Below are 284,554 nucleotides of genomic sequence, written 5' to 3'. Positions count from 1 at the left end.
CAGCAAGAGGCCGTCACCCTCCCCTGCCCCTGAGCCGCACAGATACCATCTCAGCCCTCAGCTTCACCCTGAGCAGCCCTCTCCACGCCTCCTAGCCTCAGTTTCCTCATCTGCAAAGCAGGGATAGTGGCACCCTCCTCTCGGGGTGGGTGAGAGTGCTCCAGAGTGACATGAAGGAAGCCGCTGGTGAGACCCACACGCAAGGCGGACGGAACACACAGGATCCTGTCCCTCTGTCTCAGGGCTGAACTCCACAGCACGTAAATATTTGCTGAACGAGGACAAATTCCACAAGTGGCAGAACTATCTTAAAAATGTTCTATTTGCACAAGAACTGGCCACACTGCCACCACAACCCCAGCGGAGGAGTCAGGTTGATTATTTAACACAAACACACACACAGAGCTAACCAGGAGCTGCAGAGTCGACGAAAAGCCAGGCTTCCAGTGCCAAGGGCTTCTTTCTCACTTTACAGCTAGTACAGAAAGTGAAGTGCTCTGCCCTGCCCTGCCTGCTGCCAGACGTTTCCGCATGGTATTTCATGTAGCCCAGAGGTGACTATGATCCTTAGTGTCACTTTACCATGGAGGAACGTAAGGCGGCCACCCACCTGTTTATTCAACACATATCTGCCGGGCACCTGCCCGGCTCCATGCTCCAGATACAAAGTGGCCGACCAGGAAGCCAGAGTCCCTGTGGCGTGGAGCCTACGTCCTACTGTAGGCAGACAACAGAAACACCACACAGTTCCAGGGTGTGACATCTGCAATAAAGAGGGTGGGGAAAAGTGGTGTGGTCGAAGCCTGTGTGGGGGTGGGGAGGGGTGGAGTGATCCAGGCAGGGGGTTCCACAGGTGCAAAGGCCTGGGGGCTGGACGAAGCTGAAGGCTCTTGGAGGACCAGGGAGGAGGGCAGAGTCTTGGAGGCCTAGGTCAGGTGATGCCCAAGCCCCCTGCAGGTAAAGGCAGGCACCAAGTTTCACCCTACTTGTTTTCTGGGTGCCTGGTTTTTACACATGGATGAGGGGAACAGGAGAGGGAAGAGAAAAGGGCAGAAGCCAGGGCCTGAGATAGCACAGGGCAGGTGGGGGCCCAGGTGCAGGCCCATCACCCTGCAGGATCAGGCACTTGAAAGGGGATCTTGCCCCAGGGGGTCTCAGTTCCCCTGCGGAAGCCACAGGGCCTGGATTCCCTGGAATCGGCCTTGTCTATGCACAGGTCAGATCCCAGCTGCCCTCCTTACCACCCGCAGGCCTCAGGGCTTCCCTGTCTCTCATCCTCCCTTCCTTCTCCCCAGAGAGAGGGGCTCATCCTTTTTACCCACTCAGGAACCGCTGCTGACAAAGCCGGGCGCCAGAGCTGCTGACATCATATGCTGAGGGCCCTTGTCTGCTTCTGCAGGGGGACAAAGGACAGATGAGTTAACAAAGACAGGGGCAAAGTGAGGCAGTAACTGAGAGAAAACCCAACCCCTGGGTCCGGCACAGAGATAAATGAGGACACAAAGCCCCCTCTTGAGTCACCTGGTCGACCTGGGACACTGCCAGGCTTGAGGCCTGTCTCGGGCTTGTCATGAGTCAGAGAACTCTGGAGATGGCAGATCAATAATTGTCAGAAACAATCGGCCGGCTGAGGTTAGGCTGGGGGCCTCCCCCATCTCCATGACAGCTTGCGTTGGCAGAGCCGCCTGGCAAGGGGGCCGATCTCTTAGCCTTGCTGAGGATAATCTCCCCACACTGAGACCCGCAAAGTTTGACTTAAATGTTCCCGTTGCCTGGGCAACCTTCTCCGCTGGTTCTCCCCTGTCATTCTTCATTGAAAACCCTGGTAGGAACTTTTTGCTTCAATTGGAAACTTACAGTTGCCAAGGCAACCCCATCAAAGCAGCCTGAGGTTGCAAGTGGGCTGTAGGTGATGGGGTGGTCCCATCTATTGTTGGTCCAAGGTGGCTGCAGAGAGGGAAGGATGGATGGGGCAATGGTGGGTGAGGTATACCATTTGGGGTAGAGCGTGGAGGGAGAAGAGGGAGCTTCCAGGAAAGAGAGGACAGCAGGACTCCACAAGTGCATTCATTCATTCACTTGCTTGTCCATCATTCATTCCCTTGCTTATCTACAACCACTTGAGCACTTGTTATGTGTTGGACTCTCTTTATTTCCTGAGGGCTTGGGGGATGGAGGAGTGGGTAGACCCCTCCTCAACACACACAGCCTTCTGACATGGAAAAGCATGAGCAGACAGAGCGCTGGTCTTGGAGTCAGATGGACCTGGGTTTTTCTCTGGATTCCTAACTCTTTCCTCATTGACAAATGGGGCATAAAAGTAGAACCACTTCTGAAGATCTGGGGAGCCCCAGACGAGGCCTCGGGTGGAGAGGACCAGTGTCAACGTGTTGCCGTGGGGACCGGGTTGTTGGCTGGATCTTCCCATTCGATGCTCCTCCTGTCTTCAGAAGTCCCTGGTCAGTGACTGTGGCCCCGGCTGGATTTTCCAGTGGGAGTGAAAGGGCCAACCCCGAAGGTGGCCATTCGGTGGCAAAAGGGTGGCAACGTAGAAACCAGGCGGAGTCGGGCGGGCGAGTCTGGGCAAGTCCTCACCCACTTAGAGACAGCGCTTCCTCCCCTGGAGTCTGTCCCAGGAGGGGAGAGGGAAAGGGACAAGGGAGGGAAAGAGAGAGGTGTGTGACCCTGGAGGGGATCTTCCTGCGAGGGCTTTCTAGGCACTATCTCATTTAATCCCAGCAGTCCCGGGAGGCAGTTTTCCTTCCCCCTGTTCTGCAGATTGGGAAACTCAAGTTCAGAGAGGTGGAATAAGGTCACCCAGAGAGGAAGCAGCCTCTCTACTCCGGAACTCAACCGTGGGCCATGTTCTTTCCAAAATCCCTCATCTAATTCTCGTGACAGTCCCAGGAGGCGGATTCCATTATCCCCATTCTGTTGATGAGAAGAACAAATCTGAGAGGTCAGACAGCTCACCTAGGATCACACAGCTCCTATGGCCCCTTCCCTGTCTCCTTCTCAGCCCAAGGCCCAACCATCCCAGTACTGTGGGGGGCTGAGGCAGGAGGATTGCTTGAGGTCAGAAGTTCGAGACCAGCCTGGGCAACATAGCAGGACCCCATCTTTACAAAAAAAGATTTTTAATTAGCTGGGCATGGTGGTGCACACCTGTAGCCCCAGCTACTCCAGTGGCTGAGGCAGGAGGACCACTTCAGCCCAAGAGGTTGAGGCTGCAGTGAACAGTGATCGTGTCACTGAACTCCAGCCTGGGAGACAGAGTGAGACCCCGTCTCTAAAAAAAAATAAGAATAAAAATATAAGTCTTAGGATAAGTAGCATTTGGCCCAAGAAAGAGGAAGGGCTTTCCAGGCAGAGCATAGCGCATAGCCAAAGCCAGTAATAGGACAGAGCAAGGCGCCGGAAAACTGCCACTTGTCAGCATGGGCGGGGGCACAGAGGCCACGGCAGGGGCAGAAAGACCACGGCTGGGACAGAGGGGCCACGGCTGGGACAGAGGGGCCATGGCTGGGGCAGAGAGCCCATGGCTGGGACAGAGAGGCCATAGCTGGGGCACTCAGCATGGACTTAAGTGCAGACACGATAGGGGCAAGGAGCCTGGGCCTCTGTCAGTTCCAAAGACACGGCGATTCATTTCTGCTTCGTTTCTGCGCTTGCCTAGAACGTTCTTCCCTGACTGCACGGCTGGCTCTCCTCCTCCTTCAGTTCTAGGCCTCACTGACAGCGGCTCGGAGAAGCCAACCCTGACCAGCCCTGAGAAGCAGACGCCTCAGTGAGTCTTCATCTCAGTACCCTCGGTTTCCTGCAAAGGTCATACGGGTTGCTTTCCTGCTCCTAGTTCTTCAACCTGCCCTGCCGACAACCCCCCTTTCCACCTGTGGCCTTGCCCCATCTCCCACCAGAGGCAGGGTGTCCTTTCCCACCACACCGATACTGGACTTGACCACGAGGCTTGCTTTGGCCAACAGAATGGGGGCAGAAGTGAGAGTGTCCCAGTGCTGAGCATTGCAGGTCCCCATTCACTTCTTGCCCATCTGCCACCACCGCGGGACAAACAAGTCCCAGGTGGCCCAGTGGTCCATGGATGAGAAGCCCAGGAAGCAGCCCTGGAGCTAAGCCCGGTCTAGTTGCTCCATCTGTTGATCCCCACTCAACAGACAGCCTTCAGAGTGAGAATAATGTGTGTTGTTTGAAGCCACTAAGCCTGGGGGGTGTTTGTTTGTGGCATTATTATGATAATAGATGACCAACGCCCAGCACTTAACACCTCCCTCGGTTCCCTCTGTCTCCTCATCGCTGTCTTCTCCCACACCAGGCCGGCCGCATGCTCCTGGAGAGCCAGGACCCTTGTCTGTCTCACTCCCCATTGCATCCTCGGGGTCTGATGCCCAGCCTGGGGCACTGCAGAACTTCAGATGTGTGCTGAGTGAGGGAATGACGAATACGATGGTGTTTTGTGGGGCCTTTAGCAGGAGTGGAGGGTCTGGCATGTGGTTGGGAAGATGACTCCAGCTGCTGGAAGAGGGGAGGGATGGCGGTGGGGAGGACTCTGAGGACTCTGCAGAGGGGGCCAGTGGGGAAGCTCCCACCACAGTCCAGAGGGAGACAAAGGAGGCTGGAACCCCAGAATGAGCAGAGACAAAGACATAGCTAAAGCCAACTTCGCCTTCCCGTAGGCCAGGCTCTCCACATAGCTCTCTTCATTCGATCCTCACGACCACCGTACGAGGCAGGCGCTTTGATCATTCTTATTTTCTAGAAGAGGAAACTGAGGCATAGAGAGTCCGGCCCTGAGGTCCTCGTGCTGACTCCTCCCCCAAGCCCTTGTTTCCAGTCTCATTTTCGGAATAAACATCAGCAGACGTGAGATACCATATATGTGGGAGGAGGGGACAGTTCCCCACCTGGGGAGAAACCAGGGAAAGGGCGTTGTTGCTTCTTGTAGTTTTATCAAACCTGCTGGGTCATTCCCTTGGATTTTTTTGGGCACAATGCCAGGCCCCAGGGGCCCCGTTTTCCTGGGTGGACTGGGGGAGGCAGGATCTGTGAAGACTGAGGGGGCTAAGGGCATAAAGGGGTTTCACAAGAGCACGCTGCTGCCTGGTTTCTCCCAGCCCCTCTCCTTGCCTGCCCCAACCTGAAGGCTGTGGACGGTTTCCTCCTTAAGAGTTAATGAGCTGGCCGGGTGCGGTGGCTCACACCTGTAATCCCAGTACTTTGGGAGGCTGAGACAGGCCGATCACTTGAGGTCAGGAGTCCGAGACCAGCCGGGCCAACATGGTGACACCCCGTCTCTACTAAAAATAGATTACAGGCATGGTGATGTGTGTGCATAGTCCTAGCTACTCGGGAGGCTGAGGCAGGAGAATCCCTTGCACCCTGGAGGCAGAGGCTGCAGTAAGCAAAGATCGTGCCACTGCACTTCAGCCTGGGCAACAGAATACGACTCTGTCTCAAAAATAAATAAATAAATAAATAAATAAATAAATAAAATAACAACCAAAAAGAAAAGTCCATAAGCCCCACACCCTTCTCCCAGGAATGAGAGAGGACTCCTTATAGACAGATTCTCGGGCATCGCTAAGCCATGTGTCACTCAAACCCAGAAGGAACAAGGGGCTCTTGTGCAGGCAGCAAAACACTCATGTGGGCTGGGAACCCCCAAACCCGCCGGGGAAGGAGCGCGGAGAGTAACACTCCCATCTGTTCCACCCTTTGCAGTTTACAAAGCACTTTCCCACACAACTTCATGTCGAATCCTCACAGCAACAACAAGAGGGACGCAGGTTTCCCACCCAGAGCTGGGAAGCCCGAGGCTGATGCTGCACACCCTCAGCCAGGAAGGACCAGCAGGACCAGCCTTGGGGCTGAACCCCTGGTCTTCTAGCTGCCATCCCTGAGCTGGTTCTGTCCCCCTAGTGAAGCGCAGACCACTGCCCCGACTCAGGAGGCAGAGCAGACTGATGCATTAGGGTACGGGTGATGCTGAGGCCCCCGGAGGGCTTGGCTCATGCAGGGGCCTCTTGACCCACCTGGGGAGTTGGGGCAGGACGCTGGTGACCAGAGGACTTGTCTTTGCGGAGGGAACTAGAATCTCTAGAACAAACGCTCCCCTTCAGAAAAGACTCTCAGAAAGGATTTGGGTGATGAAGATGCTCAGGGAACCGAGGTGAGAGAAATATGAAGGTGAGGGGGTGCAGTAAGGCCAGGACTAGACGAGAAGCCAATCTGGAAAATTCTGCAGGCAGAGTTGAGGGAGGCTTCCATTCCTCACTCCTTCCTCCCACTGCAGACGGGCAGCCACTCCCTCCTGCAGGCGCCCCGGCCATTCCTCTCCACATGCCGTAGTGCTCGTTGGGGGCATTCTGCTTGGTTGTTTCTTGTCTGCCTTGCCCACGAGACTGTGAGCTGGCCTCTGAGTCATCTGCTTGTCCACTCGCTCACTCACTTCCAGGGTGCCCAGCAGTTCTGGGTGCTGGAGGTACAGCGATGGGGGTACTAGACAAAGTCTTACATATGGCTGGTGTGAGACACAGTGCTAGAGTTAGGAGAGAGGGCTTCCCTTTCATTTACACCTGGACACTTGGCTTCCTCTGTGGGGAATCCCAGTGCTAGAATCCAGCCAGGGCCTTGTTCTAATGACCCACTTTCATAGGATCATGGCAGGGACACCTCCCCCCGCAGCACCCTGACATGCCCTTATTAGGGCTGCTTTGTTCCTTCTGCTCAAGACGTTGCTTCCTGTTAAATTCGGATATGCCCACCAGAGGAGAACACACAGAGCCTCATCCATCATTATGCTGAGTTTTTTATCGGGATGATTTGTTCCAGCGCTCAGTACAGAGCCTGGCACAGAGAAGTGCTTGCTGAACAGATACAGACCAATCCACTCACTCTGTAAATATGGGCGCAAATGCCCACTATGTGTCAAGCACCGGGCTAAGCAGGAAGATGAGGAGATAAACCAGATGCAGTGTTGCTGACCTCAAAGAACACAGGCTGCAGTATGACCCGACTGAGAAGTACCATCTGGGAGGTCACTCCAATTTTCTGAGTATCGGGTATCAGTAAAAGTTATCTACTCAACTGAATTGGACCAAATGCTAAAACATCTTCAAAGCATAGTCAAATGCAGGGCCAAGTGTGGTGGCTTATGCCTGTAATCCCAGCACTTTGGGAGGCCAAGGAGGGCCGATCACCTGAGGTCAGGAGTTCAAGACCATCCTGGCCAACATGGTGAAACCCTGTCTCTACTAAAAATACAAAAAATTAGCCAGGCATGGTGGTGGGTGCCTGTAGTCCCAGCCACTCAGGAGGCTGAGGCACGAGAATGGCATGAAGCCGGGAGGCAGAGCTTGCAGTGAGCTGAGATCATGCCACTACACTCCAGCCCAAGTGACCGAGTGAGACTCCATCTCAAAAAAAAAAAAAAAAATAGCCGGGTGTGGTGGTGCATGCCTATAATTCCAGCTACTCGGGAGGCTGAGACAGGAGAATCACTTGAACCCGGGAGGTAGAGGTTGTAGTGAGCTGAGATCAAGCCACTGCACTCCAGTCTGGGCAACAGAATGAGACTCCGTCTCAAAAAAAAAAAAAAAAAAAAAAAGCATAGTCAAATGCATCTACAGAGGTTACAATTTCCCTTAATGGCCCAGAAAGCCCATTAGGACTCTGAAACATGCCAGGGTCCGTGTCAGGAGCAGCTGCCCTCAGTTGTATCCACCTGTGAGGTCACGCTTATTGCCATTTCACAGATGAGACAACTGAGACTCAGGAAGTTCCCACAGCTAGGAAACGGCAGAGCTGGGGAGAAAACCCAGGCTGGTGTGACCCCACAGTCTATGTTCTTTCCAGACAGCCCAGCTCTCGGTTTCCAAATAGAATGTCCACCTGGTGAGCTTCCACCTCCATCTCATTGGCCAGAAGCAGGTCACAGGGTTGCTCTGGCCGCAGAGGAGTCTGGGAGGTGAGTGTGTTCACTGGGCTGCGCGGACATAACTGGCATTCTTTAGAGAGGAAGAAGGAGAGGGCAGCATGGATGGGCAACTTTGCTGCATCTGCCTCATTTTCTAAATTTTTTCTATAGACAGGGTCTTGCTACATCGCCCAGGCTGGTCTCAAATGCCTGGCCTCAAGCAATCCTCCCACCTCTGCCTCCCAAAGCACTGGAATTATAGGCGTGAGCCCCTGTGCCTGGCCTCTGCCTCATTTTGGATGATGATGCTCATCACTGCCATAAATGTCATCAATATTATGATGGCCATTACCTGCCTGTCTCCAGCACACTCCCAGACCCGGGCCAGCAGGGCAGCTTCCCCTACCCCTGCCCACCACGCACACAGACCCCACAGGAGGGACCCCCAAATCCCCAACTCAACCACAAGTCACAAGTCACAGGCCACAGGGGTTGCTCGCCAAGCTCTGGGCCGCGACAGCCCAGGAGGGATCCAGGATGTGCCCAGATGGGGTTCCCAGCCCTGCCCCTCCATCAGCCCCAGCCCCCAGCAGGGCAGCTATTTTGAGAGCAGCTGGCTGCAGACAGCACCTGGTGATGGAGCAGCTCTCACTCGAGTCCGCAGACCCTGCCTGACACCCTCTGCTCTCTCTCTGCTTCCCCTTTGAATTACCTGGCAGCCTTCACTCCCCAGCCTCATGCCCCCCTCTCCCCACCTCTCCCACCCATCAATTCCTCCCAACTTCCTCTCTCCCTCTCTCCCTCCTCCCCTTTCTTCTCTCTCTTCTCTGTTTTCTCCTCTCTCTCTCTCTCTCTCCTGCCTCTCGGTTCTAATAAATTCAGTCAACCTTTCCTGAGTCCCTCATGATGACCACAGCACCGATGCTAACACGGATTGAGCCTTTACTGTCTGCGAGGCACCAGGCTCTTCCTTTGTAGCATCATCTCATTTAATCATCAAAGCCATGACAAGAGGCAGGAACTATCCCTGCTCCCATTTTACAGATAAGGAAACTGAAGCATAGAGAGGCTAAGTAAATTGCCCAAGATTACACACCCAGTAACGGCAGTGCAGGGATTCAAACCATGTGTTCTGGCTCCTTACCCTCCAGGTCTACGGCCCACGGCCCCCTCCGAGGCCTGCACTGGGCTCAAGGGGCGCCATCCTGAAGGAGGAATTCACTTGCAGTGGGGGAGGCAGAGCCACGAACAAGTGCAAGGACCTGGCAGACTGGAATGCACAAGAGCATCCCCTCTGGGCCCCCACTGTGCAGGAGGCTGCAGGGCTGGAAGCGGAGGAGCTGTTACTAGAAGGTGGTCCGAGCAGGCTGCATTTGGAGAGGTGGAAAGGTGAGGGAGAAGTCCAGGCAGAAGGCACAGCCCAAGGGTGTGAGCAGGTTCAGGCAGGAAAAGATTCACAGGCCAGACCAGGGTGAGGTAAGCACAGCACTGGCGTGGCCCTGAGAGGAAACCCTTGCACAAATTTTGCACCTTGGGGCCAGACACGGTGGCTCATGTCTGTAATCCCAGCACTTTAGGCGGCCAAGACAGGAGGATCGCTTGAGGCCAGGAGTTTGAGATCAGCCTAGCCAACATGGCAAAACCCTGTCTCTACTAAAAATTAAAAAAAATTAGCCAGGCATGATGCTGCACATCTGTAACCCCAGCTACTGGGGAGGGTGAGGTAGGAGAATCGCTTGAACCTGGGAGGCAGAAGTTGCAGTGAGCTGAGATGACGCCACTGCGCTCCAGCCTGGGTGACAGATCGAGACTCCATCTAAAAAAAATTGTTTTGCACCTTGGGCACCTTGCTCGCCTCACTCACCCTCATGTGGCAATCGAATGAGTGGCAGTTTAATGAGGAATGGCAAGGAAGGTGCAGGGCTGGGCTGAGGAGTGCTGAGAGGGAGGGTGTGGTCCTCAGGCTGAAAAGCAAAAGCCATCTCCATGGCTGCCCAGAGGAGGATGCAGTTTCCAGAGCTGTGAACTGGGGGGCCCAAAGGCCAGGGCAGGAGCTAGGACCCCGTGAGAAGGGGGCCAAGAACACGTACCCTCACCTCACCCTCCTGCCACTGTCCAATCTCCAATGTTTCCATGGCAAACCCAATGGGAAACAAACAGAGCCCACTGATGCCTCCTGTCGGGGGCAGAGCAGTGGCCTGGAAAGATGTTCACGGACAAATCCCTGAAACCCGTGAACATGGCGCCTTCCATGGCAAAGGTGCAGATGAGATCAAATTAAGATGGGGAGATTATTTGGGGATTATCAGGATGAGCCCAATGTAATCACAGTCATTAAAGAAGGAGGCAGGAGGCAGAGCCAGAGAAAGGAGAGATGGTGACAGGTCCAGAGGGTGGGAGGGAGTCGGAGGGAACGTGGAATGGGATAGGCTGCTGGCTTTGAAGACGGGCTTAGAGGCCCCGAGCTAAGGAATGTGGCAGCCTCTGGAAGCTGGCAAAGGCGAGGAAACTGATTCTCCCCAGAACTTCCAGGAGGAACCAGCCCTGCCTGCACTTTCCTACTTTGACTGTAGCCCCGTGAGGCTGATTTTGAACTTCTGACCTCCAGAACCGTAAGAGAATAGAAACATAAGAGAATAAATGTGTGCTATTTTAAGCCACTGAGTTTATGATGGTTTTTTTTTTTTTCTTTTTTAGTAGCCACACTTCTCCATCCATGGATGTCGGCCCCCTAGGCCGAAGAGCAGAGAGAGAAGTGCAGACGGAGGAACCACCACGCAAGCAGGCAGGCAGCAAGCAAGTGGTGTGTCTGGGGGTGGTGGGCCTTCCGCTGGCACTGGAGCATAATGTACACAGGTGGCATGGGGTGGCAGGTGGGGTCAGGGGGTGAAGGACAGGACAGCCGGGAAACAACGCCAAGCAGGGGAGCGTGGACTTCCTCCTTGGGCAACGGGGAGCCATGGGAGGTTCCTGAGCAGGGAGTAGCTCGATCAGATTTAGATTCAACCAGATTGGTGAGGAGCTGAAAGGGAGCAGGGGAGGCTGGAAGGACAGAGGGAGGGACCCAGCAGGATGCTGTTGCAACACGCAGGCTGGCCAATGGGAAGGGGCCTCTGAACCGGATCAAGAGGCCCGGCTTGTGGCTTTGGATCTCCTTTAGGCAGTTCTAGCCATGCCAACTCATCCTGGCCTCACCTTCGCACCCATGCCACATTCCACCTCCAGGCCTTTTGTGCTTATTCCTTCCCTGGCCTGGGACACCCTTGCTGCTCCTCTCCATCGATCCTTCCCAGCCTTCAAGGTTCAGCTGAAGGGCACCTCTTCCAGGGAGCCTTCCCTGATAAGCCACTGAAGCCACAGGGCCTCAGGAATCACCTTGCCCAGTCCTCCTCTGCCCTTCCATCCCTCTTCACCTCTCCCCACATACCCCCACTGCCAGGACGCCCACTGCCTGGGTTCCAATCCCACCCACTCCACTTCCCAATATGTGACTTAGCCTGTGCCTCAGTTTCCACACCTGTAAAATAAGCACAAGGGAATCACCTACTCTGTGGGGCTGTGTGAGGGATAATAGGTACTGACACAGAAGAGTACTCAGCACAGAGCCTGTAGAGGGGGTGGGGGGCAGCCAGAGAGCCTGTGAGCATCTGCTGTTCTGGTCCCCAAACCGAGAGCCCATGAGTGCGAGACTGTCCTCCCTGAGCTGAGCCCACCCTTAGCTCGCTCCTCCCTCTGGCCCCAGCCCTGCCTCTGGGGCCACCAGCACACATCTAATCCATCTTCCATATAGCATCCTGTAACTCTGATGGAGACAGTGGTCATGTCCCCTGGGCTTTGCAGCCCAGTCCCTTCTCCAGCCTCTCCCAGAGGAAGCTTTCCAGACTCTTCTGCACAAACCCCTTTCCCAGCACATTCCTGGGCAGGGCCCACCTTGGACACAAGGTCCCTTCACCACATGGTCACTGGGATCTTACTTTTTTTTTTGGACAGAGTTTAGCTCTTATTGCCCAGGCTGGAGTGCAATGGTGTGATCTCGGCTCACCGCAACCTCCGCCTCCCGGGTTCAAATGATTCTCCTGCCTCAGACTCCCAAGTAGCTGGGACTACAGGCATGTGCCACCACACCCGGCTAATTTTTTTTTAGTAAAGACGGGGTTTCTCCATGTTGGTCAGGTTGGTCTTGAACTCCTGACCTCAGGTGATCGGCCCTCCTTGGCCTCACAAAGTGCTGGGATTACAAGTGTGAGCCACCGCACCCAGCCAGGATCTTACTTTTTACTGGACTCTGGGGACACTGAGGCAAAGAAGATGCATCCCTGCCTCCAGACCAGCCCTTGCCTTCCTCGGATCCTCTGGAAGCACAAGTTCCACTCTGGCCAACTGGGCCAGGATTAGGGTCAAACGGAGTTTGCATTGCTGCGGTAGAATGCTATACTGTTCTTCCTTATATCCTGTCCTTGAATGGGTTTTCTGGCCTGAATTTATGGCCCCAAGATGACTGTAAGGACATGGAAGGCAGGGTCCGTACCTCCTCCCCACTCAACCCCTGTAGCACCTGGCATACCTAAGATATTCCAGTCAGTTCAGGGGTCACATACTCCCTAGAACCCCAGAGCCTCAAGGGGCTTCAGGGATCAGCCAGTTCAATGCTCCCATTTCAGAGATGGGTGACCTGAGGTCCAGACAAATAACGTGGCTAGCCCAAGGCCATTTCCAACATCACTCCCTAAAGGACCGTCTGCATGCTTCCACAGCCCCAGAGGGGCCTACTGATCTGACACAGGCTTCTTTCTCTAAGCCAAGTCCCTGTTTCTCATGATTTGTTTTCACTAACATCCTTTATCACAGAGCCTAGTCAAGGATTCATTAAAAGTCTAAGTATCATGAGATGATGTTAGGGGAAGTGCTAGGACCCCAGACTGCGCCTACAATTGATTATAAGTGTGTAAAAATGGTGTCTCCATGTGAATTTGGACTGGAGAGAAAAGGAAAATTGACATTAGGCAACTTAAGAAAACTGCTGGGATTCTAGATTCTTTTTTCTTTCTTCCTTTTCATGTTCACTTTCATGTTCTTCTCAGGTTCATTTCTATGTTCTGCAATCAATGTATAAGGAAGGTGGGTGCAGCCAACACCACGTGTGCCCACTCTGCTTCAGGCACCATGCCAGGCCTGCACACTATTTGGCTGCATCTCTACAACAGTCTTGCAAAGTATTAGCATCCCCACTTTTCAAATGGGGAAAATGGGGTTCAGAGATGTTTAGAAAAATTAAATGCCCAACTTCACAGAGCTAATAAGTGGTAGAGGCAGCATTAGAACATAAGACTTCCAATTCCAAGTTTAGTGTTCTTCCCTAAAAGACAGAGTGGGGGTGGAAGGAGGAAAAGAGAGAGGGAGAGAGGGAGGGAGGGAGGGAAGGAGGGAAGAAGATAGCCTAAGTATGTTACATTAACTAGTTTGTCCCTGCTACACATTGTGTTCAGTATTTGTTGGATGGATGGGTGCGTGGGTGGATGGATGGGTGGATGGATGGATGGATGGATGGATGGATGGACATGTGGGTGGATGAATGGATGAATATGTGGGTGGGTGGATGGATGGATGAATATGTGGGTGAGTGGATGGATGGATGAATGGATTAATATGTGGGTGGATGGATGAATGAATATGTGGATGGGCAGGTGGATGTATGGATAGATGGATGAATATGTGGGTGAATGGATGGATGAATGGATGAATATGTGGGTAGATAGATGGATGGGTGGATGGTTGGATGAATATGTAGGTAGATGGATGGATGGATAGATAGATGATTGGCTGGATGGGTAAATATGTGGGTGGGTGGATGGATGGATGAATATTTAGATGGATAGATGAATGGATGGATGAATTTGTGGGTGGATGGGTGGGTGAGTGGATGAATGGATGAATGGATGGATGAATATGTGAGTGGGTGGATGGATGGATGGATATGTGGGTGGATGGGTGAATGGATGAATATGTGGATGGATGGATGGATGATGAATGGATGAATATGTGGGTGGGTGGATGGATGAATGGATGGATGAACATGTGGATGGATGGATGGATGGATGAATGGATGGATGAATATGTGAGTGGATGGATGGATGAATATGTAGATGGATGGATGCATGGATGGATGGATGGATGGATGGGTGGATGAATATGTGGATGGATGGATGGATGGATGGATATGTGGATGGATGGATGGATGGATGGATGGATGGATAGATGGATGGATGGATGAATATGTGGGTGGGTGAGTGGATGGATGGATGGATGGATGGATGAATAGGTGAGTGGGTACATGGATGGATGAATATGTGGGTGGGTGGGTGGATAGATGGATGGATGGATATGTATGTGGGTGGATGGGTGGGTGGATGGATGGATGGATGGAAGTCAGACAAGCAGCAGTTCCCAGGCTAAGAGCAGGGTTATTTACAGATACCCCTTTGGCATCTGTCTGAAAGGTAGGGATGGGGTTTCCTAAGAGACAATGGTCCGTGCCTGGGTCCTTCTGCCTGGAAGATCTTTACCCTTTCCCTTCCTTGGCCTCACTTGGTGAATAGGGAGATGAAGAGGACAATGGGAAACGACAGGTCGAACATTACCACTATCTTGCTGTGTGTCCTGGGACTAGTCACTCCCCTTCTCCTCTGGGCCTGTCTCCCTCTCTAAAATGTGAAAAAATAGGACTAGATTGACACTTTCCAACCTGGCTGGTATCAGAATCCTCTGGGAAGCTTGTGAAAATGCAGATGCCCAGGCCTCAGACCCATTAAACCAGCATCAGTTTTTAACAAGCTGCCCAGGTGACTCTCACAATTGGTCAGATTTGGAGATAAGGAACTAAAAGGTCCCCAGGGCCTCAGTTGTGACACCCCCTGACCCATGGCTAGGTATGGCCCTTCCTGTAACCTTTCCTCTTTCCCTCCTTCATCTCCTCTCTTTCTGATAGTCAGGAACCTTTCAGTTACAAGGTCAGGAGCCCAACCCACCCTAACTGAAAGGAAATCTATCTGCAGACATACAAATAAATTCACAAAGCAGAACTGCCTTCAGGCTTAGGTGGATCCAGGGGTTCAAAGATTCTCAAGGCTGTCATTCCACCTCTCAGCTGTTTCCTCAGTGTATCAATTTCATTCCCAGGTTGGCTCTGTCTACATGGCATGATGATGGCTGCTGGCCCACCCGACTCTGTTATGCCACCCCACAATCCTGCAGAAAGTGAGAGAACCTCTCTCTTTTGGTGTCCATGAATCAAATCTCAGAGAAGACTCTGATTGGCCCAGCCTGAATCATGTGCCCACCAGGAGCCAATCCCTAGGCCAAAGGATGGGGCATTCTGATTGGCCAGCCCAGGTCACATGACCAAGAGAAACCCAGTGTGTTCAGGGCACTGCCCATTCCCTAGGCCTAAGCCCTGGTCAACTCCCAGCCATGGGGACTTCCTGTAAGCAGGAGGGGCGGAAAGCCCAGCATCCTCCTGGGGCTGGTCTGCCTGCAGGTGTCAGACAATTCGTCACCTGCCCAGGAGTCAGAAGTTTGTGGCTGTGTTCAGAGAAATTTCTAGAGGATCCAGGCCAATGGCCTCCTCATGTCCTCTGAAGGAGGTGGCCCTAGTGACGCGAGGCTGAGTCTTGGGACCCCTCCCCATCTGGCTTTGTGAAGTCACCCTTCCATCCTCATCTGCGAACTGACTCTCCCCCTGGCAAAGCTTAGATTTCTAGGCCCAGAGATAAACGTCTTTTCTGCTCACCCCATAATCCCAAGGGCACTTTGCCAGCCCCTTCTCATTTGTGTTTGTGAAGGTCAGGTGGGGATATGATTACAGCCAGACTGCCTTCCTAGGACAGGGTCCTGACCCAGAATGGCCTGTGACCCTGCCCCAATGGGTTTGGACATGGGACGGTGACGCAGGGGCAGAGAGCCAGGGCTGGGGAGAGCTGAGCAGCTCTGCACAAGAGTGAAGGGGGGAATTGAGGGGGAGAGGGCACGAAGCCAGGGAGATGGAAAAAGGCCAGGAGCCTCGGCCCATGAGATGTGCAGGGTGCAGTGGGCACTGGCAAAGGAGTAGAAACAGCAGGGCCCCCTCATAGAAAACGTGAAGCCCCCAGGTGCCCCTTCTGCCCAGCTTTCAATAAAGCCTTGCATATAAGACAGGGCTTTGGTGGAAACTGAGGAAGGGGCTGAACTCCAAGCCTGGATGCTGTCACATAGAACAGACAGTGTGTGGAGGTAGTGGCGAGGCCTGGAAGCTGCAGGTCAGGGAAGCAGGAGCCTGAAGCCTCTGGGGCCCGTGCAGTCTGTGCATGGGGAGGCTGTTAAGAGCTGGATCCAGGCTGGGGAGGGCAGGGGTCCCAAACACCATCTGGGACCCATCGGGGCTAGCCATTTTCCCTCCATTTTCTTTTTTTTTTTCCGGAGACGGAGTTTTGCTCTTGTTGCCCAGGCTGGAGTACAGTGGTGCGATCTCAGTTCACAACCTCTGCTTCCCAGATTCAAGCGATTCTCCTGCCTCAGCCTCCTGAGTAGCTGGGACTACAGGCATGCGCCACCATGCCCAGCTAATTTTTGTATTTTTAGTAGAGAGGGGTTTCTCCATGTTGATCAGGCTGGTCTTGAACTCCCGACCTCAGGTGATCCGCCCGCCTCGGCCTCCCAAAGTGCTGGGATTACAGGCGTGAGCCACCGTGCCCGGCCATTTCCTTCCATTTTCATTCAACTGTGGGAAGCACAGCAAAAAAAACCCTCTCCTTTTCCCTCTCAAGCAGACAAGCCCGAGAGGTCGCCCAGCAGGCCTGCAGCAGAGGCAGGACTAGAACCCAGGCCTTCGCCTCCAAGGCCAAGTTAGGGAGGCTGGCAGGGGGCGCCTACTGGGTCTCCCCCTCCCTCGGCCTGCCCCTCCTGGCCAGGGTTGTGTCCCACTCAGACCCACTGTGCCAAGGCTTCAGGGGACAGGCCCACAGGACAAAGGCTGCAGCAGAAAGACCCGGGAACAAAGCTGCTGCTGTGCAGCCCAAGTTCAAAAATAAGCCAGACTCCCCGAGAGTCTGGTCACCATGGCAACGGGGGAGTTCTGCAGAAGCCTCCTCACTGAAAGGCCCAGTGGCCACGGCCTTCTTCCTCCCCTCCCTGAGGAATCAAGTCCCACCAGCACCAGGAGGAGCCTCCTACCAGGGCCAGCCCCCAGGGTAGGCATCTTCACACACGCACATGCTGTCCCACCGAGGCCCCACTGCGGCCCTGAGAGACAGCCATGGTCATCGTCACTCTGCACACTGGACCCCTGGGGCTCTGAGGCAGAGGTCCTCACCAGGGGCACACACAGCTCAGGTCTGTCTGCCTCCAGGTCCTGCAATGCACAGCAAATTGGGGGGCCTGGATTCAAACTCCCATCTCTCTCCCTGCCTCCCAGCCTCCCAGCTTCCCTGCCTCCCAGCCTCCTCCTCATTCCTTCTTTTTTTTTTTTTTTCTTTTGTTTGAGATGGAGTCTTGCTCTGTTGCCCAGGCTGGAGTGTAGTGGTGCTATCCCAGCTCACTGCAACCTCCACCTCCCGGGTTCAAGCAATTCTCCTGCCTCAGCCTCCTGAGTAACTGGGACTACAGGCACCTGCTACCATGCCCAGCTAATTTTTGTATTTTAGTAGAGACGGGGTTTTGCCACGTTGGCCAGGCTGGTCTTAAACTCCTGACCTCAAGCGATCCACCCACCTCGGCCTTCTAAAGTGCTGGGATTACAGGCGTGAGCCACCGTGCCCTGCCTCCTCATTCCTTCTGTGCCTGTTTCCCCTTCCCACCCAAAGCATTGTCGGGGTAAAGATGGGGACAGTTGTGCGTCCTTCCCAGGCTATTAGTGGTGAACAGGAATGATCACCCGTGAGCAGGAACTGTGGGACTCTTGTCATAATCTCCTGCCCTTGGTGTTTCATTACAGCAGTGTCCCGTGTGGCATTCACTAATAGTTCCTCCCTGTGGGGTATAGGTGGTGTCAGACAGGCTGTGGTAGTGAATGCCCAAGCTTTCTCATCCCACTTCTGGAGATAGGCCATTTCCTGCCTGGTCACAAAAGTAGGAAATGATCTGGCCCTGACCAATTGATCTTGGCATCTCATCTCTCTGGCAACTGTGATTGGTCCAGGAGATAATGACTGGCCCAAGCACAGCCAATGAGAGAGCTCCCCTGGGACCGATAAATGGATACTGAGAGAAAAAAGCTTTTGCTCTCTTGGCAGAGAGGGTGGGGAGTTCAGGTTACTGACTTGGGACTTCGATGGGGCCTTGTCCCACACATTGTGTAGAAAATGTATCATCAGGGTTCAGTGACAGACAACGGAATCCATTCCAGCTAGTAGGAAAAAAAAAGATTTTTTTTTCAAGCATATTATTACTAAGTGCCTGAGCATCCGGGAAAGCCGCCTAAAACCCTGCAGAACTGGGCTAAGATGCCAGGGCTCCTGCCTCCATCAGGAAGCTGTGGAATTCAGAAGCCACCATTACAACTGCCAGCTCCAGAATTACACCTGCATTCTACTACTATCCACACAGCAAAATGGATGCTTGGATGCTCCGTGCCCTGCCTCTCTCCCCACGAAACTCAGTTCCAAATTCTAGTCTTGTGCGTGTGCATTCAACGGCAGGATTTCCATGCCATCAGAAACACTAGCTGCAAGAGTCTGGAAATGTGGTTAAGTTTCCCAGCCTCTGCAGCACGGGAAGGGATGCCACATGGGATCCCTTGAGTCCATGGGATCTTGTGGCCATTTAGTGGCTGCCCCCGACAGGGCTTGAGGGGAAGGACCTCACCACAGGCTCCAGTCCCCGGCCCACTGCCTCTGAGGAGGGATGGGGAGGGTGGGGTAGGGGAGAATATTTCCAGCCTGTTGCACCACATGTGCCCAGCCCTGGGTCCTGCAGATGGAAAAGTAGAAATGAAGCCTTGCTTGGCTGCTTCCTCCTCTCCTGCAGGATCCACCCCTAAGAAGGGGCAGGAGGACAGAGTGGGGATATGAGGACAGAAGAGCGACTTACACACACCAACAATGGCAACATGTGGCAACCAATGCCATTAGGCATTCCCAATGAAATGAGAGACCCCCAAGGTCCCCAAAGGCAGCCTGGGTTAGGAGAGGAGCACTGGACTAAGAGCCCCTAACACGCTGTTTGTTTGTGAGCATGCCACATGCCCTCTCTGGGCTGTGGTCAGAGGTTGCAGTCAGGGCTGTGATCTTATCTGAAGGCTGGATAGTGGTGTTAAAGGTGGTGATGTTATACATGGTCTCATCTATAACATGGATGGTGACTTGATACTGCCTGGATCCTCTGGGGCTCCAAGGGTTGAAGTTCTATCATGCAAAGGGAATCAAGGGGCCAGGCCCAGTGGCTCATACCTATAGTCTCAACACTTGGGAGGTGGAGGCAGGAAGATCGCTTTGGGCCCTCAAGTTTGAGGCTAGCCTGGGCAATATAGCAAGACCCTGTCTCTACAAGAAAATTAAGAAATAAGCCAGGCATGGTGGTGCATGCCTGTAGTCGCAGCTACTCCAGGAGCTGAGGTGAGAGGACCCCTTGAGCCGACAAGGTTGAGGGTGCAATGGGCCATGATTGCACTACTGCACTCCAGCCTGAGTAACATTGTGAGACCCTGTCTCAAAAAACAAAGAGGATCAAGGATGATGGGACAGAGACAACCTAGGGGGTTCACCTGGGCTCCACCATCTGCCCCCAAGACACCTGCCCCCAGCAACCCTCACCCTCCTGGCTCTCCTGAGTGCCTGATTTCCTGGTCTCCCTCTAGGACCTCCCATCTCCAGCCTCACACAGTGCTGCCTGGCCCCAATCCCTGACCCCCTCCACTCTCCTCCAGCCTCTCACCACCCCGCCATACACACACACAGCCAGATGAGGCTGGACCAGGCTGGACTTGTGGAAGGGGCTGAGCAGATGGTCAGGGCCAGGGACTAGATAGTGACTGGGAATTATTCACCTGACTCCAGGGGCTGGTGTTAGAGTCTGGGCCCTTGCTTTCCTCCCCAAGGAAACTGAAGGAGATACTTCCAGACTCCATGCAGTGGCTCTCTGGTGCTTCTCCTCCCTGCTCTGCTCTACTGACAAGGAGCACGTTCTGTGTGGGGGCTGTGAACAGAACTGTCACACGGTACTTGAGCTCCCAGGCTGAGGGGTTTATGTAACTGATGCCTGCCTGCCACCTGCACTCCCAGCTAGACCCCCTGGCTTCATCTCAAAGCACAAGGCCACCCCAGTACCCACACACCAGGCCTCCATGGGGTCCCATCTCTTGAAATATCACAGAGCACTTGTTCTTTCTCACAAGGCTCTTCATGCTGGCGCTGACATTCTTTCTGGATCCTTCTCCCCCAAGCAGGAAGAAACATGCTTTGTTCTCTGTACTCCCAGTGTCCCGGAAACCTGTGAATGCTTGGTAAATTTAGTTGAATGAACTGAAAGTATCAATAATAATAGGAACCCATAGAGAATGTAACAGGCACTAGTCTAAGACCTCTACATACATTCATGCATTTAATGTGCACCTCACCCTTTATTGTAGGTACGGTCATTATCTTCATGACACAAACGGATGAATGAACAAATGCCACCACCTTCCTTCTGTGGAAAGGCACTGACCCAACAGATCAGGCCCATCACCAGGCATAAAGTGAGAGGGTGCCATGCTGAGTGTCCTCTATTATACCACCAGAAGCAGGCAGGGTGTTTCTGGAAGGAGGGCCCCCTGGAGGAGGAGAGGCACAGAGGGAACTGAAGTCTGGGTCGCTGGAGAGAACAGCCCCTTCAACTCTAAAGGAGTAGCTGGGCCTGAAGCTGGGGGGCTCCAGGAGCCAAGACCCTCAAACTCACCCATGAGTTTGAGTTTGACAGGGATGTCAGTGGGAACCTGAAGGCTGGGTGCTAGAAGCTGATGGGTTCCAGAGACCAAGTCACCCAGAAATCCCATCTAATTCTAAGATTTGATGAGTCCTATATCGGGAGGAGATGAGACCCGAGAAACTATCACTGCGGTCACCTCCAGGGTGGCTGGGGACGGTCAGAGAGAAGGGGGACTGGTTTTACTTTTGTCTTTTCACCCATGTGCTACCCGTGCAAAAAATAATACACGTTTATTTGAACTGAATATTTCTAAGAGTCTAGCCTTCTAAGCCTCCAAGATTATTACAATCATTCTGAGATCCAGACTGATTCTCAGAGACTGCTGGCAAAGATTCGGGGGTTGGGCACCCCTGGGTTTGGACCCCGGCTCCGTGCATTTCTGTGCCTCAGTTTCCTGGTGTGTAATCCAGGATGAGAATACCCACTTCCACTGGAGCATGATAACGATAACTCAGGCATCCCCCAGGATCTGGCATGCAGCAGAGCCTTTGTCCAAACAAAGCCAGTGGTGAATGCCCAGAACCAGAGGATCCTCCAGGCAGCGTCTGGGCTGCTGAGTCTGAGCCAGGGAGTTTCCAGATTCCCAGGGTAGGAGGCCGGGAGGACCCTGGGAGCGCCTGGAGAGCTGGCTCTGCAGGCCAGGCTGGGCGGGTGCGGGAGGCTGCAGCTCCGGGCCTGGTGCTCTGGCGCCCCCTCATGGACACTGTCCTCTTCGCACCCCTGGGACAGCTGGAGAGGTGTGCCCTCATTCATCAAAAAAATTCTCCTGATTATTCGGGGTTATTTTTTTTAAAAGGACCAAAGCTGGAGACAAGGTAAGAGTCCCCACTGGTCCTTCTGTGTCCTGCATGGAAATATGACTGAAAAAAAAAAAGGCCGGATACGGTGGCTCACGCCTGTAATCCCAGCACTTTGGGAGGCCGAGGCGGGTGGATCAGGAGGTCGAGGCGGGTGATCAGGAGGTCAGGAGTTCCAGACCAGACTGGCTAGCATGGTGAAACCCCGTCTCTACTAAAAATACAAAAAAAAAAAAAAAATTAGCCAGGCATGGTGGCATGCGCCTGTAGTCCCAGCTACTCGGGAAGCTGAGGCAGAATTGCTTGAAACCGGCAGGCGGAGGTTGCAGTGAGCTGAGATCGCACCACTGCACACTCTAGCCTGGGCGACAGAGCGAGACTCCATCTCAAAAAAAAAAAAAAAAAGAGTCCCCACTGGCTGGTTTTGGGGCTCCAGGCCCAAAATACAGCATTAAGTGTTCAGAAGCTTTTGACACCTTTTGAGCCACACAATGATTAAGCACAGGCACTAATGCCCAGCAGGCACCAGGTGCCCACTTCCTGGCGAAGCTCGTTATTTCACTGTATCCTTCCTATACTCTCAGCCCACACTATTATCAATCCGCTTAACATCTGGGGAAACAGAGACCCAGGAAGATAAACTGAACTCAGGGCACACAGCTGGAAGTGGTGGCATTAGGTGTCACACTCAGGCCATGGACTCCGTCACCCTGTGTAACGAGCAGTAATTTTCTCTCCCATTCTCTGCAGGCCCCTGAAAGGTACCATGCTCAATACCAGTGCACACCGTTCATCCCAACCTGACCACAACTCTTCCAGATGGGCTTTTATTTCCTCCATTTTTAGGGTGAACAACAGGTGTGCCTAGGGCTGAAGGGGTTCCTGGGATGCAAGACTTTCAGTGTTAACACCAGAAAAGCCCGACCCATTTTACAGACACGGAAACTGAGATTTGGAGAGGGTAATATATTCCACAGCTATTAAGCATGGAGCCCAGAAGTCTTGCTCTAGAATGAGCCCTACTGGCTGAGAAGCACTAAGCTGAGCTGGTTCTCTAAGGAAGAACAAAAAATGGCCAGGCGTGGTGGCACAGGCCTGCACTTTTTGAGGCTGAGGTAGGTGGATCAGTTGAGGCCAGGAGTTTGACACCAGCCTAGCCAACATGGTGAAACCCCATCTCTACTAAAAATACAAAAATTAGCCAGCTACAGTGGCGCGTGCCTGTAGTCCCAGCTACTTGGGAGCCTGAGGCAGGAGAATTGCTTGAACCAGGAGGTGGAGGTTGCAGTGAGCCGAGAGCAAGCCATTGCACTCCAGCCTAGGTGAGAGAGCAAGACTCCATCTCAAAAAAAAAAAGGAAGAACATAAAACAAGGGCAGGAGGGGTGAGGAGGAATGGCAGGAGAGAATTCTAGAATCTCAGAGCCTGGAACAATCAATCTTGAAATCTTGAAGGCAATAATATCTCCCAAGAAGATGACCCTTGGTTGCTCACCCAGATCCTTCACTTCTGCCTCTGAGACATTGAGTCATTTCCTCAAAGTCTTGTAGCCTCAATTTCTCATCTGTAATTTGGAGATAATAACCTTAGGACCTAGCATTTCAAAGAAAAGAGTTGGCGGGGCACAGTGGCTCACGCCTATAATCCCAGAACTTTGGGAGGCCGAGGCGGGTGGATCACCTGAGGTCAGGAGATTGAGACCAGCCTGGCCAACATGGTGAAACCTTGTCTCTACTAAAAATACAAAAATTAGCCAAGCATGGTGGCAGGCGCCTGTAATCCCAGCTACTTGGGAGGCTGAGGCAGGAGAATTGCTTGAACCTGGGAGGCGGAGGTTGCAGGGAGCTGAGATCACGATACTACACTCCAGCCTGGGCAACAGAGCAAAACTCCGTCTCAAAAAAGAAAAAAAAAAAGGTCAAAGAAAAGAGCTGGGACTACTGGCATGTACCTGTAGTCCCAGCTACTTGGGAGGTCGAGGCAGTAGGATCGCTTGAGGTCAGGAGTTCAAGGCTGTAGTGCACTGTGACTATGCCTGTGAATAACCAGAGCTGGAGGATTCCAGACCAGACAATACAGAGAAACCCTGTCTCTAAAACAACTAGTAAGTACGAAATAGGTGGTGGTGAGCCCTGAGTAGGAGCCGGGGAGAAGTCTCCCCAACCTGGAAGACCAAGCCCGCTAACAGATGCTGCGTTGCCTCTACCCGACCACGTGCAGAAACAGGGAGCTTATGACCTTACAACACAGCCCTTCTGTTAGAGCAAGCCAATGTGTGTAGGCTTACACACGTTATTAGTAGGCTTTTTACATATGTAAAAAACTATCTACATATGTAGATAGTTTACATATGGAACACTGAAAAAGCCTTTACCCTGGGCCAGATGGTGTTCTGAGAGCTTTGGGGCTGTTAACTCCTTTAATCCTGGCTGGTGCAGTGCCTCACGCCTATAATCTAAGAACTTTGGGAGGCCGAGGCAGGAGGATCACTTGAGCCCAGGAGTTCAAGACCAGCCTGGGCAACACAGTGAGACCCCCTCATCTCTAAAAAAATAATAAAATAGGCCAGGTGCAGTGGCTCACGCCTGTAATCCCACCACTTTGGGAGGCCAAGGTGGGCAGATCACTTGAGGTCAGGAGTTTGAAACCAGCCTAGCCAACATGGTGAAACCCCATCTCTACTAAAAATACAAAAAATTAGCTGGGTGTGGTGGTGGGCACCTGTAATCCCAGCTACTCAAGAGGCTGAGGCAGGAAAATCGCTTGATCCTGGGAAGCGGAGGTTGCAGTGAGCCGAGATCGCGCCAATGCACTCCAGCCTGGACGACAGAGTGAGACTCGGTCTCAAAAAAAAAAGAGAGAGAGAGAGATGGGGGTCTCACTGTGTTGCCCAGGCTAGTCTTGAACTCCTGGCCTCAAGTGATTCTCCTGCCTCAGCCTCCTAAAGTGCTGGGATTACAGGCATGAGCTACCACACCTGGCTCCAAGTCCATGTTCTTAACCACTGTGCTTTACTGCCTCGTATTTTTAATAAAAAATGCTTGTTTTTGATCTATATATTACCAGAGTCACACTGAAAACCATTTTAATGTACTCTTTGGCCTCACCATAATGTCTTAAAATAAATATCTACCTTGGTTCATCCAGACGTGACACTCCTAATTAAATATTTGTGGGGGGTGGGGGGCTAGGGGAGGGATAACATTAGAAGAAATACCTAACGTACATGATGGGTTGATGGGTGCAGCAAACCACCATGGCACATGTATACCCACGTAACAAAACTGCACGTTCTGCACATGTACCCCAAAACTTAAAGTATAATAAATTAAAAAAAGGAAAAAAAAAAAAGGCCTTGAAAGCCAAAAAAAAAAAAATGTGTTAAATACCAAACAGATTGTATTCATGTTTAAATACATATGAATAATAGTTACAACACCCAAAAACATAAAACCTTCTTCCATGAGCTGGTGTTTGGAATGCTTAACTTTCGCATTTTAGAAATTCAACATTTTTGTAATTTTGTTGCTTACAGGCAAGAGAATGGGGTTTTAGGCTGTTCTTTATAAGCATTATCTAAATAACATATTTGAGGTGTGGGCCATCTTTATTTCCAATAAAGAGAAACCTAAATTGGATATAGTTTTTGCTATGTTTGTAAGTCCCTGTGCTCTGTGACTTTGGATCTGGTGGCTGGAAGCTCACAGGTCTGGTGAAGATTGTGTAGTTAGCGTGTGTATCCTCCTCAGTGGTACCTGCGCTTACGCTTCCTGTCTGACACCAGGGGCCCACAATGGGTGTAAATTAAGTCATATGTGACTAAGGACAAGCAACATGGTCTTAGTTCCCAAATCAACAGAGGTGGTATCTATGAACAGAGAGAGAAACCAGGTAAAAGGACTCCATCATGAGCAAGCTTGTCTGCTCTCTCCTTCCCAAACCTGGAACTGGAAAAGGGGTGGAGCGGCTCTCATAGTGCTAAGTGAAGTGAAGAGACCCATGCAGCCAGGAGTAGAGTGGGGCAGGGAACGCAGCAGCAGAGGCTCGGCCTCTGCTCACACAAAAGCATGAAAAGGCGAAACGTGAGACCGCACAGGCTGTGAGGCAGGGAAAACCACAGGCACCCAGCCCTTCCTGGGAGCACCTCCCCGGGGCCAGGCCCAGCTGCTCTGATGTCTACCCCCTCAGTTAATCCTCACAGCCACCCCTGGATGAAAGGGCTACTGTACTGCTGTGCCCTTTCTACAGATGAAAGGAGGCTGAGGGGTGAAGTGATTTGCCCAGCAGAGAGAAATGTCCGCTGGGTCGCAGCCTGTAGCTGGTGAGGGTAGGGACAGATCTGAGAAGACAGGCCTAAGGGAGCCAGGTCACAGGTGAATGAAGAGCTCAGCCACCCTGAGTGGCAGCACCAGCTCGGGAATCCAGCTCCCCAACTTGCCCCATCTCCCTGCCTCTCTAGGTGTCACGGAGGCCTGACTGGAGATTCCGCTAAGCCGAGCCCCAACTATCACTCAGCCTGAATGCTCCCCTCTGCTGGCCTCCCTTCGGGCTCTCTCCTCAGCCTTTGCTTTCCCCAACAAGCAGGTGTTTCCCTGGCTCAGGGGCCTCTCTTCATGCTGCTGCCCCGATCTGGAAGGAGACTGGCATGTTCTGAGCACAACTGCTCCTCCTATGAGCCCTACCCCAACTACCACGGAAAAGCCAGTCAGACCCCCTTTGGCCTCTCAGTCCTGTGCCTGCCAGTCAAGCCACCTACCCCTGGGAACCTACCCCAGGGTCAGTCTCCCCCACCTGACTGGCACCTGCCTCCCCCAGACCAGGACTGTCTCTGCCCAGCATCCCACTCAGGCCAGGGTTAGGGACTGCCAAGAGAGAATCTGGCAGAAAAGGTAACATGGGTGGAGTTCGGAGCCACCAGGTTTGAAGCCTGCCCTGCACTCCCTCACTGTGACACTTGACTCTCTGAGCCTCAGTTTCTCCACCTGTAAAACAGAGGTGACCACAGCAGCACCACCCACCACAGGGGTGGAGAAAAGGCCACCAGCAAAGTTGCCGCTGCAGGGTGAATCTCATGCGAGTCCCACCCTCCATGAACAAGCAGGACAGGAGGACCTTGGGCCTGAGATGCATGCGAGTCCCCACCTGAGCAAGATGAAAGGCTAGCAGAAACCGGAGATGCCACCTCGGACACAAAACACACAGCGCACCCAGTAAGGTTGCCACCCCATCAAGAAAACAAAAGCTGTTCCAGACACTCTCAAAATTATCAGAAAAGAAATGGGCTTTGAACGCGAGTGAGTCAGAGGAAAGCTGATTTAGCTCCTCTCATCTCTCCATTTCCCGGAACAGTATGGAGTCAGAAAGGGCTTTGAGCTGCAGGAATCTTCTACACAAAAATACATTTGTGATTCAACAATGACCACGCAGATGCACCAAGCTTTCTTGTATTTTTAGAAAAATCAAATAATCTTACTTCAAGTTTGTGTCATTTTTACATGGCAATTACTTTTAAATACCTTATCTAATAATTAGAAAGTTTCGTAGATTTCCAAATTCACGTTTTGCTTGACACTTTATATTTCTAAATGTATTTTAAATATCAAATATTTTATTTCACTGATTTTTATTTAATTTTATGAATCCTAGCTTTTTTAAAAACACAAAACATACCAACTCAGAGTGACTTTCTGAAATTAGGCAAAGTGACCAAGGCACTTGGCAACACTCCTTCCTCCAACATCGCTGTCACTAGTGCCTTCTGTCACTCAATCCTCACAACTCAGGGTGAGGAATCCTCCCCATCTCCAGTTTACTGATAAACTCAGGCACAGAAAAGTGAAATGTCTCTCCCAAGGCCACACAGTTACACGTGGCCCACCAGGAAAGAACTGGCTGGAGTCCTAGTTCCTGCCTGGTGGCCACTGCACTCCCCTCACTAACAGCTGCTTATTGACCCTAAGCACAATCCTGTGAAGCAGGTTCTAGTGTCAGCCTGCTTACAGATAAGGAAACTAACGCATGGAGAGGGTCAATGAATCCAGGCAGTCTGACTGCCGCACCACAGCTCGCAGCCCCCCAATAAGTTACTGGGGAACAGGTGAGGGGGATCAAACTCACACACTTTGAGAAGCGCTTCTCCACTCCCTGGTCTCACTGGATTCCCAGCATCAAGGGAGTGGCGTTATGAGCCCCGTTAAACAGATGAAGAAACCGGAGCACTCAAGTCACGTGACTTACCCGAAGTCTGAGTGGCAGATCCAAGTCAGAAACCCTGGCCTGTCTGGCTCCAGACCCTGTTCCCTCACACTTACCCTGCCATGAGGGCACGATGGAGGTGACAGGTCACCGAGTGCACAAACCCACAGATACCTGAACACACCGTGGCTTTATTAACAGATGCCAAAAGCACACTTCCCAGAACTGCGCTAGAGGCGGTCGCCCAGAGGCAGCAGGACAGCTCCTTCCTCTGGGGCAGAAAGAAGGGTGCCTGGGAAGTTCGAGGGCTGGGAAGTGGGGAGGCAGAGGTCCCAGCAACATTCTCAACGGCAGGCAGCGGCAGGAGGGGCGAGAGGCATGGGCGAGTCCATGAGTCCAGTGAGGCGGCGCGACTCACTTGAGGCGGTAGAGAACCTTGCGCTGCATGCGATGCTGGATCTCGCCGCGCCGCAGCATGAGCTGCAGCACCTTGTGAATGGCGTGCTCCGGGTATTTCTGTGGGAGCACATGGCTGGCTAACGGCACGTGCTGCCCGAGGGGACCCCAACAGAGCCCAGACATCCCCAGGCTGACGGGGAACTTTGTACTCAGGCTCCCTTGACCTAAAGGGCCCACACTTCCTGAGTGCCTACTGTGTACCAGACACTGAGGCACACAGAGGCTAAGCCACTTGCTCAAGATCACAGCAATTAAGCGGTAGAGCTGGGACTTAAGTCCCATCTGACTCTAGAACTGAAGCTCTAAACCTTTCTCTAAGCCTCAGTCCGTGCACCTATAGAATAGGCACGATACCATCCATTAAACTGCCCTGAATCAAAATGAGATGATGTACAAGGAGCAGAGACCAGAAACTAGAATTGCTCCTGAGATTTTAAAGGTGACAGGTTTTCCAGAGCATCTGGAAAATCCCATCTTCTCTCTGTGGGGCCAACAGTACCCTCCTCAGTGAGCTAGGAAGCTCACTCTCATGGCTCTGCCCCTTCCCACTCCATGAAACGCCCGCCAACGGGGAAAGGAACAGACGGGAAGGGCTGGGGGGACTTGTATGGGATTTCACCAGAATCCAACCACCTCTGCTCTCCCCTCCCCTTCGTGGGATAGAAAAAATACCCCCACCCCTGCTCCTGATGAAGACATCCCTAGGGAAGGAATGATGGCTAGAAAAGGTCTGAGAAAGGGACAGTTGTCCATCCTACCCTTCAGGGCCTGTCTGCTGAGTAAGACGCCAGTGCTGAGTGGGTGGGAACCAGCAGAAGCCCTGCACCCCGTGCGGGCTCACACCCCCACTCCAAGGCAGGCTCACCTGCTTGGTGAAGTCCTTGATGATGCTGTGCTCAGACACCTGGGAGCCAATGGCAAAGCGGCGCTTGAGCTGCTTCTCGATGCGGCTCAGCATCTCCTGGTCCTCCTGGCTGGTGAAGCCCTCCACCCCTGTGGGCATTGAGAAGTGAGGCAGCCGGGGAGCTGGGACAATGGGAGTTCTTGGACAGAGACAGCCTCTAGCCCAAGGAAGAACAGCCTGAGCCAGGCCCCGAAGAATAAGTCAGAAAAGGGCACCGAGTGTGCCAGGGTGGTGCAGGCCTGATTGAGAAGACAGGATATGGCACATGTGGGGACACTCCAGGCCAAGCACAAAGTCACAGAGGCAGGAACACACTTGTCTCATTCAAAAAGCAGCCCAGGGCCCAGCGCAGCAGAGACATGGCCAGAGTGTCACTAGGGACCAAGTCCTGCGGGCCCTTGGAGGCCACAGCAGGACTCCTTTTGTTCCTGGAGCAGACAGATTAGAGAGAGAGTTGGAAGGGGCCCATCAGTGACCCAGGAGGGAAGCCAGCCTGCCCTGGACACATCTACGAGGTGCCCTGAGGAGCCCTCGGCAACCAGGAGGCTCATGACTTCCAATTACTGCGACAGAGGCCTTGGTGTTTCAGCTAAGGAGATGGTGGGCTCATGGTCAAGAAGCCATTGAGAGGGGAGTCTGTGAGGCAAACTCCTACATAGCCCACAAGACCCAACTCAAATTATCATCACTCCATATCACCCCTGCCCTCTGTGCCTGCAGCATCCCAGAGGCCTCCACCTGCAAATGTCTCATGTGACAGGAAGTGTCTCCAGGGTAGAGGCTGAGTCTTCACCAAGGGGGGACAGGAGGAACAGGCCCCACCCACCCCATTCTTCACCCAAGTGCCTTCCCATTCAAATGCACCAAACCTGCTCCCTCCTGGGGAAATTGACACTTAGCGCTGCCTCCACCTGAGCAGCTCTTCCCCCAAGGAGCCACACTGTCCACTTCAGGCAGCTCCCTGCTTGGCATCACCTCCTTGCAGAGGCCATGCCCACTCACTCCATGGGAAAGAGCACGCCCTCCTTTTCCAACACACCTGGCCCTGCCATCATCTCCCTCACTGCCCTTTTCACTACCTACACTGGCATTTGTTTCTCTACTGTCCATCTCTCCCCAACTAGAATGAGAATGAGAGCCCAGGAGGGCGGGGACCTTGTGATTGATTGCACTTATACTCCCAGCACCTAGAACAGTGCCTGGCAAACAGTAACACTAATGAAGTATCTGCTGGGTGAAGGAACAGATTTTCCCCAGCGTAGGTAGCCTGGCTCATCAGCGGTGCCTGGGGCAGTCTGTTGAAAGGCTGACCGAAACCAGACAGTATGGCTTATGCTGTGGAAAACGCTGGCCTAGGGGCCAGGAGACTTGCATTCCAGCCAAGCAACTGTGATCTTGGGCACCAGGGAAAGGCCCCTTCGAGTGTCAGCTGTCTCATTTCTAACATGGGCAGGACTGACTGCTCACCTGGCTTCCAGGGAGCAGCTGTAAGGAAAAATGCGAGAAATAGCTCTGGAAGCACTGAAAATGCTGATGAGCTCTAGGAAGCAGAGCGTCAACTGTTGTTCCTAGCCAGTGAGAAGGGTAATTATCATCAATGACCTGGGTCAAGAGGATTGTGTTCAAGGGTCTGGAGAGAAGCTGCTTCTTCCCATCTTGGAGGAAACAGCGATGGGGAGAAAGGAGGAGAGGGGTCTTATTGCAAAAAGAAACTCAGAGAAGCTCAGCAAACTCAAAGAAGCAAGACACACACTGCAGGCCCCCAGCAGGCCAGAGCCCTGCCCACAGAGCTCCGAGCCAGGGAACCCAGATCAACTAAGACCATGTGCCCTTCATCTGCTCACCTGACAGGGTACCAGACAAGGCAGCATCCAATGTGGACACTTGGAAGAGCCGCAGGGCCTCCTCCACATCTGCCTCTGTGGCGAAGGGCTGCAGCTTCATCTTGCTGAGGGCTTCCGCGATGCGCACGATGGCCTCCAGCTGCCTGTGGGGACAACAGCATGCTAGGGTGGCCTCAGTCCGCTATTCCCTTCCTCCCCAGCCACCCCATTACCAGGGAGGTGCTTGCCCAAAGTGGTAAGACTGTGGTGGAGACTGCTAGGTATCCCCATAATCCATCTCCCTTTTGATCTTAGTCATAGCACTGCAATTTTTTTTCTTTTTTTTTTTGAGACAGGGTCTCGCTCTGTTGACCAGGCTGGAGTGTAGTGGCATGAGCATAGCTCACTGCATCCTCGAACTCCTGGGCTCCAGTGATCCTTCCACCTTAGCCACCTGAGTAGCTGGGTCTACAGGAATGCACCACAATGCCTGGCTAATTTTTTATTTTTTGTAGAAATGTTGCCCAGGCTGGTCTCAAACTCCTGGCCTCAAGTAATCCTCCTGCCTCAGCCTCCCAAAGTGCTAGGATCACAATGTAGGCTACTGCACCTAGCTTGGAACCCCGGTTTTTAGTCTGGCACACAGCAATCCACTAAAACACATCCCAGACATCTTTTGTACCAGGTTGTATTTGTGTGACCAATCTATGGCAGTAAGTTGTAAGTCCAAGCATTGTGTGGGAATTCATGAAGTGTCCTTTAAAAGGGAACCTCTCTTTCCTTCCTCTCCTGATGCCTGGAGGTGATGGCTGAAGTTCCAGCAGCCATCTTGGACTAAGAGTAAGGGGGAGCTTGAGGAGTCCTCACACCAGTCCCCATACCATCTTCCTCCAGACAGTGCTACAGAAAAAGAGAAATCAACGTCCTATTTCTTTAAGCTACTTTATTTGGATTTACCATTACTTATAGCCAAATCCATTTCCAACCAGTCAGTGCTGGAGACAGGATTCAAACCAGGTAAATCCCAACTCTTACCCACTGTACTGTCTACAAAGTCACAAGAATGAACAGAGTTAGCAGCTGAAAACACTGAGGGCCAGAGAAGGAATGTAATTTCCCTACAGTCACACAGTGGGCTAGAGGCTGGGACCCAAGACTCTTGACTCCCAGGCCTGGGTCCTTCCCTCCCTTCAGGCTTCCTACAATGGGAGAAGCCAGGCCAAATTCAGACAAGAGGGGTCCAGGTTTGCCTAGCCTTAAATCAAGAAACACGGATCATCAATGAGATCAAGGAGGCCATAGCTTATGCTCCAAAGGGACTCTTCCTGCCCAGAGCTACTATGGGCCTGTGCCAAGTGAAAAGCCTGGACCACTGCCCCTGGTTGCCAGGCACACCCTGCTGTGTAAAGCAAGCCCCGTCTGCCCTGGCCCAGCCCTGCCCGCCTGCTCACCGCACAGTGATAGGGATGCTGGAGCGGCGGTCACTGTCCCTCTCGTGCTGACGGGCTCCGCTCCGCATGATGATGTAGCGGTTCTTCAGTTTCTCTGCAGCCTCTGCTGACAGCCGGGGGCCACACTTCCTGCAGGACAGTGGGGAGAGGCTGGTGTGAGGCCAGGAGGGACTCTTAGGGCACCTACCCTTTCCCCCAGCCCCCTGTCAGCTTACAGACATGCACTTTCCCACCACACCACAGCTGCCCACTCACATGGGCTGGGGGACAACAATCGGAAGAGATTTAAGTGAAATCTGGCTGTGAGCAGCTGCCACAAACATCAACACTGGGGAGAAATATGGGTCCCTCTCTTAGAAAACAGGTGAAGAAAAGCCAGGCACGTCTGCAGGGTGAAAACCGCCTCTTCCCCACTGTTAGATGCTGTGTGGTGTCTTGCCACAAGGTCCCCCATACATGTAATGAACAATGGCACAATCACAGCAGCATGGAGGCCCACTGGGTGGTGGGCTTTGCAGCAGTCTCAAACTCCTCCACCCAACACATCTGAAGACACGACAAGCTGATGACACCCACAGGAGGCTTTGGCGGTGACTGCAGTCCAGGGGCTGGGAGCACCTCAGACTCTCCTGGGAGGGTAGGTGTGGGGAAGTCTGATCAGCAACTACCCTATCCCATCCCCTCCCCACTAGCCCCCAGGCCAACTGACAATCACTGATGTAGGGAAAGCCTTAGCTCAACCATCCTAAGGACATGGAGACTGAGACCCAGAGGGAGGGAGGGAACTCCCCAAGGCTACCTGGGGACTTAGTGCAGAGGGAAGATTAGAATCCAGGGCTCCCTGACTCACAGCTGTGGGCCCAAGCCTCTCAACATTGGGCCATACAGAGCTCAGACTTGGATGAAGACCCAGGGACTACCCACTCACCCTGGCAGCGGTGCTGAATCAGGGACCCACCAGCCCCCCACTGGTAGTGCACTCAAAGAGCCCTCAACCCCTGGGTTTTAGCTCCTTCAAAAGATCACCAAAGCACTGTATGACAAGAATCAAAGCACTGTGGTTAAAAGCACAGCCTCTGGAGGAAAGCAGCTGCGTTCACATCCTGGCTCCACTACCTCTGGCATGTGCTTGGACAAGTTACTTAATTTCCTTTGCCTCAGCTTCCCCATCCATACAGGGAAGGGAATAATAGCACACCTTACCTGGTAGGTTTTGGGGGAGGGTTATAATTTATTCACACAGAAAGTACTGAATAATAATTCAGAATGCCTGGCACAAAGAAAGTACTGTGTGAGTAAGTGTGTGTGTGTGTGTGTGTGTGTACACATATTATATATATATTTTTGAGACAGAGTCTCACTCTGTTGCCCAGGCTGAAGTGCAATGGCACGATCTCAGCTCACTGCAATCTCTGCCTCCTGGGTTCAAGCAGTTCTCCTGCCTCAGCCTCCTGAGTAGCTGGGACTATAGGTGTGCACCACCACACTCGGCTAATTTTTGTATTTTTAGTAGACATGGGGTTTTGCCATGTTGGCCAGGCTGGTCTTGCACTCCTGACCTCAAGTGATCCACCTGCCTCCGCCTCCCAAAGTGCTGGGATTACAGTGTGAGCTACTGCAACCAGCCAGTACTATGTATATAATTATTATTATTATTGAAAATCTGTGAGAACAATGAAATTGCAGCTGCCACTCACTGAGTATTTACCCAGGGCAGGGCTATGCCAAGCACTTACTCATCATCTTGTGCAATCCTTACAAAAATCCTAGCAATCATCAATAGGCCTGGGGAAATCAAGGCTCAGAGAGGCCAACCTACTTGCCCAAAGTCATACAGTGAAGGCAGGTATGACCCGGAGCCCATGTCTACCATGTCTACACTTCACTGCCTCCCTGCATGTCAGACTCGAGGAGGTCTTCAAGACCATCTAAATCCCACCTCCTTGGTGTGGAGGTGGGAAAACTGAAGCCAAGAGCCAGTGAGCTACGCAAGGTGAGAAGAGAGCAGAGCAGATTCAGCAGAGCTGAGAACCTCAGAACAGCAACATCTGGGCTGTTCTTCATGAGGAGGAGCAGGACCAGGGGACTGGGTTCTCTCCCACCCAGGGAAGCTGGGCAACCTCACCCCCGTGGGCCTGCATCCAGGACTCACGCTCGGCAGTAGGCAATAAACTTCTTCAGCTTGGCCAGGTCAATCTCGCCCTCCACGGCCTGTGTCTGCGTCAGTGCGCTCACGTGCAGAGTGATGACATGCTTGGCCAGCATCTGGAGAGCAGAGGAGACACTGGGTCATCCCACAGGCCCTCCCAAGCCTGAGTCCCAACAGAGGTGGAACAGCCAGAAAGAGCTGATGGGGCCCTGGCATCAAGGTGCCGGAAAGGGTGCTAAGATCTCAGGTGTGCTCAGCCTGTTTGCTCAGCACCAGGCCCTCGTTCTGATGGGAGCATCTGGATTCTCCTTTAGATAATGATCCTTGCTCCTCTGCCCTGGTCCATAAAGAGGTGGGTTCAGCTTGTCCACCCCGACTTGGGGCATGTATCTTGTCCACCCCAACTTGGGGATGGACATTGGATCTACCCAAACCAATAGGAGTCTATCCTGGGACTTTTGATAGAAGCACTGGAAAAGACAGGGCCTCCTCTTTCCTGGGGGCTGTTAAGCTATAAGCTAACAGGACAAAATCTTATTTTGTCTTTGCCGCCACAAGAGGAACAGCTGCCCAAGTACAAAGATTCCACCAAGGAAAGCAGAATAGAAAGGCAGAGACAGTTGTTTGAGAATCCAGATCTACCTGGGCCTTAAGCCGCTGGACTTATCAATTCTATAAACCACTATGCTTTTTTCTTTGAAAAATTTACTAACCAGAACTGAGGTTCTATTACTCATAACCCAATGTCAACTCCTCTGTTTCATATATAAGGGACTGAGGCCCAGGGAGAAACTGATTTAGCCCAAATCACACAGCTTATCACTCACGGCAGAGGCAGAGCAAGCCACAGGACTCCAGACCCTACTTCAATCCTCTGCAGTCCACAACAACCGCCCTCTCACGTGCTCCCCAATTTCACAGCCTGACAGTCAGGACTTCACCAGCCAAGGCCCTTGTTCTCCATTCTCCTTCCCACACAATCACAAGCCTGCCTGGAGGCAGGTCCATGGCCACCAGCCCTGCCCCTGGACATACCACATCCCTCTCCTCATTGTGCTCATCCTTGACGATGAAGATCATGTCGAAGCGCGACAAGATGGTAGGCATGAAGTCGATGTTGTCCTCCCCCTTCGTCTCATCCCAGCGGCCGAACACTGAGTTGGCAGCAGCCAGGACGGAGCAGCGGGAGTTCAGGGTGGTGGTGATCCCGGCCTAAGAGGCGACGATGAAAAGGGGGAGGAGATGGCAAAGATGCCTTCTTAAATACACACTTACACACACACACAGTTAGACACACACACGCACGCACGCACGCACGCACACACGCGATTCTAGGCCTGGGCAAAAAGAACTTTGTCCCAATCAGGGCAGCCTGAGGACGGTTGGGCCAGGCTGGGCTGCTGCAGGCTAGGCCTGCACCTTGGCGGTGCACTCACCTTGGCGATAGAGATGGTCTGCTGCTCCATGGCTTCGTGGATTGCCACACGGTCATCTTCTCGCATCTATGTGGAAGAGAGAAATGTCATCAGACCTACTGAAGTGAGGGAGCAGGGAGCAGTAGAAACAGGAAAACTAACAGCAGCCCTCACTCCTGAATACCAACTCCCTGTAAGGCCAATGGCAGCAACCAGGTCACCTCTAATCATGGGAACAACTGTGTGGGCTCGCCTTTCTTCTCCCCACTCTTCAGATATGGAAACTGAGGCTTGAAGAGGTTAAGCAGCTTCCCACAGTTACCCTAGAGTGACAGGCCCAGTGATTGAAAACAGGTCTCCCAAGTCAGAGGTGATTTCTGCTGGCTGAGCACAGGAGGCCACATATCCTGGTGCCACCCACCTTTTGGCTACTACCCACTTCATCCGACTCACCTTGTCAAACTCGTCAATACAGACAACCCCACCATCAGCCAGGACCATGGCTCCACCCTCCATGATGAAATTCCGGGACGAAGGGTCCCTCATCACCGAGGCTGTCAGTCCAGCTGCGCTGCTGCCTTTCCCAGACGTGTATACCTGGGGCAGTGGGGTGGTGTCAGGGCCCAATAACAACTCCATGCTTTGACCCCCGTAAGTCAAAAAGACCCACTGAGGTTGTGATTTGCCCAAGGTCACACATCAAAGCTGGCTGCAGGGTACAGAATAGGACTCCAGGCTCCAACTCAGTGCGTCTCCCTCTGGAAGGGGAGGCTGCCCTGGGCCTCGGTGTGCCCAGATGTTCTCCCCGCTGAGGGCATCACATCCATGGCTCACCTGAGCCTCACCACAGCCCTGTGACACAGTCTTCTGGGGCCCGACTCACAGATGAGCAAACTGAGGCCCAGAGAAGAGGAGTTAGCCTCAGGGCTAGGATGAGGACTCCTGACTCCCAGGGAAAGCCTGCCCCCATCGTGAGTCCCTTGTCGTCTCTATATAGACCTACAAGCCACATACTGCCATAGAGCCCCTGAAATTGGGAAAGTCCTGAGATGCCCTTAAGTGCAAAATACTCACGATTTCAAAGACTCAGAGCACATAACAATGTAAAGTATCTCAATAATCTACATATCAAACATGTTGAAATGAGATTTTAGATATAGCGAGTTAAACAGAGTAACGTCACCTGTTTTTCCTTTTTTCTTTCCCCTTCTTCCTTTTAAATTGAAATGGGGTCTTGCTATGTTGCCCAAGCTGGTCTCAAACTCCTGGGCTCAAGTGATCCTCCCACCTCAGCCTCCCATGTAGCTGGGACTACAGGCATGCACACCACCGCACCCAGCTACTTTTTAATGTGGCTATTAGACAATCTAAGACATACATGCGTCACATGTGCAGTTCACGTATTTCTACTGGACAGTGCCAGTGTGGCAAATTTGGCACACTTCCCATCTGTCCAAAGACCACCATCTCGCCCTATAGAACCCCACCACTTGGATCATGACAGTCAGACCCTCTCTGGCTCTGATCCCCGCAGACCCATTCAACAACGCAGCAGAGGACCCAGCTCATCAGACACTTGGGTTCAATCACATCCTGCTCTAATGCTTACCAGCAGTGAGACCTGGGCCAAGACACTTACCCATTCTGTACCTGAGTTTTCTCACCCCTAACACAGGGGTAACAGTACCTACCACACAGTTGAGGTGAAGACTAAGTAAATATATGCAAAGTACTTCAAGCAGTGTCTGGCCCTTCATTTTAGCTATTATTATTATTATTATTATTTGAAACATGGTCTCACTCTGTCACCCAGGCTGGAGTGCAGTGACACAATCTTGGCTCACTGCAACCTCCCCATTCTGGGCTTAAGTGATCCTCCCACCTCAGCCTCCCAAGCAGCTGGGACCACAGGTGCATACCACGCCTGGCTAGTTATTTTGTATTTTTGGTAGAGACAGGGTTTCACCATGCCGTCCAGGCTGGTCTCAAACTCCTGAGCTCAAGCAATCCGCCCACCTCGGCCTCCCAAAGTGCTGGTATTACAGGCATGAACCACCGTGCCCAGCCAGATTTTAGCTATTAATGATAACAATATCAGTATTTAGCAAATGGATAAACTGACGCTCAGGGAGACTGGGTGACTTACTCAATGCCCATAGCCAATTTCTGGCCAGACTGAGACCCAAACCCCATCCTGACTCTCAGTACGGTGTACTCGCCGCCTGCCCCAAACCTACATACACCCGTTGGCTCCTTTCTTCCTCCCATCTCCTCGGCCATCCTGACCACAGCCAAGAGAAAGGAGGAAGAGATTCCGGGTGAGCCAGCCCACCATAGGTGTCCTGGGGACCCAGAGGCCCTGCCCTGCAGCTTCCTCCCCGCAAGCCAAGGTGGAGAAGGTATCCCAGGCCACTCACCCCAATGGGAGAACACTTCTCCACAAACTTCAGAAGCTGGGACTTGGCTGTCCCAGGGTCCCCTAGCATCAGCAGGTTGATGTCTCCTCGGCGAGTAAGTCCATCAGGGAGCCTGGGGGAGGAAGGGTAGATGGACAAGGTGAGAATCCATGAGGGCATCGCATGTGACATCCAGTCACCAGATTGGTGGGCTGACAGGTGACTCCCCCAACTATCATGGGCCTCAGAGTTGGCAGGAGGGTAGTGGCTGTGGCCTAGGACCCATGTTCCTACCCAGCTCTGTAGCTCCCAAACCACGATAGGTCTTGCCTAGCAATGAGGACAGAGCTTGCCTCCCAGAAGAGGAGGGTTAAAGGAAATGGCTCTTATGGCTGTGCTCGGGTACACCCAGCATCTGAGTAACGTTCCTCCCAGCTTGAAAGAAAAGGACTGAGAGCTGCCTGTGGGCTGTGCACGGTGCGGCAGAACAAGCACCGTGACAGCAGGCTCCTGGCTCCCCTGCATGTGCTAAGGAGCAAGTCCCTTTAACTCTCTATGCCTCAATTCCCTCATCTATAAAATGGGCACAACAGCTGCGTTCTCAACAGGTTACTGTGAGGACTGACTGGGCTTCAGACACATAAAGCACTTAGAAGAATGCCTGTGCGGCCCAGGTGTGGTGGCTCACGCCTGTAATCCCAGCACTTTGGGAGGCTGAGGCGGGCGGATCACAAGGTCAGGAGATCGAGACCATCCTGGCTAACACGGTGAAACCCTGCCTCTACTAAAACTACAAAAAAAAATTAGCTGGGCGTGGTGGCGGGCGCCTGTAGTCCCAGCTACTCGGGAGGCTCAGGCAGGAGAATGGTGTGAACCCGGGAGGTGGAGCTTGCAGTGAGCCGAGATCGCACCACTGCACTCCAGCCTGGGCAACAGAGTGAGACTCTGTCTCAAAAAAAAAAAAAAAAAAAAAAGAAGAATGCCTGTGCATAGGAAGAACACAGTAAATGGCAATTGCTAATAATATCCCTGCTACTGTCTATAACTGATTTTATAGTTTCCAAAGGACACATAATGTCCTTCAAGAGTCAAGTTTCTCACCTGTTTCATTCATTGGAAACTTTGGTTCAAAAAAAAGTGACTCTCACCCCAGGTACCTGCATGACCCCAAGCTCAGTGCTGAGATTTAAGACCTGGTACCTGCATGACCAGATACCATGACAGAGCTTGCAGTGAGCCGAGATTGCGCCACTGCACTCCAGCCTGGGTGACAGAGTGAGACTCCGTCTCAAAAAAAAAAAAAAAAAAAAAAAAAGAATGCCTGTGCATAGGAAGAACACAGTAAATGGCAGCTGCTAATAATATCCCTGCTACTGACCCCAAGCTCAGTGCTGAGATTTAAGTCCTGGTACCTGCATGACCCCAAGCTCAGTGCTCTCCCACTGCACTTGCCAGGCCCCCAGTCCACCACCTTGCCAGGGTCAGGGCATCGCTGAGACAGGTGCACAGATCAGCCACTAGCCAGCTGATGGCAAGCTTGGGGGCTGGCAAAGGTGCCTGGCAGACTGAGGGGCCCAGGAAACCCAAAAAAGAGTGCCCAGTCCTGATTATCCAGTAATTATCCTACTGTGAGCCCCGTCACCAGCCGCCTCCCCAAACCCAAGGGAACTCAAGCTCCCTACCTCTTTCGGGAGCCCCCAAAGAGCAGACAGGCAATGGCCTTCTTCATGTCCGTGCCCCCAAAGATGGAGGGGGCGATGCTCTTGGAGATGACCTCATAGACATTGGGGAGAACGGCCAGGCGACGGAACTCCTCCTCCTCCTGGGGGCTCATGGCCCCAGCAAAGCTGCGGCCTTGGTAGGCAAAGCAGGCGCGTGATTGAGTACAAGGGAGCTCTTCCAGCCCACTGCCCATCCTGGCACCAGCTCAGGGACCTCCCAGAGGGCAGAGCTTTTAGGGCCAGGACAGCACAACCTGTCTGAGTAAATAGAGATCCCAGCTCTCAAGCCCTCAGGAATGGGCCTGGTGTGTTCCAGGGTCCAAAGGGTGAGGGGAAGTGGGGAGGAGGGTTCTGAGGAAACAGAGGGCCAGATGGCATAGGACCTTGGAAACCACTGGAAGGTCTCCCCTTTCAGCTGAGGAGTGATATAGTGTCTTGGTCATGACAGCATCGCTCACTGGCTGCTGCAGAACAGAGAAGGTAGGGGCAAGGTGGAGATGAAAACTGGGGAGGATCAACGGTGATCCAGGGAGGCCTGACAAGGGAGGGCTCAGAGCAAGTGGGAAGGATGAGAAGTGGTCAGATCCTGGACACATTTTAAAGGTGGAGCTGCCCAGAGTTCCTGAGTGATTAGATGTGGGGGATGAGAGAAAAGAGCACCAAGGATGACTTGGGGGTTTTTGTCAGAGCAACTGAAAGGGTGGAGATGGGAAGACTGCGAGGAGCCAGTCTGAGGGTGGGGAAAGGGGAGCTTAGCTTCAGCCATGTGAAGTTCAAGATGCCTTTCAGATATCTAAGTGAACATGTCAAATCAGCAGTTGGTTATGAAAGTCTGGAGCGTGGGGAGAAGCCCAGGCTAGAAATGGAAATGTGAGAGCTACTTGCCTGTCAGTGGTTTTAAAGTTGTAATAATCTAGGTAGTTTGTGTAAATGTGGGGTGGGCCATGGACTGAGTGCTGGGGAAGCCACCCCTCCGAATCAATTCACTGCAGCCAGAGGGCTGAAATAAACCTGAAAACCCTCCAAGTGGCCCCTGCTGCCCTCAGGTGTAAGCAGGAGCTCCCCATCTCGGCACTCAAGGCCTCTTACTCCGCCTGGCCCCCATCCCCTGGACTCCCACTCGGCCCTCCGGCCACTCAGTACGTTGCCCAGGCTGGGGTCTTCACCTGCTCCTGCCATCCCCTCCCGCCTGGAAGTTCTTCCACATCCACCACTCTTCAAAGCCCAGCTCAGATTAACCTCCTCCCAGAAAACCTTCCCCAAGGCCCAGCCCCCACCTCCTCCTTCTCAGACCTCCTTTAGCACCTCCTTGGAACTGCATGACCCACAACAGCCGCCACTTTACCCACATGTCCCCAGCGGTCTCACAGTTTTCTTACTTCTCCAACTACACACTTGGCGGCTGCCTGCCTGGAACCCTGCATTTCACTTCTCTTGTATCTCCTGTCACAGAAGTGAAGACGTGGCTTTCAGTAATTCCCCAGTGATTTGACCTCAGTCCTTCTGCCTTAATCCTGCACTTAGGCAAACATCCTCAGCCCAGGAGTCACAGCTAGGACCAAAGTGTGGAAGTTCCGGGGATCACTTAATATAAAAATGAACATTCTAATGATATGAGCAACGCAAGGACATCCTGGGCTACCTCATGAAGTAACGAGCTGCCTGTTACCAGAAGTATGCAAGCACAGCCTTTTGGCAGGGCTAAGCCAGGACCCCAAAGCCAACTCACCAGAGCCATCTGTGTCCACCTGGATGCCCAGGACACGGATGTAGGAGCTTCGGATGCCCACGCCCACCCTGTCACGGCCCCTGCTGGAAGTCAGGCCAAACTTCTTGATAGAGTAGATGCCCATGATGGTAACCCTGTTCCCAGGGACGACCTTGTCACATAGGTACCTGAGAGGAGGGTAGAGGAGAAAGGAGAAAAGGTGAGATTCTGACTTGGACAGCAAGTCTCTGATTCCATCCATCCCCAGGACACTCGGGGTCCACCTCAGCATTTTTGCCACAGGCACCACATGCTGAGCTGGCTCCATCCCCACGGAGCCCAGAGAATGGCCTCTGTCCCCACATCACTCAGCCCATGCTCAGCTGCTTGGAGGATGGTGTTGCTGACAGTGACAGCCAAACAGAAAGGCAGGTGGTGGCCTGACTCTCGCTGAACTCGCTAACTCATTTGTACGCTGGTTTAGGAGGCTTAATGACAGCCCACAGAGCCCTCCAAAAGCCCCATCTCCACGTGTCTGCTGTCAGCTCGCTGGGTGGCGCCCTTTAGCCTCTCAGGGCAAGACTTCCTCTTCATGCCCTCCAGCCTCCTTGAGGGGCCACTAGCCCTTTTTGCCTCTTCGTGGCTCTGTGAGCTCATTTTGCCTCTGGGTTTTCATTTCCGTTTTAAAAACGAGATGTTGAAACAGGGAAGTCTCCAAGTCCCCCAGTCAGAGCCAGGGTGGTGTGGAGGGACACTTAGTCGCTGTGTGACCTTAACGAAGTCACTGCACCTCTGAGCCTAGGGGGATGATGAAGTGGCCTGCCTCTGATGTTGTGGAGTCAGGTGAGGCAGCAGACATAGAAGTGCTTTATACCATCAGAAATCACAGCTCCAGAAAAGACCATCACCGTCACTCCATGAGCTTCCAACTCCCCTCTTCCCATACCCGCTTCGTAAGTTTTCAGGATTCATGAACTGCTTGGAAAATCACACATCCTGATTACGTAATCTGCATGAAGGAATTGTGCTAAACACGACAAGCATTTTCAAGCAGCCCTCTGAGAGATTAAGGACTGTCCTTATCCCCATTTTACTGATGAGGAAACTAAGTTTGACAAAGTCACATAACTTGCCCAGGGAGCAAGAGCCTGACCCCTACATACTCTGTTGCCACTAATGAAGTTAACAGAAGCTATAGATCCACTCTCCTCAGAACACCTGCATGCAATTTCAGGATACGCAAGCCCAGGTTAGAACCCTAATCAAAGATCTCAAAACCTTCCACCCAGGTTACTATGAGGGGCCCAAGCTCAGTACCCTCTCCCCCTCAGTAGAATCTTTTTTGTTTTCCTTTTTGAGACAGGGTCTCACTCTGTTGCCCAGGCTAGAGTAGAGTGGTGTAATCACAGCTCACAGCAACCTCAACCTTCTGAGCTCAAGTGATTCTCCCACCTCAGCCTCCCAAGTAGCTGGGATTATAGGTGTCTGCCCCAACATCCAGCTAATAAAAATAATTTTTTTTTTTTAGATACAGGGTCTCAGTATGTTGCCCAGGCTGGTCTTGAACTCCTGGCCTCAAGCAATCCTGTCTCAGTCTCTCCAAGTGTTGGGATTACAGGCATGAGCCACCATGGCTGTTCAGCAGGATCTTAACAGAAAGCCTGGGGTACGCTGGGCGCAGTGGCTCAAGCCTGTAATCCCAGCACTCTGGGAAGCCAAGGCAGGCAGATCACGAGGTCAGGAGATCGAGACCATCCTGGCTAACACAGTGAAACCTCATCTCTACTAAAAAATACAAAAAATTAGCCGGGCATGCTGGCGGGCGCCTGTAGTCTCAGCTACTCGCAAGGCTGAGGCTGGAGAATGGCGTGAACCCGGGAGACGGAGCTTGCAGAGAGCCAAGATCGCACCACTGCTCTCCAGCCTAGGCGACAGAGCCAGACTCCATCTCAAAAAAAAGAAAGCCGGGGGTAGGAGGTGGGATGTCAGGCTGGGAAGAAGCTTTCCCAGCTATTGGTTACCTAGCTGTGCACCCTAGACCTCTTATCCTAGGAAGAACACAGACTTTGGAAAGCAACAGACACAGGCTGAAAGCCCGACAGTAAGTCATTTAACCTCTCCAAGTTACATTTCCTCATCTGCAAAATGGGGCTGACATAACCCTGCAGATTATGGAAAGATGAGATGAGAGGAACTTATGGAAGCATTAGGCACAGAGCAGGCACTCTGCAACTGGCCACCTTCTCCACCCCACTCACCCTGCTCCAGATGACCCACTCCCAACACTCGGGTTAGGGCCACAGCTGGGACATCCACCGTCGTAGATGCCCACGTCCCGGCCCCTCTGCCTCACCTGTCGCAGTAGAGCTGCATGTGTCTGGGCATCTCCCCGTGGGGGACTGCATCAGGCAGCTCCTGCAGCTTCAGGGTCTGGAAGTCCACGCATTTGCATTTGTCGGGCATGATGAAGTACGGGTCCAGTGGGCATTTGGGGCGCCCAGCCTGATCTCTGTACAAGGTAAGGGAAAAGAGTCACCAAAGCTACCTGGAGAATCCAAAGGCAGGGCTCATTCATCCCAGAAGCCAGCAAGGAGATGTTGCCAGCAGCAATTTATGGGGTCTCCAGAATAAGCTGGAGATAAGCCCTAAAGGAAGGCAACGCTGACGGACCTAGCACTGGATTGAGAGTCAAGGGAACTGCTTGAGGCTGGGTTCTTCCATTAACGTGCTGAGAGGAGGCAGACAGGTCACACTCGGTCTTGCAGGGTCATGGGGTCCTCATGGGTGAAGAAGAGCTAGTTCATCAATTCTCTTACTAAAGCCCCACTCAAATCCCAAGATCTTTTCCAGTGGGATTCTAGGCAGTTCTAGACCATTCTGAGGGTCTAAGCCTCTACATATCCCTAGGTAATTATGTCATTATCCAATAAATACTATAGCAACAGAAAGAAGCAAACATCATAGCAAAACCTACTATGTGTCTGACACTATTCCAGGTGCAGGGGGCACAGCAGTGAACAAAAGGTCCCTGCTCTTGTGGAGCCTAAGTTCCTATCAAGGGAGGCTGAAAAGACATACAAGCAAACAACCACATAAAAGAGTAACAGCTACATGCTGTGAAGAAAAGTAAAGAAGTAGGCAGGTGTGGGAGAGACGAGGTGTGTGCGCACCAAACTGAAGACGAAGGGTCGGGCAAAATGCGCCTGGTGAGGGGACATGTGAAGAGGAGCCTGAAGAAGTGAGGACACAGACTATGGCGGCTTGAGGAACAGCACTCCCAGTAGAGGAAACAGCAAGGTCAAAGGCAGTGAGACTAGGGGTGGCCAGTGTATTCCAGGAACAGGAAGGAGGCTGGAGAGAAGAGGGGCAGCGAGGCCTGGGGGAGCCGGGAGCAGATCGTGGTGGGCCGTGCAGGACTTGACTAAGAAGTAAATGACTGGACCACCTGCAGTGTCAAGGGACACCTGGCTGCTGGGTGGAAAACAGATTGAGGGGGCGGAGGGTGGACGCGGCGGCTCAGGGAGGAGGTAGCGCGCCACTCCAAGTGAGAGATGCCAACAGCATGGAATGAGGCCACTGTGCCGCAGGTGGATGGGAAGCTGAGGAGGCACCAGCGAAGGAGCCAAGAAAGAGCAGCCAGTGAAGAGGGTGGGGCTCCTTCAGACCGGGGGCAGCAAACATTTTCTAGAAAGGGCCAGAGGATGTGCATTCCAGGTTCTGCAAGCCAAGAGGCCACATACTCTGCCTTTGTAGTGCGAAACCAGCTGTGGGCAATACTTAAATGAACGAACGTGTTCCTGGGCCATAGGGTCAGCAAGCTAGATCTGGCCTAGTGAGCAAACCATAGTTTGCCTCAGAAGATTCCAAGTAGACTCATTCCCCTGGACTGCTTTTCCCTCCCAACCCTGCGTTCCCTACAAGGCTGTCTGGGTATCCTGGTGAGACAGAACTCACCAGTGTAGAGGGACACTGTTCACAGTGTCTCAGAGCCGCAGGGCATCAGATCTGTGCCAATCCTAAAGGCACACCCCTGTCCAGCCCATCCCAGTGGATCTCTAGAAGCAGCTGCAGGCAGTGCTTGCTACTTGTTCTCATCCTTTCTCATCTTCACTCAGGTCACCTCCCACAGTCCCTTTTGGCCACAGACTCACGTGTTGCACTTCCTGGGCAGGGCATAGCCCTCCAGGCCAGGGCGCATGGCAATGTTGGTGAGGGTGTTGCGGCAGCTGCGGCACTGGATAGAGATGTGGGTGGCCTTGGCACGGACCGCAGAGGCCGCGATGATGATGCCAGGGATCTTCACCAGGTGTGACATCATGTCCGACTGTAACAGAGCCATCGGGAGGCTTGTTGGTTAAGGGGAGCCAGGACACACCTGAGATATGCCGGTAAATGTCCTGGGCAGGGGCCTGGAGGAGGTGGGCACAGAGCTGCAGGGAGGGGCACAGTTCTTCTGTTCAGCTCAAAAACTGCTTCCAGAGCATCCACCCAGTGCCAGGCTACCTGGACCCGGTGGTTCAGAGGAGCCTCAGGCACAGCTCCTGCTTTTAAGGACCTCGCAGCACAATGGGGGAGGGGGCAAGAGATACACAAAGCACATTTCCCTACAAAGTGGCAGGTGCCAGGACACAGACCTGAACCCCAGCTCTGATGGCAACATCCCTGGACCTGTAGAGTACAACACAGAGAACAAACCTGGGAGGCAGGGGCCCATGTTATAGTTCAAGTTCTGTCAAAACCTGCTGTGTGGCCTTCTCTCTGAGTCACTTCTCTTTGAGCCTCAGTTTCCCCATCTTAATGACTATTCCCACACTGGACAATAAGGCAGTAATATTTTATCTTTTTTTTTTGAGACAGAGTCTTGCTCTGTCGCCCAGGCTGGAGTGCAATGGCAGGATCTCGGCTTACTGCAACCTCCGCCTCCCGGGTTCAAGCAATTCTCCTGCCTCAGCCTCCCAAGTAGCTGGAATTACAGGTGACTGCCACCACGCCCAGCTAATTTTTTGTATTTTTAGTAGAGACGGGGTTTCACTATGTTGGCCAGGCTGGTCTCGAACTCTTGACCTCAGGCAATCCACCCACCTCGGCCTCCCAAAATGCTGGGATTACAGGCATAAGCCACTGCGCCCGGCCGTAATGTTAATTTTTAAGTGTGATGTTATTGTAGCTATGCCTTTAAAAATGATTCTTCAAAGTCTGGGCGCAGTGGCTCATGCCTGTAATACCAACACTTTGGAAGGCCAAGGTGGACGGATCACTTGAGGTCAGGAGTTCGAGACCAGCCTGGCCAACATGGTGAAACCCCGTCTCTACTAAAAATACAAAAATTAGCCAGGTGTGGTGGCATATGCCTGTCATCCCAGCTACTCGGGAGGCTGAGGCAGGAGAATCGCTTCAACTGGGGAAGCAGGGGTTACAGTGATTTGAGATCATGCCACTGCACTCCATCCTGGGCAACAGAGTGAAACAGTCTCAAAAAAAAAGAGATTCATCTTTCAGAGATACATGGCAAAATAGTTCCAGATCAAATTATATGATGTATGGGACTTGTTTCAAAAGAACTCCAGGGCCACAGATGAAATAAGATTTGGCCTCTATGGATCACCTGAGGTCAGGAGTTCGAGACCAGCCTGGCCAACATGGTAAAACCTCATCTCTACTAAAAATTAGCCAGGTGTGGTGGTGTGTGCCTGTAATTCCAGCCACTTGGGAGGCTGAGGCAGGAGAATCGCTTGAACCCGTGAGGCAGAAGTTGCAGTGAGCTGAGATCGTGCCACCGCACTCCAGCCTGGGTAACAAGAGCGAAAACTCCATCTCAAAAAAAAAAAAAAAAAAAAAAAAAAAATTGGCCTCTAATTGCTGGGTGATGAGTACAAGAGGATTTGTTATACGATTCTCTTTATATTCTAATGTTTGAATTATCCATAATAAAAAGTAAAACATAAACTCTCAGCCAATCTGCTCCTTCCTATGGCCAGTCCTTGCCCTTCACAAAGCTCCTGAACCACTAGTGTACAGGACTGGGACAATCTCTCTCCACCTTGTCTCCATTTCTCAACGCCCTCCTCGGGCTGAATGAGAGAATCAGACATGAGCAGAAGTTTTGCTGGGGCTCTCAAAGAAACCAGGAAGAGGCTGTGGGAAGCAGAAGCGAGGCTGGGGAAGCGGAATACAAGGCTCCATGCCTGCATCATTACAATAAAGTGGCCATCACCACCTCAACCTAGCACCTGGTCAGTCTCAGCATAGTGGATGGTGTGATGCAATGAGGGATCCAGTATCACCCACAAGCGTTCTTGCCCGGTATGTGAAATCGAAACACAGGCCTTTGCATCTAACTTCCAGCTTCCAAAAATCACAGGGGGGAAGGGGCATGTTTTAACCACCCCAAGGAGGCCTTCAGATAAATCTAAAAGGCAGCACATTCTACAGGATAATGGCTCCTGCTTCTTCAGCAAATCAATAATGTATCTGTGAAAGAACTTACACCCAGAGTAAAGGAAGCTGTTCTGGATTAAAAGAGATTTAAACAATCCAATACAATGCCTGGTCCTGGCTGAGACACATGAGCTGTAAGAGGCAATTGACGTAATTTGGTCAATCTGAATCTAGACCACATATTCAATGATACTAAGATATCTTTGATGTTTCAGTTGAGGTGCTGATGATGGTATTGAGAGTATGTAAGAAAACTTTTTTTTTTTTCGGGATAAAGTGTCATGTCTGTAATTTATTTTTTATTTTTAGAGACAGGGTCTTGCTCTGTCACCCAGGCTGAAGTGCCGAGAGGCACAATCAGAGCTCACTGTAACCTCAAATTCCTGGGTCCCTTGATTCTCCCACTTCAGCCTCCCAAGTAGCTTGGACTATAGGCATATGCCACCATACCTAGCTTTGTTTTTTTTTTGTTTGTTTTTTGTTTTTTTTTTTGGTGAGTCAGGGTCTCAAACTCCTGGTATCAAGCAATCTTCCTCCCTCGGCCTCCCAAAGTGCTAAGATTAGAGGCATGCACCACCATGCATGAATTTACTTTAAAATTCTTTAGCAAAAAATAGAAAGGACAAAATAGGAAACAACGCAAAATGTTAATTATTGAATCTGGGTGAAGCTATACGGGATTCATTATACTACTCTCTGCTTTTGGGTGTGTAATTTTTCATAACAAAAAGTAAAAAACAAGAAAAGTTCCTTTTGTCTGCAAGAGACAGGTTCAGAAAGGTCAAGTGCCTCGCTCAAGGTCACACAGCTAGCACTCAGGTCTGCCTGCATCCAAAGCCCTCTGCACCATGCAACAGCCACAGCCCCCCGACCCACCTTCAGGCTACGAATGCTGGAAGGGCTGGCATCCGACTTGAGCATGACCTGGATGTCCTGGAGCACCTCCTCCCCAGAAGGCCGGGGACGGGTCACCTCATCAGCTACCTCCTTGGCAGCTTCCTCCAGCTGGAGAAAGGGAAGGGCACAGGCTGTTAGTAACTGGGGCAGAGCAGCCCTGGGGAGCTCAGGGATGGGGTCCCACTCACCAGCTGCAGGTGCTCAGCTGGCTGCTTGTACAAGTAGTCGGCCAGGTCCTCATCAAAGCTGGCCAGATCCTCCATCTCCACCTCAATCCAGTACTCCCCCAGATTGTAATGCCGCTTGAGTTCATCCCTGGAGTGGGCACATAGCAGGGTGGGGCAGGAAGGGTGCAAAGAAGAGGAAACCAACATTGGCTGAAGTGTGCCTGCACCCCTGAAGCGGCCCACACCACAGCCACCATGACCTCACCATTCCTCTTCCCAAACACACATCTAATTCCAGATCATTCCATTATTTAACCCTGCAGAGGCTACTCACTGCTGGCACAGGCATGCCCTAAAGAAAGCTCCATGGAAGGGGTCCACGAGATAGTCAAAGGATGTTTCAACACTCAGGCCAGCGTGCACAAAACAACAAGCCAGTTCTGTCACTGAAGGATTCCGCGGAGCCTTTAACTTACTCTTGGAGAAGAACAATGTACACAGCTCAAACTTGGGGCCCAGTGCAGTGGCTCACGCCTGTAATCCCAACACTTTAGGAGACTGAGGAGGGTGGATTACTTGAGGCCAGGAGTTCACCAGCCTGGGCAACATGGCAACACCCAGTCTCTACTAAAAATACAAAGATTAGCCGGGCATGGTAGCGTACGCCTGTAGTCCCAGCTACTAAGGCATGAGAATGCTTGAACCCCAGAGGTGGAGGCTGCAGTGACCAGAGATCTTGCCAGGGCACTCCAGCCTGGGCGACAGACTGAGACTGTCTCAAAAAAAAAAAAAAACCAAAAAGGTACCGGCCTCACCAACATGGAGAAACCCCATCTCTACTAAAAATACAAAAAAAAAAAAAAAAGACTAGCCGGGTGTGGTGGCGGGCACCTGTAATCCTAGCTACTTGGGGGACTGAGGCAGGAGAATCACTTGAACCCGGGAGGCAGCAGTTGCAGTGAGCCAAGATCACACCACTGTACTCAAACCTGGGTGACAGAGTGAGACTCCATCTCAAAAAAAAAAACAAAAAACAAAACAACAAAAAAACTGGAGGCACCAAGGCAGCAGAAAACATATCTGCCTTATCAACCTCTAGTCAGGTTGTTTTTTGTTTTTTTAAATAGAGACTGGGTTTCACTGTTGCCCAGCCAGGTCTTGAACTCCTGGGCTCAAATGATCCATTGGCATCGGCCTCCCAAAGCGTCGGGATTACAAGCATGAGCCACTGCGTCCAGCCCAGATGCTTAGCAGAGCATCCCATGTGAGTACTGTTGCAAGAACATATTTGGGGACCACTGACCAACGCACAGGCCGTTCCCCAGCCTCGCAGTATCACAGGCCTGAGCCCCATCTCCCTTATGTCCAGGAGCCAGTAAAATGGTCAGACTGGTACTGAAAGCCACTTGCTGTGAGGACACTCCACACCTCTACACAAGCAATTGCGCCTACCTAGACAGAAGGCTTTCTACACCTGCAACTCTGACCTTAGCTCAAAGGTCACCTCAAACTTTAGCCCCTGGGAAAACTTCCCTAAGTCCTTTCACCTTCCTCTGTGGAGGAAATGACCACTGTGGAAGTTATCTGTTGGTCTTCAAGACTTACTCCTCTGACTTAGGAGCTTCTCTAGGACAAGAAGCACGTCTTTTCATCTTTGTAGCTCAGTGCCTGGCACACAGGTGGGCAGTATCAGCTGCTGCATGAATAAGTGAAAGCAGGAATGTCTTTACCCATTTCTGGCCTGGTGAGGCCCAGAGACACGGACACCTGGAAGTCACTCAGCTAATAATGGGCCAATGCTGAACCTGCAACCTCATGTTCTCTGCATTTTAACATCTCAGGGATAGAGGCCGGGCCTATGAGGATTCTCATGATGTCACAGGTCATACAATCAACTAGAAGCAGGAGCCAGGTCCAGCTTCAGTGCTGCAGCCCAGCACCCAGAACAGTATCTGGCAGGCAGCAGGTGCTCAATCAATGAAGGTGCAAGACTGGTATAAATAAATGAATGGGCAAAGTGAAGTGAATCCTAACTGCCATCTTCACCTTTTACACCTACAGGGAACTTGAGTTTGTAAGGTCTCAGACATGACATGGAAGGATGATAGGAAGCAGATGAACAGGAACAAGAGCTGGATAAAGAACTAAACAGTCCAAGTGGCGCTAGCTGGTTGCTGGTGGCCCACTCAACAGGTGACTCACCCAGAAGTTAACTCCAGGTATAGATAAAATACACAAAAGAGGCCGGGCACGGTGGCTCACGCCTGTAATCCCAGCACTTTGGGAGACCGAGGCGGGTGGATCACTTCAGGTCAGGAGTTCGAGACCAGCCTGGCCAACATGGCGAAACCCCATCTCCACTAAAATTACAAAAAATTATCCGGGCGTGGTGGTGGCGGGGGTAGTCCCACCTACTCCGGAGGCTGAGACACGAGAATCGCTTGAACCCGGGAAGCGGAGATTGCAGTGAGCCGAGATCGCGCCACTGCACTCCAGCCTGGCGACAGAGCGAGACTCCGTCTCAAAATAAAAAATAAATAAATAAATAATAAAATAAAATAAAATAAAATACACAAAGCCTTATACCAAGGCGTGAGGCTGCCGGGATGAGCCCTGGGACCCAGGACCGGCTCTTTCCCCCGTCTGGGCCCATCTGTGCTCTGACTGTCCAGGACTCTAGCAGGCTGGTAGAGGCGTGTGCGCGGCCACACTGGAACTCGAGCCCCCGGCCCCGCAGGAGCCGCACCTGTATTTGAAGGTGAAGCCCGTGCGGTCGGTGCCCACTCGGTACTGCCGCAGGAACTCCTTGAAGCGCCTCTGCAGCTGCGATTTGCGGGCCTGCCCCTCGTCGGCCTGGGCGTCGCCCCCGAAGCTGTCGCTGTAGAAAATGCCAGGATCGTCGAATCCCGACATGACTGCGCCTGGGGTGGGAACAAACGGCCAGAACAGGCTGCGGGCAGCGCCTGGCACCTCCTCCCCTCCGACGCCTGGGTCCCTGCCCTGAGTCCGGAGCGGGGGGACCCCCGGCCGCGCTCCTGGACTCCAACCCCAGTTCCCGAGAAACCCCTGTCCCACTCCAACTACGCCCGGAAATCCAGATGCCTGCTGGACCCCAGTCCCAGTCCCACTCCCACTGGCCTCACCTCTGGTTTTCCGCACTTCACAAACCAGGGGAGACAAGAACCTCCACGCTCAGCCGCCCAGTTTCGCGGGAAAAACTAGAGGCGCTGTTCGGACGCCGCAGCCGCTGCGCTCCCATTGGTTCGCCGGAGCCTCGCGGCCAGCGATTGGACCGTTCTGAGCCCTCCAGCCCCCCGTCTCCCGGACTGTCTGCCAAAGATGATTGGCTGCAAGGTGCATGACCTCGCCTCCTTCCGGGCTCCATTTTGTGTGCGGAACAATTTGGCGCGAAACTTCTGGCTGGGAAGGAAGTGGCGGCGCAGGACGGGGCGGACGCAAAGATGGCGGAGGGGCGGGCGTGCGGAGGGAGCCTTTTTTATTTTCTTGGTTTTTTTTTTTTTTTTTTTTCCCTAAGGCATGGTCTCGTTCTGTTGCCGGGGTTGGAGTGCAGTGGCTCGATCACGGCTCACTGTAGCCTCAACCTCTTGAGCTCAAGCGATCCGTCCGCCTCAGCCTCCCGTGTAGCGGGGACCACAGGTGTACGTGATTTTCTTAAAATATTTCATAAATACGTAGTGTCACCATCTTGCCCAGGTCTCGAACCTCTGCTCTCAAGCGACCCGCCCGCCTTGGCGTCCCAAAGCACTGGGATTACTGGCGTGAGCTACCGGGCCAGGCCTGCGTGCTTTTCTTAAGTCTCCTTTAAAAGTCCTATGAAAAAAAATGACTCTTTTCATAGCCATAGGGAGAAAAAACTAGAAGTTTAGAAATGACTGGGTCCAGGTGCCCATTTTGCATTGGGAGACCGTGCCCTGAGGAGTGTTCGCTTGCCGGTCGTGGGGCCAATTCTCTCGGCCTGAGGCTCTGAGAAGCCCTTGTCCTCCAGCTGGTGGCAGGACAGGGCGATTACCGCGCGGCTCACCCGCGTCCCCGACCCGGGTTCTCGCACCCTAACACACTGTTTTTATTTGTTTATTTATTTGTTGAGACGGAGTCTCACTCTGTCGCCCAGGATGGAGTGCAGTGGCGCAATCTCGGCTCACTGCAACTTTTGCCTCCCCGGTTCAAGCGATTCTCCTGCCTCAGCCTCCCAAGTAGCTGGGACTACAGGCAGGCGCCACAATGCTCAGCTAATTTCTGTATTTTTAGTAGAGACAGCGTTTCACCATGTTGCCCACACTGGTCTCGAACTCCTGGCCTCAAGTGATCCGCTCGCCTCAGCCTCCCAAAGTGCTGGAATTACAGGCGTGAGCCACCGTGCCCAGCCCGGCCTCATTCTGTTTAACAGCTGCTTAATTAACAGCTTAGTATGGTGAAAAAGACTCTCCTTGACCAAACTCTAGCCAGGTTCCTCTGGGCTCCCTTCACTTCTAAGCCTCAACCTTGATCTATAGGCACTGTGGCTCATGCCTGTAATCCTAGCACTTCAGGAGACCAAGATGAGAGGATCCCTTGAGTCCAGGAGTTGAGGCAAGCCTGGGCAACATAGCAAGATCCCGCTTCTCTAGAAATTTTTTTTTTTTTTTTTTTTTTTTTTTGAGACGGAGTCTCACTGTGTCACCCAGGCTGCAGTGCAGTGGCATGATCTCGGCTCACTGCAACCTCCACCTCCCGGTTTCAAGCAATTCTGCCTCAGCTTCTGGAGAAGCTGGGACTACAGGCGAGCGCCACCATGCCCAGCTAATTTTTGTATTTTTAGTAGAGACAGGGTTCCACCATCTTGGTCAGGCTGGTCTCGAACTCCTGACCTCGTGATCCGCCCACCTTGGCCTACTAAAGTGCTGGGATTACAGCTGTGAGCCATTGCACCCGGCCTTTTTTTGTTGTTGATTGTTTGTTTTGTTTTGTTTGAGACAGAGTCTCACTCTGTTGCCCAGGCTGGAGTGCAGTGTCACGATCTCGGGTCACTGCAACCTCCACCTCCTGGATTCAAGCAATTCTCCTGCCTCAGCTTCCCAAGTAGCTGGGATTACAGGTGTGTGCCACCACGCCTGGCTAATTTTTTGTATTTTTAGTAGAAACAGGGTTTCACCATGTTGGCCAGCCTTGAACTCCTGACCTCAGGTGATCCACCCACCTGAGCCTCCCAAGGTGCTGGGATTACAGGCATGAGCCACTGCGCCCGGCCTGAAATTTTTTTTTAATTAGCTGGGCATGGTGGAGCACATCTGTTGTCCTAGCTACTCAAGAGGCCAAGGTGGAAGGATGGCCTGAGCCCAGGAGTTTGAGACTGCAGTGAGTTTTGATTGCACCACTGCACTTCAGCCTGAGGGACAGAGCAAGACTCATCTCTAAAAAGAAAAAAAAGACAGGCCAGGCACCGTGGCTCACACCTGTAATCCCAGCATTTTGGGAGGCCAAGGCGGGAGTTCAAGACCAGCATGGCCAACATGGTGAAACCCCGTGTCTACTAAAAATACAAAACTTAGCCGGGCATGGTGGCAGGCGCCTGTAATCCCAGCTACTTGGAAGCCTGAGGCAGGAGAATCGCTTGAACCTGGGAGGCGGAGGTTGCAGTGAGCCGAGATGGTGCCGCTACACTCCAGTCTGGGCGACAAGAGTGAGACTTAGTCTCAAAAACATAAAAGAAAAGAAAAAAAGACTTAAACAAACACTAACAGTTTCTACCAGCTGCTAACGTCTCTAAAATGACTCTAAGCCAGCCCCCGCTAAGGTGCCTGCCTGAGAAAACTCAAGGCTGCTGATAAATGTTTACCGTTTATTCCAGGCAACAGAGGATGTGACCTCTGTCTCCCAGTCTCTGTGGGAGGCAAAAATTCTAACTTTGATCATTGCCTACTGGCAGACACAGCTAGCCTCACCGCATTTACACTGACTTAACCTTTTGTAGTTTTTCACTTCCCTGACTCTCCTAATCACTTGCCCACCCCTTCCTCCCTCAATCTTCCTTTATTTTTTTTAGTTTTTATTTTTTTGAGACAGGGTCTCTGTTGCCAATGCTAGAGTGCGGTGGTGCAATCACCATCACTGCAGCCTTGACCTCCCAGGCTCATGCAGTCCTCCCACCTCAACCTCACCGCCACACCCGGCGAATTTATTCATTTGGAGAGATGGGGTTTTACCATATTGCCCAGGCTGGTCAACCTCCCTTTAAAATACCTCTATACAAATTAAAGCTGAGTTCAGTTCATACTGAACTCTTTTCCCTATTGCAATAGTCATTACTGATTAATATCTGTCCTTACCACTTTTTTTTTTTTTTTTTTTTTTTTTTTCTGAGATGGAGTCTCGCTTTATCGCCCAGGCTGGAGTGCAGTGGCATAATTTCGGCTCACTGCAATCCCCGCCTCCTGGGTTCAAGCAGTTCTCCTGCCTCAGCCTCCTGAGTAACTGGGATTACAGGCGTGTGCCACCACACCCGGTTAATTTTTGTATTTTTAGTAGAGACGGGGGTTTCACCATGTTGCTCAAGCTGGTCTCGAACTTCTGACCTCGTGATCTGCCCGCCTCAGCCTCCCAAAGTGCTGGGATTACAGGCGTGAGCCACCGTGCCTGACCGTCCTTACCACTTTAACTAGTGTCTGGCTTTGTTCGACAATTGATAGGAAAAAATTATTCAGCCATTCTCCTATTAGTAGAATTCAAGATAGTTTCTCTCTCCCCTCCCCTTTTCCTTCCTTTCTTTGTCGGTACAATGAATATCTATGCCCCTTTCACAGATGAAGAAACTGGGCCCAGGGCAGGAGAGTCCCAGCAGCTATTTGGTTTTTGCTTTGTTTTTTTGAGACGGAGTCTTGCTCTGTTGGCAAGGCTGGCGTGCAGTGGTACGATCTCGGCTCACTGCAACCTCAGCCTCCCGGATTTAAGTGATTCTCCTGCCTCAGCCTCCCGAGTAGCTGGGATTACAGGCATGCACCACCACTCCCAGCTAATGTTGTGGTTTTAGTAGAGACGCGTTTTCACCATGTTGGCCAGGCTGGTCTCGAACTCCTGGCCTCAAGGAATCCGCCTGTCTCAACCTCCCAAAAGTGTTGGGATTACAGTTGTGAGCCACCGCGCCCGGCTCCAGCAGCTATTTGAATGCCTATGCTTTGCATACGTGACCATACGTGCTCCTGGACCTGGGTGCGCATTGGAATCTCCTAAGGTACTTTTCATAAATACCAATTCTAGGCCGGGCGCGGTGGCTCGCACCTGTAATCCCAGCACTTTGGGAGTCCAAGGCGGGCGGATCACGAGGTCAGGAGATCGAGACCATCTGGCTAACACGGTGAAACCCTGTCTCCACTAAATATAAAAAAAATTAGCCGGGCATGGTGGCGGGTGCCTATAGTCCCAGCTACTCAGGAGGCTGAGGCAGGAGAATGGCGTGAACCCGGGAGGCGGAGCTTCCAGTGAGTCAGGATCACGCCACTGCACTCCAGCCTGGGTGACAGAGCAAGACTCCGTCTCAAAAAAAAAAAAAAAAAATGCCGATTCTAGAGCCCCATCCCAGGTGGAGACCTGGATTCTGTGGTTAAGTATCTCCAAGTAATTCTGATGCCACCATGCACAGACTGGTGTTTGGACACCACTGGATCCTCCCATCAGCTGTGAGATGTGTATTCTCATTTTACCAGTGAACAAAATGAGCCTTGAAGTGGCATAGTCAGACTAGGGACAAAGGTCTCCTGACTCCCAGTCCTTAGGTACTGGTCCTATAAAGAAACACCTTAGCTGGGCACAGTGGCTCACACCTGTAATCCCAGCACTTTGGGAGGCCGAGGCGGGTGGATCACGAGGTCAGGAGTTCAAGACCAGCCTGACCAACATGGTGAAACCCTGTCTCTAGTAAAACTAAAAAGATTAGCTGAGTGCAGTGGCAGGTGCCTGTAATCCCAGCTACTTGGGAGGCTGAGGCAGGAGAATTGCTTGAACCTGGGCGGCAGAGGATGCATCGAGCAGAGATTGCACCACTGCACTCCAGCCTGGGCGATAGAATGAGACTCCATCTCAAAAAAAAAAAAAAAAAAAAAAAAATACACCTTGGCCAGGCACAGTGACTCACGCCTGTAATCCCAGCACTTTGTGAAGCCAAGGTGGGAAGATCACTTTAGTTCAAGAGTTTGAGACCAGCCTGGGCAACATAGCGAAACCCCATCTCTACAAAAAAAATACAAAAATTAGCCGGGCATGGTGGTGTGCACTTGTGGTCCTAGCTACTCAGGAGGCTGAGGCCAGAGGATGGCTTAAGCCCAAGAGGCAGAGGTTGTAATGAGCCAAGATTGCACCACTGCACTCCAGTGTGGACGACAAAGCCAGACTGTCTCAAAAAAAAAAAAAATCTTGTCCCATGCTCTGCCCAGGACACCTTCAGCAAAAGGTTTTTCACTTTCCCAGATTGGGAGGCTACATACTTAGTATTTTCTTGACTTAGGGCCATAGAAAGGGCTTGGGTTTTAGCGCTGGACAGACCTCAGTGAAATCTATCCTGACCCTCAGATACTGGTAACACCCCTTCAACATAGGGATGACATAGATGAGGTGACTCGACAGTACAAGAATCACAAAACACTGGTCTCCTTCTTTGCATAATAGGTGCTAACTGTGTATGGCGTTGGCATTTCACTTGCATCTCGTTTGCTTCTCAGGACACATAGGTGACTTAGGTATCACTATATTCATGTCACCAGTGATAAAATGGAGCCTCAGAGAGGTTAAGTGACTAACCTCAAAGTGGTGTAGCAGGAATTTGAACCTAAGAATTTCACTCCAGTCCCTAATAGTCACCAGACAAAAAAATGCAAATTTTGCCACAGAATCTGCTCATTTCCGCCAAACAGGGCAACCCCATCCTCCGTAAAGGCAAGTCTTGTATCAAGCAGGGTTCAACACAAATATTTGCCTACCAGCTGCTTAAAACTCACCTCCTGGACCGAGCACAGTGGCTCATGCCTGTAATCCCAGCCCCTTGGGAAGCTGAGGCAGGTGGGCCAGCTGAGGTCAGGAGTTCGAGACCAGCCTGGCCAACATGGGGAAACCCCATCTCTACTAAAAATACAAAAATTAGCTGGGCATGGTGATGAATTTCTGTAATCCCAGCTACTCAGGAGGCTGAGGCAGGAGAATTGATTGAACCTGGGAGGCGGAGCTTGCAGTGAGCCAAGATCACGCCACTACACTCCAGCCTGGGTGACAGCGAGACTCCGTCTCAAAAAAAAAAAAAAAAAAAAGATAAAAGCTCACCTTCTGTATTCTCAAACAGACCAGCTCCTGCCAACCCCCTATCACCACCTCTCCTGCCAAGCACGCAAGAAACCAGGGAGGAAAAGGTCAGTTCCCCAAGAACAACAAAGCCCATGAAAACTACTTCAAGTTACTATCAGACAACGTGTTTATTATTTCACACAAAAGTTAGACCAAGGCCACGGTGCCATTAAACACCTCCCTCCCCACCCACGCATGGCTCAAAAACCACCCCAACCCTGGTGTAAAAACAACAGAACACAACAAAAATACTGCATTTGAGGCTGAGCCACGAACAGAGTGGCTCCAACAAAAATAAGACAAAAACACAAGACACAACATCTTTTCAGGTTTATGTAAAAATTGCCATGGCCCATGGGGAAAGCGGTCATGGCCGTGTCAACAAGGATACTTCAAACTCAGGGCTTTTGGAGGTTTGAGACAGCTGCCACATTAGGGTGTCTTCCGGGCTCTGCTGCAGGAACTGAGGATGCTGAAGGGCAGGGCTGGATCCCTTGGCCCCCTCTGAAGTTTAGGCCGTTGGCTGGATGTGCTTTTCGCTGGGGAAGATGCCATAGGCTCCTTCCTCCTTTCCAGAGAGAGGGACACAGTGAGAGGGCTGGAGGCCCTGAAAGCCTCCAGTGCCCACGATAAGGAAGCCAGCCAAGAGATTTCCCTCTCTAGAAAGAAGGCCTTCCACTGGACAAAGTTCATGGCCCTGGGAGCCAGCATGTCTGCATTCACATGGCATAAAGCCCTACAGCAACTGTCGCCACCAGAAAGCTGAGTGTAAGGACCCATCGGAGAAGCGGAGCCTGGGAGTGGGTGTTGAGCGGGGTCTTCCCTCTGGGAGTCTCCACGGGGGCAGAGTCTGAAAGAGAAAATGGGGCAAGGTCATTAACAGGTGGACATGCATCAGGGTGTCTGATGTCATAGAAAAGCAAAGCAGAGTGGCCTCAGGGTCTGTGGTACAGTCCCTGCCCAACGCCAGGATTCTTTGCAAGACCACAGACAGGTGTCCCTCTAGCCACTGCTTGAATACCTTCAAAGATGGGCAGCTCACTACTTCTCCAAGCTGTCTGTTCTTCCCTGTGCAGCCAGGCCATGTTGTGAAATTCTTGGGCCTAGGCATGGTTTTCAGACTTCTGCCTGCTCCCTGTCCTCTCCTTAAGCTTTGCCAGCAATGAGGTCTGAGCTGTAAATCTTCCTCTCAGACTCACACATTTGCTAAGCATGGTGATGATGGGGCAGGAGCTAGAAAGCAGGAGCTCTGACGTCAAAATTCAAGTTCAGTCCCATCCCCGGTTATTAAAATGTGATAGGGCCGGGCGCAGTGGCTCACGCCTGTAATCCCAGCACTTTGGGAGGCCAAGGCAGGTGGATCACGAGGTCAGGAGTTCAAGACCAGCTTGGCCAATATGGTGAAACCCCCTCTCTACTAAAAATACAAAAAATTAGCCCTGTATGGTTGCGGGTGCCTGTAATCCCAGCTACTTGGGAGGCTGAGGCAGAGAATTGCTTGAACCTAGGAGGCGGAGGTTGCAGTGAGCCAAGATTGTGCCACTGCACTCCAGCCTGGGCGACAGAGTGAGACTCTATCTCAAAAAAAAAAAAAAGATTTAAAATGTGATACACCAGAGCCAGCCATGCAACCTGGGTAGATGTGCCACCTGCCTCCTCCTCAGGCACACAGTGGGTGCTCCCTAGGTCTTTAGAAGCAGGACAGAGTCCAGGGCAGGTCTCTGGAGCCAGACCAGCTGGGTTTCAGTCCTAGCCCCACCCTGGGCTATAAGAAGGGCTTCCCCAGAGAAAACAGGGCCGTAGGTCTGGTGGCCCAGGGCTGCGGTCACAGGAAGTACAAGCAAGCAGGTATACTGTGACATTTACATGTGTGTTGTTCATATTAAAGGCTCCTGCTCCTTCTGATGCATTAGGGGTGCAGTTCTCAAATGTTTTGGTTCCAAAACTCCTTTATACTCAAATGCAACCAAGGATCCAAAAGAGCTTTTGTTTGTGTGAGTATAGCTATCACTATTTACAAAGTTAGATATTAAAACTGAGAAATTCTTTCTTTTTTTTTTTTTTTTTTTTTGAGATGGAGTCTCGCTGTCACCCAGGCTGGAGTACAGTGGTGCAATCTCAGCTCACTGCAACCTCTGCCTCCCGGACTTAGGAGATTCTGCTGCCTCAGCCTTCCGAGTAGCTGGGATTACAGGTGTGCACCATCACACCCAGCTGATTTTTATATTTTAGTAGAGACGGGGTCTCACCACATTGGCCAGGCTGGTCTCAAACTCCTTACCTCAAGTGATCCCCCTGCCTCAGTCTCCCAAAGTGCTGGGATTACAGGCATGAAGCCATCGTGCCCAGCCAAAACTGAGAAATTCTTAACATACAAGAACATACAGGCACACATTCCATGAGCCATCAAATCCATGAGAGAGCATCACATGTCACATAACCTTTGGAAAATGCCAACACACATTCATGAGAAAATGAAACTCGTTTTCTCATTTATTTTTGGCTTTTTTTGGCTTTTTTTTTTTTAAAGCCAAAAATAAAAAAAAAAAATCTGGGTGTGGTGGCACATGCCTATAGTCCCAGTTACTCAGGAGGCTGAGGTGGGAGAATCCCTTGAACCTGGGAGGTTGAAGCTGCAGTGAGCTGTGATTGTGCCACTACACTCCAGCCTGGGTGAAAGAGCGAGACCCTGTCTTAAAAAAAAAAAAAAGCCGGGCGCTGTGGCTCACGCCTGTAATCCCAGCACTTTGGGAGGCCGAGGCAGGCGGATCACGAGGTCAGGAGATCAAGACCATCCTGACTAACATGGTGAAACCCCGTCTCTACTAAAAATACAAAAAATTAGCCAGGCATGGTGGCTGGCGCCTGTAGTCCCAGCTACTTGGGAGGCTGAGGCAGGAGAATGGCGTGAACCTGGGAGGCGGAGCTTGCAGTGAGCTGAGATCGTGCCACTGCACTCCAGCCTAGGTGACAGCAAGACTGTCTCAAACAAACAAACAAAAAAAGCAAAAAAATAGTAGTAGTGTTATAAAAATAGCTTTGTTCTCACAGACCCACTTGAGGGGATACTAGGATTACCACCCCCCACAGCCAGGGTACCACACTTTGAGAACTGCTGCATTAGGGTGACGTCTCCCTACCCCACCAGATAGCCAAGCCCTCTGGGGTTACAAACCCCTAGCAGAGGGGTCCGTGTGGTCTGGCACAAGTGAGAAAGCCACAAGCCAGGTAGGTTAGGGTGGCACAGGAGGGCAGGCCTAATATAACCTGCCAGGAGGTAGCTAAGCCTTATCTCTTTATTGCTACCCATCCCAAAGCCACACTCCCTCCCTCAGGGTTTTAGGCTTAGTGAGGGTACATTTTTTGGAGCACTTTGGTCTTTTTGGAAGTTTCCAAGATGTTCTCACTACAGCCAGCCTCGATCGTTCTTAGGCACATGAGGGAGGGGCTCACACACAACAAGACTCGGAAGGGACGTCTTCCTGTGGTGGGTTCACAGCTGGATACAGGTCCCCAACTCCCTGGCCCACATCGGGGGACCAAAGGCCTAAAAAGGAGTCTAAATTAAGGGGGCAGGAGTTTCCCAGGATTTCTGAGGGGTTCTTGTGCACTTCTGAGCCAATGAACTAGAAGTAGCTGAACCTCACTGGATTTTACAGGTGGAGAAACTGAGGTAGGGAGAAGTCTCATGGCTTGCCCAGAGCCACACGCTGAAGGTTGACCCCAGGTCCTTTTGCCTGCACTCCATTTCTCATACAAAAACATGTAGGCGGCCAGGCACAGTGGCTCACGCCTGTAATCTCAGCACTTTGGGAGGCCAAGGTGGGCGGATCACATAAGGTCAGGAGTTCGAGACCAGCCTGGCCAACATGGTGAAACCCCATCTCTACTAAACATACAAAAAAAAAATTAGCCAGGCGTGGTAGTGGGCGCCTGTAATCCCAGCTACTCGGGAGGCTGAGGCAGGATAATTGCTTGAACCCGGGAGGCAGAGGTTGCAGTGAGCTGAGATCACGCCACTGCACTCCAGCCTGGGTGAGACTCCATCTCAAACAACAACAACAACAACAACAAAAAAAAAACATTCAGGCTGGCATGGTGGCTCTCGCCTGTAATTGCAGCACTTGGGGAGGCAGAGGCAAGAGGATTTCTTGAAGTCAGGTGTTCAAGACTGGCCCGGGCAACATAGCAAGAACCTGTCCTTACAGGGGCAGTGGGGTGGGGCAGCAGGAAACAACACCCACCACCACCAAACATTCAGAAAACAGAGGAGTAGAGATACTAGAGTCAGACAGCCAGGTCCCTCCATGTGTAGCCCAGAGGAAGTGCCCCTTCCTGGATGCTCTCACCTTGCGCTTTGTTGCTGGCACGCTGGCGAAGCCCTGGTGCCCGTGAGGGGCTCTGGTCCTTGGTGTCATGGGTCAACAGCTCCTGCAACTCCTCAAAGAGCTAAAAGACAAAAGACACACATGCCTATCTCAGTGAGAGATGCTATCAGGTCCCAGCTGAAGGTGGGACCTTAAGTTGTGTTAGGAAATACTTTGGAAATAACAAGATGGTAAGAAAAATATTGGCCGGGCACGGTGGCAAGCCCCTGTAATCCCAGCACTTTGGGAGGCCAAGGTGGGCACAGCACGAGGTCAGAAGTTTGAGACCAGCCTAGCCAACATAGTGAAACCCCATCTCTACTAAAGATACAAAAAATTAGCCAGGCATGGTGGTGCATGCCTGTAATCCCAGCTACTCGGGAGGCTGAGGCAGGAGAATTGCTTGAACCTGGGAAGCTGAGGTTGCAGTGAGCCGAGATCGCCCCACTGCACTCCAGCCTGGGTGACAGGGTGAGACTCTGTCTCAAATAAATAAATAAATAAATAAAATTCATGTCCCTTTCATCTACCTTAAGAGATAAGATGTTCCAAGCCCAACTGGCTCCCCTGCCTGCTCTTGCCCTCCCAACCGATAACAACGATCCTGTATTTAGAGTTCACTGTGGCCGCCTGTGTCCTTAGCCTGTGTCTCCATGCAAAAGGCTGCGTTGCTTGTTTTGAAATAATATTAAGTGGTATCCTAGTGCATGCACTCTTCTGCGGCTGCTTTCTTTCCTTGAGTTTAGATTTGTGAAATTCAGCCTTGGTGAGGTGTGCTGAATGGCATTTGTTAGCCTTGCAGATGAGGAAACTGTAGCTCCTACAGGTTAAGTGCTTTGCCCAAGGACTGACCCAGAAGTCAGGCACCAAGAGTCGTTTTTTGTTTGTTTTTGTTTGTTTTTGTTTTGTTTTTTGAGACAGAGTCTTGCTCTGTTGCCGTTGCCCAGGCTGGAGTGCAGTAGCACAATCACGGTTTACTGCAGCCTTGATCTCCTGGGCTCAAGCAATCCTCCCACCTCAGCCTCCCAAGTAGCTGGGACTACAGGTGCACGCTACTATGTCTGGCTAATTTTTTCATGTTTCTGTAGAGATGGGGTCTCACTGTGTTACCAGGGCTGGTTTCAAACTCCTGGGCTCAAGCCATTTTCCTGCTTTGGCCTCCTAAAGTGTTGGTATTATAGGCGCAAGCCTGAGAGCCAGTTCTGACTCCAAATCCCTTTTCTTTAAAAAATTTTTTTTTGATAGAGACAGGGTCTCACCATGTTGCTCAGGCTAGTCTGAAACTCCTGAGCTCAAGCAATCTGCCCACCTTGGCTTCCCAAAGTGCTGGGATTACAGGCGTGAGTCACTGCACCTGGCCCTTTTCTTTTGACTACACTTCTCTGAAAGACACAGATTTTTTTCCTCCAAGACTGATTGGATTTTCTGAGGGGGGAGGGTGGAAGGGAAAGGCCTTGTTCCATAACAGGGGCCAGGACCAGAATCTTCTGCAATCCAAGGCTGGGAGTAGGGAGCGAGGAAGGCGTGAGCCCGAGCCCCAGGCCCCATGGCACCTCCAGGGGGTGGCAGAGAGAGAAGGCTCTATGACATCTGGTTAGAAGGAGCCCCTCACCCCTCCACCTCTGCCTAAGAATTCATCCTTCCAGGCTTTGCCCAAACCCCACCTTCCCCCTGGATTTGAGACACTTGTAGAAAGAGGTAAACCTCTGTGGCTAGGCTGAGAGTCCCTGGAAGGCAGAGGCCACCTGTAACCCTGGGAGTGCCAACCTGGCTATACACTAGTGCACACACAACTTATACATTGTCACAGAGAGCTACAACTGATTCTCATGTCCCATCATGACAGTAGTGAATGTTTGAGGGCTTCCTCTGTGCCAGACACTGCTGTGGGGACTTTACTGCTGTAAACTCACTCAAGCCTTATAAGTCTAAGATGTAGGTACCATTATGATCCCTATTTTACAGATAGGGAAACTGAGGTACAGAGAGATGAAGGCATTTGCCCAGGATCACCCAGCTAGTAAGTGGCAGTGCTGGAACCCTGGTTCCCTGTGTTAACCATGACCCATAGCACCCTCCCCTACAATGAGAAGGGTCCCTTGGAGGAACAGCGGCGGGGAGGCAGAGGCTGCCCCAGGCTGCCCATCCCTCACCTGGATGTTGAGCAGGAACGCGGTCTTGGCCTCTTCTATCACCCTCTGCCTGACTGCTGGAGTCATCTCCAGTGAGTTCATGCGGGAGCGGTAGAGCTGCTTGAACTTGGTGGCACTGGCAATGTTGGGGAAGGTGAAGAAGGCCAGGCCGTCGCCAGAGCTGGGCAGGCCCAGGGCTTTCTGAGCAATCTTCTTGAGCACCTGGCCCCCAGACAGGTCACCCAGGTAGCGGGTGTAGGCGTGGGCCACCAGCAGCTCGGGCTCTGTGCGCCCCACCTCGTGGAGCCGCTTCACATAGTGCTGCATGGCTGGTGTGTAGGGGATGACCTCCTGCCAGCGGGGCCCGTACCAGAAGGCCAGGTCCTGCTCCAGGGCAGCCTTGCGGTGCAGCTCTTCTGGGAAGTAGACAGGGGCGAAGACTGGGCTCTCCTTGTTGCGCTCAATCTCCTCCTCCAGGGCCACATAGATGTGGTACAGGGAAGCCATCACCAGCTGAAAGCAGAGTGAGCAGGTCAGGCCGCCAGCCACATAAAAGACCCCCACCTCTGTCCGTCCCCTCCACTACTGCCTTTGGAAAGGCCCCCATCACTTCTCAGCTGGGCTCTGACTCCTTCTGCCACCCCTTGCTACAGTCCTCTTCACACAGCAGCCAGAGGGATTTTTACAAGAGAAAAAGACGATCATGCACCTTCTCAGCCTAAAACCCTTTTACCCCACTGGGCAAAACAAGCAGCCTAATTGAATCCTTATATAAAGATCCACCAAACTGGCCCAGTGCGGTGGCTCTAACCCCTGTAATCCCTGCACTTTGGGAGGCTAAGGCAGGAGGAATGCTTAAAGCCAGGAGTCTGAGACCAGCCTGGGCAACATAGCCCAAAACCCACCTCTACAAAAAATTCTTTTAAAAAACTAGCTGGCTGGGGCCAGGCGCGATGGCTCATGCCTGTAATCCCAGCACTTTGGGAGGCCGAGGCGGGTGGATCATAAGGTCAGGAGATCAAGACCATCCTGGCTAACAAGGTGAAACCCCATCTCTACTAAAAATACAAAAAAATTAGCCAGGCATGGTGGCGTGTGCCTGTAGTCCCAGCTACTGGGGAGGCTGAGGCAGGAGAATGGCATGAACCCGGGAGGCGGAGGTTGCAGTGAGCCAAGATCACGCCACTGCACTCCAGCCTGGGCAACAGAGCAAGACTCCACCTCAAAAAAATAAATAAATAAAAATAAATGGCCGGGTGCGGTGGCTCATGCCTGTAATCCCAGGACTTTGGGAAGCTGAGGTGGGCGGATCACGAGGTCTGGAGATCGAGACCATCCTGGCTAAGACAGTGAAACCCTGTCTCTACTAAAAAAAAATACAAAAAATTAGCCAGGTGTAGTGGCAGGCGCCTGTAGTGCTAGCTACTCAGGAGGCTGAGGCAGGAGAATGGCATGAACCCAGGAGGCGGAGCTTGCAGTGAGCCGAGATCTCGCCACTGCACTCCAGCCTGGGCAACAGAGCGAGACTCCGTCTCAAAAAAACAAATAAATAAAAATAAATAAATAAACTAGCCGGCTGGGCGCAGTGGCTCACGCCTGTAATCCCAGCACTTTGGGAGGCCAGGGCGGACAGATCACGAGATCAGGAGTTCGAGACCAGCCTGGCCAAGAGACCAGACTGGGTAATATGGTGAAACCCCGTCTCTACTAAAAACACAAAAATTGGCTGGGCACGGTGGCAGGCACCTGTAATCCCAGCTACTCGGGAGGCTGAGTCAGGAGAATTGCTTGAACCCAGGAGGCAGTGGTTGCAGTGAGCCGAGATCATGCCATTGCATTCCAGCCTGGGCGACAGAGCAAGACTCCGACTCAAAAAAAAAAAAAAAAAAGCCAGGTGTGGGTGTGGTGGTGCATGCCTATAGTCCCAGCTACCCAGAGGCTGAGGCAGGGGTATCACTTGAGCCCAGGATTTCAAGGTTGCAGTGAGCTGTGATCATATCACTGTACTCCAGCTTGGGGAACAGAGTGAGCAAGACCCTGTCTCAGAAAAAAAAAAAAAAAAATCCAACAAAGGAATTGCTATTCCCATTTTACAGAAAAGGAAACTAAGGCTCAGAGAGGGTATGAGACATGGAGTTTGCACAGCTAGTAAGAAATGAAACTGGATTGAAGACCGGGCATTGCCAGGGACCCACCATGGCTCAGGAGAGAGGAATAGCTGAAATGAAAGTGCTTAAAGGAGATTGGCCATGTGCTTCTGGCTTTTGACCTCTGCGTAACCAACTACAGGGTACAATTATCCTTCCTGGAGGCCTATTCTGAACCCCACCACCTCTGGATGCTGGGCTGAGGCAACAGGTCTTGAGTGTACCTTGGCTTGGGGCACTAACTCCCGTTACACATTAATATGCCTGTTTGAATTTGAAGGAGGACAAAGTTAAGACATTTAGGTTGAAGTTTCCAAGTTATTTCTGAGCCACAAACATTCAAAGCAGCTCTGTTCCTTGAGGGGACAGAAAGCCAGGTAGCCTGGTACAAAAGAGCCTGGGTTTTTGAGTGTGACCGATCTGGTTCTTACCCAACTCTGCCAGTCCTTAGCTGTGTGACCATGGGTGAGCCACTTGCTTTCTCTGGTCCCAGCTTCCTATCCTATCCTAGAGCAGATGATCTGAGGTCTGTGTGACTGTACTAGCCAACTGTGCTAGTCAGTTCCCTCACCTGCCACATACTAGATGGGGCTGGTGTGAGGATTAAATAAGAGGATCTGGGCCAGCACATAGGGCAGCCTGGAACTTAGCGCTCACATGAGAAAGGCTGTGATAAGTGCCACGTCCACCAGCTTAATGTAAGTGAGCACTGGATTCTCTCACGGATCTTGGTGCCTTCTTGGAACCCTGTGACTTAGAGGCAAAATCCAAAGTCTAAGCTGGCTGGGGATGGGATATTCCAGCATTCACCTCCCTGCACCCACTATCTCCAGTCACACTGCAGCAACTGGGTGTACCTCATCTTTTTAAGGGAGAGGGGAGGAGGATGAGGAAGACCCATTACAGGCCCAAGGACCCCACCCAGCCTGGAACCACAGGTTAAATCTCTCCTCATTAAAGCATGTCTCAGCCGGGTGGTGGCTCACACCTGTAATCCCAGCACTTTGGGAGGCCAAGGCGGGTGGATCATCTGAGGTCAGGAGTTCGAGACCAGCCTGGCCAACATGGTAAAACCCTGTCTCTACTAAAAATATACAAAAATTAGCCAGGCGTGGTGGTGTGCACCTGTAGTCCCAGCTACTTGGGAGGCTGAGGCAGAAGAATCGCTTGAACCCAGGAGGCGGAGGTTTCAGGGCACCGAGATCTTGCCATTGCACTCCAGCCTGGGCAACAGAGTGAGACTGTGTCTCAAATAAAATAAAATAAATAAAATAAAGCATGTCTCATGTTGGAAGTAGGGGGTGGCAGAGGGTACAGATTGCAAAAGGGACTGGGATGAAGGTGGTGGGATATAGCTCCCTACTCCCCACCCCCACACCCTCTGTTCAACCTGAACAAGCCTTTCCCCACACTGATGTTTTAACACCCAGTATCTTCCCGGTTCTTCGTCAAGTGCTTTCCTTCTATTTGCATGAATTTCACAACAGTGCTGGGAAACAGCAAAATCAGTACCTGGCATATAGTGGGTGCTTAAGAAAACCCTGCTGTTGAAATCCTTTTTACAGATGGGGAAAACGTGGCTTAGGGAGATTAGATGAGGCACCCTCAGTCTCACTGTTAGAAAAGGGTTCTGTTAAGACTCCAACCTATATTATTTCTTATCTTCAGAGGCAAATTAGAATTAGGTCAGGAGTACAAGCTCTGAAATAACATCGGCCTTGTTTGATTTCAGCCTTTTCCACTTACTGGCTGTGTGATCTTCTGTTAGTCACTTAACCTCTCTGAGCCTTCCAGTCCTCATCTTTCTCATCAGGGTTGAAGCACAGATTAGAAACCAAGTGTACAAAATGCCCAACATGGAACTGGTGCTTAGTCAATGGCACTGCTGCCCCAACCCCTCCACAACATTACAGAGCAGGCTGAACTTGCTGTGTGACCTTGGGTAACTCACCTTCCCTCTCTGAGCCTCAGTGTCATCATTTTTAAGATGATTCTATTGGACATGCCCATCTGGTCCCTCAGCATCCCCACTTAAACCACTGGTCTGAGCCTTGGGTCCACCCACACCTGCCACACCCTCCACCAGGGCTAGTCCCACCAAGCCACATACCTTGAAGCCCTCTCGGGTCACCTGGCCCTTCTGAAAGTTCCTCATGAACTCAGCATTCTCTGCCTGGGTGTGCACCTCCTTGGTGGCCTCCTTCAGGGCCTCTGACAAATCCTGGGGCATGCTGAGGAGGAAATGGGAAAGGTGAACATAAAGCTGGCTGGGGGTGGGGTCCTTCCCAACTGCTGAGCCACCCACCTGTGGGCAGGCCTTCAAGAGACTCCCATCCTCATTCAGGCCATGTTCTCAATCGCTTTAAGATGCAGCCTTGTGGCTGGGCACGGTGGCTCACGCCTGTAATCCCAGCACTTTGGGAGGCCAAGGCAGGTGGATCACCTGAGGTCAGGAGTTCGAGACCAGCCTGGCAAACATGGTGAAACCCCGTCTCTACTAAAAATACAAAAATTAGCCGGGCATAGTGGCGGGTGCCTGTAATCCCAGCGATTATGCCTGTAATTGCTTGAACCCCAGAGGCAGAGGTTGCAGTGAGCTGAGATCACACCACTGCACTCCAGACTTGGTGACAGAGAGACTCCATCTCAAAAAAAGGAAAAAAAAAGAAATAAACAAGGGCCAGGCATGGTGGCTCATGCCTGTAATCCTAGCACTTTGGGAGGCCGAGGCGGGCAGATCACCTGAGGCCAGGAGTTTGAGCCCAGCCTGGCCAACATGGTAAAACCCTATCTCTACTAAAAATACAAAAAAAAAAAAAAAAATTAGCCGGGCATGGTGGTGGGCGCCTGTAATTCCGACTACTTGGGAGGCTGAGGCAGGAGAATCGCTTGAACCCAGGAGGCGGAGGTTGCAGTGAGCCGAGATCGCGCCACTGCACTCCAGCCTGGGCAACAGAGCAAGACTCCATCTCAAAAAAAAAAAAGCAGAAAAACAAAAAAACAAAAAAACAGAAAACAAAAAACAAATTCAGGCTGGGCATGGTGGCTCTCGCAGCCTTGTAAACACTCTTCAGTCATTAAAACACTAAATAATACAGTCCCCCAAGGCCGGGCGCGGTGGCTCAAGCCTGTAATCCCAGCACTTTGGGAGGCTGAGGCGGGCGAATCAGGAGGTCAGGAGATCGAGACCATCCTGGATAATACGGTGAAACCCCGTCTCTACTAAAAATAAAAAAAAGTAGCCGGGCGTGGTGGCGGGTGCCTGTAGTCGCAGCTACTCAGGAGCCTGAGGCAGGAGAATGGCGTGAACCCGGGAGGCGGAGTTTGCAGTGAGCGGAGATCGGAGATCGCGCCACTGCACTCCAGCCTCGGTGACAGATGGAGACTCCGTCTCAAAAAATAAATAAATAAATAAATAAAAAATAAATAAATAATACATTCCCCCAAACCAAGGGGGAAATCCTGGTATAGGTAGTTCGCAGTGGGGAGGAGGAGGAGGTACAGCATAACCCGGGAAGAAGCAGCAGCCCCATGAATGGATATCTCCAAGTTTGTAATTGCTCTGATTAGCTTTTAGACCCAATATTTAATTCAGTTATTTTGTTAAAGTTTCAGATGCAAATCTCATGACCCCCCTATCATGTTATGCTCATCACGAAGGCGTCAGGGTTAAAAAGCCTGAGAAATTCTGCTTTAGTCAAAGAAAAAGTCTTTCTGGGAGTATTTCTGTCATGGGTCCATATCCCTGCCTCCCCACAGAATTGTCATTTTTCCCTTTCCTCCTGCCCTGCTTCCCGGAACATCATCCCCTGTTCTACAACACAGCTGGTCAAATTCTCGGGAGAAATGGCACATGTCTGTAAGTCCCAGCTACTCTGGAGGCTGAGGTGGGAGGATGCTTGAGCCCAGGAGTTAAAAAAAAAACCAAAAACTAACAAATTATTGAAAGAAGGGAACCAGTGAGACCTGGAGGTGGGCAGACCAAGATTCAAGGCCCAGTTCTGACACCTGCTGACTGAGCACCCTTGGGCATGTCGCCTCCCTGAACTGGGCCATCTGTGAGACACGGAACACCGTAGCCAGGGTGATGTCTGGCTCAGGTCCTCCATAGCTAGTGAGGGACAGATGCCACCAAGAGAACCAAGCATGCTCCCCCAGGCTGGCAGAGCCCCAGGGATCTAGGTTCAGTAGAGAGCAACTCCAAACACACCTCGAAAGTAGGATTAAAAAAAATTGGTTACCTCAAAGGCTGGATAGTCTAGGGACACTCCCATCTTGGTCACCAACCGTATACCAGGGTGCCAGGCATGTAAATTACCGTTCCTCCCTCCAACTACCCTACGGGCACAGGCAGGATCAGAACCTCGCACCTCCTGACTCCAGAGCCCAAGTTTCTGGCTCCTGGGCTCTGTCGCTGTGTGGCAGTGTCCCGGGGTGGGGCTGGGACGCGAGCAGGGTTGGGAGGGAAAAGCGCCCGTCCCGCGCCCCGCGCTTGCCTGTCGGGTTGCGGACGCTCCATCCGGCCGGTGCTGGGCTCGTTCGTGCTGGCTCCGCGGGCGGCGGCTGCGCTGATGACGCTCGAGAGGAGGCAGGCGTTGACTGTGCCGGAGCCGCGGCCCGTCACATTTATGCTCGGCGGGTCACGTGGGCCAGGCGGAACAGCTGATGCCCACTTTCTGGCCGGGCGTTGCAACACCCGCAGGGGCCCGCGCCCAGCCCGCCCCGGGCCAGTGTGGGGTGGAGAGGAGCAGTCATATGACCTTTGGGAAACAAAGTCTGGCCATAGGACTTTTAGAGAAAACACACACAAACACACACACACGCACACACACACACACACACACCCTCTAAGGAAATCTGAGAAGCTGCAGGCTCTGGGTGTGATTTAGCTCCTTCCAGAGCCCCCCCTTCTGCTCGCTGTCCCCTTGGGACTTGATGGACCCCAGGCGTCCCAGAAGGTTCCAGAAAGCTGGGAGGCAGCGCTGCTCAGAGCAAGAGGCTGGTGGGCAACATCAGGAACTTAGCAACCCCAGGCTCTGCTGTCTCCAGCTCCCTAAAATGTCACCTGCTAGAATCCTCTGCTGACTGCTTGCCTCCTCACACCCCCTTTAAATGTATACTTAGGATCTGTTTTTTGAGCTCCTGTCAAAAAACAGAGACTCTAGTATTTTCGTGGTTCATCCCTACAACTGACCTGTGAGGGTAGATCGCTTCTGTTTTACAGATGGGGAAACCGAGGCTCAGAGGGGTGCAGTGGAGTCACACATAAAGCAGGAAGCCAGTGTCCAAACCCAGGGAGGAGACTAAGTCTCCGCCTGCCTCCTCCACACTCTGGCAGCACCTGGTACCCACCTGGACTGGGACACCTGTCATACAAACTGCTTCCCTGCTGGAATGCGTGGGACACTCTTCCAGGCACATTCAGGTCTGACTTATACTCAGTGCCTGCTCAGGGCCCAGAGCAGAGCTGGCCCTTGCTGATCGCCTATTGAATCAATTCTGCATGAGATGGACTGCTTAGAACTTGGGGGAAATAGGGTCACTGGGTGAACCCAGAGGACAAAACAAATGGACCAGATGATTCCTACAGTCCTTTCCCAATACTAGGATTCTCATTCTAAGATTTTTTTTTTAAGATGGCTTTCAGGCCTGGCATGGTAGCTCACACCTGTAGTCCCAGTACTTTGGGAGGCTGAGGTGGGAAGAGCACTTTGAGCCTGTTTGAGGTGGGAAGATTGCTTTGAGTTCGAGACTGGCCTGGGCAACATAGGGAGACCCTGTCTCTACAAAATATAAAATAAATTAGCTGGGCATGGTGGCACATGCCTGTGGTCCCAGCTACTTGGGAGGCTGAGGCTGGAGGTTCACTTGAGCCTGGGATGTAGAGGCTGGAGTGAGCTGTGATCATGCTACTGTATTCTAACCTGGGCAACAGAATAAGACCCTGTCTCTCAAAAACAAACAAACAAACAAAAAAACAAAAAACTTCCTGGAATTCAGCCTAGGGCCACTACAGCCCAGAGGCCCTTCTGAGATTGTATTGGAAAGGATCATTCTCCCAAGGGAGAGCTAAGGGGCCTTGAAAAAAAATTCCCCTTCTTCCTCTGAAGGTTCCCTGAAAATCAACCGACAAAAGTCAGGTTAAGATGATAAAAGACATACAAAAATGTATTGTAATGGGGTAATCACGGAAGAATGGTGACCCTGTAACCCAGTGCAGTACAGAGGCTACCTAGCCTTTTTAATAGGGGAGAAAGGAGATAGGGAATGCAGACAATTCTTTTGAAAGACAGTAAATCATTAGCAAGAAGGAATGGCCCTGGAGGTGAAAGGCAGACTTTACGGGAAGGTGGAGGTGGAGCCGCACGGGAACAAAGGTTGTCCTAGGCAGATAAAGTCCCCCAGGTAATCTCTTGGCACTGTCCTCAGAAGAACAGGTAAATCCGTCTGCGTCTGGTGATGACTCCCAGTCTCTTTTTCTCTCCAGTGGTTGATCTTTCCTGGATATTTGATGAGATTCCTAGAAAAATGGCTAACACTGGCCGGGCGCGGTGGCTCATGCCTGTAATCCCGGCGCTTTGGGAGGCTGAGGCAGGAGAATCGCTTGAACCCGGGAGGAGGAGGAGGTTGCAGTGAGCCAAGATAGTGCCACTGCACTCCAGCCTGGGCGACAGAGCGAGACTCTGTCTCAGAAGAAAAAAACTTAACACAATTGCATTTCTTTTGGAAAGAAGTGTTCTTGGTCAGATAAGGAAACTCCAGAGAGCGTTTCTCCCTGCGCTTGTCGGGGGAACAAGACAAGCTTAGAGGGACCTTGACTCTGAGGCAGCTCCTAAAGCCTCTCATCGTGTCAAAGCACCAGTTGTCCTGGTATCACTTTCTGAGCCCCAACAGTGGCATGTAAAGCACAAAGGTGGAGACCTTGCCTACTTTGCTTTGTAAATTTCCAGTTCCTGGAATAGTGCCTGACAGGTCACAGTTAATACTGAATGCATGCCTGAATGAATAGATGCTTCAAGGTCTCTTTCTGGGAAAAAAATAATAATATTGTTAGGCTGTAATATTGCCTGGCTGATAGAATGGGCTGGAACCAAGCCACAATTCCAAACTGTCATTCTAACCAGGCTTTATTGAGAATTTACTATGTGCAGAGACTTCATGTGCATGATTGCAGCCCATCCTGACAACAGCCTTGCAAGCTATTTTCATCACTACTTTGCCCACATAAGCACTAAGGGACAAAGAGGATAAGTCATTTTCCCAAGTCATACAGTGAATGATGGAAGAGCCAGGATTCAAACTACGGCACTTTGAAGCCATTCCCCACAGTCCTGACCACCACACTCCAACCCTTCTCACAGAAGGTCCAGGAGTTTAGGGGAGATGAGTTTGCATGTATAGATCCAGAGTCTGTCCATTCAGCGACCCTAGAGGGTAAAACTCAGGAGATCTGAACCCTTTTTATTTAACACAGGGAAGCAGAGACCCCAAGAGCAGGAGGGACTTGGCCAGGCTATGCCCCGCATTGGAAAGAGAACCTCCAGTGACCCAGGGTTCCTGGCTCCCAGTCCGGGCTTGCTCTCTTTTCTAACTGTTTCCTGGGAGCCCAGACTTGGTTAGAACAGCCCCTCACACAGAGGTTGCTGGGGTGCAAGAGGCCAGGCCGGAGTTGTTCTGGTCCTCTAGGCTGTCCCAGGGCTGAGTTTGTGGCCCTTTCACATGCTGATTCAGCCTCCTGACTTCCCTTTCTTTTTAGTCAAGCAACAGGATGATCCAAATGCTATTCTCTCTCCTCCTGCTGGGCCAAATAAAAGCCCCTTAAAGGTGTCCACGTTCTAATCACCAGAACCTGTGAATAGGTTACCTTTTTGCTACCTTACATAGCAAAAGGATCTTGCAGAAGTGATTAAGTCAAGGATGTTGAGATGGGGAATTATCTTGGATTATCCTCTTGGGCCTTATAAGAGGGAGGCTGGATGGTTGCACACACAGAAGGTGACAAGGAAAGCAGAGGATAGAGAGAGAGGCTGGGAGATGCCATGCTGCTAGCTTTGAAGATGGAGGATGAGGCCGGGCACGGTGGCTCACACCTATAATCCCAGCACTTTGGGAGGCTGAGGTGGGCTGATCACCTGAGGTCAGGAGTTCAAGACCAACCTGACCAACATGGTGAAACCCCCGTCTCTACTAAAAATACAATAATTATCCAGGCAAAAAAAGTAGAGAACTTTCTCCTGCTGGAGGCAGAAGAGATGAGGCAGATGCAGAAGTCAGAGAGATGTGAAGCATAAGAAGGCCTCGGTGGATTGCAACATTAAATCAGGGGCAGATTGAGGTGGACTTCACAGGGTGGGAGCTGGGGGACCCAGCAGGGGAAACGCACAGACTTAGAAAAGACAAACAAGAGGCTTCTGCCATTTTCTAGATGTTTCACTTCCTCCTGCCTACCATTAAAGCTGCCCTTTCACCCCCCACCTAAAGAAAAGCTGAGGAGGCACTGGTGACTCAGCAAAATCTAGCAAAATCCGCCTTCCCTTTGTTTCCGCGAGTCCCTCCTCCCAAACATGACGCAGCAGAAATGCAGCTGCCCAAGGGGATGAGGAAATCGCGACTCAGCATTCCCAAGGCGCCCTCAGGAAACAGAAGTGGTTTGGGCAGCAGGGAGGGGGGCGGGTCAGTGGTTCGCCAGCCCCTAACAGTGAAAAACAAGGCGAGGCCCTGGCGTGGAAGGAATCTTGGGGAGGCCTCTTGGCCAAGCTGGATGGTGGCTAAGGAGAATGAGAAGACCTTGCCTGGATATTCTCCTCAAGCAGGGGACATCCCCAGTAAATAAGGTCACAGACGGTGTCCTGACCACACCCACACCCCACACAGACCCAGAAAGAACGTGCTCGATTCTGCACGGCAGGGGCTCCAGTGCGGGTCTGCAGCCTAACTGCTGTGTGACAGGCTGGAAAACAGCCTTCTTCAGCAAGGAAGACAAGCCCAAGTTATTTTTTAAAAATCCACAGACTGGGCCAAGTGTGGTGGCTCACGCCTGTAATCCTAGCACTTTGGGAGCTGAGGTGGGTGGATCGCCTGAGGTCAGGAGTTCAAGACCAGCCTGGCCAACACGGTGAAACCCCATCTCTACTAAAAATACAAAAATTAGCCGGGCGTGGTGGCAGGTGCCTGTAATCCCAGCTACTCGGGGGGCTGAGGCAGGAGAATCGCTTGAACCCAGGAGGTGGAGGTTGCAGTGAGCTGAGATCGCACCACTGCATTCCAGCCTGGATGAAAGAGCAAGACTCCGTCTCAAAAAAAAAAAAAAGAAAAAGAAAAAAAATCCATAGGCTGAACTGCAAAACACCGAACTCTTCCGATGGCAAGACACCCCATAAATAAGGTTGAAACCCTACCAACAGACTGGAAGGAAGTGTTTGCCACACATATAACAGACAAAAGATGAACATTCCTAATAAAAGAGCTCACCAAAGCAATATACGCACACACACACACATGCATAATGTATATAGAATTACATAAAATTCTAGAAAATTATGCAAGCTAGTCTAATTGGATCACTGGTTACCTAGTTGAAGTGAGGGCATTACTGAGGAATACTAGGAAACTTTTGAGAGTGATGAATACACCCTTTATCTTGATTGTGGAAATGGTTTCACAGGTTATGAGTTGTGTCAAAATTCATCAAATTGTATACTTTAAATATGTGCAGTTTATTGTCTGCCAATTATATCTTCATGAAGCTGTAAAACAGATTCTACTCAGGCTTTCCTGAAGCTCTTCTCCTCACCTTATGGACCCCTCCAGGGGCTCCAGTTGCCCCCACCTCCATCCTGACTGTGAGCTCCTTGAAGTCAGCAAGGGCCATGTCAGATTCACCTTCCTATGCCCTTAGCACAAGCCAGGCTTTCACTACATATTTAATCAACGAGGCTTAGCAAGCAGGGTGAAATTCTCTGCCTAATAGCACACAGCTCACCTGGGATTTGAGGCCAGGTGGGTCTGGCTCACTCACAACATCGCTGCCCTGGGAGCCCCTGGGCCTGAGGCAGCAAAGGGCATAGAATGGCAACGTCTTTTCCAACCATCGTGCAGCCTCTATTAGCACGTACCCAGTGACCAAAGACCCATAGCCAGACAAGAAGGCATTCTAGCCTTTGAAGGGTGCAGACTACCAGGCTAGTCTTGCCAAAATGGAGCCTGACTATATATCCTCCCAGATCTGGTATGCCCTGGTTCAACCTGATCAAGGTACCGTTAGTATAGTATAGACTAGCTAAAGCAATAAACTCTAGGCAAAAGGACTGCAGTCAAATCCAGGATCCATGACTTCCCATCTGTGTACACTGGAACCCCCTAAGCTTTTATTTCCTCGTCTGACAAAATGAGGAATAATAACAGCATTGACTCAAGGTGATGTGGTAAGCACTAAATCAGTTTGATGCATGTGAGAAAGCTTACAGTGAGGCTTGGCAGAGGAGGCACACGGTAAATGTTAACCGTTATGTTGGTCAGAGAGGCACCTAGTTCCCCTTTCATGATTCAGCCAGAGCCTTTTTCCTATCTAGAAATTTCTGGATGATTCTGCAGTAGGGCAGGGGTCACTAGCATCTAACAAACCTTGATTTCAGTCAGGAGTTTTGAATCTCAGGTTCTTCATACTTACCTTTTATTTTTTTTTTTTAAGATGGAGTTTCGCTCTTGTTGCCCAGGCTGGAGTGCAGTGGCGCGATCTCGGCTCACTGCAACCTCCGCCTCCTGGGTTCAAGTGATTCTCCTCCCTCAGCCTCCTGAGTAGATGGGATTACAGGTGTGCACCACCATGCCCAGCTAATTTGTGTATTTTTAGTAGAGACAGGGTTTCACCATGTTGGCCAGGCTGGTCTCGAACTCCTGACCTCAGGTGATCCACCTGCCTTGGCCTCCCAAAGTGCTGAGATTACAGGCGTGAGCCATTGCGCTCAGCCTGTATTTACCTTTTCCTCAAAAAGTAAACTTCTCTGAAATAATTTCAAATGTCCAGAAAAGTTGCAAGCATAGTACAGAGAATTTCTATACACCTTCATCCAGATTCACCAGTTGTTAGCATTTTGTCACATTTGCTTTATCATATTCTCTCTTGATATATATGCATATATATTTTTAAATATATACAGATATATATATCTCCTCCTGCCTGCATCTCCCGAATATCTGGGACTATATAGGCTCATGCCGCCACACCTGGATAATTTTTTTCATTTTTAGTAGAGATGGGGTCTTGCTATTTTGCCCAGGCTGGACTCCAACTCCTGACATCAGGGGCGGTCCTCCTGCCTTGGTCTCTCAGAGTGCTGGGATTACAGGTGTGAGCCACCATGCCTATCTACCCCCAAATTATTTAGCATGTATTATATCTGGAGTGCAGTCCCTGACATATGGTTATAAAAATCAGGAAATCTGGCTTCGATATAAATTCATTATATTGTAGAGGAGGCAAAATTTTACCTGTACCCTTTTAGAGTTTTCTGCTGGGCCTGAGAATTAAACTGACATGAGACAGATTAGTAGGAGAAAAGCATACACATTTATTTAACGTGCATTTACATAACACTTGAGCCGTGCTAAGGAAAAGAAGACTCAAGGAAACAGAGCCAAACACTTATATGCTGATTTGGACACAGAGTAGTAAACTGTGAAAACGTGACAAGGCAAAGTGGCGTGGGCGTGGGTTAGGGTGGTTAACTGGGTAGAGAAGAGACTAGGAAGAGTTGGCTTTAACAAGGTTTGTTTGTACAGATTTATCTTGGCTTCAACTTCCTGCCATGGATGAGATGAATGCTAATTTTCTCCTCTTAGAGAGAAAAGTCTTCCATATGGAATTTCATCTCCTGCTTTCAGGAAGAAAAAAGAAGGTCAGAGCAACCGAGCAACCTTCTTTTTTTTTTTTTCTGAGATGGAGTTTCGCTCTTGTTGCCCAGGCTGGAGTGCAGTGGCACGATCTCTGCTCACTGCAACCTCTGCCTCCCAGGTTCACGTGATTCTCCTGCCTCAGCCTCCTGAGTAGCTGGGATTACAGGCATGTGCCACCACGTCTGGCTAATTTTGTATTTTTAGTAGAGATGGGGTTTCTCCAAGTTGGTCAGGCTGGTCTCAAACTCCTGACCTCAGGTGATCTGCCTGCCTTCGCCTCCCAAAGTGCTGGGATTACAGGCATGAGCAACTGTGCCCAACCCAGAGCAACCTTCTTACACCTGTTTTTTTGTTTGTTGGTTTGTTTTTAAAGTGCCTTTACCTCAAAATAATCCTTTTTTTTTTTTTTTTTTTTTTTTTTTTTTGAGACAGAGTCTCACTCTGTTTCCCAGGCTGGAGTGTAGTGGTCTGCAGCTTCAACCTCCTGGGCTCAAGCAATCCTCCTGCCTCAGCCTCCCAAGTAGCTGGGACTATAGACATGCACTACCATGCCTGGCAAATTTTTTATATTTTGTATTTTTTGTAGAGACAAGGTTTCACCATGTTGCCCAAGCTGGTCTGGAACTCCTGAGCTCAAGCAATCCCCCCACATTGGCCTCCCCAAGTGCTGGGATTACAGGCATGTGCCACCATGCCTGGCCAGCTCAAAATAATCCTTAATCAATGAACTGGGCGTGGTGGCACACACCTGTAATGCCAGCTACTTGGGAGGCTGAGGCACGAGAATCACTTGAACCTAGGAGCAGAGGTTGCAGTGAGCCGAGATTGTGCCACTGCACTGCAGCTTGGGTGACAGAGACCCTGTCTCAAAATAATAATAATAATAATCATCATCATCATCATCATCATCCTTAATCCAAAGTGGCACATTTTGGGTGGCATATCCTAAACTCCTTCAATATAAAGCCTATATTCAAATGTCCCCTATTGCCCCAATAACCTCCTCTTTAGCCGTTTTACCAGTCCAGGTTCCAGCCCAAGGGCATGCATTGCATTTACTTGTCCTGCCTCTTTGGGTTCCTCAGCTTTTGAAGTTTTTTTTTTTTTGAGAGGGAGTCTTGCTCTTTCGCCCAGGCCGGACTGCAGTGGCGCAATCTCGGCTCACTGCAAGCTCCGCCTCCCGGGTTCATGCCATTCTCCTGCTTCAGCCTCCTGAGTAGCTGGGATTACAGGCGCCCGCCACAGCGCCCGGCTCATTTTTTGTGTTTTTAGTAGAGACGGGGTTTCACCATGTTAGCCAAGATGGTCTCGATCTCCTGACCTTGTGATCCGTCCGCCTCAGCCTCCCAAAGTGCTGGGATTACAGGCGTGAGCCACCGCGCCTGGCCTTGAAGTTTTTGAAAATGACAGTCTGGCCATTTTACAGATGCCCCTCCATTTGAGTAGCTCCCACCTTTAGGTTGTAGCGCCCCCGCGCCCCGCTCAACAGCGATTTAAAGTGTGAAGCCCCCAGCACAGCGCCTGGCCCGTGGCAGGCCGTCGGGAGATATAAGTTCCCTATAACAGCGGCGCGGGGAGTAGCAAGAGGCTAGAGGAGGAGTGAGAGGAAGGGTGGAGGAGCTGCTATGGCTTCCCTAGGTTTCAGGCCCCAGACGAGGCCGAGGACGTGCCGGCTGAGGACGTGCCGGCTGAGGACGTGCCGGCTGAGGCACGTCCCGACTCCAGACTCCACCCGGACAGTCCGGACTTTGCCCCAAGGAATTAAACCTGGAGCAGCTGGAACTCTGCGAAAACAGATCGCTAGACCGTGACTCAGCGAAAACAGACACCCGGACCGTGACTCAGCGAAAACAGATCTCGGGGAGGTGACTTAGCGAAAATAGACCTCGGGACCGTGACTCAGCAGGAAAAACACAGCCACGTGGCTTAGGAAAGGATTACTCAGCAGGGGCAGAGCGGCGCCAGATGGGCTGGGCGCGGCGAGCGGGACGGGGGTTGGTGGGAAGGAGGGGGTGCGCCTGGAGGGGGGGGGTGGCATCGCGCCCCAGGCTCTGGGGACAGTGTGCCTTTCTTTAGGACCCGGCCCCTGCCTCTTCGACTCTCTAAGCTCTAAAGCGTGGTTAACAGCCTGCAGGGCTGCTGGGAGGCTTAAGTGAGCCCAGAAGTGACCAGAAGTGAGAACTGCCTAGTAGTTGATACTCACCGGGTCCCTTAACAAAAAACCTTGAACGAATAAACAATGCCTCTGCCAATCACAGGCTCGGCAGCACCGTGAGAACTTTTTTTTTTTTTTTTGAGGAGTCTTGCTCTGTCCCCCAGGCTGGAGTGCAATGGCGCGATTTTGGCTCACTGCAACCTCTGCCTCCCAGGTTCAAGCAATTTTCCTGCCTCGGCTCCCTAGTAGCTGGGATTACAGCTGGGATTACAACACATCCGGCTAATTTTTGTATTTTTTTAGTAGAGACGGGGTTTCATCATGTTGGCCAGGCTGGTCTCGAACTCCTGACCCCAGGTGATCCACCTGCCCATTATGGGAACTTCGATAGCTGCCTGGGAAGGTGGTGGTCGCTATTGAGTGATTTGAGATCTCCCTCAGCTCAATTCAGCCAACACTTCGTTGTCTTCCTGGGGCCTCAGTTTCCTCATATTAAAAGTGGGGAATAAAGATAATTTCTCGTTTACTTAATGATATTCCCTGAGTCTATTATCATCATCGTCCTTAACTTTTTTTTTTTTTTTTGAGATGGGGTCTCACTCTGTCACTCAGGCTGGAGTGCAGTGGCACGATCTCAGCTTACTGCAGCCTCCATCACCCGAGCTCAAGCGATCCTCCCACCCTAGCCTCCCAAGTAGCTAGGACCACAGGCCTGTGCCACCACGTCCACCTGGCTAATTTTTTTGTGTTTCTGATGGAGACAGGGTCTCGCTATGTTGCCCAGGCTGGTCTCAAACTCCTTGGCCCCTTAAGTAATATAAAGAATTTTTTCTTTTGGAGAAAGAAGGTGCCATTTTCCCCCATTATCCAACGGGATTTGGAGGAGAGTTGCTCAGATAAGGAGATTAGCAAAGAGTAGGCAGCTCTTGAACTCAAGAGGGAAATTTATAATTTTACTTGCTGCCTCCAAAGTTACCCTTGGCTTTGTCCTGTTAATGAGAATGTCTAATTTGGAAGGCAGCCAGGGCAGAGAACCCCTTCAGCTCACGGCCATCAGGGGTTGGGATTCTGTCCTGGGGGGTCCTATGGCCCTCAGGGCAGTCCCATTTCCAGTGGCTGAGCTTGTGGCAAAGGGAACAAGCCATGTGGGGCTTTTCCCCATTTATCCCATGGGGGCAGTTTATCTGCCAGTGGCCTGGCTTCTGGTGCTGATGGCAGTTACCTAGGAGGGTATTCTGAGGGCAACCTGGGTGAGGCTGGAGGGCTTATAAAACAGCCAATAGTTGAGCCTCTCTCCGTTCCCTGCATTTCTCCATCTATCCCTGTCCTCCTTATTCTGCTATTGGTTATAAAAGACCTGAGAAGGCTAATTTGAGGATTTCCTGCATAGAGGCACTGGATTCTTTTGGAGAAAGAAAGGCTGACTTTTGTAATTTTCTCCCAGTTCATTTTTAGGCCAAACAATATTAAAAAGGAAAAGTAGCTTTTTGTTCCAAGATTTGGGTGATCAAACTTCCCAGTTTTTGAGAATGCAGGGGCATGTCCTGACATACGGTGATGTGATTACCCACCTGCAAAGAGAGAACAAAGCAGAAAAAAACAGAAAAGAAGGCATCCTCTGATTTTCCTGTTACCCTTTCCTGAACAGGGTGTCCCTCATTCATCGTTAGGGTTTCAGAATGAACCAGTCTTACTGTGTACCCTTAACCTTGGCCCCATCTCATCATAATTACCCACTGAGAACAGAGGAGATACCGAAGTGAACAGGGGGCTCCCTCTTCATCCTTGGGGTTCCAGAATAAACCAGTTTAACCTGGCCTTTGTCTCTGTTCTAATGGTCATCTGTTAGCCTGGGATCAGCCTTCATCTCTGTCCTGTGGGCATTTTTGTCTCCTGTGCCTGTGGCCTTGGGCCAGCCTATGTCCTTGTCTCCATCACCTTATAATGACCCTCACTTGGAGCATTCTAGCAACAAAATGATTATCAATTTCTGATTCCCATTTCCCACGTTCTTTAAGTAGATGAGAAACCTGTTTTTCAGCCAGCTGCCTCAAGGGGGCTGGACTTCCTTCCCTTCGAATATGACCTTGAGGGTCTTTTTTTTCTTTTTTTCTTCTTTTTTTTTTTTCTGAGACAGAGTTTCGCTCTGTTGCCCAGGCTGGAGTGCAGTGGCGCGATCTTGGGTCACTGCAAGCTCCACCTCCCGGGTTCACGCCATTCTCCTGCCTCAGCCTCCCGAGTAGCTGGGACTACAGGCGCCCGCCACCACACCCGGCTAATTTTTTTGTGTTTTTAGTAGAGACCGGGTTTCACCGTGTTAGCCAGAATGGTCTTGATCTCCTGACCTCGTGATCCGTCCGCCTCAGCCTCCCAAAGTGCTGGGATTACAGGCGTGAGCCACCGCACCTGGCCTGACTTTGAGGGTCTTGATGCATCTTGAGAAGGGCATGGAAGTGATTAGAGGAATAGAGGAAAATTTGTATTTGGGGTTCCTGGTCCTGCTGGGGTAACATGCAGAACAAATGCTTAAGGAGGACAGGACAATCGTTCAGTTACAGGAGGAGGTGGGAGGAAGCAAAAGGAATACTCATGGAAAGCCTTCATCCACTTGCAAAAACAGCAGCCCTTGGATTCGAAAGGGCAACTTTTTTTTTTTTTTGAGACAGAGCTTTGCTCTTGTTGCCCACACTGGAGTGAATGGTGCGATCTTGGCTCATTGCAACTTTCGCCTCACGGGAGGTGTTTGGCTGGGAGTGACCACAATGCAGGAGGTCAGGGACCCACCTGCCAAGGAAGACAGGAAGGACCCTGGGCTCCCGGAAGAGGCCTGTTCCTTGGAGACCAGGGCAGGGAGAAGCCTCCTCGCAGGAAAGTTGGCAGGACGGGGCCCCTGGGCGGCTGGGTCTGGTCGGGGGAGTTGACTAGGAATGGATGAGGAGAAGGTTGAGGGCAGGCTCTCCCTTCCTCTCCCTCCCAGCCGATGCCTGCAGCAGGGCCCTCCTGCCCAGAGCTCAGCCTCAGACCTGTGTGGGAAAGAGAAATGGAATTGGCTGGGAAAGCCCTCTCTGTGCCCCTGTGGAATATGGGGGAGGGCTGACGCTCAAGGTGGCTTTAGAGGCTGTTATGGGAATAACTGAATCCCCTCAAATTCACATGTTGAAACCCTAACCTGGAGTAACTCAGACTATTTGGAGATTGTGTTAGGGCATTTATTTATTTATTTATTTAATTCTTTTTTGAGATGGAGTCTCGCTCTGTCACCCAGGCTGGAGTGCAGTGGCGTGATCTCGGCTCACTGCAACCTCCGCCGAGTATCAAGTGATTCTCCTGCCTCAACCTCCTGAGTAGCTGGGATTACAGGCGCCCGCCACCATGCCTCGCTGATTTTTGTATCTTTAGGAAAGACGGGGTTTCACCATGTTGGCCAGGCTGGTCTCAAACTCCTGACCTCAGGTGATCTACCCGCCTGACCTCTCAAAGTGTTGAGATTACAGGCATGAACCACCACACCCTGCCCGTATTAGGGCCTTTAAAGAGATAATTAAATTAAAATGGGGCTGTTAGGGTGAACCCTAATCCAATATGACTGGTGTCCTTATAAGAAAAGATTAGGACACGGACAGGTACAGAAGGGAGGTCTTGTGACGTCACAGGGAGAAGGTGGCCATCTGCAAGCTGGGGAGGGAGGCTTCTAAAGAAACCAGCTGCTTGGCAAGGTGTTAGAGCGCTGGCAGCAGAGAACGGTTGGCTCATGGGTAGTAAAGGGAATTTACCAACAACAGTATAGGTTTGAAAAGGGAAGTTGTATTAGACAGAAAGAACGCTGCAGCAGAGTTCAGTGGGGCGCTTCAGCGAGAGGACTGGGTGTGCCAGGGTAGATTTTCCTTAGGACCATTTATGGACCTTAAAGCAGGAACTTAAGGGTAATTTGGACCATGTTAGCCGCGTAGGTCACGGTACATGATTACACTTGTAAACATTTCAGTGCCTTGATATCAGCAGGGGTTGCATGATGAGTTTCTATATGCACGCATTCCAGAGATGTAGAGAAATTCTAATTACTTATAAATTTTTAAGAAAGAAGCCTGGCACCAGATGGCTGGCTTCAGATAATAGGAAAGTCTAATTACTTCTCCATTCCTCAGATAAGGAGTTCTGCCTCTGGATGGTTTGTTTGATGGCTACCAGGTGATCTTTGCTCTCATTACCAACCCTGCTAACACCTTGATTTCGGACTTCCAGCCTCCAAAAGTGTGAGAAATAAATTTCCATTATCCAAGCCCCCAGTCTGTGGTACTGTGTTACGGCGACCCAAGCCAACTAGCACAGGGTCCCAGACTCTAAGACTGGGAGTGGCTTTGAATAGAGGGGCTCATTCCAACTCTTTTTTCCTCTCTTCTTTCTCCCTTTTTATTTTGAAAAACTTTCAGACATACCAATGAGCTGAAAAGAATAGCACCATGAGGCTGGGCGCGGTGGCTCATGCCCTTAATCCCAGCACTTTGGGAGGCTGAGGCGGGCGGATCACGAGGTCAGGAGATCAAGACCATCCTGGCTAACACGGTGAAACTCCGTCTCTACTAAAAACACAAAAAAATCAGCCGGGCGTGGCCTGGCGCAGTGGCTCACGCCTGTAATCCCAGCACTTTGGGAGGCTGAGGCGGGCCGATCACGAGGTCAGGAGATTGAGACCATCCTAGCTAACACGGTGAAACCCCGTGTCTACTAAAAATACAAAAAATTAGCCGAGCGTGGGGGTGGGCACCTGTAGTCCCAGCTACTCGGGAGGCTGAGGCAGGAGAATGGCGTGAACCCGGGAGGCGGAGCTTGCAGTGAGCCGAGATCACGCCACTGCACTCCAGCCTGGGCGACAGAGCCAGACTCTGGCTCAAAAAAAAAAAAAAAAAAAAAAATTAGCCGGGCGTGCTGGTGGGCGCCTGTAGTCCCAGCTACTCAGGAGGCTGAGGCAGGAGAATGGCGTGAACCCAGGAGGCGGAGCTTTCAGTGAGCAGAGATCACGCCACTGCACTCCAGCCTGGATGACAGAGCAAGACTCCGTCTCAAAAAAAAAAAAAAAAAAAAGAATAGAACCATGAACACAGCAGTACACCCTCCACCACCCACATTGCCCATGGTCAGCAGTTTGCTATTTGGTTTCTCTCTCTCTCTTTTTTTTTCTTTTTTGTAGCATGTGTTAGAATTTCCTTAATTTGTAAGGCTGAATAATGTTTCCGTGTGTGTATGTGTGTGTGTATTCATTTGTATACACACACTACATTTTGTTTATCCTTTCATCCATCAATGGACACGGGTTGCTTTTACCTTTTGGTCATTGTAAATAACGTTGCTATGCATATGGGTGCACAAATATCTGTTCATGTTCCTGTTTTCAATTATTTTGGATGTATACCCAGAAGTGAAATTGTTGTTTGTTTGTTGTTTTTTTTTTTTGAGACAGGGTCTCACTCTGTCACCCAGGCTGGAGTGCAGTGGCACGATCTCGGCTCACTGCAACCTCCGCCTCCTAGGTTCAAGTGATTCTCCCTCCTCAACCTCCCACGTAGCTGAGATTACAGGTGCGCGCCATCACACCCAGCTAATTTTGGAATTTTTAGTAGAGATAAGGTTTCACCATGTTGGCCAGGCTGGTCTCGAACCCCTGGCCTCAAGTGATCCACCCACCTCAGCCTCCCAGAGTCCTGGGATGACAGGCATGAGCCACCGTGCCCAGCCTCTCACTTTCATGTTTATGTATTAATTTTTCAGAGCCATTTGAGAGTAGGTTGCGGACATCATGACACTTCGCTCCTAAGAGCAAGGACATCAATTCATCTTATTATTTGCACATTAAGAAGATCACACAATATTCGTTACTCTCAGTCCACAGTTACAATTCCTCAGTTATCTCCAAAACTGTTCTTTAGAGGTCTGCTCTCCCTTCACCCACCATCCAGTCATGTCTTTTGGGTGTGTTTCATGACTTTGACTCGAAGATTGTTTTACAGAGACAGATCAGCTGTCTTAAAAATGTCCCATATTCTAAATTTGTCTTTTTTCCTCAAATTAGATTCTAGTTAACCATTTTTGGCAAGAATGTTCTATGGTGATATTAAAACCCCCCAGACCGGGCGCAGCAGCTCACGCCTGTAATCCCAGCATTTTGGGAGGCTGAGGTTAGCGGATCATGAGGTCAGGAGTTTGAGACCAGCCTGGCCAACATGGTGAAACCCTGTCTCTACTAAGAATAAAAAAAGTTAACTGGGTGTGGTGGCAGGTGCCTATAATCCCAGCTACTCAAGAGGCTGAGGTAGGAGAATCGCTTGAACCCAGGAGGCGGAGGTTGCAGTGAGCCGAGATTGAGCCACTGCACTCCAATCTGGGTAACAGAGCAAGACTCTATCTCAGGAAAAACAAACCCTCTCATAACGGAGGTGATGAAACCAAGGTCCAGCAAGTTTGTGTTAGAGTTCTGATGCATTTTGATACCGGATTATTATTTATTATTATTGGGCTGGGCTTGGTGGCTTATGTCTGTAATATCAGCACTTTGGGAGGCTGGGGGGGTGGGGGGCGGATCGCTTTAGGCCAGGAGTTGAGACCAGCCTGGCCAACATGGTGAAAACTCGTCTATACTAAAAATACAAAAATTAGCTGGGTGCAGGGGCACAGTGGTGCACAACTGTAATCCCAACTATTCAGGAGGCTGAGGCATGTATACACACACACACACACATATATACACACATATATATATATAATTATTATTATTATTTGATACAGGGTCAGCCAGGCTGTCACTCTTGTCACCCAGGCTGGAGTGCAGTGGTGCGATCTTGGCTCACTGCAACCTCCACTTCCCGGGCTCAGGTGATCCTCCCACCTGAGCCTCCTGAGTAGCTAGGACTACAGGCACGCACCACCGTGCCTGGCTAATTTTTGTAATTTTTGTAGAGACAGTGTCTCGCTATGTTGCCATGGCTCATCTTGAACTCCTGGGCTCAAGTGATCTGCCTGCCTTGGCCTCACAAAGTGCTAGGATTACAGGCATGACATACCGTTCCCAGACACTAGATCATTTGCTTGGACTCATGACTGTTTATGTAGTAAAAGACAAGTGCCTTTGTGTAAAGTGGGAGACCCTTGCTAAACAAAGGGAAATGGGATCTTTTTTTTTTTTTGAGACAGAGTTTCGCTCTTGTCACCCAGGCTGGAGTGCAGTGGCATGATCTCTGCTCACTGCAACCTCTACCTCCCGGGTTCAATCGATTCTCCTGCCTCAGCCTCCCAAGTGGCTGTGATTACAGGCTCCTGCCACCACACCCAGCTAATTTTTGTATTTTTAGTAGAGAAGAGGTTTCATCATGTTAGCCGGGCTGGTCTCAAACTCCTGACCTCAGGTGATCCACCCGCCTCGGCCTCCCAAAGTGCTGGGATGACAGGCGTGAGCCACCACACCTGGCTGGGATCTATTAATAGAAATGATACAGTTCCTTTCTTAAAAGGCCTGGTGGCTAAAAACATCCCTAGATCCAGTTTTGAATCTCATTAATAATGGGCCGTGTGACCTGAGCAAGTCTTTCAATGTCTCTGGGCTTCAGTTTTCTTATCTGTAAAATAGGAATAATAACAGTGAAGCTGTCTTCACAGGGTTAAGAAGAACTGAATCTGTCCTCATAGTGTTAACAAGGATTCTGGACAGAAATATCGTTATAATTAATCAGGCTGCTCTTTGACCCACTTCCTCGTAACCGAAAGTCATGTAGCACTGGATACTGGCTGTTTGCATCTCCACTGTTCCTATAGATAGGATCACTGACATTGGAATCATAAGGCTTTTTGATTAAGAATTGCTTAACGGCCAGGCGCAGTGGCTCAGGCCTGTAATCCTAGCATTTTGTGTGGCCAAGGCGGGCGGATCCCCTGAGGTGGGGAGTTCGAGACCAGTCTGGCCAACATGGAGAAATACGTCTCTACTAAAAATACAAAATTAGCTAGGCATGGTGGCGCATGCCTGTAATCCCAGCTACTTGGGAGGCTGAGGCAGGAGAATCACTTGAACCCGGGAGGCAGAGGTTGCGGTGAGTCGAGATTGCACCATTGCACTCCAGCCTGGGCAGCAAGAGCGAAACTCCATCTCAAAAAAAAAAAAAAAAAAAGAATTGCTTAAGGTCAGGAGTGGAAGCTCATGCTTGTAATCCCAGCACTTTGAGAGCCCAAGGCGGGCAGATTGCTCGAGCCCAGGAGTTGGAGACCAGCCTGGGTAAGATGGCGAAACCTGGTCTCTACAAAACAATGAAAAACTTAGCCAGGCACTGTGGCACACCTGTGGTGGCAGCTACTCAGGAGACTGTGGTGGGAGGATCGCTTGAGCCCAGGAAATTGAGGCTGCAGTGAGCCGAGATCACATCACTGCACTCCAGCCTTGGCAACAGAGCGAGACTCTGTCTTAAACAAACAAAAACAAATTGCTTAAGATGGCTCAATGCAGTGGCTCATGCCTGTAATCCCAGTACTTTGGAAGGCCAAGGCAGGCAGATCACTTGAGCCCAGGAGTTTGAGATCAGCCTGGGCTATGTGGTGAAACCCTGACTCTACAAAAAGTACAAAAATTAGCTGGGTATGGTGGTGCCTGCCTGTAGTCTCAGCTACTAGGGAGGCTCACGCAGGAGGGTCACCTGGGCTCAGGAAGGTCAAGGCTGCAGTGAGCCGAGATTGCACCACTGCACTCCAGCCAGAGATGCAGTGTGAGACAGTGAGTATCTCAAAAAATTAAATAAATAAAAAAAAAGAATTAAGATGTTTTCCAGATCCCAAATTCCAGCAAAATAGCTTATGCCAAGTTAGAATATCTTCACAGAGAAACCGTGTCAGCATGAGAATACTGCTTCTTCATCTCCCTGTCTTATGATGACTTCACCCTGCACCCAGCCTAAGAGCCAATTTTAATTAGCTCCAATTTAGAGGAGGAAACAGAGGCTCAGCCGAGTACTCCATCTGGGACAGAGCCCCTTCTGTTCCCCGCAGTGGAAATTGGCAGGGCAGGATACGTGGGTTGTGGTCCCACCTCTGCCACTCACTCTCACACCATTGGCAAGTCCCCTTTCTCTCTGACTTCAGTTTCCATACCTGCATAACAAGGAAGGAGGTGCTACGGTCCCTTTGGGATAGATCCATCCCGCCCTGCTGGGCCACCTGTCACCTGGAGCACCATGCAGGCTCTGCGCTGCCCAGCCAGGGCCCATTCACATGGTCCGAGTGTGGACGGCGCCCCTGCAGTTATATAACCCAGTGTCCTGAGTCCTATGCTCCTCAGAGAGGGCTGAGATATCCATGTCTTTCCTCCTTTGTGGGGCTTGGCTCAAGTTCAAGCTCTGGGCCTGTCCCTCTCTTCCCCACCTCCACCTCACTCTGCTCATTCACTTTGGGGAACAGGGAAGGAGGCAGGTAGCAGAGCCAGGGCACTTTTATTTGTCAATAATTGTAAGTATCACTTTTTTTTTTTTTTTGAGACGGAGTCTTGCTCTGTCACCCAGGTTGGAGTGCAGTGGCCCAATTTCGGTTCGCTGTAGCCTCTGCCTCGGGGGTTCAAGCGATTCTCCTGCCTCAGCCTCCTGAGTAGTTGGGATTACAGGTGCCCGCCATCACACCCGGCTAATTTTTGTACTTTTAGTAGAGACAGGGTTTCACCATGTTCGCCAGGGTGAGCTCCAACTCCTGCACTCAGATGATCTGCCCACCTCAGCCTCCCAAAGTGCTGGGACCTAAAAATACAAAAATTAGCCAAGCGTGGTGGCATGCACCTGTAATCCCAACTACTTGGGAGGCTGAGGCAGGAGAATCGCTTGAACCTGGGAGGCAGAGGTTGCAGTGAGCCAAGATTATGCTATTACACTCCAGCCTGGGTGACAGAGTGAGACTCCGTCTCAAAAAAAAAAAAAAAAAAAAAAACAAAAACCAAAAAAAACCCCCCAAAAAACACAAAAACAAAAAATTGGCTCTTGACCATCGTGAGGACCACCTGTGACAGTGTCTGTGGACCCGCTGTGTCACCTGTCCAATGCTGAGAAGTGTTTGGTTCTCAAAGGCTCCCCAGCAGGCATCTGTGAGAAAGGACCTCTATGAGGGTCCAAGGTCCTCTCTGAAGAAATTCCAGAACGTGCCCTGGACTTCTGGTGAGGTGGCATCCCCTGGGAAGATGGCGTGGGGGTGTGGTGGAAAGCCCCTGGCCTTTGGCATCAGACAGAGCTGGGTGCTGGACTCTGTACTTAACCCACAACGTGACCTTTTCACTCTGCAGAATCTCCATTTCTTTATCAGGAAAATGGGAATGATAATCCCTGCTTACCAGGGCCAGCTGAGATCACGGGTGTAGGAGCTTGGTGTACCCAGTGTGTGGTACACAATAGGTGTTCAGCTGGGGACTCTTCTTCTCTTTTCAAGGGGAGGGCTGACTCTTGCTGAAAAATCAGTAACCACAGCTGGGCATGGTGGCTCATGCCTGAAATCCCAGCTATTTCTTGGGAGGCTGAGGCAGGAGGATTGTTTGAGGTCAGGAGTTGGAGACCAGCCTGGACAACAAAGCAAGACCCCTGTCTCAAAAAATTAATAATAATTGGGTCGGAGGGGATTGAGGGATGAGGAATTACCTACTGGGTACAATGTACGTTATTTGGGTGAAGGTTAAACTAAAAGCCCAGGCAATATATCCATGTAACAAAAATGCACTTGTGGCCAGGCACGGTGGCTCATGCCTGTAATCCCAGCACTTTGGGAGGCTGAGGCAGGCAGATCACCTGAGGTCAGGAGTGCAAGACCAGCCTGACCAACATGGCAAAACCCCATCTCTTCTAAAAATACAAAAATTAGCGGGGTGTGATGGCAGGTGCCTGTCATCCCAGCTACTCAGGAGGCTGAGGCAGGAGAATTGATTGAACCTGGGAGGCAGAGGCTGCAGTGAGGCAAGATTGTGCCACTGCACTCCAGCCTGGGTGACAGAGTGAGACTCTGTCTCAAGGAAAAAAAAAAAAAAAAGAAATGTTCAGTTTTTTAAACATTGACAATAGACTCAGTTAAAAAAAGAAAGAGCCGGGTGCGGTGGCTCACGGCTGTAATCCCAGCACTTTGGGAGGCTGAGGGGGGCGGATCACGAGGTCAGATGATCGAGACCAGCCTGGCTAACATGGTGAAACCCCATGTCCACTAAAAATACAAAAAATTAGCCGGGCCTGGTGGCGGGTGCCTGTAGTCTCAGCTACTCCAGAGGCTGAGGCAGGAGAATGGCGGGAACCCGGGAGGCGGAGCTTGCAGTGAGCCGAGATCACACCACTGCACTCCAGCCTGGAGGACAGAGTGAGACTCTGTCTCAAAAACAAAACAAAACAAAACAAAAAACAACCACTACCACCACCCTCCACAAGACCTGACAAGGCCCTGCGGCCGCCGCTTTGATTGCTCTGGGTTAGCTGGGTTCTCCGATCCCAGATTGCTTGGTTCCTCTGCAATTCCTAGGGCAGAGTGAGCCTCAGAGATGAGAATTCCTGCCTCCTCTTCCTGGACACGTGATCACTGGTGTCAGTGGACATTCCCAGGTCACAGGCTCCCCACACACATTCTGTTCATGCCAAGAGCTCAGGGACCAGTGTCATCCTGTGCTGTGGTCATTCCACCTAAATGAGGGCATCTGGGGACACAGGACATCAGGGACCAGTCCTCAGGAGTTTCATAGCTGGGCTGGGGTTCATGGAGACTGGAGTCTGGCAGATTTCCACTACCTACCTACCTACCTATCTATCCAACTAACTAACCCGTTTTCCCCTGACTATTCCCTGTGGCTGGGAGGACAAGGGCTATGACTCATTTCTTGCTACATACATCCTCAGAGCCTAGCACACAGTAGGCCCCTAGCAAGACAGGATGACCGCGGCTACAGCCTCTACAGAGAAAGGAGGCAGGATTTGAAGCTCTAAAAATGGAGCCCAAATTTCTGAGCTTGGGAGATGAGGCTGAACCAAAGCAAATCGGGATCAAAAGGGAGAGTGGGCCTAAGTGTTTGCCTTAACCGCCAATCAGATTTTTAAAAAAGTAACCTGCTCAAAACCACACAGCTGGTAAGTTGTGAAGCCTGAGAGATGGTGCTTGTGTGTGTGTGTTTTTTTAATTAATTGTAGTAAAAGATACATAACATTTACCATTTTGACCACTTTTTTTTTTTTTTTTTTGAGACGGAGTTTCGTTTGTCACCCAGGCTGGAGTGCAATGGCATGATCTCAGTTCACTGCAACCTCCACCTTCCGGGTTCAAGTGATTCTCCTGCCTCAGCCTCCTGAGCAGCTGGGACTACAGGCATGCACCACCATGACCAGCACATTTTTTGTATTTTAGTAGAGACAGTGTTTCGCCATGTTGGCCAGGCTGGTCTCGAACTCCTGACCTCAGGTGATCCACCGGCCTCAGCCTCCCAAAGTGCTGGGATTACAGGAATAAGCTGTCACGCCTGGCCCATTGTGACCACTTCTAAGTGTACAGTTCAGTGGCATTAAGTACATTCCCATTGTACAACCATCACCACCATCCATCTCCAGAACTTTTCCATCATCCCAGACTAAACCTCTGTACCCATTAAACAATATGCCAACTAGATTTTATAGCTTAATTTATGGATCAGTGTGGGGGGGCTGGCCAAGTGAGATGGCTCCTATTGAAGGTGGTGAGTGCCCTGTCACTGGAGGTATGCAAGCATGGGATACGGGTTGGCTGAAACAGCACCATCAGTCTGACTCTATGTGAGTCTTTATGAGGTTTTTGTTGGAGGGGGAGACAAAAAGTCTTACATATTGCTAACTAAGCTGGGAGGTTTTCCTGTGTATTTTTTTTTTTTTTTTTTTTTTTAGTATGTGTGTATCCCAGAGGTCATGATATGACCTGCAGTTACCTGTATTAAAAACAAACTGTCCAATAGTGAGGCTTCATCATACATCACACAACCTCCCATCTTGTCAGGCCAGTCTGGGACCAGTGCCCAGGCATGGCGACTTCCTTCTCTCTCTTGCTCCTGCAATCACCTTCCAGAAACATCTATTAGCCCCCCTCCTCCTCTGCAAGTGAGGTTGGATTGGGGAGTACAGTGTATGGCAATGTGGTGGACACTGTTGATTGTCTACTCAACAGCCATCTCCTCTTCCCCTCGGTTAGTAACAGAACCCCAATTTGTTTGGGATCCAGATGGAATCATAGATTTAGGGAGGGTGTGCCCAGTGCCAGAGGTGAGTCATGGTTACTCTGAGGCAGAGATTCTAAGCCACCCTGTGGTCATCCCATTCCTCTTCGCCAGCGTAATTGTGCAGGTGGATTCCATTGTGCTGGATGAATGACCAGTCAGGAAGTTACAGTAGCTTGTCTGAGGAGGTGACACAGTAGCTGAGCCCTGAAGGATGAATGAGTTAAGTCAGGTGGCCTGTTTTAGACGAAATAGCACATACAAAGGCCCTGTGGTCAAGGCATGAAACTTTTTTTTTTTTTTTTTGAGATGGAGTCTCACTCTGTCGCCCAGGCTGGAGTACAGTGGTGTGATCTCGGCTCACTGCAACCTCCACCTCCCGGGTTCAAGTGATTCTCCTGCCTCAGCCTCCCGAGTAGCTGGATTACAGGCATGCACTACCACGCCCTACTAATTTTTGTATTTTTAGTAGAGATAGGATTTTACCACGTTGGCCAGGCTGGTCTTGATCTCCTGACCTCGTGATCCACCGGCCTCAGCCTCCCAAAATGCTGGAATTACAGGCATGAGCGACCGTGCCCGGCCCAGCATGAAACTTTCGAGGTGGGAAAGACAGCCTGTTTGGAGTGCAGAGAACCTGAAGAATGTGGCAGGGGACAGAGTCCAGGGGACCTGGAGGCCAGGCCAGGAGGTGGGTCTTTAGCCTGAGAGCAAGTGAAAGGTTTTAGGTGTGTATGTTGGGTTTTGGGGGTGTAGGTATTGTAAAACATGGTCGGATTTGCCCTTTGAAATATATTTTCGGCTGGGTGCAGAGGCTCATGCCTGTAATTCCAGCACTTTGGGAGGTTGAGGTGGGAGGACCACTTGAACCCAGGAGTTGGAGACCAGTCTGGGCAACATAGTGAGACCTCATCTCTGCAAAAATATTTTTTAAAAAAATGAAGGCTGGGCCTGGTGGGTCACGCCTGTAATCCCAACACTTTGGGCGGCCAAGGCAGGTGGATCACCTGAGGTCAGGAGTTCAAGACTATCCTGACCCCAATATGGTGAAACCCTGTCTCTACTAAAAATACAAAAATTAGTTGGGCGTGGTGGTGCACGCCTGTAGCCCCAGCTACTTGGGAGGCTGAGACAGGAGAATTGCTTGAACCTGGGAAGCGGAGGTTGCAGTGAGCTGAGATCACACCATTGCACTCCAGCCTGGGTGACAGAGCAAGACTCCCTCTAAAATAATAATAATAAAAATAAATAAATAAAAATAAAAATTAGCTGGGTGTGGTGGTATGCGCCTGTAGTCCTAGCTACTCAGGAGGCCGGGTGGGAAGATCGCTTGAGCAGGGGGTGGGGGAAAGAGGGGACGGGGGAAGTCGAGGTTGCAGTGAGCTGCAATCATGCCACGGCATTCCAACCTGGGCAACAGAGCATGACCCCATTTCTTAAAAAAAAAAATGAAATGTGTTTGGCGGCATGTGAAGAAGTCACTGAGGGAAAGGCAGAGTCCTCCCCTAACTTCATGTCCAGTAAAAGCCCAAGTCCTCCTGAAGGTTCCGGCGATCCCTGGTACTTGTGTTTTCACCACTTCTCCCGCCCTGCTGTCCCAGCTTCTTCCTATTTCTGCTCTGAACTGTGCTGACTCAGACATGAAACTTGCCCCTTCCCCAGTTCCCCAAAACCCTACTCTTTTTTTTTGAGACAGAGTCTCGCTGTTGCCCAGGCTGGAGTGCAATGGCGCCATCTCTGCTCACTGCAACTCCACCTCCCGGGTTTGGGCAATTCTCTTGCCTCAGCCTCCCAACTAGCTGTGATTACATGCGCCTGCCTACATGTCTGGCTAATTTTTTGTATTTTTAGTAGAGATCAGGTTTCACTATGTTGGCCAGGCTGGTCTCAAACTCCTGACCTCAGGTGATCCATCCATCTCTGCCGCCCAAAGTGCTGGGATTACAGGGGTGAGTCACCGTGCCTGGCCCAAAACCCTACTCTTGACAAATACTTGTGAGCAGAGCATTTACTAAAGATCTCAGGGCCACAGAGAGGGGTGACATTAGACAGAACCTAGAGTACAATCTAATACAGCATCTGTTCTTCCAAATCTTTTTTGGCTACTCCTCTCCCTTCCCTCCCTCCACCCCAGTAGTTCACCTCTGATCCTCCCCCAACTCTTTGCCTGGGGCCCAGTGGCTCACCCTCTCCTGCCTTCTCTCTTCCCCTTCCCCGTTCTTGTCTCTGTGCTCTCAGGACCTCTTCCAGATGGCCCGGTATGATTCACCTCCCTCTTAAGAGCAGAGCAGGCCAGCTGTCTCCAGCTCCCTCCCCAACCCTGCAGATCCAAAGTCACTGTGCACAAACCTGGACATGACAGAACTTCCTTTTCTCCAACCATTGTCTTCAACCATGCCCAGCCTCCATCAGAGTCCTTTGTGACATCTTGGGTGGTTTTGCTAACTTTCTTGTCACTTTCAAGTACAAAAAAGTCCAATCTTGGACGGGCGCAGTGGCTCACACATGTAATCCCAGCACTTTGGGAGGCCGAGGTGGGTGGATTGCTTGAGCTCAGGAGTTTGAGACCAGCCTGGCCAACATGGTGAAACCCTATCTCTGCTACAAACACAAAAATTAGCCAGGCATAGTGGCGCACGCCTGTAATCCCAGCTACTTGGGTGGCTGAGGCAGGAGAATCACTTGAACCCAGGAGGCAGAGGCTGCAGTGAGCCGAGATAGTGCCACTACACTCCAGCCCGGGTGACAGAATGAGATCCCGTCTCAAAAAAAAAAAAAAAAAAAAAAAAATGTCCAGTCTTGAAGTTTAATCTCACATCAAATTTAATATCCCCTCCTCCCTCCCCTTAGCACTTCAGGAGGGTATGGCCAGCTCCTTCGCTCTCCCTTCCTTGCCTCTGTCTCCTGGGTCCCTGTGTTGCAGAGTTGAGGTGAGGGGATGGGAGGGCAGAGCCATGTTTACATGGGGACGGCGCAAAAGCCAGGGTGGCCGTCAGTGGAGGTGCCCAATGCGTGTGAAGGCCAAGGCTGCCAGGAGCCGTGGTGGAGCTCCTGGCCAGCAGTGAGCATGGCTATCTTCAGCACCTGCCCTTTTGGGTTGGGGTTCTGCTCCAAACAGTGGGTGGGCCCAGAGGGGCTGGGCAAACAGAGGCTGTGCTGTTAGTTCCCTGAGATGAGGCTACCCAGGCAACTGGAGCACTTTTGGATGGAATGAGATACTGCGTTGGTGTATTAAAAGTCTGATTACCGCCGGGCGCAGTGCCTCACGCCTGTAATCCCAGCACTTTGGGAGGTCGAGGCAGGTGGATCACTTGAGGTCAGGAGCTTGAGACCAGCCTAGCCAACATAGTGAGACCTCATCTCTACTAAAAATACAAAAATTAGCCAGGCGTGGTGGCATGTGTCTGTAATCCCAGCTACTTGGGAGGCTGAAGCAGGAGAATCACTTGAACCTGGGAGGCAGAAGTTGCAGTAAGCTGAGATCGCGCCACTGCACTCCAGCCTGGGGGACACAGCGGGACTCTGTCTCAAAAAAAAAAAAAAAAAAAAAAAAAAGTCTTGATTACTCATGCCCAAAAGGGAAAAATATTAACAACTCAATGCATTGAGGAATGTTTTGTGGCCAAAAACCAAAACAAACAAAACTCTTCTAAATCCATAGTCTTGGGGAGAAACCACGATAGAAGATTTCCTTGGGGAGAGAAGGTTTTAGAATCCACTGGCCTAGTTGGTCTCTGAGACTGAAAGTTCTGTGGGAGCCCAGAGCATGGTGCAGGGCGCTGGGGAGGGCCTTCTGAAGACAGACTTCCCAGCTGTCCTCCATTCGCCCACCTCCTGAGGGGCAGGTGCTGTGGAGGACCGGGATTCTAGTTTCAGTTCTTTTACAAATTTGCTGTGTGGCCTTGGGCAAGTCTCTGCACCGGTCCGGGCCTGAAAAGGGATCCTGAGGAAGGGCCCCACCTCAGCAGCCAGCCTTCCCCCTGCAGGGGTCCAGTGGCCTCTGCAGCCTAAGTGGCCTGCAGGGCTCAGGGCCACTCATACAGATAATGTACACAGTGACTTTTCTAGCCCCAAGGCAGCCCTAGGTGCAGCCCCAGGCCCAGAATAAAATGCACTTCATCCTGATCCCCCAGGGACCTTTTCTCCCCAGAAAAGAGGACTCAGTGTTTCCACTTGCCGGCTGTGTGGCCTCGGATTAGCCAGTTGACTTTTCTGACCTCACCCCCTCCTTTGTAAAATGAAGATTCGTGTTTTTTTTTTTTTTTTAATTTATATATTTTTTGAGATGGAGTCTCACTCTTGTTGCCCAGGCTGGAGTACAGTGGCCCGATTTCGGCTCACTGCAGCCTCCACCTCCCGGGTTCAAGCGATTCTTCTGCCTCAGCCTCCCCGGTGGCTGGGATTACAGGCGCCCACAACCACGCCTGGCTAATTTTTGCATTTTTAGTAGAGACAAGGTTTCGCCATGTTAGCCAGGCTGGTCTCAAACTCCTGACCTCAGGTGATCCACCCACCTCGGCCTCCCAAAGTGCTGGGATTACAGGCGTGAGCCACTGCGGCCGGCCGAAGATTCATTTTTGACAGAGCTTCCAAGGGCTCCAGTGAGGGCAGGGTCCTGTGGGGAGCATGGGCAGCACCCCCACTCCTCAGTTCACCCACTTGCTTTTCGCTTTCCCAGGGGTACCCTGGGGCAAGTGCAAGGATGTCCCCGGCTTGGGTTTCGCTTCCCTCCTGCCCCTAGGTGGCCAGCTCCCTGTGCCGGCATTCAGCAGGGTGTGTGGGCGGTCCCACTGAAGCTTGGGCAGGTGTTTCCCTATCCCTGCTGGTCCTGGAGGGGGAGATAAACCCAGGGGTCCTGCTTCCCCCTCTTGTAGATATTTGAGTTTCTTTCCTCGTATTTCTTTCCTTTTTGGAAGGAGGATTATGGAATTTGGGGGTTGATAGGGCAGAAAAGCAGAGTGCAAAGGGGCCTTAGGCTCTCTTAAATCAAGCCGATTAACAGATGGGGAAACTGAGGCCCAGAGAGATGAAAAGGCTTGCTCCAAATCAAACAGGAAGTCAGTGGCTGTGCGCAGCTGGAAGCTGGATTGGCTGACTCCTGGGCAGTGCTCGGGCCTGACACAGGGGGCCCCAGGAGTCCTCACCCTCCACCCTGCACTGACTTCCCTGTGCTTGTGCGTGGGTGGGGGCTGCTTCCTCCCCGGGCAGGCTGGGCTGGCACACAGAGCCTCCTGGGCCCCTGCGCCAGGTAGGGAGGCAGTACCCTGGCCAGGGCAGGCCCCTCCCCTCTCTGGGCCTCCCTTTCCCTGTCTGTGCATTTCTCACCCGCCTCAAGAGGTGCAAGTGCCTTGCCAACCTGACTCTGACCCACGGGGGATCTGGGGCCCTGGTCAACTTGGGTTCCTTCCCTCTGCTGGCCAGCCTGGTCCACGGTGCACAGAGGGTGCAGGGCCAGCCTGCAGCAGGGGCAGAAAGACGTCACAGGAGTCCTGAGTCAGAGGCAAGGGGTGAGGATGCGGCCCAGCGAAGCTGCTTCCTCCAGTCTCGCCCTGTATGGGGGTGGGTGGAAGTGAAACCTGCCAGCTCACCCGCTTGGGTCTGCTCTGAAAAAACAAGCGGACGTGGGGACCAGGAGAGCAGCCCCCAGCCCAGCTCCCAGCACCTGTATCTCCCTCCACTCTGCCAGCACCCCTGCTCGCTCCTGGTCCCATGGCTAATCCTTGGATCTAAGGCTAGGCTGCCCTAGGATGAATCTAGCCACCCTCAAACTCCCACTAGGGCAGGGGGCAGGGAGTGGAGGCGGGTGTTTCATGTGGCAGCCCCTCTGAAGACACTGTGGCCACCTGCGAAAGAGCAGTGTGTCTGGGAGAATGGACCCAGGGCCTAGAGGGCAGCAGAGGGCAATACAGGGCTGCTTCGTCCCTTTGAATTCATATGTTGAATCTCTAATCCCAAGTATATCAGAATGCGATTGTATTTGGAGGTAGGGCCTTTAAAGAAGTGCCAGGCACTGTGGCTCACACCTGTAATCCCAGCACTTTGGGAGGCCGAGGCAGGTGAATCATCCGAGGTCAGGAGTTCGAGACCAGCCTGGCCAACATGGAGAAAACCCATCTCTACTAAAAATACAAAATTAGCCAGGTGTGATGGCGCATGCCTGTAATCTCAGCTACTCGGGAGGCTGAGGCAGGAGAATCACTTGAACTGGGAGGCGGAGGTTGCAGTAAGCCGAGATCGCGCCATTGCACTCCAGCCTGGGCAACAAGAGTGAAACTCTGTCTTAAAAAAACAAAACAAAACAAAAACCAAAACAACAACAACAAAAAACTGATTAAGGTACAACAGATCATTAGGTGGACTCTAATCCTTGATGAATGGTGTCCTTATAAAAATGGGACTTTTGAACATAGAGAGATGCAGAGGGGAGATGATGTGAGGCCCCAGGGAGAAGATGGCCATCTATAGCCAAGGAGGGGCCGGAAGGAACCAACTGAACAGATGGAGTCCACGTCCTTGATGTTGAACTTCAGCCTCTAGAACTGTGAGAAGGAAGATTTCTGTGTCTAGGGGCCTGTCTGTGGGGCAGGGTGGTGGCGGTCCACGCGGAGAGGGTGGGAGGCACCGGGCAGGACGGGGCAGTGGTGGCAACAGAGATTGGTTTCTGCAGGGATGGAGGGAGAGAAGGAATGAAGGACGGCGGGAAGCAGTTTTCTCACTGCTGCAGAAGGGAGTTACACATAGGGGAAGGGAGTTACACATAGGGGAAGGGCGGAAAAGAGAAGGAATCTGTGGTAGAGCTGGAATTACTGGGCGAGCTCATGATTTGTCTACATGTGCAGACAGAAACGGCAATGCACACGGATCTGAGCGTGTCGGCTGAGAAGGCGCGGGAGCAGGGGCCCCAGGAATGGCACAATGGGGCTCTGTAAAGAGAGGGAGGGGACCGAGCTCGCTTTTGCCCACCCAAAGCTCCCGTGGCTGAGCTCCCAGCTTCTCACCAAATCCTCCCCACAACCCTGTGAATCGGGAGGTGTAAGAAGATCTGAGGCTTCCAGAGATGAAATCTCTTGTGCAGTCCCACAGCAGAGCCCGGCGGTGAAGTCAGACCCTCGGACTCCAGCTCCCAGCCCCATCACCATTGTTACTCAGCCCCACCAGTCAGAGGGCGCGCGCGCGCGCCTGTGAGCTCGCGCGGGGCAGGGAGGAGCCGGCAGCACCCGCCCTTTTCTCCCGGTGGCCGTACCCGGGAGGGGCTGATTTGGCCGCGGTGGACTCCACCCTAGTGCCCCGGCAAGCCCTGAACATGCAGCGCTGCTGCCATCTCGTGGTCGCCTTGGAACACTGACCCTGAGCCGGGGCCATAGCCCGTGCTCAGGACTCAGACCTGGGCCTACCTCCAGACACCTTGGAGTGGGTAAAGGCTTCCTAAAGCGCCTACTGAGAGCCCGCAGAGCCCAATCCAGGAACGCCAGGGGGACCCTGCCGCGTTGCCGGGATCAAGACAGCCCTGACCCTCTTAGGGTTAGCAGCCCAGACCAGGAGGAAAGACACCGTCCTTTGGTTCTCCTCCAGTGGGGAGTAGGGACAGACGTTGTTCTGGAGCTGAGAAGGCAATAACAGAGGCAGAGCGGGGGTCCCTAGAATTACTGAGGAGTCTGAGGGTCAGGGCTCTGAGCCAGGTGTCTGGAGCAAAGGCCATTCTGGAAGGGAGTGGGGAACCATCCGTGACAATAACATGCGCCGAGCATTGTCTACATGGCAGGTGCTGAGTTACTTGTCGGCTCAGTCAACCCTAACAATCCTATGAGGCAGCGACTGTTATTTGCCCATTTTACCAGTGAGAAAACGGAAGCACAGAAAGGTTAAGTAATTTGCCTAAGGTCACACAGCCCAGAAGTGGCCGGTCTGGGAGGTGGGTACTGACACTGGGGCAGGAGGTGGAGGGGTCGGTGTCCAGGCCCAGGGTGGGATCGTGGTGGCCCAAGGGAGCCAGGAGGGAGAGGGCTTGGTGGAGGCTCTGCCAAAGGCTTCCTCAAAGGCAGGCCTGGGGCTGCCCCCCAGGTGCCCTCTCCCCTGCCCACCAGCCCCTCCCAGCTCCACTCAACCCCTCCTCCCCATGCCCCCGGCCCAGTGCCTTCCAATGTAGCTGGGCCCAGCAGGAGCTGCGGCACCTCGTTCATCCTGCCCTGTGGTGCCAGGTGGAGGCCCTGCTGCTGCCCAAGGTTCCCACCAGGCAGCTGGCCCTCATTTTCTTAGGGCCAAGACTTCCTGCAGCTGTAAAGTGATCCCGCCCAGGCCTGCGGCCTCAGACAGAGCCTGCTGCCAGGAAACCCAGCCTGACTGCGCTGTTGAATTCCCGCCAGCGCCCCCCAGGCCCCCACGCAGCCCCAGCAGCCTTCTCTCTGAAGGAGGCCCTCAGGCAGCCCAGAACTGTTCCAGCCAGCCAAGCCGAGACTCTGCAGGGGCCGCCTCCTGCCTGGCATTCAAGTCCCTCCATGGCCCAGCCCGCCCCATCTTACCTCTGCAGCCTTAGGCCGTCCTCACAGAGAGCCTCCTGGCCCTGGGCGTCCCGTCCCATCTTCTTCATTTCACAGCGCGAAACAATGATTGAGTTTATGTCTGTCTTTCTTGTCCCTTTCCCTCCCACGTGACCCCATAGGGCTGGCACCTGGCCGCTTCACTTCTGTCTGGCGGGCACCTGGCGCTATGCTGTGTGCAGCTGGCTCCCAGGGGATGCACCCACAGGGAGGAATGAACAACCTGGCAGTTTTCACCCTTAGTAGGGACCTGAGACCCTCCCAGCCCTGGAAGCCATCTGTGGAAGTTTCCTTGGGTTTCCCAGCTAACACAGGGAGAGGAGGCCTTGGCTTTGATCCTTGTAAAATCACAACTTCCCTCTAAGAGGTTCCCAGTTAAGTAGGGAGAGAATGAGGGAAGCAGGCAGTGGGGTGTGGGTGGGGCAGGCAGGTGAGGCAGCAGTGAGGAATGTTGGGGGTCCCAGTCTTCCATTACTTAGTGTATGACCAGGCAAGTCCCTTCCTCCCTCAGCCTCAGTTTCCCCACTTGTAACTGGTGACCAACACCATTGACCCCCTGGGGCTGTTGTGAGGTATGGAAAGGGCTGGGCCAGGGTAGGGCACCTGGCAGGAGCTCACAGATGCCCTGGATGTGGCAGAGGGAGCCTGGCCGGGACCATGAGCATCCTGATGGCGGCAGGGCCTCCCCCTCCCCTGCCTGGTGCCAATGTGCCTGCCCCCAGCTGCTTTCCTTGCCCCAACTCCATCTTGAGGGCTGGGCTGGGCCTGGTCTCCTATATGCCCAGCTCCAGACCATACCTCAGATGGCAGGTGCTGCCTGCCCACTGCCCATGGGAACCAGCGGCTGCTCACATAGACCTTGGCCCTCTCCCAGGAGCCCAGGACCCTGTGGACCCAGTTGCTTCGGCCTCACACCAGCCCCGCTCCGTTCCCTGACCGTGTCCTGGACCAGGAGGCTCCAACATGCCTCAGCAGTGACTCCATGGAGTCTGGCCTAGAGATCCCACACCTGAAAAGGTGGCACCCCAAGACCTGGGGCTCTTGAGCTGCCATGGAGGGAAGAGCTGACCCCCTGCACCTGACCTGGGGCCCAGCGTCTGGAACTGTGTGCCATGTCTTCCCAACTTAGCTTCGGTGCCTGGAAAATGGGGAGGATGCGCTTCTGCATGAGAAAGTGCTGGCACATAACAACTGCATGAGCTTCCTCCTCTGAGCTGGGCGGCTCATGGAGTCCTAGTCTCCGCATCTATACATCGAGGACGCTCACTTTGCTTCTCCCAGGCTGTTGTGATGCTATGAGCCAGTGCGTAGCCCCAGGCCGTGCCTGGCACCCAGCCTCGGAAGGCCAGCATCCTCCTGTGGTCTGTGCACCCCACAGGTCCATGCAGTCCACACAGGTCCCCGCCCCTGTGATTAGTGTGCTCTGTGCAGGGCAGGAGCTGGCCTCATGGAACAGCAGCATGAAGGTGCCTCAAGGAGGGAGGGATGTCAGCTGGGGAGGGCATGCATCCTCCAGCCAGGGGCGGTGGCTGCAGCCTGCCATGTGAGGTGGGAGGCGGCGGCACCTGCGTAGTGTAGCTGGGTGCTTGCTCCTGTCCTTCTGCCTGCACCATCTACAGATGCTCACCTCTCGGGTGGCCCCCAGCCCTGCCCAAAGTAGTCGCTGCCTCTGTGAGACCAAGAAGTCATTTCTCACCAGGAGACTTGACAATGCTGCTAGCAGGGTGGTTTTCTACCTTTAATTGGGGATACAAAAGGCACCTCTCTCAGTACAAGGGGATCAACCAAGAGGTGAGCCCCAGTGCTGTGGTGCCCGGCCAGAAGGAACAGAGAAAGGATGGAGGGCAAGGCAGCGGAGGGGCAGTGGGGCCCCAACATCCCCTGAAGCCTCACCTGCAGCCTGGGGCTGATGAGATCTCGCCCACTGCGTGCACAGTTGCAGCTTCGTACCTGGGGTGCCGCAGCTCCTCAGAGGGCCTCCACACCCCCACACCCTGCCCTTAATGGCCAGCCAAAGCCATGGGGCCCCATGCAGCAGAGCGGGGAAGGGACAAGAGGCTCGGCAGAATTTCCACTGTGGCCAGCCTCCAGCCAGGCCTTGACTGGCAGTGTGGGCTCTGAAGGGCTTCTCAGGGCATGGGCCCGGAGCAGGGTATCACTCAGTAAAGGAGAGTCACACTGGGTCGGTCAACCAGCCAGCCAGCCAGCCAGCCTGTCCTGGGGCCTCCACTTCTCAGCAAAGTATCATGGTCAGCTGGGGTGGGAAAGAAGGCAGAGCAGCCAGATCCCACTGCAGCGCGGACCTGTCCCCCAGTCCATCCCACTGCCTCCACACCCCCAGCCGCAGCTGGGGCAGCTCCGTCTTCAAAGAGGAGAAAAAGGGGGTAACAAGCTACCCCCAAAGCAGCCTTAACACCAGAGGAGGGAGGGAGGTCCCAGCCTAAGGGTGTGAGAGCAGTGGGGACCTGGGCTGCAGGGTGCCAGACCCCACACTCATAAGGCAAACAGCATGTCATCATCTTTCTCCTGGGTCTTCTTCCGGGGCGCTGGGCCAGGTGGGGGACCTGGGGGCCCCTCAGCTGAGGGGCTGGAGAGGTTGGGCAATCGATCCGCGGCTTTGGCCCGTTCTTCCAGGAATTTGTCAAATTCTAGAGGAAGGGGAGAGGGTGAGGGTGAGCTCTGAGGCCAGAGCCCTGGGGAAAGGAGAGGGCAGGCAGGGGCGGGGACTACTACCTTCGCTGGTGACCCCCTTAGGCTCTTCCGCATCATTCCCCTGGGAAGGTAGAAGGAAAGGAGGCAGAGGTTAGCCGGGCCCCCAGTACAGTCAGCCTGGGGTAGTGGGGCTGCAGCTCGGGCCCTGCTGAACCTCAGTACTGGGTCGCAGCTCAGGCTCTGCATGCCCCTGCCACCCAGGTCCCAGGACCTGGACCTGGGCTCCTCCCTGAGCCGTAGGATCTTCCTTGGGTGGGACCTGACTTCCTAAGCCTTGTGTTTTCCTTCTGTAAAATGGGGGCGGGGTGGGGGCTGAAGCTAACCTGTAGGGTTGCTGGGAAGCTGAAATGGGATAACCCACAGCATGCCAAGCCCAGCACCTGGTGCCCAGTGGGACCTTGATGAGTGCTGGTTCCTTTCCTTGGAGGGTCACAAGGGGTGGGCGGTCCTCACTCCTGGGGGGAAAGGCTGACACCCAGAGGCTGAGGGCCATTCATGCTAGCACTGCAAACTAGGGAGGGGGTGAGGCTTCTGCCACCAGACAGAAAGCCTGAGTCCTTGCCCTGTGGCTTAGTCCTGGGCAGAAACGGTCTCTTCACCTGCGGAAGGTGGCTTCTGGGCCTGAAGTGCCCATGTGGGCCTTGGTGCCCAGAGAAGTGGTGGCAGATGCTGGGGTAGGAGCCCTGGATGGAGAAGCTGAGTCTGGCCCTGCCCCTTCTGCTCCCTGGGAGGGTGGCAGGGCTTGGGGTCCCCATGACTGGCACCCGCCCTCCTCCTACTGGGTGCTTCCCTTTAGAGGACAGCTGCTTATCAGTCTTCTGATCTGTAAACAGGGTGGTGATGGGTTCCCTCTGCAAGTGGCTGGAGTCTCCTGAGCTACTGCAGGTAAGAGCCTGGCGCTGTTATGCTTCCTCGGTTAGCCTCTCTAGCCTGGCCTGATGTCCCTAAGGTGGGCTGACACCCACTGGGACCTCACCTTGGGAGCAGGCTCTGGGAAGCAGTCGAGAGGCTACTGTGCCCAGAACTTCTCTGGGGGGCATGCCAAATACGAGGTGGACAGGTGGCAGGAGATGGGGACTTTAAGTGCGCCCCTCTGCTCTCAGGGTGCTATATGCTATACAAGTCTACCCTGGCCCCATGGGTCATTTCTTGGTGAGAACAACGGGTCCTCCTGCTGTGTGGGTGAGGACTGGGCCCCGACATACCACGTCAGTGGACAGCCACTGCTCGATGTCCTCCATGAGGCAGGCCTGGGTGACTGGGATCTGGAAGGAAGGGCAGAGGGTAAGGCAGTGCCCTAGGTGACAAGGTAGAAGATGTGCCAGCTCAGCGCCCTGCAGCTGTGTGGCCCTGGGCAGCCTCCCACCCCAGCCTCAGCTGCCTAGCTGCCCAGACGCACCACTGGGTCTGCTGTGCCACGCTGTGGGCGATGGAGGTGCAGAGCCGGGAGACTAAGCAGGGGACTGGGCTCCCAGCAGCTGGAGCAGGGCCGGGGTCAGAGGGAGCTCCTTCCCCTTGAAGAGAGGAACCCCAGTTCCGACATGCCCTGCGGGTAGGATTCTAGGCTGCAGGAGGGGCTTTGGGCAATGGCCTGGGGCAGGGGCTATGCCACAGGTGCTCAGGAGCATCTGACAAAAGACATGCCAAGCCCAGGTTCGGACCCCAGGCATTTTCTCCAGCCGTGAAGGCTGGGATGGGGACATGGTTAGTGGGCCAGGGGTCTCCAGGTTCCAACCCCTGGTGCCTCTGCAGATGCAGATTTCATGATAGAAGGGGGCATAGCAGGGCCTGAGAGCAGAGGCGCCAAGTTGACCAGACAAGGCCAGGTGGGTAGACCCAGAGGGGCGGCGCTACAGATGGGGACATTTCACTTTGGGCCACAAAGACATGGGCTGTGCCACGATGGCTCCCACACAGGGGCAGGAGTTGGAGGCTTTCCTCTCTAACGGCTTCTGCAGGGGCAGACTCCAGTTGGAGATCATGGGTACAGACTTCAGAGTCAGAAAGAGCTGGACCTAGCTCACCCCTTAACACAGTGTGACTCTGGGTGGGTTACTTAACTTCTCTGCGCCTGATTTCCCTCGTCCTTAGGGTGAGGCTAGCAGCAGTACTTACCGTCCACGTGGCTGTGAGGATGAAATGGGATGTCAAAAGCTTAGCAGAGGGCCTGGCATGGAGGAGATGCTCAAGAAACCAACAGGCCAGTTCCTATTTACTATTAATCAGTAATGGCACTAATAGCACTCGTTACTAGTTAGCTACTTTGGAAAAGACAGAGACAGTCATTCCTCAACCAGGCCAGTGTGGTTTCCAAGCTCCGTCCCAGCACCTGAGGACCCCCCAGGCAGGAGCAGAGCCCAGAGAGAAGGCAGGAACGGACTTCCCAGCAGCAGTGGCAGCAGCAAGTGCTGAGCTGCCCACACCGGCTCCCTCTCCCGCTCCGCTATCCCCATCGCCTCTTAGCTGCCAGATGGGTGACCTTGTCCTTGCCCGAGACTCAAGAGCGGGAAACAGGCACAAAGGAGCTGCAGAAGCTGGGCTGGCCAGGCCACCCCGGGAACAGCCTGAGCCCTGGGGCCCCACAAGGCCCTCAGCTGCCCCTCCTCGCTCCTCTGGGTCTTCTCCCGGGTCCCACTCCTTGGACAGCAGCACGGTGCCCCACGCCCATGCCTGGCAGGAGCCCCGCGAGCACCCCCAGCTTTCCGGGTGGCCGGGCCTGGCCCCTGCTCACCATGCCTTGTCTCACCATCCAGTCACTGAGACTCTTCCCGCAGCCGCCTCCCATCTGGGTGAGAGAGAGTCCCGCTGATGGCGGAGGGACGGCAGTGCCAGGGCCACTGGAGGGCGCAGCTTCTAACAGGGGTGCGCCTTTCGGGTCAGGGGGCCTCCTGCCACTTTGGGAGGCGTGTGTGTAGGGGTGTGTGTAGGTGTGTCGGTGTATGAGTGTGTAGGTGTGTGTGTAAGGGTGTGTATGTAGGTGTATGAGTGTAGGTGTGTGTGTAGGTGTATGAGTGTAGGTTTGTATGTGTAGGTATAGGTATAGATGTGTGTGGTGTGTGTAGGTGTATGTGGTGGGTGTAGACTGTGTGTGGTGTGTGTAGGGGTGTGTGTGCAGGTGTGTAGGTGTATGAGTGTGTAGGTGTGTGTGTAGGGGTGTGTATGTAGGTGTATGAATGTAGGTGTGTAGATGTAGGTGTGTATGTGTAGGTGTAGGTGTGTGTAGGTGTAGATGTGAGTGGTGTGTGTAGGTGTGTATGTTTGTGTATGTGTAGGTGTAGGGGTGTGTATGTAGGTGTAGATGCATGTGGTGTGTGTATAGGTGTGTGTGGTGGGTGTAGATGTGTGTGGTGTGTGTAGGGGTGCGTGTAGGTGTATGAGTGTGTAGGTGTGGCGTGTGTAGGGGTGTGTGTAGGTGTATGTGTAGGTGTGGTGTGTGTAGGTGTGTGGTGGGTGTAGATGTGTGTGTGGTGTGTGTGTAGGTGTATGAGTGTAGGTGTGGTGTGTGTAGGGGTGTGTGTAGGTGTATGAGTGTAGACGTGGTGTGTGTAGGTGTGTGTGGTGGGTGTAGATGTGTGTGTGTGTTGTGTGTAGGGGTGCATGTAGGTGTATGTGTGTAGGTGTGATGTGTGTAGGGGTGTGTGGTGTATGAGCGTAGGTGTGTATGTAGATGTGTGTGGTGTGTAGGTGTATGAGTGTAGGTGTGTGGAGGTGTGTGTGGTGGGTGTAGATGTGTGTGTGGTGGGTGTAGATGTGTGTGTGGTGTGGTGTGTGGTGTGTGTGGTGTGTGTAGGGGTGTGTAGGTGTATGGGTGTATAGGTGTGTGTGTAGGGCTGTGGGTGTGGGTGTATGAGTGGAGGTGTGGTGTGTGGAGGTGTGTGTGTGGGTGTATGAGTGGAGGTGTGGTGTGTGGAGGTGTGTGTGGTGGGTGTAGATGTGTGTGTGCAGTGTGTGTAGGGGTGTGTGGTGTATAGGTATGTAGGTGTGTGTGTAGGCGTGTGTGTGGGTGTATGAGTGGAGGTGTGTGTGTGGGGGTGTGTAGGTGTATGGGTGTGTAGGTGTGGTGTGTGTAAGGCTGTGTGTGTAGGTGTATGAGTGGAGGTGTGGTGTGTGGAGGTGTGTGTGGTGGGTGTAGATGTGTGTGTGGTGTGTGTGGTGTGTGTAGGGGTGTGTAGGTGTATAGGTGTGTAGGTGTGTGTGTAGGGCTGTGTGTGTGGGTGTATGAGTGGAGGTGTGGTGTGTGGAGGTGTGTGTGGTGGGTGTAGTGTGTGTGGTGTGTGGGGGGGTGTATGGTGTATGGGTGTGTAGGTGTGGTGTGTGTGTGGGTGTGTGTGGGTGTATGAGTGGAGGGGTGTGTGGAGGTGTTTGTGGTGGGTGTAGATGTGTGTGTGGGGTGTGGTGTATGGGTGTGTAGGTGTGTGTGTAGGGGTGTGTGTAGGTGTATGAGTGGAGGTGTGTGTGGAGGTGTGTGTGGTGGGTGTAGATGTGTGTGTGGGGGTGTGTGGTGTATGGGTGTGTGTGTGGTGTGTGTAGGGCTGTGTGTGTGTGGGTGTATGAGTGTAGGTGTTGTGTGTGGAGTGTGTAGGTGTAGTGTGTGGTGGGTGTGGCAGCTGGTGTAGAGGGATGAGGCAGGTATTGTGGTGCCCACCGGGGGGTGAACCACAACAGCTCTGGGATGCCAGCGCCCTGGGTAGGCTGAGGCAGAGCTGACAGCAAACTAAACAAAGCTTCTCAACTCTCTCCACAAGGATCCCAGAGGCTGGGCCTCAGCAACCCCAGGACAGCAGGGCAGGTGGCTGTCAGATGGTCTGGAGGCTCCCAGTAGGGTCTGACAGGCACCCAGGTTTTAGAAACATCAGTTTATCCAATCTTCTCACACTCATCCATGGCACACATGCAGTTTCCTAGGGCCCCAGAGTGGAGGAAAACGAGAGTCCTGCTCCCAGCCCGTCACCCTGTGCCTGGCTGGTCCACCCTACTCAGACCAGCATGGGGCCTGGCACATGGCACACGGCACACATGTCAGGGAGTGAAGGAACTAAAACCTGGCACACAGCATGCAACACCACCTCGTCACACGACTTGTGAGTCCTGCTCTGAATCCCAGGGCACAAACCTGGGCTGCCCACAATTGGCACTTGATTCTGTTTCTTTTTTTTTTTTTGAGATAGAGTCTCACTATGTAGCCCAGGCTGGAGTGCAGTGGTACAATCGTAGCTCACGATAACCTCAAACTCCTGGGCTTAAGTGATCCTCCCGCTTCAGCCTCCCGAGTAGCTGGGACTACAGGTACCTGCCACCACGCCTGGTTTTGATGCTGTTCTGTACCTTGCTGTTGGGAATGACGTTCTCACGGTTTAGTGGGTGAAGGCCTTACCACCAACCAGACTCTAGCACCCCAGGAGCAGGCATTTGCTCACAGAGTTTTAAGAAATCATACCCTGATTTGGCAGAAGTGGCTTAAATCTCCCAGGTTATCGGAGATAAATCAGTGATAACCAGTTTATCAGCTTCTCTTCGCTGCCAGTGGAGTTGTGAGGTGCGTTTCCTCCCTGTGGGCGGGCTGCAAGATGGTGTGGGAGCCAGGACACCGGGGCTCTAGTTTTAGTCGCGCCTGAGTTGCTGTGCGCCCCTAGGGAAGTGAACCCTGTCTCTGGGCTGCAGCAGGAGCAGACTGGCTAGGATTGCTGCCTACTGGGTGGTGGAGTCAACCTCTGACCACAAGAGGCCAGGTGGCCTGAGAGGGGAGCTCCTACAGCAGGCTCCCAGCGTGTCAGTTCCGATGAATCCCGATACACTGGAAGCCTAAGGCTGAGGAGGGAGACACACACCTCCACTCACTCTCCTTTGCACCTTAAGGCTTTTCACAGCTCTAAGGTTACCAGCGTGGCTTAGAAGCCAGGCAGAACAATGCCTGTGAGACCCTGGGCAGGGTAACTCCCAGTCCTCAGCCTCAGTTTTCTCATCTGTAAATGGGATCAGGACATGGCGCTACTGTAAAGCTTAAGTGCCGTAATACTGTACTGTGTGCCAGGCACCATGCTGAGGACATTACACCTGTGGTTTCACTTAACCTCTCCCTGGAACTCAGTTTTCTCATCTGTAAAACGGGATAATAACATACCCTAAGGGCTTCTGTGATGACTCACTAAGAGAGGGGATACAAAGTGCTTAGTGCAGGCCTGGCCCGGAGCACAGGCTCAGCAAATGATGGCTTACACCCGAAAAAGGACTGGAGGCTCTGACTGGTGTGTGCGGTGGATGTGACACGGGTGTGCAACGTGCTGTGCTTGGTGGCAGGTCACACACCACACATGGGAGGTACTAGATTCTCTTGTTGCCCACTGGGTGGTAGAGTCAACCTCTGTCCACGAGAGGCCCAGGTGGCCCACCCCAGCGTCCTCTACCTTGCCCTGTTCTGACTTGGGAGTGGCTCCTGAGACGCTGGGAGACCCAGGAGCGGAGACAGAGTGCCCTTGGGAGTCATGAAGACTTTGCCCACAGTGGACTGACCTGGATGGTTTCTGCAACTCCTCCCTCCCTGCTTTCCTTCCTTTCTTGAGACAGGGTCTCACTCCATTGCCCAGGCTGGAGTGTCGTAGTGCAATCTCAGCTCACCGTAACCTCCACCTCCCGGGCTCAAGCGATCCTCCCACCTCGGCCTCCTAAAGTGCTGGGATTCCAGGCGTGACCCACTGTGCCCGGCCCTCCCTGCTTTCCTAGCTTCCATCCTGATCTTTTAGACTGGAAGTCAATTCCCTCCTGTGCTCAAGACTTCCCTGCAGCCTCCACCTCACTTAGGATGCAATCTGCAGCGCTCCTAGCCACGCTGAGGTCCTCTGGTCCCTGCTATCCCCATAGAGCTTAATTTCCTACCCGCAACCCCACGCTGGCCTCAGAAGTCCCCATGCTGCCTTGAGCCTCCTCTAGCCTCCTCGGCCCCCGGGTCCACCACCCTCACTCCCCCGGACTCCCCGGACTCCCTGGACTCCCAGGTCTGGCTGTTTCTAACTGTCTCCCATGGGACCTGCTCTGTCTGCTCACTTGCTGGAGCAGAAGTTCTCACACTGCCTGAAAGGCATCCAGATACACGTTGAAACACATGAGAGAATGGTGCTTGGAGGTCTTGCCAAAGCGTGTGGGGGTCACCCACAAAGTGTGCTCGGTGCTGGACAAGTGGCTGTCACTCAACACATGGTCAAGGAACTAAACGGAATTCAAAGAGCACCCCTGCATTTCTCCCCGCCGCTTTAGGGTCTGCTCTTTTATTCCCCTCTGCCCACACTGCTGCAGATTAAAAGTCTCTAGAGAGGCAGAGAGGAATACTATTGAACAGGCTCTAACTCCATGTAAAGCTCCCTAAATACATCCTCTCCCATTTCTATTATAAACAAGTATAGGTGCTAGGATAAGCCCCAATGTACAGATAAAGAGACTGAGGGTCAGAAAGGCCAGTCATTTGCTTAAGGACACATAGCTGGTAACTGGTAGAGCTGGAATGTGAAGCCCGGGCCACTGGTCTCCAGTTTCTTTCTTTTTTTTGAGACGGAGTCTTGCTCTGTCACCTAGGCTGGAGTGCAGTAGCACAATCTCTGCTCCCTGCAACTTCCACCACCTGGGTTCAAGCGATTCTCCTGCCTTAGCCTCCCGAGTAGCTGGGATTACAGGCATGTGCCACCATGCCCAGATAATTTTTGTATTTTTAGTAGAGACGGGGTTTCACCATGTTGGCCAGGCTGGTCTCGAACTCCTGACCTCAGATGATCTACCCGCCTCAGCCTCCCAAAGTGCTGGGATTACAGGTGTGAGCCACCGCACCCGGCCTGGTCTCCAGTTTCAAGTCAGGCTCAGGTCTGAATCCTTGCTTGTGGGCTTGGGCAAATGGACTGGCCTCTCTAGCGGTTTCCTTAGCTGTAAACTGGGAATAACCACATTAGCCAAAAAGACCTGATGGCCAAATGAGGAAGGGCCTGCAGAGGTGCTGGGCCAGTGCTTGGCCCACGATGGCACCCAGTGGGTGAGCATTCCCTCACCTCCTTCAGGAGGGCCCCAGGGTGGCAGGACGGCCCCTCTGCTTACCGCGCCAGTGCTCTGCTGCCGGGCGTCCAGGGCTCCAGCCAGGCCGTCTGTTGCTTGGGGGGCTTCGTATTTTACCCTGAAAGAGAGACCACCAAGCCATTGGAGACTGCCCTTACCGATGGCTGATGCAAGAACGGAGCGGGCTGGGGGGCACAGGTTGGCGGCTCCCACCCTCCAGGCCTGCTTGGAAATGGTAGAAAGGGTCTCATCTCCTGCCTCTGGAAATTAGGATCTGACAAGTGACCTACATGACAGGCAGCAGCAAAGGCTGGACAGGTTATGGAGGGTGTTGCTGGCCAAAGACTGAGACCAAGACCACCAATGGCTATGACCAGGATTGGCCAAACTCAGGAGACTGAGAAATAGCTCCAGTGCCCCTAGGCTTGTGGAGAATTCCCAGCAGACCCTTTCTTGAGCAGGTCTTGTTTCCTATTTTATAGACTGTGGTTGTCTATGAGGTTGTATTTGAATGCGGGATTCCATTCTGCTGCTGAAAACACATCTGTAAACTGCTGGGTGAGGTGCCATCTTGTCTTGCACTGGGCTCACCGGCACAAAGATGACTCCGCCCCCACCTTGTCTCAGCAGCATGGGAGGTGGCTTGGTTACAGCTCTTCTAAATGTCCCCTGGGGGATGCCAGCCAGCCAGGCAGGGTGGGGAGGCAGGAACTGGGAGGGCACGCAAGGCTGATGGGCTGGGAGCGGCAGAGGCTGACCCTGCAGTTGCTGGGCAGATGAGGAGAGGCAAGGAGGGGCATGTTATGTGTGAGGTTAAGTCTCCTGGGGAGCAAGAGAATAGCTGGAGTGAGAGGAGAAGCTGGCTAAGGAGGAGAGGCGGCTATGGTGTCTTTCCCAGCTGCTGCAGTGGGGGTGTCCAGGGCAGGTATTAGGGACCCAGCCCTGTTGCAGGGAAAGAGCCCTGTTATTCTTGCCCTGAACTGCCGGCTGAGAGGACTTCAGCACTGGCTCAGTGCAGCTTTGAGGCAAAGAAGTAAGCCACGGAATTCTGGTCACAAAGGGAAAGGCCTGCGATTCCTGTTAGGAACAAGGCCACCTGACACGCTAGTGAAGCGGGGGCTGGTCTAACTGTAGGCTTCAGGAACTGGGACTGCATCACATTTAACTCTTGCAATACCAACTTGCTTTCCTAGGAATGGAGTAGGCTGGCACTGAAAGGGGCTTCTTGAATACGACCCCCAGTTCCCACGCAGTCGTTTTGAAGAGTGCTGCTGTCTGTTCCTTCCCACCAGGGGCAGAGTTTGCTGGTGGAGTGTGACCACTAGCTGGGGCATTTCCTGGTTACACGGCTCCCATCCATGGCAAGTGGGCCAGTGACTACGGAAGGGCCCTGCTGGAGCCAACCTTAAAGCCAGAGGTGGGGGAGGTGGGGTGTCAGGTTGCTGACTTCTGACGCAGAGAAGGCCTGCTAATTGAGGGTGTGGAGGTGGCATGTTGCTGTCTCTAAGACATGCTTGGCGCATCGTGGGCAAGGCTGAAGAAGCCATGCCCAGCCCCAGAACACGCAGAAACCGATGCTTTCCCTTCACTCAAAACAACTATCTGGGCCGGGTGCAGTGGCTCACACCTTGAAATCCCAGCACTTTGGGAGGCCGAGGCACACGGATCACGAGGTCAGGAGATCAAGACCATCCTGGCTAACATGGTGAAACCCCGTCTCTACTAAAAATGCAAAAAATTAGCCAGGTGTGGTGGGGGTGCCTGTAGTCCCAGCTACTCGGGAGGCTGAGGCAGGAGAATGGCGTGAACCCAGGAGGCGGAGCTTGCACTCTGCAAGCGCCACTGCACTCCAGCCTGGGAGACAGGGCGAGACTCTGGCTCAAGAAAAAAAAAGAACTATCTGCCCTTCCTAAGCTTAGCTCCTCGCCACCCCTGTCCACACGTGGCCCTGAAGCCCGGCTGTCCCTGAAGGCCACGCCTGTGGCGGTGGAGGGCCAAGCACTTCCCTGGAGGAAGCCCCCACCTCCTGCACTGGGTGGTGGCCCCTGGGCCAGGGCCTGCTGCCTCCTGCCCAGTGCAGGAGGGTGGAGGGCCACTCCTTAGGTGGTCCCAGTGGGGCTGGTGGGCAGGGGCTGGACCTGGGCCACTGGGGTGACACTTGTCTAAGTGCTCCTTGCAGAGAAGGCCTCTGTGTACAGCAGCACTGACGAAGATGCGGACAAAGCGGGGGAAGGACACCCCTGCCTTTGTGAAGGCCTAGCCAGGGCGTCTCTGCTGCGGCTCTCCTGGAAGCCCTACTACTCCTTGGCACTGAGTGGACGGGACTGGCTGCAGGAAAGGCTGTGACGGTGCCAGCTGTGGTCAAGGCTGGAGCAGAAACAGTGGCTGATAATGAGCTGGTTTCCCTGCGAGCCAAGGCAGAGCTGGTTGCAGACTGGTGTGAAGTGGGGAGCCAGGCAGGTACAGGGAGGAGCGGGCTGGACACCAAGCAGGCAGAAAAGGCTGGTCAGGTGACCAGAGCTGGAAGATCCACCAGAAGCATTTAAAGGGGCCAGCCAGGCAGGAGAACAAAGGGAAGAGGAAATGGATGCTCAGGTCCACGCCTGACCCTGCTGGATGTTTTCTGCCAGGGTGGAAACCAAGCCCTGGGGAGGGCCTCCAGGAGAACCAATGGCCTGAGAAGGTGCATGATGTCATTTCAGCTGTGCCCAGCTGAAGGCAGTTTCAAAGATGAAAATCTGATTAGAAAAAAAATCCTTCCTGTGCTCCCTCCTGCTCATGTTAGAATAAAATCAACTGCCTCCGTGTAGCCCAGTGGGCCCCACCACGCTCTCAGCATCCTGCCCCCTTCCCTGTGTGAAAAGCATCTTTCCCAGCTGCTGTGCGGAAGCCAGGGCACCTCTCTCCTGCCCTGCCTCTGAGCTTTTGCACATGCTGTTCCTAGTGCCTGAAATGGCCTTCCTATCACCCAGCACCTGGTCCAGCTCTGAGTGCCCTCCGCAGAGTTGCATACCCCCTCCCTCTGTGTCCACAGAGCCTGGTGCCCCCTCCAGGACAGCACTTAGCCCTTCATAGCGGCGGTCCAGGTGCATGTTACTCTCCCGTGAGACTGCAGGCCCTAGAGGACAAGTTCCTTGTGTGCTTTTCCCTGTCCCCCGGGGCCTGCTCCCCAGAGGAATGACGGCGCAACAGCAAACCTCAGCCAGGCTGGTGACCAGGGCAGGCACCAGGGCTCTCCAGTATGGCCAGCAGTGTTGCCTGCCGGGGCCTCTGTGGACGGGCCCGCCTGGCTGCAAGTCCCATCACACTCATTAGCTTGCCTCTGCAGGGTAGCCTCGGCAACACCCCTAACTCCATGGCAACAGCCGCTGGTCCCAGGGTACCTGGGCTTAAAAGTACAGACTCTGCCCGGACTAAAGAGAGATATAGCTAACAGCCAGGGCAGCCCTAAGGACCTAGCAGGCTACAGCCTGGACCTGGATTTGTGGGTGTGGAGAGGTTATCCCTGGGCTCTCTGGAGGCCCATTGACAAAGTTCCAAAAGACACCAGAATGACCTCTAAGGAGCTGAGTGGGGTCAGTGGGAGGATCCCATAATCTAGAACTTTCCTTAGCTATAAGAATCCTGGTTGCCCACAGCTCAGCCCTGGGGGTCATAGTGGGCAAAAGGCTGAAGAAAACATCAAGCAGACTGTTCCTCTTACAAGCCTGTATGGGGCCAGTTCTCCCGCAGGTCCTGGCAAGGGGTCGGACCCTGGTGGACACACTCAGGCCACGTGCCTATGCTGCTGAAAGCACCCCCTGAAAATGCACGGTGCACAGGGAAGGGCAGAGCCCCAGCTCTGGGGCAAGGCTGGCAGAACCTGCTTAATCTTCTCTGGAAATTAACGGTGGCTATGGAACAATAGAAAAAGACTTGACTTGAAAGTCCCTGAGGATTTATCAGTAAACTTCCCTGCTCCTGGAGGGCTTACTAGGCGGTACACAGTGCAGGGAGAGGGGCGGGGGGTGGAGACACTGTGTTTTGGAACCAGACAGCCCTAGGCTCCTAACCTACTGCCAAATATTAGCTCCTTGACCTGGGGCAAATGAGCCTGCCCCTCTCTGTGCCTCAGTTTCCCCCTCTGATCAGACTATGTAAGATTCTGGCATACAGTGGGTCATTAGGCCCCCCCTCCCCGACCCAGCACGGCCTGTGGGGAACACAGTCTGTCAACTGAGCACAGGGGTCCCAGGCCACGCTGGACTGACTTAGGGGATACTAAGGGGGTGTAGCAGGGTCCGTGTGCCCTTCCTCATGGTATGCCACCATAAAACCGGGTTCAAGAACCCCGAGAGCCACCCGAACTGCAGGGGACCAGGGCAGGGCCAGGCCACTCACTCTTTCCGTTGGTCAGCCAGAGAGCTGCCCCGTGTCAGCGCAAACATGTCAAACTCATCTTCCAGTCGACCAGAGGCCTCCAGAGACTGCAGGCCAGCTCTCACACTGCTGGGGCCCAGGTCTGCAGGGACAGAAAGGCCACGTGAAGGACCCGTCCACATGCTGTCCTTGTGTGTGAGCTGTGGCTGAGCCGCCTGCTGCCAGGCCCAGGGCTTGGTGCTGGGGAAGCGGCACGTGTGGGTGGGGGAATGCGTGAGGCGGGCCACCTGCTGCTGGCTGTGGGGCCTTGGACAAGCGGCTTCCTCTTTCCAGCTTTAGTTTACTCACCCCTCCTGGGGCTGCTGTGAGCGTTAGAGAACAGGCAAAATGCTATCCATTGATTCTCCTAGGGGAAGTGGCTGGGCAGGAGGACAGTAATCAGATGGGTAGTCGATTTTTTCAAAAAGTATAGCATTAGTGACACAAAATGGGGTGCTAATGATTTCCTAGGGCTTCACATGAAGCAGACAGTAAATTATATTAAAACCTATCACAGTGATAACAGTGACAATGACCAACTACTCAGCCAGAGTGCAACCTGCGCCTAGCATGGTCTAAGTGCTTCTCATACATGAGCTCCCTACTCCTGTTACAGAGGAGGAAAGAGAGGCTCAGGAGGTTTAAGGAACTTGCCCAAGCTCATGCAGATGATTGAAGCCATGGAGAATTCGGTGTAGAGGGCCAGTCCTAGGATGGTGGAATTTCTGAGATCCAAGGCAGCTCAGGACTTGTGGGGCTGCCAGGGGCAGTTACCCCGAGTGCCCCACCTTGCAGCAAGATTCAGCCTGGGACCCCAGCAAGGTGGGGTCCAGACTGACATTCTGCTGTGGGTATATAACAAGGGCACCCCCAAAAACTGCAGGGGTGCCCACAGTACCATAATGTACCCTCAGCTGGAGCCCTCCAAACCACACTTACTCATTCCTGCCAGCTGGGATGAGAGGTTGCCGGTGGCTGCTGGGTCAGGGCCCATGTCGATCAGGTCAGCTGCCGGCTCGGCCTCACTTGGGGCCTGGTGGGAAGGGAGATGCCCTAATCATCCCCTCTGTCTGCAGCTTTGTTCCTTTCTGCCCCAAGCACTGGGGCCTGCAGGCTTTGCCCAAGGATCTGTCACCAGGGCCCCAGGAGCTAGGACTGGGCATCAGGGAATTTCCTTCCTCCCCTCCGGCTCCAGCTCAACTGGACTCCCTGGGAGGCTGGGGACACCCTGGGGCAGCAGGTGGTGGCATAGCCTTATTTACCTTAAAGGGACAGGGACATAAAAAGTTAGAAGGGGATTTCTCTATGGGCCTGGATAAGACAGCACCACCCTGTCCAGTTTACTGGGGGAGGGAGGTGAGAATGGCACTCCTTCTTCCCATGAACAGGGCCTGATCTAGTCACAGAAAAGAAGCCTTTTACCTTGGTGGTCTGGCCTGTTCGGAACCGTTCAAACCTACAAGATACAAAAGACACGAGTTATGGAGACAGACTGAGACAGGCCCCCGCACACAGCCAGGCAGAGCTTTTCAAACTGTGGGTCTCAACATCAACACGGTGGGTTATGATCAGGGTGATGACACATCTGGTGTGCCCTGGACAGATCCAGTTCATGCCTGCTGTCCCTGGATAACTAGCAGTGCTCCTCTTTCCCTTGCAAAAGTGTCCCAATTTGGATGATCAATTATAAGGCAACCTTAATCATGAGCAGCATGAAACAAATAAACAGGAATAGGTTAGAACAGCAAAGAAAATAGGAATGCATGGCACGCAGTAAAGGTAAGGGTTGTCTTATGAAACTTGTTTCAATTACATATTTGTGTGTGTGTGGGTTAGTGGCTCTCTCCAGTGCTGTAAGAAAGATACACGTATCTCTAACCTTGCTTTATGGAGCTACTTAGGGGCCAGTGAGATAGATCGAGAAGACTTTAGTCTGGGGTCTATTCGAGTTGTGGCCTTGTCACTTATCACATGACCTTGGGTAAATTATATCCCTTCTGAACTTTAGTCTCCTTGTCTAGTATCTGCAGGCATCTGCCTCCCAGAAGTGGTGAAGCCCAAATTAGGACATGGGTATAAGTGACTGCGAACTTGAAAGCACTGTCAGATATTAAGCCTAATGACTGCGGGTATCCGAGGGTACCAGCTGCTACCAGATGGGGCCCCTCAGTCACCTCACAGCCCATACCCCAAAATGGCAGGGAAGAGGCCTTTCATTCCACTGGGCCAATAAGCAGGAGAAGCTAGGCAGATGTGACCTCCAGGGTACCCCCTACTTTCCACTGATTTAGAATCAATCAGTGAGTGTCTTTTGATGGAGAAAGACACAAAAAATGAACACAAAAAATGAGGCTGGAATAGCTCGTGTCATTTATCAGACACCCTGGACTACTAAGAGCTTTACAGACACTGTTTCATGGACTCTCAGTTATGCCACATGCCTCATTTTACAGATACAGAGGAGGTGTGATGGGCACACAATTTCTGCAGACCCAGCAATCCTTCTCCTTCTCTTTCCTTTTTTTTTTTGAGATGGAATCTTGCTCTGTCACCTAGGCTGGAGTGCAGTGGTGCGATCTCGGCTCACTGCAACCTCTGCCTCCTAGGTTCAAGCAATTCTCCTGCCTCAGCTTCCCAAGTAGCCAGGATTGCAGGCAACCGCCACCACTTCCGGCTAATTTTTTTGTATTTTTAGTAGAGACGGGGTTTCACCATGTTGGCCTGGCTGGTTGCAAACTCCTGACCTCAAGTGATCCTCCCGCCTCAGCCTCCCAAAGTGCTGGGATTACAGGTGTGAGCCACTGCACCCAGCCCTTCTCCTTCTTTTGTAATAGCACCTAAGTACTCTTTAGAGGAACTGCTCCTCCCCCATTTCACATCATCCCGGTGGAGCTGCCATCAAAGGGCCCTCTCCCATACCCCAGCTGGTAGGCACAATGAAGCTAAGCCAATCCAAGTCTCTCTCGGGGATGTGACTCTTGAACCGAATAATACAAGGTGGGCAGGTGGGTGTGGTGGCTCATGCCTGTAATATCAATGCTTTCGGAGGCCAAGGAGGGAGGACTGCTTGAGGCCAAGAGTTTGAGACTAGCCTGGGCAACACAGTGAGACCCCTGTCTCTGCAAAAAAGAAAAAAAAATTAGTTGGGTGTGGTGCATGCCTGTAGTCCCAGCTACCTGGGAGGCTGAGGTGGGAGGATTGCTTGAGCCCAGGAGGTTGAGGCTGCAGTGAGCTGTGATCATGCCACTGTACTCCAGCCTGGGTGACAGAGCAAGATCGTGCCTCAGAAAAAAAAAAAAAGGTGGACAGGTGTTTGTGGACAAGTGTTTGAGCTGATGCATTTATTGATGGCAGCACCCTGGGGAGATGGTCCAGGAGTTTCTGCTCCTGAGACATCTGAGCTGCCCTGGGATCCATCTTTCTTGCTCTGTTGGGAGACATCAATTTCACTTTTCTCTGGATTCTGAAAGCTACCCATTTAATAAAGATTATCCTAACAAATTCTTCTTCTGCCTAAGTTAGCCAGAAATGTTTTGTGTAGCTTGCAGCAGTGAAGTCACTTGTCTAAGGCCCCAGAACCAGGGGAGTGAGCAAGGACACACCAGGCCGGTCTGGCTGCAGGGCCATGCTCTCAGCTGTGACCTGTGACCATCTCCCAGGGCTGGACTTGGGCATAGGCAGCAGGGCTAACCCTGGAAAGGAGATGCAGGGCGGCTGGAAGGAGGGGCCCTCATAAACATCCTGGAAGAAGACAGGTGAGGGCACACGCCCTTAGCAGCCTGCCTTGTGTTTGACAGGAGGATGAGAGAAGGCTCAGATGGTATGAGACCAGGAGAACAGGGAAGAAGGGAAGGGAGAGGGTTGAGGCAGTAGGCCAGAGGCCAGGGGAGGTGCTGGGGCTACCGTTCATGGCGCAGGAACACGTTGTTGAGATTGTCATTGACGATGAGCAGCTCCTCTGTCAGCTGCTCATTGGCGATCTGAGGGATGAGCTCCAGGACCCGCTGCTGCATGGCTCGGCACGTACGGTTGAGCTCCTGCCGGGAAAGGAAGTGAGGCAAACACAGTCACATGACTCAGACTGAGGCCATCTCTTTTTTTTTTTTTTTTTGAGACGGAGCTCTTTTGCCCAGGCTGGAGTGCAGTGGTGCGATCTTGGCTCACTGCAAGCTCCGCCTCCCAGGTTCATGCCATTCTCCTGCCTCAGCCTCCCAAGTAGCTGGGACTACAGGCGTCTGCCACCACGCCCGGCTAATTTTTTTTTTTGTATTTTTAGTGGAGACGGGGTTTCACCATATTAGCCAGGGTGGTCTCAATCTCGTGACCTCGTGATCCGCCTGCCTCGGCCTCCCAAAGTGCTGGGATTACAGGCGTGAGCCACCGCGCCCAGCCAAGTGAGGCCATCTCTAATGCACGGGCCTCCAGCCCCTGCTGAAGCCTTGGAGGAGGGCGAGGTGCCCAAACTGGACTTCAAGGTTCCACGGAACAGCTTTTTGGGTTCTACAAACATGAACTTGAACTTCACTTCCAAGTGTTAGATGCTAAAATTTAATCCACAGGAAACCATCAACGTGTCCAACTGTGCTGCCAGTTTAACTTGGCTTTGTGCAGATTCCAGAATAAAGGTTGTGCCACCATTTTTGCTTAGTCAAAAAAAAACTGAGTCTGCAAAGGGGGCTGGCTGAACAAACCGCAACTTCTGGGGGTATGCTGTGATTTTTGCAACCAAAGCATACAGAATGAACTAGATGACTGCAACCATTAGCCACAAACCTCGATTTCGAGTTTTTGCCTCACTTTTCTCACTGGCTGATTTTTTGTCTTTTTAAACACACTTTTAGCTTCGGAATAATTTTAGGTTTACAGAAGAGATGCAAAGATAGTACCACAAGTTCCCATATACCCTTGACCCTGGCTTCCCCTTAGTCTGGCATTTGTCAAAACTGGTAAACTACTATTAAACATTAAAACTGGTAAAATACTATCAACTAAACGGCGGACTTTATTCAGGTTTCACTAGTTTTTCCTCTAATGTCCTTTGTTTGTTCTAGGATCCTACACTACATTTAGTTATCACATCACTGACTTTTAACCACTAAGCGTCATATTTAAACTTATGAAAAATAAAAAAATTGGCTACGCCTGGTGGCTCGTGCCTATAATCCCAGCACTTGGGGTCCCAGCACCTGAGGTCAGGAGTTCAAGACCAGCCTGGCCAACAAGGTGAAACCCTGTGTCTACTAATAATACAAAAATTAGCTGGGCATGGTGGTGTATGCCTGTAATCCCAGCTGCTTGGGAGGCTGAGGCAGGAGAATAGCTTGAACCCAAGAGGCAGAGGCTGCAATGAGCCGAGATCGCGCCACTGCACTCCAGCCTGGGTGACAGAGCAAGACTCCATCTCAAAAAAAAAAAAAAAAAAAATCAAAAGCCATAGCCATATGGGTTTTCATTTTTAAGACTGGTCAATTGTTTCTTCAGGTACCTGCCACAAGGTGAAGGTGCCTGGGTCACGGCAGGTGCCTGGGTCCTGAGGTCCAGGGAGCTGCCTGGCATTGCCGACTGTGGCGTCGTGCCAGCATGCCTTTCTCCTGGAGGCAACGCTGAGGCTCGGCACTGCCCAGTGTTTATTTTGGCTGTCACGTGGACCCTGTCCCCTGCTCAGTCCAAGGTCAGGCCTCTGGGATTTCCTCATCGCCCTTAGCACGGGGGCAGGGCGGGTGCCTTTCAACATCCTGTAGGCTCCCCTCCTGCTCTCGTGACCAAGCACACGGTAGCTTTGCTTCTGCTTCCCTGCTGGGCCCTCTCAGGAGCAGAAGAGCAGCACTTGGAGCCAGGCCCCCGGGTTCAAATCACAGCTCTGCTACTTACCAGCCACATAACCCTGGACGTGTTATCTGATCTCCCTATGCCTGTTTCCTGACCTGGAAAATGGGGGTGGTGAAGATTACGTGAGTGATGTGAACCAACTGTCCACATATAGCCCGGGGCACGGGAAGTGCCCAGTGCATAGGAGCTGTCCCTACGTCCACCTTGCTCAGCCTTCTGAGTCCCCAAACTGCTCACATCTCACGGCCTTGGCTTGGGGTGTGCGACGCTGCCTGCGCAGTCTTCCCTCTTCCAGAGCCCTTACTGGGTTTCAAGTTTGCGTATTCATTCGGCTCTGAGGCTGCTCCTTTTCTCCCCACCCTGCACCACCAAGTGAGGACCCCTGCAGAGTCAGCTCGGTCAGGCACACAGACACGTGGTGAGGAAGACACAGCGCTGCCCTCAAGGAGCCTGAGGCCTGGTGGACGAGCAACAGGAACTCGAACAGTTACACAAAGCGCTCTGTCCCCTCATGGATTCTGGTGACTCCTGGGCCTTGGGGATTCCTAGCTTTCTCGGTGCCTCTATGACCAGCCTCCATGGGGAGGGTGCTTTTCGCCAAATTCAGTGCCTCTTCCGCTCCAGTGCCCCCCAGTCCGGGCTGGGGCCGTGGGAATGCCACGTGACACACGGGAGCAGGAACCACTAGCTCCACCTGCCTTGGCTCCCCAAGACCAGTGGCTGGCGCATCTCAAGGCTGGCACCACCCTCTCACACCTGCCTGCTGAGTCTCGGATTCTGAATGGTGGAAATCCCACCTTCCAGCTTTTTCTCAGGACCCCTTACTGGGGGCTTTACTCTGTACCAGGCACAAGCCTGTGTGTTTTTCATGCAATACCTTATTTAACTCTCACATCAAACTTGTGCCATGAAGGCTATTGTTAGAGCAATCTTACAGATGAGGAAACTGAGGCCAGGGGGCTACTTTGTTCAAAGCAGAAAGTGGTAGAGCTGCGATCTGATTCCAATCTGATGGCGTCCAAAGTCCCTGGTGGTAACATGTCCCCAACTGTGACCAAGGAGTGTGGAGTAAGCCATAAGGCTGTCATGAGGATTGGGAAAGAATGCATGTGGGCAGCTGGGCAGGAGTCATCTGAGCCCCAGGGGGTGGTGCCACCTGCTCACCTGCAGCAGCTCCAGGTCTGCAGGCTCGGCCTGGGTGGGCACCAGCTCCGTCAGCATCTCCGACATCACCCTCACGTTCCCACTCACCATCTCCAGCTCACTGCGCAGCTTCCCAATCTGAAACACACGGTTGGTCGTGGTGAGAGAAGCCAGGGGTCTGGGGCCCATGTCACTCACAGGGACAGAACCCAGTACCACCAACCCCGGGTGCAGCACCAGGGAGCTGACCTCCCAGCAGCCTCTCTAGGCAGCCTCCCTCCTGGCTCCCAAAGCGACAGCTCTGTACTAGAGGCCTGCCCCACCCCTTCTACAGACCCCTCACAGAGGCGCTACCAACCGTTACCATCTCCAGACCGGAATGAGCCATCAAGTGTGGCTGGAAGACTCCAGCATCTGCTGGGTCTAACACGGCAGCTAACAAGGCCCTGGAGGGTGGCTCCCCACAAGGGGAGGAGGGAGGCTGCAGGCCCTCTCTCTCTCCTCCTAGAGGACTGGGATTCCACCCTCTCTCTCTCCTCCTAGAGGACTGGGATTCCGCCCTGTCTCCTCCTAGAGGACTGGGATTCCGCCCTGTCTCCTCCTAGAGGACTGGGATTCCGCCCTCTCTCCTCCTAGAGGACTGGGATTCCGCCCTCTCTCCTCCTAGAGGACTGGGATTCCACCCTCTCTCTCCTCCTAGATGACTGGGATTTTGTCTTGTTTCTGGTCTATTTTGGTGTCCCAGGCTCATCTAAGGATAGTCCTTGCCCTGTCCTCCACCTTGAATATGAAACTCAGATTTAGCACTTGTTCCAAGGGATGTGGGCAGGTTTTCAATGGTCAAAGGGTTCCAAGGAGTTGGGCTTGGGGAAACATTTTCAATAAAGCTGCAGTCTCCTCAAAGAGCTTAGCTTGTGAAAGGCCATTGGTATAAGGATCTTATGCTGTGGGACCTTGTAGCGTGTTTAATACCCTCATGCACACTGGGAATGCCTGGGAAAAGATCAGTCTGAAAGCTTCCAAGATTTATTTGACTGAAGAACCTTTTTACATTTTGAGAAATGCTGGTACATTCTAAATCATGTGGCTGAGTTATAGTTGATTTCAGAGTGTCACTATATACATTCATGATTGTGACAGCAGCTACCATTTATAGACTACCTAATAAGTGCCAAGCATTGAACGTATATTGCTAACTTAATTTTTTACCACAGGTAGACATCAATATCCCTTTTACAGGTGAAGAAATGGAGTGTAGAGACAAGTAGTATATCCACTATGGTTCACTGACACCTTCCAAAACCTGCAAAATGTTTGATCTATTTGGCTTACTTAATGAACACTCTTGGTATGAGTGAGTGGAAAAACTACTGATCACAAACCCCATGTATCCAAATCAGATGGGACTTAATTACAAAGGAGTCTGGGAGTAACATCACCGCACACCTGATGTCTTAACATGTCTCAAGAGACAAAAGGGGACTCTTGAATTAAACAAAGATTAGTTTTGTTTAGCAAGCACCTTCTGGCATTAGAAGCAATTAGCGTCTTAATCCACACAGATGCTAGACTTCAGGCAATTGGTTAAAATCGTAACTGAGTTAGACAATCACAAGGTGGTTTTACAATTTTTTACACACCTTTAACCCATTCAGAAAAAAAAAAAGTGCAGCTCGCTGTCAGCACTCATTTAATTTTACATAAACATGCTCTTTGAGGCTGAAGTAAACCTGACTGATTTTCAACATGAAAATAAAACATAAAAACTGTTCTTGGAGTTATTTCTGAACAGAACTTGTCTCCAATCCTAACGTAACAGAAATGTATATGATGTTACATTAGGATTAGAGACAAGAGTATTCTTGGGGCAAACGGGCAGTGCGTTAATAATTTTGTCCAGTTAGCAAAATTTTCTAGTAATATCTGTTACTCTAGGGGGTGATTTCATAACTTGCTACGAGAAAACAAATCATGGAAGTTTCTCTTCAAATAGGTTAGGGTGAGAATGAGTTCAAATGATACATAAAGCGGGCAGTGGGGACGCTTACTGGGAAAGTTAAGCTTCACTTTTCTTTCCATCACACATCCGTGTCTAACTCACCAGCACACTCAGCAGCTCCACCTTTACGCTCCGCGATGTGATGGGTCTGATGTGTGTACAACACCTCTAACGTGGATGCCCCCACAGTGTGCAGGCCTCTGCCCCCACCCCAGCAGCCAAAAGTCTAGAATGACAAGCCCTCAGCTCTATGAGCTGCTCATGGCTGTAGAAGTCACTCAGCAGATACAGCAGCCGTGGCACTCCACAAGCAGCTCATGGCCCAGTGGGCAAGTCGCCCCACCTCCAGCCACAGGAGGAAGGAAGTGACATGCCCAGGGTGCCACCTGCTCTGAGGTGGGTAATCCTTCAAAGCTAGTCAGAGGGCTGGGAAAACCTGTCCCCTAGAATCTCATACTAAGCCTCAAACCTTCTTGGCTGGGTGCGGTGGCTCATGCATGTAATCCCAGCACTTTAGGAGGCCAAGACGAGTAGACCACTTGAGTTCAGGAGTTCGAGACTAGCCTGGCCAACATGATGAAACTCCATCTCTACTAAAAATACAAAAAATTAGCTGGGCATGGTGGCTCATGCCTGTAGTCCCAGCTACTCAGAAGGCTGAGGCAGGAGAATTGCTTGAACCTGGGAGGCAGAGGTTGCAGTGAGCCTAGATCGTGCCACTGCACTCCATCCTGGGTGACAGCAAGACTGTTTCAAAACAAACACAAAAGCTTCAGACCTTCTTGAGACTTCATGGGAAGCAGCATGGTACAATGTACATGTTTTTTATTTTTTGCACAGATGTTTGAAAACTTTTCAGGCAGAACCTCTCTTCAAATGAAGCCTTTTATTTTGTTTTATTTTATTTTTTTTGAAACAGGTCTCTCTATGTTGCCCAGCCTGGTTTCAGACTCCTGGGCTCAAGCCATCCCCCTGCCTGAACCTTTGAGAAGCTGAGATCACAGACGCACGTGACCACGCCCAGCTCAAATGAAAGCTGTATGTGTGCAAGAAACCACACAGGTGGAGCTGGCGCTGTGAGTGTGCAAGAAACCACACAGGTGGAGCTGGCGCTGTGAGTGTGCAAGAAACCACACAGGTGGAGCTGGCGCTGTGAGTGTGCAAGAAACCACACAGGTGGAGCTGGCGCTGTGAGTGTGCAAGAAACCACACAGGTGGAGCTGGCGCTGTGAGTGTGCAAGAAACCACACAGGTGGAGCTGGCGCTGTGAGTGTGCAAGAAACCACACAGGTGGAGTTGGCCTGAAGGGGCCGCCTACAGGACACCTCTCCATGGTGCTGTTGGAGGGCCCTGCAGAAAACACAGGTTGGAAAATGGCCAAGGTACAGGGCAGTGCCTGCCAGGAGTCAGAGAGACGTGAGCTTGAATCCCAACTGTCTCTGATGACTGTGTGCTCTGGGCAAGTGAATGGACCTCTCTGAGCCTCATCGCTCAAACGGGAAGAATCACACATACCCTGTGGGCTGCTGTGAGGAAGAAGTGGAGGCTCCGTGGATGGTAAATTCTGACAGGGGGCCCTCCCTGACATGTGTGGCCCACCTGCCTGGACCTGACGGTTCTGACCCCAGGCTTGTTTACCTGCTCCGGGGTTGGTGCTATGGGCGTGTCACCGGAGAGTATGGGCGGGGCGGGCAGAGGGGCAGTGTGCTGGCCAGAGTCCTCTTGCTGGCTGGAGTCAGTGCCCACAGAATCCTGTCCTGATTGCGTCTCTGAGTTGAACACGGTCTAGTGGGAGGAAAACAGGATCAGTGAGGGCTCTTGGGAACATCAAGAGCCCAGGAAGTCAGGGGCCAGCCTGGTGATGTCTCTGGGGATGAGTCCTGCCTCCCTTCCCTTGGTTGCCGGTACGGCAATTCTCTCACCCTCTGGGGTGTGTGGATGGGCGACAGCATGTCCAGGTCAGTCATGGGGAACTCCAGGCCTTTCCTCCGCAGGTCCTCATAGATGGTGACCACACCTGTCAGATCGGGCGAGCTGCGGAACGCGTCAGCCCAGGACTGAGAGGGGACAAAGGGACACAGCCAGTAACCACAGCTCACCTGTGAGCCTGCCCACCTGGCACCCAGACAGAGAACAGACATTCTTTCCCTGATTTTTTTTTTTTTTTTTTTTACTACATCTGCCCCGCCCACTTCACAGCAAAGCACGCAGTTGGCAAGCCTCTCTCCCCGCAGAACATCCCATCAGCAGACAACCCAGACGCCCAGAAATGAGAAGTGGAGCCTGGGTCAAACACGATGGCCTCGACTCTCCACTGGGCAGGAAGCTCCTGCGCTGACAGCTCTTCCTGGCCCTGCCCTGCCCTGTCCTGGCACTCACCTGGATGAGGTTGAGCACCTTGTCATGCACGATGGCGGGTGGGTTGTTCTTGGGCAGGATGGTCCTCACCAGCACACTCTCCACAAAGTCCTGGCTGGCCACCAGCACGTGGAAGCGGTGCCCGCAGTTCTTGACACAGGTTTCTAAGACCTGGAGGGCCGAGAGGTGCCATCGAGCACCTTGGTCAGAGGAGAGGCGGTGCTCAGGACCCCCACCCTCGTGGCTCCTCCTGTGTCCCAGAGAGGAGGCCCCGGAGAGGAGATGAGACTTCCTGGAGTGAGACCCTTGAATGTGGAGGACTGGGACAATGCCAGGACTGGGGGACTTGTTTACTGGAGGGCACGGCCTAGGGTGGGCAGAGGTGTGGTGTGTGGGCTGGACTTCCTTCCCTGATGGCGTCAGTGCATGCAGAATCCCGATGCTGTCTTGAGCTGAACATGGTCTAGAGAGAAGAGGCTCTCCAAGAGGAAATCAAGGAGAATCTGAGATGTCAATCGACTGGTGAGCCTGTGGCCCAGGGAAAAGGCACTGAACTTCCCTCCCCACTCTCCACTTCCCACTGCAGGAATTGCCTTTGCTTTTCGCTTAAGCCAATTCACCTGGATATAAATGCTGCTTATGGAGGAGGGTGGGACAGAGTTTCTATCTTCCCCAGCCAAACCCATGCTGACGGCTAGGAGGCCCACGAGTGTCTGGCGACCCTGAGATCTGGGCTGGCTCAGTGGTGTGGGCAAGACTGTTCTCAGCCACTGGTATTTATTTTACATTCATTTGCCAGAGCACCAAAGTACCGGGCAGCACCCAACTCAGTCGGCCAGCCTCCCTGCCCCCACGGAGGCCAGGGTTTACTGAGCTTCAATGTCACCCGCAGGTCCTTTGGCCCAGGCTCTCCCTGCCAGTGGTTCTGGAGTGATGTAAGCGTCTGTTTCCATGCTGGGGGATTGGAGAGAACCTTTCCAAATGGCCTCTTGCCATTCTGCATCCGCCTTCAGTGTAGACAGGACAGTGCATTGCCTACAGGCCTTTCCAGCTCTCAAATGAGGAGCTCAGAGGAGGCTGGGAGTCCTGCTGGGTCTGAGGGGAGGTGACTTTCAGTGGACCGTAGTCCTGCCACAGGACGGACAGATGGGGCACTCACTGTGAGAGCTAGCATCACCTCGTGGAAGTTCTTATTCCCCACGATTCTCTTCTTTACTGCTCGGAGGGCATCTTTGGGACTAAGAAGGACAAGAAAAAGGGTGGGCTTAGGAATAGAGCCCCCTTACCCAACACCAGAGGCCCTGGAGAGTTGGAACGGTTCTTATAGGCCCATCCTCCCTGCGCCCCACCTGTTTTGTGTATCCAGCCAGGTTCTGATCACATCAGAATCTTCCTAGCCCATTGCTTAGCAGGGACTCACAACCTGTGGCCCCTGGACCTCCTGCAGCACAGTCACTTTGAGAAAAGGTGAGAGTGTTTTGTTAGAAGTGCAGAACCTGGCCGGGCACGGTGGCTCACACCTGTAATCCCAGGACTTTGGGAGGCTGAGGCAGGTGGATCACTTGAGGCCAGGAGTTCAAGACAAGCCTGGCCAACATGGTGAAACCCTGTCCCTACTAAAAATACAAAAATTAGCCAGGCGTGGTGGTATCAGCCTGTAATCCCAGCTATGTGGGAGGTTGAGGCGGGAGAATCGCTTGAACCCAGGAGGCAGAGGTTGCAGTGAGCTGAGATTGCACCACTGTACTCCAGCCCGGGCAACAGAGTGAGAGCCGAGATTGCGCCACTGTACTCCAGCCTGGGCGACAGAGTGAGACCCTGTCTCAAAAAAACAAAGGACATTTAAAAAAAAAAAAAGCAGAACCCTAGGTCCCCACCCTAGACCACCTGAACCAAATTCTCAGGGAGTGGGGCCCCTGAATTTGAATGATTCTCATGCTCCCCAGGGGTTTCTTATGCATGCTCAAGTTTAAGAACAAATAATGTGAAGGCATAGTGTTTTCATTACAAAAAAGAGATGGGGTCTTGCTATGTTGCCCAGGCTGGTCTCGAACTCCTGGGCTCAAGTGATCCTCCCACCTCAGCTTCCCAATGTGTTGTGATTACAGGCATGAGTCCCTGAGCCCAGCTAGCATAGTGTTCTGATGCCCCGTCCTGGCCAGCTGCTCTATCTGTCCATTTATCCTTCCATTCAAGTCTTTTTTTTTTTTTTTTCCTTCTGAGACAGAGTCTCACTCTGTCGCCCAGGCTGGAGTACAGTGGCGTAATCACAGCTCGCTGCAGCCCAGAACTCCTGGGCTCAAGTGATCCTCCTGCCTCAGCCTCCCAAAACACTGAGACTACCAGTGTGAGCCACCATGTCTGGCCCATTCAAGTCTTATTAAGCGCCCCATATGTGCGTGGCACCATGCTAGGTGCTGGGGATACAGTGGCGAACAAGACCATATGGCCCTGCCTCCTCCCCACCTTGTGGCGAGATCCAAAGAAGAGCAAGGAATAAGCAGGTCCTGGAAAAAGAGCAGAGGTGAGGATGGGGGTGGTCAGAAAAGACCTGTGACGGGGTGGTCTTGTAGCTGGGCCTTGAAAGATGGGAAGGACCAGCCGGGGGGAGTGGGGGCAGAGCAGTTTGGGTCAAGGTCAGAGCCTGGACCAAGGTCTCGGATGCAGAGGAGCTTGGTGCCTTGCAGGAACTAAGAGGAGGCCACACTGAGTGTGGGGGAGGTTGGGGAGGGCTGAAGAAGCCTAGGGGTCACGGTGTTGGGAGGCCCCTGGAAGCTGGGGTGCCAGCCTGCTCTCCCTGTCCCCTCTGTGATTCCCACCACCCTCCACCCTCAGCCCTATACAGGTATACTCAGTGCTGCCCTGACTGCTCTTGTCTAAAAGCCTTTGTACAGGGCCCCCACTTGCACCCTGAAGGCTCCTGACGTCCACATCCACAAGGTGAAGCCTCAGTTAAAATCCACCCCATCCACAACACTTTCCCAGGTCCTCCAGTCTCACTGGCCTGTTCTGCCATGCCACCCTGAACTGGGAGCCCGCCCTGGGTAGAGAAGAAGCCTGCTAGAGGGCAGGGATGGTGTTCTCTTTGGACAGCTTCCCTTCCTAGAGCCCATCACGCTACTGAAGAGTAGTAACATTTCCCAGCCTGGCCAGTGGCCACTGGGGCCCATCCGGCTGTCTGCCTGGCTGTCAGTGCTGACCCCATCCAGGACTAAAGCAGGAGAGCCTGGAACCCTGGCACTGGTTCTCAGCAGGAGTGAAGGCAGAGGCAAGGCGTCCTAGGGACGGAGCCTGCCTGGGGGCTAGAGCTATGGAGGCAGTCAGGCCTGCGGTGGAAGGGACACGGTGCGGAAAGCAATGGTGGCCCACTAAGGGGGGTCCTGGCCCAGAAGCCTGAGAGCAGCTTCCAACCTTTGCCTCCCTGGGCAGCCCCTCGCCTGTCCCTGGCTCCTGGTCTTGGCCTGGCCACTGACCCACGGGCTACTTCAGCGCTTTCTAGCGACTTCTTTCCACCTCTTCTAGGGTGGCCTAGAGACAAGGGAATCAGAATCATTCCCTGGCGTGTTCCGCCATGCGCCACTGACCTGGGGGCCCACCCTGGGAGAGAAGAAGCCTCCTACAGCGCAGGGACAGCGTCCTTGTTGGGTACCTTCCCTCCCTAGAGGGAAGCACTGGGAATCGGAAGTTCTGGCCTTGCCACTGCTGTGGGCCCATGATGTCCAGTACTCTGCTAGGAGCACAAAGTGTATGACAAGGAGGCCACAACCCAATGGGGAAGACACTTTAGTAACGAGGCTAAGTTTAGGTGCCATGCTTGGTGAGGTCAAGGGTCACGCCTGCCTTTGATCACTGCTGGGTCCCTAGTGCCTCCTGTGTTGCCTGGAACACACAAAGTGCTCAAATAAATAGCAATGCACCTGAACGACGCTGAGCCCGTTCCTCCCATGTTTATAAGGGACATGAGGGCTTGCTGTCCCCAAGGATACTGCAGTGACTTGCAGCTGCGACGTCCATGAAGCTCCCAGGCCTGTCTAGAGGCTTGGTGAGGTTTTCTGCCTCCTGCTTTCTTTCTTCTGACCTCTGCCCACCACTCCTTCCCACACCCTCATTCTCATGAGTCCTTGGCAAGATCAGGGAGCAGGGCTGAGGAAGACACCGGCAGGTTCCTGGCAGCCACTGCCCTCTCCTGACTGGGTCTTGACTGTGTGACTCAGATGCCCACAGCCTCCCTTCCAGCTCAGAGCTGGGCACTCCCTGCCCTCCACCTGCATCCAGCCTGCCCCTCTCCACGCAAAGCCCTCCCGGGCTGAGAGGAACCCTGCACTGGCCGCGGGAGAGCTGGATGATCCCAGTGAGAACTGGAGAGGGAAAGGAGGGTCCACACTGATTTCTCAGGATGGAGGCCTCGTCTGGCAGCACTTCCTGCTGCCCATGGCCCCCACACCTCTCCCCAGCCTTCGCCGGGTTTTCCTGAGATTGACAGGGACCCTCACATCCTCTTTCTGCTCCCTCCAGGGACTCGGGCTTATTGCTGGAAGGATCTAACAGAGCACCTTTGAGGACAAAGACCTAGAGAGGTAAAGTGACTTCCGAAGGTCACACGGCTGGTCATTGACAACGAGTCAGACATCGGAGGCCAAGACCCCAATCCCTCCCCCACACCACGTGCCTTGGCAGGGCTCCTTGGCACTGAGCAAGACGATACCGTGACCCCAACGCCAGAAATGCCCGGCAAATGCCAGTGCTGTTCAGGCTCACAGTTCAGCTTCAGTTTCCCTGCCATCCTTGCGTTCTCCCTTACCCTCCAGGCTGGTTTCAAGTCTTAAGGAAATGGAAGTCTGTTTTTGCTCACAGAAAAGCTGGAGTCTCTCTAGCACACACTCCTGCCTGCAGAATGCAGATGGCGCTTGGGGTCAACTTCTGATTAAGAGTCTCCAGCTTGCCTCATCCTAGGGAGATGCTGCACACAAGGCTGGGCTTCCAGATCTGTGTGGAATCTGGGCTGCCACTAAGAGAGGCGGGGTGGGGTGGCAGCCCCCAGGGGCCAGCGGTACTCCTGCTGTGAATTCCTACCTTGGATGGGGCTCAGGTACTAGGGGCTCAGATGGCCTCTGCAGCCAAGTGGGTTGGGTCAGACTTTGTGGCTATGGCAGCAATGGGGCTGGGGCAGGGGCTCCCTGGAAGGGTGCAGGTGTGTGCTGCGTGGTGGAAGGCCATCTCTGCCTGTGCCCTACAACCTCTCCTTGGGGGGCCCTTACCCTTCCTCCGTCTCGTTGATGATGTCACAGATCTCCATGTTGAGGGCCCAGTCTTCGCTCTGCAGGGAGCCATCTGTGGCTTTCTCTGAGAAGAAACCATGAGTCATAAAGTCATGAGGGGGTCCTGAATGGGTAAACTCAAACCGTGCGTGGGAGGGGAGGGGGGTGCAGGGCCGGATGAGATGGGGAGGAGGAAGATGACAGATGCTTCCTGGGCACAGGGCCTGGCCCTGTGTGAGACTGCTCTACACACATCGTCCCATCATCACTAGATTCTTGTACCCACTGAGGCTGGGAGTACCTCTGCCCTTCAATGGATGAGGAAACCATGGCTCTGAGTGCACCAAAGGGATGCGCCAGAGGGGAATGTAGGTGGGCCTCCGTGTGCTTATTCCTGACATGACAATATGGAGACAGTGCTTTGCTTCATTTCTGTAGATAAGATGTTCTCCCTTGACTTTAGAATTATCTTTTGAGCTGGGCGCTGTGGCTCACGCCTGTAATCCCAGCACTTTGGGAGGCTGAGGTGGGTGGATCACCTGAGGTCAGGAGTTGAGACCAGCCTGACTAACATGGTGAAGCCCCGCCTTTACTAACTACAAAAAAGTAGCTGGGCATGGTGGCACATGCCTGTAATCCTAGCTACTTGGGAGGCTGAGGCAGGAGAATCGTTTGAACCCAGGAGGCGGAGGTTGCAATGAGATTGAGCCATCACACTCCAGCCTGGACAACGAGAGCGAAACTCCATCTCCAAAACAAACAAACAAACAAAAAAGAATTATCTTTTGAGCTGGTAACCATTCACAGGATACAAAATCTAAAAGTTCTCAAGTGGTATACAATGGAGCTAGGTAAATCTATCTCTGTCCCCTGCCCCAGCCCCCTCTTCCTAGAGGCATCCCCTGTAACCAGGTTCCTCTAGAATCTCACAGAGACCTTTACCTAGGAAGCAAAGGCTCCATTACTAAAAGGTCACCTCGCCCTCCTGTACCCTTCTGAGGCACCCACAGAAGGGACCAATGCCAAGCCACCCGGCAGAATTGCCCCAAAGAGAGGTGATGATTCATGCAAGGTATCAGCACGGCAAGGTATCAGCACGGTAAGGTATCAGCACGGTACGGGCCCAAAATAAACACTCAGCAAGTGGTGGTGGTTCTTTTTAAAAGAAGTTGAGACGAAAGTCACATAAAATAAAACTAACCATTTTACCGTGTATAATTCAGTGGCATTTGGTACATTTGTAATACTAAATACAGCCACCACCACCTCTATTCAGTTCCACGAAATTTTCACTTTGTGGCAGTTCCTAGGGTAAGATTTCCAGGCTGGGAGTCAGCTGCAGGGTTCTGGAAGCCTGTCAGGGCCATGGCCGGGACCACTGGCTGCAGGTCTGCATGGCAGCAAGTACCAGGCTTGGCAGCCTTTTGTGAACTGTAGCGTGGGAGGCACTAATTGGTATTACATGAATGATGAACACGGGAACTCGCAATGCCAGCACCCTTGTAAACGGTCTTTAGGAAAGGGAGGTGCCACATGGCCTGTTTTTTGTTCTCTGCGCCTTCCCAGATGCTATCTTCACGCGTCAACCACGTGCACACAGGAAATTTTGTGCCCTGTTTCTTGCAGGTAACGTTCTATTACGCACATCACTCTGGCTGGTATGTATTGGGACTACATGGAGGACTGTGTGATAAGACAGGCCTTGCTCAGCATTTTAAGGGTGAGACCCTGTTCTGACGCAGGGCACTACCCAAGGCTCCCTCCCCTGCAAGTGTCACATGCAGAGTACTCATCCGCCTGCTGCAGCCATCCTGCCGGCCTTGGCACACCTGCTAGCTGACGGGCCTGGCACTTGAGCACAGTGCTGCCGGCTATTATCTGTCAGGAGTGTGTGCCAGAGTAGGCATGTAGAACTTGTTATTCCACGTGATGTCATGCTGTCCAGCAAGGGTGGCCTTCTCCTCACGGCTGTGCCCCGGCTCGGGGAGGGTGGGTGACTCCTCGCTTGCTACACAGCTATTTGTAAGCCAGGCCAGTTCCAGGCACTGGGATACCATGGTGGACTCGGTGGGCATGGTCCCTGCCTTAAGGTGCCCAAAAGAAGCCACAGTGCATGCTAAACCCAGTCTGCTGGAGGACAGAGGAGGGCAGTTTCTGTGGGACTGGACAGGGCCCTCTTCTAGCCAAGCTGGCTCAACCAGCTCTAAAACTGTGGCTCTGAGACCTTGGTTTTGCAGTTGGCCTAACTTCAGTGCTACCCTCAGGTCCTGAGCCAGCTGGATGCCAGGGTGGCCGAGGACACATGCCAGGCGGCTGAGGCAGAGGGCAGTTGCTTTACCCCCAGATCAGGCCTGAAGGAGGGGATGAGGAAGGCTCCTCTGCCAGGGCTGAAAGACAGAGTCGTCCATCCTGTGAAGGTTTACTAAGTGTGGCTTCTTGGTACCACACCCCTGCCCTTTGGGGTTCCACACTTACAGAGCCAGCTGGGAAGAACAGAGTGGGCTGAACAAGTGTCCCTCTGAGCAGAGGGCCATGCCCTGCTTTGGAGGGTTTTGGGGCGGGGGTTAGTCATGTCAGTCAGTGTTAACCTACAGAACCTGCTCCTCTGCCACAGGCCACATCTCAGCAAGTCCCAGTCACACAGGCCAGAGGATTAGTGTCATCTCCCTCCCCACCCACACCTAAAGGCCACGAAGTCCTGCCAAGTCAGCTCCCAAATCTCTGTTCATCACACCATCCCCTTCTCACCATCCCCTCTGCCACTGCGCTTGCCCCAGCCCGGCCACCATCCTCCCGCTAGACCACTGCCTCAGCTGCTTCCCTCTGGCCTCCCTCCTCCCACCCGTTGTCCACGCTGCCCAGAAGGAACTTTCTGAAACCTGAAAATGAGAGTGTCCTTCCTGCCCAAATCCTTCCGTGTCTCCCTAGTCTTCCACCTGGCCCGCATGCCCTTCCACATTAATAATATTTTCACTTCCCAAGTTATATGCCATAGAATATCAAGCAGCATTAGCTGTTCACATGAAGAATGAGACTTAATTTTCACACACTGTAAGGTGTGTATTATTGCCCTCATCTCATGAGGAAACTGAAGCACAGAGAGATCACCAACTTGCAAAGGGCACACAGAGGTAAGGGCGGGGCAGCCGCTGACGCTGTGGCACAGGTGCCTGAGGCTTCTGTGCCATCCGCATCTCTCAGCGGGGGCGGGGAACTCTGCTTTCCCAGAAGTGTCCCTCCTGACCACGCAGGCAGTCGGCCCTCTCCTCCCTGAGCTCCACCGGCAGACCCCCCCCCATCAGATCCTCTTCTGTCCCCAGTACCCCCTGAAAACGATGGGCACCTCTCATCTCCTGGAGGAGGGAACATCAGTGTTTCAGGAGAGGCTGTGGTTGTTTTGGAAAGGCAAGCAAGTGGCTTTTAAAGGGAAGCAGGGACATTGATAAATAAGAGAAATCCCATACCTGGGAATCAGATGGGTGCAGAAGGACCCCCCCGCCCCCACCCTGTGCATGAGTCTGATGTGACCCAAGCAGTGCGGGCAAGCTCCTGAGCCCTGAGTGGCAGCAGGCAGCAGTGAGCAGAGCCAATCAGAAGATGGAGGTTTTCTGCAGGGTGGGAGGGGACATGCGGCCTAAACGAGAAAGGGGAGAGGAAGAGGAGGAGGAGACAAAATCGGGACAAGGCCGATCTGAGCAATTCCAGTACAAGACAGCTGTTGGGAGGCTGTGGGACACATCTGCCTAGGCCATCACTTGCCAACCCCTTCTAGGTTCCTCCAGGTCCAGGTGTGGACTATAGGATTGGGGAGAATCACGTGGATTTCCTTCAGATGCTCACAGGGTAGGCATATTCCATCAGGGCAGAATTTTAAACCCACAGGAACCTGGCAGTATTTGCTTTGTTTTTGTTCTTAACCACAGAAGTAATTCAGCTTGCTATTTTAAGAAGGGGGAATAAAAACACGGACAGTGGTTACCAGTTACCAAGAGAATGACAATTGATTCCCTGACCTCGGAGCTGTAACCTTCAAGGGCCTCCGGGTAGCAGCTGTGCTCTTGTCTTCAGCTCCTGACAGAGCCGGGCCCTGCAATCCTCCACCTGTCATCAGGCGTCTTTGCGGTTGTTTATGGCTGGCAAGCCTGTGGCTTCGGATCACTGGGCACCTGTGTGTCCTTACAGTGGTCTGTCCTCTCCCTGTCGGGCCAGGTGCAGATACCACCTCCCTGGAGGGCTCCAGATAATCTACCTGGCACGATGGCAAGACCCGCCTGCCCCTCATGGAGATGAGGATGGAGTGGGATGAGTCTGGCCTGACCTAACTCAGAGAGCGTGGGCAAAGATCCAGCCCCTCTGAGTCTCTGTTTTTGCACCCGTAAAATCAGGATAAGACTGCCTGCCTCACAGGATGTTGTGACCTTGCCGCCAGACAATGTCAGTATGACATCAGGAAAGGCTAGCAATGAGTAACCGAGCTATAATGACTATGACTTGGGCCAAGAGAAAGAATGAGTAGTCACCAAAGACACGCCACACCACGGGCAGGATCAGAGATGGGGGCCATGGTATGGTATCACCCCCTTCTTTCTTTCTTTTTTTTTTTTTTTAGACAGTCTCGTTCTGTCACCCAGGTTGGAGTACAGTGGCACGATCTTGGCTCACTGCAACCTCTGCCTCCTGGGTTTAAGTGATTCTCCTGCCTCAGCCTCCCGAGTAGCTGGGATTACAGGTACCTGCCAACACACCTGGCTACGTTTTGTATTTTTAGTAGAGATGGGGCTTCACCATGTTGGTCAGGCTGGTTTTGAACTCCTGACCTCAAGTGATCCACCCGCCTTGGCCTCCCAAAGTGCTGGGATTACAGGTGTGAGCCACCGCCCACTGTGTCCGGCCAGTATCACCCCTTTCCACACCAGCCTTCTGGGAAGCAGCCTGGAGCCCTGTTGCTCCCATCCTGCACATTCCAACAGTCTCATGATCACTGAGACAGCTCTGGCTCAAGCTGCCACCTCCCCAGGCCTGCACTGTCACCTTCACACTCTACTCAAACATAACTCCAAGCACAACTTCCTCTGTTTAAACATTGTCCATCACCCTCACTGCCTGAGGATCAAAAGCCTGAACTCTCCAGGGGCTGGCGTCAGCCACAGTCAGCTGTACCCCCTCCCTCTATGTGGCTTGTCCTCTTACGCCTCTGAGCTCCTGTCTGCAACGCCATTCCTCATTCAGTCAGGCTCATCCAGTTCACATGCTCATCTGGCACTCAGCATGCACCAGGCATGGGACTAATAAGTGCGTCATACCCTCAGTCACTGGTCACCACAACCTTTAAGACAGAGGATGAACAAACTCAGGGGCATGGCGAAGTTAGCAATTTGCCTGCAGTCACACAGTCTGTGAGATGCAGAGCAGATTCAAAGCCAGAGAAGTCTGGTTCTCAAGTCCATATTCATAACCACTACGCTACCTGCTTCTCAAACATTCTCAACACTTATCCAGGCAACGGGGAGACGTCAGTGAGCAAATCCAGCAAGGTCCTGCCCCAGCAGTGGTTTACAGTTCAGTGGGAGGCCACAACTGACAATTCCAAAAGGTCAAGTTTCCATGGCAGGAAAGACCAGGTGCTGAGACAGTGCCAGGCGTGCTGATGAAGAGGTGAGTCAGCTGAACTCCTGAACTCCCCTCGTCTTTTTTATTTATTTATTTTTTTTGAGACTGAGTCTTGTTCTGTCGCCCAGGCTGGAGGGCAGTGGTGCGATCTCGGCTCACTGCAGCTTCTGTCTCCTGGGTTCAAGCAATTCTCTGCCTCAGTCCCCCAAGTGGCTGGGATTACAGGCGCCCGCCTAATTTTTTTTTTTTGTATTTTTAGTAGAGATGAGGTTTCACCACCTTGGCCAGGCTGGTTTTGAACTCCTGACCTCGTGATCCAACCGCCTCGGTCTCCCAAAGTGCTGGGATTACAGGCACGAGCCACTGCGCCCAGCCGAACTCTCCTCATCTTCTTTTTTTTTTTTTTTTTGAGACTGAGTCTCACTCTACTGCCCAGGCTGGAGTGCAGTGGCACAATCTCTGGTCACTGCAACCTCCACCCCCCAGGTTCAAGCGATTCTCCTGCCTCGGCCTCCCGAGTAGCTGGGATTACAGGTGTGTGCCACCATGCCCGGCTAATTTTGTATTTTTAGTAGAGATGGGGTTTCACCATATTGGCCAGGCTGGTCTGGAACTCCTGACCTCGTGGTCCACCTGCCTCGGCCTCCCAAAGTGCTGGGATTACAGGCATGAGCCACCGTGCCCAGCCAAACTCCCCTCATCTTCTAAGCCCCACCCAGGGTCCTCAGTGGTGCCTCCTTTTGGGTAGACCGTGTCACTCCTCATCCTGCACCATGACAATAACAACATCATGGAGAACAATGACAAACAGCCATCATTCAGTGAAGAAGTGTCAGCCTGTGCAGGATGCTCGGGGGACCTCCTTTTGTGTCACCTCCCCACATCCCCGACTGTGGTGGGGGCAGCCAATGTGCGGAGGTTTGTGACTTGCTAGATGCAAAGCCAGGCCTGCGTGCTCCAAACTCGTGTGCTCTCCACTCTGCTCTGTCCCCGTGAAGACTGCCTCTGCCTGCCTGGGGCAGATACTTCTGGGGCCCACCTTCTGGTGCAACAGAGCAGAGGGTGGCATTACATACTTTTGGAATGACGGACTGAGGCTCCGCACTGCCTAGGTGCTCAGTTAAATGCTGACTGCCCCTGCCTACACCGCCTTCCCAGAACAATATTCACTGTATTTCACTGACAACCCACCAGGCTAAGGACAGAACAAGAAAGAGTCTGGCTGTTTTGAGACATCGTGGAGCTGTCAAACCCACCCTGAAACTGCCAACCTTCAGGCTTCTTGCTAGGTAAACAAAGTGCGTTGTTGTGTTGGTTTCAGACTCTGCTGGTTGGGTTTCCTGTTACCTGCAGCTCAAAGTATTCGTGATTAATACTCTGCTTTAAGGAGTGAGGTCCAGCTGCCCTGGCCTTCCCACGGGACTGCTCCGCGGTGGACAACTACGGCACGGACCTGAAGGCACCAGGCTCCACTGAAGCCCTCGGGAGCCGGCACTGAGACCTGGCCCAGTCCTTCCTCCCACTCCCTCTCGTCACCAGCTCAGCTGACTGCCTGCACCCACCCCATCACCCACCCCATCACCCTCCTCAGGCTTCTGTGCTTCTGAACATGCTGCCCTTCTTCCAAGAAGAAATGTGCTCCTCCCCACCTCAACTCGTGCTCCTAAGCCCAGATCAAAGGTCAGGTCTCCTGGTGGAGTCCGCCCTGACACCCCCCACCCCGCCAGGGCCTATTCCTTCCAGCTAGCGGCCAATAGCATTTTCCACAGACCACAACTCTAAGCACTGCTTAGTGGAGTGATTAAAATAACTCTGTTGGGCGATTTCTTTGTTTCTACATCTCTCTCTCCCAGGAGTCTGTGAGCTCTTTAAGGGTGGCGGTTATAGCTCACCAATGGTCCAATTGTCTACCCCAGCTGGGACCTGGCCCATGATAAACTGGCTGTACCTGTTTGCTAAATGACTGAATGAAAGATGAGGCCGTATTCACCAGCACAATTAACCTTTATAACGGTGTAAATGAAACACCTCCACACTTTGGCACTCATTGATCCCTTACTAGCTATTGTGTGGAAATCCTAATCTTTCTTCCAACTTGCAGTCCTCTGAATACTTTTTTTTTTTTGAGACAGAGTCTCACTCTGTTGCCCAGGCTGAAGTGCAGTGGCACAATCTCGGCTCACTGCAACCTGCAACAGGTTCAAGTTCACCTGCCTCGCTTGGCCTCCCGAGTAGCTGGGACTACAGGCGTGCGCCACCATGTCCAGCTAATTTTTGTATTTTTAGTAGAGACAGGGTTTCACCACATTGGCCAGGATGGTCTCGATCTCTTGACCTCGTGATCCACCTGCCTTGGCCTCCCAAAGTGCTGGGATTACAGGCGTGAGCCACCGTGCCCCTTTGAATACTTTTAAAAAGTACCGCGTCCCTCCTTAATCTGTCCTCCAACATCCTCAGGACCTGTGACCACTCCACTCTGGTAATGATCTCCAGAGCCTTCACTATTCTGAGCGACCCCTCTGGATACAGGCTAGGCGTGCTGTCCATCCGGAAATGCAGTGTGGGAACCCACACGCCACACTTACCTGTCCTTGCTAGATACTGCATTTCTATTACTGTACTCAGTGACTATGTGAAATTTTTATTAACCCCACCATATGGAGCTGACTCCAATAGTTGTGAAAGACGCTCCCCCTGGGCTCACAGCATTTAGCTTTTCTAGACCCCCTTGCAGCCAGAAGTAGCGCTGGGACTTCTGGCCACTGAGATGGAAGTGGGTGTCTCTTGGGCGGCTCCTGGGGAAGGTTTTGCTTTCTTGGTAACAGAGACACAGACAGTTGGTACTTTCACCTGTGCTTCCTACCGTGAGAATGCAAGCACGAGGATGAAACCAATGTGGGCAAGAAGGTTAGGCAGAAATACAGAAGGAGCCACTACTGAACGAATTTATTCTAGATGGACACAGATGTTTTCACTCAAAGGGAAATCCAGCAGGTCTCTTAGTTCTCTCTCTTTTTTTTTTTTTTTTTTTTTGAGATGGAGTCTCACTCTGTTGCCCAGGCTGGAGTGCTGTGGCACAATCTTGGCTCACTGCAACTTCCACCTCACGGGTTCAAGCGATTCTCCTGCCTCAGCCTCCAGGGTAGCTGGGATTACAGGCGCCCACCACCACGTCCAGCTAATGTTTGTATTTTTAGTAAAGATGGGGTTTTACCATGTTGGCTAGGCTGGTCTTGAACTCCTGACCTCAGGCGATCTGCCTGTCTTGGCTTCCCAAAGTGCTGGGATTACAGGTGTGAGCCACTGCGCCCGGCCTCTTTCAGTTCTAAGGGGGAATCAGTGAGATGGAAAAGTTGGGAGGATGGGATGCAGGCACAGACAAATCCTGCCCAGACTCCAGCACCTACCAGTTGTGAGAGCCTGGGTAACTCCTCGGCCTCTCTGTGCCTCAGTTCCTCCTCTACAGAATAAAGATGACCAAAGCACTCACCTTCCAGGGATGTGTGAGGAGGAGAGTATACATTTCAAGCACCAAAATAAATGCTATCCTCTACAAACATATCAACCACAACATGACTGAGAATTTCAAGCACCCCCATAAGAGATTTTTAAATCACAAATATGCAGAAGCCATTTTTTTTTTCAGCCAGAAACTTGTCTTGAAAACTATTTTCCAAAGGAATAACTCTTTCCAGACCCAGCGTGGAAAGTTCCATCCATCTCCTAATTTGCTGAGCCACCCTTCCTCAAAACCCTGGCTGCCTCTCCCGTTATTTTTTTAACCATAAACCACAAGAGAAACCCTAAAATACCTTACAGAGGGTATTGCTTCCGCAACCCACAATTTTAAAGTCGATGTAACTAACTATAGTACCTAACAAAAGGAAATGTCAGAGATAAAGAAAGGTTTTCTAAAACTCCCCAGGTAAGAAGTGAGGCTGTGAAGGCAGAGGCTTGAAGTGGCTGGCTGAGGTACAGATGGCATTTGTTTTCACTCCCCACTTGGGAGTGTAAAAGGTGTTGCTGACAATCTGGATGGTCAGGGGTGGAGTGGGGTTTGTATTAGTCAGGGATCTCTAGAGAAAAGGAACTAGGCTGGGCGTGGTGGCTCACGCCTGTAATCGCAGCACTTTGGGAGGCCAAGGTGGGCGGATCACGAGGTCAGGAGTTCAAGACCAGCCTGGCCAACATGGTGAAACCCTGCCTCTACAAAAAATATAAAAATTAGCCAGGTGTGGTGGCATGCGCCTGTAGTCCCAGCTACTCAGGAGGCTGAGGCAGGAGAATTGCTTGAACCTGGGAGGTGGAGGTTGCAGTCAGCCAAGACTGCCCCATTGCACTCCAGCCTAAGAAACAGAGTGAGACTCCATCTCAAAAAAAATAAAAATTAAAAAAGAGAAAAGGAACTAACAGAAAGAAAAAGAGAGAGACAGACAGACAGACACACACACACAAATGAGAAAGAGAGAGCGAGTGCTTAAGGAATTGGCTTACGCAGGTGTGAAGGCTTAGCAAGTTGAAAATCTGTAGGGTGAGCTGGCAGGCTGGAGATCCAGGGAACAGACGCTGTCCGAGTGCAAGGGCAAGTGGAGCCTGCTGGTCAAGTTCCCTCTTGTTCTAGGGAGGTCAGTCTTTTTCTATTCAGGCCTTCAACTGATTAGACGAGGCCCACCCACGTTATTGAGGGCAATATGCTTTACGTGGGTCTGGTCATTTAAATGTTAATCTCATCTAAGACATACGTTCACAGAAACATCTAAAATAATGTTTGACCAAATATCTGTCTCCCCTGGCCTAGCCAAGTTGACACATAAAGTCAACCACTACAGGGTTTATACTGCACCAACACAAACAAGTTCAAACAGTAGACCCCTCTGTCTGTCCCTAAATTCTCTGTCTGTCTCAGCCCCTGCAGTCTGGCTGGTTTCTCTCCCCCTCCCTTCTCCCCTGGCCCCGTCCTTCCCTTCTGGGAAGGCTCCTGGCTCCGTCCTTCCCTTCTCTACCTTCCCCAGCAGGAGCGAGGCCCAGTTCCCCTCCTTAGGGCTTGCACAGTGGTTCTCCACCGCACTATTGCAGTGCTCTATCAACTTCTAAGTTTCCCGTGTCCCTTGAGGTGGAGACCTGGGGGACACAGCCGGGAAGGGGCGGAGCTGGTACCTGAACCCGGCTCTTCTGATGCGGAGACTAAGCTGTGACCCCATTTCAGGCTGCTTATGTCCCAGTGATCAAAATGAACTACCTGGGATCACGCCAGGTGGGCTCATGGGCAAACTTAAAGACATTTTTAGAGGGACATTACATTTTTCCTCTCCTGTATTATTTACTTTAACGCAGGACAGGAAAAAAACACGAACATCAAAGCCATGATTTCATGGATATAATTACATAGGATGAGGTCAAATTTTAACAGATAAGCTAATGAAAAGAAAACCCTACGAAAATAATAATGAAGGTGGCATGGGGGTAGACACAAATCACAAAGGAGCTACATGAAAGACAGAAGTTTGGAGGGCACTGGCCTAGATCAAGATCTCCTCAGTAAGGCAGTAAAGAATTAAATTGTCCTGAATCCCCCTGCTTCTCATGGGGTGATGGCGTCAAGCTAATTAGGAGACATGGAGGGTTTGGGTTTTTTTTTTTTCCTAAAACCAGAAGAGTGGAAGTCTGGGACCATACTCTTATTTCTTTGAGCTCACTAAGGGAATAAAACCTATTCACCAGTTCTATCCATAGAGGCAGGCAAAGGCCTTAATTTCCAAGTAAGAATCTGCTCCTCCCCACAGCCTGAAACCTGACCTGTCTGTGAATGTGGCGGCCACCCCGCCAGTGACTGCTCATTTGCCAGGGACACAAAGACCATCACAAAGGCTGCACTGGAGTCAGAATCTTGGGCTGGCACTTAGCTTGGCTACTAACTTATTTAGACTGGGTCCCAGGAATGATAACACCAGTGAAAAATCACAACAGCTAATAATTACAGACACTTCCTGTCTGGCAGGAAGTGCTTTATAGCACAACAACACAACAGCCCTATCTGATAGGTGCTATTATTATCCTCATTGTGTAGATGAGGAAATTGAAGAACAGAGAGGTTAAGTAACTTGCTCCTGGTAACAAAGCTGGTGAGGACTGAACCAGGACTCCGACCATTCAGTCTGACTCAAGCTCACCTTGGGTTCTACTAATATGTGTACAGCTGATACAAAGCCCTTTCTAGACAAAGCTCTGTCATCCTCAAGACAGAAACTTGGGGCTCTAATGTGGGTCCTATACTTACGGATCAGGAAACAGAAGCTTCAAGATATTAGGGCTCCCGCAGGCACACTGTGGGGATAAGCACCCTCAAGCATCCCCAGCGTGGGTGTTCTGGTACCCCACTTTGAGGAACAGTGTGCTCCATCATTTTGCCTCTGGCCAGCTGCCTCCGATTCAGAAGTCAACAAACTATGAACCCACATGCCAAATTCAGTCTGTTTTGTATGGTCCTCGAGCTACAGATGGTCTTTATATTTTTAAATAGTTGGAAAAAAAAAGCTGAAGAAGAAGAAGATTTCACGGTATGTGAAAATTACGTGAAATTCAAATTTCATTGCCCATAAATAGTTTTATTGGAGCACAGTCATTCTCATTCATTTGTGGCCTATGTCGCTGCTTTTGTGCTATAATGGCAGAACTGGGTAGTTGCAGCAGAGAGCATCTGGTTCACGAAGCCACAAGTATTTACTATCTGGCCCTCTATAGAAAAAGCTCACTGACTCTGCTCTAGTCCACTCTGCTAACCGACGCAGGAATCCTCTTTATAGTCGCCCTCCCCACGCCGGCGTCTGCCTTCACAGCTCCAGTGGTGGGGAGCTTACTACCGAACAAGGCAGCCAGTTCCATCTTTGCAAGGCTCTAGGGATAGCTATTTACACGGAAACCGAACTGCTTATTCCTGTAACCACACACTCTGCCCTTGGAGCCTTGTACATTCAGTTCTATCAGTCCTCCCCAGCAGCCATCAGTTGTTTTTTTTCTTTTGAGATTGAGTCTCACTCTGTCACCAGGCTAGAGTGCAGCTGCGTGATCTTGGCTCACTGCAACCTTCGCCTCCCGGGTTCAAGTAATTTTCCTGCCTCAGCCTCCCAAGTTGCTGGGACTACAGGTGTGTGCCACCACGTCCAGCTAATTTTTGTATTTTTAGTAGAGACAGGGTTTCACCACGTTGGCCAGGATGGTCTCGATTTCTTGACCTTGTGATCCACCCGCCTCGGCCTCCCAAAGTGCTGGGATTACAGGTGTGAGCCACCGTGCCTGGCCCGCCATCAGTTTCTTTCTTCCCTCTGGCATCAACCCTTCCCTGTCCCTATATATGCCCTCTGTCCTTCCTTACCAATCCTCTGGGAAGCAGAGGGAGAATGACAGCACCTCTGTGTTGCCAATAGGGGAGATGGGCAATGGAGAGGGACCGTGACACAGTTAGAAGCAGAACCAGAGCTGGAACCAGGTGTCCCGCCTCCCAGCCTCGTGTCTCCTCAACATCGCTTAAGTTGTCCACTTTCCAGCCCATCATTCCCCAACTGGCCCCCAAGGTCCTGAAGTGGTCTTTCACTTCTGTGATTCCTTCCTCTGGCTCCCCCGGCTTGGCTTTTGTGGATTCAAAGACAGTTCTCTCTGACTTTTTCACTTTTCCCATCCAGGGCTCAGTCTTCAGGCTCTGGGCTCTTCTCCCCTCACACCCAGCTCCCACCACCCCAACCACTGAGGCTCATCCCCAGGGACTGCCCATATTTACCATCTCTGTTGTTTGCAACTTGCTCTCGGCAATCAGCTAGGATTTGGACTCCAAGTGCTTAGGGGTAAGCTGACAGCCAGAAATGGAAAATGGGATTCTTGGTATCTGTCTATAAAACAGAGCCAGTAGCCTGGGCGCGGTGGCTCACACCTGTAATCCCAGCACTTTGGGAGGCCGAGGCGGGTGGTTCATGAGGTCAGGAGATCGAGACCATCCTGGCTAATATGGTGAAACCCCGTCTCTACTAAAAATACAAAAAAATTAGCCAGGTGTGGTGGTGGGCGCCTGTAGTCCCAGCTACTCGGGAGGCTGAGGCAGGAGAATGGCGTGAACCCAGGAGGCGGAGCTTGCAGTGAGCCGAGATCGCGCCACTGCACTCCAGCCTGGGCGACAGAGCAAGACTCTGTCTCAAAAAAAAAAAAAAAAAAAACAGAGCCAGTAAGATTTGTCTGCAGAGAATACCTGGAAAGGGTTTGAAATCCTTGAAAGAAGAGGGCTGTGACAACACCACCTGGTACAAAGGATCTGGAATCCTCTCAGCTACGGGTGCTGCCCTTGGGAAGCTCCCCTACTCATCGATGAGGGAGAGGGGCCTGCAAGTGTGAGACCCATGTACATGTCCTTATCTGGGGGTAGAACAAGAGTTGTGGCTCTTGGATGGTGGGACAGACATCAATTCAAAAGAAGCACTGGGCAGCTCGAGGCAGTGTGGTGAGGGTACAAAAGAAGACCTGGGTCTGGATTCTGACCTTGAGTGGCTGTGGAACCCTGGAAAGCGATGCTTTCTCTTAGACTGACTTTTGGCGAAATGGGAAAAAAATAGCAAAACCACACAGGGTCACCATGAGATTAATACCCAGGATGCTAGCAGAATACCTGGCAGAGTTATTATGGTGTTTGCTCACAAAATGTTACTTTCCTTTTCTCCCTTCCTCCTTCCTGCTATGTGCCAGGCACCGTGCTAGGTGCTGAGGGTCTGGAGAAATAAGGCACAGTTCCTGCTCTCAAGAAGTTCAGCCTAGCTACAGAGACAGACATGCACAACCACTAACAGAGTGGGACGGTGGCATATTAGTATAATGAGGGTAGAAATGATAAAAATAAGCCAGGTGTGGTGGCTCACACCTGTAATCCCAGCACTTTGGGAGGCCGAGGTGGGTGGATCACTTGAGGTCAGGAGTTCAAGACCAGCTTGGCTAACATGGTGAAACCCCATCTCTACTAAAAATACAAAAATTAGCCGGGCATGGTGGTGTGCACCTCTAATCCCAGCTACTCGGGAGGCTGAGGCAGGAGAATCGCTTGAACCTGGGGGCCAGAGGTTGCAGTGAGCTGAGGCTGTGCCACTGCACTCCAGCCTTTTTTGAGACTCTGTCTCAAAAAAAAAAGAAATAATAAAAATGATGATAGTGATGATGACGGGAAGAGCTAACGTTTCCATACACTCACACTGTGCCAGGCACTCTCAGAGGACTATCTTGTTTCATTCCAGCAACCACCCTGTGAGGCAGATGCTGTTAGCAACATTCTACCAAGGAGGAAGTGGAGAGTCAGCCCAAAGTCATAGGGCAAGGGGGCCCAAGGACCTAGGATAAAGGGAGAGTAAAAGAGCAACGTCGGGCTTGGGGCAGGCCTCAGGGAGGAGGTGATGATGCCCTGTACTTTGAAGGGTGATCTGGAGCTCCTCAGTGGGGGCACAGGAGTAAGCAACCCAGGCAGAGGGACCAGCAAGCACAAAGGGGTGTGTGTGTGTGTGTGTTTGTGTGTTGGGAGGAGAGGTGGATGAGAACTTTGTGATTCCAGTGACTGACACTCATTCCTGATTAGCATCATTAAAACCCACCATCTGAGGGATGTCAATTCCATATGGCTCTACAGCTCTACTATCAACAAGGGCATGGGAGTCGGCAGGCTTGAGAAGAGATGGTACTTCTGCAGCAAGGAGGGGCCTGGTTTACAGAATTATAAGCAGCTATACTATGTCATCAGTAATCACAGCCAGTGAGCAGTACTTCCTCCGCCTCTTTATCTAAAAGAATATGGAATACTGAGGGGATTAACTCAAACTCTTAATTCTACTTTTGGAGCCTCTTCAGCTTTGGTTTAAATTTCAATGGCTCAGTTTTGCTGTCAATTCACTGGGGTCTTGGGTGAGTCACAGCCTCCACTTTCCCCTCTCTGGACCTCAGTCTCCGCCAGTGTAAAATGAAGGGGATGGGCTGGAACAGCATTAGCATTACCTGGGAACTCATCAGAAATTCACATTCTAGGCCGGACACGGTGGTCATGCCTGTAATCCCAGTACTTTGGGAGGCCGAGGTGGGTGGATCACCTGAGGTCAGGAGTTTGAGACCAGCCTGGCCAACATAGAGAAACCCCATCTCTATTAAAAATACAAAATTAGTCGGGTGTGGTGAAGCGTGCCCGTAATCCCAGCTACTTGGGAGGCTGAGGCAGGAGAATCGCTTGAACCTGGGAGGCGGAAGTTGCAGTGAGCCAAGATCATGCCATTGCACCCCAGCCTGGCAACAAGAGCGAAACGCCATCTCAAAAAAAAAAAAAAAGAGAAAGAAAAAAAAAAAGAAATTCACATTCTAGAGTCCCACCGCAGACCTAGAGAGTCAGAAACTCTGGGGTTGGGGCCCAGACATTATTTAACAAGCCCTCCTGGGAATTCTGATGAGAACCACTGGGTTAGAAGATCCCCAAGGTAAGGCTCTTTTACCTGTAAAATTCTATTTGTGCTTTAAGGTATTATGATTTAGTAGCATTCTCTTTGCTACTCGCCCAAGAAAGGCAATCCTTCAAGGTAAGAAGAGAAGTTTGCTTTGATTAGCTGAAATCCAGAACCCAGGTGAGCTTTTCCAGAAAGCCTTAAGAGTATGTGGCTGACTTTGAAGCCAGGTCTTTTATTTACTTGTTTATTTTTAAGTAGTAAGTCTTAAACTTGGCATGTGATAAAAAGCAGTGGTTTCTGTAGTCAGAGAAATAAAGATGAGAGGAGAGCTGCCTTCTCTTTTCAGCTCCAAAAAACCATGACTCACTGTGGGGTGGGTGTGTGTCCAGGGGAGGGCAGGGGTCCTTTGAGAGGGCAGTTCCTCTTCCTGGTTCAGGAGCTTCCTGGTGTGTAAATCCTGGACTGCCACCTCCTCCTTGAAGAGCATTGATTACAAAACCTCGGAAGAGCCACCAACAGCCACGGTGGCGATTACAACACAGAGCCAGGTCGACAAGCTTTTGTGAGGTTTAGCAAGACAGTAAGAATGGAAAGTATGTCTCATCTTAAAGTTTTCCCAGTCTGGACTTAAGACGAAAAGTCGTCATCAAAAAAGATGAAGAGTAATTTCACGGTAATGCGATGGTTTCTTCATGCAAGAATGGGTAACACCCAAACCATCCTCCGGAGAAGTGTGGCTGTTTGGGTGAAGGCATGTCGGTTCTCATGGTGTTGGTGTCCAAGAATGAGCACCTATGAGACCTATGGCCCAGAGATTTCCAGGGATTCCTAACCTTCATTTGGTGATCTCAGGAACAACGTGTGTGTGTAAATACATATAATATATGTATGTGTATGTGTATGTATATGTGTATGTACATGTATGTATGTGTATATTTTTATATATATGTGTGCATGTGTGTGTGTGTATGTGTATGTGTTTCAAGAGATGGGCTCTCCCTGCGTCGTCCAGGCTGGAGTACACTGGCGCCATCAGAGCTCACTGCAGCCCTGACCTCCCAGATGCAATAAATCCTCCCAGCTCTGCCTACCGAGTGGCTGGGAGCACAGGCACGCACCACCACGCCCGGCTAATTTCTGTATTTTTTTTTTTTTTTTTTTGTAGAGACGGGGTCTCGCCATGTTGCCCAGGCTGGTCTCGAACTCCTGGGCTCAAGCGATCTGCCCGCCTTGGCCTCCCAAAGTTCTGGGATTACAGGTGGGAGCCACCGCGCCCAGCCCAACGATAATAAATATTACAACTGTTTTTTAAATATGGCACTGGCCATGTACCAGGCATTGTTCTAAGTATTTCACATTTATTAAGGAATTTAATCTTCACAACAAGCCCACGGAGGTGGGGACCATTATTGCCCGCCAATTACAGGTGAGGAAACCTCGGCCCAGGGAGGCTGCGTCACAGAACTGTAAGTATCCCGTCACCAGGGTGCAAAGAACCACGGACCAGCAGACAGGCGCCAGGTGCCCTGGGCTCGGCTTGGCCCGAGTGCCCGGCTGCCCTACCTACGGAGCACCGAGGTGGGCTGACCCGGAGGGTTTCTCTGACTACTTTCTGCTCAGGTTCTGAGAGTCTGTGCGGGTCCATTTGAGGCTGGGTAGAGAAAAGAGCTCAGGCGGACACGTCCTGAGACCCGGGTCTGTGAGGCCTGGCCGCTGGCTGTCCGGCGCTGGGCCCCCTCTGGCCAGTCGCCTCCCAAGACGCCAAGCCCCGGGCTTCGCGGTCCTGGGAGAAGGGACTTCTAGCCCTTCTCAGGTGTCCGTGTCCGGAGGGCCCGGTGAGACAGGAAGGAGCTGGCCAGAGCCCAAGCGGCGGGACCCAGCAGAGCGGCCCAGCCACAGCCAACCACGCAGTCCCTTTAACCCCGAAAACTTTCTCCCTCGATTGGGGACCCCTGCAGAAGCACATTGGCTGCGCCGTGGGCATCCGGACCCACCCTCTCTCCTTACGTACTGGCTGTCGTATACATCTATCACAAGCCAAGGCTTCCTAATGGCCCAAGTTCTTGTCAATCAACAGTGGGAGGAAAGCTGGGCGGGGCCAGGTCGGAAAGCTACACGCCAGCCTCGTTGCCCTCCCTGCCTCCGTGACTAGGCACCCGGAGGCTTCCCAGGGGACCGAAGCTGGGTGCGGAGCACCGGGGCGGAGCTGTGGGGGGCTCCAGGGACTCACCGATGCGCTGTCCCACTGGAGAGCTGAACGGGTTCCCCAGGAGAAAGTCCATTGCTGCTACCGCTGCTGCCACCAACCCCGGGAATCAGCTGACAGCAACCGCCAGCGCCACCGACCCGTCACGTGACGCAACCGGAGGCCGGCGAGGAGGCGTGGGCGGGGCGGTGGCACCGCGAAGCTCGACCACAGTCCCCGCCCTGAGACGCGAGGGTTCCGCCCCCGAGGCGGAGGGCGATGACCTCACTGCGGCTTCCTCGGCGGCGGCGGGCATCACACACTACGTAGGGCCTGGGGTCGGGGCCCGGGAAGCGCGGTCCTCTCTAAGCCACGCCCCTGACCTTTTAGGGCGAGGTCTAAAAGACCCTTTACACATTTGGGAAACTGGGTCGTAGAACAGGGAAGTGACTTGGGTGAGTTACACAGAAGCCGAGACTCTTAGGGTCATAGCCCTTAGTCCTTGGGACCTCATTGTGACTGCATATCTACCCTGGGTGACAGCCTCTCTGGGCTGTTGTCTCCTTGTCCCGATAGGACTCTTCCTGTTTGATGTCAAGGTCTCCCCGCTCCAAGATGCACCCTGCTCGCAGCCCAAATTATCTTACCTTAAATCAGAGGCAAGGGCAAGGGGTTTGTTATCTCTTGAGACTGAGAGGCAATTTAATGAATTGCAGCGCAATTCCCTCTAGCGCCCAGGATGGCAGAAAGCACAGATGTAGTCACGAGTGGGGCTTTGATACCCGTCTCTGCCATAAATTTACTGTGCGAGCCAAACATAGCTCCCATTTTCTCTAGATACTGGAATTAGATCAAGGACTCGTAACCATTTGTAAAAAATATTTTATTTAGGTCACAGTCTCCTTTGAGAATTTGACAAAAGCCATGAGTCTTTCTGAAGAAAAAGGCAGCGATACAATTTTGCTTATAACCTCAGGGAGTTTCTGGGGTCCCTGAAGTACAACCGTGGACCCCAAGCTAAGAATCTCAAAGGCCTTTCCCAGCGTTGAGATTCTAATCTCTTCAGCCTTCCTGGCTGTGTGGTGTGTCTGCTGACACCTACACACTAGATACCTATCTATGGGTTATGACCTTTTCTTCTGGCACGTACTCCAAAAATATAATAACCATGGCCTTAGTAGTCTGGCTACTGTGGGTGCTTAAGTATTTATTGTGATGTTTGTGATTTTTAAATCTGAAAGGCTAGTAAATTGACTGCACAAATTTTGGATGATAGAAAACCTAAATTAAGCAAGGCGTGGCAGCTCACGCCTGTAATCCCAACACTTTGGGAGGCTGAGGCAGGTGGATCACCTGAGGTCAGGCGTTCGAAACAAGCCTAGCCAACATGGTAAAATGCCATCTCTACTAAAAATACAAAAATTAGCCAGGTGTGGTGGTACACGCCTGTAGTCCCAGCTGCTTGGGAGGCTGAGGCATGAGAATTGCTTGAACCCCGGGGGGCAGAGATTGCAGTGAGCTGAGATCGTGCCACTGCACTCCAGCCTGGGTGACAAAGTAAGGCTCTGTCTTAAAAAAAAACAAACCTAAATTAGAACTTAATCACCTCTGTGGATTCACTTGTTTGAGCAGCCATGGGGTCCGATGTCTTTACTGTACAATATAAAAACTGCTTTGAAGTGTTTCCACAACACTCATGAGACCTGTTCACAAATGCCCTTGCCCCCACGAGTCTGGATGTCCCTGGGGGCTGGGCTACTATTTCTGTTTTGCTCCCCACTATTGTCTAACCCAGTAACTAGCATATGAAAGCTTAAATAAATCTACCTTTCAGTAATGGTGTTTGGAGTATAAGCGGGGAGAAGGCCATTTAAGATGACCTTCAGGTCAAGGCACTTTCCATGTCTTTCTTCACTTAACCTTATTGCTTGGTCATATGGAGTATGTTTAGCATGAACTTCTTTTGGATTCTTCCATTAACCTTTATTTATTTATTTTTAGAGGCAAAGTCTCACTATGTTGCCCAGGCTGATCCTTGAACTCCTGAGCTCAAGTGATCCTCCCACCTCAGCCTCCCAAAGCCCTGGGTTACAGGCATGAGCCACTATGTCTGGCCCTTCCTTTAAGCTTTTAACAAGTTCTTGTAAACTTTATTCATGGTTAAAAAAAAAAAAAAATCAGAGACAACTCATATACCCCCAAACAGGAAGTGGAATCATAAACTCCATGCAGGCTGGGCGTGGTGGCTCACACCTGTAATCCCAGCACTTTGGGAGACTGAGGCGGGCGGATCACGAGGTCAGGAGATCAAGACCATCCTGGCTAACACGATGAAACCCTGTCTCTACTAAAAAAATAGAAAAAATTAGCTGGGCGTGGTGGTGGGTGCCTGTAGTCCCAGCTACTCGGGAGGCTGAGGCAGGAGAATGGCGTGAACGTGGGAGGCGGAGCTTGCAGTGAGCCGAGATTGCACCACTGCACTCCAGCCTGGGCGACAGAGCGAGACTCCGTCTCAAAAAAAAAAAAAAAACAAAAAAACTCCATGCAAACTGATTACTATATAGCTATTGAAGCAGAAATGGAAGGATAGATATGGATTTATTTATTTATTTTTAAAGACAGAGTCTCTGTCACCCAGGCTGGAGTACAGTGGTACAACTGTAGCTCACTGTAGCCCCGATCTCCTGGGCTCAAGTGTCTTCCCACTTCAGCCTCTTGAGTAGGTGGGACTACAGATGCATGCCACCATGCCTGGCTAATATCTTTTAGTTTTTGTAGAGATGGGGTTTTGCTATATTCTCCAGACTGGTCTCGAACACCTGGCCACAAACGATCCTCCTGACTTAGTCTCCCAAAGTGCTGGAATTACAGACATGAGCCACTGCACCTGGCCAGTATATGGATTTTATCAACATAGTAGATAGGGATGTAAATGGCAAACATTAAAGTTAGTACAAAACTGATTAAAACTGTCTTAAAAAAGTGTGCTAATAAGGAGCAAACTGATTTAGTAAAAAGTGTTTCAATTTACTTAAGTGTTTTAGTAAAATTAACATCATGCCTTACTGAGGGTTAAAATGTTCAAATTTCTTAAGATTGACAGTCTGCATAAATGTAATCCTTTAAGCGCTTACAGACAAAAATCAAGATACCTTGCCTTCAAAATTTAAAGACAATAGTATGACGAGTGAAAGCCAGCTAGATATCTGAACAATGCAAAGATCTCAGACAGCATTCCTACAATCACATTCGCTCAGGACTTGAGATAATGGAAAGCATTCTGATGAATTATAGACACGATTTAAATCTGAAAGTAGCTTGGGGTAGAAAAGAGCCTAGGGTTTGGGGTCAGCTGTTCCACTGTTCTTAATCTGCCTTTGCCATTTACTAGCAGTTTAAACTTAGGAAAAGTACTTTTTCGCATCTATAAAGGGAGATAATATTCTTAAGGCTTTGGGTGGGGGATGAGTGAGACAAAGTATGCAAATCACTCTAATAGTCACTCAGTGATACGGCAGTCTCTTCCTTGCTGCCTTTCCATAAGACATTAGCCTTTTAATTAATCATATTATTTCACTATTTATGACTTTTAACAGCTTGTGTTTGCACTGAAGTTTTTACCTTGAAAGGTCGTATCTCCATATATTCAATGTTCATAATGTTATTAAACATTCATGTCAGGCTGGCTGGCTGCAGGTCTAGAGACAGGGAAGTGACTTTAACACTATTCTATAGATGGGACTTTGGAAGCCTATGAAGATTAAGTAACTTATCAACAGCATTACTGTAATGCTAACAGGACAGTACTGAAACATCATTTAGCACATGATTCAGATGCAACCCTTATATAAGATTAATGAACATTTTCTTGATTTAGGCCAACACCATAATGCAAATAGTTTTGTTTGCCAATAAATAGAGGTGCAATTATCAGATTCACTAAATTTGCAATTTGCGAAAGAGAAAATGAGAACCTCTACAATGTAAAAGTTAATAGAAGCAGAGTAAGGAGTATATTAAGAAAATGGCTAAGATTAGAAATTTAATCTCCATTGTGGGTTGATTTTTTTCTTAAGAAAATTATGGTAGAACAGACTGAAAAACAGGTTTTATAATTTCATAGCAACTATGATTATCATGATTAGGGAAAAGACAGCTGAGACTGGACTACAAATATTAAAAATGTGATTTTTAATAATATAAGTACAAAATTTTATTTCTTTATACAACTGTAATGGGATTTGGATCAAACCACTAGAATTTATTTAAAAAATAAAATAAAACAATGATATAAAAACTGCAAGAAGGTCTGAATCCAAAGTTTTTCCTCTAATAGTACCAAATACCACAAGGTACAGATTATTATACAAATGTGTACAAATTTTAAATACAAATAGGGCTGGGTTTCAAAGGAAAACAAACAAAAAGCAGGTCCTCATCAGGATTTCATTAATGTATATAAATGACAATGCTAGGATTAATGTCTTCCTATACTATCCATGTCTTCCCTGCCCCTCCTAGATACCCTGTGTCAAACAGGAAACTTCCACAGATACAGAAGAGGCATGGTACAATGTTCTAACACATGAAATCAAGTTAAGATTTCTGTTCCTCTTGATTTTGGTTCTCAAACAATCCTGTTTCTTTCTCTGTATTCCCAATTAAATCTCAAAACTGCTCTGAGCTGAGAAAGGGATTCAGCAGCCAGAATACCTTTAAGCAACATAGCCCTGTGACAACACTGGTGGGGAGAAGGGAAGAAATTAAATAGGATGCAGACAGGCTACACTGTCCCCAAAGATTTACTTTGATGCTGTAGTGCTCTGTCAAGGCCAGGAGAAGAAAGCACAGTTAACTCAGAGCTTGGTGTTGGCAGAGAATCTCACACCAAATTTAAAAACCATCCTGAAGTGCTCAACTGTCTTCTTTCCAACTGGGAAACAAACGTCTGGTTCTCTGGAAATAAGGGCAGCTGGGGATGGTAACATTCCTCTTTATTTTACTTTCTAGACATTACTGAAGCCCATGAAGTTCTTTATAAAGAATTAGAATCCTAACACAATGATTCATTTTTGAGGTAAAATACCTTAAAATGTAGATGATTCAGAGTTTTTGGAACAGACCAGGAGGGAGGAAGGAAGGAAAGAGAGAAGGAAAGAAGGGAGGGCGGAAGGGAGAAATGACAAATCTGTATCTTCCACATGCTGTTGCTGGTGGAGGCTTCTGTTATTAAATTATATATACAGAAATTTACAGGATAAATTAAAATCTAAGAGATTTTAAAGAGTTAAATACACATAATTAAAATACACATTCACACACACATAAATAAACCTACAAGAGAGTGAGTTTTGTTTTGTTTTTGCAATTCACTTACATGTGGAATGCAGAACACTGTGTATCTGCCCACCAGGGGAACTGATAAGATGAACCCAAAAATCATGCTGGGCAAAGTTTATCAATAACCACCGAGCAACTAAGCAGCACGGCTTGTGAGGACTTGGTGGCTAACTTCATGCTGCCAGTGAAAGACACCAGCTCTTAGTTCTGCAGACTAAATATTCTGGGTTAGCTCAGAATGTATGGAGGTCCAACTGGTGGCATTGACAGCTTCACCCCCCCAAGGTTGTTTTTTGCTGCCAGGGCTCACAGAACTCCTTGGCCTCTGTTGAGGCCACCAATGGTACCAATGATTACAATAAATTTTGAGACACAGACACCTATACAGTAGGAATTGGAATGAACCCTCTACTCAATTCACCTAAGCCACCTCCATAACTATAATGGGAACAAATTTTATCACCTCCCACGTAGGTCACTTCAAATTGAAAGGCTTTGAATTTTCAGTCAACTGGCATTTTCCCGTTATCTTTCCTATTACATTTCAGACTAAGACAGGTAAGGCAAATGGTCAGTGATGGGTCTGGAGGTCCAACTGAGCTTGGAAAATAATCACATTTTAGCTGTCCACAAAGAGATGCGCTTGGCACCCAGAACAAGCCCCCAGCCCCCAAGTTACATTGATTTTTAAGGCAGATTTATCTACCACAGGAGAAAAAAGAATCCCAAGCCTGTATTCATGCCAAAATTTCCTCTTGGCTAAACCTTTGCCATTTCATAAAATTATTAAAAGCAAAGTAGTTACAGTCCTATGTATATATTGTACATTTTATATATATGTATATATGTATGTATAGATATAAAAATTTAAAACCTACACCCAGAGGCCAGTGAAGGAATCTGGAACAGTCATATATACACAAACCAGCAATGGTGGAGGATAAGGTTTCTGTCCCAGGATTCTTTGCTGTCACAGTCCAGGCATGATGTAAGCAATGTTGTCTAATGTGTTTGACTGCAAAACAAAGAAAAATGTTCAACTGAAGAGTACTTTACCTTGGTTTCCTGAGAGATGTTTCTTTGTTCAAGGAGAGAGATAAGAAAAATCAAATGGAGTTAGAAAAACAGGTGAGAATGAAGATGGCATCCTGCTGTTTGTTATGCTAGGAACTTTTCTGCTGACTTCTCCCATTAATCCTAGTAAAAAAGAGGGAAACAATTCCTGTACTGTCTTTGGGTGCAGAATAGCAAACAGGAAACACAGGAATTGTAGTACCTCAAGGGCTAGAATGCTTCTTTCTTAAGTACTGTTTTGGTAAATGGCTTGTTTTCTAGTTTCAGTGAAAGCACAGCATGCATTTGATAATATAGCATCATGTTCCATGGGCCAACAGATGAAGGAAGCACTGTGTGCCACAAAGCCTTATGTGTATCTGACAGTGCTCATTAAGGCAGGGCATCTCTGAGGCCCAATGGGTCTGACCCTAAAAATCCAGGGAAAACTCACCAAGACCTGTTTGGGACAGCCATTCAATTCAGGTAGTTGTGTGGTGAGACATGCCAAGGGGCCAAGGGCACAGATAATGGAATCCAGAAGCACTGACAAACTGCCAGACACAGCCACCATACCCTGAAAAGGAGAGGAGGTTGTTGAGTCACACTCCTGATGCTCTCTCTATGTTCGGGCTGACTTCCTCACACAGTACTTTAAATCCTAGGCAGTTCTCATCTTATAATTTGAAACTTTACAGCAGAAATGGAAAGTTTACTTTGATAACTCTGTAAGTTGTTTAGAAAGAAAACTTTTACAACACATTCCCATGTTCCCTTTCTGTAATCCTAGCCCGTCATCTTACCTTCTGTGTGACCTTGGGGAGGTCACATCCTTAACTTCTGTCTCCTTAACAGGAATAGTAAAAAATGCTTTACCTACTCTGGAGAGCTGTTGGTAAGATTTGTGATTATGTATGCAAAGTATATCTGTTATAAACTCCACAAATATAGCTCCGATGTGATTACTATGAGAGTCCTACAACCCTGCATGTATGTAGCTTTTGATAGCTGATGATACAATTTTTCTAGGTTGAGTTGTTCACTCTCAAAGTGAATTTGGTTCAAATTTTAACATTTTATGTAATTCATATTGTCTATTTGTGATTCAAAGAGATAAGAAAGACTGTTGCTGCTGCCGAGTTCTTGTATAATCTGCTTTAACTAGAAGCAGTGTGAGAATATGTCATATTGGGAAGCAACACAGCACAGTCCTTAAGAAAATGAGCTCCGGATTCAAGACTGCCCAGGTCCAGATCCTGGCTCCACTACTCACTGTTTTGTACCTAGGCAAGTTGCTTACTATGCTGTGCCTGTAAAATACTAACAGCATCTGCAGCAGATGGGATTGAGATAATAGATATAATATACTTGGGATGGTGCTTAATACATGGTTAAGTATCAGTAATTATGAATATTACTACCAACATCTTGATCTTCAAAATTGCATTTCTGGCTGTCTTTTGGGTCTCTCCTTTTGGATATTTCTCCATCTCAACTTGCTATAAGGAGGAATAACCTTCCCATCCAAATCTAGCCCTGCTTTTAGCATCCATTTCTCTGCCAAAGTCACCACCATTCACATAACTGCCCAGTCTCAAGGCCTAGCCATCACTGACTCTTCCTTTCCCTCATCCTCGTCAACGTCTCCCCTCTATACTTTCTGAGGGCAGCAGTACAGTAAGAGGTTAAGAACCCAGACCTTGAGGTCACATTCCAAATTCAAGTCTCTGCTTTACCACTTAGGGGCTAAAGTCTAGTGAAAGTGACTTCACCTCTTTAAGTCTGTTTATTCTTCTGTAAAATGGGGGGAACAAAAATTCTGCCTCACAAAGCTGCAGTGTGAATTAAATGATATAATTCATATTAAGCACTCTGAACCAAAGCTGGGTGAGTAAGCCTTCAATAAAATGTTAGTATACAGGGAAGATAATAGCTAAAACCCCAAAAATGTCAGTAATTAGTAATATTATTCCATTACCTTTGCCCTATATTTATCTATAGCTAATTTATCTTTGTCACATCTAGACTAGGATTATTGTTTTAACTTCTCCCCAATTCTGGTCTCTTTTCACTTCCAATCTAAAATAAAAGATACTCTCAGAGAAAAGTAAATGAGAGCTCTGATCTCATCCCTTTCCACTGTAAAAACCCCTGTAGTTCCCCAACAGTAAAGTATACACACTTCAGAATGTCTATGAAGTCCCTCTGCAATTTGGGTTCTAGCTTTAACTTTCTTAAGATACACACACACCACACGCCACACACACACACACACACATTTTTATTTTTATTTTTTTTGAGACAGGGTCTCACTCTGTTTGTTGCCCAGGCTGGATGGAGTGCAGTGGTGTGATCTCGGCTCACTGCAACCTCCACCTCCTGGTTCAAGCGATTCTCCTGCCTTAGCCCCACAAGTAGCTAGGATTATAGGTGTGCACCACCACGACTGGCTAATTTTTGTATTTTTAGTAGAGACGGGGTTTTGCCATGTTGGCCAGGCTGGTCTCGAACTGCTGGCCTCAGGTGATCCTCCCACTTTGGCTTCCAGAGTGCGGGATTACAGGCACAAACAACAGTGCTCGGCCTATAGCCTTAATTTTCTAACTTATGCATTGTATGTTCCAGTTTTACTGCTAAAATGATGAACATTAATTTACTACTGAACATATTATTTTGATAATTATATGTCCATTATGATGTACATTAAAAAAATAGAATATAACCCTTGAGATGTCATGAATGTCACTGTAAAAGCACAGACAAGTTTATTTAAATAAAATTATAAAGTAAGTAATAGTATTAAGTGGTATGTGGAAAATGTAAAATTGCAGAGATCTATGCAAATGATTAAATTCAGGCCAAAAGTGGATTAGAGGGAGAATGGGGAATAATTGCTAATGGGTACAGGGTTTCTTTTTTTTTCTTTTTTTTGAGGCGGAGTCTCGTTCCGTCGCCCAGGCTGGAGTGCAGTGGCGCAATCTTGGCTCACTGCAAGCTCTGCCTCCTGGGTTCATGCCATTCTCCTGCCTCAGCCTCTCACAGGCGCCCACCACCACGCCCAGCTAAGTTTTTGTATTTTTAGTAGAGATGGGGTTTCACCACGTTTGCCAGGATGGTCTCGATCTCCTGACCTCGTGATCTGCCTGCCTTGGCCTCCTAAAGTGCTAGGATTACAGGTGTGAGCCACCGCGCCTGGCCGGTACAGGGTTTCTTTTAGGGGTAACAATATGTTTTGGAATGAAATAGTAGTGATTCACAATTCTGTGACTATACTAAAAATCACTAAATTCTGCACTTTAAAAGGGTGAACTTTGTACTTACTAAACTAAATGGAAATATCTGGGAAAATTCCGAATATGCTTAAAACAAACCGTTTTTACTTCTAACTTCTTACAAAATGTAGGAATGATTATGAAAAATAGGTAAGGTCACAGAATATTTCTTCTGGAAATATCTATATCCATTCAGATATTGAGCCTATATGAAGGCACTAAAGTTCTTTTGACTACTGCTAAATTTTTAGAAACTAGCCAAAGAATTTAGATACAGCTTCAGCTCTTGTGGCCTTTGGCATTTTATTTGTTGAATAATTCAATTTCCACATTGAAGCAACTGAGTAGTTTTACATTCCTACACTAATTTCTTAGCTTAAAAATGGCTTTAGTAGCTTAGACTGACTTCTTTGCTGAAATGTCTTACTAGAACTTGGTGGAAAACGGAACTACTATACTACTGAGTTAGCTAAGGGGACAATATTGTTAGAAATTGAATATGTTAATAGAAATGAAACACGACAGCTGTGCAGGTTAAGTGATTTTTGAAATTGAAGCTTAAAAGGACAAAAATCTCCCTAGGGCATACAGCACTGTATAATTTAAGTGCAGAGTAATGGAGAGCTGGGAACCTTAACTTCTCCATTTGTTATCTATTTTCAAAATAGAGGAACTCTTAATCTCCTATACAATTGAATCTCTATTCAAGACTTTGCTGGAAATGCAGAGAAAAATTCAAAGTCTCTTAGAAGGAGACAGAAGTAATCAAAACTGCTATGGAATTTGTACTCATCCTTTTTCTTGCCTTTTTGTTTTTGTTTTTTTAAAACAGATAGGGTCTTGCTCTGTTACCCAGGCTGGAGTGCAGTGCAGCAATCATAGCTTACTGCAGCCTTTGAGCTCCTGGGCTCAAGCAATCCATCTGCCTCAGCCTTCCGAGTAGCTGGGACTACAGGTGTGCGCCACCATGCCTGGCTAATTTTTTAATTTTTTGTAGAAATGGATGGGGTCTCGCTATGTTGCCCAGGCTGGTCTCCAACTCCTAGCCTCAAGTGATCCTCCTGCCTCGGTCTCCCAAATTGCTGGGATTACAGACATGGGCCACCGTGCCCAGCCACCACTGCGTTTTTCTTTCTTTCTTTCTTTTTTTTTTTTTTGTGATGGAGTCTTGCTCTATCACCCAGGCTGGAGTACAGTAGAGCAATCTTGACTCACTGCAACCTCTGCCTCCCAGGTTCAAGCGATTCTCTTGCCTCAGCCTCCCAAGTAGCTGGGACCACAGGCGCATGCCACCACGCCTGGCTAATTTTTGTATTTTTAGTAGAGACAGGGTTTCACCATATTGGCCAGGCTGGTCTTGAACTCCTGACCTCGTGATCCGCCTGCCTCAGCCTCCCAAAGTGCTGGGATTACAGGCGTAAGCCACCATGCCCGGCCCCATTTTTATTTCTTTTAAATTTTTTGAATATATGTATTTTTTGAGATGGAGTCTCACTATGTTGACCAGGCTAGTCTCGAACTCCTGGACTTAAGTGATTCTCCCAGCTAGGCCTCCCAAATTAGCATTACAGGTGTGAGCCACTGCGCCCAGCCTCCATTGCATTTTAAAAAAATAAAAATAAGTTACAGGGTATTCCAATTTCTTTTTGTGCCACTGTTTCAATAGGATATCATTAGTGAAACTTTGAGAGCTAATAGGTAGACTGAATATCTCTATAGATATTTCTGTTATTATCATTATATCTTCGATGTCACTGCATCCTGAGTACCTGGCATAATTTAGCATAAAGTAGATGCTCAATACATGTATGTAAAATGAGTGAATGAATCAAAATTATATGGGAAACTATATGGGAAACTGTAGTCATGCTGCTGATAGTTGTATTCACCTCAGTTTCCTGCAGACGGTGTCCAATGAGGCTTAGGGACTCTCCCAACAGCTGAAGATGAGCAGCAACATCAATGGGCTCTGTCTCAGGGGCTTTGGCTGGTGAGGCTGGTAACAGCATGGTGGTGGGTGGGGACTTCTTCTGGGGTGACAGTACTCCTACAGAAGAGGCTAAGAACAGAGCAATGAGGCAGACAGGTAAAACTTGCCTACAGCCTTGAACAACACAAAGTTGTTCTTCCTGATTTTCCCTTTTTATGAATTATACCAGGCATTAGCAAAACTGTGGCCTGTGGGCTAAATTCAGTCTATGGTCTCCTTTTTTTATGGCATGTGAGCTAAGAATATAGTTTTACATTCTTAAAGGGTTATAGAAAAACAAAGAATATGTGACAGAGAATGCGAGAATGCATACAGCACACAAGGCCTATAATATTTACTCTATGGATCTTTTTTTTTTTTGAGATGGAGTTTTGCTCTTGTTGCCCAGACTGGAATGCCATGGCACGATCTCAGCTCACCGCAAACTCCACCTCCCGGGTTCAAGCAATTCTCCAGCCTCAGCCTCTCTGGTAGCTGGGATTACAGGTATGCGCCACCACGCCCGGCTAATTTTCTATTTTCAGTAGAGATGGGGTTTCTCCATGTTGGTTAGGCTGGTGTCGAACTCCTGACCTCAGGTGATCCGCCCACCTTGGCCTCCCAAAGTGCTAGGATTACAGGCATGAGCCACTGCGCCTGGTCTACTCTCTGGACCTTTAAAGAAAAAGTTTGCTGACTTCTGATTTGCATTTTCTAAATTTGAACATCTCTTTTTGGTAGCTTGTAACATTCCCAGGTAATAATACCTGGGAATCAAGGTCCACTTCTAATATTGCAAGCTTTTTTCCCAGTTTCTTAGTAAGGAAGCAAAATTCACCTGCTTTAGAGAAAAGCAGGAGCGGGATGTGGTCACTACCTTTGACTTTCATGGAACCTTCTGAGCTGGATGCTTTCCTTTTCACAGTTGTGGCTTCTGCTTTGTTCTGTTTGTGCTGCAGATACTGAGCTTTTTGCTTCCAAATCTGCAATCACATCAGTGAACATTAAATTAAATTAAGAAGGACAAAATGTAAAAGGAAAAGCAGTCATGAAAGAACAAAATGGAGAAAAGAGGTAATAGTAAGAGGCGGGCAGACAGAGGGTTAATGCTAACTTTTAAGCTGGGGGTCACTGAACTGACTTCAGACAGCTGACTACATTAATATCTTAGTAAAGGACTATAAACATTCCTCAGTGCTAATGGTCAAATCTCGGCACTGAGTTTTAGATCACTCTAAGTTGAAATGTAAAATCACAGATTAAACATCTGGCTCAATATAATGTCTACGTGGTTCTACTAACCTGCTGGTTGGCAATACCAACATAATAGCAGGATAACAGTAACATGGAAAACAAAAACTAAGGATAATCTATCTGGGTGTAGAATGGCTGTTCATCTAGATGACATCTTGCTCCTATATGACCTTCATATCATAAGTCTCAATGATTCAGATATGACTTTTTTTTTTTTTTGAGATGGAGTTTTGTTCTTGTTGCCCAAGCTGGAGTGCAATGGTGTGATCTTGGCTCACTGCAACCTCCGCCTCCGGGGTTCAAGCGATTCTCCTGCCTCAGCCTCGCGAGTAGCTGGGATTACAGGCATGCGCCACCATGCCTGGCTAATTTTTTGTATTTTTAGTAGAAATGGGGTTTCACCATGTTAGCCAGGCTGGTCTCGAACTCCTGACCTCAGGTGATCCACCGCCTCAGCCTCCCAAAGTGCTGGGACTACAGGTGTGAGCCACCGTGCCCAGCCCAGATATGACTGTTTATCAGTGTCTTACTAGCTTCTTGATAGTAGGGTACATTATTTGGTAATGGTTGATGAGGATGATGACCTTGAACCTGGTTACCTAGTAATCACATTCTCATGTTTTTATTGTTTGCAGTGACTGCTAAGTGGATAACTTTCCTTAGTTCTCAGACCATGACTGATTACTAGGTGTTTGCAGTAAAGGGCTCTGATTTTAGAATTTCTTTTAACACTTTAATTACTCCTCAACTTAGGTCATCTTTTGGCTCAAATGTAACACTGCTGGAAAAAACTAGACCAGGTTAGAAAAGACAGCCTTGCTATAGTGAAATCCTCATGTACAGTGAACTGGCATTAACAGTATTAATGTCGTCTGCTAAACCATTTTCTATTGATTTGTAATTTTCTTCACTATTTTCAGTGCTGTCTGGCTGGCTAGTCTATGGAAGAATTACATATTTTGGAAGGCAAGAAGCACTGAAAAATATGTTTGTAAGAAAATGTACTTACCAGTTTGTCTTTTTCTGGCAATTGCTTCCACACCTCAGCCAGTTTTTTACTAAGTTCCCCAAAATCTGGCATAAAAGAGTAAAACACTCAATACAGTAAAGGGTTAGCTATTAACAAAATAGAAGATTGGTGAAAGCGAAAACTGGAAAAGGGTTTTGAAGGTCAGATTTAAATATTGCAAGATTCTTTCAGAAAACCAACCCCAATCTCGTCACTTTTCTTTGATTTTTTTCTATAGGGAAGGGGATGTTTTGATGGTCACGAGACAGTCTCAACTCGTAACCCATCTACTCCCTAGGGATTTATTCCTTAAGCATCTTTCTGGTGTCTTTTTTGGAGACTGAGTCTGGCTCTGTTGCTCAGGCTGGAGTGCAGTGGTGTGATCATGGCTCACAGCAGCCTCAACCACCTGGGCTCAAACCACCCTCTCACCTCTGCCTTCCAAGTAGCTGGGACCACAGGCGTGGGCTACCACGCCTACCTAATTTTAATTTTTTTCTTTTTTCTTTTTTTTGAGACAGAGTCTCGCTCTGTCGCCCAGGCTGGAGTGAAGTGGCGTGATCTCAACTCACTGCAACCTCTGCCTCCTGGGTTCAAGTGATTCTCCTGCCTCAGCCTCCGGAGTAGCTGGGATCACAGGCGTGCACCACAATGCTTGGCTAATTTTTGTATTTTTAGTAGAGACGGGGTTTCACCATGTTGGCCAGGCTGGTCTCGAACTTCTGACCTCAGGTGATCCACCCACCTTGGCCTCCCAAAGTGTTGGGATTACAGGTGTGAGCCACCATGCCCGGCTATTTTTAAAAATTATTATTTGTAGAGATGAGGTCTCATTATGTTGCCCAAGCTGCTCTCAAACTCCTGGGCTCCAGCAATTCTCCTGCTTTAGCCTCCCAAAGTGCTGAGATTATAGGCATGAGCCACTGCATCCTGCCTCTGGTGTCTTTAATTTGATCCCACAATACAAGGCCTATCAACTTAGGTTAAAAAATATGTGTAGAATTTGAAAAAAGATGTTAGGTTTTTACCAAATTTCTGAATGATTAGAACCAAAGAAGGATTTCCCTAGAGCAGCTCAGAAGCAATCCTCCAGATGTGTAATCTTACCCTTCCATTGTATAAGAGTTTTAAGCTTTATCAAGTATATTCATGTGTGCCTAACACTGCAGCCTTTTGGAGTTGGTAGGGCAGCGATTTTACACATTAGGCAAATGAAATTTGTAGCAGTTAAGTGACATGTGTCCAGGATCTCTCGTATAGTGTTTTTCTCACCTCATTGACTTCTAATACAGAGACAAATACAGACAGTTCCTGACTTACGATGGTTTGACTTTTGATTTTTCAACTTTATGAGGATGCAAAAGCAATATGCACTCAGTAAAAACTGTACTTCTAGTACCCATACAACCATTCTGTTTTTCACTTTCAGTACAGTATTCAATACATTACACAAGATATTCAACACTTTATTATAAAACAGGCTTTGTGTTAAATGACTTTGCCCAAGTGTAGGCAAATGTAAGTGTCTTGAGCACATTTAAGATGGGCTCAGCTAAGCTATGATGTTCTGTAGGCTAGGTGTATTAAATGCATTTTTGACTTACAGTATTTTCAATTTTCAATGGGTTTATCGGGATGTAACATTATCATAAGTTGAAGAGCATCTTTACAACAATATAATACAAGACATCTCATTATAATTTTACATCCAAGGGCAGTTTAAGGAAAAGGCCAATTGTAGAATCTTGGAAATAAACAACTGTATATTTTTGTGCATTTATGTATGTGCTTTATAACATTTATTTTTACATAATTTTCCACCTTATCAGTTTAAGAGATTTGTATAGAAAGTTTATCTCTTTTACAGATGAGGTAAACTAAGGCAAAATCTAAAGTGATGTGCAGAACTGAGGAAAGAAACAAGATTTATGCTCTAATGCTACAGGAAGAAGAAATTAATTGCACTGCTTCAAGATATAAATGGAAAGCAAAAGCGCTACAGATCAGCAATGTTCTTACCTATACCTGGATGGTCAGCCACAATGGTCACGCGATACTCTTTACAGAACACCTGGTAGGCCGACATGTTCTTCTTTTTTGGCTAGTGCCGCATAGAAGATACAACAGGGTAAGACTTGATTAGAACCCAGGTTTAGTAACCCTGAATCCATAGTAATAAAATAGAATGATACCTAAACTTTTTCATCAAGGGAAGAGTTCCAAACTACTAACCAGCTTTCCTAAACAGGATAATATTTTTTTTTTTTAGATAGAGTCTCACTCTGTCGCCCAGGCTGGAGTGCAGTGGCACAATCTTGGCTCACTGTAACCTCCACCTCCTGGGTTCAAGCGACTCTCCTGCCTCAGCCTTCCGAGTAGCTGAGATTACAGGTGCCTGCCACCACACCTGGGTAATTTTTGTATTTTTAGTAGAGATGGGGTTTCACCATGTTGGCCAGGCTGGTCTCGAACTCCTGACCTCAGGCAATCTGCCCACCTCGGCCTCCCAAAGTGCTGGGATTACAGGCTTGAGCCACTGTGCCTGGCCAGAAAAATACATTTTTAATCCATGTTACTTACCACTCAGAGATGAACATCAGTTTTAATTTTAGTAGGTAAAAACCACATGCTAAATTATTTGTAAAGACCTTCCTTCTCCCTATATACAATCCCATGTTACACATTTCTTTCAGAATTAAGTGCTAAGAAAACCTTTACCATTCCTGGGGTGTCTATTTTTCTCATCTTTGAAAATCTGAACCACATAATTTCCTTTTAAACTTTGGAGCCAGAAACCCAAAAGCCAAATCTATGTTCTTTTTGCTTCTCTGGTTTTGATTTCTAATCTTGTAATTTCCCTCATCCTGCTTTTATTGTCATTTGTAGCTTCTCATTATTTGATTGTTCACATTCTTTGGGTTCAAGGTGAGAAGTGAATAAATAACTGAAGACAATTCTTTGGTAGTCACTGTCAGATGCAACGCCTTCACTTCAACAAACTGCTCTGTACTACCTGAGGCATGTTTGTTCTTCACTATATTCTGACAATGCTTCAAAAGAAATATATGATTTTGGAGAAACAAAATCAAATTATTTTTAAAGTCAGTTCAACAAGAGATACATAAAACAGAAGATTATATTTCTATGCATTCCATTTTACAATTATACATGGTCTAAGGGGAAAAAGTTAAGTTTTTCCTATCTAGAAAGAGACATGCAATTAGATTCATCTATCCAAATTTCTCATTGTGAACATGGGAAAAAATAAAGTCAGAGAAACTGTAACTTGTTGAGGGTACCACCACTAAGCTAGTAATAACACCAGACCCTGGCAGTTACAATCACAACCCAGGTAGCCCTGACTTTCAGGGCCATGCATTATGGGCCCAAGAAAGAACATATGTTGCTCCCTTACAGAAAAAGTTAACTATTTAAAATAAAGAAAGAGTTATCACTTAATAATCTTAATCTAACAAATATTTTCAGTATGGCTTTCCTCAAAAACTCATCTGGAAGCATCAAAATATGATTCTCCGTCTTTCACCTACTCCTAGTTCTTTTTGGCTCTACAGTTATTAAAATGACATGAATGTAGCCAGGTGGGGTGGCTCACACCTGTAATCCAGCACTTTGGGAGGCCGAGGCGGGTGGATCACGAGGTCATCCTGGCTAACACGGTGAAACCCCGTCTCTACTAAAAATATAAAAAATTAGCCGGGCGTGGTGGTGGGCGCCTGTAGTCCCAGCTACTCCGGAGGCTGAGGCAGGAGAATGGTGTGAACCCGGGAGGCAGAGCTTGCAGTGAGCCGAGATTGCGCCATTGCACTCCAGCCTGGGCGACAGAGCAAGACTCCATCTCAACAACAACAAAAAATATGACATGAATGTATGGTGCTTTAAAAGCCCTTGGGAGCTTTTGTTTGCCTTAAAAGTTAGGTTTTGTGATGAAAACCAAACCAGCCACACAGTCCTGTCTCATAACTTCAGAGTTGTATCTTGCTTTAAACAAAGCTCGATCGTGCACTCTGCCTAGCTGCCTTAGTTCTTCATGTTGTTCCCATAAAATAACGACCCTCAAAGGACAAAGACTGAGGCTGATGGCAATAAAAAGCTTACGTGATGACTCTGACTTTAATTCTAAAAGCGATTCTGAAATCATTTGATGAATAGAAACATTCCTAGAACACTTTCCAAGGTAACTGCTTTGAATGAGATTGCACTTATTTGGAGATAAAATTTGTGGTATGTTTGTTAAATTTCATACTAATCTTTTAATAATGGCTTATCTATATGCCTGACATTTGCTAGAATACATGATGAAAGAATAATTTGTGGAAGTCTATACGCTGCCAAATCTTTCCCAACTGTACAATCAATCTCACTATTAAATACTGAGAACATTAGAAAGTATATATGCTTGAGAGATTTCACAGCTTGTTTGGCCATATTATAAAACTTACAAGGAAGGCGTTTAACAACGTTTTCTCAAACACAATACTGTAAAAGGTTAATGTTCCTATTCTATAAGGCTATCTATAGCTGTCACACTAATCACAATTCTTGGACAATATACTATAGATCCAAATTCACATACTGAAGAAAAGGGTTTCCTTCATAACTCTTATAAAGGACTTTATTCAATTATGTAGAAACTAGATTAGCGTTTATTGAGTACCTGTGCTGTGTGGTGGTATAGCAAGTAGTTAGGAGGATAAGCTTTTGAAGTCCAGATCTAATTCTAAGGAAGTTAAGCTGCATGAAATAGTGGAAAACACATGAAATTTACAGTTTAAAGACCCACAATCTTGTCTCAGCTTCACCATATACTAATTATTGGATCCTGAATAAAACACATGGGAAGTGGATAGCTTTTCTAATATGTGATATTAAAAGTATTTCAATGGCAATGAAGGAAAAGCAGAGACTAACATTTCAAAGGTAGTAGAAAAAAAGTAACCCATTAAAGTATTCTACTATTCATTTATTAATAATATTTACTGAGTATCCATATGTGCCAGACACTGGGAATACAGATAAGGATCAGATGCAGAATCTAACAAATGAGGCAGTTAAATATGTCATTCTAATAAAACACAGTGCTATTATAGGGAAAGCATTGGGTGCTATGGGAACATGTAGTAGGAGTGCCTTCCCAAGTTAGGGAGTCAAAGAAAGCCTTCTGGAGGAAGTGACATTTAATCTAAACCAGAGAGTTGGGTAGAAGTAGGCAGATGAAGGGTGGTTAAGAGTGTTCTAGGCAGAGGAAACAACATGGGGGCACATTCATCAAAGAAGAGAGAGGTAAGAGATGATGTTAGAGAGGCAGGCAGAGCCCATCAACTGAGGCCATGTAACCCATATTAAAGTGCATGGATTCTGTCCGGAAGATGCCATTCAAGTATTTTAAGCAGGAAGTTATATAATCAGGGTTACACTTAAGGACTATGGAGAACAAACTGGAGAAGAACAAGAGCAAAGGCAGGAAGACCAATCAGGAGGCTGCTGCAGGAGTGCGGGGAAGGGATGAATGATGATAGCCCACAATCAAGACAGTGGGTTGAGAGAAAAGCAAATAAACTGAGAAGGAGGAAGATGTGACAGGATTTATTAGAGATAGTGTGGCAAAATGGCTTTGAAGACCAGTGAATCTGCGTTAGAATCCTGACCATGCTATTTACTAGTTACGTGAATTGCTTCATTTTCCTGACATTTCGTTTCCCTACAAAACTTGGATAACACCATTTAACTCAAAGGTGGGAATCACTCCATTGGTGTGTGGCACTTCAGTAGGGACTCAATGTTATTTTTGTGGTAAGCAGAGTTATAAGATGGCCCCCAAGACCCCTGCTCCTGGGTTTGCATTCCCGTAAGGGTGGGCAAGACATGGTCATGTTATGTTATATGGCAAGGGGATTTTGCAGATGCACTTACGGTCTCTAGTGAGTTGACTCTGAGTTAGTCAAAAGGGAAATTATCCTGACTGGGCCTGACCATAGCAGGTGAGCACATAAAAGAGACAAAAAGCCCAGCAAGCTGTTTTGAAGACATCAACTGATTCTAAAGTTTATATGAAGAGGCCACAGACCCAGAATGGACAAGGCAGTATTGAAGAACAAAGTTGGAGGACTGACACTACCCTACTTCAATATTACTATTAAGCTGCAATAACCAAGACAGTGTGGCATTAGCGAAAGAATACACAAATACATCAATGGAACAGAACAGAGGGCCCAGAAACAAATCTACCTAAATAAAGTCAACGAATCTTTGACAAAGGAGCAAGGACAATACAATGAAGAAAAGATAGTATTTTCAACAAATGATGCTGGGACAATTGGATATCCACATGCCAAAAAAAAAAAAAAAAAAAAAAAAAAAAAGGAATCTAGACACAGACCTTACCCCCTTCACAAATTAACTCAAAATAAGTCTCAGACCTAAATGTAAAGTACAAAACTATAAAACTCCCGGACAGTAACACAGGAGATGATCTTGAGCTTGGCAATTACTTTTTAGAAACAGAAACCAAAGACATAATCCATGAAAGAAGGAACTGATAAACTGGGGTTCATTAAAATTAAAAACTGCTCTGCAAAAGACACTTAAAAAAATAAAAAGACACTGGGCGCAGTGGCTCACGCCTGTAATCCCAGCATTTTGGGAGGCCAAGGTGGGCGGATCATCTGAGGTCGGGAGTTTGGGACCAGCCTGACCAACATGGAGAGACCCCATCTCTACTAAAAATACAAAATTAGCCTGGTGTGGTGGCACATGCCTGTAATCGCAGCTACTCAGGAGGCTAAGGCAGGAGAATTGCTTGAAAACCCAGGAGACAGGTTGCGGTGAGCCAAGATTGCACCATTGCACTCCAGCCTAGACAAGAGTGAAACTCTGTCTCAAAAAAAAAAAAAAGACAATCCACAGACTGTGAGAAAATATTTACAAGGGGCATAGCTGATAAAGAACTATTATCCAAAAATCTCTCTCTTTTAAGACAAGATTTCACTCTGTCATGCAGGCTGGAGCGCATTGGTGCGATCATAGCTCACTATAGTCTTGAATTCCTGGATTCAACTGTTTCCCTGGCTTCAGCCTCCTGAGTAGTTAAGACTATGAGTGCGTGCCACCATGCCTGGCTAATTTTTTTTTTTTTTTTTTGTAGAGATGCAGTCTTGCTATGCTGCCACAGTGAGACTCCAACTCTACAAAAAATTAAAAAATTAGCTGGGTTTGGTGGCACATGCTTGTAGCCCCAGCTACTCAGGAGGCCGAGGTGGGATAATCAATTGAGCCCAGGAGTTCGAGGCTGTAGTGAGCTAGGATTGCACCTCTGCACTCCAGCCTGGGTGACACAGTGAGACCCCATCTTAAAAAAATAATAACATTAAACAAAATACATAAAATTTAAAAGCCCCAGACCTCAGGTGGTGGTTTGGAAGGGGTTTAATGACATTTCTTGGGTAGACTCATTCCTAAGAATATTCAGTCACTCATTCTTTCAGGCAAGAAATATTGAAGGTATTGGGAACTCAATGGTAAATGAGACAGGCCAAGATCCTTGTCCGAATGGGGCTGAGATCCCATGGTACAGCCACTTTGGAAAACAGTTTGGTGGTTCTTACAAAACTAAACATTCTTAACATATAATCCATCAGCTGTGCTCCTTGGTATTTACCCAAAGGAGTTGAAAACTGATGTCCACACAAAAACCTGCACTTGGAAGTTTATAGCAGCTTCATTCATAATTGCCAAAACTTGACAGCAACCAAGACGTCCTACAATCAGTGAATGAATAAATTGTAGTAGTATATCTAGACAATGGAATATTATTCAGTGCTAAAAGGAAAAAAAGAAAGGGTCGAGCCACGGAAAGACATGGAGGAAATTTAAGGACATATTACTAAGTGCAAGAAGCCAATCTGAAAATGGCAGATACTGGATGATTCCAACTATGTGGCATTCTGGAAAAGGCAAAACTATGGAGACAATAAAAAGGTCAGTGGCTGCCAGGGAGGTAATGAATAGGTGGACCACAGGATTTTTAGGGCAGTGAAAATACTCTGCCTGAGACTGTAATGGCGGATATGTGTCATGATACATTTGTCCAAACCCATAGAATGGACAACACCAATGTAAGAGGGAGCCCCAATGTAAACTATGGACTCTGGGTGATAATGATTTGTCAGTGTAGGTTCATCAGTTGTAACAAATGTACTAGTCTGGTGGGGGATGGTGACAGTGTGGAAGACTTGCATGTGTGGGACAGGGGATATATGGGTTACCTCTGTACTTTCCTCTCAATTTTGTTAACCTAAAGCTGCTGCTGCAAAAAAATAAAATCTTAAAGAGTTTCCTGAACAAATTTCACATGAATAGAAACCACATTGGCTGGGCGCAGTGGCTCACACCTGTAATCCCAGCACTTTAGGAGGCCTAGGTGGGCGGATCACCTGAGGTCAGCAGTTCAAGACAGCCTGGCCAACATGGTGAAACCCCATCTCTTCTAAAAATAGAAAAACTAGCCAGGCATGGTGGCACATGCCTGTAGTCCCAGCTACTGGGAGGCTGAGGCATGAGAATCACTTGAACCTGGGAGGCGGAGGTTGCAGTGAGCTGAGATGGTGCCATTGCCCTCCAGCCTGGGCAACATGAGTAAAAGTGTCTCAAAACAAAAACAAAAACAAAACAAAGAAAACCCTCACATCGAACCAACATTAAGAAACACACAAATAAAATGAGACAAGAAGGCATGACAGTCTCTGGCTGGTCTCGAATTTGAAGAAAACAAATTGCCATGAGTTCTACAACTATAAGGGACTAAAAGCTGCCAACAACTTGAATGAGCTTGAGCCTCGGATGAGAACCTGGCTCCAGTGGACGCCTTGATTTCAGTCTTGTGAGACCCTGAGCAGAGAACCCAGTTGAGTCCTCCAGAAGGACTTTGATCTACACAACTGTGAGATAGTAAATGGATGTTGTTTTAAACTGCTAAGCTTGTGATAATTTGTTATGCCACAAGAGAAAACCAATATGAATTATTTTCTATTCCTTATGCATTTTCCAAAATAGAAGTTGTGGCACCCAAAAAGCCAATACAAGCTTTTTAAAAAATAAAAATTGTGGTGAAGGAGGATAGGGTGAAATCATTTGACCTTTATCAGACAAACAGCAGCAAGCCCTTTATTTTAAAATTTTTCATTGAAATAGCAAACCAAACTAAAAATACTATTTTAGTATTCTTCTGGTGAAGCCAGTCCTGTTTAGAGATGGTAAAGAAGTATGTTGTGGGTGCTGGATCTCCTTTACTATTTAGTATCAGCTTTTTATCTCCTAATGTCTTAAGTGTTCTAAGGATCCTCTCTTTCAAATCCTCCTTTATTGGGCCTAAGATACAATGGAGAGGCACCACACGCACACCCAAACACATACACATGCTCGCACATGAGTTCATGTAAAGGGTACTCGTGGCCATTTGATGGGGTGTGGGTTAATTAGTCTGGGTGTTCCACCTGCCACTCATTCCACTCTAAGAACCTATACCTTGGAGTGAGTGGGACAGGAGATATAAATCTATTCTCCCCAGATAGTTTCTGTGTCTCTCTCAGTGTGGGCAACTCGCTACACAAGTGTGATTCTGATGTTCGTAGCTAAGGTAATTTAAAAAATGAAATAAAATCATGGTTCCTGAACAAGGCCAATGACTTCATCTGGTGGTGGAGAGAAAAGTCTAGCTGCACTAGAATGACATTCTGTTGGACTGAGACTCTGTCAGCCTTCAATGTGGAGCCTTTCTAAAGGATTTTCAAGGGAAACTCTGACTACTTACACTGTTCACCTTACGTGCTGACTTAAAACCTAACCACTGTGTAAGATGTAACTCTAGTCTGTGGACCTAAAGTTCAGATTTCAAACTTAAGGGTTAAACATTTTCCACGGCACTTTTTTCTAAATTAAAAATATACAAATAGAGGATGATCTCTATAAATACAAAACATTTCCATGAGATTCCAAATGCAAGGCCAGTAATTCCACTCTAAATTTTCTCATGAAAGAAAACATACAGGATGGCAAGTAGATTACAGCTGGGATACACAGACGCTTCTTTAATTAAGAAAATGTTAATATTTTAAAAACTTGGATACTTTATTATTAGTAGCAAATTACTTACAACAAGTCCACTTAACTACATGTGACTCATGATGTTACCATTTTACTGCCAGGATCTCCTTTTAAATATTGAGGAGGTATGTCACAGTATCAAGAATATTCAAAAAGCAACTTCTTTTTAAGCAACAGGGTCTCGCTGGCTGTGTCACCCAGGATGGAGTGCAGTGGCTCATTATGACTCACTGCAGCCTTGAACAGGTTTAAGTGATCCTCCTGCCTTGGCCTCCCAAAAGTCTGGGATTACAGGTGTGTGCCATTGCTCCTGGCCCAAAATGCAACTTGTTAATGCTCTTTATAAAGTGTCCTGGTTAACTTTTTTGGGTCATAGAACTCTAAGAACCTGATGAAAATCTCATAACTCTAGTTTAAGACCCTGTTTTAAAGAATACAATATTTGGGAGTTAAAGCACAATACTGCTTATGATTCTTAAAAATGAATTTGGTGGCTGGGCACGGTAGCTCATGCCTGTAATCCCAGCACTTTGGGAGGCCGAGGCAGGCGGATCACCTGAGGTTAGGAGTTCAAGACCAGCCTGGCCAAGGTGGTGAAACCCTGTTTCCACTAAAAAGACAAAAATTAGCTGGGTGTGGTTGCGGGCACCTGTAATTCCAGCTACCTGGGAGGGTGAGGCAGGAGAATCACTTAAACCCGGGAGGCAGAGGTTGTAGTGAGCTGAGATCGCACCATTGCACTACAGCCTGGGCGACAAGAGCGAAAATCCGTCTCAAAAAAAAAAAAAGAAATTTGGTGATGTTAATACTACGTAGGACCTTGACCCACAGAAATTCCCTTAAACCTCATAACAACCCTATGAAGTAAGTTCCATCATTCCTGCCAGTGTAAAAATGAAGAAACTGAGATCCAGACTCACAGCTCCACAGAGTGGCAGGGCCACTAAACACAGGCAGCCTGGCTTTGGAGCCTGGACTTGTAACCATTCTACCACCTGATGCTCTTCTGAACTAACTTGACTGAGATCCCCAAATCTGATCTGGCTAAAAGGAAAACCAGCAGATAAGTAAGGTTTCTACACCAAAGTTTTAATTTTAACTACCTTGAATGAAAATCTTTCTACATGTACTCTATACTTCTGCTATCTGTCATACCACATCAATGAATATAATTTAACCATTTTCTGTATATTGAAATGAGCGTGGCTCCTGTAGTCAGAAAAACCTGGGTTCTAATTCCTGTTCCGCCACGAACAGGTATGTCCCGGAGCATGCTATTTCATTTATTTAAGCTTATTTCTGTGAAACTGAGATGACAACACCTACACCTCATTGGGTTCTTGTGAAAATTCAGTGATACATAGTAGATAAAAAATTAGTGCAGTGTCTAGAACATACGAGGAACTCTACATGTACAGCTGTTAGGATTGTGCTTTGCCAATTCCTACTCAGTTCTCCTGCCCCTTCCTAGAAGGCCAGCCTGGCAGCAATTCTTCCTGCCTTCTACATACCTTTTGCTGGCTTCGCTTCAGTCATATCAACTTCTTGGGTTTCTCTGAATATCCTATGCCCTCTGGCGTCTCAGGGCCTTCACAAATATTTTCCATTCCGTGACTGAGGTGCCTACTCCTATTTTCCACCTGATAATTCCTACCGGGCCTTAAGATTTGGTTCATATGACAGCTCTCGCAGGAAGCCAGACATTCCGGGCTTTCCTTGCACTCTCTCAGTACTCCGCGCCCATGCCTCTGTTGAAGTTCAACACACCAAGTCCTTTCCAACCTTTTACTAGACTGAAAGCTCTTTGAGAGCAGACACTGTATCTTCATCTTTGTGTCCTTACCGCCTGGGAGGATTTAAGAGCAGAGTAAATATGTACTATTGAATAGCAAAGTCTCAGAACTGCGTGTGAAGAGGCCAAGTGTGTATTCACGTGTAGCACCTCATCTGATTTCCACAACATCCTTGTAAGTGAAGTAGGCTGGGTGCTAATTTCTCATTTTAAGCATAAAGGAACAGAGGCAGAGAGGTCACAGGACTCATCTCACTGGTCCTTCTTTTAGTGACGATGAAGCTCTCCAATGAGCTGTAGGTTTTATAACATCTGCTTTGCTCCTTAGAGGTCCTGTTTTCTTTCTGGTTCTTAACTATTTTCCAAATATGTGACGTAACCACAGATTTGGTTCCTAAAGGTGGGAGGTTATATTAAGGTAGGGTATTATATGCATAAAACATAGTCTCCTTGCTTAGTCTAATATGTGAAATGAGTGGCTGAAAACAAAATTTTAAAAAGATGTTTTCAAATATATTTTGTGCTTTTGAAGAACTTAAGACGTAAGCGAAAGTAACTGTAACAGCTGACATTTACTAAGCCATGCCCTGTGCTAAGCATGTTACATGCACCACCTAATTTAATCTAACCCCAATTTACAAACGAGCAGAAGTGAGAAAGCAATCTCAGAAGAACAGACCTAGTAAGTGGCAGACCAGAGTAAGAATCCAAGTCTGTTGAATTTGAGTCAAAGATGTATCATGGCACTGAGTAACCATGTCTTAAAGTTGTGGAAAGGCATGTGGCATAGTGGAAAGATTATAGCTTCTTCCTCTGTCAGTGGGGCTAATGATAATTATTAATCAAGAGTGGTAACATTCAGAAAAAGCCTAGGAGAGCCTGGCACTCAATAGATGGTAGTGACTAATTTCTACCATTTATTGTTGCTGTTACTTAGCCTCAGGTTTGCCAGAGAGAGAACTAATGTAACAGCATCACAAGTCTAGTTATGTTTCAGACTTTTGTTTATTAGATCAACAATGTCTGGGTGTGCCAGGCATTAGGCTACCTGGCCCTGCCTTAGGTTTAGAGAAAAGGTGCATATTTTGGAAACACACCAATAACTAAAGGCATGTCTCTGAAATGGCAACATTATGGGGTATTATTTATTTATTTATTTTTTTGAGACACAGTCTTGCTCTGTTGCCCAGGCTGGAGGGCAGTGGCGTGATCCTGGCTCACTGCAACCTCCGCCTCCCGGGTTCAAGCGATTCTCCTGCCTCAGCCTCCTGAGTAGCTGGGATTACAGGCGCACGCCACCACGCCCGGCTAATTTTTGTACTTTTAGTAGAGACAGGGTTTCACCAAGTTGGTCAGGCTAGTCTTGAACTCCTGACCTCATGATCCACCCACCTTGGCCTCCCAAAGTGGTGGATTACAGGTGTGAGCCACCACGCCCGGCTATTATTTTAAGTGACAAAAAACAGGCTTTTATTTGGGGTAAAACCAAAAGTAAGGTATATTTAAAATGTAACTGTATCCTGCTCCTCCTATATAAATGAAAAGCTTCCACTGCAAGGAGATGATCTTTAGTGGGAAATCATCAAGATATTACCATATAATTTCTCTACTCTTCCTTAGAATGCAGGACTCAAAACCAATAAAACCAACCAACCAACCAACCAAAAACCACCTCCAAAACAACTGAAAGGCTACTTTTCACCCAGGAAATAGTGTAATTTCCCTTCTTTGTGTCAGTCAAAATTCTCGAGTAAGGGCCCACCACTGCTGCGTTCACTTCCACACCGCTCACTCTTTCCTCAACCCCTGATCCGGCTCCATTCCTACCTACTGCACTTGAACTCCTTGGCCTCTCTAGCATGAGATCATTCTACTCTTGAAACTGTCTTTCTCCTCCTTTCTGTGTTTCTCCTCCAACATAGCTGCCCCCTCTTCCTTCTCTTATATAAATGCCCCTGTATAAGTGTTCTACAAAATTCTGCTCTGAGCTCAATTCCCTCTTATCCATTTACCTATTTCATTTATCACACATGAACACCCAATTTCTCACCCAAGTTCCAGCCAAATTCTGGGTCTTGAGCTTCCATTACCATTCAGATTATTATAATATTTATTGAATGCTCACTAATGTGCTGAGCATTGTGCAAAGACAAAGTTCTCCAATGTTCTTGGTTCACAGTGCTTATGTGGGTTTTCAATGTGGTAGTTGCTTTTTACTTCTAGAGCACACACACTTGGCTTTGAAAAGATATGGCACTACTGAAAAGAATGTAACATACATTGTTGAAACGGAATTACTTTGAACTAGTAGTTCATAAGGTATCTGAGAGATGTCAAGTATTGCTGTTTGTCTCAAAATGTATTGAAAATACCAAGCGTTGTCCTGGTGAGTCTGATGTGGCGTCCCAGAGCGCCTTGGCACACCGAGGCCCTGAACACTTTCGCATGTATTGCCTCATTTAATCCTCACAACCCTAGGAAGTAAGTCTGTTATTATCCTCAACTTAGAGATGGAGTTGTTCTGTAACTTATCCAACATCACATTGTTTGTAAGTGGTTGAATAGAGCCAGGAATTGAACTCAGGTGGGTTCCACAGCCCACGCTCTCAACCACTTAGCTATGTTGAATCTCCTGATCTAAATCTAACTTGTCTTCTTCTCCCAAACCAGCTATTCTTCTCACCTTCTCTATTTTTATTAGAGTCCTGGTCCTAGAATCTAAGGTAGAAGGGGCGCACAGAGGCCTTTGGCATTTCTACCAGTAGTTTCTCCAGTCTCTGCTCACTGTAGGTTGAAGAAACACTACTCCTAAATCATTCTTTTCTATCTCTGGGTGGACTTTGTCCCTGACTTTTTATTTATTTTTTTGAGACAGGGTCTTGTCATATTGCCCAGCTGGTTGTGAACTCCTGGGTTCAAGCAATCCTCCTGCCTCACCCTCCTAAGTAGCTGAAACTCAGGTGCTTGCCACTGTGCCTGGCTAATTAAAAAAAAAAAAAATTAAGAGGTAGAGTCTTGCTGTATCACCTAGGTTGGTCTCAAACTCTTGGGCTCAGGTGATCCCACCTCAGCCTCCCAAGTAGCTGGGATTACAGGTGCATGCCATTGCGCCTGCCTGTCCCTGACTTTTATATAGTTCTTTTTTACACTGAAACAAAACCCAGGAAAAGATATTTTTAAAAAGCTTTATAGGAATTTTTTATGCACGAATCAGGTTTAAAAACCACAGTATATACACTATAAATATTTGTTGGACAAATAAATGATTAAATTCAGATTATGACTACTTCAGATTTTTTGGACAGCCACACTCAAAGATATTAACTCTTAATAAGGTTTTTGCTATAAATTAAAATTCATTTTTCACTAGCAACTGCTAGCCACATGGGCAAATTATAGATAAGTGCTTAACTTTGAAGAGCTTACTATTTTTCCAACGTATCTAGGTTCAAAGCTGAAGAGATATTTCTTAGACTCATTTATGTTTCTGGCTTCCCAGATACAAGCCCACTAGGTCAGCGGTCCCCAACCTTTTTGGCACTGGGGACCGGTTTCGTGGAAAACAATTTTTCCACGGACCTGGGGCAGGGATAGGGGGGGAGTTCAAGATAATTCAAGTGCATTCATTACATTATGCATTTTATTTCTATTAGTATTACATTGTAACATATAATGAAATAATTATACAACTCACCATCATGCAGAATCAGTGGGAGCCCTGAGCTTATTTTCTTCCAACTAGATGGTCCCATTTGGGGGTGATGGGAGACAGTGACAGATCATCAGGCATTAGATTCTCATAAGGAACCTGCTGGGGTTTGTGCTCCTATGAGAATCTAATGCCGCTGCTGATCTGACAGAAGGTGGAGCTCAGGCAGTAATGTGAGTGACAGGGAGTGGCTGTAAATACAGATGAAGCTTCAATGGCTTGCCCGCCACTCACCTCCTGCTATGTGGCCTGGTTCCCAACAGGCTGCGGACGGCTACTGGTCTGTGGTGTGGGGATTGGGGACCCCTGCTCTAGATAGATCTTGTCAATTTTTCCTTCAGAGCCTCTCTTGAATCAATCTCTTCAATTTTATTTCTATCAAGCCTTTTTTTTTTCTTCTTCTCTTTAAGAGACAGGGTCTTGCTCTGTCAACCAGGTTAGAGTGCAGTGGCACAATCACAACTCACAGAAGCTTTGAACTCCTGGGTTCAAGTGATCCTCCCACTTCAGCCTCAGGAGTAGCTGGGACTCCAGTCATGCATCACCACACCTGGATCTTGCTAAATTGCCCAGGCCAGCCTTGAACTCTTGGACTCAAGTGATCCTCCTGTCTCTTAGGTTTTTATTACTAACCTTCTGGACTATAGTAACTCCCTTGGTTATTAGTCTCTCCCTAGTCTAATCCACCTTGTACAACTCTATCATTTTATTCTTATCATTTAGATCATAACTAAACCTTGCTTATAAACCCCAAACTGCCTGCTGCCAAGTCCTTTACTTTGGCATTTAAGATTCTCTACAATTTGCTCCCAACCTACCTTTTCAGTACTACGTTTTCATCCACATATTCATTTGACATATACTTACAAAGTGCTCATTAAGGACATTGAAGAGTTGAAGATACTATAAGGTGGTAAAGGAGCTTACATTCTGCCCCAAGCAGACAGTGCTGCTAAGTTAAAGAAATTGGGTGTAGCCCCTTCTATGAATTCTATTTTATTTGTTTGTTTTGAGACAGTCTCACACTGTCACCCAGGCTGGAGTACAGTGGCACAATCTTGGCTTACTGCAGCCTCTGCCTCCCAAGTTCAAGCAATTCTCCTGCCTCTGCCTCCAGAGCAGCTGAGATTACAGGTGTATGCCACCACACCCAGCTAGTTTTTGTATTTTTAGTAGAAATGGGGGTTTCACCATGTTGGCCAGGCTGGTCTCGAACTCCTGACCTCAAGTGATCTACCTGCCTCCACTTCCCAAACTGCTGGGATTACAGGTGTGAGCCACTGCACCCAGCTCCTTCTATGAATTCTAAGAATCAGTCTTCCCTTATAATCTTTAATAAGGGAAACAGAATATGTACAAAGATAATGCCAATATAAGGAAGAAAATAAGTGCAGTAAGACAGCAAAGTAATATGGGAGTTTAGATGTTAATTCTAATGGGGGGTGTACAGAATGTCTTAGAAGAGGTGGCATTTGATTAGGTCTTGCAAAGAGGGCAGAGCTTCAATATGTAAGAAGAGGAAGGTCACTGTAAAAAAAAGAGCAAAGGAATAGAGGTAATGTATGGGAAACAAGTCTGATTTCCATACAGTGTATGTTTAACAGACTAATAAGAGGTAAAGCTGAAAAGGGAAGATTAGGCTAAATCCAGACACTTAATGAATGCTTGGCTAAGGTTTGAACTTACCTGGTATTTATTCCTTTGATAAGTATTTACTGACTGTCTACAATAGGCCAGATGGCAGGTTAAACACTAGGGATACCAAGACAGATGTGGTCCTGGTCCTCTTGGAGCTTAGAGTCTACCAAAAAAGCAGTAAGAATCCACTGAAGATGCAGAACACAGGACTGCCATCATCAAGGTGCTACTTAAGATTAAGATTACTCTGGCATCAATGTGTGAGATGAACTGCATGGCAGAATAAAAGAAAAAAGGCTACTTATTACAGGAAGTGTAGAAAGGAATGAGGCCTAAGACAGTGGCAGTAGTAATGGAGGAGCTAAAGGCCTGAAAGATATTAAGGAGGAAGACTATCAAGCTTAGTATTTGTGCGGAAATAGTTGGAAGGGAGTAGGGAAGGGGGAAATGTAAAAGTGAACCATGAGACTAGAAAAAATCACAACCGTTGTTGGCTCTGGGGTTGGGGATGGATTGGAGACGGGTACATGAGAGCTCTCTGGGATGATGGTAATGTCTGTATCTTGATAGAGGTTTGATCACACAGGTGTGTGCATCTATCAAAACTCATCACATACTCAATATCTATGCATTTCACCATATGTAAATTTTATCTTTATGTTTTTGAGACCGAGTCTCGCGCTGTCGCCCAGGCTGGAGTGCAGTGGCGTGATCTTGGCTCACTGCAGCACCTGCCTCCCGGGTTCAAGCAATTCTCCTGCCTCAGCCTCCCTATATGTAAATTTCATATTTACAAATTCCTGAAAACAAATATTGAACTCAGGTTAATGATATGCAAGCTGAAGTGTTTAGGGGTGAAATGTATGATACCTGCAATTTACTTTGAGATACATTAAGAAAGATAACATGGACTGGTGGATGAAAGGATGGGCAGATATATGATAAAGCAAAAAGAAAATATTAACTGTAAACTCCTGGTGGAGGATATACAGTTTTCATTACAGAATTCTTTCAATCCTTTTTGTCTGAAAAATTTCATAATAAAATGTCGAGAAAAGCGATAAGCATTCAGTTTTGAGTTTGGGTTGACTGGCGGGATACTGGGAATACAGAAGATGTAGCTAGGTTATGTCAATTAGTGACATAAGGGTTTGAGGTACCCAAGGCATTCGAGCAGAAAGATTTACCAGGCAGCTGGAATTGCACAAGTAGAGTCCAGTTATAGTTATCTTACTCTGCTGCTTCCTGAACATCTCTCTGCCTCCATGTGTCCACTTCCACTGAAACCTTTTCCTTCTTCAAGCTTTCCCTGACCCTGTGCTCCGACATTCAGCACTAGATGATTAGTTGATGGCATTATCATGTCACTAGACTGGAAATTCTTAGGATAAACGGAATCTTATAAAGAACACATAGTGTTTATTTCATAAAGCAATTTTCCAAATAAACAACTGAATAAAACCTGACTTAGTATTGGAATATCCAGGTCTTTATGTTCACACTGATTCCTGGCTCAGAGGTATAGCTTTGTGGTTTTTTTTTTGAGATAAACAGATATGTGTGTCTGTATATATATATAATATAAATATATATATTATATATATACATACACACACATATACTGATAAACAGATATAGATCTATAGACAGATATAAACAGATAGTTATAAGCAGACTTTCTTAAAAGGCACCCTTTATAGTGGAGAAATAACTTCCACCTCAGAGATCAAACTAAATTCCATTCCTAGATTCTTTTCTTTTTTCTTTTGAGACAGGGAGTCTCACTCTGTTGTCCAGGCTGAAGTTGCAGTGGCAAGATTATAGCTCACTGTAGCCTCCACCTCTCGGGCTTAAGCAATCCTTTCACCTCAATCTCCTGAGTAGCTGGGACTATAGATGTGCACCCCCACACCAGGCTAATTTTTGTATTTTTTTGTAGAGACTGGGTTTCGCTATGTTGCCCAGGCCGGTCCCGAACTCTTGGGCTCAAGTAATCCACCTGCCTCAGCCTCCCAAAGTGCTGGGATTACAGGCGTGAGCCACCACACCCAGCCCCAGATTCTTAATACATTTGATTTTCTCGTTCTTAGTCGCTTTTCTTCCAGATTTTATTTGACATTGCATTTTGCAGAACTATAAATAAAAAAAGAAACTTTTAATGACATAGTTATGAGACCCTAAAGTTCACTGCTAGAAACTGCTGAGTTATGAGGAAAGACATCAAACCAAGGTGACTGATTTATCATTCCTATCTCCCTAATCAACAGTGAGCTCCCTAAAGTCAACAACTATGTCCTGCTTGTGTTATTACTTCCTGGTACTATCTACAGCATTGAGTTTGGCATACAGCAAGCACTCAGTAAAAGAACATACATTTGACACTGAAAAGAATACCAGAAAGTAGCCAACACCAGCTGGTGGAAAGTCATTAGCTATTCTGTTAACTTGATTGCTCATTGTTCTACCAATTTTGATAGTCTATTTTTCAAAATGAACTCAAAGAACACCTTTTGACATCTCCCAACTGCCCTAAGCAGACAGTGATGCTAAGTGAAAGAAATTGGGTTTAGCTCCTTCTATGAATTCTAAGAACCAGTTGGAATAAGCCACAGTGTAACTAAACCTATTCCTGGCACAATGGGAGAATAACTCTATTAAGAAACCCTAGGCTGGGCATGGTGGCTCATGCCTGTAATCCTAGCACTTTGGGAGGCTGAGGTGGGCGGATCACTTGAGGTCAGGAGTTTGAGACCAGCCTGGCCAACATGGTGAAACCTCGTCTCTACTAAAAATACAAAAAAAAAAAAAAAAAATTAGACGGGTGTGGTGGCGGGTGCCTGTAACTTCAGCTACTTGGGAGGGTGAGGCTTGAACCTGGGAGGAGGAGGTTGCAGTGAGCCCAGATTGCACCACTGCACTCCAGCCTGGGCGACAGAGCGAGACCCCATCTCAAAAAAAAAAAAAAAAAAAAAAGGTTGCTCCTATTTTTGTATCAGACAGACTGGGCTACTGGTAGTATTTTATACTTTATATCATTCCAACATATCCCCCAAACATGCTTAATTCCCAGTGGTTTACCTCAACTGCTTAACTTAAAAGTCCACTGACTATCCAGGAAAAACCTGCTTCATCTCTTATCCCCACCACACTTAAAAGATGCTTTACCTTTTCTCCTCTCTCTCTCTCTCTGTCTTTCTCTTCTTTTTTCTTTTTTTTCTCACTATGCCCATCTGTGTGGAGGCCAGGAAGTGGCGGGGGAGGTGCTGCTGCTCCAGCGTATGGGATGCTGGGAGGAGGGCCAGATGTCACTGTGACCTCTCCCACTGGCACGGCAGAAAGTCCTGAACTTCTCTTGGACTTGGAGTGTCGCTTCTCTTTATGCTTCTCCTTGTCTTTCTTCTTTTTGCTCTTCTTTGACTTCTTTTTCTTCTTGATTTCCCGGTAAGAATCATCTATCACTAACTCCCCAGCCTCTAGTTCCCCACCAGAGGATGAGTCTGATTCTACCAGAATAGGTTCAAGCCCGGAAAGATCAAGGTTAGCACTGTGGGACTCTGCGAACTGGGAGGCATCAGACCCACAGCCTTCAGGGCCAGGAGATGAATGTGGGTCTGAGGATGACTTGTGCTTTTTCCGGGCTGTTTTCAGAAAGCTCTGTAATTCGTGTCCTAGGAGTAAAGCACCCTGCTCATCCCGAGCTGATTTCTTTGAGGATTTTTTCACAGTCGCTTGTTGGGAGGGATACTGAAAAGACTCCTCATCAACAGAGCTGCTTCCCTTCTCCTTTGGTGACAGAATAAGTTTCATTTTTAAACCATCAGGCTCCCGAAGGGTCAGTGTCTCTGTGTTCACATAGAGAGGTTTCATTTTTTTGGATTTGTGGGAGCCACCATCCTCCAGGGGTAGTTCCCCACTGCTTAAACTGACTTTCTTCCTGTGGTGCTCCTTTTTACTCTCCGAATGGCTTGAAGAGCCAGATGATTTCTCCCCAGTCTTTTTGGAGGGCTTGGAGCCTGCTGCCAGTGGGGAAGTGATAGCTTTCAACAGGTCCATAGCTGTATCAGTAGACTGTGGGCTGGACTTTTTCTTTTTCTTCTGTGACGATTCCAAAGACGAAATGTCTAGAAATAATCAAGAGAAGTACTGTCAATATGATGGGAAGCAACTTCTAACAAGTTTCCTCTCTCATCAAAAGCACCTAGCTAACATGAGAAAGAGGCTAACAGGAATAATTTGAAGGGAGACCCTTTAACTGATTCCTAACATTGAGAAATGATGCCCTTGTGCTTCTTGGCTTGGTAGATTCTGCCTCTGACCCTGGACACAGTTCTTGCCACTAAAGTTGTTTCTCTTCATTGAGTCTTCAGAAGCAACCAAAGAGCACACACCCAGAAGAACTGACTATAGCTGTGGGATTATGGGAAGTTAACAATTCAGATTGCAGACAGAGTATCATTTGTTTCTGTGTTCGGGACAAACCCATTCTGGTGAAAGTTGAGTCTCATCAGCTATGTGCATAACATAGCTAAGAAAACTGGTTCTGTGAGTGGATATATACTGGTTGAGAAGTGACCCACAGGTGCAGGCCAGAGGACTACGTATGGCAAAAGGGATGCTAGGTAACAATGGGCACAAGATAAGTGGATGATTGGGGGGAGAAGGAACCTGGTACCTGGTATATCACAAATGCAGACTGTTCTTCTATGCTGAATCCTCCAAAATACCAGCCCTCCACCTCTCTCCTCCTTCACACTGGTTTATCGGCACTCAGAACAAGAACCACTGTCCTGTTAAATAGGCCACTGAGTCAGCAACATCTGGATCCCTTTCCCCTACCCCGACTCCAAGAACCAGCGATGTGTTTATCCCACCTGTTGCCCATTCCCATCCTCACCTCCATAGTAGTAATCATCAGAGGAGTGCTTCCTCTTCTTCTTGTGTGTGTCCGTCCCCAAGAAGTAAAGTTCACTATCCTATAATTAAAGAAGAAGAATTGACCAATAATAAGATGATGAGGCAAATGCAGTTTGGAACCACTCTTCTTTGATGATTTTTGATTTTGGGAAACAAAGCACAAAAAATAATAAAAATAGATGTGCATAATGTTTTATTTTTTTTTTCTCAAGTTATTAAAAAATACTTCCTTCTTCAAATATTAGGAAATATGGTAAGAAGTAGTTTAAGACTTTCCTGGCGCAGTGGCTCAGGCCTGTAATCCCAGCACTTTGGGAGGCGGAGGCAGGTGGATCATTTGAGGTCAGGAGTTCGAGACCTGCCTGGCCAACATGGTGAAACCCTGTCTCTAATAAAATACAAAAATTGGCCAGGCGTGGTGGCCCGCGCCTGTAATTCCAGCTACTCGGGAGGCTGAGGCAAGAGAATCGCTTGAACCCGGGAGTTGAAGGTTGCAGTGAGCAGAGATCGTGCCATTGCATTCAAGCCTGGGCCATGAGAGCACAAAAACAAAACAAAACAAAACAAACAAACAAAAAACTCTGCATCACCAAAAAAAAATGGGTAGTTTAAGACTTTCCTAATTTAAATTTTCAGGACTTACCTTCAACTTCTTCTTGGAAGAATTCCTGACCTGAGCAGCAATTTCTTCCTCTTCCCTTAAAAAATCTTTGTAAGAACGTTTTTTCTCTCGTTGGCTTCGGCCAGCTGCAAGTCCTATGTCCTCAAAGGTATGATCACCATCAAAACAATCTGAGAAGCACAGGTTTATTTGGGAAAGGAAATGAGAAAGTCAAGTAAGTAATGACCAAATCGTCATGCAGGTAATGCAACAGTTCCTCTATTTCCAAATTAAAACAATGTTTCAATCAAGTCCACTGAAATACAGGGCTAGACCCAGGGGAACAGAATTATTTCTTGATGACCTGGCTGCAAATACAAGAATCAAAGCTGAAGAAACAATGTTTCCATGCTATGCAAAGGCCCCATGTGCAACCTCAGATATGGTTTCTGAGTTGTGATTTGGTAGGTGGACACAGACTTGCAGACGAAAGGCTGAAAAGAATAAGGATTCATGTGCTGTGCTGCTCTCTGTGGGAGTCCAGGATGTGATTCCTATCCCCAGACTCCTGCACACTGGAGCTGGCAAGGACTAAGAGTGCTGCAGGGGATCACCCCAATAAACTAAGAGACTCATATTTCAGACTCGTGTTGGAACCCCTGTCCTGGTTTTCGTTTCCATGGGCCCAGTCTGGGGATGGCGTGGAGGCTGAGTGTCATAATAGTGCTCTGGACCATCACTTGGGAGTCCAGGCTGTGGTGCCCAGTCCTGGTCTCTATATCCATGGGCTGCAAGGATTGAAGAGGATACCCCCTTTGGAATGCTTCTCAGATTATGGGGTCATACCTTCTTTCTTCACGGAGTCATCATAAGCCATGGTGGTCCTGCAGGGCCTTTGAGAATGTGTCACTGTGTCCAGGCTCCTTCCCGTCTACAGGACCAGGTCTGAGAAACAAAGAAGGAAAACCCTCCTGTAATGCGAAATCACTGAGGAGAAGCAACCTTCCAGATGGAAATGCGTAGTGATCCAAGGGCCGACTGGAAGGGCAGCAAGAAATAAAGGAGTGTCTTGTCACCTCCTCATTCTCTTTGTAAATACAGTGGGGTTGATACTGCAGGAAGTACACTAGGCTTAATTAGATTTCAGTCATGAATTAAAGTTGTCATTTGGGGAAGTATATAAAATACCTCCAATACAAAAAATATTTTCAAAATTAATGAGAATTTCTGAAATGCCAACAGGACTGACAACACTGAGACAGGGTAGAAACCAACATTAAGTTAGAGGGATAGGTTCAATCATGGTTACAACATACACAGGTAAAGCAAGATGCAGAGAAGACAGATCACATCAAACATTTGAAGACCATAAAATCCTACCAACTGGATTGGTGACGCGGTAACATCTATTGCATTGTAATTTAAACAGAAATGATTAACTGTATAGGGATGTTAAATATCTTTAGAGCACAATGTCTTTTGCATTTTTTGGGGGGGGGGGGCGACATGAATTTGTTCAAATTTATGTAACTGTAAAAGCAGGTACACTCCTTACATCAGTTGACCATATGATAGCTGTCACCACCACCAAGGCTTTCTTAAAGGCTAGGTGAAAATAGGGAGACATTTATCATTTGTCCACTGGTCACAAAACTTTTATGATTATTAAGATCTTCACTAATAAGAATTGCTATAATTTAAATGTTCCAGATATTGTATTTTTTATTGAATTTTTACAACCTTTTTTGGCATTTGAGTTTATATGTCCATTTTGACTTTGAAGATGACAATGCTATAAAATGCACTGTAAGGTAAAAGGTTTTTTTTTTTTTTTTTTTTTGAGACAGAGTCTTGCTCTATTGCTCAGGCTGGTGTGCAGTGGCACGATATTGGCTCACTGCAACCTCCGCCTCCTGGGTTCAAGCGATTCTCCTGCCTCAGCCTCCCGAGTAGCTGAGATTACAGGCGCCTGCCACCAAGCCCGGCTAATTTTTGTATTTTTAGTAGAGACGGGGTTTCGCCATCTTGGCCAGGCTGGTCTTGAACTCTTGACCTCGTGATCCACCCACCTCGGCCTCCCAAAGTGCTGGGATTACAGGTGTGAGCCACTGCACCCAGCCAAGGTAAAGTTCTTTAAATGTTTTAAGAACAAGCAATGTCACAAGTCCTTCAGGAATTTTAAAATTACATATTAAATATTTCGGAAATGTTATCCAATTAAGTCAGATGCTTACAAAGTTAATCTAATTGATCATTTATTTAAATTTAATTTTACCTTCATTATTATAAGGGTATTTAGAAATACTGAAGGACACTTAAATGACGCATTACTAATTCCTTCAGGTAGCTGTGGACAATACTGAAGCATGGAACTTTTGTGAAAGAAAAGATGAATTTGATTAACAAGGGAGACTTTCATAAGAGTTACATTAAAAAAAAAGACTTATTTGCACAATCAGATAAAATACAATGTACATACAGGTAGGCCTAAATAGGAAAATGAAGCATTACCAAGAATGATTAGATTAAGAAAAGAAACATAAAAAAGCATTTCTTCATTTCTCTGAGAAGTGAAATAAAGAATGGATTTGGTCAAAGTAAGAGAAGCTAGAGTAATGAAACTATATTAACTAGATTGTTTTAAAGATCAACTGGAGAACTGCCTGTTCGAAGGGCCTTTTCATAGGAAACGAAGGGGACATAAGGTCAGGCCTCAGATAAAAATGTGAGGAGGCAAGATACATAATGTAGCCAGTTTTTCATGTTCCAGCATTTAAGGATGAAACTTTCTCAGTGGAAACTACTGTCCTCCCCTTTCCACCCAAGTGGTGCTGACTCCAAAAGGGGTGCAGGTAGAAGGGAAATACAGGGAATTATATCCATTTATTTGAAAACAGCATATCCTCTCAATGGCACTAAAATACTGAGTTTATAAGAAAAATATATAGATTATATAGATTTTCATAGGCTGATAATGCCAAGAACCAATGGAGACCTCAAATTAAACACTTTCTGTGCATGAATTTTGGCAAACAATATTTCAGAAATAATGGCAAAAAACTTAAATATTCAATGTCATAAATACAGTCATCAATGTTTTGTCAACAACAAAATGCACTTGTAAATGTAAGCAAAGGCTGGTCCTGAGACTTATAAACAGGCCTTCCCTTTGGTAACATCAAAATCAACATAAAACAGAGTTGGGCAACCTAACAGAACAGAAATAAGTACCTCTGAAGACAGAAAGAAAGAAAGATGACTGTATCGTGGTCTCGTTACTGGCTGCTTTAAAAAACTAGTGGATTAAAAAATTGTGAGAGGGAATAGAAAATTAGGAACTGCTTCTCAGAGGCACAGGCCAACACAGAAAATGTGGTGGTAGCATTACATATTAGATTAGGTCTGCCACTGTTTAAATTTTCTTAATAACACTGAAGAGCATTTTATAAATTACTGGATTAAATAACCTGAAGAAAAAAGAAAGAATGAGGCCTGAAGACAAGTCCAATTCACTAAAGAACTAGGGCAGCCAAGAGCTTGAAAAACTAAAATTAAACACAACGGACTGTATCACCCACAGCTTGGGCAGACCGATGGGCCTTGAATTTCTACGTTCTTTAAAATCAGGATATTATTGCAGCTCAGGGTTTAGTTTTGATTGCTGACTCATAGAAGAAAGATACCAGATAAATCTCAAGCAAGTGTGAAAGAAAGGCAGAGTTCAGGCAACATTTATATAAGATCAGATGAACCCCTGATATTCCTTCCAGGCCTTGAATACGATCTGTGAAAATTCAGAGTTCAGGGGTAGAGAATAGACTGTGAGGATTAATGAAAATGAAAATTAGGTTTGATTTTCACATTAGAAAAGGGAGGTCATAATTACATTAAATGTTGGCAAATGTGAAACAGGTGTTAAAACCCATTCTCAATTCAATAATTTGGGAGTTTATAAAATTCAATGTTGTCAACTCCAAGAGGCAGGAATAATTTTGTCTCAGTGTGCTAAGATATGACAACATAAGCAAAAGTTTATTATTTCATACTGTTGATACAAGCAAAAAAACTGGTACCATAAAAATGTATACTTATGAAATGCACAAATTGTTAAATAGCTCTTCGGGGACTTGATTTCTTCAAGATACGAAAAAGGAGGCGGCAGAGTTGCTCTTTCCCTTGTAGATAAGTATACAAGTTATGGTCAGGCATAGGCCTTTGGGATGACCAAAGTAATCAGGAGGAAAAAAATCCTCAAATATAGTACTTTGTCATTTTGAAACTTCAAATTATACTTAAAAAAAAGGTTTCAGACTTTTTTTGAGGTAACTTGAGCTCCTGCAATCAACAAGCTTCTTCACCCCATAATGTAAATGAGTATCGAAAAAAAGGAAACAAAGTGAGCCCCGTCACACGGACAGTAAGAGAAATTCTGAACTCCAGGTCTGTTCCAGGATGAGAGCCATGTCCAAGATTCTGCATTCTCTTCTTCCAACACTCCTTTCAAGAGCACAAAATGCCAGTCAGTGCAGGTAAAGGAAGATGCACATCCGCCGGTTGCCAATTTCTGAAATTTTCTTGTTACTTCTACGATACAGGCAAGTGATGCCTTCTCATCTTCGTCCAGGTTTCTTCCAATCTCCGAACACAGTGACTCCGAATCCTCTTGCCACTCCCTTCTCCAGGGACCTACCTAGGCAGCACTCCCAGCCCCTGCCAGCTCTGGAAGCTGCAGAGATCCCGACAGTCTGGGACGGGGATTGAATCCTCTCATTGCAGTGCAATTAAGCGGAACCACGACCACCGCACAGATTGGCTGACAACACACATTCCATCAGACCAGCAATCGAAATTTTGACAAGCCTTGTCCAATCAACAGGCTTTATTTGGGATTCAGTTTTTTACTTTGTTCTATTAGGAGGAAATATAATCAGCCACCAGCTTACCCTCAGAAAGAGGGGACAGAGATGTTTCTCCGCTTTTGTACGCTATAAAGTGAATCTACAAGTAGTAGTTGGTGGAGGGAAAATGGGCCTGCATAGAGAAGGCGCCCACCACGAAGGCACGGCCAAGCCGGGTTGCACGCAAGGAATACACAAAATACCAGGTGATTTACACAAACAGCCCCCAGGACCACCATTTTTGTGGTCCCCACGGCAAACCAGTGAGATTCTCCCGGCAGTTTTGCGGCAACAGCTAGTTCAACAAAGCTCTGTGAAGAGGAAAAGAAAAAAGCTCCTCGTACCTTCTCCTGCCAGCCGCTACCCCAGCCCTCCCGTGGCCGCGGCCACGAGCCCTTTCCCCCTGACAGCCCGAGGGACCCCCGCATCGCGGGTTCCGAGCCGCACAGCTCGACCTGGACCCGGGTTCCCGCGTCTCCGGCGGCCTCACGGCGCCCCCGAGGGCGGAGACGGCCCGGGCAGGGGGAGGGGCGGCCCGGGTCCGCAGGCCCCCGGGGCGGCCGCACGCCCCCTCCCGGCCCCGCAGCTTTCCCGCCTTCCCCGTTTGAACAGCTCCCGCCCGCCCTCCTCCTTCTGCCCGCTCCAGCCCCTTCCTGGGGGCGGCTGCGGCCGCTACTCCAGTCCCCGGCTCGGCCCCTGCGCTAGGCCGCGAAGGGCCTGGGGCACCCCAGAGGTGATGTCGCGGGCCCAGGGCGGCGGGTGGCGGCGGGGCGGGGCTGCTACCGCCTCAGGGTGGGGGCCCAGCCCGGTCTCCTGGGGTCTCCGCTCGCCGCTACCTTCACTCGGCTCGCCCGGATCCCGCCTTAGCGCCGCCGATCGCCGCCATCTTGGAGAAGGAGAGAAAAGCGCGAGCGGCCAGGGAGCTTCAGTCGAGCCCAGAGCGCAGACTCGGGCTCCGGAGGGGGAATCCCGCTCGACCAAGAGCGCCGAGCGCATCGAATAAAACTCGGAGCCTGCTGAGCGCGGGAGCTGGCATTTATTTATTGAGGATTTGCTATGTCCCAGCCTTGCGCTAGAAGCTTACAAACATTATTTCACTTAATCCTCACTGTATTCCTGTCGCATTTTGCAGAAGAGAACCAGGCTGAGAGAAGTTAAGTGACGTGCCCAAGGATACACAGGTAGTTGGAATATGAGACCGAGTATTAACTCCAAGTCTTCTGATTCTGAATGCAGTGCTTTCCCCAAAATACTATGCTGTTTCTTTCAAGATATTTTTATACAGCAATTCTCCTCTTTGCAAAACCTAGATCTATGCAGATTAATAGCAGTGTGCTTATTTGGACTTCAGCATCTACATTTGAACATTTGGCGTATTAGGGGTGAGGTGGAAGAACTTATCTTTGTAACAGTGTACAGTAAAATAATTTGCATGGCGAATCATCTACACTTTTTAGTCAGAAACAGTCTTGAGAGAGAGAGGAAGAGATGTCATTTACAGGCGAGAACACAATTTTTCTGATTTGCCGTGGAGAACTTGGACCAGAGTAGAAATTACAGTGTATAGAACTTGGTTTAATATGAAGAAGAATGCCAGGGGCAGTAGCTCATGCCTGTAATCCAAGCACTTTGGGAGGCTGAGGTGGGCGCATCACCTGAGGTCAGGAGTTTGAGACCAGCCTGGCCAATATGGTGAAACACCGTCTCTACTAAAAATACAAAAAATTAGCCAAGCGTGGTGGCGCGTGCCTGTAATCCCAGCTACCCGGGAGGCTGAGGCAGGAGAATCGCTTGAACCCGGGAGGCGGAGGTTGCGGTGAGCCAATATCGTGCCACTCCACTCCAGCCTGGGGGACAGAGCGAGACTCCATCTCAATATATATATATATATATATATATATATATATATATATATATATGAAGAAGAACTTATTTTTCTAATAAGTTCAATAGTACAATGGGCTTCCTTGTGAGTAGTGAGCTCCCTCTCACTGGAGGAGCGCTCAAGCAGAAGTTGGTGTTACTGTAAAGCAGAGAGGTTAGAGATGTAGATTGGCTTCTAGAGTTGTGAACCCCATGCAACGTAAAATAATGTGTGCAATGTGTGTTTTCCTGGGGCCCAGGCCCCATCAAAAATTAAGAACCTCTGTCCTAGTGGATTTTCCATTGCAGAGTTGGGTGAGTGCTTGAAACGAGGTAGTCATGAGACCAATAGAAGCAAGGTGATTTGTCTGAGACCACACTGCTAATCAGTGATCAGATAAAGATGAAAAGCCAGATTGTTAGACTCTGATTCAGTGCTCTTTTTGCTATATCATGCTCTCTCCCCCTCTGCACTGGGTAGAAGATTGATTCTGTTTCTTACAACTGTGAGATGCTGAGATGTGAAAACACCTGAGACAAAGTTGCTGAAATCATTTGCAAAATGTAACTGCAAATACTTAATAAAAGTAGCATGGCCTTTTTCTCCGCAGCTCCCATCCTACTCACCAAAAAGACAGGCAATGAGTTTCACCAAAAGGTGTTAGATTGCATTTCTGGGACACCCTGCCTGACGTCAGGCTTCCCTTTGAGACATTTAAGAGCCCTAATGATGTATTTCCTTTTTGTTCTTCAGAGCCCTAAATCCATTGGTCAGGATGATTTCAGTTTTGACAGAAACCCATTTCCATGTGGTTCCCCAGAAGAGGGGAATTTATTGGCTCACATGATTGAAATTTCCAGTACCTGCAGACATGCTCACTTCCAGGGCGGTAACTCAAGCTGGTCCCTTGACATCTCTGTGGTGTCTGAAGCATTAGCTCTGTTAGCTTTATTCTCTGTTAGCTTTATTCTCAGATTCAGATGATGACTCCAGCAGCTCCAAGCTTCATCATCTTTCCTGCTAGCAGTGTCCCTGTGGAAGGAGGTTGTGTTTGTTTGTTTTGAGACAGGGTCTTGCTCTGTCACCCAGGCTGGAGTGCAGTGGCACAATCACAGCTCACTGCAGCCTCGACCTCCTGGGTTCAAGCAATCCTCCCACCTCAGCCCCCCAAGTAGCTGGGACCACAGGTGCATGCCACCATGCCCAGGTAATTTTTGTATTTTTTGTAGAGATGGTTTTTTTCTTTTTTTTTTTTTTTTTTACCATGTTGCCCAGGCTGGTCTCAAGCTTCTGGACTCAAGCAATCCACCTGCCTTGGCCTCCCAGAGTGCTGGGATTACAGGTGTGAGCCACCATGCCTGGCCCTGGAAGGAGTTTCTTTTTCCCTTTTGCTTTGGCAAAAGTCATGGGATTGATTCTTATTGCCTGGATTAGATCGTGTGTCCAGACAAAAAGAATCACTTTGAGCAAAGGTGTGGGGTCTGCTGCTGCTGCTGATTGGTTAAATTAGGTCATCTGCTTACCTCCAAAAATAGGTTGGGGTAGACACAAAGAAAATCAAGGGTTGCTGTCAGAAGGGTGAGTGCATGTTAGGTAGGCAAAAACAGTAGCTGTCCCCACACTGTACCACTAGCTTGGATCTAAAAGCCTTATGAGTCCTATTGGTCCCATTTCTTCTTTTAGTCCACCTGAAGATGGAGCATATCAAGTTCTTGCTCATTTTAAGCTCCTGGAGACCTGAAGTCAGATCTCTCCTCAGCCTACTCTCTCAATCACAAAATGCTATTAACTTGCTCCCAGTCTTGGATCATTGCACGTCCATTTATTAAACAGATATTTATTGAAAACACAGCATGTGGCAGGCACTGTCTTAGGTGTTGGGAACAGAACAGTGAACAGAATTGAGAGTCCTTGGCCCCCAGGAGCTTATATTCCGGTTGGGTTGGGGTACACAAAATTAAGATATGAATACTACATTCAGTGATAATCAGAGGTTGGAGAAAATAATGCCAGGTTTGCTACGAGAGTACCAGCAGGGGATGTGGGTAGGAACAGCTTGTTCTTTAAAATAGTGATCAGGGAGGCTTCTCTGTTGAGGTGCACACCGGAGCTAGCTCAGCCAGAAGTGGATTGGTGGTGGGAGCCAGGAGATCATAGTTCCTTGAATGGATTCAAGTGCTTCCTCTGTACCTTGATGGAAAAGTATTCTTTGTTGAGTATCTTTCACAGTTCTCTTGCATTTTTGAAACTTGGAAAGACAGAAAGGAGGACCCTCTGGGCAGGCGTAGTCATGGTGGGGTTTGTGAATAAGAATGCCTTTTCCCATGGCAAGTGAGGATGGCATCTAGCATATGTGAAGAGGGGGCACTCCCTAAGTGTGGGGCTGTTCTCTGGTCCACCTGATCTAAGGAAAACTGCCTGGTGCCTGGCAGCAACAGGTGGGGCCTGTCAAATTGTGCTTGGTTTGGGCATCTCCTTCTTCAGACCATTTTTCTGTGCTCTTCTCTTTCCAGATGTGTTTTGAGCAGTGTCTTTGTCTTAGGTCTGATGGGAGGATGCCATCCTGGGTACATACATTAGGCCAGGGCCTTTTGCTAGAAGTGACAGGACCTAATTAAAACTACCTTAAGAGACAGGCAGAGGGACATACCACAGATTCTCAGTCTGTGTGTATGCCCTAAATTGCAAAATAAAAAAATAAAGAGACCAGTAGAAAATATGTAACTCATGTAAAAAACAAAACAAAACAAAAACTACTCAGAGCCAGAGAGAAGCAGGCCCTCTGGACAGCTGGGTCCGGGGATTCAAATCCTTCCCTCTTAACTCTGTTCTCTCAGGCTGGCAGTCCCTAGGGGCCTGGAATCATGGCCACAGGTAGCCCAGGCTTACATCTTTATAGTCTCCTGACCGGAGAGGAAAGAGCATGTTCCCACATCAGCAACACACACACACACACACACACACACACACACACACACACACACACACACACACACACACGTGTGTGCGCACAAAATCCAAGAGAAGAACTCCAGTTGGCTGGGATGGGGTCATGTGATCATTCAGTATTGTGATAGTTCCTGGCACACCACAAAGTTGCAATAGGACATTAGTCCTTCTACAAAAGAAAGGGGATCTATTCTGGGAAGACAAATAATAAATGTCCCCTATGGTGAAGCAATGATACTTGTTTTCCTGCTTTTGAGCAACTTATTATCTTCTGTGTGTATGTGTGTTTTGTGGGCAATGTAAAACAAGTCCAAGCCCATAATTACTATGGTACAAATGTAAAAGAAAGATGTGCCCCAATAGATGGGCCATCTCTCATTGGGCTATTACAATAGCTTCCTAATTGATTTTTATCTTCAGGGCCCCCTCCCCACTTCCAAGTCCATCTGCCATTGCCATCAGGATAAAGCACTGCTAACATGAGCTTATACTTCAGCTAATGACTTCTTTTTTTTTTTTGAGACAGAGTTTTGCTCTTGCCACCCAGGCTGGAGTACAGTGGCATGATCTTGGCTCACTGCAACCTCTGCCTCCCAGATTCAAGTGATTCTCCTGCCTCAGCCTCCCGAGTAGCTGGGATTACAGGTATGTGCCACCACACCCAGCTAATTTTTGTGTTTTTAGTAGAAACGGGGTTTCACCATGTTGGCCAGCTGGTCTCGAACTCCTGATCTCAGGTGATCCGCCTGCCTCAGCCTCCTGAGCTGGGATTACAGGCGTGTACCACCATGCCCAGCTAATTTTTGTATTTTTAGTAGAGACGGGGTTTCTCCATGTTGATCAGGCTGGTCTCGAACTCTTGACCTCATGATCCACCCGCCTTGGCCTCCCAAAGTGCTGGGATTACAGGCGTGAGCCACCACGCCCGGCCACATTTTCTTGTCTCTAATGGATCCCCCACACTCCACCACTTTTGCCAGCTCATGCATCTAGGTAGCAACATGCAGCTAGAAAGCTCCTATTTATTCTTCAAGATCTAACTTGATACTGACAGATAAATAGATAAATGTGGCATGTACGTACAGTGGGATATTACTCAGTCTTAAAAAGAGGGAAATCCTGCCATCTGTGACCACATGGAAGGACATTATTCGAAGTGAAACAAGCCTATCACAGAAGGAAAAATATTGCATGATCCTGCTTCTATGAGGTCTCTGTAATAGTCAAGCTCATAGAGACAGAGAATTCAATAGTTGCCAGGAGCTGGAGCATGGGGAAATGGAAAGTTGTTGTCCAGTGGGTATAAAGTTTAGGTTATGCAAGATGCATACGTTCTAGAGACTAGCTATACAACAGTTAGCAATACAGTATTGTGAACTTCAAAATATAAGAGGGTAGATCTCATGTTAAGTGTTGTTTGTTTGTTTGTTTGTTTTTGAGACAGAGTCTCTCTCGGCTGCCTAGGCTGGACTGCAGTGACACGATCTCGGCTTACTGCAGCCTCCACCTCCTGGGTTCAAGTGATTGTCCTGCCTTAGCCTCCCAAGTAGCTGGGATTACAGGCACACACCACCACACCTGGCTAATTTTTGTATTTTTAATAGAGTCGGGGTTTCACCATGTTGGCCAGGCTGGTCTCTAACTCCTGACCTCAGGTGATCCACCCGCCTTGGCTTCCCGAAGTCCTGGAATTACAGGAATGAGCCACCGCACCTGGCCAAAACTACCATGTTAAGTGTTTTTTTAACCACCAAAACCGAGCCAAACCAAAACACCAAAAACAAAAACAAAAGGACACATGGAAACTTTGGGAGGTGGTGGATGTGTCTATTACCTTGATTTTGATGATGGTATCATGGGTATTTGCATATGACCCAGTCATCAAGTTTTACACATTAAATATGTGCACTTCCTTGAGTATCAATTATACCTCAATAAAACTGTTTAAAAAAGATTAGATAAAGCCACGAAAAGAATCTAATTTGAATGCCCCCTCTCCAAGTCATCTTATTTTCCCACACACCTAGTAACATGTATCTATTACTGCATTTCCCATATTGCATTGCAACAATCCTTTTACACACCTTGTTCTCCTGTTCCTCAAGGACAGGGCCTGTTTCTAAGTCATCTTTGTCCCTCTGGGCACATGGTAAATACAGTTTTCAATGAATCCTTTTGATTAGATGTCATTGAATGAAGAGTGGGACAAAAAACTTTTCTTGGGACTCAGAGGAGGCAGATGAGAATTGTTTTGGAAAGTTATAGGAGTTGTAGGCCGGGTGCAGTGGCTCATGCCTGTAATCCCAGCACTTTGGGAGGCTGAGGCAGGTGGATCACGAGGTCAGGAGATCGAGACCATCCTGGCTAACATGGTGAAACCCCGTCTGTACTAAAAATACAAAAAAATTAGCCGGATGTGGTGGCAGGTGCCTGTAGTCCCAGCTACTCGGGAGGCTGAGGCAGGAGAATGGCATGAACCCAGGAGGCGGAGCTTGCAGTGAGCCAAGATCGCACCACTGAACTCTAGCCTGGGTGACAGAGCAAGACTCCGTCTCAAAAAACAACAAAAAAAGAAAGTTATAGGCGTTGTATTGGCAATGGGTTTGGTTTGCCCAGTCCATCCCCCATTGTCTGTAGCAGAAAAGGCCACTGCCCAGGCTACAGGAGCGGGCAGAGAACTCCAGCCAAGGTAATCATAATACATCCACTTGAGCTTTCCTCTAGGTATTTGAAAACTTCAGAAGGAGGCAAAAGGCCCTTTGTAGTTCTCAAGTGGTGAGGATTATGAGGACACTGGGGCTGCCCCAAGCCATGTGGGGAGAGACTGTGAAAATCAGAAAGACACAGAGAGAGGCTCAGAGATGCTTGGTGCCTGGATCAAGTCATCCCTGAGGTCCCTGGCCCTGCCCCTTCCGTGTTATGTCACGTGAGCCAAGCATCTCCCCCACTCCCCTTTGTGTAAGCTGGCCAGTTTGGTCCTCTGTCATTTGGAACCAAGAGGACCTCCCAGTTGATATGGTGATATGGTTTGGATGTCTTGTCCCCTCCAAATCTCATGTTGAAATGTGACCTTCAAGGTTGTGTTTGGGTCATGGGGGGCAGATCCCTCATGAATGGCTTGGTGCTGTGCTCGTGTAATGAGTGAGTTCTCTCTCTAGATATGCATCATGAATGAGTTCTTGCTCTGTGAGTTCATGTAAGATCTGCTTGTTTAAAAGAGCCTGGAACTTCCTCCTCTCTCTCTTGCTCCTGCTCTCTGCATGTGACATGTTGACTCCCCTTCTGCCATGATCGTAAGTTTCCTAGGCCGTCAGTAGAAGCAGATGCCGACACTATGCTTCATGTACAGCCTGCAGAACTGTGAGCCAAGTAAACCCCTCTTATTTATAAATTACCCAGTCTCAGGTATTCCTTTATACAATGCAAATGAACTAGTACATGCAGCTTCAGGGAAGAGGGAGCCTTTGAGCTGGTCCTTGTCTGTGGGTTGGAGTGTGGTGGGGTAGGATGGGAGGACATTCCTGTTGGGAGAAACTGGGTGAAAGGAGGTAAGGAGGGTCAGTACTGCCTTGTGTCTTTGGAATGACAAGCAGTGGCATTTTCTGGTATGTGGCGTCAGTTCCTGAGAGTTCTCAGGGAAGGTTGGGAACATGCTGAGGGTTTGTACTTAACCTGGAAGGACCTGGGCCAGCCCCTACCTTCTCCTCCAGAACTGCTGCCTCTCCCTCCCATCTGTGCATTTGTATCTCATGGTGACTGTCTCCATTAAAATATTTTTTTTCTTTTCTTTTTCTTTCTAGGGGTTTTCTGGTGAAGACCGGAAAACCTGCTAGACAAATTCTAAAATAGCAGTAACATTCTCCATTTTGTCTTTCCCTTCTTTTCACAGAATAATATTTAAAAATTCAAAGATATTTCAAAGTACAAACATCCATGTACCCACCTCCCAGAATGAATACATATTAACATTATTCCACTATAATGACTTCAGATTCTTTTTTTTAAAAACAATTGTTTTAGTTAAGAAAACACATGAACACAGTTTAGGCCCCAGATCTATCCCCAGCACCCTTCTCAGAGGAATAGAAATTGGTGTGTCCTTCCTGTCCATGTTCTGATCACCTATTTGCAGGAGAAGCAGTGTAGCCCATATTTAATTACATGTAGTACAAAATATTGGTAAGAGTCAAGAAGTTAAAAAAAATTAAAAAGTTTATAAAGTAAAAAAGTTACAGTAGCAAAGTTAATTTATTATTAAAGAAAGAAAATTAAAGGCCAGGTGCAGTGGCTCACGCTTGTAATCCCAGTACTTGGGGGAGGCTGAGGTGGGTAGATTACCTGAGGTCAGGAGTTCGAGACCAGCCTGGTCAACATGGTGAAATCCCGTTTCTACTAAAAATACAAAAATTAGACAGGCATGGTGGTAGGTGCCTGTAATCCCAGCTACTCGGGAGGCCGAGGCAGGAGAATCACTTGAATCTGGGAGGCAGAGGTTGCAGTGAGCCAAGATCATGCCACTGCACTCCAGCCTGGGCAACAGAACAAGACTCTGCCTCAAAAAAAAAAAGGAAAAGAAAATTATAAAAATAAATTTAGCATAGCCTAAGTGTATAGTGTTTACAAAGTCTACATTAGTGTATAGTAATGCCCTAGGCCTTCACATTCATTTACCACTCATTCACCCACTCACCCAGAGCAACTTCCAGTCCTGCAGGCTCCATTCATGGAAAGTGCCTGATATGGTTTGGATGTTTGTCACCTCCAGATCTCATGTTGCAATGTAATCCCCAGCATTGGATGGGGCCCGGTGGGAAGTGATTGGATCATGGGGGGATCCTTCATGAGTGCTTTAGCACCATCCCCTTGATGATAAGTGAGTTTTTGTTCAGCTGGTTCACTAGCGATCTGGTTGTTTAGAAGTCTGGGACCAGCCGGGTGCAGTGGCTCATGCCTGTAATCCTAGCACTTTGGGAGGCCAAGGTGGGTGGATTGCCTGAGCTCAGGAGTTCGAGACCAGCCTGGGCAAAATGGTGAAACCCTGTCTCTACTAAAATATGAAAAGTTAGCCAGGTGTGGCAGCGAGCGCCTGTAGTCCCAGCTACTTGGGAAGGTGGCAGGAGAATCGCTTGAACCTGGGAGGTGTAGACTACAGTGAGCTGTGATTGCGCCACTGCACTCCAGCCTGGGCGACAGAGCGAGAGACTCCATCTCCAAAAAAAAAAAAAAAGGCCCGACCTCCCCTGCCCATTGCTTCTGCTCTCGCCATTGCCTTCTGCCATGATTGATTGTTTACTTCCTGAGGCCGCACCAGAAGCAGATGCCAGCAGCATGCTTCCTGTAAAGCCTGCAGAACCATAAGCCAATTAAACCTCCTTTCCTTACACATTACCCAGCCTCAGGTATTTCTTTGTAGCAATGAAGGAACTGGCTAACACAGTGCCCTATACGGGTGTACCATTTTGCAACCTTTTATACTGTATTTTTATTGTACCTTTTCCATGTTTAGATACGTTTAGATACAATACAACTGTAACACGAATACCATTGTATTACAATTGCCTACAGTATTCAGAGCAGTTACATGCTATAGACATTTGTAGCCTAGGAGCAATAGGTCATGCCATGTAGCCTGGGTCTGTGATAGACTATCCCATCTAGGTTTGTGTAAGTGCATTCTCTGGTGATTGCATAACAATGAAATCACCTAATGATGCATTTCTCAGACTGTATCCCTGTTGTTAAGTGACACATGATTTTGTTAACAACTTGTTTTGCTCACTTAAAATTATGTCTTTGGGAGACTTTGCTTCTAGCTAAGTTGGAGTAACAGGGACCAGATTTCCCCTGCTGCCTGGGATAATGAAAACAAACAAACAAACAAACCAGCAAAAAAAAAAGTCTAAAAATGGTTTTCAGACATTACGCATCGGGCAGCACAAGCGAGTGACCTCCGAGACAGGGAGACAAACAAAGTGAGCCCTATGGCTGCCTTGGCTTAATGCCTGGAGAGTTTCCAGAACAGTTTATTGACCTCTTTGGAGCCCCATGATATCTCTGAGTTGAGGAGATGGAGTGGGGAGTTTGGGGAGGCCAAAGTGGCTGGCATTCACATGCAGAGCATGGAAGAGGAGAGCGCTAACTGGAGAGAGACAGTTCCAGCTCTTGTGAGAGTCCCTCTTGCATCTTCAGCAAATAGTGATCAGCTAATGCATGCAAAGACAGCACCCAAGCCTGGAGAAGGCCACCTGAAGGACTGGAAGGAACAATCTCTGTAGCTCATGGAGTGCTGGAACCATTTGGGTTCCCATCAGCCAGGATGGACATGTGGTGGTGCACTCGGGAGTGAGGGAAATTAGCCCTAGAGTAAAGACCTCTCTGATCCATCCAACAAGGCTTAGAAACAAACCTTGAAAGGATCAAACTGTTTTTAAGTATCTTCACTGTGTCACAGAACAAAGCTCAAGACAGTCTATAGGAATACAAACATCCAGTGCCCAAACAAGGTAAAATTCACAATACCTGGCATTCAATAAAAAAATCACCAGGCATGGAAAAAAAGCAGGAAAATGTGACCCACAATGGGGAGGAAAATCAATCCATATAGACAGACCCAGAAAAGACACAGATGACAGAATTAGAAGACAAGGACAATAAACACAGTCATTATAACTATATTCCATATGTTCAAGAATGTGGAGGGAAGATTAAGTGTGCCGAGCAGGGACACAAAAGATGTAAAAGGGACTCAAGAAGTCATCTGGTTCCAGGAAGATGGCATGGATGTGCTTCTTCCTATCCTTGCTAAGTACAACTAAACACCTTGGATTTTACTTACAAAACAAATGCAAGAAGATACTGCAAGGTGGGGAGAAGAAGGCAGAACAACTGGGGACTTGAGGACCTGAAGAAGTTCCCTGGGGTTTCTTTTTGCCTGATACATACCAGATGGGGTGCTGGAGGAGTAGGCAATGTGGAAGAGCCAACAGGGGCACACAAGGCCCAACAGAAGCACGCTCTTTCTAGCCAGCCACCCCCTAGCAAGACAGAGAACTTTTAGAAAATATGGCCGGGAGCGGTGGCTCACACCTGTAATCCCAACACTTTGGGAGGCCGAGGTGGGCGGAACACGAGGTCAGGACATCGAGACCATCCTGGCTAACACGGTGAAACCCTGCCTCTACTAAAAAAATACAAAAAATTAGCCAGGCATGGTGGCGGGCGCCTGTAGTGCCAGCTACTCAGGAGGCTGAGGCAGGAGAATGGCGTGAACCCAGGAGGCGGAGCTTGCAGTGAGCTGAGATCACGCCACTGCACTCTATCCTGGGCGACAGAGCGAGACTCCATCTCAAGAAAAAAAAAAGAAAATAACTGCTCCACTCCAGTCAAACACCACAGAATAAGTGGTGGACCCACACCACCTGTGCCAGCAATGGCTGAGTGGGGAGCCCAGACTTCCACTCTCTTTGAGCACCTCAACCCTGCCCTCCTGCACCCCCTTCCCATCCCAGGTGGTGTCAGGGAAGGTCAAGAGGAAGCTGGGGCTTTCGTCCCCTTGCATAGTAATGAGGCCCCACTCTCACCCAGCCACAGTGACAGTGGAGATTATGTGGGGAGCTGCGCCCAGGAGTAATTAGCCACCCCTCCCTGTTCTGGTTGGGGTGGTGTCAGAGGAGGCCAAGGAGAGAGTCAGGACTGCCACCACTGCCTGGCAGTAATGAGGTCCCCCTGGACCTGGTGTCAGTGGGACCCTGTGGGGATCAATAACGAGGCACTCCTGCCCCTCCCACCCAGGAGAGAGCAGCAGAAGCCTAGCAGAGGGCCGAAGCTCCCACTCTTGGGCAGCAGTAATGAGGAACCCCCCCTGGTGTCAATGTTGGCAACCTGGACTTCTACCCCTAGCTAGCAGTAATGAGGCAGCAAATCCCTCTTTCCCCTGCTGGAATGGTATCAGAAAAAGGTAACTAAACTGAAGGTTTAAGTAAGATCCAGAGTCTCCTAACATAATACCCCAAATGTGCAGATTTCAATCAAAAAGCACTCATCCTACCAAGAACCAGGAAGATCTCCAACAGAATGAGAGAAGACAATTGATAGATACCAACAGCAAGATGACAGAGACGTTACATTTATCTGTTAAAGATGTTAAAGCAGCCATCATAAAGATACTTCAGTGAGCAATTATGAACATGATTAAAAAAAGGAAAAAAATTCTTAAGAGGGCTGTAGGCAGTAAAATAAAAAACAACAATATAAATACAAAATATTATAAAAAGAGAAAAAAGATAGTCTCAGCAAAAAAAAAAAAGTTTCATAAAAGAGAAAAAGAAATAAAGAATATGTAGAAGAGCTAACAAAAAACCCAACGGATGAGCTCAACAGCAGACTGGAGGTGGAGCAGAGGAAGCGGAGGGACAAGTGAACTCAAAGACAGAGTATTAGAGAGTAACCAATATGGGCCTGGCGCAGTGACTCACACCTGTAGTCCCGGCACTTTGAGAGGCCAAGGTGGGTGGATCATGGGGTCAGGAGTTTGAGACCAGCTTGGCCAACATGGTGAAACCCTGTCTCTACTAAAAATACAAAAAATTAGCTGGACATGGTGGCGGGCGCCTGTAATCCCAGCTACTCGGGAGGATGAGGCAGGAGAATTGCTTTGTTTGAAATGTTTGTTCCCCGGTGCTGCAAAGAAATTGTACTTTAACATAAATTTAATGTTCTCAGTAAGGCCATTTTTATACTTTTTATAGAAAGGGTACAGTTGCCAGCAGTTTTGTTATGAGAATATACTGAACAAAGGAGACAGGGTCATTTATAACGTGATGTCTGATGTGTTTACCCTACTGCGGTGTTTGGTTTCCATTGGCTGGAATGGGACCTCATATTTTGTGTTTGTCCTGATTGGCTGGCAACTTAGAACTTTTTAAAAGAGGCAAAGGCAGAGGAGAACAAAGGAAGGAGGAAGTAACTTGTGGAATGCTGAGAAAGGTAAAAACACCTTTAAATAAGGAAGAGGAACAGGCTATGACCCAATGCTTGCCTGGACCAGTATAAGTATGCCAGGGCAAATATTTAGGCTAAATTGTGGGAGCTAAGAACATAAAGTACATTGATTTCTTTATTATGGCTAGCAGATATTTAAGGATGTTAGCACAGGTCTTTGAATAAATTTTGTTTTTAAGAGAAGTTACTATTTATTCTTAATTAGATGGGGAGGAATTTTTTGAAGAGGAACCTCTATTTTACCAGGAGGCAGAGGTTGCAGTGAGCCAAGATCACGCCATTGTACTCCAGCCTGGGCAACAGAGCAAGACTCCGTCTCAAAAAAAAAAAAAAAAAAAAAAAAAAAGAAAGAAATTAACCAATATGAACAATAGAAAAAAAATAGACTGAAAATAAAATGAGCAGGGTCTCAGGAATTCATGGGACTACAACAAAAGATCCAACATTCCTATCATGAGTCCTAGAGAGAGGAAATAAAAGGGCAGGGCTGGAAAAGTATATGAAGAAATAATGGCTGAAAATTCCCAAATTTGGCAAAAGACATAAGCTTAAATATTCAAGAAGGTGAACAAATCTCAAAATAGATAAACCCAAAGAAATTCATTCCAAGACACATCATAACTAAACTTTTGAAAACTAAATACAAAAAAACCCTTGAAAGCAGCCAGGGAAAAATGTTTATCTTATACAAGAGAAACAACCTGAATGAGAAAAAAATTTCTCATCAGAAATCATGGAGGCCAGAAGGAAGGAAGTGGAGCAATATTTTTCAGGTGCATTAAGGAAAGAACTGTTGGCCAGGCACGGTGGCTCACACCTGTAATGCCAGCACATTGGGAGGCCAAGGTGGGTGGTTCACTTGAGGCCAGGACTTTGAGACCAGCCTGGACAACACGGTGAAACCCTGTCTCTACTAAAAATACAGACATTAGCCAGGCGTGGTGGCACATGCCTGTAATCCCAGCAACTTGGGAGGCCCAGCCACAAGAATTGCCTGAACCCTGGAGGCGGAGGTTGCAGTGAGCTGAGATCACACCACTGCACTCCAGCCTGGGTGGAGTGAGACAGAGTGAGACCCTGTCTCAATAACAACAACAACAACAATAAAAAAAGAAACAAAAAAAAACTGTTAAATATCTGTGACAGTTCATTTACTTATCAACTTGACTAAGGGATGCCCAGATAGATGGTAAAGTGTTATTTCCGGGTGTGTCTGTGAATGTGTTTCTGGAAAAGATCAGCATTTCTTTTTTATTTTCTTTTAGACTGAGTTTCGCTCTTGTCATACAGGCTGGAGTGCAATGGCGTGATCTGGGCTCACTGCAACCTCCACCTCCTAGGTTCAAGCAATTCTCCTGCCTCAGCCTCCCAAGTAGTTGGGATTACTGGTGTGAGCCACCACACCTGGCTAATTTTGTATTTTTAGTAGAGACGGGGTTTCACCATGTTGGCCAGGCTGGTCTCGAACTCCGGACCTCAGGTGATCCACCTGCCTTGGCATCCCAAAGTGCTGGAATTACAGGCATGAGCCACCGCGCCTGGCCCCATACATTCTTTTCAAGTGCCAGCAGAATATACGCCAAGATGGACTACGTTCTGGGCCATAAAACAAATCTCAACAAATTTAAAAGAAATCATACAGAGACAATTTTGTTCACAGACAAAAATGGAATCAAACTAGAAATTAATAATAGAAAGATAACAGTAAAATCTCCATACACTTGAAAACTAAGCAACACACTTCTGTAGAGTCCTTGAGTCAAAGAGGAAGTCTGAAAAAGATGAACAAGTACCTTAAACTGAATGAAAATGAAAACACAACATATCAAAATTTATGGGACACAGCTAAAGGCGGGCTGAGAGGGAAATATATAGCACTAAATGAATACATTAGAAAAGAGGTCTAAATCAATAATTGAAGCTCCCATCTCAAGAACCTGGATAAAGAAGAGAAAACTAAATCCAAGGCAGAAGGAATAAAATAATACAAATAAGAAGCAAAATCAGTGAAGTTGGAAACAGGAAAACAATGGAGAAAATCAGTGAAGCAAAGGGCTAGTTCCTTGATAAGATCAGAGAGAGAGAGAGAGAGAAAGAGAGAGAGAGAGTGAGCAGATTACTATTATCAGTAATGAAAAAGGAGATACCACTACAGACCTTGCAGACACCAAAAGAATAATAAGGGAGTATTTTGAACAACTCTACACACATAAATTTGACAACCTAGATGAAATAAATCAATTCTTCAAAAAACACCAACTATTTCATACCACAAATAGATCTTTTTACTAGCCCTATAGCTATTAAGGAAATCAAAATTATAATTTAAATTTAACAGCCTAGATGAAATGGATCAGTTCTTCAAAAAACACACACTATCACAAATAGATCTTTTTACTAGCCCTACAAACTATTAAGGAAACCAAAATGATAATTTGAAATTTCTCAAAAATTAAATCTCCATGCCCAGATGATTTTGCCAGAGAATTCTCCTAAATGTTTAAAGAAGAATTTTAAAAAGTCTATAAAATATCTTCCAGAAAACAGAAGAGGAGAGAACACTTTCAAGTCTATTTTATGAAGCTAGTATTACCCCGAGAGCAAAACCAGAGAAGACGGTATAAAAAAGGAATCTACAGATTAATATCCCTTGTGAATATAGGCACAAACATCCTTAGTAAAATATTAGCAAGACCAGGGATCATGGTGGATAGGAGGCAGGACTAGATTGCAGCTCCGGACAGAGCAGCATGCGGAGGCTTGCATTGTGAATTTTAGCCCCAGATCGACTGCAAGAACAAACCAGCACTCCTGAAAGGACCCACAGACCCTCTGAAGGAAGCAGACTGCTCCTGCAGGACCTGGGAGACACCCCAAATACTGTGAGTGCCCCAACTGCAGAAGTGGGAAAGGGAGACCCTCCTCTCCCGAACACATACCCCCAATGGAGAAGCTGAAGGTCTGTTTGAGGAAGTTCTTGACTTTACCTGGAGCTGAGTCAAGTTACGAGAGCTGAGCTGAGCGAAATACAGGGGTAGAGGAAGCAGCAGGGAGGCCCTGGGAGCTCAATGGATCCCGAAGCAGCCCATTCTTGCCTGGCACCACCAGGATCCATCAGGAGGGTGGCCAGAGGAGCAGGGGTTAAAACTCCACAGGGACAAGGACTTTTCTAGCTGAACTTTGTAACAATTTGAACGGGGCGAGAAGCCTGGGCCAGAACTTGGGGGAGGGCACGAATCTGGCTTGCAGACTTCTCAGGCAGGGGAAGAACTAAAGCCCTTTTCTTTCCCAGCTGGGAGGCAGAAAGCCTTGGGCAAGTCTTCAAGCTCAACTTGCCGTCCACCTGGAAACGTATTTGGGGCTGTTGCGGGGGTCGCGGTGGGAGTGAGACCCACCCTTGGGTTTGCATGGGAGTTGGATAAGGCCTGTGACTGGCTTTTCCCCTCTTCCCTGACAACCTGCATGACTCAGCAGAGGCAGCCATAATCCTCCTAGGTATACAACTCCAGTGACCTGGGAATCTTACCCCCATCCCCTATAGCAGCCACAGCAAGATCTGCCCAAGGGGAGTCTGAGCTCATACACGCCTAGCCTTGCCCCCACCTGATAGTCCTTCCCTACCCAACCTGGTAGCTGTAGACAAAGTGTGTCCGGAATTGGTTCCTTCCAGTGGGTTCTTGGTCTCGCTGACTTCAAGAATGAAGCCACGAACCCTCGCGGTGAGTGTTAACAGTTCTTAAAGATGGTGTGGCTGGAGTTTGTTCCTTCAGATGTTCAGATGTGTCTGGAGTTTCTTCCTTCCAGTGGGTTCGTGGTCTCGCTGACTTCAGGAGTGAGGCCGCAGACCTTCGCAGTGAGTGTTACAGCTCTTAAAGGTGGCGCATCTGGAGTTGTTTGTTCCTCCGGGTGGGTCTGTGGTCTCGCTGACTTCAGGAGTGAAGCCGCAGACCTTCACAGTGAGTGTTACAGCTCATAAAGGTAGTGCAGACCCAAAGAGTGAGCAGCAGCAAGATTTATTGTGAAGAGAGAAAAACAAAGCTTCTACAGCATGGAAGGGGACCCGAGCGGGTTGCCACTGCTGGCTTGGTGGCCAGCTTTTATTCCCTTATTTGGCCCTGCCCATGTCCTGCTGATCGGTCCATTTTACAGAGTGCTGATCGGTGCGTTTTTACAGAGTGCTGATTGGTGTGTTTACAAACCTTTAGCTAGACACAGAGCACTGATTGGTGCGTTTTTACAGAGTGCTGATTGGTGTATTTACAAACCTTTAGCTAGACACAGAGCACTGATTGGTGTGTTTATAATCCTTTAGCTACACAGAAAAGTTCTCCAAGTCCTCACCTGACCCAGAAGCCCAGCCGGCTTCACCTCTCAAAATGACATATAATCTTGGGAGTTCTAGAGCCCTGCCTACCACTGGTCCCTCTCCACACTACTATAGCTGGTGCTTTCTGGAAAGTACCACCTCCTGGCAGGAGGCCAACCAGCACAAAAATAGAGCATTAAACCATCAAAGCTAAGGACCCCCACAGAGTCCATTGCACCTTCTGCCACCTCCACTGGAACAGGTGCTAGTATCCACGGCTGAGAGACCCATAGATGGTTCACATCACAGGACTCTGTGCAGACAGCCCTTGGTACCAGCCCAGAGCTGGGTAGACTCGCTAGGTGGCTAGACCCAGAAGAGAGACAGCAATCACTACAGTTCAGCTTACAGGAAGCCATATGCACAGGAAAAGTGAGAGAGTACTACATCAAGGGAACACCCCATGGGACAAAAATTCTGAGCAACAGCCTTCAGCCCTAGACCTTCCCTCTGACAGGGCCTACCCAAATGAGAAGGAACCAGAAAACCAACCCTGGTAATATGACAAAACAAGGCTCATCGACACCCCCCACTAAAATCACACTAGTTCACCAGCAATGGATCCAAACCAAGAGGAAATCCCTGATTTATCTGAAAAAGAATTCAGGAAGTTAGCTATTAAGCTAATCAGGGAGGGACCAGAGAAAGGCAAAGCCCAATGCAAGGAAATAAAAAAAATGATACAAGAAGTGAAGGGAGAAATATTCAAGGAAATAGACAGCCTAAAGAAAAAAACAGCAAAAAAATCAGGAAACTTTGGACATGCTTTTAGAAATGCGAAATGCTCTAGAAAGTCTCAGCAATATAACTGAACAAGTAGAAGAAAGAAATTCAGAGCTTGAAGACAAGGTCTTCAAATTAACCCAATCCAACAAAGACAAAGAAAAAATAATAAGAAAATATGAACAAAGCCTCCAAGAAGTCTGGGATTGTGTTAAAGGACCAAACCTAAGAATAATCAGTGTTCCTGAGGATGAAGACAATTCTAAAAGCTTGGAAAACATATTTGGGGGAATAATCAAGGAAAACTTCCTGGCCTTGCTAGAGACCTAGACATGCAAATACAAGAAGCACAAAGAACACCTGGGAAATTCATCACAAAAAGATCTTCGCCTAGGCACATTGTCATCAGATTATCCCAAGTCAAGACAAAGGAAAGAATCTTAAGAGCTGTGAGACAGAAGCACCGGGTAACTTATAAAGGAAAACCTATCAGATAAACAGCAGATTTCTCAGCAGAAACCCTACAAGGTAGAAGGGATTGGGGCCCTATCTTCAGCCTTCTCAAACAAAACAGTTATCCGCCAAGAATTTTGTGTCCAGTGAAACTAAGCATCATATATGAAGGAAATATATAGTCATTTTCAGACAAACAAATGCTGAGAGAATTCACCATAACCAAACCACCACTACAAGAACTGCTAAAAGGAGCTCTAAATCTTGAAACAAGTCCTGGAAACACATCAAAACAGAACCTCTTTAAAGCATAAATCACATAGGACCTATAAAACAAAAATATAAGTTTAAAAAGCAAACACAAAAAACAAACCCAAAGTATGCAGGCAACAAAGAGCATGGTGAATGCAATGGTACCTCACATTCCAATACTAACATTGAATGTAAATGGCCTAAATACTCCACTTAAAAGATACAGAACCACAGAATGGGTAAGAACTCCCCAACTAACTGTCTGCTGCCTTCAGAAGACTCGCCTAACACATAAGGACTCACGTAAGCTTAAAGTAAAGGGGTGGAAAAAGGCATTTCATGCGAATGGACACCAAAAGCAAGCAGGAGTGGCTATTCTTATATCAGACAAAACAAACTTTAAAGCAATAGTGGTTAAAAGAGACAAAGAGGACATTATATAATGGTAAAAGGCCTTGTCCAACAGGAAAATGTCACAATCCTATGTGTATATGCACCTAACACTAGAGCTCCCAAATTTATGAAACAATTACTAATAGACCTAAGAAATGAGATAGACAACAACACAATAAAAGGGGGGAACTTCAGTACTCCACTGACAGCACTAGATAGGTCATCAAGATAGAAAGTCAACAAAGAAACAATGGATTTAAACTATACCTTGAAACAAATAGATGTAACAGATATATACAGAACATTTCATCCAACAACTGCAGAATACACATTCTGTTCAACAGCACATGGAACTTTCTCCAAGATAGGCCATATGACAGGCCATAAAATGAGCCTCAATAAATTTAAGAAAATTGAAATTATATCAAGCACTCTCTCAGGCCACAGTGGAATAAAACTGTAAATCAACTCCAAAAGGAACCTTGAAAACCACACAAATACATGGAAATTAAATAACCTGCTCCTGAATGAGCATTGGGTCAAAAACAAAATAAAGATGGAAATTAAAAACTTCTTCAAACTGAATGACAATGATGACACAACCTATCAAAACCTCTAGGACACAGCTAAGGCAGTGCTAAGAGGAAAGTTCATAGCCCTAAATGCCTACATCAAAAAGTCTGAAAGAGCACAATAGACAATCTAAGGTCACACCTCAAGGAAGTAGAGAAACAAGAAAAAACCAAACCCAAACCCAGCAGAAGAAAGGAAATAACCAAGATCAGAGCAGAACTAAATGAAATTGAAACAAACAAAAAATACGAAAGATAAATGAAACAAAAAGCTGATTCTTTGAAAAGATAAATAAAATTGATAGACCATTAGCAAGATTACCTAAGAAGAGAGAAAATCCAAATAACCTCACTGAGAAACGAAACAGAGATATTACAACTGACACCACAGAGATACAAAAGATCATTCAAGGCTACTATGAACATCTTTATGTGCATAAACTAGAAAATCTAGAAGAGATGGATAAATTCCTGGAAAAATACAACCCTCTTAGCTTAAATCAGGAAAAATTAGATACCCTGAACAGACCAATAACAAGCAGCAAGATTGAAACAGTAATTAAAAAATTACCAACAAAAAGAAGTCCAGGACCACATGGATTCAGAGCAGAATTCTACCAGACATTCAAAGAAGAATTGATACCAACCCTTTTGATACCATTTCACAGGACAGAGAAAGAAAGAACCTTCCCTAATTCATTCTTTGAAGCCAGCATCACCCTAGTACCAAAATCAAGAAAAGACACAACCAAAAAAGAAAACTACAGACTGATATCCTTGATTGACATAGATGCTAAAATCCTTAAAATACTAGCTAACTGAATCTAACAACATATCAAAAAGATAATCCACTGTGATCAAGTGGGTTTCATACCAGGGATGCAGGGATGGTTTAACATATGCAAGTCAATAAATGTGATACACCACATAAATAGAATTAAAAACAAAAATCACATGATCATCTCATTAGATGCAGAAAAAGCATTCGACAAAATCCAGCATCCCTTTATGATTAAAATCCTCAGCAAAATCGGCATGCAAAGGCTTAATGTAATAAAAGCCATCTATGACAAACCCACAGTCAACATAATACTGAATAGGGAAAAGTTGAAAGCATTCCCTTTGAGAACGGGAACAAGACAAGGACGCCCACCTTCACCACTCCTCTTCAACATAGTACTGGAAGTCCTAGCCAGAGCAATCAGACAAGAGAAAGAAATAAAGGGCATCCAAATTGGTAAAGAGGAAGTCAAACTGTTGCTGTTTGCTAACGATATGATCATCTACCTTGAAAACCCTAAGGGCTCCTCCAGAAAGCTCCTAGAACCGATAAAAGAATTCAGCAAAGTTTCCAATACAAAATTAATGTACACAAATCAGTAGCTCTTCTATACACCAACAGCGACCAAGCAGAGAATCAAATCAAGAACTCAACCCCTTTTACGATGGCTGAAAAGAAAGAATAAAATACTTAGGAATGAAAGACCTCTACAAGGAAAACTACACAACACTGCTGAAATAAATCATAGATAACACAAACAAATGGAAAAACATCCCATGCTCATGGATGGGTAGAATCAATATTGTGAAAATGATCATACTGCCAAAAGCAATCTACAAATTCAACACAATCCCCATCAAAATATCACCATCATTCTTCACAGAGTTAGAAAAAAATTCTAAAATTCACATGGAACCAAAAAGAGCCCGCATAGCCAAAGCAAGACTAAGCAAAAAGAACAAATCTGGAGGCATCACACTACCTGATTTCAAACTCTACTGTAAGGCCATAGTCACCAAAACAGTGTGGTACTTGTGCAAAAATAGGCACATAGACCAATGGAACAGAATAGAGCACCCAGAAATACCCCAAATACTTACAGCTAACTGATCTTCGATAAAGCAAACAAGAACATAAAGTGGGAAAAGGACAGACTTTTCAACAAATTGTGCTGGGATCATTGGCAAGCCACATGTAGGAGAATGAAACTGGATACTCATCTCTCACCTTATACAAAAATCAACTCAAGGTGGATTAAGGACTTAAACCTAAGACCTGAAACTATAAAAATTCTAGAAGATACTTCAATAAAGGTGTCAAAATGTCAAAAAAGGGACTCAGATTAAATTTCTAGAGATGAAAGCTACAATGTCTGACATGAAAAATGCACTAAATGGAATTAATAGCCATTTAGACACTGAAGAAGAAAAGTTTTTTTTTTTTTAGATATAGCAATAGAAACCATCCAAAATGAAACATAGAAGAAAGACCCCTAAATGCAGAATTTTAGTGAGCTGTGGGACAATTTTAAGTTTAACGTAAATGTAATTTGAGTACCTGAACAAGGAGAAAGACTTGAGTGTGTAGTTGCTTCATGGTGTCAGTGGTGTACTGAAGTGTGCTTTTGTGGTGGCTGGTAATAGTTTTTCATTTCCATATTTAGCACTCCCTTAAGGATCTCTTGTAAGGCAGGTCTAATGGTAACCTAGGAAATACCATTCTAGACATAAGCCCTGGCAAAGATTCCATGACAAAGACACCTAAAGCAATTGCAATAAAACCAAAAATGGACATATGGAACCTAATTAAACTAAACAGCTTCTGCATAACCTACAGAATACGAGAAAATATTTGCAAACTATGCATCCAACAAAGGTCTAATAACCAGAATCTATAAGTAACTTAAACAAATTAACAAGCAAAAAACAAACAACCCCATTAAAAAATGGGCAAAGGACATGAACAGACACTCTTCAAAAGAAGATGTAACACACAGCCAACAAGCATATGAGAAAATGCTCAATACCATTAATCATTAGAGAAATGCAAATCAAAACCACAGTGAGATACTATCTCACACCAGTCAGAATGACTAATATTAAAAAGTCAAAAAATAACAGATGCTGGCAAGGTTGCAGAGAAAAGGGGATGCTTATACACTGCTGGTGGGAACGTAAATTAGTTCAGACACTGTGGAAAGCAATTTGGAGTTTTCTCAAAGAACTTAAAACAGAACTACCATTTGACACAGCAATCTCATTACTGGGTATACACCCGTAGGAGTATAAATCATTCTACTATAAAGGTACATGTACGTATATGTTCATTATAGCATTATTCACAATAGCAAAGACGTGGAATCAACCTAGGTGCCCATCAATGGTAAACTGGATAAAATGTGGTACATTTATACCATGGAATACTACACAGCTACAAAAATAACAAAATCATGGTTTTTTTTTTTTTTTTTTTTTTTTGCAGCATGGATGGAGCAAGAGGTCATTATCCTGAGAAAATCAATGCAGGAACAGAAAACCAAATGCTGCATATTCTCACTTACAAGTGGGAGCTAAACAATGAGTACACATGGACTCAAAGAAGGGAACAGTAGACACTGGGGCCTATTTGAAGGTGTAGGGTAGGAGGAGGGTGAGGATCAAATAACTACCTATTGGGTACTATGCTTACTACCTGGGTGATGAAGTAATCTGTACACCAAACCCCTGTGACACACAATTTACCCATGTAACAATCATGCACATGTACCCCAAACCTAAAATAAAAGTCGGAAGGAAAAATAGAGAGAGAATGAATACTAAAAAAAAATTGCAGAAATAATGGGTCAAGAATTTCCAAACCCTCAAACGTAAAAACTGCATCAAGGTATATCATAATCTAATTGCTTAAAACCAGTGATGAAGAGAAAATCTTAAAAAGCAGCCAGAGTAAAAAGATCTATGTGTAGAAAAGAGTGAAGACTGCTGTCCTTAGAAAAGGCTACTTGTGGGTTTGGTCCTTGGCTGGTGTCTGGGAACTTGGATTCCGAGAGACAAGTTTTGTTTCCCTCTTTCCTTCTGTCTGAAGGCTGATAACTCTATTGCAATGACCAAGGATTCAGGTAATGTTAACTCTGAAATTCTCCATTCCCTGGACCCGAGCACAGTCTCCTATAGAAGCCTGTTCAAATGGCAACAGCTCTGAGCCCTCACTTAATTTACTCAGAAGGGGTCCAGCTTTCTCTAGTTCCCCAAATTTTCCCAGGTGCCCAGAGGTTCTTGCGCAGTCTCAGGATTTGGCTTTCATTTTGCCTCTCCTTGCCTGAAGAACCCTCCCCTGATGACCTTGTGATTTTCAGAATATCTGCAGTGATATGGCTGCAACAGAGCTGCCCACCTCCTGTGAGCACAGCTTCACCTTCCTCAGCTCTTTGCTTATGCTTAGTCAGGGGAGTCACCTGGCAAGCACATGATCACATGACAAACATGGTCCCCAAGTGTCCCAGGAGCTCTTCAGTGATGAGCTCCTTGAGGATGGACACCATATCTTGTCTCCAAGGCATGACCACAGTGCCAGGTGGCTGGACCACGAATGGGTTAGAATTCTCTGAGGACAGAATTTTCAGGGTTGATTCCTGGTTACTTGTCCAGGCTCCTATCATCATGCCCCTTAATTCCCAGCTATCCATCCCAGGGCAAACTTCCTCCCAGGGTCTGTCCTGTCCTTTCAGCAATTGGGCTCCCGTTGAGGCTACCCCAGTCCATAAGGTGTATTTTAATAATTTAAACTTCAGAGGGGAGGGATCAGAGTTCTCTTCCCTCTTCTCTTTGGAGGAACTTATCATACGTAAAACTACGGTTGCAAATAAATAAGTAAAAACAAATGGTGTGATGAGGGAGGGTTGATATCCCATTACTTTCCTGCTGGTCTCTCAATTCCAGCTGCTTGCTTAGGGTCAGCTGTTTGTAAATGTTTGTTGAATGAATAAAATAGAGGAGGTTAAGATGATTAGGCTTTGTGTCCCCACCCAAATCTCATCTTGACCTGTACCCCCCAGGTGTCGAGGGAGGAATCTGGTCGGGTTAAAAAGAGGTAACAGTGGAATGCAGTGCACGATCTCGAATTTTCTTTTGGGTAGATGACATTATTAGGGCCAGTTGGTAAAATCTAAATAAGGTTTGCAGGGTAGATAATGGTATTGAATTTATGCCAAATTCCTGATTTTGATTATTGAATTGTGGTTATATAAGGGAATGTCCTTTTTAGGAACTATGTACTGAAGATTTGGGGGCAAAAGAGGACTACATCCGCAACTAACTGGAGATGGTTCAGAAGATGATGCATACACACTCAAGCATATTGAGAGAGAAAGGGGCAGAGGACACAGAAGGCTCTGAGTTTAATGTGCATGTTTTGGGGAATTTGGAAGAAGAGCCCCTGAGAATTCATCATTCATTATTCTTGCAACTTTTCTCTAAATCTGAAATTATGTCAAAATATAAAGTTAGAAGAAAACATAAAGAGTACTCACTTAGTATTCATTCATCTCACACCGACATTGCATCCTCTCCAGACAATGATCCATGAAGTGACTTTTCCTGTGATGGGCCATGAGCCAGGGATGTGCTGGGGGGAATGGGGAGATGTGGGAAAGAGTGAGGTCTACCACTCCACAGACCTCACTCTTTAGGGGTCTGTGGAGTGGTAGATGAGACAGACACACACCTTGTCTCTACCCTGCACTGTGTAACTGGGCCTTGCGTGGTCCTTTGTGAGTGTGTAGTAAGGGTAATTTCTTCAGAAGAGTTCATGAAGAAGCAGAAAAATATGGCCAGGTGAATACATTTTCCTTAAAAAATAACTTACATGGTGAAACCCCATCTCTACTAAAAATACAAAAATTAGCCAGGCGTGGTGGCAGGCGCCTGTAGTCCCAGCTACTCCGGAGGCTGAGGCAGGAGAATCGCTTGAACCCGGGAGACGGAGCTTACAGTGAGCCGAGATCGCGCCAGTGCACTCAGCCTGGGCAACACAGAAAGACTCCGTCTCAAAAAAAAAAAAAATAATAATAATAAAAATAAAAAATAAAAAAATTACACATCAAAGTGCCCATTGTATAAAGCACTTAGAAGCGAGTCTTTTTAAAATTAATTTTAGAGACATCATAAAAGTGAGTCATCTAATTTAATTTTTACAACCATCCTCTGAAGTAGGTACTTACTTGATCTCATTATGATGCAACCTATTTGCAGGAAAGGAAACAAGCGTGGAAGGGTAAAGTTACCTGCCCCAAATCAAGGAACTACAAGGAACTGTCCATCTGGACGCTCAGCTCTGAGCTTCTAATAATAATTGCATACCTCTAGGGTTAGGAAGGGCAGGTCTATGGGCTGATGAGAAAGTGCCTAGGAAGCCGATGGCCAAATTTACCTGCTTGGTTTTACGCTGCCTGCGTGGGTGTGTCCGAAGCTCAGAGCTCCTTGAGGCCTTCCTCTGTGGGTCCACTAGAGGGCGGTGTTGGCCCAGTTCAGAAGTACGTTTTTGCCCTTGAATTCAGGTGTGGTCAGGAAAGGAATTGCTGTAAAAGCTAAAGAAGCTTAAGCTTCAGGACTTCTCACCTGTGCAGACCCCGTCTGCTTTTGTACCCAACTTTGCATTTATAATTTTGTATCATTTCCCCAAAAGAGGGCTTCCTGAATAAGTTGCAAGCTCCTCAAATCTGTAGTCCCCCCTGCTTATGTCAATACTTTGGTAACTCAGCCTGGGGGACTGGGACATTGAGCGTCTTGAGCATCATGAAGTGTAGATTTCCAGGGCATCTGGCTGTCCCTCTTCCGGCTGTGGACTCCCGGAGAGCAGGGGCTCTGCCCTGTTTGACTTGGACCGTCTGCTATGTAGAACAAGCTGTTTGTAAATGTTTGTTGAAAGAATGAAATAAAGGAGGTTGAGATGGTTAGGCTCTGCGTCCCCACCCAAACCTCATCTTGACCTGTACTCCCCAGGTGTTGACGGAGGAACCGGGTGGGAGGTGATTGGATCATGAGGGCGGTTTCCCCCATGCTGTTCTCGTGATAGTGAGTGAGTTCTCACGAGATCTGATGGTTTTATAAGAGGCTCCTCCCCCTTCACTTCCTTCACAAGCTTCCTCTCCTGTTGCGGTGTAAGGCATGTCTGCTTCTCTTTCTGCCATGATGGTAAGTTTACTGAGGCCTCCCCTGCCACGTGAAACTGTGAGTCAATTAAATCTCTTTTCTTTATAAATTACCCAGTCTCAGGCAGTTCTTTAGAGTCGTGTGAAATGGACTAATACAGAGGTAAACAGCCCCCCAGCACCACTGCCACTGCTTTAATCTTCTCTTTGGGTCTCAGTTTCCCAACTCTAAAGGTGGGGGCAGGCATTGGATTAGAGTTCATCTCTAAATCTCTTTCCAGTCAGATGTTTACTCTAGGATTTGCTCCCTGGCCATCCCTTTCTCAACTCTACCACCTGTCATTTCATTTTATTTCTCTAGTTCTGTCCTCTTCTCCAGCCCATGCCTTCACATGGCTAGAGCCTTCTTGGCTCCACTAACACCTTTAGGTGCTGGGATTACATGCACGAGCCACAGAATCTGGCCATGGTATAGAACATTTTTACCACCCCAGAAAGCTTCCCATGCCCCATTGCTTCTCCAGTCTCTGGCTTCTGGCAACTACTGATCTGTTCCCTGGCACTGTGCTTTGCCTTTTCTAGAATTTCATATACATGAAATCCTACAGAAAGTAGTCTTGTGTGTCTGCCTGCTTTCATTCAGCATAATGTTTTTGTGATTCATCCAGGTTCCGTCATGCGTCTGTCATTCATTTCTTCTTGTTACTGACTAGTATTCTATTGTGTGGGTATACCATAATTTACCTACCAGTTGATGAACAAGGCACCAGAATGAAAATGGTCCGAGTTTGAATTTAGACTCTGCTATGCATTGCCTGTATGATCCTGAGCAAACTGTGTAGCTTCTCTAAGCCTCACACTTCTCAGCTGTACAGTAGGGACAGTAACACCTTCCCCTAAGTTTGCTAGGAGGATTAGATGAGCTCAGCCCTGAGGAACACCTCGATGTGTGTCTGGTACTCAATAGCTGGTTGTTATCAAGGATGTATTGAACTGTCTGAACCAGGTGGGGGCATATTCTGCTCTACTCTTATCTTTCTCACAATATTGTAGGCAGATCCTAGAGATTTTTGGTCATTTGCAGCTAAGTACTTCAATCCTGTTGTTCATTTAATGCTTCTCTTTCCCACCCTCCAGCTCATACTTGACCCAGTCCCAGGGACCTGCGCCGGGAGAGGGATGGGAAAGGTTGGGAGCAACGGGCAGGATACTAGCTGTTTCTCAGAGTGCCTGTGTGGGTTCTTCAGAGGTCCCCGTAAAGAGCTTTTGTGGGAGCCCTGACCACCCCATTAGCCCCGATCGTTGCCAGGAGGAGCCCACAGCTTCTTGCCGCTCAGGTAGCCTTGAGTGATGATTAGGATCTTTGGACGTGGGAATTGCTCAAGCCTTGGTCCTTCGGTGGTGTTCTCTCTGCCTGTGAGAGACTCACGCATCTTTGCCATGCTATAGTGGGAGTGCCTGCTGCTGCACCTTCACCCCCTACCCTGTGCCTCCCTCCAGGTCTTTTCTCCCCTATTCTGTTAGACTTAAGGGGCAGATCAGAGTCTGCTGCAGAAACACAGATCTAGGGTCCTTTTCTTTCAGGCAGCCCCTAGCAAATGCTGGGGTGTGGGCAATGTCTCCTTGTCTCTGCTAAAGTGCTTACTGGCTAACCTCCAGGGCAGCCCCTGTGTCTCTTTGCCTGAGGGCGTTCTACAGTGGCCAGGCCCCCAGCCAGGGTAATGGGCCTAAGTACCAGGAAATTAACACCACAGTAGTAGCCCTCTATGATGACCAGTGGGTGTCGGCGTATATTAATAAATGCCCAGGTCCCTTGTCCCCTGGTGGGATGACTCTGAGAGTCGTGTTCCTCACTAGCTCCCAGCGTTTCACAGCAGGATGAATTCCCTGTCATCCACAGTGGTCACTTCTCAATAACCACACCCTTTTCACTGCCGTTCTTTCTCCAGCTCTTATTCCCCTCCTGGAGTTTCCTTGGATAAGCTCTCAAGTTAGTCACGTGTCCTCGGATTCTTGCCTCAAGGTCTCCTTCTGGGGAACCCAAATGATGCCATAGCCCTAATCTTTGCAAATGACTTTCTTGAAGTTGGCTTGGGTGGGGGCCAGGGCTGTACAGCAGGAAAGGAAAAGACACAGCGTTCTCCCCATAGTTCAAATACTCCCTTGTCGAGTGAGTCCTCTGGAATTCCTCCAGGTCTTTTGCTGATAAAGGTTGGAGGGGCTTGGGAAGGGGTGATGGCCGTGGGGCAGAGGTGCTTCTGTCCTTTCTTGGCTCATCTTGCATGGCTATGTCACTGTGCTCTTTAGAATGTGAGAGGATTTCGTGCCCATTTTCCCTAGTTTGGGGGTTTATGCAGAATTTTGGGGCAATAGGGAAAACCTGTTTTCTTAGCACAATGCACAGCATTTACGTGTTAGTCTGCTCAGGCTGCCCTAATGAAATATCATAGACGGTGTGGCTTAAATAACAGACATTCATTTCTCACAGTTCTGGAGGCTGGAAGTCTGAGATCAGGGTGCAGTGTGGTAGGGTCTGGTGAGGACCCTTTTCCAGGCTTGCAGAAAGCTGCCTTGTCACTGTGTCCTCACAAGGCAAAGGGAGAGCGCTGATGTCTCTTTCTCTTCTTATAAGGGCACTAATCCCATCATGAGGACCCCACCCTCATGACCTCATTAAACCTAATTATCTCCCAAAGGCCCCAGCCCCAAATACCATCTCACTGGGAGTTAAGGCTTCAATATAAGAATTCGGGGGAAAACAATACGGTCTGAAGCAGCTTATTGACGTGATGACGCACCTCTGATTTTACCACTGAAACCTGTTTCTCCTGCTGTATTCCTTATGTTGGGGAAGACGTTCTTTCCTCCCTGACTTCCTCCTCCCCTCACGTCCAGTTAGGCATAAAGTCTTGTCAATTCTACCACCTCCTAAGTATTAAGTATTAAGTATTAAGTATTAAGTACTTCCTCTCCGCTGTCCTCCACAACTTCTCTAGGCCAGGCTCTCATGCCTCATATTGGTCAGGATTGAGTTTCACGTGTGTCCCTGTGAAGAGACAACCAAACAGGCTTTGTGTGAGCAATAAAGCTTTTTAATCACCTGGGTGCAGGCGGCTGAGTCCGAAAAGAGAGTCAGTGAAGGGAGATAGGGGTGGGGCCATTTTATAGGATTTGGGTAGGTAGTGGAAAATTACAGTCAAAGGGGGTTGTTCTCTGGCTGGCAGGGGTGGGGGTCACCAGGTGCTCAGTGGGGGAGCTTTTGAGCCGGGATGAGCCAGGAGAAGGAATTTCACAAGGTAATGTCATCAGTTAAGGCAGGAATAGGCCATTTTCACTTCTTTTGTCATTCTTCAGTTACTTCAGGCCATCTGGATATATATGTGCAGTCTTGGGCCCAGAGGCCTGACATTGAGTAACAGAAAACTGCTCCATTGCTTACAAAGGTGAAGGGCATATTATTACGTGCAAAAGGAAGTCTGGGGCAGGCAGTCCAGAACTGGAACATATGCCCAAGAATGTCATCAGGGACCCCAGCGCCTCCTCCTGTTTCTACTCCACTATCCTCAGTGTTGGCATTGGTTCTCGTGGTCACAGGGTAGTTGCTGCTTCTCGAAGCATCACTTCCTCATCCTAGGCCATAACTCCTAATTGAGAGCCTTTGTCTTTTTTACTGGGGAACGGAGCCCCTCCCAAGGATCTGCCATCTGCATTGGCCAGAAGCCGTGTCACATGACTCTCTAGCTGCAGGGGGTCTGGGCAGGTGAGTAACTCCCCAGCCTTTATCACAGAGGGAGGAGGTTGGGCAGGAGCTGTGCAGATGGCTTCGAGTAGCCAGTTCCTGGGATTTGCTACATCACGTCTTACCATAGCTGCCTCCTAACTGATCTTTCTGCCTCCATTCTCACGGGCACATTCTTGTTGACAGCATGTCCCTCTAGGGGCAATAAGAAACCATTATACCTAGCAAATCAATGATAAGACAAATGGTAACCATAATACCAATGGGAAGTACTTATTAGATGTGTAACTTGCATGTGGAACATTCAGTGCTTAAAGGGATACTCATGAAAGCCACTTTGTTATTATTTCACTCTGTCCCTCTAATGCTGGCCGGAGGATGGCTGTCCTTTCCCTGTCCTTGGATGAAAACTCTGATCATCTCCATGACTCTGTCTGTCACTGGAGGCAAGAGAAAGCCCTATGGTCACTGGGAGGTGCAAAACAGAACCTGAGTCTCTTCCCAAGGTAACACTCCTCCATCCCCCATCCAGCTGGGACTAGCTGCAGACAGGACACTGGCTTTGGGAAGGGGGATAGCCCTTTTCTCTTTTTCACTAAGATCTTCTATTTCTGATTCCTTTTGCTGTGGAGTATTGGGTAGAGAAGTGTGGAAAGAAGGAAAATGGGTCAGCACAGTTCTTATGTGCCTGTTAACAGCATCCTATGGCTTCATGATCTTTGGCTTGGTATGAGATGGAAGCTGACTGTCTGCCAGGCACTTGGGTTTTCTGGAGATTCCCTTGCTGCCCTTAACTCCCATCCTGTGCCCCTGGGCACTGCTGCCCCACCAACTGCTGGATTTTCCAGAACCCACTCACACAGATGCAGAGACCTTCTCAGTTGGTTGAGATCCCCTGACTGCACACTCAGGGACTGCCCCTGAGATGAACATTTCATGTACAAATGGTGTATTCAGGAGGTGCTCCCAAAAGAAAACTGTGAGCAAATTGGGCCAGAAGGAAAGGGAAAGGAGAGAAGCCAAGCAAAGCAGTGACTTCAGGTGAAGCCCCAGCATCAGTCTGATTCTATGGGCAGCGCTGCAGTGTATATTAGACCTTGGAGTTCGTTCTGACTCAGCAAGGTTGCCGGCCTTTCATGTTCCCACAATACACAGTCGTTGGCTCAGGACTGCACCCAGGGGCCTGTGAAGGTGCCTAAGGGCCGGCTTCCAGAGACACTCAGCAGGTACAGCCTTTAGAAGCAAAGGCACAGGGAACCCAGTAAGAATCATAAAAAGGCCAGGCGCGGTGGCTCACGCCTGTAATCCCAGCACTTTGGAAGGGTGAGATAGGTGGATCACTTGAGGTCAGGAGTTTGAGACCAGCCTGGCCGCCATGGTAAAACCCCATCTCTACTAAAAATACAAAAATTAGCTGGGCATAGTGGTACACGCCTGTAATCCCAGCTACTCGGGAGGCTAAGGAAGGAGAATTGCTTGAACCTGAGAGGTGGAGGCTGCGGTAAGCCAAGTTCGCACCAGTGCACTCCAGCCTGGGTGACAGAGCGAGACTCCATAGACCCCCCACCTCAAAAAGAAAAAAAAGGAATAATAAAAAAATACAAGTAGAGCACCTACAGTGTCCCCAACATCATGCTTACTGGACTCTGGGGGCTGTTTATCTTATTGTCCAAACTTGTTTTTCCAGCGACCAGCTCCTCCTGTTTGTCTGACCCTAGCTTTCCACCTTTAACCCTCCTGTCTGAGAGGCTGAGGCCAGCTGCAGTGGGAAGAAAAGGCTATATGGAGAGTGTCACTTTTTCTGAGGCCACCGCTATTCACCCCCATCCTACCCCCCATTCTTCCAACATCCATCACAACTCATCACCATTCACATAAACTTTGACACACACTTTGTGTATTTCCATAATGTTGTCAGCTGCCCATAGAGCATCGAGAATATATTTCCCCATTCTAGAGTGCTGGTAACTCAATTTATAGCAATTTATTCCACAAACGCAGACAGTAACTCAACTGGTGAGAGGAGAAAAAATAAAAAAAGGATCCTACCAAACCACCACTGTCTCAGCACTGGAAATCAAAATGGTAATGCATGGAATAGATTTCTGCAAGTAATAGGCTTGGTCGGCAGACGTGTGAGCTGAGTTAAATGCCTTCTAAGTAAATCTCAACGTGAGTTATCTGTTCACTCAGACATGCACGCATGGAGACTGGAGGCTGTGTGGACAGACGGCACATGCTGTAACTTCCATTATCTCACACTGAGATTCTTTGTGAATAGCCACAGTCGAAGGAACTGGATATTTCCTGATCACTGTGACAGGTGGCTACAAGTGTGAGGGAGGCATTCATTCTTTCCTTTATTAATTCATTCATTCTTCAAGCCTTTGTGGGGCCCCAGATGTGCCAAACATTGTGTGGGACATTGAAGGTGCAGAGATACAGGGGTGAATCAGACAAAGTCCCTGTCCTGTGGACTCAAAGTCTGGTGGTGGGGACAGAGCAGCAGACAGGTCAGGTGGTGAATGTTAGCATGCTGCAAAAGCAGGCAAAGTTGCAGGCTCTGCAGTCAGACCAGCAGCGTTGGAATCTAGGCCCTGCCACTTACTCGGTTGGGGAAGATGCTTCACCTCAGTTTCCTCATCTATGAAATGGGGCTAGAAATACTGTCTGCCTAAGGGTGGATGTGAAGATGAGGTGACATAGTGAGGATGAAATGCATAGCAGAGGCCAGGCATGGTGGCTCATGCCTGTAATCTAAGCACTTTGGGAGGCTGAGGCAGGCAGATCACTTCAGGTTAAGAGCTTGAGACTGGCATGGCCAAAATGGCGAAACCCTGTCCCCAGTAAAAATACAAAAGTTATCTAGGCGTGGTGGCACGCGCCTGTAGTCCCAGCAGCTTGGGAGGCTGAGGCAGGAGAATCGCTTGAACTCAGAGGCGGAGGTTGCAGTGAGCCGAGATCGCGTCACTGCACTCCAGCCTGGGCGACAGAGTGAGACCCTGTCTCAAAAAAAAAAATAAATAAAAATAAAAAAGCATAGCTGAGAGCCTGATTATAGTAAGTGCTCAATAAATATTAGTTGTTGCTACCACTATTACTGATACCCATACAGAGCTCAATGTAAGGAGTCAGGAGTGTTTTTGTTGTACACACATCAGGTGGGTGACAGTCCAATGACCACAACCAAGGAAGATTTAACACAGGGATTTCATTGCTTGCAACAAAGAAGGAGGACATTGGGGACAGTGCCCAAAGCAGTGCCTCCCCAAACAAAGGTGAGAACAGGGCATTTATTAGGCTGATTAGCTGAGTACAGGTGCAGTTGCCAAGCATGCTTCCACGGACATCGCATCTATAGAAAACAGCCAATAACCTCCTCCCTGGGTGTGGTTTTTTAGTGTGGTGATGAGGATAATTCCCCAAAGTTCACTCGAATTCAGGCATCTCTGGAGCTAACCAGTTTTGGTTTTGCCAGGGTTAGGCTTCTTTTTGAAACTTTTGAAACAACAAAAACTCAGAGTGCAACAGTTACAAGTGGGTACTTTTTGACAGTGAGTATCCCCAAATCCAGGGACCCTGGGTTACATTTTGATGGAGGAGATGATGCTCATTTAGAGATTTGAGCAGTGTTGCTGCACCTGAGTCAGGAAAGGGACTGAAGTACAGAGGAGGAAGGATGAACAAAGGCTCAGAGTGGGCAGAAGCTTAAACAACAGACATTTATTTTCTCATGGTTCTCAGGGTTAGAAGTCCATGATTAGGGTTCAAGCCAATTCCGTTTTTGGTGAGGACTCTCTTCCTGGCTTGCAGACAGCTGCCTCTTGCTGTGTTCTTGCATGGCCTTGCCGCTGCGCATGTGCAAACAGAAATTGAGATCTCTGTGTCTCTTCCTCTTCTTTTTTTTTTTTTTTTTGAGACAGAGTCTCACTCTGTCACCCAGGCTGGAGAGTGCACTGGTGCCGTCTTGGCTCACTGCAACCTCTGCCTCCCGGGTTCAAGCGATTCTCCTGCCTCAGCCTTCTGAGTAGCTGGGACTACAGGCATGCACCACCACACCTGGATAATTTTTGTACTTTTAATAGAGATGGGGTTTCACCATGTTGGTCAGGCTGGTCTCGAACTCCTGACCTCAAGTGATTCACCCACCCTGGCCTCCCAAAGTGCTGGGATCACAGACGTGAGCCACTGTGCCTGGCCCCTTCTTTATCTTTTTTTAAAGACAAGGTCTCACTCTGTCTCCCAGGCTGGAGTGCAGTGGTGCAACCACAGCTCACTGCAGCTTCAAACTTCTGGGCTCAAACAGTCCTCCCACTTCAACCTCCTATGTAGCTAGGACTACAAGTGAATGCTGCCACGCCTGGCTAGTTTTTAAATTTTGTGTAGAGACGATGTCTCACTGTTTCCCAGGCTGGTCTTGAACTCCTGGCCTCAAGTGATCCTCCTGTTTCAGCCTCCCAGAGTGCTGGGATTACAGGCATGCACGATGGTGCCCAGCCTCTCTTCTTATAAGGAAACCAATCCTATCAGATTAGGCCCTGCCCTTATGAACCTAATCACCTCCCTAAAGATCCCATCTCCAAGTATGGTCACATTAGGGGTTAGGGCATCAACATATGAATTTTTTTTTTGTGGGGGGATACAAACATTCAGTTTATGACAGAGTCATTGGAATACTCCATCTATGGCATGTTTCCCGACTTAATAGCTGTGCGACCTTAGGATCTACAAAATTAGGTCAATAGTGGCTGACTCTTGGGACTTTTGTATGGATTAATCCAGGGAATATGTTGTGTTGGAGTGACAGGAAATGTTGAAGCCTGGGGTTGTTTAGGAAAATGATGGAGCCGGACACAGCTCACAGCAGTAGGAGGAGAGCAATGGGGGTGCAGGAGCATTTTTGGCACCCACGAGTGAAGAGGTTGCCTGTCCCAGTGACCCACAGAGCCTCTGAAGCAGTCAGTACTCAGTTGTGTGCAGAAATTTTAACTGAACGTGTCCAGGACTTCCACTTCTATTGCTGTGGACAACCTATGCTGCAAGAGCTATGGGGGCCTTTTGTATCAAAAGATGTTGTGTGTGCCACCAGCCAATCGAAATGAGACATGACAAATCTCATCAGTCCTTTCTCAGTTCAGTACATTCTGACTCCTTCCTTAGGAAGAGTATGAATGCAACATGAGAAGGAAAATTGAATGAGCCAACGAGGCCGGACAACAAGCCGACTGTAGATCCATGAACCTCAGGAATGGTCTTTAGTGGCTCGGGTTTACAGCATGGCAGTAGTCATGTATGGAACAGTCCCATCTTGCACAAGACTGGCATCTCAAAGCTATCACTTCCAATTGACTATTGACAATGTTAAAAAATTTATAACTCATATGAATTGTGGGTCACCTTGTGTCCAGGCTCAACACAAATCTCATGCTGCAAAGAAACCTCAGTCTAGAATTTGAAAGCAACTGAAAAGGCAATTTAATTTTTTAGTATAGTTCTTTTAAGAATGGTGCAGGAGGTCGGGCGCGGTGGCTCACACCTATAATTCCAGCACTTTGGGAGGCCGAGATGGGTGGATCATGAGGTCAGGAATTTGAGACCAGCCTGACCAACATGGCAAAATCCCGTCTCTACTAAAAATACAAAAATTAGCCAGGTATGGTGGCGCATACCTTTAATCCCAGCTACTCGGGAGGCTGAGGCAGGAGAATGGCTTGAACCCGGTGAGCTAAGATTCTGCCATTGCACTCCAGCCTGGGCAACAGAGTGAGACTCTTTCTCAAAAAAAAAAAAAAAAAAAAGAGGCAGGGAATTTACATAAAAAGGCAAAGAAAAACTTTAAACTCCTTTATCCTTCTTTCTCATAGTTTTAATATCTCCCCCATACAAAGCCTTCTTCACTCCATCCTCCCAGCTGACATTACTCTTTCTTCCCCCTTTCCATGTAGTTAAATTACTTATTTTTTCATTTAAATTTGTATTGTGTCTCTCCTACGTGCCAAGATCTGTGATGAACATGATGACAGAACAGAGTTATGGTTCTTGCTTTCTCAAGTTTATATCCTTTGAAGTTGTGGGTATCTAGCATCTTTTCCACCCTCCCCTGGAAGATTCCTAAGAGCCACTTGTCTTACATGAAATTGATAACTTGGACAGGATAATCAGGACAAGAAAAACAGATCTTATATTTGTTAATATTTTATTTATTTTATTTTATTTGAGATGGAGTTTTGTTCCTGTCGCCCAGGCTGGAGTGCAATGGTGCGATCTCGGCTCACTGCAACCTCCATCTCCCGGGTTTAAGCAATTCTCCTGCCTCAGCCTCCTGAGTAGCTGGGATTACAGGCACCCACCACCATGCCCAGCTAATTTTTGTATTTTCAGTAGAGACGGGGTTTCCCCATTTTGGCCAGACTGGTCTTGAACTCCTGATCTCAGGTGATCTGCCTGCCTCAGCCTCCCGAAGTGCTGGGATTACAGGTGTGAGCCACTGCACCCAGCCTGATCTTATATTTGAAAGGAGCTTTGGAGGTCATCTGGTCCAGTGTCCAGGGGTCTAGACTGAGAGGACCCCCTCTGCAGTCTTCCTGGAATCACCCAGGCTTTGCCTTGGCTTATCCAGCCTATCATCTGCAGGGGACAGTGGCCTTTCCTACATTGTTCACTGTAGTAACCCCCACATCTGGACCATGAGGTGCTCAGTTAACAATTGTTGACTTTCGGATGAATGAGGAACTCTTGATTCTAGGAGGCAGCCTGTGCCATGATTGGACAACTGTAACTTTTAAAGAAAATCCATGACATCGAGCCCAAATCTGCCTTCCTATGACATAGCTCCATCATTCTAAGCTCTGCTGGCACAGAATGGCAGCTGCCAACAAAGCTGTCCTCTCCAGGTTGGATTCTAAGACAATTGTTGTAGCTCCTTTTAGGAATTGCTTTTGGTGTTTATTTCTGAGTCACACCAAGGAATCTAGCCTGGTGTTTTTTCTTAATTTTAGTGTCTTGGAGACTTCTCTGTATTGGGATTTGTAGTGATCCCAATCCATATTTGGGGAATTTAGACGAAGGGAAACTCAGAGCTCTAGGGAGGGCATAGTGGGGCTGCAGAAATCACATGGTAAGCTGACTATCTCTCAGGGATCATCACTGTCCAAGCTACAGATTTAAATTGGATGTATAAGTGTTGTTGCTAGCCGGCAGATTTTTTCATTTATTTATTTATTTATTTAATTATTCATTCAACCACTGATTTATTCAACAAACATTTAACTAGCATTTACCGCGTGCCAAATCCTATGTTAACAATGTGATACTGAGATGAATGGGGAACGCCTTTCTCAAGAAGCTCTTAGCCTAGTGGGGGAAACGGATAAGAAGATGAATAGTTGCAACATAATGTGATGCATACTATAATAATCACCTTCATAAGGAACAATGGGTGTTCCCGGTGGGGGTGGGGGCAGGGTCCATTCTGCTTAGCAGATGGCATCGGGGAAGTCCTTACTGAAGAACTGACACTTGCTGAACTGAATTTTGGAGGTGGAACTGGTAGATGGCATGAAAGAAGTTGTTGGAAGACATTCCCAGGTAAAGGTAGAGAAAATGCAAAAGCATGTGGGTAGGGCGTGAAGGAGCCTGGTCTGTTTGGGAAACTAGGTGTGTATTTGGATGGCAGGGTTGGAGCATATGTGTTGCAGAGCCACAGGGTGGACGGGAGGCAACGGCAAACCTCAGAGGGCAAACCCTCCCCAGCTCAGAGCCACTCTTGATGTTCTCAACATGCTTTCCCTAAACTCTCTATGTTTAATGTGGAGTTATTGGCTCTATGCAGATCAGAAAAGTGTAGCCAGATTTAAAAAAAATCATAAAAAATGTGAATATAATTAACAGTTGAGATAGTGCAATGCATTTATATATTCATCACTCACATTAAATAATTACCATGTTTATTCTATTCATTATTTTCCTTTTCTTGGCTGAAATATTTGTGGTCATTTTATGCAGCAGTAGATAATTAATACAGATATGCTTGGCTGCAAGTAACAGAGAACCTGCTAGCAGTGGCTTAAAGAGTAAGGAGGTTGATTGTTAGTGAACAGGAAAGCAGATACTTCCAGAACTGTTTCAACCACTCAGTGATGTCCTAGACCCAGATCTTGATCTGTCTGCTCCATCATTCTCAGCACGCTAGGTGATGTCTTCTAAGTGAGTCATCAGGTCCTCACCACAATGACCCAGCAGTAAGGAAGAGGGTGTCTCTCTCACTAGGGAGAAATAGCTTTCCCAGAAGCACCAAGTAGACTTTCCTGAGCATCTCATTTTCCAGAACTGGGTCAAATGCCCATACTTGGACCTAGTATCTAGGAAGGAGAGAGAAGATTGCATGACTATTTTGGATTATATCACAATTCATGTCCTGAGGCTGGGTACTTTGCTACTGGAGTAAAACTGATGTTTTATTAACAAGAAAGAAGGGAGAAATGACAACTAGAGTGGCTACCATCAATATCTGCCAGGTCAATACTGCATGTTGACAGGGGTTATATATGACCTTTTCCACACATTAAGCCTGCACATCAGGCCTCTTACTTTAGCCTGGCAGGAGCTAGAAGGAACTTTTTCTCCCTCTGGCTGACAGCTGTTGTCACCATTGATTCCCACTGCATTGTGGAATGCAGTGCAGTGCATCTGATGATAACAGACATCCAATTCTCAGGGCTGGGACCCCTTTGAACATGTCTTTTCCCCCTAATTCAAATGAAAAGAATGCACATGTGTTATAAAAGGATGGTGGACCTCCATATAATGAGTCAGTCAATGTCAAAATCTGGCCTACCATTATCTGCAGTGTTACATTGGGAAAAGAACTGAACTCTGTGAGCTTCAATCGCCTTATCTGTAAAATGGGGTAATAACGTCTACCTCATATGGTTATTGTGAAGACTGAATAAGAAGCCACATGCTAAGCATCTAGCACAGTGCCTACTGTGTAGTGAGTACTTCCTACAGTAGTCAGGCATCTGCTGAAATAATGCTGAGTAACAAACATTCCCCAAACTTGCTGGCATACAGCCACAAGCATTTACTTTTCTTGCATGGTCCTGTGGGTCAGCTGTGGTTGTGCTGGGTTCTTCTGGGGTTGGCTGGGCTTGGCTCCAGGTTCAGGCCTGTTGCACATGTTTATTCTGGGACTAGCAGCACCAAGGACATGCTCTTCTCAAGGCACTAATGGAACCCAAGAATCCAAGCCAAGCCATGCAAGTACATTGAAAGTCCCTGTCCATTTCATGTCTACTCACATTCCACTGGCCAAGGCAAGTCACACAATGAGACTGAACATCAGCTGAGTGGGGAAATATACTCTACAGGGAGGCCCTGAGGAATCACACAATAAAGGGCATGCACTTTTGTTACAGGGAGAGCATGAAGAATTGTGAACAATAATCTAATCCATCTCAGTGGAATAACACTATTATCCCTTGTGTGCAATAAATAAATGCTTATTTTAAGGCTCTGAGTTTTGGAGTTAATTGTGCAGCTTTATTGCTGCGGAAACATGACAAATACATGCTTTTCCCTCCTTCCTATAGCATCAAAGCAGAAAAATGTGTACTCCTCATTTTCTTTCCCCTAAGCCCCACTCAACAGTGTGACACTTGACTCCAGTGTAGGGAATCCCTGGTTCACAGCTGCCCCTCTTAGACACACTTCACCACTCTGCATTTTTTACAGTAGCCAGTCACATGAGACAAAAATTCACTTCGAACTAGTTTGGGCAAAAAAGGAATGTTTTGGCTCAGATGACCATAAGGAGCATAGGGGCACAGTTGTACTTCAGGAACAATAGGAATGGGGGCTTTGAATGCTGCAAGGACTCTCTCCCCATCCTATCTTTGCTGTATTTGTTTATCAGCTTCATTCTCTCAGGCTGGCTTCATCCCCACAGTAGGGACCATCATTGCTTAATTTCACCACCAGAAAGGGGCTGAGATTTGTTTTCCCTGCCCAGTATCTGAGGAAAGGATTCTGATTGGCTTGGTGTGAGTCAAAGCCCAACTCTGGGCCAGTCCCTGACTGAGGCCAGGGTGGTGAGCTCCTACATCTGGCCCACCTTGAGTTAGGGCAGGAGCAGAAAGGCTGAGCAAATGGCAGCTCCTGTGGTTTGGTGGTACGGAAACATCCTCTAGGATGTAGCTGTGATTTCAGACAAAGTAATGTGTCCCTACCCACTATCTCCTGAAGCCCTCAAGCTTAAGAGTGCATTGAGAAGTGGGAGGACCATTTTTATCTTTGACTTGTCAGCAGCACCCATTTGATTTTTTTAAAAAAATGTTTCTTCTTCTAAAGCTAATGTTTGAGGTTTTCTAAAGGACTATGCAAGTGTTTTTTGTTTGTTTGTTTGTTTGTTTTGTGACTGAGTTTTCACTCTTATTGCCCAGACTGGAATGCAATGGCACGATCTCGACTCGCCGCAACCTCTGCCTCCCAGGTTCAAGCAATTCTCCTGCCTCAGCTGCTTCCTAAGTAGTTGGGATTACAGGCATGCACCACCACGCCCAACAAATTTTGTATTTTTTTAGTAGAAACAGGGTTTCTCCATGTTGGTCAGGCTGGTCTCAAACTCTTGACCTCAGGTGATCTGCCCGCCTTGGCCTCCCAAAGAGCTGGGATTACAGGCATGAGCCACCGTGCCCGGCCATAACTATGCAAGTGTTTTAACCAGGGGACTCCTGGGTACTTCAGTTGGGACTTGCTGCCAAGGACCTATACACTACTCTTGGAAACTGAGGCCTGAAAACCCACTTTCTACTGCTAGCAATTCTCTCTCTCTTTTCCTTTTTTCCAGAAAGGACAATTCACATTTTCTTTCTAGATGATATCTCGTGTGTGGCTTCATGCTATGGTTCAGTCCAGATAATGGTTCAGACTCTCTCAGTAGGATTGGGAGCCAGATGGACTTGTTAGGAAGGTCAGACCTGGTGAGGTTTAGCTGGGAAGGGACAAGAATGTACACTGAGCTATTGTAAATGGGCATGCTGAACTTTACACATCCACGTGAACTTACTGCTATCAACTGAGTGTTTGTGTCCCACACCCCCACACGACCCCTGCCAACTGGAATTAATGTTCTTATCAAAGAGATGCCAGATAACTCTCTTGTCTCTTCTGCCGTGTGAAGATAACAGTAAGAAGGCAGCCGTCTAGGAACGGGAAGCGGGTCCTCACCAAACGCCAAATCTGCCCACAGTTTGATGTAGGACTTTCCAGCCTCCAGAACTGTGAGAAATACATTTCTGTTGTTCATAAACAATCTGGTCTATGGCTGTTCGTTATAGCAGCCTGAATAGACTAAGATACAACTCCAAAATGCCCCTTTGGAGAGGGACATATCTTAGGTCCCAGCTGGGCCTGTCTTGTTTTCCTAGAGCAGCTGATAAAGGCAGACATCTGGAAGCAGAGCCTCTGCTAAAAGTGAAGTCTTCACTGGATGTAAGGACAGGTGCGGGTGCAGGGGCTAGGGCGATGTCTACTAGACCAACGAGTCTCAAATGCACATCATGATCATTTGGGAAGTTTATAAAAATTCCAGTGCCGCAGCTGAATCCCACACCAGCTACATCAGAGTCTCTAGGAATAAGGTCCAGACACCAAACATCGGACATCAGATACCAGACATCTCTAGGAGTGGGAACTAGACATTAAAACTCCATAGGTGATTCCTATGTACAGCCACATTTGAGAACCTGTGATCATTCTAGACAGAGGTCAGCAAATATCTTCTTGGTGAGGGGCCAGATAGGAGATATTTTCAGCTTAGGCAATGAAATCTCTGTTGTGATCACTTAACTCTGCTGTTGTTGTGAACACAGCCACAAGGTGTAAATCAATGAGTGAGGTTGTGTTTGTTTGTTTTTTTGAGACAAGGATCTTGCTCCGTTGCCCAGGCTGGAGTACAGTGGCTCATTGCAACCTTGATTTCCCAGGGTCAAGCAATCCTCCCACCTCAGCCTCCCAAGTAGCTGGGACCACACTAATTTTTTAATTTTCTGTAGAGACAGGGTTTCATTATGTTGCTCAGGCTGATCTCAAACTTCTAGGCTCAAGGGATTCTCCCATCTCGGCCTCCCAGAGTGCTAGGATTACAGGCATGAGCTGCCATGTGCGACTGAGGTTGTGTTCTAATAGAATTGAACAATGAGAACACATGGACACAGGAAGGGGAACATCACACTCTGGGGACTGTTGTGGGGTGGGGGGAAGGGGGAGGGATAGCTGTAGGAGATATACCTAATGCTAAATGACGAGTTAATGGGTGCAGCACATGAGCATGGCACATGTATACATATGTAACTAACCTGCACATTGTGCACATGTACCCTAAAAGTTAAAGTATAATAATAATAAAATAAAAATTAAAAAAATTAAAAAAAATAAATAAAACTTTATTTACAAAATAGGCGATAGGCTGGGTTTAGCCTGCGGGATCTAGTTTGCTGACCCCTGTCTGTTCTAGACCCTGCTACACAGTTTGGATTACAAGCATCACCTGGGAGCTTGTTGGAAATGCAGAGTCTTGGACCCCATTCAGACCTATGGGACCAGCATCTCCATTTTAATGAGATACTCCAAATTGGTTTATATGCACATTGAAGTTTATAAAGCACTAATCCAGACCAGCAGTTCTCAAAGCGTGGTCCCTAAGTCAGTACCATCAGATTACCTGGGAACTTGTTAGAAATGCAACCCTCAGGTTCTACATCAGACCTGCTGAGTCAGGAACTCTGGATGACTCTGAGGTGCTTTAAATGTTGAGAACCACTGATCTAGACAAGTGGTTCTCAAACATTGACTCATCTGAGGAGATTTAAATAATCCCCATGCTTAGGCCTCACTTTGGACCAATTATCAGAATCTCTGTGATACAGACCTAGGCATCAGTATTAAAAAAAAAAATATCCAAGCAATTCCAAGGTGCAGGTGAGTTTGAGAACCAGTGCTATAGGAAGAATGGGTTTATCGAGAGTGTGGTCCCCCAGCCCCAGAAGCTGCTTTAGTGCAGCAGGCAAAGTCAGAAAGGCACACTCTGGGTAGCAGGCCTGTGACAGACACTGTTGGCTGAGGAGCCAACAGCTTCTCCTACCTTATTTTCCTTTTCAGAGAAACTATGTGCTTTAGTAGATGCTGGGTCCTTTCTCAGCCTCAGGGAGGAGGTCAAGATTGGGCAGGCTAGTGAATGGTTTGGGCAAGGATGTATGGGCCAATCTTGGCCCATGGAACTGAGAAGAAGTCTGCTGTAGGGAACTCCCTTGTTTTTGCTGGATGCAATATATGATGCCTGGAAGTGCTGCAGTCTTTTCATGCCAATGAGGCATGCTGAAGCTCACAGAGCAGAAGGAAAGCAAGTACCTGAGTCCTTGAAGCTGGTGTCGAACCACTGAGTTAACCAACCTTGGACTTCCTTGGGCAGCTTGTTATGTGAGATGATAGATTTCTTATCATCTGTATTAGTTTGTTCTCACACTGCTATGAAGAAATATTTGAGACTGGGTAATTTGTAAAGAAAAGAGGTTTAATTGATTCATAGTTCTGCATGGCTGGGGAGGCCTCAGGAAACTTACAATCATGGTGGAAGGGGAAGCAAACACGTCCTTTTTCATGTGGCGGCAGGAAGGAGAAGAATGAGAGAAGTGTAAAGCGAAGTGGGGGAAAAGCCCCTCCCCAAACCATCAGATCTTGTGAGAACTCACTCACTATCATGAGAACAGCATGGGGGAACCACCCCCATGATTCAATCACCTCCCACAAGGCCCCTCCCCCAACACGTGGGAATTACAATTCAAGATGAGATTTGGGCGGGGACACAGAACCAGACCATATCATCATCTAAGCCACTTTTAGTTGGGTCTTCTGTTACCTGTAGCCCAGAGCATCCTAACAGATTTGGGGAGTAATCACTGATTTGTGATGTCAGGATTATAGAGGTTTGTCTGAAGCTTTGCCACAGCCATCTATGGGTGGGTCAGTGAAGAAGGACTAAGATATATTGAACACCTACCTTGGGCCAACACCTTTTTCTTCTGTGATCTCATAAAGTCCTGCAACGGAGGCTTATTGTTTCCATTTCATAAGTAGGACATAGAAAGTTTGCATTTTACTTCAGGCAAACTCAAACTCAAGTCTTTTTAATCTCAAAGTCTCTCCATGATCTACACACCACAGCAGCATCCTTTCTTTTCTGATGACATTGTGGGATTTTAGACTGAGGCTCCTGGTCACAGAGAGCCTCGGCTGGTAGGCAGCCCTCCCAACCCCTGCAAAAGCATTCAGTCACAGGGAACAATGCAGGTATCTAGTTATCATAAGTGGAATGCAGGTAGGAATTTATCTTGGAAAGTAGGCAATACTCTAGTTACACAAGTCAGCAGCGGGGAAGGTTCAGGCAAGGCATGTGGGCAACTGGAGGTTGCTGTCTCTTGGGCATTCCCTGGGCATCTCATAAGAGTGCAAATTCTGGTTCAGAAGGTCGGGGATTCTGTATTTCTAACAAGCTCCCAGGTGATTCTGATGCTGCCAGTCTAGGGACCACCCTGAGTTTCAAGCACTTACGTCCTCCCTGCTGAGGCTCTGTTCTTACTCTGTGTCTGTTTTGATGGGGGCTGAACTCACAGCAGGGGCAGAATTGTGGAAAGAGGAGAGCCCTATGGATTGGAACCCCAGCAAGAAACCAAGACCTGGTATTTTGGTGGAGCCCCAGGACTAATCTCATGCCACCAACGAAAATGTTTTCTGGAATTCCTGGTCGGGGAATCACCTCCAATCCAGTTCAGCCATCTCAGCTGGGGGAATTGAGAAGGAAATTTAGAGAAGGGTCCTTTGTGGATGGTTTCAGAAGTAGCATTTGCCTTGGGGGCAGTGTGAAATGTTGAAACGTGTATGTGTTGGAGGCATTTGTTCATGTATGCAGGTGTGCACATGCACACTCAAGCAGGCATTCATGTGTGCAATGGTGATGTGGCAGGGTCCTTCTAGGTCTCTGGCTCTAGCCTTGGACAACCCATTCTTATTTTTCTGATTCTTCATTTCCTCATCTGTTAAATGGGGGTGAACATAATGGTCACCTCCTGGGCTTCTTATAAGGATTACATGAAATCTAAGGCAAACTGATTTTTAGACTATAAGAAGCTACCAGGAATGTGGGGGAAGATTATATATGTTTTCTCATTCACCACGCCCTCCAGACCCGTCTCCTCAGAGCCAGCAGTTCCTCACCAGGTGTTCCTAGAGGCAGCTTTGGCAGGAGACGCTCTTGGAACTTCTGACTCATGGCTGACCATGTGAAACTGCATAGCCTTGCTGCCTTCCAGCTGCTGAGGGCATTTTATCTTTGTTAGGTGGATTCCTTGGCCCTAGTGCAGGGCTGCAATAATGAGTTGGGGGAAGGAAAGAAAGCTGCTGAGGCTGGCTGGACTGGTTTATGCTGGGAAGAGAAAGAAGCACAGAAAAATAAAACTCTTAAGGAAGAGATTTTGGAGGGACACAAACATCCTCTTAAGGAAAAGATTGCACTTAAAATTAAGGCATTCATGGCACACTCGGAGCACTGCCTCCCCACAGTCAGTGTCTTCCCACCTCCTCTCTTCTTAGAGCATCCAGGCTTTGCTCAAGGGATGGGTGCCCAGGTGCTTCAGGTCCCTTCCTTTACTGGAGGAAAGGCAAGAAATGCTGATTGGTGTAAACAGAACACAGAATTCCATTCTCTTGGCCAATGATGGGTCGAGGCACAGGCATGTGAAACAAACTGCCCAACGAGGCTGCTGGGGGCTACTGGGCAGGTTGTCTTCATCTCTCTAAAGGGGCAGAGGACAGAGACTTCTCCTTCCTGTCTTAGGGCATTGTCACATGAAGGTGCGGTGCTTTGGGTTGGGGCAGCCATCTCGCAAGCATGATGGGAAAGCCGGGAGAACCACAGAGAAACCTCACAGCATGGAGCTGCTGGTTGATCCAACCTAGAAAGCCATTTTTAGTTTGGCTTCCATTAGTTTGCCATTCATCATTCATTCAGTAGTTCATTTGTGTGGTAAATACTTGTCAAAGTCCCACTATGTATCAGGACCATCCAAGGGTTTGGTATAAGGCAGTGATGTCTCTCCCTCCTGGAGTCTACTTTCATGACATGGGAGGCAGAAAGGGACAAATCGGTAAGACATAGAGAATTTCAGATGGGGATGGGTGCTGTGGAGAAAAATAATGTCAAGAAGGGGATCCTGGGGGTGGCCTCTCCCCTCCGTAAAACTGAATGAGGATGAGTCCAGAGGATGAAGCTATCCTGGGGGTCCTGGGCTGCTCACCAGGGCTGACACAAACAGGGATCGAGGGCATGATGGGAACAGTCTCCCCAAGACTGTTCCCGGGGGTTCTCCAGACAGTTGGTAGTCTGAGGTGGTGTTGGGCCAAGGGAGAAAAAAGTAGGGGTCTTGCCAGGAGCCTGCATTGTTGCAGGGCCCCCTCTTTGCTTCATGGGAATGTGTAGCCTGGAGGGGTGATGGAGCATGGCAGATCTCTGAAGCTTCCTCTTGACTCTCAAAGGCATCTGAGTGATACTACGTCCTCATAAGGAATGCCCCTGTCCCTTCCACCTTGGAACTGGGTATGGCCCCAAAGGGTTAGGCTTCCAGAAGTCCTCAAGTCAGTGTGTTGGGGTTTTGTTGTCTGGGAAGCTATGGCCATCATCCCATTTTCCTTCTGCTTCTGTAGAAATTGAGAGTCACAAAGGGGACCTGTGGGGCTCAGAGTTTCCCTTCTTATACCCCATTACCAGCTGTCTTGAGCCCTGGAACAGCTGGTTGCTGCAGAGGTTGAATCATGGTGTTGGTCAACCTCTGGTCATGATGCAGCTCTTCAAAGACCATCCCCCCACCCCTGGGAGTCCCCACAGGAGCAAAGCTCACTCAGTATGCCCCTCCCAGGCTCTTCTTGACAATTCCAGAGTTAGCAGGAAAGGAGAAGCAGGGTCAGCATTGACTGGCTTTCTGGAACCTGCCATGCTGGCAAGGGTTTATATAGGGCAGCTCCAAAGATGAGGACCTCCCAGAGGCCCTTGCCCTGGTAGACTCCTGCATGGCATGTTATTGTGGAAGAGCATGTCTCTGAGTGAGTGCTCCATTCAAATGTGGCCTCTAGCTGAGTGCCTCTAGCACTTAGTAGCAGTTACTTCAGATCAATCACATAATGTCTCTGAGTCTTGCTTTTCTGTAAAAGATGAGGATGATACATACCCCTGCTATGGCCTGAATGTGTTCCTTATAAAATTCAGAGGTTGAAACCTAAACCACAATGTGGTGATATGAAGAGCTGAGGCCTTTCAGAGGTGACTAGGTCATGAGGGCGGAGCTCTCGTGAATGGGATTAATGCCCTTATGAAAGAGGCTCAAGTGATCTTGTTTGTCCCTTTTTGCCCTTCTGTTATGTGATGACACAGAAGGCACCATCTATGAGGAACAGGTCCTCACCGGACACTGAATCTGCTGGTGCCTTAATCCTGAACTTCTTGGCATCCAGAACTATGAGCAATAACTTTCTGTTGTTTGTAAACAACCCAGCCTATGGTAGTTTGTTATAGCAGCAGGAACAGACTAAGACCAAAATTGGTATTGAGAAGTGGAGTGCTGCTTTAACAAATACCTAAAAATGTGCAAGTGGTTTGCAACTGGGTAATGGGAAGAGGATAGAAGAAGGTGGAGGTGCAAGCTAGAAAAAGCCTAGATTACTGTGAATGCAACATTAAGGGCAATTCTTGGGAGGGCTCAGAAAAGGAGAGCTGTGGGGAAAGCCTTCTTTTTAGAGATTACTGAAGAGGTTGTGAACAGAATGCTGGTAGAAATGGCAAAGGGCATTATGATGAGGTCTCAGATAGAAATGAGGAATATACTATTGGAACTGGAGGAAAGGCCATCCTTGTTATACACTGGCAAAGAATGAGACTGAATTGTGCGTGTATCCTTGTGCTTTGTGGCAGGTAGAACATCTGAGTGATTCGTATGGTTTGGCTCTGTGTCTCTGCCCAAATCTCATCTTGAATTGTAATCCCTACATGTCAAGGGAGGGACCTGGCGGGAGGTGATTGGATCATGGGGGTGGTTTTCCCCATGCTGTTCTCATGATAGTGAGGGAGTTCTCATAAGATCTGGTTGTTTGATAATTGTCTAGTGCTTTTCCCTGCACACACTCTCTCTCTCTTTCTCTCGCCTGCTGTCATGTAAGATGCACCTTGCTTTTCCTTTTCCTTTTGCCATGATTGTAAGTTTCCTAAGGCCTCCCTAGCCATGCTGAACTGGGAGTCAATTAAACCTCTTTCCTTTATAAATTACCCAGTCTCAGGTCTGTCTGTCTTTCTTTTCATTTCATTTCTTTTCTTTTCTTCTCTCTCTCTCTCTCCTTTCTCTTTTCTTTCTTTCTTGACGGAGTCTTGCTTTGTCGCCAGGCTGGAGTGCAGTGGTGCGATCTCGGCTCACTGCAACCTCTGCCTCCTGGGTTCAAGCGATCTTCCTGCCTCAGCCTCCCAAGTAGCTGGGACTACAGGTGCACACCATCATGCCCAGCTAATTTTTGTATTTTTAATAGAGATGAGATTTCACCATGTTGGCCAGGATGGTTTCCATCTCTTAACCTCGTGATCTGCCCGCCTCAGCCCCCAAAGTGCTGGGATTACAGGCATGAGCCACCTCTCCCGGCCTAGGTCTTTTTTTTATAGCAGTGTGAAAATGGACTAATACAGTGATGAAATAGGATATTTGGTAGAATTAATCTTTAAGCAAAGTGTCGAGGATGTGGCATGGCTTCTCTTGACTGCCAATAGTAAAATGCAAGAAGAGAGACACATATTAAAGTTGGAATTTATAATCAAAAGGGAAGCTGAACTTAAAGATTTGGAAGATTCTTATTCTTACCATATTGTAAAGAATGAAAAGGCATGTTCAGGAGAGAACATGGAGTGTGTGGCCAAGGCTGTCATTTGATAGGAGATTAGTATGGCTCAGAAGAAGACAGGCGCTGTTCATCAAGACTGTGGAAAAATGACCCTGAAGACATTTTGGAGATCTCTGGGGCTGCACTACCTATCTCAGGCCCAGAATGCTAGGGCCCTAGGGGCAGAATGATTTCAGGACTCTGCTCCCTGCATTCTGGTGCAGTACTCCTTGGAAGCCTTAGGTGTGCCTTGGTCCCTCTCTACAAAGGGCTCAGGTGGTAAACCTTGTAAGTGTCCACATAGTGCCGTCTCTGCTGCCACACAGAGTGCACAAGCTGTGGCAGCATGGCTACCTCCTCCTAGATTTCAAGGGATACTCTAGAGAGGCGCAGGGTCAAAGCAGAGACAGCTGCAGAACAAGGCCTGTGAGAATCGCCACTAGGGCAAAGCCCAGCAGAACCCTGGGGGTGGGGCTGACCCTGAGACCCCAGACCAGTAGGGCCACTGGCCAGTGATTTCAGTCTGGGAGAGCCATAGGCTTGCAACTCCAATCTGTAAGAGCTGCTGCATGAGCTGTACCCAGCAAAGTCATGGAGGATAGGACCACTTGGAACCTTGGGAGCTCAACCCCTGCCCCAATATGTTCCAAAGACACGGAGTCAAAGATCCTCCTCCAGCCCTAAGACTTAATGTTGTTTGTCCTGTTGGGGTTTGGACTTACATGGGACAAATTATTCCTTTTTGCCTTCCTATTTCTCCTATTTGGAATGGGAATGTCTGTCCTTTGCTTGTCCCACCTTTGTGTTTTGGAAGCACACAACTTGTTTGATTTAGTGGGCTCATAGCTGGAGAGATATTTGCCTCAGGATGAATTATACCTTGAGTCTCACACAGATCTGATTTAGATGATAATTAGATGACACTTTGGACTTCGACTTCAAAGTTGATGCTGGAAAGAAGTAAGACTTTTGGGGCTATTGAGATGAAATATATTTAGCATGTGAGAAGGACACAATTTTGTGGGCCGGAGTGGAATGCAATGGCCTGATGTTTGCATCTCCCCAAAATTCGTATATTGAAACCTGAACCCCAATATGGTGGTATTAAGAGGTGGGGCCTTTCGGATGTGAATGAATCATGAGGGTAGGGTCCTTGTGAATGGGATTAGTGTCCTTAAAAAAGAGGCTCAAGAAAGCTTGTTTGCCCCACTTTGCCGTTCTGTCATTTGAGGAGGTAGGAGTTGCCATCTAAGAATGGGCCCTCACCAGACATGGAATATGCTGGTCCCTTGATCTTGGACTTCCCAGCCTACAGAACTATGAGCAATACATTTCTGTTGTTTATAAATTACCCAGTTTAAAGTATTTTATTAGAGTACCCTGAAAGGACTAAGACAACCTTCAAGGGTTGTGATGGGAATAAGGATAAGCAGGATAACGGTAGAGTTTCTGGAATGGGTAGAGGATAAAATGTTCTGTTAAGAACCTGGGCTGTTGGTAAGAACCTGAGCTGAACCCCAGCTCCTCCACTTCCTAGCTGTGTGAAGTCAGGCGAGGGCATGATTGGAGCATCAGTTTGCTCATCTATGGAATGGGTGTATTAATAACACCTACATTGTGGGATTGTTAGAATCTGAGAAGATTATGCTTGTGAAGCTCTTGCATAGTGTCTGGTGCGTAGAAAAGTTTCATTCAAAGTTTGCATCATTGTTATTACTATTATTTCAGGTTACATGACTTTTGATTGGAAGACTCTATCCTGGACATGTCCAAAATCTTAGGACAAGGAAAGAGAACCCAGGAATCTTGATCCCCCAGTCTCTCTTATGGTCTTAACTCCCTTCCTCTCAAACTAGGCTCTACAGTCTCCAGCCTACCACTTGGTACCAATGAACTAGGCTGCCAATTCCAGAGCAAGGAGCAGGGGAGGAGCTATTTTAGACAGGGTGGTCAGAGGCAGCTTCTCCAAGGAGGTCACCCTTGAGTGGAGGCCCCCATGAGGTCAGCATGGGGTATTTCTGTAGAAGTCATAAACTGACTCAGGGTCAGAGAGATAGTTCATCTGGTTCAATGCTTCCCATTTTACAGGTGAGGAAACTGAGACTCAGACTAGGATCATGGACCTAGATGGTAGAAGAGCCCAACTGTCTGCCTCCTGGGTCAGTGCTCTTTTCACTCCCCTGCACTGTTAGCTGGCTAATGCGGCAGCCTCTCCCCACTTTTCTCATTTGATAACTAATTTAGAGTACAGCTAGGTATGTTAATGTGACCCCATTTTGGCCAGTGGGATGTGAGTGGAAGTCTGCTGGGAGGTGAGGGTAGGGCTTCTGAGAAAGCTTTTGCTTTACTGGAAAAAGGGATGGGTGGATTTTTCTTTGCTCTTCCCTCCCTTTCATCCTACCTGGGTGTGGTGTCTGGAGCTATAGTAGCCATCTAATAACCACGAGGGAAAGGCCAAGAGGATTGGCGGGTCGCTGCCCTGACATCACTGAGCTACTGAATCGACCTGTGAGCTCCTTGTTTATGTTAGTCAGATGTGCTGTTACTGGCAGCAGAAAGCGTTCCTAACTGATAGAGCCCCTCTCGCTTTCCCTTTGTGAGCTCCATCTTACGGGAGAAACTTCAGACAGGAGACGGAACCTGCCCTTTTCTTTTCTTACTCTTTTTAGAGTCAAGCTCTTGCTCTGTTGCCCAGGCTGGAGTGCAGTGGCAAGATCATAGCTCACTGCGGCCTCACACTCGTGAGCTCAAGCCATCCTCCTGTGTAGCTGGGACTACAGGCATGCACCACGATGCCCGGCTAATTTCTCTTTTTTTAAAAAAAAATTGAGATAGGGTCTTGCTTTGTTGCCTAGGCTGGTCTCAAACTCCTGGACTGAAGGAATCTTCCCACCTTGGACTCCTAAAGTGCGGGAATTACAGGCATAAGCCACTGTGCCTGGCCTGATCTCGCCATTTTTAGAAGCAGCTTTCAGTTCTCACTCACCTCAGGGGCCTCATTCCAGCCTGTGACTTAGGGCTGAAAGCTCGTTACCAGTTAATAACACAGCCTGCTGCAAGATAATGCTTGCAGGCCCTCCTTGCTGAACAGTGGGCTATGAATACGCAGCAATATTATCAACCCTCCCCGGCCCCCTGAGCCTCCAGGAGCCAATAAGAATGAACCGTTTCACTCGTCCAAGAGATGGCGAGAGAAATGTAATTTTGATCGAATTCTTGGCTCCTCTGAAATGTGCCTGTACACTGCTCAGACGTCGGGGGTGGAGAGAGTGCGGCGAGAACACTTCTCATGAATGGAAAGGAGACAAATGGCAGTTTGAAGGAGTATCAGGCTCCATTTAAAGGCCCATTTACCTTGTGACACTTTATAAATTATTTCAAATATAATCTTGAATATAATCAACAGTTCCTTTCTGCCTCCTCCCTGCACACCCACCTCTTCCCACATCTCTTTTCAGAGGAAAAGTTCTTAGGTAAGGCTGCCTTTCCATCCATTCCTCTGAAGTTGCAGGAAGCTGAAATTATGGCGTAAATTACCTCTTAGCTTGAATGAGGGTAAATTTATGCTGACCAGTGAGGGAACAAAGTAGGTTTGAATTCTGTGGCCCAGAGTGGCTCTATCTTCTTCCCCTCAATTCGATGAATGATGCATTAATTTATTAAGCACTTATGTGCAGGGCACTCACACTATTTCATGTATCTGGTCTACTCTGAGAGCAGTGACTCTGCCTTTTTTTTTTTTTTTTTTTTTTTTTACCTCCATGATGCAAAGGCTATTTAGTGATTAAGTGACAGATGGTGTACCAGGTATGCTGTATCCCAGCCCCGGCTCTGCCATTTAGCTGTGTGACTCAGGGCAAGTTAATTTGCCTCTCTGTGCCTTAGTTTCCTCATCTGTAAACCAGGAATAATAATAATACTTACCTCCTAAGGTTGTTAGGAAGCTTAAGTGAAATAATATGTGTGGCCGGGTGCGGTAGCTCACGCCTGTAATCCTAGCACTTTGGGAGGCTGAGGTGGGCGGATCACGAGTTCAGGAGATCGAGACCATCCTGGCTAACACAGTGAAGCCCTGTCTCTACTAAAAATACAAAAAAAATTAGCTGGGCGTGGTGGTGGGCGCCTGTAGTCCCAGCTACTCGGGAGGCTGAGGCAGGAGAATGGCGTGAACCCGGGAGGCAAAGCTTGCAGTGAGCCGTGTAAAGCTCTTAGCTATAGCACCGAATGTGTTAACTGTGTCACTCACCATGCCTGGCACAGAGCTGGAGTGTGGTTAACGCCCAGGAAGAATGACTACAGTAGAAGCAATAGAAAGAGCAGCTAACACTTATTGAGCCTTCAGCTTTACCAAGGCACTTTGTTATGCTTGTTCCACTCATGATTTCAACTAATTCCCATGCTGACACTTCATTCCTTCATTCACTCCTGCTCATTCATTCACCATGGTTATCAGAAGCCCTGGCTATGCCAGGCATTGTGCAGACAGTGGAAAATCAAACAACAAGGTCCCTGCTACGAGCCAGTGACTTCAGTTATGTTATTGTGGGGAGAAAGATGATAGGTTAACAGAGAGGTAATCTAGAGTGACATGTTGCAAAGTGACAGGAAAAGTGCTCTGAAGAGAAGCTGTTGGCCTGGGAAGAAGAGCATCACTGGAGGAGCTATTTTAGACAGGGTGGTCAGAGGCAGCTTCTCCAAGGAGGTCACTTTTGAGTGGAGGACCCCATGATGGGAACAAGTGGCCCATGCTCCCATCTGGACTGGGAGGGTTTAGGCAGATGTTCCTGCTCTCATGGCGCTTCTGCTTTTGTAGGAGTTAGATGTGCAGCCTGGATTTAGAATGAAGGATGACATAACTATTCAGAGGAAAAGTGCAGGGTGCTCTGAGGACACACAGCAGGGGGGCTAGACTGGGTGGGGACCAGATTGTCTTTCCTCTGCAAATGACAGAAACCTCACTCAACTGGGTTAACCAGAAGGGGGTGTTACTGGCTCAGGTAAGTGACAAGCTGGGGTTGGGGTTGGCTTCAGGCATGGCTGCATCCTGTTGTTCAAATTGGCTTTAGCACAATGCCTCTGCTCAGTTTGCCCCTGTGTGAGCTTTGTTCTCAGCAGACTGTCAAGGTGGCATCATCAACCCCACACTGATGACCTGGTCAGGAGGATGGTCAGCATGCTCTGATTGGCCAGGTGGAGTCCCGTGCCCACTCCCAGAGAATGAAGAGTAGGTTTCCCAAAGGAAACTCAGGCTGGCATTACAGCAGAAGGACTGCTGGGCAGTTGGAACCAGCAGTTTCAGAGGACTGAGGACAGGGCCCCTGGTGGAAGGGATATTTAAGCAAATCCTGTAGGATGACAGCTGAAGAGGCTGGAGAGAGGCGGCACGGTAGGGAGGAGAATCACAGAGTGTCAGAGTTGAGAGGGGCCTTACAGTTAGGGGTCCATGTCATTTATTTCCCATTCTGGGGCCTTCTAGGAAGGAAATAGCAGTAATGACAACTACATGGGGACAACAAGCATAACAGGGACTGTTGGGTGAACTGCAATGTAGGATCACTGTAGTTAAAGTCATCCTTTTTGAACCTCCTCTGACACTCAGCTCTCTCTCAGATCCCTGTTAGGTGCTGCTCAGGCCTTGGATGGGATGCCTCCAAGGCCGGGACTCTCATTGCTTTCTGCATAAGCCCATTGTCTTGGAGTTCAGCTCTGCTTATTTCTCCATCTGTTCCATCCAAATTTGCTATTCTGAAGCTTCCAACCATTGGTCAAGGCTCCAGATTCAACACTTTGGAGTGCCACAAACTTTATTCTTCTTCTATGAACAGTGAGTTAATTGTTTGAAGATGAAGACAAGGATTGAAACTCCTAGAAATGTGCGTTCTGCAGTCTTAAATTCAACCACTTCATCCTGATGAAATTTCTTCATCAAGAAACTGTGGATGGTGATGATCACTGCCCCTGCTGAGTCAGTGGACCAGCCAGGGATCAGAGATGACGCTCGTGGGGGAGCTCTCTCCCTCTTTGCCTGCTCCCTCTCCAAATCCTACTCTGCCTTTGCAGTCTGGGTTACAGCTTACTTTCCCCAGGAAGTATTCTCTGACTTGATTCATGCAAGCCGAGACCTCATCTCATACCACTCCCTCTTTGTCCCTTGCTTCAGTCACACTGCCCTTGTCTCTGACCTTGGAAACCAAACTCATTCTAACCTCAAGGTTTTTGCATTGACTACTGTATTAGTCTGTTCTCACGCTGCTGATAAAACGTACCAGAGACTGGGTAATTTATAAAGGAAAGAGGTTTAATTGTCTCAAAGTTCCACATGGCTAGGGAGGCCTCACATTCATGGCAGAATAGGAAGGGGATGTCTTACATGGTGGCAGACAAGAGAGAGCTTGTGCAGGGGAACTCCCCTTTAAAAAACCATCAGATATTGTGAGATTTATTCACTGTCATGAGAACAGCATGGGAAAGACCCGCCCCCATGATTCAATGACCTCCCACCAGATTCCTTCCACGAAGTATGGGAATTGTGAGAGCTACAATTCAAGAGGAGATTTGGGTGGGGACACAGCCAAACCATATCAATTACCCTCCTGAAATGCTCTTCCCTTAGAAGTCTGCTTGGTCTCATTCTTTTCGGCACACAGAGAACATGCCTAGGAGGCCTTCCCTGCTCACCTCTCTCAGGCCTCCTTCACTCACCCGTCCCCTACTCTTCATTACATATTCTGTTTTATTTTCTTCGTAGCACTTAATGATTTTCTGAGACTACCTTATCATTTATTTACCTGCTTACAGTTGTCTTCCCCACCCCCCGTAGGGGTAGGGACCTTATTTTCCTAGATCAACTCTGTTTCTCTGGTGTCTAGCTTAGGGCCTACCACCTAGTAGTTGCGTAATAAGTATTGGCCATAATCACTCATAAATGAATGATTGATGAGTTCCCATCCCTGCACAACTCTCAGTTTTATGATATTTCCTTTATTTTTCTGATTTCCTCCTTCTATACCTTCTCCAACCCCTTCAGCATGAGTAGTCTGTTTAACCTTGAGCAATATACAGGAACATCATATTAGGATTCAGATCATATGGGATCAAGTTCTGTCTTGGCCTTTTACTAACTGCAGGAACCTTGGGGAAGTTACTGACCCTGTGCATCAGTTTTCTCTACTGTAAAATGGGGACAACAAAAGTGTCTAAAGCTTAGCCAGGTGTGGTGGTGCATGCCTGTAGTCCCAGCTACTCAAGAGGCTGAGGCAGGAGGATCGCTTGAGCCCAGGAAGTTGAGGCTGCAGTGAGTTATAACTGTGCCACTGCATTCCAGCCTGGGTAAGAGCGAGACCCCATCTCTAAATAAATAAATAAATAAATAAATAAATAAATAAATGAAAGTGCCTAAGGCACAGAGAGAGTGTGAGGCTCACATGAGATCATGGGCATGAAAGCATCCTGCAAAATGAAAATGCTGTGCAGATATTAGAAAATGAGGTTGCTTATAGGTAAACTTGCATTGTTAATTATTAGGTTGTACCATATGGAATTACCAATATTCAGCCATTTTGACTTACTGTGTTAGTATGTTTTCATGCTGATGATAAAGACATACCTGAGACTGGGCAATTTACAAAGAAAGTGGTTTAATTGGACTTACAGTTCCATGTGACTGGGGAAGCCTCACAATCATGGTGGAGGGCAAGGAGGAGCAAGTCCCATCTTACGTGGATGGCAACAGGCAAAGAGAGAAAGAAGACGCAAAAGTGGAAACCCCTGATAAAACCATCAGATCTCTTGAGACTTACTACCAACAGAAGAGTATGGGGAAAACTGCCCCATGATTCAATTATCTCCCACTGGGTCCCTCCCACAACACGTGGGAATTATGGGAGTACAATTCAAGATGAAATTTGGGTGGGGACACAGCCAAACCATATCACTTACTAAAATGGCAATTTCATATGATTTAATCTAATGTTTTTCCACCTAAAAGTATGTTTTGTGTCCTCTGCCCCACCCCATAACTAGAGTACTCTGGTAAGTTCTTTGAGGGCAGTCATTATATTCTTCACCAAGCTTAGCAGACTGCTCTGCATACAGTAGGTGCCTGCATGTGTATATTTGGATAATTCATCTTCCTATGGAGTGATCAGAGATTAAATCAACAGGAAGTGCTTATCTGTGTTTAGAGGGCTCAAGGAACTCTTTCTAAAGGAGGCTCCATGAGAGCTGAGTCTTGAAGGTTGAGTAGTTGTTTAGCAGGTGGACAAGAGGACAAGGGCATCCCAGGTAGAAGGAGCAACATGTGCAAACGTGTGGAGATGCAGAAATATGGCACATTCTGGGAACTCCAATTCACTGTCTCTGCGTGGCATAAAACCTTTCTAGATCAAACCAAACTGTCCCTGTCTCTTCCTCCCCAGCATCTCAGGTCACTCACTATCTCTACTATTCACTTAGCCCTTTGCACACCTGTAGTGGTGATTGGTTTTTTTTTTTTTTTTTTTTTTTTTGCTGAGACGGAGTCTCACTCTGTCACCCAGGCTGGAGTGCAGTTGTGTGATTTCAGCTTACTGCAACCTCCACCTCCCAGGTTCCAGCAATTCTCCAGCCTCAGCCTCTCGAGTAGCTGGGACCACAGGCATGTGCAATCATGCCTGGCTAATTTTTATATTTTTTTCTGTAGAGATGGGGTTTTGCCATGTTGCCCAGGCTGGTCTCAAATTCCTGAGCTCAAGGCCATCCACCTGCCTCGGCCTCCCAAAGTGCTGAGATTACAGGTGTGAACCACTGCACCCTGCCCGGTGGTTGCTATTTTTGATCTTCACCTGCAGTCTCTCCCCTCGTGGGTAAGCAGCAAAGACAAGGGGCCTGCAGCATCTGCTTGTGTGATCATCCAGAGAGCAATCTCCGTGCTGATGGTCATCAGACAAACAGTGCCTGATTGGATTGGAGGCTTGGTCTTGTCCCTGAGATTCCTCATCTCAAATTAGGCCAGTTTATGTTGGGGAGATCAAAGGCCAGTCCAGCCTGACCACAGCCAGGCAAAGCTTCTGGCTGTGGCAACAGGGAGAGAAAGGGACTTGTTTTACTGAGTGTCAATGATGATCCAGGCAACGTACTAAGCATTTCATTTATTCTTTCATTCTCAGAGCACCTAATATGTGCCAGACACTGTTCCAGATAGGGAAATATAACAGCAAACACCTCAAGTACTTGCCTGCGGGATTATACTCTAGGGAGGAAGACAAGCAGTGAACAATGAAACAAAAAGATATATAACGTAACATCACATGATATAATGTAATATAGGGTCATATAATGTCACATGTAATACCAATTATGTGATAGCGAGGGATTTATTTAATCATAACAACACTCTGTAATATGGTTTTTGTTTTTGCTTTTTTTATTTTTCATTTTAAAGAGGAGGAAACCAGGGCTGAGAGAAGTTAGTAACTTGCCTAAGACAGCAGAGCTACTGGGAGGGAGTGTTTGAACTTGCTATCTGAATCCACCGTACAGCGCTGCCTCCCAGGCTTTTAACTGGAAGATATGCATTTGTATCCCAGCTTTGCACATGCCCACTGTGCACTTGGGCACATTGTTTCACCTCTGCAAGCCTTAGTTTTCTCACCTGAAAAATGGATTAGTAGATGCAGGCTTCAGGAGGATTGCTGTGAGATGAGGGGTGAAGGAGGCTGTTTGCAAAGTTCTATGAACGTTTTCAGTTTCCACGTCTGCTTTTGTGGTATGCCTCACATGGCTGGGATACTTGAAAACTTTGCCCCGGTGCTACGTTTCAATGTCTTGCATTAATCCTTGCTCATGATTAATCAGTTTGTTCCTGTTGCTCTGAAGACAGAAACCAGCTCCAGAGGGGACTGGAGGGCAGGTGCTGGGTCTGGGTGTGTGTGAGAAGGGAACTGTTTTCTATAGATTCTCTCTCAACACCCTGCACACGGATTAGCCATTTCTCTAGCTATAAATAAAGGTGGCCCCCCCATCTCTGTGGTTGGGAGGAAATATCAATAACACGACTAATTATGGAAATTGCATAATGCATCATTAGTTAGTAATTATGACTTTGTCAAGTGCCTGTTAATTTTTATGTAAGAATCACTCAGTGTGTGACATGGAAATATTAGCTTGTCATCCGGCTTTCCTTTCTGGTGGGGAGAATGATTTGAAAGTTGAGGTTAATGAGGTGTCAGGGTGAAGAAGGAGGAGAGGGAGGAGAAGGAGGGGGAGAATTACCGGGGAAGGAAGAAGAGGAGAAGGAGGGGGGATGAAGAAGGAGGAGGAGTGCGTAATGAGACAGGAAATACCACACATGGGGAGATGCAGGTGGAAGGACCCAGGAGCTGTCCTCGGAAGGTGAATCAAGTCAAGCCTCCTGCTTCTATCCCAGACCCAGAGTTTGCATGGGGCGTTGACACATTTCCCTAATAAGAAGGCATTATCATTTTACAGCCTCCCTGGAGAGTCTTGGCATGTCACATTTTGCTTGAATAAATTATTAATTTGGTCTAATTAGGCTCATCCAGCAGCTGGGAGGCAGGTCGAGCTAATTCAGGATTCCTGTGTGGGTCTGCCTGCGTGCTTGGTTCTGTGGAGGTGGGGGTTGGACTGGAAAGCGCAGCCCGTTCCCATTAGAGAGGGTTGAGGCAGGAGGGAGGGCAGTGGAGGTGGGAGGTAACATCCAACTCCATCCACTTGTGACTTCACAGGCACCTGCTGACTTGGATGCAAGTGCTAAGAACCTATGTCTTTTTTTTCCCCCTTTGAGACAGGGTCTTGTTCTGTCACCTAGGCTTGAGTGCAGTGGCATGATCATAGCTCACTTCAGCCTTCACCTCCTAGGCTCAAGGGATCCTCTTGCCTCAGCCTCCCAAATAGCTGGGACTACAGGCATGTGCCACCATGCCTGGCTAATTTTTTTTTCTTTTACTTTTTGTAGAGGTGGAATCCAGGCTGGTCTTGACTCCTGGTTTCAAACTATCCTTCTGCTTCAGCCTCCCAAAGTGCTGGGATTACAGGTGTGAACCACTGCACCTGGCCAGAACCTATGCCTTTCTTTGGACACTTGGATCCTTAGTATCATCTGCAGAGTTGCCGAGGTCAGGAGAGGACATGCTTCAAGCATGTTCCTCAGCCCCGTGGTCAAGGTGCTTCACAATTAGGGTGGATTCACCAGGTTTATTTTCTTGGAGTTCCAGACTCCCAAAGATGGCTTCAGTTGCACAGATTTTGAAGCAAGACAGATCTGCTTCAGAACATAGCTCTACCCCACGTAGCTTTTGAACTTAAGAAAGTTACATCAACCCTCTGTGGCCTTGGCCACAGCGGAATAATGACCACCTGCCCTTGCTCTGACACTGTGGAGATGAATCGAGATGATAAATCCATGCATACTTCCTAGTACAGTGTCTGCCTCATCATAGGTGTTCAATAAATGGTTGTTGTGAAGCTTATGAGAGAAGTGGGGCAGAAATAATTACAGATATTTTATGCACAAGGAAATTAAAATCCAAGGAGCTGTTATAACTTGCCTAGGACAGACTAGACGAAGTCCCTGTCCTTTTTTCTTCCTGCCCCACTGGGCCTTCTCTCAAAGTTGACATTGGCATTTGGCTATTTATTTCTTTTTCGACAGAAGTTTGTGGTTGCTGGAACATAGGCAATAAAAAAGCCAAATGTGCTTAAGAGCCCTGATTATTTTTTAATGGCGTTCAAATCCCTGTGACATTTCTCCCCATGTAATAAGGTTTCAAGATTTAACTTGTTTTCAAGAGAACGAAATCATCTTCATGGCTTTTCCTGTTTTCCAATGAACAACAACCTGTTTCTAAGCAGCAGCATTAGAATCCATCAGACCCTCTTCTGAGCCCCCAGAGCCCAGGTGCAAGCTCAGGCAGCTCACCCATGTCGGGTCTCCACTGGTTCTTTTGTGTTTGTCTCCTAGGCTAGGCTCTGAGCACCTGGAAGACGTTGCTCTTCCCCCATGGGTAGGGGCTGCAGCCTGGATGTTCTTCCAGGCCAGGGGCTGCGTCTTTATTTCAGAGTACCCAGCTCAGGGTACTACACATGATAGCCTTTCTAGAACTTCTTTTTTTTTTTTTTTTTTTTTTTGAGAAGCAGTCTTGCTCTGTCGCCCAGGCTGGAGTGCAGTGGCGCGATCTCTGTACACTGCAGGCTCCCCCCCGCCGGGTTCACGCCATTATCCTGCCTCAGCCTCCTGAATAACTGGCACTACAGGCACCCACCACCTCACCTGGCTAATTTTTTTTTTTTTTTTTTTGTATTTTTAGTAGAGACGGTGTTTCACCGTGTTAGCCAGGATGGTCTCGATCTCCTGACCTCGTGATCCGCCCGCCTCGGCCTCCCAAAGTGCTGGGATTACAGGCGTGAGCCACCGCGCCTGGCCCCTAGAACTTCTTGATGAATAAAGAAAGGACACTCAGCCACAAAGCTGGAGTGACTGTAATTTAATCTTTCCCTTGTGTTCAGAAGGCTCTTGTAGCACCTCAAGGCCAGCAATTTAAATCAATCAACACATAATAACATCACTCACTATGGCACTGCCTCTGCTCCCAAGTGCTAGCTCATATTATTAGAGAATCAGAGACTGTTTGAGTCCTTTGTATTACAAATGGGGAGACCGAAGCCCAGAAGAAAGCAATGTATGCAAGGACATCTATATTTAACTTCCCTCTCCACAGCTCCTTTCATCAAATTATCAGATGTTCTTAATGCTTCTGTATGTGTGTGTGTATATATATGTGTATATATATACACCACATATATACGTACATATATGCATATATACACACATACACATATATGTATATGTATATATACATATATGCATATATACACACATACACATATATGTATATGTATATATACATATATGCATATATACACACATATCTACGTATATATGTGTATATATGTATACATGTATATATGTATATATGTGTATACGTATATATGTATATATGTATACATGTATATATACGTATATGCGTGTATATCATATATCTACATATATGTGGTGTATATACACATATATACATATATGTGGTGTATATACACATATATACATATATGTGGTGTATATACACATATATACATATATGTGGTGTATATACACATATATACATATATGTGTATATACACATATATACGTATATACACGTATATGTATACATATACACATACATGTATATATGTATATATACACACACACACATATATGTATTTTAATCTCCTGTCTGCATTACTTGGTGCCAAGGTTGCTGTAACCCCTGCTCCACAGGTCTTCCTGCCTCTCATCTCTTCCATATCAGCTTGCTTGGCTTTGCAGGAGACAGAGTCTTCTGAAAAAGGGTTTCTTTGTCTTATTCCACTTCTTAAAAGAGCCTACCATGGGTTTTTTTGTTTTTTTCCAGCACTCTTCAAGGGTACCTGAAGCGAATTTGTACCAAAGCAGCAGCTGCATTGTGGCAGTTCTATCTTCACCTTCACGATGCTTCTCTTGGTCAAAAACGCACTCAGTCATCTCCAAGTTTGAAGCATTCAGCAAACAATGGCAAGGCAGAGCCACCAGAAATGTACACCTGATTTTCATGACAAATACGGTAATGCTGTATTAGCTAGTGGAGCCACTTTCTGTATTGCTGTATGGACAAGTGTAGCAACACAAATCAAAATAGAATGGAACCTGTCCCCTGTTAGCAGAGTCACCCCAAAGGAATGGAGAGATCAGTAATCATTCCAGCTGGTGCAATACTGAATTGTTTAAAAAACAGCTCATGATTGATGCCAAGTGAAAGCACTGTGTGCCCATTAAGAATTAGCCGGGCATGGTGGCGGGCACCTGTGGTCCCAGCTACTTGGGAGGCTGAGGCAGGAGAATGGCATGAACCCAGGAGGCGGAGCTTGCAGTGAGCCCAGATCGCGCCCCTACACTCCAGCCTGGGTGACAGAGCAAGACTCCGTCTCAAAAAGAAAAAAACAAAAAAAGATATGGCATTATTGAAGAAATAAAGTACATTTGAAACCTTCAAAAAAAAAAAAAACCTATCATGGCTTTTTAATGCCTACTCATTGCCTAAGGAAAGAAAATCTGCACAACTTTCTCAAGAAAAATTAGTGTGTGCCTGGGGGAGGAGTTTACAACATCCATCCAGATGCTTAAAAACAAACCTGTTATGTAGCACTATATAAGTGTTTGTTGTTGCTGCTCTTATTATTATCATTTATTATGAATGTCACTGTTGTTATTGTTATTATTCCACTCTAGTGGAATGCCAGGATAATATATCAATACAGCAGGACTTCCCGGGAACTGGAACTGGGACTCAGAAAATGTGTTATCTCTTTCAGGACATGTTTTTGACATGCCTCTTTAATTGGATTTTCAGAGTGGCCCACAACTCCTAAGTAGTAAAGAATCATTACCTATTTCTTATCAATTTTGTCCCTGGATCAAGCCAGACATCAGAGAGGGTATGCATTTAGACTTTACTGACTCCTTGTAGAATTGTTTTCATATTGGCCATGATTGAAGGACATTATAAGAAACTAGGGCAAAAAATAGGTCTTTGTATTTGCTGTAGGATATATTGAAAGTGTTGTCCATTACCATTCATGCTTTCCCCTTTATTGGGGAGTAATTTTTCTCAGGTTCCTGCACCAAGGAAAACTATTTCCTTCCTTCCTTCCCTCCCTCCCTCCCTTCCTTCTTTCCTTCCCTTCCTCCTTCCCTTCCTTCCTTCCTTCCCTCCTTCCCTCCTTCCTTCCTTCCCTCCTTCCCTCCTTCCCTCCTTCCCTCCTTCCCTCCTTCCTTCTTTTTTATGAGACAAGTTCTCCTTATCTTGCCCAGGCTGGTCTCTAATGCCTGGCCTCAAGTGATCCTCCTGCCTCAGCCTCCCAAGGTGCTAGGATTACAGGCATGAGCCACCACACCCAGTCGAAAGCTTTTATTCTGCTGATTAGTTTGTATTTAATGCTTTGAACAATGAGGGACATTATAATAATGCCGAGATTTTCCTCTTTGCTTTTGGTGCTGGGAATCTCTAAGTCAACTCTCCAACCTACCTCCTGCAAGGCTTTATGGATGCTTTTCATGTGCTTAAGTGAATTCATCTTATATTTTCACCTTATTTCCTTTTGCTTTGATTTCCTTATTTAAAAATCTGTTTTACTATATTCATCTCTGTAAGCCACCTTGGTTTCTTTATTTGGTATGAAGTAGGATATAGCAAACAAATATCTATTCCTCTGTTGGTCCCACCCCATCCCAACCTGGAGACTGCATCAGAACAGGAAATACCTAGAGGCTACCAGAAAGAACCCTTTTCCCGATCCAGGAATTCATTAAATTAAGGTATTCATTCTTTCAACAACCACTCCTTCAGCCCCACTGATGGGACAGGCATTGTTCTGGGTTCAGTATGCTATCCCTAGAAAGCAGAGTCTGAGGCAAAAGCACATGTACTATGACTTTCTTAGGGAGTGTCACCTAGGGTCACTGGCATGGCCACTGCTTGTTATCAAGTGCAATGGATTGCTCAGTCTCATGGGGCTGTCACTGGAGGAGTAGGAAAGATGTGACTGAAAAAAGTCCACTTGGGAGAGAACAGAGGAAGCCCTCATGGCTGGTTCCCATCTCCTGTTGGTCAAAGGCTTGCACCAAGTGCAACTTTCCTGTACTTCTGGGTGGTGTGGGCACCAAGAGGGTCTCACAGAGTCTGCTGTCCTACAGATGTGGCTGTCAGAGGAGCACTGCTGGATTTTGCCACGTGGAGCCAGGCAGAAGCCATACACAGCTGGTTGCTACAGCAAGTGGAGCAGACCAAGTGTCCGGCTGCAGAAGAGGTGTCTAATACATGGAGACACAGCAGTGAGCAAAGCAGAGTATGCCTCTGACCTCACGAAGCAGACACCCTAGTTGGGGGCATGTGCTGGGAGTCTCGAAGACCACTCCCAGGTTCAATGATTCATTAGGAGGACTCACAGGACTCAGTATGGCAGTGGTGCTCATCACTATGATTTGTTATGGTGAAAGGATGCCAAACTAGATCAGCAAAAGGAAAAGGCATATGGAGCAAAGTCCAGAGGAAACCAAGTGTAAGCGTCCACAAGTCCTCTCCCAGCAGTCACACAGGACAGGCTTAATTCCCCCAGCAATGGACTGTGACAAAACATGTGAAATGTGGCCGGGTGCTGTGGCTCACACCTGTAATCCCAGCACTTTGAGAGGCCGAGGTGGGTGGATCACCTGAGGTCAGGAGTTCAAGACTAGCATGGCCAACATGGTGAAACCCCATCTCTACTAAAAATACAAAAATTAGCCAGGCATGATGGTGGGCGCCTGTAATCCCAGCTACTCGGGAGGCTGAGGCATGAGAATCGCTTGAACCCAGGAGGTGGAGGTTGCAGTGAGCTGAGATCGCACCATTGCACTACAGTCTGGGTGACAGAGTGAGACTCTGTCTCTAGAAACAAAACAAAACAAAACAAAACAAAAAATACGTGTGAAATGTTCTGTACCAGGGAAGCTCATCAGAGATTAGTGCCCAGGGCACTGGGGGGCTGGTCACATAGGCACCCTCTTCCTAGCACGAAAACTCTAGCCTCTCAGTAGGAAAGCAAGTGTTCAGCATAAACCACATTGTACAAACAGTTTGGAACAGTGAGTCACTTTTAACAGGAAATGGGAACCCTCTGGAATTCCAAATTCTCTGATGCCAGCCAAGGGCCAACCTCGTAAACAGGCCTTTTGAAGGACAGCGGTTAGGAGTGCTAGGTTAACTTTTTTTTTTTTTTTTTTTTTTCTGTACAGGGAGACAGATAAATAGACAAGGATACATATAATGTAGTAGATGGTCAGGGTATCTGACAGCCCATTTGTTGTTTTTGTGTAAATTAGAGACTTGACCTCCCTGATGGCACACATGGATGGTTCACATTTTGTGGGCACTTGGTGAGTGTAAAAGAAAACTTCGTCCTGTCACTCTTCCCCTACCCCAGGCCCAATCCACACTCCCCTATTTAGCAGCCCTGTAGATGGTGGTAGGTGTTGTAAAGAAACATACAGCAGGACAAAGGAATGGAAAAGGTCAGGATGCGGATGGCGTGGATGGGGTTGCTATTTTATTCAGGGCTGTCGGGGAAGGCCTTACTGATGAGGAGACACTGGACAAAGGCTTGAAGGAATGGAGTAAGCCATGAGGCCATCTGGAAGAACATCCCAAGGAGAGGAAATAGCACATGCAAAGAACTCGAGGTGCTTGAGTTTTTGGCAGGGTCAGTGAACTGAAAGGAGTGCAATGAGTTGGAGGGGAATGAGAAGATGAAAGGGTGGTAGACAATGGGATCAGAGAAGTTGTAGGGGCCAGGTCATATGTTTGTTTATGAGACCTACTTATTATGTGGTAAATTGATTTTAGAGCATAATTTCAGACACCCCTTGTAAGTATTATTTTTATGCAGGGACTTAGACCCACGATCTTCCAAGCATGTTAAGTGGCTTTCTGAGCTAAACCGTGCCTCAATGCATACTTGAGTTCAATGACCCCAGAGAGTTTTGATGACTCTGATAAGGCCAAGTCATTCGACGACTGGAAATCACCCATGCTGGCTCTGTGTGAAATTGCTACTTTTCATTAACGAGCCCAACCATGTAACACCATCATGGCATCATTTCAGGGAGACTTTTCTATGATGGAAGCTATTTACTTTATGACCCAAATTGTACCTTTAGCAAGGGGGACACAAGAGGCACATACACCCTGGGGAAAAAACTTGTAAAGGTTTTGACATTGATAGGATCACAGGGTTTCTTCTGCATTTATCTCACTTATGCAAACATTTATAAAGTACTATTCTATGCATTGTTGAGATCAGTCTCAGTACAAGCCCCTGTTTAATGTTTCTTTCTCACAGTTGGAACCATTTGATCCCATCTTAGGCTCAGTCTTATCTTCGACTCACCAGGCCCATCTTATACTGGAGAAACAGGACTTTGGTCCAGCTATAACCCTATAACCTTGAGCTTGACACCAACATACTCTGGCTGCTGAGTTAGCTCCACTGAGATGTCCAATTCTGGTTCTTATGAGTCCCTGTGAACCTACTCTGTACCCTATTATGGCACCAATTCTTCTGCCTTGGACCCTGTTCCTGCCTCATCTCTTCCTTGTTCTGGACAGTCTCCTGTACAGGGAGAAGACATTTTTCCAGAATTTCATTCTGTTGGCTGGAAATCGCCTATTTATAACAAATTCCCCAATGCCATCTGCAAGTTTTATTTAGCAGTATTGTGCTAACCTTATATTTCTGTGTTCTACCCACTTTAAGGTTCTGAGTTATAAGGCTAGATAGATTAAAGTTAGAATGCCAGTTCTACCATTACTAGCTATGTGATATTGAGAACATTCTTTAAGTTCTCTAATCCTTGATTTCTTTATGTATAAAATGGAAATAATTATGGTACCTGCTTGATATAAGGATTAAGCAAAATTATTTTTGGAAATGAGCACCCACAATAAGTGGTACTGTATTCTTTCATGTTTGGTATATTAACTGATGTGTTTTGGTGAATATTAGGTTAATAGTTAAATTTTGCTTTATGTATTTGAATGCATGTTATTAGTTGCATACAAGTTTAGAATTGTTGTGTCTTCCTGATAGCATTTTTTTGCCTTAATATTTCTCAGTCTGACAGCTGTCTCTCTGTTGGGATTTGTCTAGTTTTTTCATTGTTTTATTTTCAACCTTTTTTTTACCTCTTATAAATAGTATATAATTGAGGTGTTTTTTTTTTGAGACAGATTCTCACTCTGTTGCTTAGGCTGGAGTGCAGTGCAGTGGTGCAATTTTGGCTCACCACAACCTCCACCTCCTGGGTTCAAGTGATTCTTGTGCCTTAGCCTCCCAAGTAGCTGGGACTACAGGTGCGCACCACTATGCCCAGCTAATTTTTATATTTTTAGTAAGACAGGATTTTGCCATTGTTGGCAGTTGGTCAGGCTGGTCTTAAACTTCTGACTTCAGGTGATCCATCCGCTTTGGCCTCCCGAAGTGCTGTGATTACAGGTGTCAGCCACCATGTCTAGCCATGATTGAGTTCTTAATACAGTGTTATAGTCTTGTCTTTTAATGGAGAGTTTAGCCCATTTACATTGATTTTGATTTGTAGGTTTTTTTTTTTGAGATGAAGTCTCGCTCTGTCACCCAGGCTGGAGTGCAGTGGCACAATCTTGGCTCACTGCAATCTCTGCCTCCCAGGTTCAAGTGATTCTCGTGCCTCAGCCTCCCAAGTAGCTGGGATTACAGGCTTGTGCCACCATGCCTGGCTAATTTTTGTATTTTTAGTAGAGATGGGGTTTCACCATGTTGGCGAGGCTGGTCTCAAACTCCTGACCTCAAGTGATCTACCCACCTCGGCCTCCCAAAGTGCTGGGATTATAGGTGTGAATCACCATGCCCAGCCTGGTTTTTAATTTATTTAGATTCATTTCTGCTGATTTTAACTTTTCTGTGACCCACATTTTCTAGGCTTTTTCTTTTAGTTTCTATTTTCTTTTGCCTTAAGATATTTTTCTCCTTATTTCACTTTTTTCTCCACTTGTTTAGAATTTATACTAAACTTATTTTCTATTTTTCTGGTTTCTCTAGAAATATATGTGCTTTATTATATTATAACACATAATTGTATAAAATATATGTAATAGTATATACTGTCATATAATTGTACATATATAAGTATATAATATATAATGTATGTAAGTTTATGTATTATATATATCATCGTTCTAAAGTTAATTAACAATTTTATTTTTCTCCTGAACAAAGCAAGAGCCTTAGAATACTTTATGATTACTTGCCTTCTGACTTGTTTGTTATTGTTTTGTATTTTAATTCTCTCTTGATTTCTTAACTTCACATATTGCATGTCATTGTGAATGTCTCATAAAATCAATGTTTGTTTAGATTTCCCCATATATTTACCATTTATTTGTTTCTATTCCTTTTTGTATCTGAAACCTTCTGAGATCATTTTCCTTCCTTGTGAAACATGTCCTTGTTTGTTAATAGTCTATTCTCTGTCTTTTTTTCTCTCTACAAATGCCTTTATTTCACCTTTGTTGATTGAAATATAATTTTTTTCTTGATACAGAATTCTAACCTGGTAGTTACTTTCAACACTTTGAAAATATTAATCTATTTTCTTGTGGCTTTCATAGTTGCTACAAAGTCAGTTGTCAGTTTAATTGCTCCTTTATAGGTAATATCATATATCCCTTTTCTCTGAGTTAAGATTTCCTACTTAATTCATTAATTGCACAAGTATTTGCTGATGGTTATTATTGCTAGGTACCCCCTCCCATCATGGAACCTACATTCTAGGGTCTTTGGCATTTTGAAATTTGCCTCTGATGTATGAAGATATTGATTTCTTTAAATTTATCCTGGTTAAGGCTTTCTTTGTTTCTTTGAATCTTTAGTTTTATGTCTTTTATCAGTGCTGGTATAATCTTAATCATTTTGTTTTTATTTCTTGAAATATAGCTTCTTCATGATTCTCCCCATTCATTCATTTCTGAATTGTTATTTCTTGTCTTGTGCAAGCTTTGGGGTTGATTTATTCTTGCTTCTCTAATTCTTTCGGTTGTGAATTTAGGTTTTTATTTTGAGATCTTTCTAATTTTTTGATGTGGGCATTTAGTGCTGTGAATTTGCCTCTTAACATTGCCTTAGCTGTGTCCCAGAGATTCTAGTATGTTGTATCTTTGTTCTCATTATTTTCAAGGAACTTTCTGATTTCGCCTTAATTTCAATATGTACCCGAAAGTCATTCAGGAGTATGCTGTTTAATTTCTATGTAATTGCATAGTTTTGAGCGATTTTCATAGTTTTGACTTCTATTTTTATTGTACTGTGCTCCAAGAGTGTGTTTGGTATGATTTTTGTTCTTTTACAGTTGGCAAGGATTGTTTTATGTCTAATTATTTGGTAAACTTTAGAGTATTTGGCATGTGGTGATGAGAAGAATGTATACATTGTTCTTAGGTCCTTAATATCTTTGTTATTTTTCTGCCTTGATTGATGATCTGTCTAATACTGTCAGTGGAGTGCTGAAGTCTCCTACTATTATGTGTGAGAATCTATGTCTTTTTGTAGGTCTCTGAGAACTTGCTTTATGAATCTGGGTGGTCCTGTGTTGGAAGCATATATATTTAGAATAGTTGGATCTCGTTGTTGAATTGAACCCTTTGGCATTATGTAATGCCCTCCTTGGTCTTTTTTGATCTTTGTTGGTAAATTCTGTTTTGTCTGAAATTGGGATTGCAACCCCTGCTTTTTTCTGTTTTCATTTGTTTGGTAGATTTTCCTCCATCCCTTTATTTTGAGCTTATGAGTGTCAATACATGCGAGATGGGTCTTTTGAAGACAGCATACCATTGGGTCTTGCTGTTTTATACAGCTTGACACTCTGTGCCTTTTAAGTGGGGCATTTAGCTTGTTTATATTCAAGGTTAATATTGATATTTGTGGATTTGATCCTGTCATTGTGCTGTTAGCTGGTTATTATGTTGGCTTGTTTGTGTGGTTGCTTTAAAGTGACACTAGTCTGTGTGTTTAAGAGTGTTGTGTTAGTTGGTAGCAGTCTTTCCTCTGTATTTCATGCTCCTTTCAAGATCTCCTGTAAGGCAGGTCTTGTGTTAATGAATTCTCTCAACATTTGCTTATCTGAAAAGGATCTTATCTGTCCTTCACTTAGGAAGCTTACTTTGGCTAAATATGAAATTCTTGGTGGAAGATTTTTTTCTTTAAGAATGTTGAATATAGGCCCTCAATCTCTTCTGGCTTGTAAGGTTTCAGCTGAGAGGTCTGCTGTTAGCCTGATGGCATTCCCTTTGCAGGTGACCTGCCCCCTTTCTCTCTATCTGCCTTTAACATTCTTTCTTTCATTTTGGTCTGGAAAAATCTGACAATTATGTGTCTTGGGGATGATTTTCTTGTATAGAATCTTGCAGTAGCTCTCTATATTTCCTGAATTTGACTGTTAGCCCCTCTAGCAGGGTTGGGAAAGTTTTCATGGAAGATATCCTGAAAGATGTTTTCCAAGTTGTTTGCTTTCTCCTCCACCCTTTCAGCGTTGTTTGTGATTCATAGATTTGGCCTCTTTACATAATCCCATACTTCTTAGAGATTTTGTTCATTTCTTTTTATTCCATTTTCTTTATTTTTGTCTGAGTGTCTTATTTCAGAGAACCAGTCTTCAAGTTCTGAGATTGTTTCCTCAGCTTGGTTTATTCTGCTGTTAATACTTGTGATTGCATTGTGTAATTCTTGTATTATGTTATTCAGCTCTGTCAATCTGTTAGGTTCTTTTTTATATTGACTATTTTGTCCTTCAGCTCCTGTTTCACTTTATTGTGATTCTTATCTTCCTTGGATTGGGTTTTGCCATCCTGAATCTTGATGATCTTTGTTCCTATCCATATTCTGAATTCTTCTGTAATTCTAGTCAGTTCGGTCTGGTTAAGAACTCTTGTTGGAAAACTGGTGCAGCCATTCAGAGGACATACAACACTCTGGTCATTTGAATTACTAGAGTTCTTGCATTGGTTCATTTTCACCTCTGCGTGTAGGTGTTCCTTTAACTGCAGTGCAGATTGAGTACAGTCAATAGACTTTTCTGGATGTTTTCACTGGGCTGAGGTTTTGTGCAGGATCTTTATTTGAAGCTGTCTTCTTGCCTTTGGTTTCAGGGGGGTCTGCTAGTGAGGTATTTTTGGTGTGGAAGCTTTGGGGTGTGGTTCAGCAGGTGACACTTAAGCTTATTGATCAGTTGGTAAACTCTTGCTCAATTATGTGGCTCCCCTGTGTTTCCTCACAGTTGCAGCCATTTTCCCTCTCAATGCTCTGAAGGTGTGGGTTTCTCTCTCCCTTGAGTGCTGGCTGTAGGTTGTGACTTGGCACTCCTGGGCTGCCTGTTGCAGCTCTGGGGTGATCTCAGTGTTTATGTTTCTTCCCCAACTTGGAGGCAGCAGAGGAAGGGATCTTAGTAGTGCTTGTGGCCAAGGGTCATTTGCTTGTCTCCTGGGGGCTCCTCCTCAGAGAGATGCTGGTCAGTAATCACTCAGTGCAGTCAACCCTGGATGGAAGGTCTGTGCTGTGGACCCAAGCCAGGGGTTCCCTGTGTGGTGATGAGCAGTTGGGGATGTGTGGTACTCATGGGAAATGGACTGGCCTCCTCTCCTTGGGTGGATTGCAGCTGGTTGGAGGTGTGGATAAAGCACTTAGGGTGTTTGCTCCTTCACTAGTCCAAGGGTGGCAAGGGCAGTTCCACCGCAGAGGCAGTGGCAGAGAGGCTTTCACTTGCGCCTGGAGGCTCTGTCCAGGAAGTTGTTGAGTTGCTACTGGTTTGATAGCTCTGCGGGGGAGGAGGGGGAGGGGGGTGTGGCTGGAGGCTGAGGCCTGGAGGACCTGCCTGGTGAGTTATCTATTCTTTATTTCTCTGCTTCTTCCTTCTTGAGTTTTATTGGATGAAGTGAGTAATTTTGGTTATTCAATTTAATTTCTTTTATTAACTTTTTAGCTATAATTGTTTTTTGTTGGGGGGGATTGTTTTAGAGATTATAATATGTATCTTTAACTCATCATTGTACCTTCAAAGGATATTATACTGTTTGACAAACAATGTAAGAACCTTAAAACAATATAATTCTTTTTATCCCCTTCTTGCCTTTTGTGCTCTTGTTGTTATATATTTTTCTTCTCTGTATATTCTAAATCCCACAATAAATAGTTATTTGTGCCCTAAACAGTCTTTTAAAATAATTTAAAATATATAATATATAAAACAAATATAATTAAAATAACATATAAATATTTACCTTGATGTTTATTATTCTTGTGTCTCTATTCCCTTCCACATCTGATTTCATTTGCCTTTCAGCTTGAAGAACTTGTTTCAGCATTACTTATAGTGCAAGTCTGCTGGAGACAAATTCTCTTAGTTTTTTGCTTGTCTAAAAATGTTTTCATTTCACTTTTGTTTTTGAAGGTTATTTTCATTAGATATAGACATCTTGATTGACTTAGTTGACAGTTTTTTTTTTTTCTTTCAGCACTGTAAAAATTCAGTTCCACTGTTTTCTGGCCACCTTGGTTTCCACTGTGACATTAGCTGTCATTCTTATGAATTGTCTATATATGATGTGACATTTTTCTCTCTTTAAGATACTCATATTTTTATACTCTATCAAATTTTAAAGATATTGTCTTTATCCTTTCAGCAGTTTGACCATAATGTGCTCCACTGAGGATTTGTTTGTATTTATTTTGATTAGAATTCACTGTTCTTCTTGGATCTGTGGGCCTGTAATAAACTTTTGAATTTCATATGGAGATGAAGTTTAAAACAAAATTTAAAAAATTTAAACTTTGATTATCTCACCAATCATCACATGAAGTTTCCACTCTTCTCAATATATTGAAAAAAATGCATTATGATTTAAAACTTTTCCAACTATGGCAGAGATACAAATCTTCTGGAATTAAGAAAGAGAGACTAGTCAGTGAAGATTGGGGTTTAGATGCCTAGTCCCTAGAAAGACCTCCACCTATACTTTCTTTCTAGGGAAGAATAAAAACTTTTCCAACTATGGCAGAGATACAAATCTTCTGGAATTAAGAAAGAGAGACTAGTCAGTGAAGATTGGGGTTTAGATGCCTAGTCCCTAGAAAGACCTCCACCTATACTTTCTTTCTAGGGAAGAATAAAAGGGAAATAGTGGTGACAATAGAATTTCCCAATTAGCGGTGCCTCATAGTAGAGGAAACATGTGCCCCTTTTCCTGCATAAGGCTTTGGAACATGGCAAGATCCATGATTCTACTCTGCCCTATTTTGTCTGAGGAATTGAATAGAACTGATTTCAGGTGTCCAGACAGAGATTACTGCGTGAGCCTCATAAAATTCCTGGAAAGCAGAGGAATGACTTTTTTTTTTGGAACCCAGTTGTAGCACTGATGTCAAGAAAAGCCTTAGTCATCCTCAGAGAGCTTGATGAAGGACCTGAGTGGAAGTTAGCTGTGACAAAGCTTGGAGGGTTTGCTGTTGGGACAAAGACACACAGTAGTACAGACTCTTTGAAGATGTCAGGTGGCCAGAAGGTAATGACTGAGGATCAGATTCTGCTCTCTGTACTCTGTACTTTGACATTACTAAATTTTTGAGAATTTAGATAATCCTTAGTAGGGAAGTAGATCAGAAACTGAGTGAGGTTCGGTTTTTGCCCCCACGCAAAATGAAGTTTAAGAAAGTAGTTAAATTCAGTGATGGCTGGCTGGGCGCGGTGGCCCATGCCTGTAATCCCGGCACTTTAGGAGGCCAAGCAAGGCGGATCACCTGAGGTCAGGGGTTCAAAACCAGCCTGGCCAACATGACGAAACACTGTCTCTACTAAAAATACAAAAACAACTAGCTGGGGCGTGGTTGCATGTGCCTGTAATCCCAGCTACTCGGGAGGCTGAGGTGGGAGAATCGTCTGAGCCTGGAAGGCAGAGGTTGCAGTGAGCTGAGATCGCGCCACTGCACTCAAGCCTAGGTGACAGAGCAAGACTCTGTCTCAAAAAAATAAAATAAGGCTGGGCACAGTGGCTTACACCTGTAATCCTAGCACTTTGGGAGGCTGAGGCAGGCCGATCACGAGGTCAGGAGTTCGAGATCAGCCTGGCCAATATGGTGAAACCCCGTCTCTATTAAAAATACAAAAATTAGCTGGGTGTGGTGGCACACGCCTGTAATCCCAGCTACTCGGGAGGCTGAGGCAGGAGAATCGCTTGAACCTGGCAGGTGGAGGTTGCAGTGAGCCAAGATTGCGCCACTGCACTCCAGCCTGGGTAACAGAGTGCGACTCTGTCTCAATAAATAAATAAATAAATAAAATAAAAATAAATAAGTAAATAAATAAATTCAGTGTTGGCAAAATGAAAGTTTTGTTTATTATATCCCTGAGTTTTTGGGTTGTGATTTCATCTGTAATGATGACCATTATTATTGTTATTATTATTAAGAATTTTTTTTATTATACTTTAAGTTTTGGGATACATGTGCAGAGCGTGTTGTTTTGTTACCTAGATATACACGTGCCATGTGGTTTGCTGCACCCATCAACCTGTCATCTACATTAGGTATTTTTCCTAATGCTATTCCTCCCCTAGCACCCTACCCTCTGACAGGCCCCGGTATGTGATGTTTCCCTCCCTGTGTCCGTGTGGTCTTTGTTCAGCTCCCACTTATGAGTGAGAACATGTGGAGTTTGGTTTTCCGTTCTTGTGATAGTTTACTGAGAAGGATGGTTTCCAGCTTCATCCATGTCCCTGCAAAGGACATGAACTCATCCTTTTTTGTGGCTGCATAGTATTCCATGATGTATATGTGCCACATTTTCTTAATCCAGTCTGTCATTGATGGGCGTTTGGGCTGGTTCCAAGTCTTTGCTATTGTGAATAGTACCACAATAAACATATGTGTGCATGTGTCTTTACAGTAGATTGATTTATAATCCTTTGGGTATACACCCAGTAATGGGATTGCTGGATCAAATGGTATTTCTAGTTCTAGATCCTTGAGGAATCTAGAACTTCCACAATGGTTGAACTAATTTACAGTCCCATCAACAGTGTAAAAGCATTCCTGTTTCTCCACATCCTCTCTAGCATCTGTTGTTTCCTGACTTAATGATTGCCATTCTAACTGGCGTGAGACGTTATCTTATTGTGGTTTTGATTTGCATTTCTCTGATGACCAGTGATGATGAGCATTTTTTCATGTGTCTGTTGGCTGCATAAATGTCTTCTTTTGAGAAGTGTCTGTTGATATCCTTTGCCCACTTTTTGATTTTTTTTCTTGTAAATTTGTTTAAGTTCTTTGTAGATTCTGGATATTAGCGCTTTGTCAGATGGATAGATTGCAAAAATTTTCTCCCATTCTGTAGGTTGCCTGTTTTCTCTGATGATAGTTTCTTTTGCTGTGCAGAAGCTCTTTAGTTTAATTAGATCCCATTTGTCAATTTTGGCTTTTGTTGCCATTGCTTTTGGTGTTTTAGACATGAAGTCTTTGCCCATGCCTGTGTCCTGAATGGTATTGCCTAGGTTTTCTTCTAGGATTTTTATGTATTATTATTATTATTATTATTAGGATATCATGCCCTTTACCTTGTACCTTCCAGCCCTCCTTGTCTGTCCAATTTTTAAGCAAGTCTCATAAGTCTCTTTATCTATTGTATTATGTTGTTCCTGTGATTTATTAGATGTTTCATAATGGTGGAAACACATGGTTGACATTTTTGATCTATTGGGCCAACAAAAGTTGCACTAGTTTGTGTCTTGGGATGCCTCATTCATGTTCTGTTTCAGTGCTTGCTTGATGTTTTTAGGCCACTACTTGTAATTTAGGGAGGAGCCAGTTGGGAAAATTCAATGGGGAAGGGGAAGCTCAGTGGGGAATATTCTAGGTATTTATTTAGTGTTGCCCCTTACTACCAGGAACACTTTTTAAAAATTATACTTTAAGTTCTGGGATACATGTACAGAACGTGCAGGTTTGTTACATAGGTATACACGTGCCATGGTGCTTAGCTGCACCCATCAACTTGTCATCTACATTAGGTATTTCTCCTAATGTTATCCCTCCCCTAGCCCCCCACTCCCTGACAGGCCCCAGTGTGTGATGTTCCCCTCCCTGTGTCCACGTGTTCTCATTGTTCAACTTCCACTTACGGGTGAGAACATGCACTGTTTGGTTTTCTGTTCCTATGCTAGTTTGCTGAGAATGATGGTTTCCAGCTTCATCCATGTCTCTGCAAAAGACACGAACTCATCCTTTTTTATGGCTGCATAGTATTCTGTGGTATATATGTGCCACATTTTCTTTATCCACTCTGTCATTGATGGGGATTTGGGTTGGTTCCAAGTCTTTGCTATTGAGAATAGTGCCGCAATAAACATACGTGTGCATGTGTCTTTATAGTAGAATGATATATAATCCTTTGGGTATATACCCAGTAATTGGATTGCTGGGTCAAATGGTATTTCTGGTTCTAGATCCAGTAACACTTTTAAACTCTCCTTCTTAATCAAACTTCAGCACATTCTGTATTCTTTTTCAGTGAGTAGGTTACTTCCACAGTATACCTAGAGGAAATGCATGTGCAGAAATAGCAGGAGATAAGGCCAGAGCAGTCATTTGGAACTGGATCCATGCAACATGGATCATGGAAGACCTCAAAGCCAAGCTGATGTGTTTGGACAAGATCCTGCAGGCAAATGGGGTGAGAAGGCGCTGAGAGTTTTAAGTGTAGAAGAGGCTCGATAAAAATGGTGTTTGAAGAAGACTAGTTTTGTTTTTCTGATATTGAGACAAGCAGGAAGCTTAAAAAAAAAAGCCAAACACACAAAGAAGAACAACAACAAAATGTAGATTTTCTTTTTTGCTTCTCTTTTCCGAAAAAAAGAGATGAATTAGCTTATATAAAGTGATGTGGGTCAGATGGTGATAGAGGGGCTAACAGTAATAAAAATCCAACTCTCAGAGCATGATGTAAAGTATGACCAATCTTTACAACCTTCTATGTCCTTGTATCTGCAGGGCTTCCAGTGATGGTGTTGAGACCCTGCAATACTTACCTTCCAAATCCAGTCAGTGTATTCTTATAGATTCCCCAGCTATCTTGCCTCCTCCCCTAGAAAGTCTTCCAAGACCCTTTTAGCTCTTCAAGCTCTCATTGTAATATTTATCTGTTCTGCTTTTGGGCTCATATCACTTTCTTACCTTGACTTTGAGTTAATGGACTTGCCTTCTCTGTCCTACCAGACCATGAGCTTTTCGAGGGCTAGGAAACACTTCATCTTCTGAGACATAGTGAATACTCAAAACATGTTGGTTAAGTGATCTAATTCATGTGAACCACTGGGACTTATAAATCTTCAGAGGGGAAAAAAAAGATTAGTGCCAGTTCATGGTGATTATAGTTGGAAGTGTACTTCATTGTATGGGTCCTTTGAAGAGAGGTAATTCAAGTAGGCTACGGAGTGGGGAATTTTTAATTGTAGTGGCAATCTGGGATCCACAGGGAGAAAATAATTCATGAAGCATCAGTTATAAAAGAAACGTTGAAAGTTTGACAAGGAATTAGAGAATAATGTGTAAAATGTCCATCTCTTTTGCATTCCAAGTTAGAGGTCGGGACGATATGTTCTGATGGGAGGGAAGAATTGGGATTTGGGATCAGACATTCCTAAGCTTGCATCCTGTTCCTACACATTTTTGGCTGTGTGACTTGACACAGGTCACTCAATTTGAGTTTCAATGGCATTTTAAACAATAGTTGTTTAAAAGTGTGTGGCACCTCCCCCAACCCTTTCCCCTGCTCCCACCATGTGAGATGTGTCTGTTCCCACTTTGCCTTCCTCCATGACTGTATGTTCCCTGAGGCCTCCCCAGAAGCAGATGCTGCCATGCTTCCTATATGGCTTGTGGAACCATGAGCCAATTCAACCTCTTTTCTTTATAAATTATGTAGTCTCAGTTATTTCTTTATAGCAATGCAAGAATGGACTAGTAAATTACAGTAACATGCTGTACAGGTTTGTAGCCTAGGAGCAATAGGCCATACCATATAGCCTAGGTGTGTAGTAGGCTATAACAGCTAGGTTTGTGTAAGTGCAGTCTATGATGTTTGCACAAGGAAATCGCCTAATGATGCATTTCTCGAACATATCCCAGTCATTAAGCAATGTGTGACTGTATATATAAATGTATATAGTATTATTTTCTTTTTCTTTTTCTTTTTTTTTTTTTTTGAGATAGAGTCTCGCTCTGTCACCCAGGCTGGAGTGCAGTGGTGCAATCTTGGCTCACTGCAAGCTCCGCCTCCTGGGTTCATGCCATTCTCCTGCCTCAGCCTCCCGAGTAGCTGGGACTACAGGCGCCCACCACCACGCCCGGCTAATTTTTTGTATTTTTAGTAGAGATGGGGTTTCACCGTGTTAGCCAGGATGGTCTCGATCTCCTGACCTCATGATCTGCCCGCCTCGGCCTCCCAAAGTGCTGGGATTACAGGTGTGAGCCACCGTGCCCGGCCTATAGTATTATCTATATGTAGTATTATCTAATGATTTTAGTTCAATGATTGATCCTTACGGTCATGCCATGGAATAGAGGCTCATTAGTAAATATTAAGGAATATACTGTCCTATCTTGATTATTTTAGGAACACAACCATGATAGTGAAGAAAGAGAAATAGTAAAAGGAGGAAGGTTGATGAGGCACAAGAGAGGTAAGTTTAAAGAGAGAATGAGAATGAAAGACACCTAGGGAGGGAGCAGAAGAGGAGAGAAAGAGAAAGGGAGACAAACATACATTTGAACTTCGATGAGAAATAAGTCAGGAGCCATGCTCTTCCAGACTCACTAAAAACAGGGACTTCAGCACCATCATTCCCTATTTTGAAATATCTACAGACAAATTAACCATGGCTCTTGCTCACTGCTGTAAGGCTGACCTCAGCAGAGCCTTGTGCCGGGCTGGGGAATGGTCCTCCCGGAGCTGGCCCCAGAGTCAGCAGTGCCCTGGGTGGGTGGGGAGATGCGGTGCTTGGCCTATAACTCTCGCTCCATCTGGGCTCTCCTGCCAGCTGTGTGTTGTTTATGGCAGCTCCCTATGAGGAAGACAGGGAATCAACTCCTGTCATTTGGAATCACCCGGAGCTTCCCCGAAAGTACCGAACCACTCTGCCAGCCATTCTGCCATTGTGTAGCATGGTACACTTAGATGTGCCCGTGTGGATGCCCCAACCCTGAGACTCCACAGAAGATGTTGGCCTCATCTTCCTAGTGTTCCTGCGATGTTCAGTGCCCTGCAATTTCCCTTTTCAATCAAAGCTGCTCCTGGCATTGGCAGACATGCCTGGCCAGCCTCACTCCTCTAATTTCTGGGGACACGGCAGTAGAGGGGCTTGTGGCAGAGAGGAGAGGAAGCCAAGGATGGAGACACGGGCACATTTAAATTTGCCATTGAGACATTTCACCAACATTTGGCAAAAGGTCGTTGACTCTGTGTGGCTGTGCAGGCAGCCCAGTGCCCAGGCTGCCAGCTTCTTGGAGCTCCATGGTGGCTGCCAAGGGCCTGGCCACGTTCTCCTGCCGGTCAGTGTCTGTCCAGGAGGCTGCTTGCTGGCATGCTAAAAATGGAGGCCAGTTCTTGAAAAGCCAGGAGGGGGCAGTGCATAAAAGCAGGCCTGGGAGGCACAGAGGAATCAGGCCAGGCAGCCTGTGGTCTGGGCCAAGGAGACAGGTGGGAAGCAGCTGAGCCACCTGGGATCAGGTGGGTGGGATAGTGTAATTTTCACATATACTGAACATCTTACGTGTGTGAAGCTTGCGTCTCTGTCCATTTATTCTGTTTCCTTCCTGGTAACAGAATGGATGGGCTATCCCTGCTTCTATCCAAGGCCACCTTCTCCACCTGTGCACTAGATACCTCTTCCTTCTTAAGGACATCACTGTCGCCACTCTCTTCTCTCTCTCCTGCTTCATCAGGTTTTCTTCTAAGCTCTGGATCCTTCCCACGAGCACACAATACAAACAGGCTGTAATGTCTTCCAACTTCAACCAAACCCTTCCTTGACCCCCACATCCCTTCCCGTTGCTCCCACTTTTCTTTACTCCCTTTTACAGCTAAACTCTTTGAAAGAGTTTACTATGCTCACCGTCACCAATTCCTTGTCTCTCATTTGCTCTTGAATACACCCTAATCAGGCATTTTTCTGCTCTCCCACAAACATTACTCTCAGATGGTCACATCTGGTGGGTATTTGTGTTATTATCTTAACTGACCTCTTGGTAGCTATCATTCTAGAAGCACTCGCTTCTTTTGGCTTCAGGAAACCATATTTTCCTGGTTTTCTTCCCATTGATCATTTCCACCCACTCTCCTTGTCTGGCTCTTCCTCTTCTCCAGTTTCCAAAGGCTGCCCTGTCCCTGGACTTCTTCCCATTGACTCCTTTCCAGTTTATATCCTGTGCCTGTACAAATTTGAACTACAGATGTGTTTACACAGCTGTCTATTTGACAGATGTCTATTTCTACTTATGCAATGGTGTGCCCTTTCTGTGCCAGGCACTGTGTGGCTGCTGGGGATCTACTGTGATCCCTGCCCTTAGGGGGCTTCTAGTCAGTGCTCTTTGCTTTCTCTGTGTGCTAACTTATAACTTGATGATTACTTTTCTGCTTTGGTATCTATATCCTCTTATTTGCTGACTGATATTAGTTCCTAGAAACACCAGTCAGGTGTTCAAATCAAGATCTGCTTTCCAGAGTTAAGAGCTGGATCTGTGGGGTGGGGTGTTATCCAGGGCAGCCAGGAATGGGAGGGGACAAATGGCAAACGAGAACTTAGACCCTCAGAAACACAAAAGGTTAAAATCCAGAAATCCAATGGGGTCATCAAATCCAGAAATAGAGTGAGTCCCGAAATGGAACACTCATTACACTGTGTTCAGTTGTGTAGGTTGTGCACTGTACAAGGGCACTCCTACCACTGGGGGCAAGTGGGGACTGAAATCAGCCTGCGTTCTTCCCATGATGAATGCTTGCTCAGGGCTGTGTCTGCCTGGAGAGGGGAGCCTTTTTTTCCTGATTCACACAAAGCCACATAGACTGGCTGGTATCCTGACTATGAATAACCCTTGCTTCCTTTCACCGTTCAGCTAGAATGCTAGTTCCTGGATGCTGCGGTTTATCCAGACCAAAACTCATGTTCAAATTTAATTGCTAATGTTACAGTATTGAGAGGTGGTGAGGACTTTAAGAGGCCTTTGGGTCATGTGGGCTCTGCTCTCATGAATGAATTAATGTAGTTCTCTTAAGACTGGGTTTGTTCTCAAGGGTCTGGAATAGTTACCTTTGAGAATGGCTGCCTCTTGTGTTTGCCCTTTGACACTCTGACATTCCCTTCAACTTCTCTGCAATGTTGTGATGCAGCATGAGACCCTCAGCAGAAGGTGAGCAGATGCCAGCGCTATGCTCCTTGGACTTCCCAGCCTCCAGAATCCTGAGCTAAATAAATCTCTTTTCAAGTAAATCACCCAGTTTCAGGTATTCTGTTAAAGTAACAGCAAACAGACTAAGACACTTGGGGAGGTCTCCCTAATACCGTCTCTGGAGTAGGTCTTCCCTGCTGTTCCAGTTCTCACTTCCCTTTTTGGCCTTCTTAGCTCTTGTCAAATTTGTAATTACTCATTTGTGTGCTTGTTTATTACGGTCCCCACCAGATTGTAAACCCATGAGGGCAGGGGCTGTCTCTGGTTCACTGTGCATATCTAGCATCTGGCACATTGTGGGAATCTATTCATAGCTGCTGGATGAATGACTGAGGGCAGAATCAGAACAGAGGATGGAGATAAAGAGAGGATGAAAATAAAGTGGAGGGGACAGGTGGCTGCATATAGATGGGTCAGACCCATGTTTGGGTTTCCTCATTGGCTGTGCTGTGTGCGTTCTGGTTCTCAAGAGCTACCAGAATATACCTGGGCTCCTGCCTATGCCCTAGGTTCCTGCTCAACGTGCCCTTGCCCCTTCTGAGTCCTTGTATTAATCACCTACTAGGTACCAGGCCCTGCACTAGGTGTGGGTGACAGATGTGTCTTGGGCTCAGTCTCACCCTCAAGGACATCACAGACTCACAGAGGAAACAAGGCTTGTAGAGCAAAGAGAAACAGGGGCAAATTCAATGGGATGAATGCAGAGAAAGGGCAGGGGAATAATGTCATATTAGAGAATCAGGCAGGTTTCAGAGAGGAGGGGGCATTCTGGTTGGGCCTTGAAGGAGGAATATGATTTCACTGAATGAAGACGTGGAAGGAATTCTGGCCTGAGGTAACAGCAGCTGGATGGATGAACAGCAAGCAGTGTGTGTGTGTGTGTATGTGTGTGTGTGTTTGTGTGTGTGTATGTGTGTGTGTGTGTGTGTGTATGTGTGTGTGTGTTTGTGTGTGTGTGTGTGTGTGTGGCTGCAGCATAAGGTCTGCATCTCAGGTACTGTGCTAAACAATTTGATGCTCTCGACCACTCTGCAATTTTTTTTTCATTTTACTTTCTCCAAAAACTTTCCCCATGTTCCATTTTACAGATGAAGAGACTGAGATTCAGAGGGGCCATCTAGTGTGGCCAAGGTCACACATCGAGAAAGCAGTGAGGGTCATGGAGGGCCAGGAAAGGGTGTGATGTGAGAAGGGGATTTCTCTGGAGGCTGCATGTGGAATCTGGCTCAGGGTGGGTAGAGAGACCCATGAGTAGCTGCTGCACAGCATGGTGAGGGATGAGAGGAGGGCTTTGGGGGTAGAAGGCTCCCAGCTCCTGTCCTGTCTTTGAACACATGCAGCCCACTCATCCTAGAGAGGAACGAGGAGGCAGCTCTCAGGGAGAAAGGCCGTGAATTCCAGGTGACCATGCAAATGTTGCTGAGAAGCATCCCCTCTCCTCACCCTGTTCCCATACTAAGTCCGGGACATCCTTTTCTCAAAGGAGACTAATTGATAATCCAGGGTGATAAAATGTGATCACTGTCATTCCATTGAAATGCAACAGCAATGCCCTATAAATGTTCTATAAATCACCCAGAGCTTAAAGAGGACAGTGAAATGAGCATTGCATTATAAACCACAAAGCCTGTTCATCACATGGTTACAAACCATAAATATGACAAGTACATCCATCAATCCTGCACCTTTCTTTCTGCTCTGCAAATGCACGCATTAGCAACTCAATGGATTTAGAAGGCATTTTCTCCTATAGACTCGGAAACAGAGAGGATTTTATTATTAGCCTCCTGGGCTTCAAAGGAAGGAAAAAGAAGTCACCTTTCACCACAGTACTCAGGGGCATTACAGGGGGTGTCCAGGCGGTGGCTACAGCCACTGACTTTGCCTGAATTCTGAAGACATCAGAGACCTGGGAGCCTGGCCTTGGGCAGTAACAAGACTTTCGGGGGGCCATGACCTGCCCTGCTTCCTGGCCTCCACCTGCTCCTGGCTCGCACAGCTGCAGCTCCTTGACCTGAAGGTTCAGGCCTGCCCTAGGCTTCTGGGCCAATCTTTCCCTCAGATTAGAGGGATTGATGTAGCTTGAGTTTATAATAACAAAACTGCATTTTCATTTCATTTTTGCTGCTAAAGTTACTCTGATTTTGTGTCTTAATGATAGGCTTCTTTCTTCTTTATCAGACTGCATTCCTACCTGGCTCTGAGAAACGAACAGACACAGTCCTTGCCCTTTGGGGCTCACCATTGAAGGGGATGTACACACCCCATGTGTGGAAATGCAGAGACAGAAAGGTCCAGAGATGACAAGAGACCTGGTTCTCCTCCTGGTCATGGGAGTCCTTCCTTGTCACTCCCACTCTGACCTCAGGGCTGGGGCCTTGCTGGATTTATGGATTTCAGCCCTTGGCTGGGGCATCTTGTCTGCAGACTTTGCTGAGGATTGCGTGATGGGTTCAGCTCACAGGTGTGGGAGCAGATGTGCTCTTTCCATTGCCTGATGAAGAGAGACAGTGTCTCAGATGAACAGGACAAAAGTTTTGAAGCCAAACAGGTCTAAATTTGGATGCCAGCTGTGTGACCTTGGGCATGTCACTTTGTGACTCTGAATCTCAGTTTCCTTCCCCATGCGTGCAAGTAGTCTGTCTCTCAGAGTTTGTGCTACTAGTAACTGCCATGTATTAAGTCTTTCGCAGTACTTAGCCAGTGCTGTGCTAAGTACATTACCCTATAAAGCTCATCCTATTCTCAAAACTGCTGTGAGGGGCTCATGGGAGCCTCGACGTGGCTGGGGTGGGGGCTGTAGTTGAGAAGCCCTAAACCTCCAGGACAGTGGTTCTCAGTTGGGGTGATTCTGCTGCCTGTGGGGCATTTGGCAATGTCTGAAGTAATTTTTAGTTGTTTCAACTGGGCTATCTAGTGGGTAGGGGCCAGAGATGCTGCAAACCTCCTACAATGTACAGGACATCTTTCCCAGGCTGATGAAGAATTATTTGACCTAAAATGTCAGTAGAGCTGCATTTGAGAAATGGTGCTCTAAGAGAAGCAGGCTGGCAGTAAAGCCAGGGGATCATAATTTCCAACTCAGCTGCGGTGCAGAATGCTAGTCTAACTGGGTTATGACCCAGACCCTTTCTGCAATGGGAAATGTCTCTCTGAAAGCAGGCCAGTGATGCCTTGGTTCTATCCTCTGGGCTGGGCTTCCTTCCTGCAGTTCCATCCCTTTCCCACTGCCCTACTCCCACCCACTCCATCCCTCTCCAAACATTCACTGAGCACCTGCTTCATCCAGAAGGATAAGACCCAGCCCCCAGCCAGGAGCAGACGGCACACAGCACAGGGAGGGAGAATGGCACAGAATCAGATGTAAAGAGATAAACAAAGAAATCTTAGCAGCCAACATGGGGTCTCCCCTAAGGGAGGGAGGGTCTTCATTTGGGAAAGTGCCTTGGTAGGGCTCGAGCTTCAGTACTGAGATCACAATGTTGAGCCCCCACATCCCAAAGTGGAGGTTCTGCCAGGGCTCTCGTGCTGGGCTTCACATTATAGTCATCTGATGAGATGGGCCCCGCCTCTCACCAATTAAATCAGAATTTCAGGGACATCTGCTGTTTGAAAACTCTCCAGGGGATTGGAATGGGCAGTCAGTTGAGAAGCACATGGCTTTGCCTGGCCAGTCTCTGAGACAGACGCCAGGTGTGCACCATATCCCACAGGTAAATGTCATTTAGTAGGTTCAGGAGTCTGGTCTGCTTAATGCCTGCTTAAGGTGGCTCTGATATCTTGCAGGTGCAGGATTTCAGAGGAGTAGCAACCTGGATGAGATACTGATTTTCCTGCTGAATAGGAGTTGAGACAGAATGGAGGGTGGAGAGAAAGGAACCAGAAACATGGAAGAAAGCTGGAACCAGGTGAGGACAAGGCCCAGGGGATTTCCCGTGGGAGGGTGCCCTGCTGCTTCCCTGTGGTTGTTTGCCTTGCTGCAGTGGGAACCCCTCTGATCCCCTGCCAGTCTTCACATGTGTTTCTGTGAGCAGCATTTTATGTAAGTGTGTGTAAACTGAAGAGGGGGCAAAATCTCACATTCTGATCAGTGGCAGGCAGAGCAAGCCACCTACAAAGAAGCAGGGAGCCCACAGGCATCGGAGGTCAGAGAGCATCAGCTCAGGAACAGCAGATGTCTTGGGTGAGGGTCTTTGTTTTGAGACGGATTTTCACTCTTGTTGCCCAGGCTGGAGTGCAGTGGCACAATCTCGGCTCACTGCAACCTCCGCCTCCTGGGTTCAAGCAATTCTCCTGCCTTAGCCTCCCGTGTAGCTGGAATTACAGGCGCCCACCACCACGCCCTGCTAGTGTTTTGTATTTTTAGTAGAGATGAAGTTTCACCATGTTGGCCAGGCTGGTCTCGAACTCCTGACCTCAAGTGATCCACCCGCCTCAGTCTCCCAAAGTGCTAGGATTACAGATGTGAGCCACCATGCCTGGCCCAAGTTGCTTAGCTTTCTCTTGCTATAAAATTGCCCAGATCCAAGGAATTAAGACAATAAATGCCGATTTCTTGTTTATGTGCAGACCTCTGTGGAGGCTCCTATTAGGCAGGTCTCTTCCCAGTGCTGACTCAGGGCTTTGATTCCTTCCATCTGGAGCTCACGCACAGCATCTGAGGAGGAGAGGGAAGAAGAAAAGCCTGGAGCAGCCCCTTTTGCCCTTGACTGCCCTGTCCTGGAAGTGACCCCTCACTTCTGCTCAAATTTCATCAGTGAGAAGGAGGCACAGGGACCCACCGAGACACCAGTGGGCTGTGAGCTGAGGAAGAGGTGAGTTTGATGAGCATGTGACCAGTCTCTGATGCAGACCCCATTGTCCTCTGTGTTCCATACGTGAGTCATTCAGTAGGAGAAGTGTGCGGAGGCACATGGGAGAGAAGAGTTTGCTTAGTCCGGGCAAGTTTTGGAAGGCTTCCTGGAGGAGGTGCTGCTGAACCTGGTCTGCAGAAAAAGCCAGAGATAAGGGCCAAGAGGGCCAAGGAATGTGATTTCAGTCTGCATCTCCATGCCTCTGCAGGTGCATTAGTGTACGTTGCTGCTGTAACAAATAACCACAAAGTTAGTGGCTTGAAACCACACAAATGGTGTTACCTTTCTGTAAGTTAGAAGTCTGAAGCATGTCTCACTGAGCTGAAAATCAAAGTGTTGGTGGGGCTGCTTTTCTTCTTGGAGGCTCTAGGGAAGAATCAGTTTCCTTATCATCACCAGCTCCAGGGGGCTGCCATATGCCTCAGCCCTCCCTCCATCTACAAGGCCAGCAATATCCCAGCTCTCTGGCATTCTCATGTAGCCTCATCTCCCGCTGACCACAGCCAGGGGAGTCTCTGAGTTTAAGGACTCGTGTGATTAGATTGGGCCCACCTGGGTAATCCAGGCTAATTGCCTTAACCTTAATCACATCTGAGAAGTCCATTACCTTAAAGTGACATATTCGCAGGTTCTGGGGATTAAGACATGAATGTCTTTGGTGGGCTGGGGGGAAGATCTACCTACCACACACATGCAATTCCTTCTACCTGAAATGTCCTGCCTTCTTTTTGTCTATCTGGCTAACCTCTATGCATCTTTGAAGACCCATTCAAATAACTTTCCCCACTTCCCACCAAGAAACTTTCCCATCACTCATTGAGGAGTTAGTCTCGCCTTCAGCATGTTTCTGTTGTGCCATTTGTATCCTACCGTAATTATTAGTGTACTTCCCCCAAAATATATATATATATACATTTTACAGTGTTCTATTCAGAGAGGGCAGAAGGCTTATATTATATAATTTAAAAGGAAATATCATCTCAGCCTAATTGTTCCTGTAGGATCTCAATTTCATCTGAGGGCTTTTTTTTTTTTTTTTTTTTTTGACATGGAGTCTTGCTCTATTGCTCAGGCTGGAGTGCAGTGGCATGACCTTGGCTCACTGCAACCTCCGCCTCCCAGGTTCAAGTGATTCTCCTGCCTCAGCTTCCCAAGTAGCCGGAATTACAGGTGTGTGCCACCATGCCCCGGTAGTTTTTGTATTTTTAGTAGAGACAGGGTTTTGCCATGTTGGCCAGGCTGGTCTCAGATTTCCAGACCTCAAGTGATCCGCCCGCCTCAGCCTTCCAAAGTGCTGGGATTAAGGACATGAGCCACTGTCCCTGGCCTAAAGGCCTTTTATATCTGAAAACTTTATTTCTTATTTATAACTTACTGTTAGTATTTTAAAATATTTATATAAAGATATATAAAATATAATGTTATATTTATATTATATAACTGGAATAATATTTTAATTTAAATAATAAAAATATTTGACCAATATGTTAAAATATTTAATATTTAAAGATATTTTTAATAAAAATTATTTTTTATAAAGTATAAATAAAAAATAATATTTTTATGATTCCAGTTAAGACTGGAAGATACTTAAGGTTTACTCTTTACGTTTGCTGAGCCAGTAATTATTATGTATCTGTACTACATTCGTAGAGTGTCCTTGAA

At 48.2% G+C, this 284,554-nt stretch overlaps 4 protein-coding genes, 1 long non-coding RNA gene, 1 other non-coding gene and 1 pseudogene across 14 annotated transcripts; 1 reads left to right on the top strand and 6 right to left on the bottom strand.

The window, feature by feature from the left end:
- Positions 1 to 2,140: 2,140 nt before the first annotated feature.
- On the bottom strand, positions 2,141 to 52,698 carry MCM5 (minichromosome maintenance complex component 5). Of its 3 annotated transcripts, none has more exons than XM_024239688.3 (17): positions 52,527 to 52,698; positions 52,130 to 52,304; positions 49,405 to 49,531; positions 49,196 to 49,324; positions 46,033 to 46,205; positions 44,235 to 44,390; positions 41,903 to 42,069; positions 40,135 to 40,306; positions 38,474 to 38,585; positions 36,510 to 36,653; positions 36,078 to 36,143; positions 35,677 to 35,853; positions 34,645 to 34,757; positions 32,493 to 32,621; positions 31,063 to 31,205; positions 29,180 to 29,307; positions 2,141 to 2,931 (listed from the first exon to the last, which is right to left on the bottom strand). In XM_024239688.3, the coding sequence occupies exons 2-17, from the start codon at positions 52,294 to 52,296 to the stop codon at positions 2,461 to 2,463; spliced, it is 2,574 nt and encodes an 857-aa protein (XP_024095456.3). In that variant the 5' UTR covers positions 52,297 to 52,304; positions 52,527 to 52,698; the 3' UTR covers positions 2,141 to 2,460. The 3 variants fall into 3 exon arrangements, with proteins under 3 accessions (XP_024095456.3, XP_024095457.2, XP_063579095.1); XM_024239689.3 differs by lacking the exon at positions 2,141 to 2,931 and adding an exon at positions 28,027 to 28,371; XM_063723025.1 differs by lacking the exon at positions 2,141 to 2,931 and having other exon boundaries at positions 28,027 to 29,307; positions 52,527 to 52,675.
- Positions 52,699 to 58,817: 6,119 nt separating this feature from the next.
- Positions 58,818 to 71,976, bottom strand: HMOX1 (heme oxygenase 1). 3 transcript variants are annotated; one of them, NM_001132886.1, is given in 5 exon segments: positions 58,818 to 59,560; positions 63,060 to 63,159; positions 65,231 to 65,722; positions 69,467 to 69,587; positions 71,853 to 71,957. In NM_001132886.1, coding segments are annotated over 5 exon segments (867 nt in total). In that variant the 5' UTR covers positions 71,876 to 71,957; the 3' UTR covers positions 58,818 to 59,429.
- Positions 71,977 to 104,884: 32,908 nt separating this feature from the next.
- Positions 104,885 to 153,261, bottom strand: TOM1 (target of myb1 membrane trafficking protein; the record flags this gene model as incomplete). Its single annotated transcript, NM_001135445.1, is given in 15 exon segments — positions 104,885 to 105,807; positions 105,893 to 105,932; positions 107,077 to 107,136; positions 113,948 to 114,023; positions 118,286 to 118,406; positions 119,243 to 119,336; positions 119,726 to 119,759; positions 122,207 to 122,340; positions 125,297 to 125,413; positions 128,913 to 129,059; positions 129,197 to 129,331; positions 129,654 to 129,803; positions 130,792 to 130,870; positions 134,891 to 134,975; positions 153,182 to 153,261. Coding segments are annotated over 15 exon segments (1,479 nt in total). The 3' UTR covers positions 104,885 to 105,652.
- A 4,045-nt stretch (positions 153,262 to 157,306) lies between these two features.
- HMGXB4 (HMG-box containing 4) lies at positions 157,307 to 195,627 on the bottom strand. Of its 5 annotated transcripts, none has more exons than XM_009234302.4 (11): positions 195,541 to 195,627; positions 190,653 to 190,751; positions 189,849 to 189,997; positions 189,186 to 189,264; positions 187,457 to 188,412; positions 169,053 to 169,134; positions 167,034 to 167,098; positions 165,609 to 165,753; positions 164,691 to 164,860; positions 159,984 to 160,106; positions 157,307 to 159,491 (listed from the first exon to the last, which is right to left on the bottom strand). In XM_009234302.4, the coding sequence occupies exons 2-11, from the start codon at positions 190,681 to 190,683 to the stop codon at positions 159,447 to 159,449; spliced, it is 1,845 nt and encodes a 614-aa protein (XP_009232577.1). In that variant the 5' UTR covers positions 190,684 to 190,751; positions 195,541 to 195,627; the 3' UTR covers positions 157,307 to 159,446. The 5 variants fall into 5 exon arrangements, with proteins under 5 accessions (XP_009232577.1, XP_063579094.1, XP_009232580.1 ...); XM_063723024.1 differs by having other exon boundaries at positions 165,648 to 165,753; XM_009234305.4 differs by lacking the exon at positions 190,653 to 190,751 and having other exon boundaries at positions 195,541 to 195,608.
- A 2,749-nt stretch (positions 195,628 to 198,376) lies between these two features.
- LOC129052734 (uncharacterized) lies at positions 198,377 to 222,141 on the bottom strand. Its single transcript, XR_008517878.2, has 3 exons — positions 221,485 to 222,141; positions 220,586 to 220,680; positions 198,377 to 198,758 (listed from the first exon to the last, which is right to left on the bottom strand). It is a non-coding gene; the product is annotated as an uncharacterized LOC129052734 (long non-coding RNA).
- LOC112130690 (U7 small nuclear RNA) lies at positions 203,316 to 203,377 on the bottom strand. The gene has a single exon (XR_002912922.1). It is a non-coding gene; the product is annotated as a U7 small nuclear RNA (small nuclear RNA).
- A 36,221-nt stretch (positions 222,142 to 258,362) lies between the features above and the next one.
- LOC129052733 (cytochrome c oxidase subunit 7B, mitochondrial-like) lies at positions 258,363 to 259,729 on the top strand (annotated as a pseudogene).
- The last annotated feature ends 24,825 nt before the right edge of the window (positions 259,730 to 284,554 follow it).

Source organism: Pongo abelii, chromosome 23 (genome assembly GCF_028885655.2).
Source record: "Pongo abelii isolate AG06213 chromosome 23, NHGRI_mPonAbe1-v2.0_pri, whole genome shotgun sequence".
NCBI lineage: Eukaryota > Metazoa > Chordata > Mammalia > Primates > Hominidae > Pongo > Pongo abelii.
Note: the sequence above shows the minus strand (reverse complement) of the source record. Positions and strands in the feature narration are given on the sequence as shown.

Excerpts from the sequence above, each read along its gene's own strand:
- MCM5 (XM_024239688.3), bottom strand. The coding sequence starts at position 52,296 with ATGTCGGGATTCGACGATCCTGGCATTTTCTACAGCGACAGCTTCGGG. Across the intron at positions 49,532-52,129 it reads GGCTTCACCTTCAAATACAG|GGATGAACTCAAGCGGCATT; the intron begins GTGCGGCTCCTG and ends TGCCCACTCCAG. Across the intron at positions 34,758-35,676 it reads ACAATGAGGAGAGGGATGTG|ATGCTGGCCAAGCATGTCAT; the intron begins GTATGTCCAGGG and ends TCTGCTCTCCAG.
- HMOX1 (XM_009234299.3), bottom strand. The coding sequence starts at position 71,875 with ATGGAGCGTCCGCAACCCGACAGGCAAGCGCGGGGCGCGGGACGGGCG. Across the intron at positions 69,588-71,726 it reads TTGGGCTCTGGAGTCAGGAG|CATGCCCCAGGATTTGTCAG; the intron begins GTGCGAGGTTCT and ends TTTCCTCCTCAG. Across the intron at positions 65,723-69,466 it reads TGACCCGAGAGGGCTTCAAG|CTGGTGATGGCTTCCCTGTA; the intron begins GTATGTGGCTTG and ends CTCTGCTTTCAG.
- HMGXB4 (XM_009234302.4), bottom strand. The coding sequence starts at position 190,683 with ATGGCTTATGATGACTCCGTGAAGAAAGAAG. Across the intron at positions 188,413-189,185 it reads TGATGATTACTACTATGGAG|ACATTTCGTCTTTGGAATCG; the intron begins GTGAGGATGGGA and ends GATTATTTCTAG. Across the intron at positions 159,492-159,983 it reads GCTGTCCCAAACAGGTCTTG|TCAAACACATTAGACAACAT; the intron begins GTGAGTTTTCCC and ends TTTGTTTTGCAG.